A 288,358-nucleotide genomic window follows, 5' to 3' on the forward strand; every position below is an offset into this window, starting at 1 on the left:
ATCCCTGTGGATGATGTAGCGCACCAATATCCTGATGTGTTTCCCGCAAGCGTGGTTACGCGAGCGGAAAAACGCAGAATAGGTACAGATATTGGGTTGTCTGATTCATTCATGTCGTCTGTATTTGAGGAAGATAAACTTCAATCTGAAAATACCACAAAGGTTATTTATGATGACCAGTTGAAATCGCCTAAAGATAAATTGTCCGATGCTGAAGTGCTGAATTTGCCTTTGTCTCATGATGAGGTCATTTCAGCGCAGGGGGCTGATCCATCGTTGCGAAAGTGTTTTCTAGCTGCGGAAAATCCAGACACCGTGATAAACGAGAAAGTGAGGTATGTGTTAGATCAGGGCTTGCTTATATGAGAGTGGCAAGGAAATTTCAGTGAAGAGACTGACTGGAATATTCTCAGGCAGGTGGTTGTACCGTCAGTTTACAGACGGCATGTCTTGATGTTAGCACATGATCATCCATGGTCGGGACATATGGGGGTTACAAAAACCTATAATCGAATCCTCAGATATTTTTTCTGGCCAGCTCTGAAGAAAGATGTCTCAGGGTACTGCCGTACGTGTGATGTTTGTCAGGTTACTGGGAAGCCCAATCAACAGATTCCTCCAGCACCGTTAATTCCAGTACCTGCGGTTGGCGAACCATTTGAAAAGGTTCTCGTAGATTGTGTGGGCCCTTTACCAAAAACAAAGACTGGTAATCAGTTTTTACTGACAATAATGTGCACTGCAACTCGTTTTCCGGAGGCAATTCCGTTACGAAAAATGACCTCCCCTGTCGTAATTAAAGCATTGATGAAGTTTTTCACTACTTTTGGTTTACCAAAGGTGGTGCAAACAGATCGAGGAACTAATTTTCTTTCTTCTCTTTTTGAGCAGGTTTTGAAAACCCTTGAAATTCAGCATAAAGTTTCGAGTTCGTATCATCCCGAGAGCCAGGGAGCAATCGAACGTTTCCACCAAACATTAAAATCGATGTTACGAAAATACTGCCTGGAGTTTGACAAGGAATGGGATGAGGGCGTCCCCTTACTCTTGTTTGCCGTTCGTGAAACTATTCAGGAATCGTTGGGATTTAGCCCAGCAGACTTAGTTTTCGGACACACTAAACCACTAGTTTTGTGGTCCCCTTAAAATATTTAAGGAAATGATGATGAATGAGCAGGAATCTTCTAAGGTGAACGTGCTAGAGTACGTCAGTAAGTTTAAAGAACGTTTGCATGAAGCTTGTTCTTTTGCGAGAAAAACATTGAGTGAAACTTCAACCTGGTGATAAAGTGCTGGTGCTACTGCCAGTTGTGGGTTTGTCTCTGTCAGCTCGTTTTGATGGTCCCTATGAGGTGATTAAGAAACTGAATGACACTAGTTATGTAATTCAAACTCCTGAGCGTAAGAAGAAGCAACGAATGTGTCATATTAATATGTTGAAGAAGTATCTTTCTAGAGATTCTGCTGAGAAATCTAATAGTAAGGGGGATTCGGATTCTTATGCGAATGAAAGGGTGGTTGCTGCTGCCGTTGTTCCCTTTGTTACGGGGGAAGCTGAGATTATGTCTCCATCTAGTGGCGAGTTACGAGAAGATGATGCGTTAATGCCAGGTGATGCGTCTCATGGGGTAAAGTTGCCAAATTCAGAAATTCTGCAAAATATGCCAAACTTTTTGAGTGATTTAAATGAGGCACAAAAAGATGATGTTACTCAGTTAATCAATGAGTTTCCTTCTTTGTTTGGAGATGTTCCTTCGATTACTAATGTATTGCAACATGACATACAAGTTACTTGTGCGGTCCCGATTAAACAGCATGCCTACAGGGTAAATGCTGTTAAGCGAATGCAGATGAAATCTGAAGTTGATCACTTGTTGACTAATGGACTAGCCGAACCTAGTTTTAGTCCATGGAGTAGTCCGTGTTTATTGGTGAAAAAGTCAGATGGAACCAGTCGTTTCTGTACAGATTACAGAAAAGTGAATTCAGTTACTGTACCAGACAGCTATCCTCTGCCGAGGATGGAGGATTGTGTGGACAATTTGGGTCCGGCCAAATTTGTTACCAAACTCGACCTGCTGAAAGGATATTGGCAGGTACCACTTACATCTCGCGCAGCCGAAATTTCTGCCTTCGTCACACCCGATCACTTCCTACAATATCGGGTGATGGCGTTCGGTCTGCAGAACGCGCCTGCCACATTTCAGCGTTTGATTAACATGGTTTTGTCTGGAGTACCAAATTGTAATGCATATCTGGATGATCTGGTACTGTATTCTTTGGACTGGTCAGAACACTTGATGTTGCTTAGAACTGTGTTTGCACGTCTAGCTGAAGCTCATTTGACCGTGAACTTGACGAAATGTGAGTTTGGTAAAGCAACAATTACTTATCTTGGAAAGGAGGTGGGTCAAGGTCAAGTTCGGCCGGTCAGTGTGAAAGTTGCGGTTGTAGCAGATTATCCAGTTCCTACTACGCGACGAGAACTGCGTAGATTTCTAGGTATGGCTGGATATTATCGCAACTTTTGTCGTAACTTTTCTATTGTCGTGCAATCTCTCACAGATTTGTTGAGTCCTAAGAGGACATGGAAATGGACTGAGAGTTGTCAGCAGGCTTTTGATGGTATCAAGATGTTACTGACTAACGCACCCGTTCTGGTTTCCCCAGACTTTGCTCGTTCATTTAAGTTAGAGATTGATGCCAGCGGTACAGGTTCGGGAGCTGTACTTTTACAGGAGGATGAGAGGGGGTTTGATCATCCGGTCTGTTATTTTTCTAGGAAGTTCAATAAACATCAATTGAACTATTCGACTATAGAAAAGGAAACCCTTGCACTCATTTTTGCTTTGCAATTTTTTTATGTTTATTTGGGTTCTTCTTCTTCACCTGTGACCGTTTTTACTGACCATAACCCTTTGGTGTTTCTCTCCCGAATGTATAATCAAAATCAACGACTTATGCGCTGCGCGTTGATTGTACAGAGTTACAACTTAGAAATCAGACACAAGAGGGGGTCAGAAAATGTGGTAGCGGACAGTCTCTCAAGAATCAAAGTATAACCTTCCTCTTAATTTTGTTTTTGTTTTTAAACATTTTGCCTTGTTCAAAAACGTATGGGGGTAAGTGTGTTACGATTATGTTTGTGTGCTCATGATCTGTGTCTTCTTGTTAGATTCTGATTGGCTTCGGATCCTGACAGTCTGCTGGGATTCGTTCGTCTCCATGACGCTCTGCCGGAAGCTGGCTATAAAAGGCGACGCCAGCTGTCTTTAAGGAAGGGCTTTGGCTGGGCTTTTGCTGTATGTGCGCGCGCGCGCCCTCGTTATTATGTAGCCCTGTGTCCCTCATTCGTTGATAACTTGTTCCTTTATTTAGTTCTTTAATTCTTGTGTCTAGTTTTGATCGGTTTTGACTGTGTGTCCTCGTGTTCATTGAAGAGCAAGCTAGAATGTCACGTGACGTACATCGTGCTACACGTAGCGTATTTTTATGTATTAGTTCATTAGTTTAGGGAGTGTTGCCTTGAGTTGTAGTTTTCGTTTGTTAGTTAGTGAAGGTAAGTTAAGGGGTGCGTTAGCACGCCGAAGATGTTTCTTTTTGATTTTTCTTTGATTTAGCTAGGTTAGATTTCATGGTTATAGTTAGAGGTGTTTTGTTTTATTTCGTTCTTTGATTTGGGCAACTCTCGTGCTCTTCATTTTATTTGGTGAATTTCATTGTATTTTTCTTTATCTTTGTTTGACTATTTATAGTTGGAATCATTTGAAGTTTATTTTCTCACTATGTTTATGGGCTGGTAATATGAATAAATCCATGTACATATTCTGAATTCCTCTGCTTTATTATTATTTCCCACTTTTTGCGTTGTACTTCTTAAAGATATTCAGTTGCAAAATAAATGTTACTCCTTTAATGTCCTTAGACAACATTAAAACATCTTGGGATGTAACAGTGTCACTAGTGTCGCAGGAACTACATACTTACCTTTAATGCTGGGTACACACCAAAAGATTTTTTACGTCTTATAAGATTTTCAAAATGTGATGGACCACAAACATGAGGACAAAAAACAAAAAGCATTTTGCTCCTATAGTGTGTGGTGTGCCATGATGTGACAAAGACAGCACACCACACACAAACAGATTTTCCACCAGAGTCTCGACTGTGAACACAGGAAATAAGCATGCTTCAGAATAAGCATGACGGATGATATGCATGAAGAAATTGCGATAGTGTTTGGAATGATTTTCACCCTAAACCAACTTTTTTTAGTTAATGATCTGTAAGAATGGGGCTTTATTAGTGCTGTTCATTGATTCGAGTAACTTTTTTCACATTTGGGTATAGCGTTTTAATTCTACAATATATGGTGTAAAAACGTCTGAGTGCTGCCCTCTTCAGTTTGAACGGTGGCTACTGCAGTTGAATTTTCCTATTGGATGCTTGCGGTACTACGTGATGTAAGCAGGTTCCAGCTCACCACGCCCCTTGTACGAGCTCACCACGCCCTTGGTACGAGCTAGTGTAGATTTATCTGTATTTAGTACAATGGTCAGGAGGGTACGTACGGTGTAGTGTTGCTAGTTGCAACAACACTGCTGGACTGCATAGCTTTCCAGCTGACTTAGAAATTAGGCGCCAGTGGTTGCATGCACTTGGCCTGAAGACCGTGAGTGTGAAACCTGCATTTTACGCAGAATTCTCCAACGCAATAGAGGTGGAAATGGGCTTCTCCACACAGCTCGCACTGAAAAGCGACGCAGTGCCAAACGCTGCTCCTCCTGCATGGACTCCACCACCGCAGCGGCGTCTTGATGTGAGTGATCATATATATTTTAAATCACAATTTATGGTTAGGCTAAAGTTAATCCTCTGGGGTCGACAAACGCGCCGGTGCATTTTGCTGGATTTTTTCACATAGCGGCAAAATATGAAAATGCCTATAGAGAGCGCGCGCTGTTGACATCAACTCGATAAAACTCATCAGATGCATCATGCATGTACTTTACGTCGTCTTACGACCCTGTGAGTCACTCTCCATTTTAGAGAGTCTGACAGCAGGTCTCAGGAGCACGCCCCCCCGCTCACGGTTTGTCCCCTCTATCTCCGCTGGGGTCTGCCCACTTTTCTAGCATTTTTCAAATATTGCCAGTGGGTGGAGTCAGGCTCTGACCAGGGGTTTAGTTACCCTTTAACACTCAGCTTTCTGCAAGTGTGTGTGTGTGTGTGTGAGAATGACCGTGTCTTCCATTATCTTGCTTTCTGATTGGATATGGTTTTGTTTCACGTGATAATCTCCAGAACGTGCATGCGTTTTTCCTCGGAGTTCCCCCCACACATCAGGATTTCTGATCGTAAATATTAAACATGTTGAAAATTTACGATTCGCGATCGGGGCGGCTCTGACGTTCTTCCGAGCAGGTTCGGACACTCCTAACACACCTCACACCAAGGGAAAATCTGATAAGATAATCTGTTGAACCATCAAGATAATCGGGACATAGCTAGGATTGTCGGAAGAGGGAAATCGGCCCAAAATCAGCCCGATTATCTTTTGGTGTGTACACAGCATTTGGTTGCAGTATTGGACATGAAAAAGTGTTATTGAGCCATGCCTATTATCATGCTGCAGACTCAAATAGGCAATATGCCAAAAGAGCAACAAAAACTTGCCATTGCCATTTATTTCAGTCTTGAAAAACTTCATTTTACAGAAAAGACAGACAATGAAATGAATTACTATTACACACATAACCTATTTACCAAAATAAACTTGTGATAAAAAAGTGATGGTAGAAATATAAAATGTAAAATAATGTGAAATTAAAAATACACAAATTCTCTAAGATTAAGAGACTAAAATCAAAGAATGATGTTTTTAATAAATCATGTTTTAGATAATGTCCAGTTAAGCAAGCTAAATAACTCAATAAATGAAAAGATTGATTTCACAGTGTATATTGCAATATTTTTGGGGGAAAATGCAAAATAAAGCTTAGGCTTACAATTAGAAAAGGAAAACAAAACATGCATAGCAACTAAATATCTATTTCAAGTCTTACAAAATATTATTGTCAAATGATTTTAAAATGGATGACATTTTTTTTTTCCAAATAAAAATTGAGAACCTGAAGATATTTTCATTGAAATACCAGAACACGCCCTCTCTGCAAAATATATGATTTGCAGGAATTAAGCCCACATTAAAAATGGTGACACAGTACAATTATCACAATACTTCTAATAGGCTATTTTTTCCAAATATAAAAAGGAATTTTATAATAAAAGTCAGCTGCATTCATTTGCCTCTACTAAAGTCATATTGTTTATTTGAAAGGTTCTAGATTGCCAGTTAAGGCAGAGTCCATGAGGTCATCATCCTCTGTATGCATAAACACAGGACTTGGACGTGAGGACCGCTCAGAGCTAAGCAACAACATTGAAGTTTCTGAAGATATAGGGGATCTAGACCAGCCATCTGTCTTCGCTGTGTGAGAGGAGGGCCCACAAGACATCGTTGACTTCTTCTTTTCTTTTTCTCGATCTCTGTCCCTATCCCGCTCTTTCTGCTTTTTCTCTTTTTTTTTATGTTTCTTGTGTTTTTCACTCTGGTTAATGGATATGGAACTCATGTAGTCTTGAATGGGTTGGTGTGGTCTCATAGTGTGGTCATCATCAGAGCTAGGACTGTTCTGATGAGACTTTTCAGCAAATGAACTGCTACCAGACTCGCTCTCACTGTCTGGATTTATAGGCGTGTACCCAGGGGAACGGCTGTGGCTAGGGGAGCTGCGGTCATGTTTTGGTGTAGAGCCACTAAAAAGGGGTGATGCTTTGTGGCCTGAGTGCTGGGAACGCATGGCACCATCTCCAGAAATTTCTCCAGGTTTCTGAAGAGTTACTTTGGATTTAATGCTTGGGGAGCCCCCTTCTGGCTTGCTAATAATAATCTTTGCCACACCAGTGCCAGTCACTGCACTGCTTTTGGAATCAACCATCTTCTTGTCACAAGAATTGCTCCCTGATCCAGACACCTTGGATTTGCCATCTTTGTCTATCTTGTCACGCTTGCTCAGAAACTCACCTCCCTGGGAGGAAATACCATGCTTGGAGGATGTAGGACCAGCGTTTTGTGGCACTACCCCACCTGCAGTGCCACCACAGCCTTCACTCTCCTCCCCACCAATGCCCCCACTACCCACACTCTTCAGTTTGTCAATGACTGCGGTTAGAGATGGCTTTTTGTTTCGGCTTGGGGACTTTCCCTTTGCATTAGGGTTGTTTCCACTCCCACCACCACTGCAACTCCCACCACTGTTCCCATACTGTGACTGACCACTTGAAGAAAAGGGCATGGAGCCAGATGATGAGGAGGAACTTACAGAGGAAGTAGAAGATGTAGAAGTGTTTGTGGATGAACTACTGCCTAACAGTTTTTGGGTACCCATTCCACAACCTGAAGAGGACTTGGACCCTCCTGATCCTCCACTGCCCGAGCCAATAGGGGATTTAGCCTTAGATGAGGGTGGTGTTCCAGGCACCTGGCCTTGAAGTTTCATTGGAGAGGACAGCTTGTCCGAACTTCCAGAACGAGAGTGTGAGGGTGATATGTTGGGCTTCATGTTAGGGTTCATGAGTGAGCCAGGAGGCTTACCACCTTGGGGCTTATTTTTGTTTCCACTTCCTGTTCCACTGCCACCACCACTGAATGAGCCTGACAAACCGTGCTTTGTTATGGGAGAGGAGGATTGCTTGCCTGCGCCCATTCCCATGGAAGATCCTTTGGATTGAGAAGGCATACTACTTCCAATACCTACAATGCTTGATGGTTTGGGAATATTGCCTTGTCCAACAGAGCCTTCAAGTTTACTACTTTTAATCTTCCCTGAAGAAGAGGAAGAGTAGGAATGGTGACTTTTGCTATTGCTTGTGCCACTTGTACTACCAGTGCTTCCGCTTGTTGAGCTACTTGATGTGTAGCCTCCATGAGATGATGTTTTTCCTCCAGTTAAAGTCCTGGGAATTTGTATAGTGATTTTGGGGATTGGTGGAGTAGCACCTCCTGGTGGGGTCTGAGACCTGCCTGAGCTCCCTGGGGATTTTGATCCACCTGCACTTACTAATCCTCCGGAAGTGGCACTCCCACAAGGAGGAGTGTAAGGTCGACCCCCTGAGCTGTGTGAAGGTGACTTGCCATCTGGATCCAGCTTCTTGCGTTTTGATGATTTATCTTTTGATTTGCCCTCACTTGAAGGAGTGCGACTGCGTTTTACCGGCTTCATTTCAGAAGAGCATACACTCCCCATTCCTGTTCCAGAATTTCCTGTTCCATGATCTTCCTTTGCCCTTATCTGCTGCTGTTTAACCTTTGTATCATCATTTTTAAAATCATTACCAGCTACCACAATGCCCATCATGAGTGGACTTTGGCCCCCACTAGTGTGAGAAAGGTGTGAGTCTGCCATATCTGATGGTGGACCCAGTATTGGCTTTCCTCCAGCACCATTCCCACCAAAAATACCCATTTCAAAAGGGTCTTTCAATAAAGCCTCTGGAGTATTTTGGCCATGTGAGGCAGGATTCTGAGGTGTGCCTGTAGGAGTGTTCTGCTGACTTCCTCCACTAAAACTTTTAACCAGTTCAAGATCTGGGTCAGGGCTGGAGGAGCTGTCTTCAAAGTAGGTCTGTGAAAAGCTTCCCTGTCCAGGTAAAAGCTCTGGGTTGAAGTCTGTGTCTGGGAAGAAATTAGTTGAGGAAGAATCGCTATTGGGTGTTGCTGCAGTAGCAGCTTCTGCAATCAAGTCTGCTGCGTCCGTAAAGGGATTTTCATTGCTGTTTGCATTAAACAGGTCTGCCTCAAACACTGTGCTACCTTGGCCCGAACTGGAAGAATCCCGGAGTGGAGTTCCCAAGGAACCTCCTTCTTCACCAGCCATTAGGTGCTGACCATGACTGCTATTGCTTCCTTTGTTGGCCTGATCAGGAATATCAGACAGAATGTCATTGATATCAGGTCCAATACTGTCAGAGCTGGAGAGGCGAACCATACGGGCTATGGGTCCATGTGGCTGAGACTGGACTTGTGTCTGGGGTTGGACATGACAGTGTGGGTGGTATGTCATTCCAGGACCTGAAGGAGGTGTTCCACACTGACTTGGAGCTGGAGTGATACTATGAGGAGTGTCAAGTCCATCACCTGGAAGACTAACATCAAAAATAGGGTTCTGGGAGGCATCAACGTCCATAGAGAAAAGCTCTCGGTGGAAATCATCTTCAGAGTGGTGTGTGTGATGATGCTGTTGGGTCATGCCTCCCACTTGCTGTTGGAATTGTTGTTTCATGCTCATTCCGCCACCTGCACCCATTACTCCTTTATCAGAGCCTCTTGGACGCTTTTTCTTGCCCTTGGTGCCAGGGCAAGACTGCCCTTGGCTATCTGTCCGCGGGGACCCAGATGAGTTCTGTCTTTCTAGAGGGCTACTGCTGTACAATGCAGCAAAATCTTGTGAGGGATTATCCTTCAGTAGGTTCATCAGCATAGGGTGGTTTTTGGTGTTGCTTGCTGGTGAGGTGGTTGTTGGTGGGGTTTGGTGGGGCTGAGGTGGCTGGGGAGTAGGACTGGACCCAACACTGCCTGTTATTTGCAGAAGACTGGTTAGGATTGGATTCTGAGTAACTTTGTTAAAGTCATCTGAACCATGGCTCTGAGATTGTTGTTGTTGTTGTTGCTGCATTGCTTGCTGCTGGCCTCCAACCTGTACCATGGTGTCCATACATGAGCCTACCTGACCAGTACGACTCATGTTGAAAAGTGACGTGATTGGGCCTTGGAAAGAACTGCTTCCCCCTACATGGTTGCTTCCTGCAGTGCTGGTCCCACTACTTAAACCAGGAAGACCCATTGGGTTGCTCCCATCTGGCCCTGTACCCATTCCCATGTAACCTGGGCTGCCAGTTGGTGGCAAGTTCTTCTTCACTATATTTTCCACAGTTTCAGCAATAAGGGACAATGCTGGAGTGTCTGCCTGAATGGTCTCTGCCTTGCGTCGGATGGCGCGCATAGTCACAGGAATGGACATGCATCTAGGGAGGGAAAAAAAAGATACAACAGATAAGTATTTCTGACTCATTAACATTTAAAGACACATTATTAAGACCACAATTTTCACTACTTTCCAGTAAGTAGTCATTAAGCATATACTTTGTCCACATACAGTTCACTATTAATGGATGAGTTTATGACGCCTTGTGTGATGCAAACCTACTTAAAGAATTGTTCACCCAAAAATAAAAATTGTCATTAATTATTCACCCTCATGTCATTCCAAACCCATAAGACCTTCGTTCATCTTCGGAACACAAATTAAGATCTTTTAGATGCAATCTGAGAGCTTTCTGTACTTTCCATAGACAGCTACGCAACTACCACTTTGACTCTTCAAAAAGTTAATAAAGAGATCGTAAAACTAATCCATATGAATAGAGTGGTTTAGTCCAAATATTCTGAAGAGACTCAATCACTTTATTTGATGAAAAGATTTAACTTTTTTTTTTATTCATTTTTATAGCGAACATGCTTGAGCTTTCGCTTACCACAACTGATGTGTAAGTTGATGAATGTTTATGTGAATAAAAGCCTAAATTCAATCTGTCCATCATATAAAACGATCGTGTCTCTTCGTAAAATTGGGACTAAACTACTCAATTCATATGGATTAGTTTTACAATCTCTTTTTTTGAAGCGTCAAAGTGGTAGTTGTGTAGCTGTCTATGGAGTACAGAAAGCTCTCAGATTTCATCAAAAACATCTTAATTTGTGTTCTGAAGATGAACGAAAGTCTTGCGGGTTTGGAACGGCATGAGGGTGAGTAATAAATGACAGAATTTTTATTGTTGGGTGAAATATCCCTATAAAATATTTTCCACAATAAAAGCCATATTGTTACTCTAGATCAGACCCCTGGGCATTGTACGGCCCCCGGGCCAAATCAGGCCCTCTGGCTATCCTTGACCGGCCCGCGTGAGTTATTTCGTAAATTAGAGCTGGAGTCCATAACTTTTTTTGTGTGTGTTCAAAATTTACAAATATTATATATTGAGCAAGCACATCATGAATAAATTTTCCAAACCGTGTTTTTGTCCTGAATCACTATGGTACACATATAATCAGTGTTTATATTCTGACTATTTTAGGCTGATCTGGTTAAACGCTGCAGAGTAGCCCAGTGCCTGCGTGACTCGTCATAGACATGAGAGAAGTAGCCCTGGCTGCAATGTTTTTCCGCAAGACGCATGCAAATCTGTTTATTAACCCCCAGAGTGCCAAAAGTTATGGACTGCTACTTTAAAAGTAAAGGCAACTGATTTTTCTACATAAATGCCAACACTGGGGGCATTTATTGCTTTTTTATATAGTTAATGTGATGCTAGTCTTTGAAATACTTGCTTTTTTGCAAGTATTATGTTTTTGCTGCTGGGCGGCAGTGGCTCAGTGGTTCATGTAGATTGTCTACAAACCGGAAGGTTGGTGGTTCAATCCCCGGTTCCACCTGACCAAGTGTCGAGGTGTCCTTGAGCAAGACACCTAACCCCAGCTGCTCCCGACGAGCTGGATCGCCTTGCATGGCTGACACCGCCGTCGGTGTATGAATGAGTGAGTGAATGGGTGAATGTGAGGCAATATTGTAAAGCGCTTTGGTGGCCATTGGGTCTGTGAAAGCGCTATATAAATGCAGTCCATTTACCATTTTTGTATAAAGTTGTGATGCTAGTTTTTGAAACAAAAAAATTTAAATTGAACATTTTCAAAACGTTTTTGAGAATGTTCATTAAATAGTGATATAATTTGTGTGCTCCACATTTTCATTTAATTCATTTCCTGTTTTTTAATTTTTTATAAATAGAAATAATATATTGGGCAGAACTGAGTTAAGTGTATTGGTCCGGCCCTCTACAACCGCCCAAGTTTCTCATGTGACCTCTTGAGGAAATTAATTGCCCACCCCTGCGTCTAGATAGAGACAGAATCTGCTCAGTTGTGTGAAATGTGGGGCTTTTCAGTAAGACTAAGAATGGTCCCAAGGCTATAAATAAACAAAATATGTACTGATGTGTTACAATTCATATATCACTTATGCCAAACAACACAAAGATGCAGTAAAACAATGCTAATAAATGGTAAACTTTACTGAAAACACAGCATCCTCCACAAATATTGGAACCCATGGTAAATTTAAGCAAAACAGACAAAAAAAATTGCCTTTTCTGTTCATCATCTTAGTCTTAATTCAAAATATTCACATAAATCTAACAAATGTTTATCATATGAAGAACAAAACATGTAAGACAAAGTTATTGGAACCGTTACAAATTCCAATAAGTACAAATCTAAAATAAATATTTTCTCATTCATATTGCATATTTTTAAGTTCAACTTACTGCAGAAAAACTGCGGTTTCACTGGCCTCTAGATATGAGGTGACACACAGGTAAAATTTTATAGTCATCAATTTTTTTTTTTTTTTTATTGTATGGTGGTTGTGAGCACCATACAATTTACACTGCAAAGACACATTTATATGCAAACACCATATGCCAACATGTGGGTATGCATTAAACGCCCCTTTCCGCTGAATGGTCAACCAAAGATCAACCTGTGCCACTTTCAGTTCTTCCACAGTTACATGCAATAGAATAATAGTTATCCGCTGCTATAGTTGGACGGATTCTTAAAGCGTTTATTACAAATAATCTCCCTCTCATCAAACAACTGGACTCAGGAATGAGAGAAACCACAATGGGTTTGTCTCATTCCTTGACACAAACCGCACTGGGCTTGGCCTAGAAAGGGTTTTCTTCTGCATAGACATGGCTGCGGCAACCTACTTGCCAGAGAAATATTAGCTGATTATTTCAGAAATATGAATGTACCTTGCATCTGCATCCACCTTACCATCAGCCTACTACTTTGGCACATGTTGGTTTTAGCTAAATCTGTGTGGCAAACCTGCATGACCCACTGGACCGTGCAGAGATTGATTGTAGCAAAGCGCCGATTTACGCAGCAGTCATAACTTTAAGACAATACGCTGAGTTTTGGAAGTTGAAATATGAAAATGATTTTTGTATCAATGTCAGTTTACTATCACAGCACATCTATTGTTTTGGTTATTGATAATTGATTGTTGTTGTTGATTGCTGTTATCGTTACTGAATTGTAAATTTCTCATGACTTGGTCAATTGATTATTGATTAATGCGATGTGTTGATTAAATAAAAGGCAGTCCAAAAACTGTCCAAAAAGAAAGACAAAATAAATGGCTGAGAATTTATTCTGATTTTCATATATATATATTTATGTCATGACAACTCTCAGAGTAATTGGCATGGTAATAGGTGTGACAATGTTGTATGTTTGGCCTTGGTGGAATAGATCTGCTATGCTGCTGCTGCTGCTTTTATTTCTGCTGCTGCTGTAGGTTATTGCTGCTGCGGCAGAGCAAGTATGGGACTTGCTACTGCCAATACATTCACGACATGCTGCTGTAAGCAAGTAAGACATGCTGCTGCTCCAAAGAGCCATAGGAATGTGTGTATGCCATCTAATTGTGCCTGGCCATTTCGTTTTGAGTATGAGAAATGGGGCCGGACTAGATCTGCCTATGCAAGATCCCCCAAGCAGATCTAGCCATTAGAAATGTGGGCTGCCATGAGGTGCATATAAGGCGCGTGAAGCATCTCGCAGTGTAACCCTATGTGTACTAGTCAAGTGTACCCCTTTTTTTCATTTTTTTTTTTTTCAATGGGTGTCCCTAGTGACTTACCAATGTGATGTTCTACATATGTGCCTACATACCAGTGTATGCGTGCCACTAAACCAAGTAGTATGGGCCGTAAGGCTTGGCTCTAGTGGCCTATTAGACTATGTGTGCCTGGGCCTGTTTTGCCGAATGGCTTAACTCTATTGGCCTGTGACTGTGTGCCTGGGCCTGCTTTGCCGAATGGCCAAATGGCTTAACTGCTTTGCCGAATGGCCCGTGTCCTGTGACTATATGCGCCTGGGCAACCACGCCTAATGGCTTAGCTCTAGTAGCCTATGACTATGTGTGCCTGAGCCGAAAGCTCAAACATATACAATTAGAATGCGCATTATGTGTGAATTTAACAAATGGTAACAACGTTACCTAATTGCAGGCTAACTGAGATGAGAAAAAAAATTTAAAACCACCTGAGCAAATTAGTATGATAATCGTCATTATCAAACACTCTATACTCAAGAGGTGCACATAACTGGAAAATAGGTAGAACAGAAAATGTGGACGGCAGCGCTTTTGAGTAATAATATTTTTGGAGACACAGACATGTTTACTTACTGGAGTAGGATTTTTCTCCATCTCTGGTAAGATACCAATCATGATTAGGGCAGCACGATATAACGTTTTAGCATCGATATGGCGATGTGCGTATCTGCAAAATAGTCACATCGCAGGATGTGTGATGTCATGCACATATAAGGATCTTAGTTGATCGGTTCCGGTTCAGAACGCTTGTGATTCGTGAATTAATTGCAGAGTTTACCCATAATAAAGTGAAAGTTTATCACTTGCATGTGTTTTTAAGTTTAAACAATGCGCAAGAACAAGACTGGAACTCGCGCGCTGTTTTGTGCGTGCACACAGAGCCACGCAGACAGCACGTGAACACCGAATTCAGGCCTCTTTCTCTTCTCGAACGGTTTGGCTGTGGCGAGCAAACAGATTTATGGCGAATAAGGGACACAGGAAGTGTATTATAACTTCAGCATATATTAACTGATCTTGATGAAACTTCCGCAGTGTGTTCATTGTAAGAGGCCGATCACATGGATGTGACTATTGTGAGTCAAAGTTATAGCGCCACCAACTGGCAGCAGGAAGTGTGTCACTTTCAAAATGCTTTGAAATCACTCTTATTTTTACCCGATTTGCTTCAAACTTTATGTGTATAATGTAGACACACGGCAGATGTAGACCTGTGAAAGGATTATTGATATCTTAGATACTGTTGCCGTGGCAACGCTTCAAACTTTACTATTCTTTTTTGATGCTTCTGAGACTCTTAACATACTTGAAATTGCATGAAACTCGACAGACACATCACATTTATTAGCCAGTAGACATGTGCAAAGTTTCAGAAACGGGCGTGGTGGAATGGCTCAGTAGCGCCACCTTTTGACCAAAGTGGGGGGGTTATATTCATCTACAGCAACAAAACTTGGTATGTATATTGTTCTCATCAAGCCGGACAACTTTCTAATTTACAGTCAATTAGCTCCGACCAACAGGAAGTCAGATATTTTGGTTTGAATGTGGATTTTTCTGGAGAATTTTCTCTCTCTCTCTCTCTCTCTCTCTCTCTCTCGGTCTCTGTGTGTGTGAGGGGTGGGGGGGATTTTTCCCCCTTGAACGGGGTCTGAAAACTTGGTCCATAGATCAAACACGCTTGCATGAATTAATATGAAACTCGGTACACGTATAGATCTCATCGGGCGGAACAACTTTCCCTCGGTCAAGTTTTACGCCAGCCCAACAGGAAGTCGGCTATTAGGGTTTGTTTGGAGAACGCTTGCTCTGGAATTTGAAATACTCCTCCTAGGCAATTCTTTCAATTGCCACCAAACTATGTGTGCATGAAGTAAAGACATTGAGGGCGCTAAATTGTGGACGGATTTTTGATATCTTGAACGGTTTGGCCGTGTCGAGGAAACTACTTTATGGCGAAAAAAGAGAAAAACGATCTGTTATAACTTCTGCATACATGAACTGATCTTGATGAAACTTCAGCAGTGGGTTCGTGGTAAGAGGCCGATCACATGGATGTAACTATTGTGAGTCAAAGTTATAACGCCACCAACTGGCAGCAGGATGTGTGTCACTTTCAAAATGCTTTTGACAAAAGTGAGTTTTATCAACAGTTACAAAAATCAGTACGTATATTGGTGTCATCGAGCCGGACAACTTTCTAATTTACAGTCATTAGCTCCGAGCAACAGGAAGTCAGATATTTTGGTTTGAATGTGGATTTCTTTGCAAAATCGGCCTCTGAATTTTTACCCACTCCTCTTAAATGATTTATTTTATTCCCACCAAACTTTTTCAACATGATGAAAATACATTAAAGATGCTAAATTGTGAACGGATAATAAATCTCAAACGGCTTTGCTATGGCGAGGGATTAAAGTAATGTCAAAAAAGGAAACACTAAAAGCCTCATATCTTCAAAAATTTTTATTACACACCATTTATTTCTATATAAAATTATACAAATATCAGAACTAAACCCATTTTATTCTTTTTTTTTTCTCAATTTAAGAATTAAGTTTAAAAACAGCCAGAATTTTTTTTGTCCAAAAAATAAATGAATCATGTCATTCATAGTGCTATACTGCCCTCTTGTGCTCAAAATTAGGTAGGCCTATTGTATCTCTATAAAAAATATACTAGGTATGTGACGGTGAGATTATTTTACTACCGGTTAATCAACGTGTGACACCGCTGGGGGCTTTTGAATCGCTAACTTAAAAATGAAAGTAAAATATGTTCGTCCGCACGGACATTGATAATGGTGCGGAGCAGAGCAAGCGTTTAATGAATTCCTATGGAAGTAGGAATGAACTAAAAAACATTGACTCTGTTCTGCTTGTTCCTCGCCGTGGATGTGCACCGTTATGAATGCCCGTGCAGCCGTGAGCTTTTTAGTTTAATTTTTAAATTAGTGCCTTTCGGGGGGCGGATTGCTTGAAATTATTTTACAAATATAAGTTAACACTTTGCAGTTTGAAATGTTGTCCTGTATGAACAAAATGACGGAGTATGTTTTTATGTGTCCACTGTTCAATCTCGCCCGCGCCACACACACACACATTCCAGCATTGCAATCTTGACATCGCAGCCTGTTCATTATAGCCTTAATAAAATATAATAATAAAATAGTCAACCTAACATATAAAAATTACACTGCTCTGTTTAAATAGTCAGTAGTACAATTCGTACCATTCACGGTAAGCACCGCCCCATTGTGATGTTTCCAAACACATTTTTGCGCGTGTGAAGAGGATGATTTTTTCCGTCGATATTGGAACGTGAGTGAAGTACAAAGCCTATGATAAAGAATAGTTTAGCATCCAAATACATCGCAAATGTTGAAGCATTTTGATTCTAATGAGAGGGTTATGTGAGCCCAACACTGCTTACTTTCGTTTTTATTTTTACATTAAATTTAAAGCATTACTTGTGGAATATTTTGAGTGTATCATAAAATCTGAATAAAGTAAGTCAAGTAATATTTTCTGTCTTTTATATATATATATACACAGTGAGGAAAATAAGTATTTGAACACCCTGCTATTTTGCAAGTTCTCCCACTTGGAAATCATGGAGGGGTCTGAAATTGTCATCGTAGGTGCATGTCCACTGTGAGAGACATAATCTAAAAAAAAAAAAAAAAATCCAGAAATCACAATATATGATTTTTTTAACTATTTATTTGTATGATACAGCTGCAAATAAGTATTTGAACACCTGTCTATCAGCTAGAATTCTGACCCTCAAAGACCTGTTAGTCTGCCTTTAAAATGTCCACCTCCACTCCATTTATTATCCTAAATTAGATGCACCTGTTTGAGGTCGTTAGCTGCATAAAGACACCTGTCCACCCCATACAATCAGTAAGAATCCAACTACTAACATGGCCAAGACCAAAGAGCTGTCCAAAGACACTAAAGACAAAATTGTACACCTCCACAAGGCTGGAAAGGGCTACGGGGAAATTGCCAAGCAGCTTGGTGAAAAAAGGTCCACTGTTGGAGCAATCATTAGAAAATGGAAGAAGCTAAACATGACTGTCAATCTTCCTCGGACTGGGGCTCCATGCAAGATCTCACCTCGTGGGGTCTCAATGATCCTAAGAAAGGTGAGAAATACGCCCAGAACTACACGGGAGGAGCTGTTCAATGACCTGAAAAGAGCTGGGACCACCGTTTCCAAGGTTACTGTTGGTAATACACTAAGACGTCATGGTTTGAAATCATGCATGGCACGGAAGGTTCCCCTGCTTAAACCAGCACATGTCAAGGCCCGTCTTAAGTTTGCCAATGACCATTTGGATGATCCAGAGGAGTCATGGGAGAAAGTCATGTGGTCAGATGAGACCAAAATAGAACTTTTTGGTCATAATTCCACTAAACGTGTTTGGAGGAAGAAGAATGATGAGTACCATCCCAAGAACACCATCCCTACTGTGAAGCATGGGGGTGGTAGCATCATGCTTTGGGGGTGTTTTTCTGCACATGGGACAGGGCGACTGCACTGTATTAAGGAAAGGATGACCGGGGCCATGTATTGCGAGATTTTGGGGAACAACCTCCTTCCCTCAGTTAGAGCATTGAAGATGGGTTGAGGCTGGGTCTTCCAACATGACAATGACCCGAAGCACACAGCCAGGATAACCAAGGAGTGGCTCTGTAAGAAACATATCAAGGTTCTGGCGTGGCCTAGCCAGTCTCCAGACCTAAACCCAATAGAGAATCTTTGGAGGGAGCTCAAACTCCGTGTTTCTCAGCGACAGCCCCGAAACCTGACTGATCTAGAGAAGATCTGTGTGGAGGAGTGGGCCAAAATCCCTCCTGCAGTGTGTGCAAACCTGGTGAAAAAACACAGGAAACGTTTGACCTCTGTAATTGCAAACAAAGGCTACTGTACCAAATATTAACATTGATTTTCTCAGGTGTTCAAATACTTATTTGCAGCTGTATCATACAAATAAATAGTTAAAAAATCATACATTGTGATTTCTGGATTTTTTTTTTTTAGATTATGTCTCTCACAGTGGACATGCACCTATGATGACAATTTCAGACCCCTCCATGATTTCTAAGTGGGAGAACTTGCAAAATAGCAGGGTGTTCAAATACTTATTTTCCTCACTATATATATATATATATTAGGGCTGGGAATCGATTAAAAAAAATTAACTAATTAATTGCACAATTTCTGTAATTAATTGTAATTAATTGCAATTAATTGCGCTTCCCCCAAGCTTCTAATCATCAATATTTAAACTTAGAATCACCTAATTAAACAACACAGGAAAAAAAGGGAACAGAAAATAGCCCTATATTAAAATATTAAACATCAATATATCAATATATTATTCTTTTTCAATAATCAATCAACATAATCAATTTAACAGATTATTATTATTATTTTATTAATTATTAAAACAAAATATAGTCCTACAAAGCTATTATTACCAGAGCATGTGATCAGAGCAGGTCATTTTACCATTGTTGCCCAGCATGGCTATACCAGCTCAGCAAACAGAAGTCAACAGAGAAATTTCACGTTACTTGAGTGGACTTTACTTTTCCAGTGCTTAGTACATGATTGAAGCCTTTGGGCCGTTAACGACAGAGCCGCCGACACACACACACGGAACGGAGAGCTCGCCGCTGCTGGGCCATTAACGACAGAGCGAGCCGACACACACACACACACACACACACACACACGCACACGCACACGCACACGCACACGCACGCGCGCGCGCGGAGCACAGAGCGCGCCGACCGACCGACCGACCGACACACACACACACACACACACACACACACACACACACACACACACACACACACACACACACACACACACACACACACACACACGCGCGCGCGCGCGGAGCACAGAGCGCGACGCACATACCGAGCGGAAAAGACCCGCTCATGAAAGCTGCCCGAGAATGAAACCTGACCGCCGAACATGGAGGGGCGGGACGGCATAGTTCGGCCTTTTTAATAGCAGACGCAACAGGAAATCATTAAAACGAGGCAAAAAAAAAAAAGTGCTGCGTCAATTGCGTTATTTTTTTTTAACGCGTTAAACATTTCAAATTAATCGCAAAGATTAACGCGTTAATTCCCCCAGCCCTAATATATATATATATATATATATATATATATATATATATATATATAGCTGCGAGCAGCGATGAAGGGCCAAAGCCGACGGCACCGCCACCCCAGTGCCTTTAGGTAACTATAACTATAACTATAACTAAAAGGTGACTATATGATCACCATAACAAAACAAACAAGAATTTTCAAAGGCACTCTTGCTTCACAAGACTGCCCAATGTTTGTCACTGTTGTAGCAAAACTACTTCCTCTTCCTTGTAGTTTAATTAGATTTGAAACCTTAATTTTGGCTTTCACGTGTACCTTTATGGATGTGTCCAGAATGTCACCAAACACTGGATCTATAGTTATCTGTACTTTTCTATGAACTGCACTATATCCAGGAATTTGGCTCTTTGCTTGGTTTTATCCTGAATTTAAAAAGCAACTGACCTCCATCAGTCACACAGTTTGAAAGGTATATTTGATATAATGGTTTTCATATTGAAGGTTGTCTCCAGTTCCACTATAGAACCAATGCTCTGCATTGTATTGAAACATCCTTAAAGCCTTGCCATCTTCAGCTCTAATGACTGACCAATTTAAGGTCTTTTCCATCAATGCATTACTGATCTTAATTGCATCCCCCCAAAATTGTTGTAGTAACCTCCTAGCCTCCTTGTAACCCTGATCTTAGTTCATATGAATGCAAATGCGTACCAACTCTCTTGGCTGTCCACCAGTGTACTGCTCCAAAAAATAAAGCTGATCTTGACTATTATCAGTCTTTCCTCTGATGAAATGTTCAAAAGCTTGTATACAAAATTCAAACTGAAGAGGATCACCATAAAACACTTTTTTTCTCTAGAAGGTAGCAATGAGAGTTGATGCGTCTTGACAAGTAGTTAAGTGATATCAGTTTGTCTGCGTATCACATCTTCAAAAATTATTACCATCATTGGTAGCAACATGCTTTTGGCTACCCGACACAAGACTATGGGTATTACTTGTCCAGAATTTTGGTCTTCAGGGTGTACAAGCACAGCATAACTGCTAGGACTGAAGGGTTCAAAGGGCTCAAGAGTTCTTGACTGTCTTCGTAATTCATGGTCATCTCATCCATTGAAATTTCGAATTTCCTTTGAGACTAAACTGTGACTTTTGGTTTGCTTTGGGTTTCCTCATATTCATTCAATACTTTGAGTTTTGCAGCCATTTGAGCTTTCAGTTTTTCCTTTTTTGCTTTAAGCTTGTTGAATTTCCAAATCATACTTTTCTTCTAATGTAGCAGCTTTAGCCATTAGAGCTGCACGCTCAGCCTCTGCATGGACACGTACAGAAGATGCATGTGAACATTTACTTGATGCGTTTGAAACGCTGTCATGAGGATGCACACTGGAGGCATCAGTTGTAACTTCCTAAGAATCAGAAGTTGCAGAATGTTTTAACCATTTCTTAATTTCCTTCAATTTTTTTTGGAATATCATCAATTTAGGTTCATCCCAATCTTTATGATCCCCTTCCCTTTCAGATACAGGTTATGACCTATGTACAGACACCTGCATTTCCATAAAAACAGCCAAGTGCTTTTCAACAACTTCCACATCTTCACCAGCGTTTATCAATGTCATGACCTCATTCTTTTTCTGTGTAAGCACACCATGTTTTGCTCTTTGTGACCCAATCAATTTATACAATGACCCCTCATAAACTCCTTTGGGTAATTATTCATCTTTTGCAACCTCCATACTCAAATCTATCATGAAGCACAAGGGTGGTGCTTTTAAACAAAATTCCAAGCCACACTCTTTCTTCATATTTCTTGACACAGCAAGCTTCAACAGCCCAGTAAGCAAGCTTAGACCCCAAGTTTCAAATGAACTCACATACATGCTGGTTAAAGTGCCCCTATTATGCTATTTTAAAGTTTCCTAATGTTGTTTTGGACACTCCTACAACAGGTTTACATGCATCAAAGGTCAAAAAACGGTTTAATTTTCTCATAATATACATTTGCACATCACCACATTTTCAATGATTCTCAAACGACTCGTCAGATGAATCAGTCTCTCTAAATCCCTCCTTTCCGCGAGCTACTCTGTTCTGATTGGCCAGACAGCGCAGTCTGTTGTGATTGGTTTACCCCGTACAGCGCGTGTCGAAAACAAAAACGTCCATTGCCATAACGTCAGCTCTGTGTGTCCTGAGGCTTCCTACACCGTAAACTAAACACAGTAACGAACAATGACGTTGATTTTACTATATCAATCCGAGTGCGAGACCGATGATGAAACATTGGAAGAATTCATTCAACCCGAACCTCCATCGCAAGGACGACTTGAGCAGGACATTTCTCAGTGATACACTACTCGGTTTGTGGTACATTATGAGATGTTGCAACTGTAATTACTCACCATCAGTATTAACAAGTGCATGTCCATCAACAAACCGATTATTTTACTTATAGGCCTACTTATTTATTTACAGAGTATTTTTCTAATTTATTGCGGTGAACATGTGGAAACTGTATCAATAACAGTGCATACATTAGCCAAGCTCTAGCGTGAATGACTGATGTAACATAAACGTGAGTAAAACAAATCTTGCTCCATGCTTAATCTTTACTCAAAGTAGTGAGAACGACAGACGATCTGCATTAATATACAGTTTTAGGTAATAGTGGCCCACAACTGATCAGCAGAAGTATTTCAGAAAGACAGTAATAATGTCTGGTAGCCAGAATCAGGAGACCTACACAATATAAAACTCAAAACTAAGTATTTTGAACACCGTCTTTCAAGAGCAAGCGGTTTGCGAATCCTGGATTGAACTCTGAGATTTGAGAAGCAGTCGTCTGTCAGTAAAATAAAGGGAACACAGCAAAAGTTTAGGATTATACTGCTGTGGTATCGTGGTAAAGATGAATTTTAACCACTGATTCTTCACATGCTCGTCCTTGGGCAGTGAAAAAAACTGGCTTTACCTTCACATAGTAGAGCACAGCTTCTTGTGGAGCACACATTGTATAGCACAGCAGGAATCAGCTGCAGAATTGAGGGCGTTCAAGTTTTCCCTGGTGTCTGCGCGCGCAATATGCTAATGTTTCGTCTTGACGTCACAATGAAACGGCTTATGACTCGTTTGAAAAACGATTCATATAATTGACTCAGAGTCGGCTCTTACTTTTGAAAGACAATAACTTTTTATACGGTGGACTTTCAGATTTAAAACTTTGCAGGATGTTTTCATTCACTTGGAGCTATGTTACACAATACATGGAAGATCATTTTCAAAAATCCATAATAGGGGCCCTTTAAATGCTGGTTGTTTGCTCCAATTTTGCTCCATCCAAATCCCAGGTCAAAGCAGCTTTCGACTTGAATTTGTAGAGGCTTTTTGTCCACAAATGAATCCAAAATTAAAGCCAGCCATCTTGTGTAAAGGTTGAGGGATTCTTTGACACATATTCCAAGAAATGACCTCCATTCCCAATATAAATGCAAAATTAAGCATTTATTTCCAAAAGAAAGCAACAAAAAAGGTTAATGTTGTACAATTAAACAATGTGTGGTCGAAAGCTGTGTGCTCTCTCCACTTCACACCTGATTTCAATCTGACAACTTCCTTATACAGAGTCACCTTACAAAATAAAAGTAATCTCCTTTAAATTCATCAAACACATTAAATCAAAGTTGTAGGGAAAGGACGAGTAAGCAGTTAATAAGCAAATTGTGTTCTATGGAGATTTTCTTGTTATCTTTCATATTTTATGGTATGAGATATGGTAAAAAAAAAAAAAAAGTTAAAGGGATACTTTACCGTTTTTTCATATTAAACTATGTTATTCCCTTAACTAAGACGAGTTGATACATACCTCTCTCGTCTCAGTGCGTGCACTAAATCCCTCTGTCTTGCGGCGAAACTTTGTTAGCCCAGTTCATTTAATATGGGCCAAGCAGAGAAGCTACCAAACACCTCCACGTTTTCCATATTTAAATACAGTTACTCGCGAAGTGTAACTCGACCTAGAACGGTGACACAAAACAAAACGTTGCGCTTTTCTAAGCGTGTAAAATGGATAACTATTTTGTATGGCGGAATACCATAGCAAGTGCTTGTAAGCACTTCGACTTGGCGCAGTAATATCTTCACTCGTGAAAAATCCTCTCACCGGCCCCCGCTCCCTCTAGTGAAGATATTACTGCGCCAAGTCGAAGTGCTTACAAGCACTTGCTATGGTATTCCGCCATACAAAATAGTTATCCATTTTACACGCTTAGAAAAGCGCAACGTTTTGTTTTGTGTCACCGTCCTAGGTCGAGTTACACTTCGCGAGTAACTGTATTTAAATAGGGAAAACGTGGAGGTGTTTGGTAGCTTCTCTGCTTGGCCCATATTAAATGAACTGGGCTAACAAAGTTTCGCCGCAAGACAGAGGGATTTAGTGCACGCACTAAGACGAGAGAGGTATGTATCAACTCGTCTTAGTTAAGGGAATAACATAGTTTAATATGAAAAAACGGTAAAGTATCCCTTTAAAGCAAGAGCAGAGCAACCGGACTCAACACCAATGGCCTGAATTATATCTAGGTTTTTAACTTCGGCAGTGCAAACTTGTAAATCAGCATTTTCTTCAATATAACCTTTCAAAATTAGGTTCTAACTTAATTTTGTCAATTTTAGCATTCATCATCTATATATTTTTAAAAAGCTTGCGAGGACAACTGTTTTCTTGCCACTATGCATGCTTAAACTCACATATTATAGTCATGTATGAGGAGCACAAACGCAAAAAGTCTTCGGGTAAGCATAGGTTCAATGCCATCTGTTACACCTACCTCTGAACTACTTTGGTAATGAAGTCATCAGTGCAGATCAATGCATCAGATAAACCCTTATAGAGCTTACAGGCCACCTGCATCGAATCAATCACCTCCATCACCACTGAGAGCAAAAACAGACTGAGTCAGACTTCAGAAGAGGCAACACTGATAACTTAAATGTAAACATGTAAAAGGTAAACATTTTTCCTTACCACATACAAGTGATTCATTTACAGGGTGTTGAAAGGACACACTAAAGCTTGAGTCTGTTAGTGGACACACTTCAAACTGCAGCAGTCCAGGAGTATCTGTTAAAAACATGACATTATTTGGGTTGCACAGTACATGCACTTACATGTACTTACAATATACTCGACTAAGAAAGTACTGGATAAAATAAGGTTAAGTTTAGGGTTAAGGTTACGTTTAGGGGTAGGTTCAGAGTTAGTACCTAGTTATTACCCAGTTATTGTAATTTCTATATCTATAAATAGATAGTATGTACATGGGGAACAGGACTGTAAAATAAAGTGTATTCTAAGCTGTCATTGTTACAGTGTAAATATATACAAATACTGTATAATATTATTTTAACAACATGTACTTACTATAAGGTTAGGGTAGGATTAGGATTTGGTTGAGGGTAAGTTGCATGTAATTATGCATAATTTACAGTTATTACTATGGTAAGTACATGTAACATGTGTAACAAGGACACTGTAAAATAAAGTTTTACCATAAAGTGCTACCATTATTTGCAAAACTCTACATTTATGAGCAGAATATATAATTAACTTAGTATTACAATAGTTGATTTCAGATCTAATTTTAGCAGTGTTTAGAACAAACTCTCACCAAAGCAAATTAAAATGACAAATTTGGACTTGGACTTTTAACATTAATTATATATTACTTTCTCCCACCTCAATAAAAAATATTTTTACTAATCTACCAACTCCTACAGCCATAATTATTACGAAAAACAACACACCCACCTTCCTTAATGTAGGTCTTTTTGACGCAGCTGCTAATAAGAGTGTTGTAAGCGGCCTGGTGTCTTATAATGTCGAGGAGAGCAGGCACCTGAGCAGGATGTCTGAAGGGAATCTTGGAAACCAAAGCTCCTTGAAGACACCTCCCATCCTGTACTGGGGCACCACCATTTAGGAAATAACAATGCTGCTGGCCTGGTAAAGACTAGTTGGATAGAAAGACAAACCATTTAGAGAATCAGATGAAAATCATAATAATTATATACTTTATACGTTATATACTTTAACTATACAGGGATATACTTTTTTCCCTCTTATGTCCTGTCATAACAGGGAAAGATGTTAAACAAACTGTTAAATGTGCTGATTTTTTATTCATATATTAGATGAATCATGTTCTGTTCAGAATATATGGTAGTTGACCGTTTTCTGGACTAACTTGTTTCCTAATCAAATTTGGCGTAAAATAATTTGTCTGACCTGGGGCCATATGTATAAAACTTCTCAAAAATGCTCTTAAGAATGGACTTAAGCTTTTGACTTCAGGCCGCGTGTCCACCAAAGCGTTTTTAACTGTCGGCGTATATATAGCTGCAAGCAGCGATGACGGGCCCGAGCCGGTGGCACCGCCACCCCGGTGCCTTCAGGGTAATTGTGCACAACGGCAATATGAAGTTAAACCCGGTAAATGTAAAAGAACCATATCAAAGTTGTCTGAATACGCCACATTTACTGCATCATGCTGATATCCATGAGGTCATTTCAATTTAGATGGATTTCATGTCATGGAATGTCATATGTCACTTTGAAATTAGTGCAAAGTTATCTTTTGCAGCTCAAAAATGATTTTGTCCATAAGTACAGTATTTATCTCAAGGTCTTTTTATAGTTTTATTAATCTAATTATTAAACTAATTATATAAAACTATGTTGTCAATGCACTTCAAATATGTTAATCAAACTTATTAAAAAGACAAGGCCTAATACAGTTCCTGTCCTTAAATGCAGGCCAAAGCACAAAGCAATGGAAGGGTTGAACTCTTGTCAGAGTGTAACTGACAACTTATCATTTTTTTTGAAAGGACACGACAAAGAATTTTACTTGCCCGACTTGATTAGAATAAATTAATAAAAAGATTTTATAACATTTATTGTAAGCTGCGATAGATAGTGCACTATAAATACATTACTGACGGTAACAATGTTGTGCTTTTGAGGCTCGCAGCCTCTCGAGGAAAAACCTAAAGAAATGAGAGCAGCACTCACAAAAGAAACAAGTTACACATACTACATTGATTGAAAAAGAAACTCAAATGCGTGTTGTTTTTTTAATGGTAGTATTATTTTATACAGAATAAATGATTTATAATTCAGAGGAGAATAAAGTTAGTGTTAGTTAAAATTTTAAGGAAAACAAATATATTGATCTGAAATATAGCACATTAATTTTACATTTATTCAGGTTCAAGTACCAAACATGTACAATCTTAATTTAATTTAAAGCAAACAATAAATTTAAAAGATATGGGTTATATGCATATTTTGTAATAATAAAAAAAAAAATATCCAAAAAGACAAGGCCTACAAGATTTCTTTATCCTTTAATGCAGGCCAAAGCACACAGCAATGAAAGGGTTAAACTCTTGTCACTGTAACAAACATCCAGCGGCCCAGCCACAAACACACACACACACACACACACACACACACACACACACACACACACACACACACACACACACACACACACACACACACACACACACACACACACACACACACACACACACACACACACACACACACACACACTTTGATCATGTTTAAATATACATTTGTGCAGTTTAAAACATTGTTTAACTGCAAAAAAGATGTATCCAACCCCATTTATACATAGTATAAAACAATAGATGGGACAATAGACCTATTTTGAATAGACTCCTTCTGTTCACTTTTTGACAATACTTTAACCCCTCGCTACAGCAAAACTGTTTGAGATATTTAATATCCGTTCCTAATTTAGCATCTTCAATGTAATTTCATCATGTTGAAAAAGTTTGGTGTGAATAAAATAAACCACTTAGGCCTAAAAAAAAAAAGTTTGGTTAGTTTGGTTCCGGTTTCTGACCGACCCTGTCAATTTATGTGCGACCCAAATTTATTTTATGAGCTTGGGGAAAAAATAATACAAATTAAATAAATACACAAATAAAAAACTTTGAGGCGAACTATAATTTACGTTTTTGTACAGCACTCTTGCGATGCAAGATGCCTGTTGTCCTCCAGCAATGCTAACAAACGAGGCAGCTACAAGGTCGTTCACACATCTTTGTCGTCACTTACAAACAGAGGTGGGACAAAGTCATTGTTATGCAAGTCACAAGTAAGTCTCAAGTCTTTGCCCTCGAGTCCCGAGTCAAGTCGAGTCAAAGATGAGGCAAGTCCCGAGTCGAGTCAAAAGTCAAAGCCAACAAGTCTCAAGTCGAGTCCAAAGTCCTACCATTTTAGTTTCGAGTCATTTCAAGTCCTCTTACCACAGAAATAAAATTTATACAAATCATGTACGTCTGTAAGATTTGTATTTATTTAAACCTCTTTTTATACAATGACATTAATCAAATACAGTAAAAAACAGAAAATTTAATTTTCACAAAAAATGCTTGTATTTCAACTAGGGATGGGACGATTACCGGTTTCACTATAAACCACGATAAAATTTACTGACGGTTAGTAATATCGTTTAAAATTTAATTATCATTAAAACCGTGTTTGATTATCGCGATTTTTAGATCCTGTCCAGCCAGCAACAGTCTGACGCAGGCTCAGCGCGCAATGTTGTTGTTTTTTTATTCAAGAAGGAATAGCGGAAGGCAGTGACAGCGCTTGGGAGATTTTTCAGCCTTTTAAGAGAACCAATTCTGAGGTGTGGTCATATTTTGGCTTTAACAAAAGTCCTGAGGCAAACTTAATCGAGGATGGAAAACAATCGTTCAGACAAGATGATCACAACAATATTATCAAACTCTGTAAACAATAAATCAACTCTGATTTAATTTTCAATACAATTCTTTCTTTCTTTCTTTCTTTTATTTTGGATAGCCCCTTGAGATGTACCATCTCATTTTCAAGGGGGTCCTTTCAATCACTAATTGAAAATAACACCAAGAGCCACACATGCTCAAAACATAACAATACACAATAACACATGTAAAAAGAAAAACAGCACAAAAATAAAGACCAAACTCAACAGGACATCATTCACAGCATTTTCCCCACAAGACCCACCACCTTCCCAAATTATACAATAAATTACATGGTTTACATTGACAAAACAATAAATAAAAAAAATTATAATAAAATTAACAATAACAAGGCCTCATAGAATGTTCACATGTCATTACAGCATTCTAATGAGCCCAAGATTTACTACAAAATGAACTGAGAAAAGGAATCCTCAATTAAAACATGTGCATGGTGTCTTTAGATATGAAAATAAAGCTGATTTAAATAAATGTAAAGATGTAATAGATTTCAGTGACAGTGGGAGGTTATTCCAGTCCATAGGAGCTTTATGACAAAATGCTCTTCTCCCAATTTCCCGTCGGATTCTTGGTGTAACAAAAAATGGATGTAGCAAATGTCGTATGGGATAGGCTGAGATGTGTCTGACAAAGTATTGTTGAAGATAAGGGGGACATTTATTGGCATAATTAGTGCAATTAAAAATAAACATATACCAATGATACATTCTTCTTTCTTTAGGTTGGAGCCAATCCAATTTTTCATAGAGCGTACAGTGATGTGTCATAAATGGATACCTTAAAACAAATCTACATATGGAATTAAATAAAAGATCTAGAGCTTTGAGAGAAGTAACACTTGATGTGTGGTAAACAACATCTGCATAATCAATTAGCGGTATTAGGAGTTGCTGTGCAATACGCTTTCTTGTACCAAATGTAAAGCAATCAATTGAACGGTACAACTGACACAAGCATTGTTTAACTTTCTTTACTGTAGCTTCAATATGAGCATTAAATGATAGCTCAGTATCTAACCACAGTCCCAGGTACTTAAATGCATTTACATTTACAAGAGATCTTCCATCGTTCATGCAGATTTGTATTTCATTCGTGGTAACTTTAGATGGTCTCAGCTTAAACAACATAGTGCATGTTTTTTTCTCATTAAGAAAAAGGTTGTGCTCTCTGAGCCATTTCTGGACAATGATAAAATCTGATTGTAATGCATTTTGTACCTGGTCCTTTTGGTTATATGATGCATATAGGACCGTATCATCAGCATAAAGATGGACATTACAGGATAAACAAATACAGGACATATCATTAATATAAATAGAAAAAAGGAGTGGCCCCAGCACAGAACCTTGGGGTACACCTTTACCTATAATTATACTAGTGGAGCATGTATTTTGTAATGCAACGTATTGACGCCTACCATGTAAATAGGCATTAAACCATAATAAAGATCTTTGGCTTAAGCCAATCGAATACAATTTATCTAGGAGTAAATAATGATCCACTGTATCAAACGCTTTCGAAAAATCAATAAAGATGGCTCCAGTATATTTTCCTTCATCAAATGCTGTATATACATCATTTGTAAAGTTGAGGAGAGCTGTGGTAGTAGAGTGATTAGGTCGGAATCCAGATTGTGCTGATGATAAGATACCATGTTCTTCAATAAATTCACATAATTGCATGAAAATTAATTTCTCAAATATTTTTTGGACTGTACATATAATAGAAATAGGTCTGTAGTTATTCAAGTCATCTGGTTTTCCACCTTTGAAAACAGGCAATACCCTAGCCAGCTTCCAAATAGGTGGAAGTGAGTTTGTATTTATAGATAAATTATATAATTCTGCAAGGGGGAACATCAAGATATGTGATGCATATTTTATAAACTTGGATTCCATTCCATCAGGTCCAGCACCAGTACTCAACTTCAATTTTCCTATAGCTTGATAAACATCAATAGGTGAAATCGATTTAAAAGAAAACAGATTTTGGGGCAGGGGGTTTTTGAAAGTTGCATGTGAATATGGGGTCTCATTAGCTTGAGAGACTGCAACAAAGTGATCATTAAGAGTTTGTGAGATTATTGTGGAGTTCTGTATAATTTCATTATTGATATTCAGTTGATTAATACGCCCTATTTTGTTACGGTTAAGTAAAGTGTTAAGTTTATTCCAAAATTGTCTTGGATTCTTAAACTCTGTATTTAAGCTATTTTTATAATATTCTGACTTTGCATTCCTTATTTTAGTTTTACTACTATTCCGTAATTGTCTATATATTTCCCAATCGCTTTGATTTCTAGTTAGGCGGAATTTAGCCCAAGCAACATCTCTTCGCTTAAACAGAGCAATCAATTCTGAGTTAATCCAGGGAAGACGAGTCCCTTTTACTCTGACTGTTTTAAGTGGAGCATGCTTATTAATCACATTCATAACCTCACTGTAAAAGAAGTCCCATGCATCATTAACTGTAGGTATAAGCGAGAGGCGTTGCCAGTTAATATTGCCCATGTCATCATTAAAGAGGTTCACATCAAAATATTTACACTGTCTGAATGTTATATCTTTAGGGTGAGCTTTATACATTTTGATTTTCCACACACAATAAATTACAGAGTGATCACTTAAACAATCTGACATGACTCCGGAGGATAATATCCTTTCTGGGTTAGTTACAAGTATCCAATCTATTAATGTTGATGATTGTAAATTTACTCTGGTAGGTTTATTAATCAATTGTGATAAATTCACACTGTTAATTAAATCTCTGTCTCCTGCTGAAGATCGGTCAAGCCAATTACTGTTAAAATCACCAAGAATTATACATTCATTATTCTTTTCTAAGGAGCTTAGGGTTAACAATATATTCTTCATAGAGGCAGAGGGGGCTGAGGGCGGCCTATATATGTTTCCAATTGTCAGCAATTTATTTACATGTAATATTATATTAACAAAAACACACTCAAAATCAATTGGACCAATTTTAGGGGTAGAATGCTGAGAGCACAAATTTGAGCACACATAAGTGACCACTCCTCCTCCTCTTGATCCTCTATCAACCCTGTATAACAAATACCCATCCATTTCAACATCATTATTAGATATGCCACTATGTAGCCATGTTTCAGAGACTGTAATAATATCAGGTTTATTGTGACTTACCCAGGCTCTTAGAAGATCTATTTTAGACATAAGGCTTCTAATATTTAAATGAATTATTTTAAGACCTTTATAGGAATTTAAAGCCATCATTATTATTGGAGCTTGCCATCAGCAACAATAGGGTTAAATGGTGGGAAAAGTGGGGAGCACACTGTACATTTAGAGACAAACATAACACAGAACAAAAACAAAACATAAAAAGCAAAACAAGTGTACTGTAAAATTTCAATTTTGTGATGGAATAGATCAGACTACTTTCACAAATATATCAATGCATAACTTATATAATCCTTATTTATTTACAACAATTGTGACATATAAGCAAACGACAAACAAATTGATTTTACGTCACTCATTTACGGCAGCAAGAACTGTTTACTGCAAACAAAACAAGTGTGTTGATCATAATCATACACGCCCACATTCTCATCGAGGGGAAAATCAAAACAGGAGTCGCACAACTTACTCCATGATAACAAAAAGTTAACTCAGTGACAATCAAGTGATCAACCAGGTATTTGACTACTCACACTGACTTATAAAGAAGTTCAAATGCCATCGAAGAATTTCTCCGCATCATCGGCACTACGAAAGAGTTTTGGTTTTCCGTCCACTTCGACTTTCAGAGTGCATGGATACACAAGGGAGTACTTGCAGCCCGCTCCACGTAGTTTCTTTTTTATAGTGTCAAACTGCCTGCGTCGTTTGACCAGGTCAGCGCTGAAGTCAGGATAAATATGAATTTGCGATCCCTTGTACTGGAGCCCCTTTTTCTCCCTGGCCAGGCGCAGTATCTTTGTCTTGTCCAGGTAGTGCAGGAACTTGGCGATGATCGGTCGAGGTTTGTTTGATTTATTTGAGTTGTAAGACGGAGTACGATGAGCTCTTTCAATCACCGGAGAAATGGAGAAGTTGTCACTGCCAAGTTGACCAAGTATCAGCTGGGTCAGAAACCCAATCACGTCAACTCCTTCACTCTTCTCAGGAACATTGATGAACCGGAGATTGTTTATACGGCTCCTGTTTTCAGCCTCATCCACCTTCTCTTTTAGGTAAGCATTCTCTGCCTCCAATGTCTGCACTCTTGTTGTTAAGTCATCTACATTATCCTCATTGCTACTCACTCGCTGCTCAAGCTCAGATATTTGATCTCCAAGCGATGATAAAGCACCATGAATATTGTTGAGACTTGTCTGCAGTGGTTCGATTTTGGAGTCAATATGAGCAGTCATTTCAGCCTTGCTTTGTTGGATGGCCTCCCAAATTGTTTGTAAGGACATCTCAGCCATCTTGTAATTTGGATTCAATCAGTCAATCCTTTAGGCTGTTCAGGATATAATGGACAACAATTGGAGCTCCAAATGCTCATACAGTTGTTAAAGTGAGTTGTTATCTGTCAATTTAGGATATGCATTAAGTCATATATTCAAAAATAAGGTAGTAGCCAGAGATCCTTCAGAGGCCAACTAAGCAGTTGCGGCCATTCCGTACAATTAAAAATGGAGACGCAAGACGGCAAGTTATTTGAATGAAACGAGAGAGCGCGTCCATTGTGATACATGGTGTAACGTCTGTCAGAGAGTTTGAAGACAGTGCAAATGAACTGGTAGTTCCACGAGACTTTTATAGAGGTTTTCTCTCAGTTATAAGCACACTCTTCACATACATGTCGAAGAGCGAATGTTAAAAGGGAAAAGAAAACGTACTCGGTTACTAACGTAACCTCGGTTCTCTCTAGAAGAGGGAACGAGTACTGCGTAAGATATCTTACGCTAGGGGAAAATCCTTTTCCGCGAGATATTGAAGCCAAAAATTATCCTTAATTTTGTAATAATGCAAAACGCGTTGCAGCAGCAATGCAGACATAGGCGAGACAGCTCGCGCGCCTATTGGCTGCTCTGCGGCAACTGCAGCAGCCTATCGAGCGAGGCCTGGCGTGACGTCAGACCCAATCAGGGCACTTCGCGCCCGCTGCGTCACGTCCCGCCGAAATGGGCGTGGTCTAGGCCTATAAATATCGCTCGCAGGCAGCTATTATCTGGTTTTTCATCATCGAAGCAACCAGAACGTGTGCATGCACGGCAAGATACGCAGTACTCGTTCCCTCTTCTAGAGAGAACCGAGGTTACGTTAGTAACCGAGTACGTTCTCTTACGAGAGGTCTCTAGGGGACCCAATGTAAAACGCCGTGCATGCTGAGATCTGACACCAAAGACCCAAGGGCGAAAGCCCGGGGTACATATAGTGCACAATCACTCAGTGAACTCACAGAGAGTCCGGGAAGAAGGAGGGGTGCAGCCTCACTTTTCCACATAAAGTAGCGTCGATGGGACGCGAATTTCATCATACAGACAGGGCGGGGTACGGCCTGAACTGATGGGGAAAAATGTGGGTCTTACACAGTTTGCCCAGCTTTAAACTGTCGAACATTGAGCTGTGCTCAGCAAACGCAGCATTCTGAGCTGAACGCATCAGGTCAGATAATACTGGTAGTTTAGACCGACAGCAGCCTGGCCTGCAGGGCGGGAACCTCTAGGTTATAAAACCTTATAAATGTAGACGGGGAGGCCCAGCCTGCCGCCATACAAATATCTTACAAGGCAATCCCACTTGACCAGGCCCACGAAGAGGCCATGCCTCTCGTGGAATGCGCTCTGACACCCAAAGGGCACTGCATGCCCTTGGAGGCGTATGCCAGCGCTATAGCATCAACTATCCATCTGGATAGGCTCTGTTTCGACGCGGCTAGTCCCTTAGAACGTCCGCTAAACGAAACAAAGAGCTGTTCCGTCTGTCTGAAAACAGACGAGCGAGACACATAAGCTCGTAATGCCCTGACTGGGCAAAGGAGGCTCGCGTCTCTTTCCTCATCAGGGACCGGTAGGGCTGACAGAGAGATAATCTGCGCCCTAAACGGTGTGTTGAGGGATTTTGGAACATAACCGTGCTTAGGTTTGAGTATAACTTTTGAGTCATTGGGCCCAAACTCCATGCACGCCGCGCTCACAGAGAGCGCGTGCAGATCCCCTATGCGCTTCACTGAAGCGAGAGCCAGCAAAAACACCGTTTTGAAAGACAGGTGTTTCAAATCGATTGACTGTAAAGGCTCAAATGGCGCACCTTTCATGGCTTCCAGAACCGTAGAAAGGTCCCATACGGGGACTGAGGGAGGTCTGGGAGGATTCAGTCTCTTAGCTCCTCTAAGGAAGCGGATGACTAAATCGTTCCTTCCTATTGACTGACCAAGCGTTGTTTCTGAGAACGCTGCTATAGCCGCCACATAAACTTTGAGCGTGGAGGGGGCCCTGCCCCCATCCAACAGCTCTTGTAGGAAGGAAAGCACCTCCGTCACATCACAGTTTGTGGGTGACACACCACGGGCTGTGCACCAGCCCGAAAACACTGACCATTTCGAAGAATAGAGTCGTCTTGTAGACGGAGCTCTAGCCTGCGTGATCGTGTTTAATACTCCTTTAGGGAGTCCAACATGTACCCGTTGATGGCCCAGACATGAAGGGACCATAGTTCCGGGTGAGGATGCCAGATCGAGCCGCGGGCCTGTGAGAGGAGATCTCTCCTCACTGGTACTGGCCACGGGGCAGTACTTGCTAACTGCATCACGGCTGGGAACCAAGGTTAGTTTTTCCAGAACGGTGCTACCAGCAGTACTGAGCATCCTTCTTCCCTGATCCGTTCTATCACCTGAGGCAGGAGAGAGACGGGGGGAAAAGCATAGAGCGGGCGGCGGGGCCACACATGGGCCAGCGCGCTCCTGCTCTTGGAGAAAAAATCTTGACAGTGAGCGTTTTCTTGAGACGCAAACAGGTCCACTTCCGCTCTGCCGAATTTCTTCCACAGCAGTTGGACTGTCTGTGGGTGTAGAGACCATTCGCCTGCCGGAACATTGTTCCTGGACAGTCTGTCTGGTCCTATATTCATGATCCCTGGCACGTGCGCTGCTCTGAGCGAGCGCAGGTTGCACTGAGCCCATACCAGGAGGCGTTCTGCCAGCCTGTACAGTTTCTCGGATCTGATGCCGCCCTGGCGATTTATGTAGGACACCACAGACATGTTGTCCGAACGGACCAAGACGTGGTGACCTTTTATTTGGGGACAAAAACGCGTCAGCGCGTTGTCTACTGCCAGCATTTCGAGGCAGTTTATGTGCAGGAGCTTCTCCCGTTCTGACCACTGGCCGAAGAACGGTCTGCCCTCGAGCAGCGCTCCCCATCCCGAGGTGGACGCGTCCGTGGACACCACTTTCACCCTCGAGGAAGTCCCCAGGCTTACACCTGATTGGTACCAGTCGTTCGCTTTCCAGGGTTTCAGAGCTGTAACGCATTTCTGATTGACCCTGAGGCGAAGCAAACCGGGTGCCCACGCTTCGCGTGGGACTCGCGCTTTCAGCCAAAACTGCAGCGGGCGCATGCGGAGCAGACCCAGCTGGAGCACTGACGATGCTGAGGCCATGAGACCTAGCATCTTCTGAAATCTCTTGAGCGGGACAGACGCGCCGCAGCGAAAAGAGTTCGCTGTGCGTCGAATGTCTACCGCGCGCTGTTGTGATAGTCGCGCTATCATGGATAGTGAGTCCAGTTCTGTGCCCAGGAAAGATATTTTCTGACAGGGTGACAGGGAGCTCTTCGCCCAATTGACACTCAGACCCAAATCCTCGAGGTGATCGAGTAAAATGGTCGTGTGTTCTATGAGCACTGCGCGAGATTGCGCTAGAATCAGCCAATCGTCCAAATAGTTCAGCACTCGCATGCCTCTCATTCTGAGGGGTGCGAGCGCCGCATCCATGCACTTCGTAAATGTACGGGGTGCTAGGGACAAACCGAACGGCAGGACTGTGTACTGATATGCCTGGCCCTCGAAGGCGAATCTCAAATATCGCCTGTGACGTGACGCTATCTGTATTTGAAAATACACGTCTTTCAGATCTATTGACACAAACCAATCTCCTTGGCGAATCTGCACAAGGATTTGCCTGGTCGTGAGCATCCTGAACTGTCGCTTCACAAGCACTTTGTTCAGTTGCCTTAGATCTAGTATGGGTCTGAGACCCCCGTCTTTTTTCGGTACCAGGAAGTATCTGCTGTATAGCCCTCCCTCGCTCTGATCTTGAGAGAGAGGTTCTATGGCCCCTTTGCTCAATAGTTTCGTCACTTCGGCTCGAAGTAGATGTGCTACTTCTGTTTTTACCGTGGTCTCGACGCGCGCCACATAGCGGCGAGGGCGTCGGCGAAACTGCAGCGAATAGCCTCTTTCTATAATGTTCAGCACCCACTTCGAAACCCCGGGTAGCTTTGCCCATGCGTCTGCATGGATAGCTAGGGGTCGAATACGAAGCGCGCTCCGCTCGCTTAGCGATGGAGAAGCTTCGGTGTGCTGTAACACAAGCGTGTCGCTCGTGACATTTGAGGCATGGGGCGCGCTGATGACAGCGGGCAGATTGCCCGCGCTCGACTCCTCTGCGGTGGTTAACCGCGAGGGGGAGGGCTGGGCGGTTCCCGTGGGAACTGTCATGTCTATGTGTGGATGTGGGCGCGGGACAGCGGGCACATTTATCACACCGAAAGCATCGTTCGCTTGCGTGAAGCGAGTGCACGTTGGTTTCGTTTTTACAGAAACCGTGAGACATGCATAACGTGGTGTTAGTGGGCACTGGGTAGTGGGCACGTTCACCATGTTTGAAGCGCAACCGATCTGAGTCGGTTTTATGTGCGCGAGCCCTGTGTGACAGGCTGTGCTTATGTGTAGGGATGGGCACTGGGCAGTGGGCATTCTTACTACACACGAAACACCATCGGCCGTGGCACCAGAAAATATACTCTTTTGGGGATTTATCTGGGTAGCCTTGAAAACGGCATTTGTGTGCAGGCAAGCGGGTGACAGAACCGACTTGTTGGCTGCAGAAAACACTGGAACAGTCACATTTTCTGGAACTGGACGAGCGAATAGCTTTGGTGTGAGTCCGGCCGCAGCGGGACTGGAACACCGTCGTTTTCCTAGCTGAGCCTCGGGCTTCACCGTGATCCTAGGTCGCGAGCCGCGTCCTGCGGGGCGGCGACCGGATGAGCGGGAGCGCAGTCTCGCGCTTCTGGCCTGGCGGCGCTGTGAAGTGGAGGCAGTGGACGGTGGCTGTGAGCTCTGAGCAGACGGTTTCGCACGGCCTGCTGCAGAGCTGGAGCGCTTCGGGAGGAAGTGCTTCATAGCCTGAGACGCTTTCTGTACCTCTGCGAATCTCTCCGCGAAATCCTTGACGGAGGATCCAAAGAGGCCTGTGGCGGAAAGCGGGGCGTCGAGGAACGCGGTGCGTTCAGACTCGGCCATTTCCGAGAGCGTCAGCCAGAGATGTCTCTCAGACACGGTGAGAGAAGCCATAGTCCGTCCAATGGCTTGTGCTGCGGACTTAGTAGCACGAAGAGCGAGGTCCGTGGCACTCCTTAAGTCCGGCACGCAGATCGCGTCAGGTCCTTCCTCATCCAGCTTACAGAGGAGATCGGCCTGGAAGATCTGGAGCGTTGCCATGGTGTGCAACGCTGACGCAGCTTGCCCGGCGGCGGAGAAAGCGCGGTGGAGCAAGCTTGACGTCGTGCGGCAAGCTTTAGAGGGTAGGGCCGGCTTAGCGCGCCGTCCAGCGGAGGGCGGGCATAAGTGGGCCGCTATCGCCTCTTCAACCGGCGGCAGCGAGAGGTATCCTTTGTTCTTGGCATCGTCAACGGCGGAGAATGCCAAAGAAACAGCAGGACGCACTCTAGCAGAATAGGGGGCGCTCCAGGACTTGGCGACTTCTTCGTGTAACTCAGGAAGAAAAGGCGCCGGTCTGGACACAGGCGAAGCGCGCTCCCCAGGCAGGAAAAATCCATCCAGCCGGTTGTGAGCGGGCTGCTCAGGTGAAGACCACTCGAGGCCGAGGCTCGCCGCGGCCTGTGCGAGTACTCGCATGAGTTCCGTCTCAATGGAAGCTCTCTTGCCTGACGAAGTGCGGGCAGGGGGTGCGGGGTCCTCAGAGCCCGCCCAATCCTCACTGCCTGACGCCAGGATAGAGCAGGAATCATCCTCTCCCAGCAGGGCTTCCTCATCCGCGATATCAACGGAAGCGGCGGCAGACGGCGGCCGCTGTCCGTCAGGAAGCGAAACAGAAGAAGCCGGGGAAGCAAGCGGGCGAACCGGCGAGCTTTGGCGGCTGAGGGAGGGTTCCGGGGCCCGCTGGGCACGGCGCTTTTTACGGCGCGACGCCGCGGCGGGCGGGGGAGCAGTCTCGGTGAAGACGGCTAGGCGAGTCCTCAGAGTCGCCATTGCCATCAGCTCGCAGTGAGGGCATCCGCCGTCAGCGAGCGCGAGAGCTGCATGTTCCTCACCCAGGCAGGAAACGCAGATCACGTGGCGGTCCCCGTCGCTGAGTGTGGCTCTGCACGAGCCGCAGGAAGGCATCTTTAAAAAGACGCTAGCTCTTTTAGAAATGTGTGTCGCGGCGGCGACACACACACACAGAAATACAGTGTAATTAAAAGAAAAGGATATAAGCGCCGGAAAGCGCAGCAGGAAGGCAGGAAGGCGGCGCGGCCAGCGACTTCAGTGACTCGTCCCGCTGAAGGTGCTCTCTCTCGACGCCGCGGCTTCTAATCCAGCTCCAGCGATGCGTGTGCTTCGCTTGAAGGATGAAAAATCAGATAATAGCTGCCTGCGAGCGATATTTATAGGCCTAGACCACGCCCATTTCGGCGGGACGTGACGCAGCGGGCGCGAAGTGCCCTGATTGGGTCTGACGTCACGCCAGGCCTCGCTCGATAGGCTGCTGCAGTTGCCGCAGAGCAGCCAATAGGCGCGCGAGCTGTCTCGCCTATGTCTGCATTGCTGCTGCAACGCGTTTTGCATTATTACAAAATTAAGGATAATTTTTGGCTTCAATATCTCGCGGAAAAGGATTTTCCCCTAGCGTAAGATATCTTACGCAGTACGAGAGACCTCTTGTAAGAGAACACTCTAAAACACGCTACAAATCAAAGTGGAAGTAAACACATTATAATAAAACAACGGTCAGCAGTAGAGCGGTCATCTTCTTCCTCTTAGCGCGAGCAATCTCACTCTCACTGTGCGTGCGCGCTCACATAAAAACAGCATGCATACAATAACGTATGCCATAGAAGAAGTTATCTTAAAGGCACATCAACATTCATGTCATGAACACTACTTAACACTAGGTGGCCGTTAAAATGGATGTGCGCGGTGTTATACGTTGCTATTGACGACCGTCATTATAAGGAAGGAAATGGCACAGAATAGAATCTTGCTTTAAAAAGAGCATAGAGCTGCTTGTTTTATTTGTTGTTTGTTGATTTTCAAATATAAAACTTGTTGAAATGCCTTCAGTGTGATCATCATCTCTTTTTGAACACTTTCATCTCGGTTTAACAAAACCGTGATAATATTGATAATCGCGATAATTTTGGTCACTATAATCGTGATATTAAATTTTCATACCGTCCCATCCCTAATTTCAACAGCATATTGCACTAGAACAATGCACAGCATGCAGCTTCAGTCCTGTGTTGTATTAACCTCATATTGCAAAACAGTTTAACTTTCAAATAGACATGGGTCGTTTTAGCCTAAACCTTTTTAAACATGTCATCAATAAAATCCGCACTCCTCAAAATTATCACTTCTGAAAAACTGGACCAACCTGATAATATAATTGGAATGCGTGTTGCAGTGCGTATGCGGTGCAAGACCAGCACGCGCAATAGTGCTTTCACATATGCTGCGTTTGCAGTGCGTGATCCGCGGCTGTACCACAAATACATACTCACTAGCCTATTTGTATTTCAAATCCAGAAGTTATTAGCATCTTTTATTAAAAAAAGATTTGCAGCATTGCGATTCTCTTTGTACACACGTATACACTCTTTAATAGACGTATTCACGTTTAAATACAATTTAAACAACGTATTATTTAATGCATTACTCTTATATAATTATATATTAAGTTGCTCAAGCAAGTGGTAAAATATTTAACCATGTACTTATATTAAAATCGCATAGCCTACATTTTTAATTAAAACTTAAAATTGACAAAAACAGCAGACTCATACTCTTTCTTTTGCATAATTTAAATCTTTATACAATAAATCTCGCATGTCACAAAGAACTTGTTTTTCCACCTCCACGAATGAGACGAGTGTTATGTTGCCTTGTTGAAATATGTATTTTCCCTTGATTTAGGCTACCCCGGTCTTAACGTCTCAGCATTGCGATTCTCTTTGTACACATATACACTCTTTAATAGACGTATGCACGTTTAAACACAATTTAAACAACGTAGGCCTATTATTCAATGCATTACTTCTACTTATATTAAGTTCCTAAAGCAAGTGGTCAAATATTTAACCATGTAGGCTACTTGTATAAAAAAACAGCCGACTCTCATGTCTTTTATTTTATATTTAAATTAATACAATAAATCTCGCATGTCACAAGGAACATGTTTTTCCACCTCCACGAATGAGACGAGTGTCGTTCATTATGTCGCCTTGTTGAGGTAAATTGTAGTTTTCCTTGCTTTACCCTGGTCTTAAAGTGAAAATAGTATTTAATTAAATACATTTACGGTGAGATTACTACATTTTATTTAATTAATCGCGTTTATGGTAAATTTTTAGGTCAATCTGTGTTCATTTTGACCACGAAACATGCGCTGTCACTTTAATTCAGCGCGTGCAGCACATGTGCAGCACAGCAGAAATAGACTCGGTGCGGAAACGATCGCGGCACTGCTGTATACGCACCGCACCTGGAACGGATCGACGGACTGCAACCGCGTGCAGTGTGAAAGCTCTAACCTGTTAACATGGGTACGGAAAAAAATACGCACCGCTGGCGCATACGCACTACAAACGGAGTTTGTGTGAAACGGGCGTTAGATGCTGTCGAATCAAAACAACGTGGGACTACAGTGATTGGATGTCGTGCAGGCAGCGCGCGCGGTCGCTGCATGCATACAGCTGGTGCACATTTTTTTCACAGATGCAGATAAACTGAGAGCGGCGCGGCCGTGTGGAAATTTTTTTCCCCAGTTTTCATGGGAAGTAGCAAGTCTTCTCGAGTCAAAAGGCGCAAGTCCAAGTGAAGTCACGAGTCATTGATGTTCATTGAAGTCGAGTTGCAAGTCTTTGTACATTTTGTCGAGTCGAGTCTGAAGTCATCAAATTCATGACTCGAGTCTGACTCGAGTCCAAGTCACATGACTCGAGTCCACACCTCTGCTTACAAAGGCGACACTTTCCGCATCTGCGTGGAGTGACACGCCCGTTTCACACATACTCCGTTTGCAGTGTGTATTTTTTTCCTTATCCATGTTAACAGGTTCGAGCTTTCACACTTCCATGCAGATGCGGTCCGGCAATCCCTTCCAGCTGCGGTGCGTATACAGCAGTGCAGCGATCGTTTCCGCACCGAGTCTATTTTTGCTGTGCTGCACGCGCTGAATTAAAGTGACAGCGCATGCATTTAATAAAATAAAATGCAGTAATCTCACCATAAATGCATTTAACTAAATACTACTATTTTTCACAGTCATCTTTTTACTTCAAGACCGGGGTAAATCAAGGAAAACTACAATTTACTTCAACAAGGCGACATAATGAACAACACTTGTCTCATTCGTGGAGGTGGAAAAACAAGTTCTTTGTGACATGCAAGATTTATTTATGTTGTAACCACCTCCCACTCTATACTCAGGTAAAGGGCTACACAGAAGAAAGGGGTTCTACCTATGGAAAATGTCTGTTAAAATCACACCAGAATCTTCAGAATGAAAGAACCATCTGACTTACTTTATATTGCCTTATAGCACAGTGAAAATGACAACTCCCAAACTAGACATATGAATTAACAAAACATTGAAAACCAAAACCCCAAAAGAAAACAAAATACACTGTACTTTGACAATCATAAGCCGCTTGTTTCAATCTCAGATGGACACAATAGTAGTATTCAAGTATTTCCCATTTGTTTAAATACCACTCAGTTCCCTGGATACCATCACTTAGACAATCACATTGAAGCACAACTTATCTGATAAGAGTCCAAAGGGGCCTGAAAGATGTGGGCCAAGTCTCTGAAGGAAATCATGAGAGAAGTCCGAGTCTAAGCAACAAAAATCCAATCCACAATGATGCAAGGAAAAAATCAGTATCTCCTTTCGCTCACAGTCCTTTCAGTCATTTATGTATCCACATTACTCATTCCTGCAGGCGTTTTCTACAGACTCCAAACAAAGACCATATCAGTACTCATTCAACGTTTAGCAATATGTCAAAACATAACCAGTTGAGCATAAAATAAATTCACTTAACATTGAATACAGGTCAGTAATGGGATACCCTCTCACATGCAAATCACCATCTCCCCTTTACACCTGTTAACTTCCCCCCTCTTCTTCTTTTCTCCCTCACTTTAGAGAAACCATGTCCTAGCGACAACATTCTCCCCGGTGACCCTAGTGGCCGGGAGGAAAATTACATTCTGTAATAGTGGAACTGTCACAGACTCCCCTGTTTACTGGAAGAGTTAACTCCACCATAATAAGACTTAAGGTTCTGTACATGAAATGTGTCAAAAACCAAGGGAGTCTCAACAAATGAAAAGGAATAGTTTACAGGACCCAACCTTTTACACACTTTAGCTGGGCCTCTCCACTTGGCTGACAACTTGGCCATATAACCTTCCTCAGCTCTGGACAAAGGATGAGTTTTCACCCAGACCAAATCTCCTTCTTTAAATTCTTGCACCTTCCTCTTCAGGTCATAGAATCGTTTCTGCTTCCGTTGGGCACTTTCTACATTATCTCTTACCCGTTCCATCAACTCTTGCTGTCTTTCAAGCAGTTCATATGTTGGGCTGTCAGGCTTTGGGGGAGTAGGAATGGCCCTCTCTAGAGGTCCTTTCGGAGAGCGTCCCAACGCAATCTGGGCTGGAGTAAAACCTGTACTCTCTTGCCATGCAGAATTAATGGCAAATCGGAATTCAGGAAGCCATCGATCCCATTGGCGATGATGATCTCCTACATAGGAAGCCATCATGGTTTTCAAAGTGCGATTTATCCTTTCTGTAAGATTTGTCTAGGGGTGATATGCAGTCGTAAGTTTTCGAACCACTCCCCATTGCTTACAGACTAGGGTTAGGAGGAGTGAGGTGAATTGCGCTCCACGATCTGACACCAAGTAGACAGGCGTACCCCATCGAGTGAAGATCTCCTCAACTAGGATCTTGGCGATTTGCGGAGCTTTAGCTGTTCGTAATGGGAACAGCTCCACCCATTTAGAACAATAATCCACCACCACCAGGAGGTACTCGTGTTTTTTTGCACTCTTTGGGAAAGGTCCCATTAAATCCACTCCCAGCATGTAACCCGGTTCAACCACCGGTGTTGATTGAAGCAGTCCAGATAATTTTTAAATGGATGGTTTATATTTTTGGCATACCTGACATTCCTTACAGTAGTTCCAGATGTCTTTTCGAATACTAGGCCAATAGGCAACCTCAAGAAGCCTCAGGAGAGTTTTTAACCTTCCCAAATGACCACTCAGAGGACTGTCATGGGTGAATTTCACCAATTCCTTCCGATGGCCATAGGTTATAATCAACTGAAACTTCTGCCCATTCTGTTTAGTTGGTACACTACGGAATAGATAGCCATTTACCAAAGTGTAGTGGATTCGCTTAGGGTCACGTCTCTCTACAGAAGGTACTATGGATATCAACTCCTTTACACCTGTTAGGATGAACCCTATCCTCACCCTCGTTCTTGGAAGGCAGGATGTACACCTCTTTGGAGAAATCCAATATAATGCCAGAAGACCTCATAAAATCCATCCCCAAAATCAATGGAAAAGTTAAATCGTCATTTCTCATCACATACAAAGTAACAGCAAATCTTTGTCCATATGCTTCACACTCCCAGTCTGATCGTCCCAACGCAACTTTCACTTGCCCAGTGGCCAATTGGAATGTCTGTCCATCATTTGGCTTCCACTTCTCTTTTGACTCCAACTGTCTCCAAAAGGATTCCTGGATCAAAGAGAACGTACTTCCTGTATCCAACATTGCATGAAGATAACGCCCTCTTCAGAAGTACAGGCAATGAAATCATCTTCAGCTGATGTTTATTAGCCAGAGGGTCAAGTGATGTTGGTTGCACAGCATTGGCGGAAGCCAAAGGTGCCTGAGTGTGTTCGCCCCTTATGTACTTGCTCTTGTTCCTTTGTGATTCTGCATTAATATTACCCCAGTATTTCCTCTGCTCTTCAAAGTCTCTCTCAATTTGGGATCTAATTCTCACCAACTCTCCCACATCTTTTACTGTCCCTCGAAGTAAACTAGCGAGCCTTGGATTACAATTCCGCAGAATAGCCGTTACGATTTCCTTTTCTGTCATATCCTTCCTATATCTAAGACATAGAGCTCGATACTGATAAGCAAAGTCAAGGATACTCTCCTGTGATCCTTGTCGCCTTTCTCTCAGACACCTTTCCGCCTCTGCCTCGTAGTCCTCTGCTAAAAAAGACTTCAGAAAAACTTTTTTCAATTCATCCCAGGAATTCACATTTCTTCTTTCTGCCATCCACCAAGCTTTGGCAGAAAGAAGAAATGTGAATTCCTGGGATGAATTTAAAAAAGTTTTTCTGTGATTGTCTAAGTGATGGTATCCAGGGAACTGAGTGGTATTTAAACAAATTTGAAATACTTGAATACTACTATTGTGTCCATCTGAGATTGAAACAATCGGCTTATGATTGTCAAAGTACAGTGTATTTTGTTTTCTTTTGGGGTTTTGGTTTTCAATGTTTTGTTAACCCCCTGAGGTCTACGGTATCGCCGGCGATACCAGCTCGCTTTTTTTTTATTAGTGTAAAAGAAACTCATAAATACTCTGTTGACTTTGATTTTCCATAGGAGTTTCATACATCAATCGATTCTGTTAAATGTGTATTATTTTTGTGTATACTCACAATAAAAACAAAGTGTTGTGCTTTTTGCCAAATAAAGAAAAATAAACACGAAGCGAGTTCTGCCTTCTCTCTGCCAGTGAAGTCCATTCTGAAACGCGTCCGAAAATTAACAATAACTCAGCGAATACTCAGTCAAACAGACATACAGACAGACAGGCATGAAGCTTGAATTCTCTTCTTTTAAATGAAGTCATTTATATAAAAAAACAATTATTCTCATCTTGTGAAATCTGTATTAAAAGAGAGCGATTCCAGTCGAGCTCATCTCATCTCATTACGTTATAATCGGCCCCGCCCACGGAGAGCGCGCGCTATTCAAACGCAAATGGCTGAGGCAATCCTGTGAACGCCCCCATCAGCTCGAGAAAACACACAAGTTTATTTAGATCATTACTTGTTTACACCGTCTTGCAGCGCTGTGAGGAATAATACTAATGGAAAATGTCCCTCAGAAGTGCGGGTATATCGAGGAGCGAGCTGAGGAATACAAGTAAGTTTTTTCCTTCTCACGTGAATTTCTTCACGTGGGTTTCTGTTTATGAATGAATAAACGGCAGAGATGTGCGCTGTTTACCACAGCTGGCAAAGACAGTTTAAATTTAAATCGCGTGTGTGAATGAATGATGATGTTTTAGCAAACTGTATTGCTATACTGAGATAAGTAAACATCGACTGAATGTTGAAATAAAATGTAGGCTATTTGTATAAGCAACGTATTAAACTGCAAATTAACAATATGCCCTAATATTTCATGAAAACAACGTTACAGTCAGACGAAATATGAAAGACAACATTTTGTTGACCAGATTTGGGTACAGTTTTTACTGTAGAATATACTGCCACATCAAATAAGCTTTTGTTTAGCCATTTCTATATATAAAATACTATTTTTGTCAAAAATAAAGTCATCAACTAAGATGTTAGCTGTTCCAATGTTGGTTATATTCAAACTAATGAATACATAGATAAAATGTAGGGCCTATAATCATTTTTTTTTTACAAAGAAAGAGTACACTTGAAATATTGTTGAAATTGTAATTATTGTTGTAATTGTAACCATTTTAATAAAATAGCAAAACATAGATAGATGTAAGCAAAATCTTAAATGGTCAATATAAGTCTTCTTCTAAATATATCTTTTGTCTTTGCATTGTGGCTCAGTCAGTGTCACACCTGAGTGAATGGCTAATTATGCAGAGTGGGTGGTAATTCAGGTGTAAACCACTCCTCGTTCACGCCCCCTCGCATATTGGCTTTCCAAGCAAAACCTGTTTTACATCAATTTAAATCAATGTATGGTTTTATGTGAACGATAAAGCAAGACTATTTTCACATAATTTTGAAGAAAAAACTATAGGCGACGACATCCATAAGTCAAAAGTCTTATTGCCACATATTTAGTATGTGTTTTGTGGTCTTATTTCAAAATTTTTAATTTTTAGTTTTTTCGATAACCACGCATAAACATTATTCTCTCAAAAATGAAAACATGTACATACATGTGGCTCACATATTATTGTAGTCCTGTTTGTGCTATATAGAGTGAATTTACACCTTTGCCATTAATATGTTTATAAGCAACTGAAAAAAGCACAAATGTCAGAGCATGTCAGAACACCCCCAGGGCCCAAAAAAACGCTCAGACTCCAGAGGGTTAATTCATATGTCCCATCTGGGGTGCCATTTATGTAACCACCTCCACTCTATACTCAGGTAAAGGGCTACACAGAAGAAAGGGGTTCTACCTATGGAAAATGTCTGTTAAAATCACACCAGAATCTTCAGAATGAAAGAACCATCTGACTTACTTTATATTGCTTTATAGCACAGTGAAAATGACAACTCCCAAAATAGACCTATGAATTAAGAAAACATTGAAAACCAAAACCCCAAAAGAAAACAAAATACACTGTACTTTGACAATCATAAGCCGCTTGTTTCAATCTCAGATGGACACAATAGTAGTATTCAAGTATTTCCCATTTGTTTAAATACCACTCAGTTCCCTGGATACCATCACTTAGACAATCACATTGAAGCACAACTTATCTGATAAGAGTCCAAAGGGGCCTGAAAGATGTGGGCCAAGTCTCTGAAGGAAATCGTGAGAGAAGTCCGAGTCCAAGCAACAAAAATCCAATCCACAATGATGCAAGGAAAAAAATCAGTATCTCCTTTCGCTCACAGTCCTTTCAGTCATTTATGTATCAACATTACTCATTCCTGCAGGCGTTTTCTACAGACTCCAAACAAAGAGCATATCAGTACTCATTCAACATTTAGCAATATGTCAAAACATCACCAGTTGAGCATAAAATAAATTCACTTAACATTGAATACAGGTCAGTAATGGGATACCCTCTCACATGCAAATCACCATCTCCCCTTTACACCTGTTAACGTCCCCCCTCTTCTTCTTTTCTGCCTCACTTTAGAGAAACCATGTCCTAGCGACAACATTCTCCCCAGTGACCCTAGTGGCCGGGAGGAAAATTACATTCTGTAATAGTGGAACTGTTACAATGTATGCGATTTTAATATAAGTGCATGGTTAAATATTTTGCCACTTGCTTGAGCAACTTAATATATAGTTATATAGAAGTAATGCATTGAGTAATAGTTTGTTCAGATTGTGTTTAAACGTGAATACGTCTATTAACCCTCTGGGGTCTGAGCTGTTTTCTGGCCCTGGAGGTGTTCTGACATGCTCTGACATTTGTGCTTATTTCTGTTACTTGTGACACTGTCATGGCTAAAGTCTTATTACATTGTATTTAGCACAAACTCTGCTACAATAATATATCAGCAGCTTGTGTGTAAAAGTTTGTAGTTTTGAGATAATGACATTTATGCGTGGTTTGTGAAAATACAAAAAAAAATTGTCACTGAAATAAGGCCATGAAACCCATACTGATTATTTCTTCACAAGACTTTTGAAAATTGTATCATGTAGCCTAGAATATTTGCTCCAAAACTATGTGAAAATCACCCTGACCGCTCATTCAGATAAGACAATATATTGATTTAAAATTTCTAAGACGTGTTTTGTGTGAAAAGCCTTATGCGAAGAGGCATGATCATCTCATTAATATGTAAGCCTTTAACACCTGAGAAAGACAAAGACACTCCCCTAATGGCCCTATTAGGAGCGATCAGGCCCTGTCATTCAGAGCAACCTTGCACAAAGAATGAGGAGATTTAAAAAATAATGGCTTTTAGATTGTTTGGATTTATTTACAACACAACATAATCCAAAGATACACAACAAATGACAAAAGAGCACATTGAAAACAATGATCCAAAGACAGAGACCTTTGTGCCATTCCTAAAAACATTGTACATACCTTTCATTTCCAAGGTGTTTGATTTTCACTTTACCATGTTCATGTACAGAGACTCATGTGAATGTTGAAGTCAGCAGGACTCAGTGGAGCATCTGGTCCCTGAAAGAAAAGAAAAAAAGTGAACATACTGGTATCAAGAGAAACTAGGCCTGCACGATTTTGGGAATACATTTTAGATTTTTCTGGTTAAAATTGCTTTTTAAAATTCACAGAATACACACACACACACACACAAATGTTTCCAACAATATATAATATAATGAACACCATGTTTGTTGTGCCTTGTAGGCATAAGCTATGTGCAGTACTGCATAAAATAATAATAACAATAACCTATAGCAGCCTATAAATCTTCCAAAAGATTTCAGTAACAATGCTAGAGAAAAATATATTGATTATCATATGTTACTTCAAATGTTTCCATTCGTTATGATGATATGAAATGAGATAATAGTAAAAACAAAGCCTAATGTTTGGTGCATTTTTGCTTTCAAACGCGATCGCTCTCCAAAATATGATACATTCAAACAGGATGGCGCTCCAAAATATGATACATTCAAATGCGATCGCGCTCCAAAATATGATACATTCAAACGCGATCGCGCTCCAAAATATTAAACATTATGGTTACCATATTATACATATGTTTGAGCAGATATCCACAAACAGTATTTAACAGTAAACACGGGTCTAAATAGTATAATATTCACCATATATCTAGCAACAGTTCAACTGCAATGTGAAGTTTATGCAACAATACCATAAACTAATAAGTAAGAATTTCTTACCTTACATCTTTCTTGTCTTCAAATCGCGTTCTTCTTCTTCTGAGGTAAATCCAATGTAAGCTCAGACGTGTCTTCCAAACTCGACGAAAAGCAGAGACTTGTGAAGTTTTTTGGTGTTTTGTGTTTGAGGTAACGAGGGCATTCGCGTTCCATGTGGACGATTTGCATGTGAATCACTTTTGCGCGAGTGGGCGTGGTCAAATTAAAAATAATTAGCAAAACATCCTGTTGGTTTTATACAAATTACTTAAACAGAGAATATTTGTTTTCAGTTTGAATCCGATCATTTAAAAGTACACACTTAAATGTGTATAAAGGTATATGGCTCATAAATGTGTGACAAGTATTCGCCGAGTTTTGTTTCAGTTTATAGACGTGCTCAAGAAAAAAAAAGTTCACCGCGACGGAGAGGCAGAACGCACACCCTGTTTATTTTCTTTATTTGACAAAAGTACAATGTTTTGATTTGATTGTAAGTGGACACATACAAAAGTAGAAATATCACAGATTCTTTTTTTATATTTCTTTTTTCTGTATGACCATAAATGACGGAGTAATTTAAGTTTATTGTGCTACAATGTGAAGAAAATCCAGCAAAACGCGGGGGCGCGTTTGCAGACCTCAGAGGGTTAAAGAGTGTAGGCCTATAGGCCTGGTGTACAAAGAGAAATAAAATTTGCTGATAACTTCTGGATTTGAAATACAAATAGTGAGTATGAGTTTGTGGTACAGCCGTGGATCAGTTACGCCCTGCAAACGCAGCATATGTGAAAGCACTTTAGCGCATGCTGCTCCTGCACCGCACACGCACTGCACACGGAGTATGCGTGAAACGGGCGTGAAAGCTCGAACCTGTTAACATGGATATACGCACTGCAAACGGAGTATGTGTGAAACAGGCGTTACTCATTTGCCCCCGCTGAAAGTTGTACAGACCAAAAAAGACGAGCTGAACAATGTGTGTGTGTGTGTGTGTAATGCTGGGACACACAAGGTGGTAGAGTATATGTAGTACAGGTAGGCTATGTTATGAAAAAATAGAGTATCCATCGCTACTGTAAAGTAAAATAAAAATAATAATAATAATAATAATAATTTCCTACCTAGGGGTAGGCCAACTGTGAGACCGACGTTATAGTTGAACACCATCATTAGAACTCTATAACCGCCAAAACAGTGTAATTAAAATATTTTTTACCAAAAAAATTTTCATAATGTTTAAATACTAATTAAAAAAAATTGTTAACAGTCTGTGTTATTAATGGTCTACGTCGTTTCCAACTGTATTTGATTCTTTGCCAAGTACCCCCTGACCGACCGCCAATCATTTGAGATAGAAATAAAAGCTATGACTATGATATAGTGATGTACCATCATTATGAGATTTATTGAAAATAAATGAAACAAATGAAAAACATTTGCAATAATAAACAACGTATCATTACCGATAACTGATCGTGCAGTTTAATTACCCCTTGACTGGACCCAAACATGTTTGATAAAAGAAACATATACAGTGTGTATATAGCCTATATGATGTGTATTACATTTTAGCTCATAAACAATTGTAATAAAAGATAGGATCATAAGATGCGCAATATATCGGGAGACATGGTTTTTACCACTTAATGAAGTTTTGTTTTGTAAATCGTCAGACATGATTTTTACCACTTCATTAAGTTTTGCTTTGTAGAAAACCTTTCTTTAAAGCGAATTTGTATCTCAATTTTAATAAATGTTTCATCAACCAATTGCATGTATTTAATAAATAAAAAGCAAATATAGCAGACAATATAATAACTGTGACATTGAGGCGCCGGCGCGCCGCGTTCACTTGCATTGCATTGTTAAAAGCCTTTCTTTAACCCTCTGGGGTCTAAGGTGTTTTTGGGGTCCTTGAGATGTTCTGACATGCCCTGACATTTGTGCTTTTTTCAGTTGCTTATAAACATATTAATGGCAAAGGTGTAATTACACTCTATTTAGCACAAACAGGGCTACCATAATATGTAAGCAACATGTATGTACATGTTTGTATTTTTGAGAGAATAACGTTTATGCATGGTTATTGAAAAAATTTAAAATGAAAGTTTCTGAAATAAGGCCACAAAACACATACTAAATATGTGTCCATAAGACTTCTGAATAATGAATTTTGTCGCCTAGTTTTTTCTTCAAAATGATGTGAAAATCATCCTGCCTTATTATTCACATAAAACAATACATTGATTTAAATTTTGTAAGACACTTTTTGTTTGGAAAGGCAATAACGATCCAAAACCGTTATGCATATTGAGTAGTTCACACCTGAGGAGACAATGGGGCCCGCATACTTAATGAGCCATTCATTCAGGTGTGTCACTGAGCCACAAGAAAGAATGCAAGAGCAATATATACATACATACATAATATATACATTATATATATATATATATATATTCTACCAAATTAGTTCACAGTTGGAAGTATCTCAATTTATTTATTTTTTCACAAATTGTCCTTGCAAATTGTATAATATCCAAGGAAAACATGTCTAGTAATTGTGCAGTTAATTCTCATACTGTATTTTCAGTTTTGGAATATGTATCCTCTCCCCAAATTTGCCACTAATAAAACACAATAAAAATTATTTAAAGAAAAGGCTTATATTTTTTTATTAAAAAAGGTTACAATTACAACAAAATTCAGGTTTAATCTTTCTTTGTAAAAACTAAAGTATACATTTTATCATAAATATTTCAAAGTTAAGGATTCATTACTTGAATATAGCCTATACATTGGAACAAACACATAATAACATATTATTTGATGACTTTATTTTTGACAAAACATACTATATTTAACATATGAGCAAAAATTGGCAAACAAAAGCTTATTTGAGGTGGCAGATATTTTACAGTAAAAATGTATAATCTATCCAAAACACGAAATGTTGTCTTTCATATGTCTGTAACATAGGTCTTTCGTTTTTATTATAAGTAATATAAATGTTAATTTGCAGTTTAACCCTCTGGGCGCCACGGTCGAGTTTACTCGACAAGATGCGGCACTGAATAAAACGGCCGATTTTGTCAAATAGGGTGTCAAATTTCGTTCGACCTCCCCTCCACTAGTTGGCAGACATGTCATACTTCATCCCGACTCAAAAAAAAGTCATGCTTCTATACAAAATATTCGAGCTAGAGCGCATTGAATCAGTGCGAACAAAAGCGGAGCTAGTGTGCGAGTGAGCCATTTTATCAGAGCAATATTGTCAACGTCAGCGAGTATTTGCATTAGATTATTATTATTATTATTATTATCTAATGGCATCAATAAAGCTTACCCGCAATGAAGTGTTGGGTCTTCTATTCGCGGACCCTGATTCTGAAGGGGAATAACGTTATCTGCCTTCAGAAAATGACGGTGATTCTGAAAGTGAAAGTATAGCCCTACACCAAGCACAAACGGTGAATCCTTTGCCCAATATAATGTTAGATGGTCCTTTGCCCAATGTCAGTGGTGGGAACAATGTTTCCCGGGGTCGGAGTGTTCATCGCGAAGTTAGCAGGCGTGTTAGTGTTGTGGGGAACGAGGCGGCCGCGGGAGATTTTTACCGCGCTAGCCATGGTGACAGTGTGCCTCTCCGCAATCGCGGCGACAGTATTGTGGTGGAGACTTTGTCTAATGCGCTGGGTATGTTAGACGAGGTCGAAGTATTCATAGGACAGTTAGGGGGCAAAGTGGAGGCAGGGTGGGGAGTCGCAATGACAATGACAGTAGTCCGAGCTGTGCACACTCGGCGCGCGCGCGAGGCAGATCTGGCCGCGCCCGCGCTGCTGCTCGTAGCAGGAGAAGAGGCGATGTGACACGGGGCAGAGGGGCTATTATGCATAGTCTATCGCAAGACCACACCATGAAACACTACAAGAAATGTCACCTGGATGAATAGGGAGTCATTATCTCTACAGCAAAAGCCCTGCAACAATTGTTTTGTCTGCCATTTATTACACTGTTGATTTACTATCTATTTCCCTGACCATTTAGTAGTGTACAATATGTGTTCTTTTTTGTGTGTTCATGTCCTTGTGATGTGTGCGTCTTTGTCAGCTAAAAAACAAAAAAAACAACCAAATAAACATCAACAAAAACCATAAAAATTCTATAATCCAAGATGACCGCCACCATATGACGTCATAATATGCAAATTAGATGGAAAAATGTAATCCCTACATAAACTTTGGGTCATCCTTAATATTTCTCTAATTTACAGAAAGTCTCTATCTTTTATCACTTTTAAGATATAGCCTTTTGAAATTTAAGATGTCAAAATCGAACGTTTTAGGGTTAATACGAAGGGTTAATACGTTGCTTATACAAATACATTTTATTTCAACATATTTCAGTCGATTTTTACTCATCTCAGTATAGCAATACAGTTTGCTAAAAGCGGATCATTCATTCACACACAGAAACGAGATTCAAATTTAAACCATCTTTTTGTGAGTTGTGGTAAACAGCGCGCATCTCTGACGTTCATTCATTCATACAGAAACGCAATTCACTTGAGAATGAAAAAAACGTACTACAGTATTCCGTAGCTCAGAATCCGTTGCTCCTCGAAATACCCGCACTTCTGAGGTACATTTTCCATTATTATTATTACGATAGTATTATTCCTCACAGCGCTGCGAGACGGTGTAAACAAGTACAATGATCTGAATAAACTTGATGTGTTTTCTCGAGCTGATATGGGGGCGTTCACAGTTTGCATGGATTGCCTCAGTCATTTGCGTTTGAATAGCGCGCGCTCTCCGTAGGCGGGGTCATATTAAAAATAATGAGCTGAGATGAGAACGACTGACATCTCTCTCTTTTCATACATATTACATAAACTGAGAATATTTGTTTTTTTATATAAATTACTTCATTTAAAAGAAGAGAATTCAAGCTTCATGCCTGTGTGTCGTATGCCTGTTTGACTGAGTATTTGCTCAGTTATGGTTCATTTTCGGACGCGTTTCAGAATTGACTTCACTGACAGAGAGAAAGCAGAACTCACATCATGTTTATTTTTCTTTATTTGGCAAAAAGCACAACACTTTGTTTTTATTATGAGTATACACACAAATAATACACACTTAACAGGATCGTATGAAACTTGTTTGTAAAATCAAAGTCTACAGAGTATTTGGAGTCTCGTTTGAACTGATAAGAAAAAATGCGAGCTGGTATCGCCGGCGATACCGCCGTCCCCAGGGGGTTAAAGTGAATTTCGTTTTGTACAAATTGTATCTTAATTTTAATAAATGTTTCATCAAACAATTGCATGTATTTAATAAATAAAAAGCAAATATAGCAGACAATATAATAACCGCGACATGGAGGCGCCGGTGCGCTGCGTTCACTTGCATTGCATTGTGAACTAGAGCGCATCTCATCGTAAATGAATGAAACTCAGCGTAGGCCTATGCCTCATACATTAGCATTAAATATCTTTGCTGCATCCTTTCTAGAACAGACAAGGGCTTTCTTGCGGCTCGCATCAGCAGAGTATTGCATCGTCCATAGACCGCAAAACAATCAGCGGATGGCGAGCAGGTGCGGCTTTGAAATTTGGTCAAAAAACGTTGGTGCGGATGAGTTTTGTGATGCGGTTGCAGATGAAATAATACTCCATCCGCATATCTCTATCGATAACAACATTTAATTATTTTTTTTTAATTTAGGCGATCAAGTAGCTAATCAGTGTCTGCTCGTTTATGCAAACTAAGTTGTCCTATAACAGACGAACATTGCAATGCAACCGTCACATTTGACTCACGTCATAACCATCATCACTAATTCTGAAACCGGCACACCCCTATTCCTACCTATCCCTTGCTGCCACTGGAACATTTTTTTTTTATAAAAAATAAATAAATTCCCTACCGACCCATGACCTCAACTGACAACCAACCGGAATCAAACTTTTTTTTTTTCTATGCCTTAGGATGAGTAGCTAAAAACTCAAGAGTCTGAAATATATTTTAAAAAATCCACATTCAAACCAAAAAATGACTTCCTGTTGGTCGGAGCTAATGACTGTCAATTAGAAAGTTGTTCTGCTCGATGAGAACAATATATGTACTGAGTTGTGTGACTGTAGGTAAAACTAACCCCCCACTCAGTGGCGCTACTGAGCCCCTCCACCACGCCCGTTTCTGAGACTTTGCACATGTTTACTATCTGACATGTTTTATGTGCATGTTGAGTTTCATGCAATTTGAAGCATGTTAAGAGCCTCAAAATTATACAAAAATAATATTAAAGTTGAATGTGTTGCCATGGCAACAATATTTAAGATACCAATAAACCTTTCACAGGTCTACATCTGCCGTGTTTACATTATAAAGATAAAGTCGGCGCTGTAGATGGCACAGTATACATATTCTTAATAGACACTTTGTTTACTTTTTGACATGGTTTTAATACCTCGCCATAGCAAAACCATTTGAGATACTCAATATCTGTTCACAATGTAGCATCTTTAATGTATTTTCATCATGTTGAAAAAGTTTGGTGGGAATTAAATAAACCACTTATGAGGAGTGGGTAGCACTGATCAGAGGCTGATTTAGCGAAAAAATCCACATTTATATCTGATTTCCTGTTGGTCAGAGCTAATGACTGTAAATTAGAAAGTTGTCTGGCTCGATGAGAACAATATACGTACCGAGTTTTTTGCAGCTCAAAAATTATTTAAAGATTTTAAGTCCATAAGTACAGTATTTATCTATCTCAAGGTCTTTTTGTATTTTTATCAATTTAATTAATAAACTAATTATATACAATTATTGTCAATGCACTACAAATAAACTGGTTCTATGCCTTTACTTTATTAAAAAAACGTATTTAAAAAATACAAGGCTTAAGACATTTATTTTACACTCTATCCTTTAATGCAGGCCGAAGCACACAACAATGAAAGGGTTAAACTAAACTATCACCCAACAGACACCCCCCTCCACACACACACACAAACACAGCAGAAAATGCTCCAAAAAATCCACACTCAACATATCTGACTTCCTGTTGGTCGGAGCTAATGACTGTAAATTAGAAAGTTGAGAACAATAAGTACAGAGTTTTTTTTACTGTAGATAAAACTTTACTGTGCGTTTTTCAAACAACCCTAAATAGTCGACTTCCTGCTGGGCTGGAGTAAAAAGTAAGGTATGAAAGTTGTTCGGCCCGAAGAGATCTATATGTGTACCGAGTTTCATATTATTACATGCAAGCGTGTTTGATTTATGGACCAAGTTTTCTGACCCCGTTCAAGGGGGCGCTGTTGAGCGAATTTTTTCCGCCGTGCATGTTCAATGAGTGCATTCACACCACGAGCAGGAGCAGCGCGTGAGCGTCAAGCAGGAGTGTCGCGTGAGCAGTAGTGAAGCTGAGGGTTTCGGCACCGAGTCTATTTTTGCTGCACTGCTCACACTCAATTAAAGTGAAAGCACACTTTTGATGGACAAAATAAATATGATTTCACACAAAACGTACCAAAAATGCACATCATTTGCATGTATACTGTGTTTTAACAAGAACTGGAGTAGGCTATGTCAGAAAAGAAAATGAAGACTCAAAAATATTTATAGAAAATTTACCCATTTAAACTTGTTTTTATTAATCAGTTTGGGTAAAAGTGGTGTTTTATTAAATATATATATGAAGAGTTCAGATGCAAAAGCCTCTAAATGCCATCTGAAATTTTCTTATAGAATGATCATTTTTATCAAGCTTGTGTATTTAAGTTCAGTAATTTCACTTAAATTACAATTAATAGGTAATCTTCATTGCCATTTAAGTGAAATTATTGAATTTAAATATACGAGCTTGATAAAAATGATCATTCTATAAGAAAATTTCAGATGGCATTTAGAGGCTTTTGCATCTGAACTCTTCATATATATATATATATATATATATATATATATATATATATATATATATATATAGAAAATAAATATTTGTGTGTGCTGTAAAGTGGTTAGAAAAAATGAAATCGGAATCGGCTAAAATCTGTTTCGGCAGGTCAAACTCAATGACAAATCGGAATCAGCCTAGAAAATTGTAATCGATGCATCTCTATAATCTTTCTGATTGGCTGGTATCACCATCACATAATCTGATGTTCACCTAGATGTTTTATTTATTTATTTCTACATTTGCCATAGTATTGTCGATGGTTTCAATAACACATCCTGCAAAAGGGGGAATTTGGCCAGAACCTAGTCAGGGTTTCTGCACACTTTTTAAAGTCAAATTTAAGGCTTTTTAAGACCTTTTTAAGACCCGAAGAAAACAAAATTAATACCATGCATTAGGGGTGTGCAATATTGACAAAAATAAGTCTCGATATTTTCAAAGTTTTGTTGATAATAATTAGATAATATTTTACTGATTGTGTTTTTGTACTGGTACCATGGCTGGTTTAGGCCTGTTGTTGACAGCTGACTGACGAAGATATTCATATTTTTCATATTCTATGCAGTGGTCAGTTCGCAGTAGTGACAGAAATTATTATTTTTTTATTAAGGGGCAATATTTGCCACCTTAAATTGATTTCCAGGGGCATTTTCACCTATATATGGACATTTGTAGAGGTATGCATCACCTTTTATGTCAAATTCTAACATTCAAATTAAATTCTATTGGAATAATTACACAATACCACTGTTACCAGTCAAATTAAATCATTAAATCAAAATCCATCTTTGCAGTGCAGAGGTGACACAAAAGTGGCATCAGATCTGGCATTAATATATTTACACTGCATTTACAATTGCATAAATAAAGCCATGAGATTGTTAAATATGAACTGATTTCTAATTTTAACGTTCTAATTAAAGGGTACTTTAAATGCGAAACTAAAACCGCCAGTAGGTGGCGGCAAGCCACTGTCTTAATATGTGAGTTGAGGGAGTCATTCATTCAACCGATTTAAAGGGGTCATATAATGGTACATGCACTTTTACAAGTTGATTGTACTGAAATGTGTGTTGGCAGTGCCTGTACACAACCATCATAAAATGATAAAAATCCATCCAGTGTTTTTTTTTTTATCTTCTTATATGTTTCCTCCCATCTCAAATCAAGCTGTTCGATATTGTGACGTCACAAAATCGACACCCCTCCCACGATGGTTGATTGACGTTTCAACACAGACCCGCCCTCGCGCCCTCGTGAGCGAGCTGTCAATCATAGCACACGCCGACCGGCGCATTCATTGTTGATAGCTGGAACACTGAGTAGAATGGGGTCTAAGCGATTGTGGTGTTCTGTTCTTGGGTGTAATAAAGAACACAGCAGTCATATTGATGTTCCTAAATCCGTACAGCTGAAGACGCAGTGGCTGAGTTTGTTTTCGAAGGGAATATTCCCCACGATCAACGTCAATGTTTGCGTGAATCATTTCACCAGACTGCTTTACAAACGAGGTCAGAAAAAAGCTGGTTATTTGCTAAGAAGCTGCTCCTGAAAAAAGGATCAGTACCAACTATTCGTGTTCCTGCTGCACCTCCAGAAGAAGTAGTGAGTGTAACGTTTTATTGACCTTTATATTAATCTTTGCAAAACGCTTGCACGCTTCACGATGAATGCGGCTATTTTTACACTCAGGGTACATTACGGCATGTTTTCTATGTACGACGTTATCAATATAATTCATAATCCCACGTTTATAATGAATGACGCGTTATGGTTATTGTGTTACAAACAGTGTGCGCACAGAACAGAGGGGCGGGGTGAGCAAAGCTCATTATCATTTAAAGACGCATGCACTTAAACGGCGTGCTGAAAACAGCTGTTTTTGACCAGGTAAAATGAGTGTTTTCTTACAATACTAATGAGAATTTTTAATTAAAGTATATTACAAACTTTTAATTTATACCCTTAAGAATCATATTAGCTTGTACAAAAATGACATTATATGACCCCTTTAATCAAACGACTGATTCATTCGGAAAAGAAGCAAGTGATTGTTCATTGAATCATTACATTGATTCGTTCAAAACGCGGATTCCAGTCAAAAAATCGTCACTGTCTATTGCATTGAGAGTTGAGACTGCTATGGCTTCATTTAGAAATTCTCGTCAGCGAAATAAAGGGAAAACAAACAATATTGACAATATTGATTATAAAATGTAACTCACAATGTTAATTTATTGTTAATTTAACTTAACTGTTATTTAAAATAAATATCACATTTGCAACAGTGTTAATTTTGACAGCAAATTTTTATTTAGTTTTAGTCATAGTCTTTTGACTAAAATGCCATTTAGTTTTAGTCATATTTTAGTCATCTGAATTGTTTTAGTTTTAGTCTAGTTTTAGTCGACGAAATACAATAAGATTTTAGTCGACTAAATCTACAGTAGATTTAGTCGACTAAAATATAATGGGTTTCAATTTAAATGCATTTATTTCGAATTTCTCAAAAATTTCCAAACCCATATACTCCCGGAGAAAACATATATTAACCTGCTAATATGAATGATTTTAAAGTTTGAACATGCAATACAGATACAGATTTAACTACTGTAACTTAAAAAATATCTTAAAATTAAATAAAAGTAGAAGACTTTTCCTAAAGTAGAAGACAGTCTTTTTTTCAATGAATGATATATTAATTCTTTATAACTACTTGCATACATCATTCTCTATTCTTTCAAGCAGACATATTTATTTGTATGAATTAAATATAATTAATCCTTATTAAAGCTATTAACGAGCAGTGAATGTTTTTCTCTTTTTCTTTTGTTGCTTGATCAATATTAAGGACACAGACCGCATTAGGTTTATTACCCACTGTCACTTTAAGACATCGGATCATGTCCAATGACATGCAGATCTAATGCACTGATGCACATAGATACACTCACAACTGTTTAAGACATAAACGACAAAATTTACGTGAATACTCTCCAAAATGGACATTTAGACATAATATTTGTGTGTATTTGTCCATTCTCACGAAAGAGAGCTCAATTCTGTACTCGCGCGCTGTATAGGCTAGGTGTCTATGTGAATGGCTGCACGCTTCGGGTCGGGTGTGTGCGCACAGAAAACCGTACCGAATATAGCTCTTTTTTTTGCGTCGTCACTCTTATTCAGATCTTCATGTCTGCTCTACTCATTCTCCCAGACGTTTACATGTTTTAACGTTTCATGAGACATGCAGTGCATGCCAACTCGTGTGCCGCTGGGTAGATCACGTTACAGTACAATTGTGCGCATCTACCACAAATGCAGGACATCAGACTGGATCGTCATAGTTTTTGTCATTCAAAACTAGTTTTTATTTAGTTATCGTCTCGTTTTCGTCTGTGAAAAAATGTCGTTGACGAAAATAATGACGAAAATTATTCGTCAACGAAATTAACACTGATTTGCAACTGTGCGCGGGAAAACGGAACTCTTGCTGATGTGATATTGTAGGCCTATGATAACAACATAATATGATATAAATATAAGACAAAACCTCATTTGGGAACATACCTATAACTGCACACATCACACAGTGAAAGCACGAGAGACAAAAGCGATGTCAGCTCGCAGTACCTCGTTAAACAATGATTACAATATCATAATAGACAATACACATCGCACACCACTACGCACAAAGAATGAACTTACAACTGAACTGACATTTACCAACTTGCTTCTCCTCTCTCCTCCTGTTTCGCGTGCAGGAGACGGACCTAATGCTGACGCGAATGTGACGCGAAATGTCACGTGAACAAGCAAATCCACAAAGAAAGAATAATAAATAAAAAAGTACGCTAATTTGATGGTTGTAATTTGGAAAATATTTAGATATGCCATCGAAAATTTAAGACCTTTCATAAGTAAAAATAAGACTTAAGACTTTTTATGGCCTTAAATTGAAAAAATCGAATTTAAGACTTTAAGGATCCGCGGACACCCTGCTAGTGGTATTTGGGGGGCCTTGTCATGGAAAAGTTTGGGAACCCCTGGCCTAGAATATGTGCTTCAAAACTATGTGAAAATCATCCTGCCTACTCATTCAGACAAAACAATATATTGATTTAAAATTTGTAAGACATGTTTTATGTAAGAAAGCTCTATGCGAGGAGGCGTGAATCATCATGAATATTGATGTGTTCCAAACCTGGAAAGACAAAGACCCTCTAACAATGGCCCTATCAGGTGGGACTGTGAGGGAACTTGAACAAAGAATGTGGAGTTTAACAGAATGGCTTTTTGGTTGTTTGGATTTATTTACAACACAACATAACCCAAAGATACATAAAGGACAAAAAAGCACATTATTGAACAAACTGATCTAAAGACAGAGACTTGAACAGTCACACACCTTTGTGCCATTCTTGAAACATAGTACATACCTGTCATTTTTGGTGTTTGATTTTTCATTTTACCATGTAATGGTAAAATTTATATGGAAGTATATGGGTAGCAATATTCAATTTGAAATGTAATATGCAAAATGACAATGCAATATGTAAAATGGCAATGTATTTCAGTATTTAAATTGACATTTTCCATTACATATGTGCAACGTTTGGTGCAAAATGAAAATGATAATTCAATTATATAATTTACATTTGCCATTTCATACACTATTTTAACCCCCTGGCGCCGGTGATACCAGCTCGCTTTTTTTCTTTTCAGTGCAAAAGAGACTCAACATTTTTATTTTGCATATAAGTGTTATACATCATTCAAAACTGTTAAATGTCTTCTTTTATTTGTGTACACTCATAATAAAAAAAAGAAGAAGTGTTTTTTGTAAAATAAAGAAAATAAACGATGCGCATTCTGCTGTCTCTCTCAAGTTCATTCTGAAACACGACAGAAAATGAACTGTCACTCAGTTAATGTTTGTCACACAGACTTGAGACATATGTCTTTAAAAAACTTGGAGACTCTATTTTTAAATGATAGAAATTATATCAAAAACAAATATTCTCTGTTTAAGTAATCAGTATGAAAGCAACGACATGTACAGTTTCTTCAGTCCGTGCTCATTAACTCTAATGTGACCACACCAACGCACGCACAAGCGACTGACATGCAAATCGTCCATGTGAACGCAGACCTGTATAACGCCCTCATCACCTCAAAACAAAGAATCAGAGACTTCAGTCCTCGTCTGATAATTTTAACAAGCTTGTATATTTAAATGCAGTAATTTCACTTAAATGGCAATGAAAATGACCTATTCATTGTCATTTAAGTGAAATTACTGAACTTAAATGTACCAGCTTGATAAAAATTATTCTTCTAGAAGAAAATTTCTGATGGCACTTAGAGGCTTTTGCATCTGAACTCTTCATATATATATACTATATATGTATTTTGTACATTTTAAATCTCAATTTTAACCAGATTAATCTAAAATGTATTCCTAAAATCGTGCAGCCTATAGTTTATGTTTAAATCAGCATGTTCACAATTCTTTGGGGTTTTTTTTTGTTTTGTTTGTTTTTTTACAGGGACCAGATGCCACTGATGAGTCCTGCTGACTTCAACATTCACATGACCATGGTAAAATGAAAAATCAAACACCTTGGAAATGACAGGCATGTACTATGTTTCAGGAATGGCACAAAGTTATGTGACTATTCAAGACTCTGTTTTTAGATCAGTGTGTTCAATAATGTGCTTTTTTTTGTCCTTTGTTGTGTATATTTGGATTATGTTGTGTTGTAAATAAATCCAAACAATCAAAAAGCCATTCTTGTTTAAATCTCTACTCATTCTTTGTGCAAGGTTCCTCATAAAATATGATAGGGCCATTATGGGAGGGTCTTTGTCTTTCTCAGGTGTGAAATGCATCAATATTCATGATGATTCACATTCATATCACCTCCTCGCATAAAGCTTTCTTACACAAAACATGTCTTACAAATTTTAAATCAATATATTGTTTTATCTGAATGAGTACGCAGTATGATTTTCACATATTTTTGAAGCAAATATTCTAGGCTACGTGATACAATTTTCAAAAGTCTTGTGAAGCAATAATTAGTATGGGTTTCATGACCTTATTTCAGTGACAATTTTAGTTTTAGTTTTTTCATTAAACCAAGCATTAACATCATTATCTCAAAACTACAAACTTTTACATACATGCTGCTGACATATTTGTAGTAGAGTTTGTGCTGAATACAGTGTAATAAGACTTTAGCCATGAAACTGTCACAAGTAACAGAAATAAGCACAAGCATGTCAGAACGCTTTATAAGTTGCAAAATGAAAATGAAAATGTATTACAGAAATGATTAGATATGTTTAACATGTTCAAGCAAAAACTGTAGCAAAATTATCATTTAAATGTTATTTTTCTTAATTGCATTTACACTCACAGCTAAGACACTTGCGATTGCATTTTTTAATTAAATGTCCCACAATGAATGTAGCAAAATTCAATGTGCAAATTGAAAATGCATTCCGAGGTAATCACATCCCCGCCCCCTCCCACCCCGTCAATCACTGCGTTAAGTTGCCCCCCACCTAATGCAAAACGTCGGCAAAATAGGCTCAATCGTTTTTACTTTCTTTGTGCTGTAAAAAAAATTTGTTTGTGCTGCTACGGTTTTCTAGATATTAAAGGAATATTTATAGGTCATTCTGAGGTCACCCAGCCCCCCACATGCTCCAAATAAAATAGTCTTGTTCGTTTATGCTGGTTTGCGCTGGTTAAGGTTTTGTTTGTGCTGCTTCGGTTTTTAAGATATTAGATATTAATTACAGGTGATGACAGCATTCACATCTGTACATCCCCCAACCTGCTCCACATTGACCCAAAATAGTCTTGTTTGTTTGTGCTTCGTTTGTGCCGGTAAAAGTTTAGTTGTTCTGCTTCGGTTTCTTAGATATTAAAATAATATGTATTGGTCATTCTGAGGTCACTGCCCCCCACATGCTCCAAATTCACGCAAAATAGTCTCGTTTGTTTGTGCTTCGTTTGTGCTGTTTTGTGCCGGTAAAAAAATTGTTTGTGCTGCTTCGGTTTTTAAAATATTAGACACTGAATTATAGATGATGACGTCACCAGGCCCCAACCTGCTCCACATTCACCCAAAAAAGGTTTCTATGAATTTGACCTGTCAGATTCCGTGACCGTATATATTTATTAATATCTGACCAATATGCTTTATAAAATAGAAAGGGGAGATGGTTACACATTAAATGAGTCACTTTATTGAACATCACATTCAGTTATGGTGAAATAAAGAGCGGTCACATTTTTCGATAGCTAATTTGACCCGCCATATTCTGTGACCTCAAAGTAATAGGCCTAGGCATTTGTAAGGAAAAACTGTAGGATCTCCAACATTATTGGGTAATGTGGTGGACTTTTAATAGATAAAAAAGTAAACTGTATATTAAACTAACCATGTTTCTAACATCTAACCATCTCTTTTTAGGCTTAACATGAGAACACTTTGAAACTCAATGTACTAAAACGTTCTGTCCTGTGTTTTTGAATGTTGTATGTTGTGTTGCCATACCCCTTTGACTTTGGTTGGCTAGGCTAGGCAAGTTTATTTATATAGCACAGGGATGGGCAACTTCGGTCCTGGAGGGCCACTGTCCTACAGAGTTTAGCTCCAACCCTGAAAAAATCAATTGCTTGTAATTTTCTAGTAATCCTGAGGACCTTGATTAGCTTGTTCAGGTGTGTTTGATTAGGGTTGAAACTAAACTCTGTAGGACAGTGGCCCTCCAGGACCGAAGTTGCCCATCCCTGATATAGCACATTTCATACACAATGGCAATTCAAAGTGCTTTACATAGAAGAAATTAAAATAATCAAAAGAAATAAGAATAATCAAAACAGTTTAGAAAAATAAAATAAAATACAGTACAAACAGTCGGACGAACAGCGGCACAGTGCTCATTCAGTAAATGCATAGCTAAACAGAAGTGTTTTGAGTCTGGATTTGAATGTGACCACTGTAGGAACACATCTGATCTCTTCTGGAAGCTGGTTCCAGTTGCGGCTGGCATAATAGCTAAAAGCCGACTCGCCATGCTTAGAGTGAACCCTTGGTATTTCTAGCTGATATGATCCTAATGATCTGAGTGATCTGTTGGGTTCATATTCAGTGAGCAAATCTGCAATGTATTGAGGTCCTAGGCCATTGAGTGATTTATATACCAGTAATAATACTTTAAAATAAATCCTAAATCTAACTGGGAGCCAGTGTAAAGACCTGAGGACTGATGTGATATGTTCATATTTTCTGGTTCTGCTCAGAATCCTGGCGGCAGCGTTCTGTATAAGCTGCAACTGTCTTATGGTCTTTTTGGGAAGGCCAGTGAGGAGTCCATTACAGTAATCCACCCTGCTGGTGATGAAAGCATTCACAAGTTTCTCTAAGTCTTGTCTGGAAACAAAGCATCTAATTCTTGCAATATTTTTCAGATGAAAGTATGTTGATTTAGTTATTGCTTTGACATGACTACTGAAACTAAGGTCTGACTCTAGTGTCACACCAAGATTCCTGACTTGATGTTTAGTTGTTTGACCCCTAGACTGAAGGTATGCGTTCACCTTGAGAACTTCATCTTTGTTTCCAAACGCAATGACTTCAGTTTTGTCTTTGTTTAACTGAAGAAAGTTTTGGCACATCCAACTGTTGATTTCATTAATGCATTTGCACAGGGAGTCAATGGGGCTGTAATCGTTAGGCGATAGGGCTAAGTAGATCTGTGTGTCGTCTGCATAGCTGTGGTAAGCAATTTGGTTCTTTCTCATTATTTGTCTCATTGGGAGCATATACAGGGTGAACAGGAGTGGCGCAAGAATCGAGCCTTGAGGGACTCCGCATGTCATGGATGTCCACTCAGACTTATGGTCTCCTATACTCACATAATAACCTCTCCCATCTAAGTATGACCTGAACTATTTTAGGACTGTCCCAGAAAGCCCCACCCAGTTTTCTATGAAGGTAAAATAGTAGCAAAACTCGAGAGCACGTAGATGTGAATTTGAGAACTTGTACTATAAATATTCGTACTTGTACATGAACATTTACACTCACAGCTCCAATGTGAAAACCTGTAAAATAAAAATCTGAAGTTGAATGTTGAAATTTGCACTCGCATACAATAGTCACAAACCTGTATTCTGAATCTGAAGCTGCAGACAAGTAGACACAAATGTGTAAAATGCCATTCACAGAAATACAACGACAGACACAAACTTGTAATATATATTTTGCGTTTAATCTTACATTCACATTCGCAGTACTACCTCAAATAGGCACTTGCAACTTCTCAAATCTGTCACTGCTATTTCAAATTTCACGCCTTGACTTTTGCTACTCTTTTCGCGATATATCAGGTGCAAAACTAACTTGTGCACTTGAAACTCAGAGGCGGCGAGAGAGAAAGGGGGGCGGGAGTGTGGGGTTCAAAGGAGCCGTTTTATTGGTTGGCAGCTAGCCAATGAAATGGGACTTCGATGATGTCACGAAACCCGCGTGCACTGAAATGCGTTTAATTGCACTGCAACGCGTTTAATTGTACGTTTTCCTCCCATAGAAAACCAAGAAAACGCTTAATGAGGCTTAATGGACCAACAGTTATAAAATAAAAAATAAAAAACAATAAAAAAAAAACGATAATTCGTTACATTATTAATAAAACACAGGCAAGTTTATTTGCACTGAACACACATTTGCTTTCTTTCGTCATATTCTGTGCTCATCTGCTTTTCTGTAGTATGCATTATAAGCATTGTGTTTACTGAGTTTGATAATATCGTTTATTTCTTTTAATATCAGTCTAATAATGCATTAACCCTTAAAGACCGATACGGCCGCCCGCGGCATAAAATAACTATCGTTCTAAAATGTTTAATAACTTTTGAGTCGCTAATCCAATCTGTATGCTTTAAAAAGCTTTCCTGTGCTATCACGGGTGTCTCTATTGGTCATTCAGTGGCTCCGTAGTGCCGGTGATTGCGTCATCAAAATCTGCAGCAGTGATTCGTCAAGGAAACACATGTGGTTTCTTTCTCTGAGCCAAACAGGAACGATTGTTGATGCTTAGTCCCACCCCCATGCCCAGATTCGTCCAAACGGTCATCAACTCAACCAACAAACATAGTGATTGGTGATTTTAACAACCAATCACGTTTCTTTATACATTTTTAACAAACGCAATGCATTGAAAACTACGCATGAAAACTAACGGATGCAAAGTTTTTGACCATAGCGCAAAACATGAAAGAGCATAAAACACGAAAGAGCATGAGTATGTAAAAAAAAAACAGCAGTACAAATCGGAGGATGTGTTAGAATTGTTTTTTTTTAAACGAGTCGTTAGACCTGGTGGAATCTTCCGATTCAGAAGATTGTTTGAATCATTTGCACTGTTTATTTATATTTAGTTTGTGAAGATTATTTGCACTATTTGTTCATTAGCACTCAGTATATTACCCTCAATGAACCATTTCTTCATTTGCACTGTTTATTTCTTTTTGTATTTAGTTTGTGAAGATTATTTGAACCATTTGTTCATTTACACTCTGTATATTGTATTGTTAGTATTTATATTGCACAGTTGTCACTACTTGTTATATTGTTTGCATTTGTTGTTCATGTTCAAATTATAATATCATTTTCTGAAGAAAAATGTTTGCTTCAGTGTTCTGTTGTTGTAATATAACAACTTTTCTATTTACTTTACTTCCTGAACTTATTTGGACACATCTACATTGTCAGTAAATGTAATACACCTGTTTTTACTCAAAAACGCCTAGAATAATATTATAATAAATGGCTATAACTTGCTGAGGGATTGTTACATGTAGACAAAATTTCATCTGGAAGTCTAAAACAACCAAGTCTAACTTTCTAAAAGAAAAAAACAAAACTTCAGGAAGTTCTGTTTGAGTTCACACTGAAAACACCACATTTTTTGCTGCCGTTTTTCTTAAAATCCTGTTAATTTCATAAATTCTCTGACAAAAATGTAAAACTGGGACTTTAAATGAGCTAGCTGGAAACTTTAGGTTCTCCTGTTTAAAATGATATATGGCACTTGATGCTTGCTGCTAGAATGGGTTAGAAAAACAAAGAAAAGTACAGGTGAGTCAGGTGCCCCAAAAATGTTCTAGGTCTTTAAGGGTTAAGCCATGTTAGCGTTTCAGTGCACGCGGGTTTCGTGACATCATCTAAGTCCCATTTCATTGGCTAGCTGCCAACCAATAAAACGGCTCCTTTGAACCCCACACTCCCGCCCCCCTTTCTCTCTCGCCGCCTCTGAGTTTCAAGTGCACAAGTTAGTTTTGCACCTGATATATCGCGAAAAGAGTAGCAAAAGTCAAGGCGCGAAATTTGAAATTGCAGTGACAGATTTGAGAAGTCGCAAGTGCCTATTTGAGGTAGTACTGCGAATGTGAACGTAAGATTAAACACAAAATATATATTACAAGTTTGTGTCTGTCGTTGTATTTCTGTGAATGGCATTTTACACATTTGTGTCTACTTGTCTGCAGCTTCAGATTCAGAATACAGGTTTGTGACTATTGTGTGCGAGTGCAAATTTCAACATTCAACTTTAGATTTTTATTTTACAGGTTTTCACATTGGAGCTGTGAGTGTAAATGTTCATGTACAAGTACGAATATTTATTGTACAAGTTCTCAAATTCACATCTACGTGCTCTCGAGTTTTGCTACTATTTTACCATCATAGTTTTCCAGCCTGTCAAGAAGTATGTTGTGATCGACAGTGTCAAATGCAGCACTGAGGTCGAGTAGTACCAGCACTGATAATTTGCCTGAATCAGTATTTAAGCGAATATCGTTTATCTTTATGAGCGCTGTCTCTGTGCTGTGGTGTGGTCGGAAACCAGATTGAAAATTGTCAAAGGATCCATTCAAGCTCAAGAATTTGTTCAGCTGATTGAAGACAACTTTTTCAATGATCTTGCCTATGAAAGGAAGATTTGAGATCGGTCTATAGTTGCTTAATATGTTCTTATCCAGATTGCTCTTTTTCAGGAGGGGCTTGACAACTGTGTTAAGAGTGCAGGTTGATGTTTTAAGGTGCTGTACGGTTTCTTCCAAAATTTTGCCATCAATTTCTTTGAAATCAGACATAGTAACTACTTTCTCAGGTGGTCTGATCTGTCTGACCCCAGCGCAACTCAAGGATGTGCTGATCACCTTTCTGATATTATTGATTTTCTCAGAGAAGAAAGAAGCAAACTCACTGCACTTGTTGTCTGAGAGCATTTCACTGGGAATCTGGCTTGGGGGGTTTGTCAGCCTCTCTACAGTAGCAAAAAGAGTGCGTGTGTTGTTTAAATTGCAATTTATAATATTTGAGAAGAAAGTCTGTCTAGCTTTGCCTAGTTCCATACTGAAAGCATGGATGCTGTCTTTGTAGATGTTATAATGGACTACAAGTTTTGTCTTCCGCCACATGCGCTCTGCTTTTCTGCATTGTATTTTCATACTTTGCACTGTTGTTGAGTTTCTCCAAGGTGCTTTTTGTCTGCCACTCTTCTTCCTGACTTTCACAGGAGCAATATCATCAATTACACTTAACTTTTGAGTTAAAAGAATCAAGGAGAAAATCAACAGAGTCAGCAGATATGCTTGGTGTTAAGGATATAGCCTTCGTAAATAGTACACTTGTGTTCTCATTTAAGCATCTCTTCTTGACACACAGATCTAGCTTCAATGGCAGGAGAGATCAATATATCAAAGAAAATACAGAAATGATCAGACAGTGCTACGTCCTTAATAACAATCGATGAAATGTTTAGACCCTTACTGATAAGTAAATCTAGAGTGTGTCCACGATTGTGTGTGGGTCCATGTACATGCTGAGTTAGATCAAAAGTTTTTAAAACAGTTTTGATTTCTTTTGCCATATTGGTTTCTGCATTATCTATGTGAATGTTACAATCTCCAGCAATGGCAAAACAGTCAAACTCTGAGGTAATTGTTGATAACAGTTCTATAAAGTCCTCAGCAAAGGCTGGAGAGTATTTTGGAGGCCTGTAAATAATGATAAGTAAAATGCGTGGTGCACCTTTTAACACAATACTCAGATATTCCAAAGACGGGTAATTCCCAAATGATATTTGCTTACATTGATAGATATCTTTAAAAAGAGCAGCTAGACCCCCACCTCTTTTAACAGCTCTGCAGACACTCATGAAAGTAAAGTTAGGAGGGGATGTTTCATTGAGGATTGTTGCACTGCAGCTGTCTTCTAGCCAGGTTTCATTTAGAAGCATAAAATCCAGGTTGTTTGTGGTTATTAAGTCGTTGACTAAAAGTGATTTATTTTTTAGTGAGCGAATGTTTAAAAGTGCTAACTTAACAGTCTTACCATCACACGCACTCATACTAGACACACTTTTTGCCCCCACAGCAATCTTAGTTTGACGTGTAATAGGCACCAGATTAGTTGGGTTTGCTGTACGGTTATTTAAGGCCTTAGACTTTCTATCTTGTAATAGAACAGCAATAGAGAAAGATACAGGCACACTGGGTTCCCGCTTGTTCTGTAAACATTTGAGAAAGTTACTGTTATCATAGCGGGGACCCAACACATATCACTGAGAGCTGGTATCAGTTGTTTTTGGTTCACCTTGAGCAGATGGAGGAGGGTGTGGGCCCTGGCATTGTGGCAGAGGCCGAAGAGCTCTAACAGAAGGAGGGGGAGGGGGAGCTGGGCCCGCAGGCTTTGGAGGTTGCGGTGCCTGCCGTTTTTTGATTGATATCTGGGGGCTTGCAGCAAAAGAGTGGGATAGTTTGGTTCCAGCATACACAAGTTCTTCCATTTTCTGTGAGAAGCACAGAAGTGGAGATGCTGGAGAGAGGGATAAAGTGTCAGGTGAGAGGGGCTGTTTCTCAGGTGTTATCGGAGGCTGTAATATGCTGTCCTGGCTTCCCTGGCTGTTTTCCAGGAAGTCGTCCTTGGGTGCTGAATCTTGGAGCAGTTCTAATATGTCTGTCTGTGGTGAGCTCTGTGGGCAGGGCTCAGCTGAGATTGTGTCCGTGAGCAGAGGTTGTTGTGGCTGAGTGGTGTTATCATTGTCCTTTTGTGATATGTCAACCGCATGTCCATTTTGCTGCTGAAGCAAAGTCCTGTGGTCATTTATACAATGTCCAGGTGTGTGTGTGTGCCATTAAGATTGAGTGTATTGGCACACACTGCAGAATGATGATTTTGCAGAAGGGAGATGTAGATATTGTCCTTTAGCACTCTTGAACCAAGTTTGTTTGGGTGGTGGCCATCTTGATGAAACAGTTGTATCTGACTCCAGAAAAGATTGAAGTTTTCAATGAAGTTCACTCCTTTTATACTGCAGGTTTTTTGCAGCCATGTATTAAGCCCAAGCGACCGTGAAAACCTGTTTGTTCCTCTTGCTGGGAGTGGTCCACTGAAGAATGTTTGAACTTTCAGTCTTTTACGTGTTTCAAAAAGTTAATTGAAATCCTTCTTAAGGAGTTCTGACTGCTCTTTATGAATATCATTCTTCCCGACATGAATGATGAGTCGATTTGAGGTCTTATGTTTCATCAGAATGTTCTGAAGTTCCCTGTTTATATCAGAAGTTGTTGCTTGTGGAAGGCAGCACGTAGTTGTATCCCTGCTGCTAATGTATCTGATTATGGAGTCCCCCACTGTCAGAGTCCTGTGCTCGGCTGCGCTCTGAGCTGAGTGTCTGCTTGACCTTGAGCGCCAGTTAGCATCAGTGTTAGCTACAGGCTGATTCAGTCTGTGTTCAAACACATTCATGTGCATGCGTCGCGACTGAGTGCGTTGTTGTGTTTGGAGCTCCGTCGAATTAATTCATAAACCGTGATTTTCTTCTTTACACTCTTTTACAAACGAACACTTTCATTTTTACAGCGTGTGAACATATCTGGAATACTATTCTATTTAAAAAACAATCGGATTGCTTTGATATCGCTACTTATATCCAACTTTCCGAACTTCCGCTACTAGCCTTAGTGCTGCCTAGCATTGCACGCGTGGCCGCGCCTATCGATCGACGCTACCTCAGGTAAAGGTAAGGTGCGCACTCACTGCTTTCCTGGTGCTCGTGTTCTCGATGTGGCTGCGCAGGTCCCCGAGATCCTGAATGGTGACGATCGGGTCGGAGCTGTTGTGCTGCACGCGGGAACGAACGACATCAGGCTGCGGCAGACGGAGGTTCTGAAGAAGGACTACAGGAGCCTGATCGAGACGGTACGCAGCACATCGCCTGAAACAATGATCATCGTGTCTGAACCGTTTCCCACAGACCGACTAGGACATGAAAGGTTCAGTAGATTATTTGCTCTAAATGAATGGTTAATGTCATGGGGTAATGAACAGAGACTGCTCTGTGTAAATAATTGGAATCTGTTCTGGGAGCGACCTAGGCTCTTCCGTGCTGATGGACTTCACCCCAGCAGAATCGGAGGGGCTCTTCTGTCGGACAACATCTCCAAGGCGTTGCACACCATATGACTAGTAAGTCAAAGTCCAAATCACACTCTTTGCTGTCCAAACTTAATTGATATAAGTACCAATGTAGAACATTATATTGAAACTGTGTCTATTCCTCGTTTAGTGAGGTCAAACATTAAATCTACTGTAGGATCTAGGAAAAATCTAATTGTGATTAAACCAGAAAATCTCAATATTAGTGAACAAAAACAACTTATAAAGCTAGGTCTTCTAAACATTAGATCGCTCACACCTAAGGCAGTTATTGTAAATGAAATGGTCACAGATAATAGTTTCGATGTACTTTGCCTTACTGAAACCTGGCTTAAACCAAATGATTATTTCTGTATTAATGAGTCTACTCCTCCTGGATACTGTTATAAGCATTAGCCCCGTCTGATTGGTCGTGGCGGCGGTGTTGCAACAATCTATAGAGATATTCTTAATGTTACTCAAAAAACAGGTCACAGGTTTAATTCGTTTGAAGTACTTGTGCTAAATGTTACGCTCTTAGATGTAAGAAATAAATCCCTATTATCTCTAGCCTTGGCTACTGTATATAGACCTCCGGGGCCCTATGTTGATTTCCTAAAAGAGTTTGCAGACTTTCTCTCAGATCTATTGGTCAATGTCGATAAAGCATTAATTGTTGGAGATTTGAACATACACGTAGATAACACAAATGATGCGTTAGGGGCTGCGTTTACAGATTTATTAAACTCCTTTGGGGTCAAGCAAAACGTCACTGGTCCCACTCATCGTCTTAATCATACGCTAGATTTAATTATATCACATGGAACCAATCCAACCGATATAGATATTATACCGCAAAGTGATGATGCCACTGACCATTACATGGTAACTTGCATACTGCGTACTGCTGAAATTTGTCATGTTGCGCCACGTTATCGACCAGGCAGAACAATCCTTCCAACCACTATAGATAGATTCTCAAATAGCTTAACTGATCTATCTCAGCTGCTCAGTGAACCCAAACAAACGGATGAACTAGAGGAAATGACTAGCACTATGAGCACCATTTTCTCTAGTACATTAGACATCGTTGCACCAATTAGATTAAAAAAGGTTAGAGAGAAAACTAAAGCACCATGGTATAACAGTGCTACGCATGTTGTCAAGAGAGAAACTCGTAATTTAGAGCGTAAATGGAAACAAACTAATTTAGAGGTCTTTAGAATCGCGTGGAAAGACAGTATGTCACATTATAAAAAGGCCCTAAAAGCAGCCAGGGCTGAACATCTCCGCAAACTAATAGAAAATAACCAAAATAATCCAAGGTTTTTATTTAACACCGTGGCTAGACTAACAAATAAACAGACATCACCTGAGCAAAATATTCCGTTACAGTGTAGTTAGTAACGATTTTATGAATTTCTTCACTGAGAAGATAGAAAGCATCAGAAACACAATTGTAAATGTACAATCTTTAATGGTGTCTTATGATTCAGCCTCAATTATCGCCCCTCAAGAACAACTACACCGCTTTACAACTATAGGACAGGAAGAACTAAATAAACTTATCATTGCATCTAAACAAACAACATGTTTATTAGACCCAATACCCACTAAACTACTGAAAGAAGTGTTACCTGTAGTGGAAGAGCCTCTTCTCAATATCATTAACCCTCTGAGGTCGAGAAACGCGCCGACGCGTTTTGCTGGATTTTTTTCACATAGCAGCAACATAAACTTAAATTACTCCGTCATTTATGGTTATACAGAAAAAAGAAATATAAAAAAATAATCTGTGATATTTCTACTTTTGTATGTGTCCACTTACAATCAAATCAAAACATTGTGCTTTTGTAAAATAAAGAAAATAAACAGGGTGTGCGTTCTGCCTCTCCGTCGCGGTGAACTTTTTTTTCTTGCACGTCTATAAACTGAAACAAAACTCAGTGAATACTTGTCACACATTTATGAGCCATATACCTTTATACACATTTAAGTGTGTACTTTTAAATGATCGGATTCAAACTGAAAACAAATATTCTCTGTTTAAGTAATTTGTATAAAACCAACAGGATGTCCAGTATCTCAAACGCTTGCTAATTACTTTTTAATTCGACACGCCCACTCGCGCAAAAGAGATTCACATGCAAATCTCCAGATGGGACGCGAACGCCCTCGTTACCTCAAACACAAAACACCAAAAAACTTCACAAGTCTCTGCTTTTCGTCGAGTTTGGAAGACACGTCTGAGCTTACATTGGATTTACCTAAGAAGAAGAAGAACGCGATTTGAAGACAAGAAAGATGTAAAGGTAAGAAATTCTTACTTATTAGTTTATGGTATTGTTGCATAAACTTCACATTGCAGTTGAACTGTTGCTAGATATATGGTGAATATTATACTATTTAGACCCGTGTTTCCTGTTAAATACTGTTTGTGGATATCTGCTCAAACATAGATATGTATAACCATAATGTTTAATATTTTGGAGCGCGATCGCGTTGAATGTATCATATTTTGGAGCGCGCTGTGGGTTTTAATGTATCATATTTTGGAGCGCGATTGCGTTTGAAAGGAAAAATGCACCAAACATTAGGCTTTATGTTTTTACTATTATCTCATTTCATATCATCATAACGAATGGAAACATTTGAAGTAACATATGATAATCAATATATTTTTCTCTAGCGTAGTTGTTCTTGAAATCTTTTGGAAGATTTAATTTATTGTTATTATTTTATGCAGCACTGCGTAGCCTATGCCTACAAGGCACAACAAACCTGGTGTTCATTATATATTGTTGGAAACGTGTGTGTGTGTGTGTGTATTCTGTGAATTTTAAAAAGAAATTTTAACCAGAAAAATCTAAAATCTATTCCCAAAATCGTGCAGCCCTATAGTTTCTCTTGATATCAGTATGTTCACAGTTTTTTCTCTTTTTTTTTTTTCTTTCCCAGATGCTACTGAGTCCTGCTGACTTCAACATTTACATGAGTCTCTGTACATGAACATGGTAAAGTGAAAATCAAACACCTTGGAAATGAAAGGTATGTACAATGTTTTTAGGAATGGCACAAAGGTCTCTGTCTTTGAATCATTGTTTTCAATGTGCTCTTTTGTCATTTGTATTTTTGGATTGTGTTGTGTTGTAAATAAATCCAAACAATCTAAAAGCCATTCTTTTTTAAATCTCCTCATTCTTTGTGCAAGGTTGCTCTGAATGACAGGGCCTGATCGCTCCTAATAGGGCAGTTAGGGGAGTGTCTTTGTCTTTCTCAGGTGTTGAAGGCTTACATATTCATGAGATGATCACGCCTTTTCGCATAAGGCTTTTTCACACAAAACACGTCTTAGAAATTTAAAATCAATATATTGTCTTATCTAAATGAGCAGTCAGGGTGATTTTCACATAGTTTTGGAGCAAATATTCTAGGCTATGTCATACAATTTTCAAAAGTCTTGTGAAGAAATAATCAGTATGGGTTTCATGGCCTTATTTCAGTGAGAATTTTTTTTTGTATTTTCACAAACCACGCATAAATGTCATTATCTCAAAACTACAAACTTTTACATACATGCTGCTGATATATTATTGTAGCAGAGTTTGTGCTGAATACAGTGTAATTAGACTTTAGCCATGAAAATGTCACTAGTAACAGAAAAAAACACAAATGTCAGAGCATGTCAGAACACCTCCAGGGCCCAGAAAACAGCTCAGACCTCAGAGGGTTAACTCGTCTTTATCTTTAGGTCATGTTCCGAGAATATTCAAGTTGGCAGTTATAAAACCTCTTATTAAGAAACCGCAATTAGATCATAATAACCTAGCAAATTATAGACCCATTTCAAATCTATCATTTATGTCTAAAATACTAGAAAAAGTTGTGTCCGCTCAATTGTGCTCTTTCTTGCAAGAAAATGATATCTATGAAAAATTTCAGTCAGGATTCAGGCCGCATCATAGCACAGAAACTGCGCTCGTTAAAAATACAAATGATTTACTTCTAGCTTCTGACCAAGGCTGTATCTCAATACTAGTTTTACTCGATCTTAGCGCTGCGTTCGACACTATAAATCACAAAATACTCTTAGATCGACTACAAAACTACACTGGTGTTCATGGACAGGCATTAAGCTGGTTTAGATCGTACTTATCAGACCGCTACCATTTTGTCTGTTTAAATGGGGAAAAATCGAAGATAACGTCAGTAAACTATGGAGTGCCGCAAGGATCTGTGTTAGGCCCTCTGCTATTCTCAATATATATGCTGCCACTTGGTAATATTATAAGAAAACATGGAATTAATTTCCACTGTTATGCTGATGACACTCAATTATATATTTCATCACGACCAGATGAAAACAAATTATCTAAATTGACAGAGTGTGTTAAAGATATAAAATACTGGATGACGTGTAATTTTCTGCTATTAAATTCAGATAAAACGGAGGTATTACTTATGGGTCCAAAAAACTGCCCACAAAACCTCTTACAATGCAACTTCAATTTAGAAGGATGTCCTGTTACTTTATCCTCTACAGTAAAAGACCTGGGAGTTATACTGGATCGCAACTTGTCTTTCGAAAATCATATTTCATATGTTACAAGAACAGCCTTTTTCCACCTTAGAAACATTGCTAAGCTACGTAACATGCTATCTGTCTCTGATGCAGAAAAGTTAGTTCATGCATTCATGACCTCGAGACTAGATTACTGTAATGCTTTATTAGCTGGTTGTCCTGCATCCTCAATAAACAAGCTACAGTTAGTCCAAAATGCAGCTGCTAGAGTTCTTACTAGGTCAAGAAAATATGATCATATAACACCAATTCTATCATCTCTACACTGGTTACCTATTAAGTTCCGTATCAATTACAAAGTATTACTAATGAACTATAAAGCCCTAAATGGTTTAGCTCCTGGGTATTTAACGGAACTTCTATCGCCCTACAATCCATCGTGCTCTTTAAGATCACTAAATTCGAGGCTTCTGGTCATTCCTAGGATATCTAAGACCACTAAAGGAGGGAGGGCGTTTTCACATTTAGCTCCTAAACTCTGGAATGGCCTTCCTGATATTGTTCGAGGCTCAGATTCGCTGTCCCAGTTTAAAACTAGATTAAAGACGCATCTCTTTAGCCAAGCATTCACATAATACTTACCTTTTATACTACAGTTGAATCAGATTGAATGCATTAATATTATGAACAGCAGCTACGCTAATTATTTCCCATCTGCTTTTCTGTCGTTATCTCGGGACACTAGTAGAGGGGTAGAGGATGCTACTGCGGCAATATGTGATGCTCATGATAATCTGATGTCTTGAGTGCCTTTGGGTCTCGCTCCCTGTTTGTGCCATCGATTTGTAAGTCGATCGGCTTGTTTCTCTACCTGTCGAGGAGCACTAGTTTCATGGGACTCACCGGCTATATGCTGAGGGTGTCCATGATGAAGCTCTGTTGTGTGTACCATCTGGTTTGGTGGTCCCGTAAGTAACTTTGTTTCAAGAACTGCAATCCTTTGTAAAAGTCTGTGGCAGTTAGGTGCAGCAAGTAGATTCTTGAACCAGAAGAGGCATTTTCTCTCTTATCCTTATGAATGTAGGCAGTGCAGTTGTGTTTTCCTTTCCCCGGAATGTAAGCTGGTCGGGTAAAAGAATTCTGCGTTTTTGTAGTAATCCAAACTTTGTCGTTTGAGCACTGTGCTGATTTGCTGAAGTTAAAATGAGGTGATAAAAGGAGATAAAATATAAAAATATAGGATAAAATATAAAAGCGATAGAGCAAAGCGCGGAGCAGTAAGCAAGAGCACCCGAACAGTAGCTGAGCAGGAAGTGGAATGGTTGTGTGAGTATAAAATGAACAAATATGGTAATTGAAACTAGACAGATGACTAAATTTGAACATTGTGATTAACAATGAAGTAATCATTAAAACAAAGTTTGCTTTACCTAGTAACAGAAGGGTTTGCATATGAAGAACCAATCAAATTCATATAATTTTGCCATACCTCCCTATTCTATAAAAACTGTTGTACTCGTGTTAGCTGGTGGGATTCTCAATGGAATTTGTCTGAGATCCTCCGGCCTTGTTTCTTCTTGGGGGAGATTCTCTGAGAACTGCTCGAGAGATCCTCCGGCCATGATTAAAGCATTTAGAGGACATTTGCTGAAGTCTGTTTGTCGATTATTCCTGTGCAGGAAGTAAGCTAGCTAGGGGAACAGGTATTAGCACCCAGCCGATGTCAATGTGTAGACGCGCTAGGGTATAGGATTAGACTCATCTGCCGTCGATGTGTAGACGCGCTAGAGTATAGGATTGATTAGCACCCAGCCGCCGTCGATGTGTAGGCGCGCTAGGGTATAGGGTTATACTCAGCCGACGTCGATGTGTAGACGCGCTAGAGTATAAATGTTATAGGCACAGGTAGACTTAGGCCCTGTCCCATTTCTCCCCCCTTAAAACTTCCACTTGGTTTTGAGTGCCCTTGAAAGTAAAGTTCCCTCAACGAGGGAAGTGGAGTTGAAGATCTTTCCCTATGAAATGGGACACCACTATATGCAAATTAGCGCGGCAAACGTCACTACGTCAAGTGTAAAATAATCAGTTTATTACTTTAAAATAACACAGCATAGTTTATTATAGATAGATTAATGCTTATTAAAGCTAAAGTTATTCATTCAAGAGCTGGGAGTAATTTTCTCTTTGCCTTTAGTTGTTTCATTCACATTAAAGGTGTAATCATTAGCAGGTTTATTAGACGCTGACACTTTAAGACCGAATGCAGATCTAATAATACACATTTTCTCCCAACTATTCCACAACTAACTCCCATTTAAGACATAAACTGTGTTAAAGTGAATCTCCAAACCGGTCATTTAGCCATATTTTTGTCTGTATTTGATCGTTTAGAAAGAAACCCAAAGTATAGTTTACTTGTCTAGTTGCAGTCCGTTTCCGAACGCGCGCGCGTGCCGCCATGGGAACAGGGTCAACGTCTCTTGCGCGGATCATTGTGCTTATAATAGCTCTTTTTACAATCAAACACCTCCCGCAATTTAGAATCAGCAGACACTGCATTTACAGAGCTGTTTGGGTTTAACGTTAGGGAGAAGTTACAGCGCGCTGTAAAGAAAAAGATGAAGCACTAGACGAACGCGGCTAGTTTTTAATAGTTTTACCTCACATCATCTTTTTATAATCCTTGGAAACCAAAATTAAAAATAAAATTAGATTAACTACCCAGATCAGATGTATATTTGATGGGCAGACTCTCTCGAAGCACTCGGCAGTCGGCAGATATCATGAACATCGTCACATAGATAGCTTCGTGAAATATTTTCTAACATTAGTGTTCAAAACTTAACAGTCCATTGGATGTGCATCAAACTAACATATTCCAACATATTTAGAAATTGTACCATGCTTATTTGCGGAAATATACTTATAATTAAATTATCCTTTCCAGCGGTGTCCGCCATCTTGTTTAAAAAAAAATTACCGGCTTGCTGAGTCCGCAAGGTATCCTGGGTAATTTCATCTTCCACTTCGTTTTAAGCCTGCATCGGACCACACTATGTTTTGAGGGTTGATTTTAAGGGGAGAATAGCACTCCCCCTTGCTCTTTAGAGTATTGGGACACCCTACCCCTACACGAGAACGCGCAAAAACAAGGGTTAGGGCAGAAATCTAGAGTAAGGGGAGGTATTGGGACAGGCCCTTAGGTCAGATGAGATGGGACTTAGTTAGGTTTAGGGAAAAATCTACGACAGTAATTATAGTTAATAGTAATAAGAATAAAGATAAGCATATGTGTAGCCTATCAGACAATGAGAATATTTTATACAAAACGAAACCATCATTAACACAGTCCAGCATCAGACAACAACAGCGCAGCATAATGTTGACACCAAACAGGTGTTGACGCTTGATAAGGCAGAACATGATCCCAGATGTTCCAACAACGTAGGGTTGTAACCTACCAACTGGTTCTATCACCTGCAGACACATAATAATCTTCGAAAACACTACCATTTCGATGTTCACGCTCCACTTCTTCTGCTAGTGAATTTAACGCTCGTATCAGCTCTGCTGCCGCTCCCTTCCAACACCTCAAAATACGTACTATAGCCTAGGTTTACCTGTTGCCGAGCCCTGCCTTCACGCAGTGATTGACAGAGTGGGAGGGGGCGGGAACGTGATCGGCTCAGAATGCATTTTCAATTTGCACATTGAATTTTGCTACATTCATTGTGGGACATTTAATGAAGATGCAATCGCAAGTGTCTTAACAGAGTGTAAATGCAATTAAAAAAAATGATCGTTTTGCAACAGTTTTTGCTTGAACATTTTAAACATCTAATCATTTCTGAAATACATATTAATTTTGCAACTTATAAAGCGTTAAAATATGTATTCAATTTATATATTAAAACTAGTGTATGAAATGGCAAATGTAAATTATATAATCGATTTTTCATTTTGCACCAACATTGCACAAATGTAAAGGAAAATTTAAATGCAGAAATGCATTGCCATTTTACATACTGCATTGTCATTTTGATTACATTTCAAATTGAATATTGCTACCCATATGCTTCCATACATGTACAGAGACTAAGTAAGCAGGACTCATCAGTGGCATCAAAAAACGAAACAACTGTGAACATGCTGATATCAAGAGAAACTATAGGGCTGTGCAATTTTGGGAAGAAATTTGAGATTTTTCTGGTTAAAATTGCGATTTAAAATTTACAAAAAAAAATATAATAATGAACACCAGGTTTGTTGTGCCTTGTAGGCATATACTTGTAGGGCTGCATAAAATAATAACAATAGCCCAATAATAATTTTTACTTTACAAAAATGCTAAACAAATCGTTATAAAGGAACTTCAGTACACTACACTAGAGAAAAATATATCGATTATCATATGTTACTTCAAATGTTTCCATTTGTTAAGACGTTATGAAATGAGATTGGAGTAAAAAACAATGTTTGGCGCGTTTTGCTTTTCAATCGCACAGCGAAAGTGACTCAAACTCACAGTGCGTGCAGAGAGCATTTAATGAAGCGATCGAGCCGCTCCAAACTATGAAACATTATTGTTACCACATTATAAATATTTACGTTTGAGCAGATATCCACAAACACAGTATTTAACAGTAAAAACGGGTCTAAACATTATAATATTCACCATATTAGTGTAAACACTCATATTAGCCTACTTTAATATCATGCTGTGTTTTATTATCGAACATAAAAACATCCTTGTGTTGTACATGTTTATAAATGTAGCACTGAAAAGTTGCCTACCTGTCTATAGTTCATATTTCAACATGTTTCTGTCTATTTCATACATTTTACTCTTGCACCAGTTTAACTAGTAGCTACAATGTGAAGTTTATGCAACACTAACACGCTTACTCAGGGTATATGCAGGAATCATAGAGATGAATTTACTACCTTTTACTACCTTTTTTACCACCTCCACAATATTTTTTACTACCATCACGACATCAAGCAGCAGCCCTTTTTTTGGGGGTGTGGTGGGGTGGGCGGGGTATGTAAAGCACCACTTACTACTTACTATAAGGTATAAGTGTGACACTGTCACACCCATCATACATATTAGGTACACTAATGTTTAATTGTTATCATTAAGTAGGCCTATTGTCATTGTCAATTATGTTTTTTTTGTAGTGTCGAGTTGAGTTTCAGTTGTCCTTATCTTAACCCTAGCCCTTGAGTTATCCTAACCATAGCCCTTAGCCCTAATAAGGTGAATAATAACCTTGGCACTTTGTCATTGCTATCAACTCCGACTCACTCGACATTAAGCCTTTTCATGTGCTTGTCCTCTGGACAAGTAAATCTGTCATTCACTTGTCCGAGTAAAAAAGTTGCTTGTCCGGAATGTTTTTGGTGTGTGTGTGCTGTAAATATAATTTATTCTGAAGAAATATCCTCATCTGTGTTAAATCAGCTCTGATATATTTAAATCTGCATATTGTCATATCTGCACCTTTAAAGGAAATATTTTTAAACAAATAAGAAACGTTGGAAAGAATGATACTTTTAAACATGAAAGTAAACCGCCAGTAGGAGGCGTCAGGCGACCGTCTTAATGAGCGAGTCATTGAGTCATTCATTCAAACGATTCGTTCAAACAACTGATTCATTCAAGAATGAGACATGTTTATGAATGGGACATTGAATCTTTGACTCAGCCAATTCGTTCAAAACGCTGAATCATTCAGTAATGAAACACGGTTAAGTGTTGCTGTGAGATGCGTTACAGTTCTGCTGTGATCTTTGTTTGGAACTATTTTTGCTGCTGAAACAGAACAAAAACAGTCAATATTGTGTCTAAAATGTAAGTAACTTAATTTGAACTGTTTATTGAACTGTTGTATCAAAAGCAATGTCACATTTTCAGTCGTGATGGTACTCAAGAAAACAGCACTCGTCGTGTGAGGTTGCTAAACTGTATCATATGTTAAAAATATTAAAACACATTTTGAATTTTGGCACTGGCAGTATGTTGTTAACTGAGTTTAAACTGAGTTTACATTTGTTTGGATTTCTCCTCGAGAGGCTGCGCGAGCCTCAACAGCGCAACCTTGTTACCGTCAGTAGCCTAATACATCCACTATCGATCGCAACTTACAATAAATATAAATACAATCAGAATCATTCTCTCATTTTAGTGATTCCCTAGTTATTTATAATTTTTTTGTTATTGACGTTTAATTAGGCTACTTGTCCGGTCGGGCAAGTAAAATTCTCTTTTACTTGTCCCTTCAAAAAATCCACTTGTCCCGGACAAGCGTTAATGTCGAGCCCGTCAGGTCCTGTTAGCACCGTATATATATTTTTTAATTATGCTAGATGAAGTTAAAATATATGGAGACACAAATATTAAGCAAAAAAATGGAAACTCATATATTGAGGTGGTGATGAAAAATTTACTACCAAGTCAAATTGCGTTTGTTACCTTTTACTACCTTTCAAGGGCCTTAATTTTGGTAGATTATTTTTACTACTTTTACTACCGCGCGGACACCCTGTTACTATTATGAGTGGGAATTTCTTACCTTAAAAAAAGATCTCTCTATAAAGCTCCAGGCCCTGATGGCCTTCCAGGTGAGCTGTATAAAAAAATTGAATGTAACCCTGTGCCCATATCTACATAGGGTGTTCACTCAAGCCCACACGGATGGTGTCCTACCTCCTACTTTAACAGAAGCGGTTATTACAGTGATACATAAAAACGGTAAGGACCCAGAAGAGGTTGGCTCTTTTCGACCTATTTCTTTATTAAACCAAGATGGGAAATTATTTTCTAAAATTTTGGCCAATAGATTGAGCCCCTTTTTAAATAAATTAGTACATCCAGACCAAACTGGTTTTATACCAGGTAGAAATTCTTTTTTCAATCTTAGACGTTTATTTAATATCATGTATGCTACTAATAGACCACAAGAAGAGCTAGCCATCCTTTCACTCGATGCTAAGAAGGCATTCGACCAAGTCGAGTGGCCGTATCTATTTGAAATTTTAAAGAGATTTAATTTTGGAGAAAAATTCATATCAATGGTAAAGCTTCTTTACAACAACCCCTGTGCACAGATACTGACTAATCAAATATTGTCCCCCCGTTTCAGACTACATAGAGGTACGAGACAAGGGTGCCCTCTTTCCCCCTTAATTTTTGCTTTAGCAATCGAACCCCTTGCCGAGAGTATCCGCTCAGACCCTTTAATTCATGGTTATAATACACAAAAATCTATAAACAAAATCTCATTATATGCCGATGATGTTTTATTATTTATCTCTCAACCCCAAGTCACAATCTCACAGATACTCGATAAAATAAATTCATTTGGGACCTTTTCTGGTTACAGGATAAATTGGAATAAAAGCGAGCTAATGCCCATGCAGGTGCGGAATATTGCCTGGTTACAGAACCTCCCTTTTAGTGTATCTTCAGAAAATTTCTATATGGGGAGGCTGCAGACCTGGAGCCGGTAGATCTACGCCCCTAGCAGTTTTACACCCCTGGCAGTTTTACGCCCCTGCTGTTCCTGATGCTTCCAATAGGGGGGGATATACTGCGAAATAACACCATTAAATCGACGCTCAAAACTTACACATTAATAACCGTCCCGTTCATAGATTTTGCCCGAATTTGTGTTTTTTGTTAATTTAAATATCTGTAGATATTAGGTTGGGCTTCACTCAGCCTATACAGAAGACTATTTGTTTTTATGAATTAAAAAAATAACACACATAGTTGGATCAGATGATAAGTAATGATATATGACCTACTGTAGAATAGTTATATATGACCTACTGTAGAATAGTTATATATGACCTACTGTAGAATAGTTCATTGAATATTGAATATATTAATATTGAATAAATAATAATAATAATAGTAATTAATAATAGAATATTCACTGTATGTTTTTATACAGGAGACTGAGTAAAATATGTTGTTGTGAAATTATATAAAGTTACATTTAGATATTAACCATATTTAGCCCATTAGACATACAGCACCGTGTAATCATATGGATCCTGGATTAAATATCTGCTGTACTATTCACTTAGTCATCATACAGCTACAAAACAGTGTCCTACATAGCATTTTATGAAGACAAACACAATTTATCCCTTTTCTAAAGTTCCAAGGGCCATTTATAAGAAGGAGACAATATTGTTGTTCACAAAAACATTATTTATCAACACCATTTATGAATTATGATGACTCCTGTAGATGACTCCCCTATGGCTTGCCACTCTTCTTTAACTGTTTTTCTATCCTCCTGTCAAAGTGCTTCTGCTCACTGATAAAAATAAATAAATAATTAAACATAAAAAAATTTTTTGGTAAAAAGGACATCCATGGTGAATTTGATCTTGTCAAATTCACAAGCAGCAGGACTCACTGTTAAATTTTTTATAAAATTCCTGAATCCTTTTTTTGATCACAGTTGCTTTGATACATTTCAACATTATTCATTATAACAATTCATTATTTCCTTCGTTAGTGAAATTATAAATTCACCTTCGCAATTCATCAGGACACATTTACAAAATAAAGTGTAATAGAAATGTATTGAAAACATGCTTAACAGTTTATGACAAATATGACTTATGCAAGGAACTAGTATAATAGGCCTATATTTTGATCAACATGACATAAAGAGTTGATAATGTTGGAAACAGCAGACAGTTGTACATTATCAATTGCATGAATGTACCGAAGCATTTGCAATTTGTATAAAATGAGAAATTGCTTTTATGATATGCACAAGTGACAAGATGATGTGATTTCAGGTGTGATCTGAGAAATGCACCAAAGCAACTGAGATAAACTATAAGACTTATTGGAGAACCTGCAGAATCACTGTAGACCACCTAAGAGTCACAGACCACATAAAAGAAAGTGTTACGAGAACACAAACTGCCTTTTATTTTGAGTTTCATATCTGTGGGTATTTCATTAAAAAAAACCTAAACTTTAAAAAAATGTAAAAAGGACGTCCATGGTGAATTTGATCTTGTGTGTGTGTGCTGCCCAGAATTTATGTCAGGTGAGTGTGGATTGCATCAATTTACTCCTGATCTTCAAAGTACAACGGCACAGGCACTTGTTGGTGGAACACTTTTGGAAAAAGTGTCAAGACACTTTGATTTCTTTTGGCCATAGATGATGGACTGTGCAGAGAAAATTGAAAATGACATTAAAAACATGTATTTGTATGTCATTTATTTACTAGAGAAGCTATTGGTTTGGAATGCAGTTAAAAAAAGAGATGGGTGTTTATAGTTTATACAAGTTAATACAAGAGAGAGAGAGAGATTTAAATTTCCTTAAGTAGCTAAAGCAAACACACACCTTTATGGGATGCATCATGCAAGTTACTTGGCAAAGACAGAGTATGATAAATCCCACATTAAGTGCACACAGCCTACATTTTAATCCAGATCAGTGAGCTATTTTAAGAAAAATTTATATTTAGATATAAATGAGATAGTTAGATCATCTCATTTTATAAGAAACAACTCAAACCAGAAAGGAGTAAAGGAGTCTTACCAGAAGAGGCAAGATAAAGACAGGCAACAAAAGAAAATTCAAAAGAAAATTAATTTTGAAAGTGAGTAGAGAAGACTTGGGGCAGCTAAACTTACACGTGGTAAGCTATAACTTATAAATTTAAGCCAGACAAACAATAACTTTAGCGGATTATTTTATATACTTCAATTCGTGTCGCTGTACAGCCTCCCCCTACTGGACGCATCAGGAACAGCAGGGGCGTAAAACTGCTGGGGCGTAAAACTGCTTGGGGCGTAGATCTACCGGCTCCAGGTCTGCAGCCTCCCCCTACTCGAAAATTTGGGCACTGTGATCCCAGACCCTCTATGGGAAAAGAGTTTGGAACATACTCATCGATGTTCTAATAATGCTAGGCACTGCCTAATTCACTTTAAGATTCTACATCATCTTCACTATTCTAAGGAGAGGTTACACAAAATATACCCTGAGATATCCCCTCTATCCCCGTGCTGATGGCTTACACCCAAGCAGATTCGGAGCGGCTCTTCTGTCAGATAACATCTCCAAAATGTTAAATACCCTTTGACTAGTAACCAAAAGTCCAAATCATAGTCTCTGCTGCACCAATTCAACTGATATAAATACTATTGTAGAACATTGCATAGAAACCGTGTCTATTCCTCGTTTAGTGAGATCAAATAATAAATCTAATGCAGGATCTAGGAAAAATCTAATTGTTATTAAAACAGAAAATGTTGCTATTAGTAAACAAAAACTATTTCTAAAGCTAGGTCTTCTAAACATTAGATCACTCACACCTAAGGCAGTTAATGTAAATGAAATAGTCACAGATAATAGCTTCGATGTACTTTGCCTTACTGAAACCTGGCTTAAACCAAATGATTATTTCGGTATTAATGAGTCTACTCCTCCTGGATACTGTTATAAGCATGAGCCCCGTCTGATTGGTCGTGGCGGAGGTGTTGCAACCATTTATAGAGATATTCTAAATGTTACTCAGAAAACGGGTTCTAAGTTTATTTCATTTGAAGTACTTGTACTAAATGTTACGCTCTTAGATGTTAGAAAAACATCCCTATTATCTCTAGCCTACCGTATATAGACCGCCAGGGCCTTACGCTGATTTCCTAAAAGAGTTTGCAGATTTTCTCTCAGACCTATTAGTCAATGTCGATAAAGCATTAATTGTTGGAGATTTTAACATACACGTAGATAATCCAAATGATGCGTTAGGAGCTGCGTTTACAGATTTATTAAATTCATTTGGGGTCAAGCAAAACGTCACCGGACCAACACATCGTCTTAATCATACACTCTATTTAATTATATCACATGGAACCGATCCAACCGATATAGATATCATTCCACAAAGTAATGAAGTCACTGATCACTACATGGTAACTTGCATATTACGTACTGCTGTAATATGTCATGCAGCGCCGCGTTATCGACCAGGCAGAACAATCCTTCCATCCACCATAGATAATTTCTCAAATTGCTTATCTAATTTGTCTCAGCTGCTGCCTGAACCCAAACAAACAGATGAACTAGAAGAACTAACTAGCACTATGAGCACCATTCTCTCTAGAACATTGGATGTGGTTGCACCTATTAAATTAAAAAAGGTCAGAGAGAAAAATAAAGCACCATGGTATAACAATACTACGCATGATTTAAAGAGAGAAACCCGTATTTTAGAGCGTAAATGGAAACAAACTAATTTAGAGGTCTTTAGAATCGCGTGGAAAGACAGTATGTCACGTTATAAAAAGGCCCTAAAAGCGGCCAGGGCTGAGCACCTCCGCAAACTAATAGAAAACAACCAAAATAATCCAAGGTTTTTATTTAACACCGTGGCTAAACTAACAAATAAACAGACGTCACCCGAACAAAATATCCCGTTACAGTTCAGTAGTAATGATTTCATGAACTTCTTCACTGAGAAAATAGAAAGCATCAGAACCACAATTGTAAACGTTCAATCTTCAATCGCGCCTTATAATTCAGCTTCAATTATCACCCCGCAAGAACAATTACAGTGCTTTACAACTATAGAACAAAAAGAGTTAAATAAACTTATCACTTCATCTAAAACAACAACATGTTTATTAGATCCTATACCAACTAAACTACTGAAAGAAGTGTTACCTGTAGTGGAAGAGCCTCTCCTCAATATTATTAACTCGTCTTTATCTCTAGGTCATGTTCCAAGAACATTTAAACTGGCAGTTATAAAACCTCTCATTAAGAAACCACAATTAGATCATAATAATCTAGCAAATTATAGACCCATTTCAAATCTTCCATTTATGTCTAAAATATTAGAAAAAGTGGTGTCCGCTCAACTGGGCTCTTTCTTGCAACAAAATGATATCTATGAAAAGTTTCAGTCTGGATTCAGACCGCATCATAGCACTGAAACTGCGCTCGTTAAAATCACAAATGATTTACTTTTAGCTTCTGACCAAGGCTGTATCTCAATACTAGTTTTACTTGATCTTAGTGCTGCGTTCGATACTATAGATCACACAATACTCTTAGATCGACTACAAAATTATACTGGTGTTCAAGGACAAGCACTAAGCTGGTTCAAATCATACCTATCTGACCGCTACCATTTTGTCTATTTAAATGGAGAAAAATCGATCATAACTCCAGTAAACTATGGAGTGCCGCAGGGATCTGTGTTAGGCCCTCTGTTATTTTCAATATATATGATGCCACTTGGAAATATTATAAGGAAACATGGAATTAGTTTCCATTGTTATGCTGATGACACTCAAATATATATTTCATCAAGGCCGGATGAAAACGCTAAATTTTCCAAATTGACAGAGTGTGTTAAAGATATAAAAGATTGGATGACGCGTAATTTTCTTTTATTAAATCCAGACAAGACAGAGGTAATACTTATCGGTTCAAAAAACCGCCCACAAAACCTCGCACAATACAACTTTAACATCATAGGATGTCCTGTTACTTTATCCGCTACAGTAAAAGACCTGGGTGTTATACTCGATTGCAACCTGTCTTTTGAAAATCATATTTCATATGTTACAAAAACAGCCTTTTTCCACCTTAGAAACATTGCTAAGCTACGTAATATGCTATCAGTTTCTGATGCAGAAAAGTTAGTTCATGCATTCATGACCTCGAGACTAAATTACTGTAATGCCTTATTAGCTGGTTGTCCTGCATCCTCAATAAACAAGCTACAGTTAGTCCAAAATGCCGCCGCTAGAGTTCTTACGAGATCAAGAAAATATGATCATATAACACCGATTTTATCATCACTGCATTGGTTACCTATAAAGTTCCATATTAATTACAAGGTATTGCTACTGACTTATAAAGCCCTAAACGGCTTAGCTCCAGTCTATTTAACGGATCTTCTATCGCCCTATAATCCATCGCGCTCTTTAAGATCACTAAATTCAAGGCTTTTGGTCATACCTAGGATATTCAGAACCACCAAAGGAGGGAGAGCATTTTCACATTTGGCTCCAAAACTCTGGAATAGTCTTCCTGATACTGTTCGTTGCTCAGACTCGCTCTCCCAGTTTAAAACTAGATTAAAGTCGCATCTCTTCAGCCAGGCATTCATATAATCCCACAGTTCAAACTACAATCCGGCCTCTAGCTCATAAATGCCAGAGGAGAACTGGCCCCCGACTGAGCCTGGGTTCTCCCAAGGTTTTTTTTCTCCATTAGGTCACCTGATGGAGTTTTAGGACACCATTAGGTCACTTGATGGAGTTTTTCGGTTCCTTGCCACTGTTGCCTTTGGCTTGCTCAGTTGGGGATATTTTGGGGATATTTAATTTAATTTTATCAATCAATAAATTCCTCTTGAAACAAACTTTGTTGTATTATTTAAATTTAATACTGTGAAGCTGCTTTGATACAATCTGTATTGTGAAAAGCGCTATACAAATAAACTTGACTCTATGTGACAGATGCCTTGTTGCAGAAGACACGTTTCTTTACAGCTTCGTCCTGTGTCCCAAGGTTAAGATCTTTTGGTTTAATATCTTCAGTTTAATTTCTAGGATACTTAAAATACAATTGGAGCCTAATCCACACATGATTATTTTAGGAATTTCAGACGATATTAAAAGGTTAAACAACTATCAACAATGCCTCCTGTCCTATACACTGTAAAAAAAATTGCTGCGATTATTTATCACAACTTAAAATCCAACATTGTTTCAACTTTAAAAAGTATGTGTTCATGCTTGACTTAAAATATTAAGTTTAGTTAACTTTAGTTAAGTTGGATATTTAAGTTATCTCAACAAATTTTAAGTTGTTATAACTAATCGCAGCCACATTTGTTTACAGTGTAGTCTCATCACCGCAAAGAAGCTACTTCTCATGCATTGGAAAAATAAAGAAACACCCACCACAAAGATATGGCTTAGTGATCTTACTAACACTCTCTACTTAGAGAGAATACAATATATTCTTATGGATAAACTCCCACACTTTGAAAAAGTGTGGTCACCTCTCATTCACTATCTCACACCTGGCAGTGGAAATTAATGTTTCCCTCTAACTATAATAAAGTAGTATTTAGACGGAAGGATAAGGCTGGGTAGGGTGGGAAAGAGGGATTATTTAGGATTGGTTTTTTTTTCTGTACTCTGTATGTCTATCTGTTGATTCTGTTCTTCTTTTACCATTGTTGTATGTTCTAAAAACCAAAAGAGGACAGTATGTCCTAACTGCACACATTTCTATGTGGATATACATTATACTCTTGTGTATGATGTAGATAATATAACGATGTGAATATGTGCTCTAATAAAAATATTTGAAACTAAAAAAGATCTCTCTTATCTTCAAATCTCGTTCTTCTAATTCTTCTGAGGTAAATCCAAGGTAAACAGCATAGCACAGACCAACGTGTCTTCCAAACTCGATGAGGACTGAAGTTTGATTCTTAGTTTTGAGGTGATGAGGGCGTTTACAGGTTTGCGTTCCTTCACGTGGACGATTTGCATGTCAATTGCTTGTGCGCGCCTGGGTGTGGTCACATTAGAGGTAATGAGTACTCGCTTGAGAAACTGTACATCTCATTGCTTTTATACGGATTACTTAAACAGAGAATATTTGTTTTTGATATGATTTACATAATAAAAAAATTAAAAAAGAGACGTCAAGCTTTGAAAAGACATGTCTCATGTCTGTATGGAAAGCATTCACTGAGTTACAGTTCATTTTCTGTCGCATTTCAGAATGAACTTCACATTGAGTGAGACGGCAGAACGTGCATCATGTTTATTTTCTTTATTTTACGAAAAACAACATTTTGTTTTTAATATGAGTGTACACACATAAAAGACGACATTTAACAGTTTTGAATGATGTATTACACTTCCCTGTATGACAAAGTGTTACTATATTTTGCACTGATAAGAATAAAAGCGAGGTGAACCGCCAACCCCAGGGGGTTAAATAAAGGTTAAAGATAATTAACAAATCACAGATTCTTTATTTTTTTTGCATAAAATAAAACTTTTCTGGAAATGGGGTTGTAGTAATAGAAGACCTTTGCTGTAGTAATGATGACAGTAGCGCACACAAAAGTAGCAGCTGTTCCGTGCTCCGGCGCGGTTAGATGAACCACGTTCTGGGCCACCTCTTACTGGCGGGCCAGGGAAAGTTAAGTGAACCGCGAATCGAGCGATCACACAAGTCAAACGAACCAGACTCAGGGCGTCAAACCGGGCACGGTTCAGATCGCCTAGTCTGAGTACACCCTAAAACAGCACAGACCACATTATTTTATTCATTACTGCTCCACATGAGTTTAGGGGCCCTATCTTGTCCCCAGCGCAATTTACTTTTTAAACCGACGCATGTATCATTCCTATTTTGCACCCGCACACAGCGGACTTTTCCCTCCACAGACGCACGCCGGTAAACTTGGGAATGAACTTGTGCTCCCGGGGGCGGTGCAGCGAAAAGAGGCGGCGTGTTTCGGCGCAAACGTTCCCTGATGCTATTTTGCAGGTTTAGAAAATTCCGCCACTGGCCAGGAAAAACTGCTCCTGGCGTGTGCCTGGCAAATCCGCCGTTATAATAGCAATTCGCCATGGAACAAGTGCGCCTGCTCTTAAAGGGAATGTGAGATGTCGCTCTGATTGGTTTATTTCACGTTACGCCCAAACCACACCTATGAATAATGAAGCTACTTCAGACCAACCCATTTTAGATTTGCGTCGGGCGCAAGTGTCATTTATCCCGCCGGTATAACAGCAACATCGCCCAAGACCCGCCCACAAAGTTACTTGCGTTTCGCGCTTGATACTTGCGTTTCAGATCATTAAAATAGGGCCCTAGATGTTTTTATCTGCACACAAGATAATGATCTTTCATATTAGTAGACTACATTTAAACAGTAGTGTTTGATAGGCAAGAATTGCACGTATGTAGACACAAAAACTTGAATGATTTACACTACCGTGGTCTTCTTGAGAAGCACGTCCATTTTTTATTTTTGTATGCTACTGCAAGTTATTATCTGAAATCTGAATAATATTAAATGTAAATTTACCTAAAATATGTTCATGCCATGATGAATGAAACCATAAAACATTTTTAATTCTAACTTCCAGATAATCACAGCACTGCAGTACATTCACAGTTGAGGGAAACTGGAATGTAATTTCCATTGCAAATATTCTTGGTATTGGCTTGACAACCCTGTAGTGTCTACTAACTAGTGTGTTTGGTTAGGCCTATACACTACTATTCAAAAGTTTAAGATTGGTAAGATTTGTTAATGTTTTAAAAATAAGTCTCTTCTGCTCCCCAAAGCTGCATTTATTTGATCCAAAATACAGTAAAAACAGTAATATTGTCAAATATTACAATAGCTTTTTTTCTATATTTTAAAATGTAATTCCTGTAATGGTAAAGCTGAATTTTCAGCATCATTACTCAATTCTTCAGCGTAAAGGATTAAAGAAATTAATACTTTTATTCAGAAAGTATGCATTCCTAAAACCCCATTGGGGACAAATGTGGGCAAAATTATTTTGATTTATTTTTTAAAAATACTTCCCTTGATCTGAGCAGTACAAGACTTGGCTACTTTTCCTAAGTTTGCCACCTGAACACACACAAAAAAAATGACACGATTCTACAATGTTAAGTGGGTGAAAAAAAAAAAACCTCCTTAATTGTTTGTTCGTGGACAAAAATGGCCACCTATAGGAATGAATGGGAAAAACTGTAATTCAGAGCATTCTTGTTTTTTTGTAAAAAAAACCCAAACAATAAATCCAATACAATGTATATCTAACATATACACAAATGGAGGGCTGATCCTGTACAACATTCTCAACATGGCAAAAACTCTCACTCATACACACACACACACACAAAGCATTCAATGAGCCTATGACAGAGCTGGGCTTTTTTTTTATTTTTATAAAAACTCACTCACACATACAAAAATGATCCAATCAATGATGTCAACCAATGGAATGATCCAATCAACCACCTGGCTCATCACCCTCTCTCTCTCTCTCTCTCTCTCTCTCTCTCTCTCACACACACACACACACAAACAATGCATTCAATGAGATGACAGAGCTGGGCTTTCTTTTTTTTATTTTTTATAAAAACTCACTCACACATAAAAAAACAAATAATTGAATGAGCCAATGTCTGACCATGTTTTTTGGTATGATCCAATCATCCACCTGGCTCATCAGACTCTCTCTCACACACGCACACATGCAGGCACACTTCAGAGTCAGATCAAAGTGCTACTGCAAAGTTTTTTTTTCTTTGTATAGTCTCACCTAACACAGATATATTTTTTTTTAATTACAATTTTAACTTGTGATAGTCAAAAACTTAAGAGGTCAAATTAATTTTATACAGTGGTTCCGAGGTCAGCCTATATACAGCCATTGAGTACTATAGCCATCTAGTGGCTATTGATATTATTGTTTTTTTTTTCTTAATTTAATACCAATATAAGACACCAGATGCCAGCAAAAACACTTCATCTTTAGGATTTAACTCTCAGAACTTAGTGGAATGATATTTTTAATGTAGTTAAATAAATATTAAATATAACATAAAAATAAGCATAATTTACATATAAAATGTGGTACTTTTAGAGGTAAATAAATAAAAAAATACCCCCAAAATAAATAAAAAAATACCATAAATTGATAGTATAAATTTTATCGAAGACAGTGATATAACATTTATAAAAAAAAAAAATTGGATCACACCTGAGACCTCTGTGCCCACATTTGTCCACCTATGAACAATTAAGGGCTGTTATGTGAATAGGGTATGAGGGTTAAATTGATCAAAAGTGACAGTAAAGACATTTATGATGTTACAAACGCATTCTATTTCAGATAAATGCTGTTCTTTTGAACTTTCTATTCATCAAAGAATCCCTAATTTTTTTTTACACAATTGTTTTCAACATTTAAAAAAATCAGAAATGTTTATTGAGCTGTAAATCATATTAGTATGTCTGAAGGATCATTTGACACTGAAGTCTGGAATAATGATGCTGAAAATGACACTATACAATTTATTCAAATTTAATTATTTTAAATTGTAAATATATTTCACAATATTACTGTTTTTACTGTATTTTCGATCAAATAATGAGCAGAAGAGACTTCTTTTAATAACAATCAAAACATACATTATACAACACGGGTTTAATAATGGAATTCAGATTTAAAAATGGGATACAACTGCTGTATTATAGAACTTAACAACAACAACAACTAGGAGTACAATAAAAATAATAATAATAAGTTACACGTATACCGAAGGATTTTTGGCGCAATTTGGCTGTCGTCGCATTATCCAGGTGGATGCTGCACTTTGGTGGTGGTTGAGGAGATTCCTAAGCTGGTCTATAATACATCAGCTTATTGGTGGAGAGGAGACAGAGTGATGAAGGCCAATCAGTATATATGGGGATTATTAGGAGACCATGATGATGGACAGAGGCCAATTGGCAAATTTGGCCAGGATGCCGGGGTTACACCCCAACTTTTTTTTTTTTTAAGGAAATCCTGGGATTTTTAACGACCAGAGAGTCAGGACCTTGGTTTAACGTCTCATCTGAAGGATGGTGCTTGTTACAGTATCACTATACTGGGGCATTAGAACCCACACAGACCACAGGTTGAGCACCCCCTGCTGACCTCACTAACACCTCTTCCAGCAGCAACCTGGTTTTCCCAAGAGGTCTCCCATCCAGGTACTGACTAGGCTCAACCCTTCTTAGCTTCAGTGGGCAACCAGTCTGGGGCTACAGGGTGATATGGCTGTTGTAAAAAAATCCTAAGAGTTGAACATGCTCCTCAAGATGACAAAGGTATTATAAATCATTAAAGTTTCTGCTTTGAACAGCTCTTTCCGTGGGTACATACGTGCAATTCTTCAAAGAAGCCTATCGAACATTACTGTTAACGTACTAATAGAAAAGCAAAGCAAAATAAACGTAACAATTTCATGCTGATCTTCATTATCTTATGTGCAGGGAAAAACAGCTGAACTTCTGCGGAGCAATAATGAATTAAGTAATGTGGTAAGCGCCGTGCTGGTGAGATCAGTTCGTGCCGCGCTGTCCGTGTGGTGGCACAAGCAAATACATAAAACGGAATTGCCTCATTACATATCGTTCATAAAAAATATATCGATATATTGTACAAACTTGATATACCGCCCAGACCTACGCAATAGTACTATTTAAAACCCTGCTTACTGTGGACTGACGGCCCCAAGTCATCACTGGTGCACTACTGCTATTTCCAGTTATAGCAAAAATATTTTACTTAAATTAAAAGAAAAGAAAAAGAAACAAAAAAATAAGTAATTATTACTTTCATTTCTGCAGTTAGATCATTGATCATTTATAGAGTGGGCAAAGTTATTACATTTCTAACTAGATCAGTTACAATAAAAATACATTGACAATCAAGCTTGTATAGTTTTTTTTAGCAAGTCTCTGTCATCATATATCTCCAATTCATTATATCTTCATTGGAAAGTGTGTGGTCTCCTCTCTTCCGCCATCTTGTCCACCTAACTATGTTAGGATACCTCTCCAGCACTCTTAAAGGGGACTTATTTATGCCCCTTTTTACAATATGTAATACAAGTCTCAGGTGTCCCCAGAATATGTCTGGTCATTTATCACATGTTATAATAAATGATCTGTGGGGTATTTTGAGCTGAAACTTCAAATTTTTTAGTGGAAGGACGAACTCGTGGGTTCTCAGGTTTCATGAATATCTTTGGGTTTGGGATGGGTTCAGTTTGTAACTAAGAAAAACTATATATGTAGTTAAAGGTTATGGTTTGCGTGCTGCCTTCTGTGTTGTGGCTGAAAGAGCGGACGAGAGCTGGAGGCAGCACTTATATAATTTATTTACATTTAGCAGACGCTTTTATCCAAAGCGACTTACAAATTAGGACTAAAATAAACGAGTCATTGTGCTCATTGACTGATCGTAGGCTTCTGGTAGGGATGTAGATTTGTTGGAGCGAGTGGAAGTAGGAGGGAGCTGAGCCTGTGATAGATCTGTAAGCAAGCGTCAATGCCTTGAACCTGATGCGAGCAGCGAGTAGTAGCCAGTGCAGAGAGATGAACACGAGTGACGTGGGCCCTTTTGGGCTCGTTGAAGACGAGACGAGCTGCAGCGTTCTGAACCATTTGTAGAGGTTTAGTTGCACATGATGGAAGTTAAGCCAGAAGAGCATTGCAGTAGTAAAGCCTAGATATGACCAGGGCCTGGACGAGAAGTTGTGTTGCATGCTCAGTTAGGAAAGGCCTGATCTTCCTGATGTTGTGCAGTGCAAACCGGCATGATCGAGTTGTCTTTGTAATTTGGTCTGTGAAGGTCAGCTGGTCATAATTTTGATTTATTATTTATTATTTGATTCATTATTATTGGTCACAACTGATATATTAACAGAACTGTTTTGAGTGTGTGCTCCCACTCTTGCACGCTCTTTCGGTCACAACACAGCAGATGGCACGCAGTCCTTAACTATGAGTGTAATAAGGCAAACAATTACTAAGGGAAAATGTATTACAGTGCCAAATGATGCAGGAGAAGCAGCACTGCAACAAATTCTACCAATTAATAGGAAAAATATTCGTCAGTCACAGTCACTCCTCGTGTTTGCTGGATAACAGGTGAGCCATGGGATAGCACAAAATCATACATAAACCTCTAAAATTTCTACGCAATAATGGGTCTCATTCATTAAACACGAGCAGAACGAATTTTTGTGTAAATCGTGTGTAAAGTGGTTCTGGCGTAAATTTTTGGATTCGTTAAAATGTTCGTATTTGTACGAAAGAAATCTACACCTGCTCCCACCCACGCGTAAATAGTGCGTTTAACATCCAAACGTTTTGCTCATTAATAAGGCTGCATTTTAATTCATCTTAATCAGGTACATATTTACACAGCATTTTGAAAAAATATTATATATAGTAATTACATACGGTTTTTCTTTTTACTTTTATTATGAGATGTAGATATGCTCGATGATGATGGTGGTCGTCCTCCAGTTTGAATACGATTTTTTTTCGAAGTGAACTAATTAGTTTTTTGCAGTCAAGCTTCATGTCGAAACATTTTCTTTTCACTTCTGGGACTGTTCGATTAACAGATGAAACTCCATTAACTGCATCTGTAATATGCTGCCAAGCTTCCTTTTTTTTTAGGACCTGATACGCCACTATATACGCTTGAAAATAAAATGTGGCGTTTTGAATGAACTTCTGATAATAAAACTTCAATTTGTGCATCTGAGAAATTTCTCTTTTTCATTCGCTTTTGAGAAGACATGTTGAAATTAGGGCTGTTCGATTCCGGATTTTTTGGAATCGATTCCGATTCCTGTTTCTGGAATCGAAAGAATCGATTCTAAGAATCGATTCCTCACTGTTATTTTCGATTCTTTTTTCTAAATACCAACACCGTGTTTAACATTGTCACATCTTACCGTGCCACACAGCGAGAAACTCTCTACACCGGGCGTGACAAAGCGACGGTTGCAAATCCATTTGTCCTTCCTATTAGACGTATTGCGAGTGCTGCTTGGTCATAAATAGAATGAGACATTTACTTCGGGGATTTGTCTCGTCGTGTTACCTGCGTCAGGTGTAGACAGTAGACAGTGTAAAGACTAGGAATATGTTCACCATATACATATATGCGGTAGATTCTGTTTTACATAAACACACACACACGTATACATACACTTATGTATGTGGATAGATCGATTTTTATTTATTTGTGGTACATATAAAACTATAGCTAAAATTCATGTTAAATTCTAAAAGAATTTACTTTATACATACAAACTTTTTAGGACCTTTACACATATTAACTTTTTTTAGGCCTTTACACATATAAACTTTTTTTACACGCACACCTGCAAACTAACACCGTTTTTACGGCGACACAAATAAAGCACGAAAAGAGCTCTTTTCTGTCTGTGTCATACTGTATGTAGGTCACGTGCCCACTATAATGTTCGCACCGTCTATGGTTCGCACCCCTAAACACAAGCACTGTTCCCACAGTAACCATTCCTCCAGCTCACGCTGCGAATGCAATAAATGTAGGTCGTGTGCCCGCTATGAAGTGCGTACCACTAGACATAAGCACTGTTCCCACAGTTTCAAGTTTTCGTAAAAAAAGTAAAATACCTTGGATGCATTCTTTTTCGCGTGAGTGTGATTGATTGTTGTTGTCGATTGATTTAATAAATCAGATTTATTCTTCTTGTTCTAAACTACAACGAGTAAGATCAAACCCCGCCCAGCAACCGATTCTGAAGATTTCACTGGGTCAGTCATTGCGCTGATTGCTTACACAATGCTGAAATAATCATCCTACCCTAAACCATACTGTGTCACGACTGGATCCATTTATTTAGTCTGAACTTTATTTCTTTACAGGTGACGTGATTGTGTTGAAAAATGAAATCGGCTACAGGCCGCGGATTGTGTTAAAAAAAAAAAAAAAAAAAAAAAAAAAAATCTTAAAGAGGAGTCGATTCCCCTTAATCGAATCGATTCCAACCTTTGGAATCGACTCTCAATTCCCAATGCCTCGGAATCGATTCTTTTTGTAATCGATTCCCAGCCCTAGTTGAAATCCTTCGTTTGGTGTCATAATATGATGCCAATATATAGTTGTCAGTCGGATTTAATGGGCGGGATTTATGGTAATTGAGAATGAGCGTGCCCGCGCGTCCCATTTACGACTGATTGGAATTCATTAACACACACACACACACACACACACACACACACACACACACACACACCACTATCACATCTAACGTTTACGAAGTATTTGTGAATCAGGAGCGCAAATCACTCACATAATTACTCGTATATTTACGAATGTTTCATGAATGAGACCCAATGTGTGTAAGTGTAAAGTAAATAAGTGTAAACTGAGTGCAGTGCAAATCAAATAGCCATGCTGCTGTCTCTGTGTCTCAGAAATCAGAGCTTTGTTAGCCTATACTATCAATAAAATACTGCATCATAAACATTTTCTACAATTTGATATGTACAGTGGGGAGAACAAGTATTCGATACACTGCCGATTTTGCAGGTTTTCCCACTTACAAAGCATGTAGAAGTCTGTAATTTGTATCATAGGTACTCTTCAACTGTCAGTGACGGAATCTAAAACAAAAATCCAGAAAATCACATTGTATGATTTTTAAGTCATTAATTTGCATTTTATTGCATGACATAAGTAGTTGATACATCAGAAAAGCAGAACTTAATATTTGGAACAGAAACCTTTGTTTGCAATTACAGAGATCATACGTTTCCTGTAGTTCTTGACCAGGTTTGCACACACCGCAGCAGGGATTTTGGCCCACTCCTCCATACAGACCTTCTCCAGATCCTTCAGGTTTCAGGGCTGTCGCTGGGCAATACGGACTTTCAGCTCCCTCCAAAGATTTTCTATTGGGTTCAGGTCTGGAGACTGGCTAGGCCACACCAGGACCTTGAGATGCTTCTTACGGAACCACTCCTTAATTGCCCTGGCTGTGTGTTTCAGGTTGTTGTCATGCTGGAAGACCCAGCCACGACCCATCTTCAATGCTCTTACTGAGGGAAGGAGGTTGTTGGCCAAGATCTCGCGATACATGGCCCCATCCATCCTCCCCTCAATACGGTGCAGTCGTCCCCTTTGCAGAAAAGCATCCCCAAAGAATGATGTTTCCACCTCCATGCTTCACGGTTGGGATGGTGTTCTTGGGGTTGTACTCATCCTCCTTCTTCCTCCAAATACGGCGAGTGGAGTTTAGACCAAAAAGCTCTATTTTTGTCTCATCAGCCCACATGACCTTCTCCCATTCCTCCTCTGGATCATCCATATGGTCATTGGCAAACTTCAGACGGGCCTGGACATGCGCTGGCTTGAGCAGGGGGACCTTGCGTGCGCTGCAGGATTTTAATCCATGACGGCTTAATGGTTTTCTTTGAGACTGTGGTCCCAGCGCTCTTCAGGTCATTGATCAGGTCCTGCCGTGTAGTTCTGGGCTGATCCCTCACCTTCCTCATGATCATTGAAGCCCCACGAGGTGAGATCTTGCATGGTGCCCCAGACCGAGGGAGATTGACCGTCATCTTGAACTTCTTCCATTTTCTAATAATTGCGCCAACAGTTGTTGCCTTCTCACCAAGCTGCTTGCCTATTGTCCTATAGCCCATTCCAGCCTTGTGCAGGTCTACAATTTATCCCTGATGTCCTTACACAGCTCTCTGGTCTTGGCCATTGTGAAGAGGTTGGAGTCTATTTGATTGAGTGTGTGGACAGGTGTCTTTTATACAGGTAACGAGTTCAAACAGGTGCAGGTAATACAGGTAATGAGTGGAGAACAGGAGGGCTTCTCAAAGAAAAACAGGTCTGTGAGAACCGGAATTCGTACTGGTTGGTAGGTGATCAAATACTTATGTCATGCAATAAAATGCAAATTAATTACTTAAAAATCATACAATATGATTTTCTGGATTTTTGTTTTAGATTCCGTCACTCACAGTTGAAGAGTACCTATGATAAAAATTACAGACTTCTACATGCTTTGTAAGTGGGAAAACCTGCAAAATCGGCAGTGTGTCAAATACTTGTTCTCCCCACTGTATATTTAAGTGTTTTAAACCATGAGAGGCTATATGATAGACTAATATGACACATGAATGACTGAAAACTATGAATGAAATGAGCGCAGCGCATTCGTAAATCAAATAGCAGTGTTGCCAACTCTCACGCATCTGGCTTGACACTCACGCTTTCAGCATCAATCTCACGCTCTCACACACACAAGAAATGTAACGCCAAAATCCATTTTTCTCCCCTCTCAATCCGTTAATTTCCTGTTGATGACTAGACCACAGCGTATTAATGACAGGAGAGGAGTTTAAGGCCCACAGCTGTAACATCTGCCTACAACGTTCTCACTGCAGTATTCTCTGATCGTTGATTCGCTGAAAACCTTGCACCTGATACGTCAGTTGCGTGTGAAAAGTTCAGAGAGAGCTCAGAGCTAGGTTCGGAGTCGGAGCCCACTGATGCGCGTTTGAAAGTTTGGATGACGATCAAGGTAAGCAGATAATAAAATGGTGTGCCTTGCACTACAGATGTAGCCTTGCCTAATCAGTCTGTGTGTCGAGAGTACAGACTTCAACTATAGTTGCGAACGTTGTCTGACGTGCGTTATGTGGGCTAGCTAATTGCTCAATAAAAATAGGCTCATGGTACAAATTACGTTTTGGCAAATCGGGCAAGTGGCATTTTAAAATTCCCCAAATGATCAAAGGTTGCCCAGATTGTGTTGAGCCTGCCACACTCAAATGCGGATGCTGAGCGAACCTTTTCAGTTATTGGCCTAAACAAGACTGACACCAGGAACAGACTGTCACTTGATGGCTTAGTGATGGGAAGTTCGGATCATTTTACTGACTCGCTTGTTCAATCTCATTCATTAAAATGAACAAATCTTTTTTCCAGTCATTTCGTTCATTTAAGGGGCTTTAAATTTTATACTTTTAACAGCCAAATTCCCCGAACACATCCACCTACGCAGTCTTTATCATATTCTGAATTAAGAAATCATTATAATGCAGTCAAAAATAATTTACTGGGAACATAAATAATTACTTTACCTTCCGAGTCTTTCGTTCATTTGTCACGTGACAGACGCAATGAACGTTCATGAACGGACTGAACCCTGCTTCAGATACGAGCCTCCTGCAGAGGTAGTGAAGCAGGCCAACACTGCAAATGTGGCATAGGCTACAACAGGCCTCATGTGTGAAACTTGCGTTGTGATTTTCTGGGGAGGTGGAGTAACTATTATGTGTCCCTTTTGTTTTGAGATGTTTTGATGTTGTTGTTTTACATGTTTGTTATTTAATCACCTCTATCTTTATTTTTTTATGGTGCAATCAATACATTAATTGTACATTTTGAATTTTTTTTTTTTTTTTTCTTCATAAATCAGGGTTTATACTAAGTAAACAAGGACTGACATTTTTTAAAGGACAAGTTCTGTATTTTACACTTAAAGCCCTGTTTTCGATGAAATACAATGGTTAAGATTGAAATTTGGACAAATGCTGCTGTCCCGAGAATTTTAGGTTTTTGTGGTAGCACCCCCCACCTATACAACGGTTGCATAGGTGCACTGGAAAAATCGTTCGTTTACAAAGACGTGAAACTCACCGAGTGGTCAGGGGTGTTCACTGATATGCTCACACAAAAATCGCTGCAAAAGATGCTTTCAAACAGGTGTTTTACCATTCGTTGTAAAACTGTGGACCTATTTTTCCAAACGCCTCACACCCGTACATTCTTCCGTTGAGAGCTTGAATAATAGACTCTCCAGCCCAGTTGGTGGTGATAATGCACCTTTGCCAATTGCAAGCAAACCACTGGCATTTCATTGAATACACAGAAGAAGCAGAAGAAGAAGCGGCGGAGTAATACCGTAAAGGTGCTGCGGTCTCACAGCACGTCCTATACAAGTCAATGTTGGACAAAAACTACGATAAAACCTGTTGGAAAGCATCTTTTGCAGCGATTTTTGTGTGAGCATATCAGTGAACACCCCTGACCACTCTGTGAGTTTCACGTCTTTGTAAACGAAAGTTTAATGCGTTTTAGGAAGGATTATTCCAGTGCACCTATGCAGCCATTGTTAAGGTGGGGGGGGTGCTAACACAAAAACCTAAAATTCTCGGGACAGCAGCATTTGTCCAAAGTTCAATCTTAACCATTGTATTTCATCAGAAACTATCTGAAAACAGGGCTTTAAGTGTAAAATACAGAACTTGTCCTTTAAATTAGGGTTGGGTTACTCGCGCGCACTGATGTTTTACAGAGACTCACTCCAGCCAAAGTCCCAAAGTTGGCAACCCTGAAATAGCCACGTTTCTCTCGCATATCTCAGAAATCAGCTTTGTCAAAGGTAGTCTGCGATCAACTAAATCACTACATCATACAGATTTTCTACTATTTGATGTGTATTTAAATGTTTAAAACATTGTACGATATGATGAATGAATGAGTGAAAAGTAAACTATATGAATGAAATGAAGCACGATAGCAAGTCAAATAGCTGCTTTGCCATCTCTAATTCATCATACACATTTTCTACCACTTGATTTGTCTATTTAAATGTTTTAAACCTTTCACGATATGATCTTGTCATTCCAACGAATAAACAGCTCAGCAGTTATGTGCAGTGTAGGTCTTACAAAGCTGGCTTGGCTTATGGTAGCAAGAATAAAGGTAGCCTACATCTGTACAGCGACGAATTTCGGGTTGGGTTCTGTCTTAGTACCAGTAGGGTTCGTTGGGTCAAACGATCTCAGGTACGGGCCGGGTTCGGGCTTCAGTTTAAAGCCCGTGCAGACCTCTACATTGGAGCACATTCCTGAATGGCTCATTTTGAGCCTGAACGGCCGTTGTTTCAAATTTATGGGAAAAATAAACGGAGTGGATGGATTTTTACTACAATATGGTGGTTGTGTACACACACTGACTGCAGACACATAAATATGTTAAAAAACAATATAAAAGTTAATTTTGCATAATAGGTCCCCTTCAAATAATTAGTAACCTTTATGAATCAAGAAATACATCAATCAAGAATTCAAGAATTATTCTAGACTAGGAATAAGAGTAAAGTTCTTAGAATTTTGACACACTTAAAGGATTAGTTCCCTTTAAAAAAAAAAAAAAATGTTGCTGATAATTTAATCACTCCGATGTCATCCAAGATATCTATATCTTTCTTTCTTCAGTCGAAAAGAAATTAAGGTTTTTGAGGAAAACATTCCAGGATTTTTCTTCATATAATTGACTTCAATGGAAACCAACGTATGAAGGTTCAAATGTCCGTCTTAATGCAGCTTCAAAGTCTCTACACGATCCCAGTCAAGAAATAAGGGTCTTATCTAGCGAAACGATTGGTTATAAAAAAAAAAAAAAATTTAAAAAAAATTATATATATTTTATATATATATTATATATATATATATATATTTTTTTTTTTTATAACCAATCGTTTCGCTAGATAAGACCCTTATTATATATATATATATATATATATAGGGATGTCCCGATCAGGTTTTTTTGCCCTCGAGTCCGAGTCCGAGTCATTTGATTTTGAGTATCTACCGATACCGAGTCTCGATCCGATACGTCTATAATACATTAAAAAAAGAACAAAGAAGAGCGAAAAAAACAGATCCAGGATGTTCCTTATTTTTTATTTAATTCACCTTATTTTAACATTCAACAACTCTGTTAACAAACAGAGCACTTCTGTGTGGTAGCTTGAACAATCAAGTAATAAATAACATAAATTCTTCACTTTTGGACTTTAGTGCAACAGTAAATATAAAAAAAAGTCTAATCAAATAGCACCTCAACTTAAAATACCCGGCAGGCATGTAAACAAATAAAAAATAAAAGTGCCACAGTGTTTGCAAAGCCAGTAATGTGCTTTTAGGAACTGCACTCCTAACTCTTACCCCTCATTTACACTGCACACGTGTGCGGTGCATTACGTCTGCGACAAGGTTTTATTCCGTCCTCCACGCGGTGCCAACTCACACCAGGAGCATTTCAGAAGCGGAGCGACTGGATGCGCGAGACCATGTGATTTGCCTGTCCGACGTGGTTTTTCTTGATTTTTGGGTTTCTAGAACTTTCTACCATACAGTCTATGGTTTCTACCAAGGATACTGGTGTGTAAGTTGCTGCGCCGCTTACGCTGAATTAAAGTGACAATGCATTGATCATGGCCAAATACACCGCAGTTTTATCCAAAAAGTGCATTGACGATATCTATTGTGTTTTAAACAGTCAATCGAATGACCAACAGCAATTTAAAAAGAAAACAAATGTCCAAAAACAAACTTGTTGCCAGAACAATAAAAACAAAGATGAACCAAAAGTTATATAAATGAAATTATTAATAAAATAAGCTTCTTGACAAGTCTTTTCTCTTAAATATATTTGAAAACGAAATAAAGCAATGCCAACTTATCCATTATAGAGTACTCTGTCTGTACACAACCCACGGTTCAGCCGCGCGTGACAAACAAAAAACGCAGTGTGAAAGCAAAACGCGCGTGTCCTGCTCCTGCTCACCATACGCACTGCTCCTGCGCTGCTTACGCTCTGCTCGCGTGCAGTGTGAAACCGGCGTAACTCTGTGGCACCGCATAACTATAGATGTGTTAAAAAATAATGAGAATATATATACATATATATCCGAGTCCTGATCGGGAGGTGACGTCCGATTCCGATCGAGTCTGAAAACACGTGATCGGGCCCGATTTCCGATCACGTGATCGGATCGGGACATCCCTATATATATATATATATATATATATACACACTAGGGCTGGGAATCGATAAAAAAATTTAACTAATTAATTGCACAATTTGCTGCAATTAATTACATTTCCCCTAAGCTTGTAATCATCAGTATTTAAACTTAGAATCACCTAATTAAATTAAACAACACAGAAAAAAAAAGGAACAGAAAATAGCCCTATATTAAAATAATATGAAACATCAATATATCAATATATTATTCTTTTTCAATAACCAATCAACAATCAATTTAACAGATTTTTTTTTTCAGTTTTTTTTTTTTACTAATTATCAAAATAAAATATAGTCCTACAAAGCTATTATTACCAGAGCATGTGATCAGAGCAGGTAATTTTACCATTATTGGCCAGCATGACTATACCAGCTCAGTAGGGCTATTGCAAACAGAAGTCTACTACAGAGAAATTTCACATTATTTGAGCGGACTTTGCTTTTCCAAGTGCGTGATTGGAGCATTGATTGGAGCGTTTGGGCCGTTAACGACAGAGCAGAACGCGCAGCGCAAACACGGAGCGGAATATTGAGCAGAGAGCGCAGCTGCGCGCCGACACACACACGGAACGGAGAGCGCGGCGCACACACAGAGCGGAAAAGACCCGCTCATGAAAGCTGCGCGAGAATGAAACCTGATCGCCGAACACGGAGGGGTGGGACGGCATATTTTCGTCCTTTTCAATAGCAGCCGCAACAGGAAGTCATTCAAACGAGGCAAAAAGAAGTGCTGCGTTATTTGCGTTGTTTTTTTTTAACGCGTTAAACATCTCAAATTAATCGCAAAGATTAACGCGTTAATTCCCCCAGCCCTAATATATACACTTTTTAACCACAAATGGTCATCGTGTACTATCTCTGAGATGTGCGACGCATTGCATCATCACGTTGGAAAGGTCACGCCATCTGTCTAAGTTATTTGTTTGTGTACTCCGGATCAAAAAGGCAGGGAAGGGCGTAAAATTCCATCTCATTTTCTCCTCCAACTTCAAAATCGTCCGACATTTGTTTTAATTTTTATTTTTATTTTTTTCGTGACCTTTCCAACGTGATGACGTAATACATGGCGCATCTCAGAGATGGTACAAGACGGGTATTTGTGGTTAAAGTATATATATTAGTGCTTTCAAACGATTAAAATATTTAATCACGATTAATCACATTAATGTCATAGTTAACTCGCAATTAATCGCACATTTTTATCTATTCTAAATGTGCCTTGATTTCTTTTTGTCCCATTATTTTTTTCTCATTTTAATGCTCTTATCAACATGGAAAAGTGGATCGGCTTGCTATATATATATATATATATACACACACATGTATATGTATATATATGTGTGTGTATATATATATATATATATATATATATATATATATATATATATATATGTGTGTATATATATATATATATATATATATAAAAAATTATATTATATATATATATATATATATATGTATATATGTATATATATATATATATATATATATATATGTGTATATGTGTGTGTGTGTGTGTGTGTGTGTGTGTGTGTATGTGTTATATATATATATATTTATTTATTTATTAGAGGTCGACCGATATGGGTTTTTTCAGGCCGATGCCGATCTTTTGAAATCCGGGTCGGCCGGTGGCCGATTAATGCTGCCGATTTATTTTGGCCGATATTTGGCCGATTATGTGCTTGTTTTTAACCTCTATTTGAAAGATAAAATATAACACAAATAATTACTTAAGATAGACAAGATTTCTCAACAAAAACATTTATTGAACACTTGACCAATCTGCACTTGTTGTGACCTTGAGATATGTTTGGTAATTGTACCTGAATGAATTGAAAATTAATTTGCTACATTTCAGATTAATATATTTGTTTTCCTTAAAATTTTAATTAACAGTAACTTAAACACTTTGCAGTTTGAATGATGTCTTGTATAAACAAAATGACGGAGTATGTTTTTATGTTTCCACTGTTCGATCGCATCCGCGCCTCACACACACACACACCCAAATATAAGTAAACACTTTGCGACTTTAAACACACGCGACTTTTCGATCGCGCCCGCGCCCCTCTCTCCCTCTCTCTCACACACACACACACACACACACACACTATATTCCAGCATTGCAATCTTTACATCGCAGCCTGCTTCAGAGCTAAGGTGGGGCTACAGATTAGGTGTCCCCAAAGAACCCGCGTATCTAACAGTAGTTCCGCATTACATGAATTAATTTGCACTCGAGTTTCATTTATTTTTATATCATGTATTCTCCGTGTAAATTTATACACCGAACCGTGACGCCCGTACCGTTTCGGTTCAATACGAATACATGTACCGTTCCACCCCTAGTCTACAGTGAAATACAGTCACACATTACACAGTTTGGCCAGCATTTTAACCGTGTTTAATCCAGCTACTAGCTAACAGTATGTTAAAGTTAACTGCTGACTAGCGTCACGTTTCTAACGTCCGTTTTCAGAGCATCCAAGAGAAGCACAGGCATAACAGTAGCACCGAAATGAAGCACAGAAATCCGCATTGATATTCGGTCCAGTAAATAGCGGTCGTTAAGGCACCAGTGCCGTATTAGCACCGGGTCTGTCTGTAGCTACCCAACCCTAGCGACGACGCTAGCAAAGCAAAGCCAGTCCTTCACTAACCTATGGTCACTTTTTTATTACTTATTTCTCTGCATTGAGTGACAACCCTCTCAAATATAAGACACACAAAACAGAACAAATAAAAGTATCAGATTCTCTGTCTGTAATTGCAAAATTCTTGCTTACTTATTGTGACATGATAGCAACCCTTCTGCTGTGCTAATGCAACCTCAACTACGCTATCAATATCCAAAGTAGCCGAACGTCATGTCGCCTATTCATATTTTTTCTCGAAGTTGGCAGTAACATATCAAAAGGTTTTAATTAAATATAAAGGAGTTTTCTCCAAGGAACTTAGCTCCTTCCTTAGGCACTGGATGAGGTCTGCTCACTCTGCTGGAGAATGACTCTAGGCGCAGCGTGCGTCGAACACGTGTTCCACAACAACAACAACACTAGGCTGCCCACAGATGCGCCCGCCTAATAATCGGCTTGATATACTGGATATTGGCCGATGCCGATTATGTAAAAAAATTCAAAAAAATCGGCCGATTAATCGTCCGACCGATTAATCGGTCGACCCCTAATATATATATATATATATATATATATATATATATATATATATGAAGAGTTCAGATGCAAAAGCCTCTAAGTGCCATCTGAAATTTTCTTCTAGAATGATAATTTTTATCAAGCTTGTATATTTAAGTTCAGTAATTTCACTTAAATGGCAATGACAATTACCTATTAATCGTCATTTAAGTGAAATTACTAAGATATATACACTTTTTTTTAATGAATTTTTTTATGACAGATCGTTTCGCTAGATAAGACCCTTATTTCTCGACTGGGATCATGTAGAGACTTTGAAGCTGCATTGAGACGGACATTTGAACCTTCAAACCGTTGGTTGCCACTGAAGTCCATTATATGAAGAAAAATCCGACTGCGACTGAAGAAAGAAAGACATGGATATCTTGGATGACATCGGGGTGAGTAAATTATCAGCAACATTTTTTTTGTAAGTGAACTAATCCTTTAAAGCTAATATTTTACTCCAAGCGGCTTTATACATATGACCCCAGGTCTAAACACAGTACATTGTGTCAATTTAGACACTGCTAGATATAAAGTGACCTATTATGAATGAACAAACAATAACTTTACAAACAAAAACCCCAGTGGTGTCTAATACTCACAGCATAAAAACGCATTGTTTGGGCCAAAGCAGGAGGACTGGCCCCTCCATCCTCATGCAGTTGGCTCTTAATGATGAGATCATATAGTGGGGACAAGGTGGGCGCAGTCTCAAAAACAGGGATGCCTAAAAATATATATATTTTTTAATTGTGAAGTAGAGCTATATTCATGCAGTCTCACAGAAACACATGAGCAATTCTCACATTAACTCTTATTTTAATCAAATTTTTTTATATATCATGTGATTGACCAGTTAATATCAGAAGCGTAATAACTAATAATAACTACATTAATGTAGAAGTCAAAAATAGTCCATGTTTTGTTTCAAAACAACTAACTTTTGATCAATTATACAGCTAATCATCCAGACAATATTATATTCATACCTGTAGAACTGCCCATTTTTTTTATATATAATGCAGAGAATGGCATCAAGCAATTCATCTTCAGGAAGAAACACGCTGGTAAATCTACACAGTTTGAGTTTGTTACGGAAGAAAATGATGGAGTCCTAGGAAAACAAAAACAAACAGAAAACAACAGTAATTAAATAACTATCTGACATGACTCCAAAACATCACATTATATAGATTTTCAAATATCTTGAAAGAAAAAAGACTTGGATAAATACTTAACAATAAATAATTATTATAAATCAATACATTTTACAGCAGTAAAATTCTGTGTTTTAAACAACTTCTATTTAAATATATTGCAAACAAAGCTATTATATGACTTCAGAATACTTAGGGCCAATCCCAATTCTACCCCTTACCCCTTCACTTACCCCTTCCCCTCTGTTTTGCGTGTGCACGTGAAGGGGTAGGGCTGTCTCAATTCTCTTTTGGTTGGAGGGGTAGGGGTAAGGGGAAGGGCCAGATAGCCCTTGAAACGAAGATTTTTCGGGACCACACTTCAAACGAAGGGGTATGAGAAAATGTACCTGCATACACCGGCTACAGAGGCAACATGACTGCCAATAATCATTTTCTTTGTCACATTCAATCTTGTGTTCATATTTACGGTCATGTTCTTCAAAGAAACAGTTGCAAAAAAAATCGTTAAAGTTCGTTAACAATATGACGCGTGTAAAAAGCAAAAGTTTGAAGCGAAGTGGACGCGCGAATGAGGCGAATTCGCGTCCACCGCGCCGCACTAAACGCCTCATTCGCGCCGCAAGACCTCCAGACGCGTGTAAACGCGTCTTTTAACATTGAAATCACTCGTGCCAGACGCTCTATTCGCGTTTGGTGTGAACGCAGCTTTTAGGCGTCGAAGATATCGTCATCTCCGTTTTTTTCTGCATACTTCAGAAGAAAAATACAAAAAATAGCTGTAACTCACGCAAGACTACAGCTGACGATGGCATCTTGGAAGTTTGTGATAAACATTGGCGCATCTCCTGTGACGTAGGCGCTAGCGACGATGTATAATGACATGTAACGGTGTAGTAGTGGTGTCCCATTTCTTAGGGGAATATTTTCACCCCTACGCCTTGCCACTCTGTTTCAAGGGGCAAGGGGTAAGGGTTAGGCGAAGGGGTATAAAATAGAATTGGGATTGGGCCTTAGGCTACTTTTATGATATAAACAGTATAAACAGCTCGTGGTCAAGTATGCAGCAAAATTCTGCTATTCTCATCTGCGTTCCATGGACAAGGTTCCCACTCTTTCATGAACATCAGATTCAAGGACTTTTTAAAGCACCTTTTGTTTTATATCAAGCACAATAAAGACAATAAAGATGGGTTTGTTACTGCCAACCTGGACTCTGTCTATCATTACTGCAGTAATGTTAAGGCATAAACTGACAACTAAAAACAAATTTAAGGTGCATATGACTTTTTAAATCCATTGAGGAGAGAAGGCTGGTAGAGTGAACGAGAGATGCAGTTTGCAGCATTCTTATTCCTGCTGTTAAAGGGGTGGTATAATGCCCTTTTCACAAGATGTACAAATACATCTCTGATGTCCCCACAGAGTGTGCATGTGAAGTTTTAGCTCAAAATACCCCACAGATATTTTTATATAGCATGTTAAAGTTGACACTTTTTGAGGGTGAGCAAAAACGCCCCGTTTTTGTGTCTGTCCCCTTAAATGCAAATGAGCTGCTGCTCCCGGCACAGAGGGTGGAGCTTCAACAGCTCGTTCTTAGCAGCTTCTATTACCTAACACAGACATGCACTGAAATTTTCAAAAATGTTTAGCCTTTTATGTTTAAATTGGAGTCACAAAGATTGAGAGACTCAAGAAGTGACATGTAGACATCATTTCTGAATGGTTAGTTGATGAATTTATGTAGCTTATGTGTAGTTATCTTCTAGTCATTGATTAGCATATTCTGTCTTGATGATCTATAAATCATGTTCCGGGGCTGGGGTTTATGTAAATTTTAGGGTTAGTGATGTCACTAACCCAGGAGGAATTTTGTGTAGTCCCTACCAGCTGTTTGTTGTAGTCCTTAAAAAGCAATAATCAATATATAGTTTAATGTGAACAATTATCATACAAAACTATACATGCTTGGTATCATTTGAAGGTCTCATTCCCGAAGAAGTAAACCAAAAGGTAATAAAGGTTTAAAGAGGTCACAAGATCTATAATTTTAAATTTACAATTTTCTATCTATCTATCTATCTATCTATCTATCTATCTATCTATCTATCTATCTATCTATCTATCTATCTATCTATCTATCTATCTATCTATCTATCTATCTATCTATCTACCTACCTACCTATCTATCTAATGTCCCCAGACTGTGTCTGTGAAATTTCAGCTCAAAATACCCCCCAGATCATTTATTATAGCTTGTCAAATTTGCCCTTTTTGGGTGTGAACAAAAATGCCCCTTTAAAGGATTAGTTCACCTCAAAATGAAAAATTCCTGATAATTTACTCACCCCAATGCCATCCAAGATGTCTATGTCTTTCTTTCTTCAGTGGAAAAGAAATTAAGTTTGAGGAAAACATTTCAGGATTTTTCTACAAACAACGGAGTTCAATGGCAACCAGAATGTTGAAGTTCAAATCAATGCAGTTTCAAAGGGCTTTGAAGTGCTTCAAAGGGCTCTGCACGATCCCAGCTGAGGAATGGGGTCTTATCTAGTGAAACGATCGGTCATTTAAAAAAAAAAATTAAAATGTATATACTTTTTAACCACAATGGTTCGTCTTGTGCTGGTCTGCGACGCGCCATGCATTGCGTCATCATGTTGGAAAGGTCACGCGTCACGTCATCTATTAAGTTATTTGTCTGTGTACCCTGGTTCAAAAAGGTAGGGAAGGGTGAAAAATTCCATCTCATTTTCTCTTCCAACTTCAAAATAGTCCAAAATCTTTGTTTTAATTTATTATTATTATTTCTTCTTTTTTTTCGTGACCTTTCCAACGTGATGACGTAATACGTGGTGCGTCGCAGACCAGCACAAGGCGACCAATTGTGGTTAAAAAGTATATACAAAATTTGTATTTTTTTTTGAAAATGACCGATCGTTTCGCTAGATAAGACCCTTATTTCTCGGGGGATCGTGCTGGGATCGTGCAGAGCCCTTTGAAGCACTTCAAAGCCCTTTGAAACTGCATTGATTTGGACTTCAACATCTTGGTCGCCATTGAAATCCGTTGTGTGTAGAAAAATCCTGAAATGTTTTGATAAAAAAAAATATATATTTTCCACTGAAAACCTTCCACAGATGTTCATTTTGAGGTGAACTAATCCTTTAAATGCAAATGAGCTGCTGCTCCCCGCAAAATACCACACAGATGAAACCTGAGCGAGAGATTCCATACTTTTGCCTTTGTATTAGAACTGGTTACACTGTTGTCGCTTGCGCCAAATGGCGGCGCCGTGGGTGGAAACGTGCAGATTAAGGAGTGGTAATATTATAAAAAGATCCCCTTCCTAGGTCAGAAGGGGAGTGAAATCTGATCGGCTTATTTTTTTACATGCTTGCAGAAAAAGGCTTACCTAAACAAAGCTACTGGGTTGTCACTTTTCACGTTTTCCTGGTCGGTAGATGCACCAGGGACCCGATTATAGCACATTATAAACACGGGAAAAAACTGAGAAACTAAAACTGAGCTAGTTAAATAGCTCCACGTTTCTCACACGTTCATCATGCATGTTTATTTCATGTTTATTTCAAGCACTTTCAAGGACCCATGTTTGTTTTTGCACACTTTCCAGCCCTTGAATCTATTTGTCTGAAATTCAAGTACTTATAAAAAGCGTGGGAACCCTGCATGGAAGAGATTACACAAGATTACACCATGGTAGTTACACCAGAATTGTCATTGTTGTTGATTGCATTGTTGTCCTTTAATTCTCAAAGATCTAACCCTTTGTTGTCGACTGGATGGGATCCTGTGATAAGTGGAGCAATGGGAAGCTTGTAAACCGATGTTGTGCCCTCAACAGTCACTGACACACTCACACCTAAAGTACGGGGAACTGCAGAATACAAGAGGAGAAAATAATCAATGACCTTGAAGTAAAAAAACACTAGATTGGCATTTAAATGAATATTCAACAATTTTGTTATGATTTATAAAACATGATTTTCTCACTATTGACATCAGTGAAGTTCAGTTGGGCTCCTGTTCCCTCTTCAAAGATATCATTTGGAGAAACGTAACACTGTAGAGATACTAGATGACCGCCACTCCTCGCCGTTAACAGACCCACACTACCATGAAGTATGGTCTCCACAGTGTTTGCATTAGTGGCAATCCTATGATATAAATTGCTTGAGTAATTATAACCTTTCAAAAAAAAAAAAAAACAGTATTTTTCTTATGTATACGGTACTGAATGTGAACTGACAGGGATACAGAACCAGTGCCCAAAAATGATGCTATTTACAAACACCAATGGTGTAACTGACTGCTAGTATTTCTATTAATTTGATCAAAAGCAGGTCATAATGGCATAAAAATGCTAAATAACAGATCAGATTATTTTGGATGTGATCAATGACAGGGCAGGCAAAAAAAATAATAATAATTTATATATATATATATATATATATAATTGTTATTTTTTTTATAAGGGATGGGACGGTATGAAAATTTAATATCACGATTATAGTGACCAAAATTATCGCGATTATCAATATTATCACGGTTTTGTTAAAATGAGATGAAAGTTTTTTCAAAAAGAGTTGATCACACTGAAGACATTTCAACAAGTTTTATATTTGAAAATCAACAAACAACAAATAAAACAAGCAGCTCTATGCACTTTTTAAAGCAAGATTCTATTATGTGGCATTTCCTTCCTTATAATGACGGTCGTCAATAGCAACGCATTATAACACCGCGCACATCCATTGTAACGGCCGCCTAGTGTTAAGTAGTGTTCATGACATGGATGTTGATGTGCCTTTAAGATAACTACTTCTATGGCGTACGTTATTGTATGCGTGCTGTTTTTATGTGAGCGCGCACGCACAGTGAGAGTGAGAATGCTCGCGCAAAGAGGAAGACCGCTCTACTGTTGACCGTTGTTTTATTATAATATGTTTACTTCCACTTTGATTTGTAGCGTGTTTTAGAGTGTTTTCTTTTCCCTATTAACATTCGCTCTTCGACATGTATGTGAAGAGTGTGCTTATAACTGAGAGAAAACATCTATAAAAGTCTCGTGGAACTACCAGTTCATTTGCACTGTCTTGTATTCTTCATCTGGGCAGACTTCAAACTCTCTGACAGACGTTACACCATGTATCACAATGGACGCGCTCTCTCGTTTCATTCAAATACAACTTGCCGTCTTGCGTATCCGTTTTTAATTGTATTGAAAATTAAATCAGAGTTGATTTATTGTTTTCAGAGTTTGATAATATTGTTGTGATCATCTTGTCTGAACGATTGTTTTGTACGCTGTACATAATGGATTTATAAACAGGTAAGTTAAGATTTAAAACATTAATCTCAATTCAATATCCCCGTAATTATGTGGTAAAAAAAAATCGGTGTAATAAATGTATAATGAATATAAATTATTAGCCCTTAAATGTAACTCTTAATAGTCTTGTTTGAACTTGTTCGTTCGTCTTTGGCTCAACCACTTGAGCAGCACTGCGAACTTTTCTTTGCGGAAGCTTCACGTTTATTTCAAGTGATTGACATAATATAGTTCAACTTAAAACAACATTTTATGCCCAATTATTTCCCAGACGTAGTTTTGGTATTGAGGTCAAAGTTAACTTAACAAAGTTAACGTGGTTATATGTTGGCTTTTACAAAAAGTTCTTAGGGAAACTTAATCGAGGATGGTCACCCTGTCAGCTCAACATGCACAAGAAAAAGTAGCCGAGTCGTCTTGTGTGACTATTACCCACTATTGTATAGCGAACGCAAGACTTTTTGTAAAAGCCAACATATAACCACACACCTCAGAATTCCTCAGATTCTCTTAAAAGGCGGAAAAATCTCCCGAGCACGAGCACTGCCTTCCGCAATTCCTTCTTGAATAAAAAAAAAACAACAACATTGCGCGCTGCGCCTGCGTCAGACTGTTGTTGGCTGAACAGGATCTAAAATCGCGATAATCAAACACGGTTTTAATGATAATTAAATTTTAAATGATATTACTAACCGTCAGTACATTTTATCGTGGTTTATAGTGAAACCGGTAATCGTCCCATCCCTAATATATATACACACTCACCTAAAGGATTATTAGGAACACCATACTAATACTGTGTTTGACCCCCTTTCGACTTCAGAACTGCCTTAATTCTACGTGGCATTGATTCAACAAGGTGCTGAAAGCATTCTTTAGAAATGTTGGCCCATATTGATAGGATAGGATCTTGCAGTTGATGGAGATTTGTGGGATGCACATCCAGGGCACGAAGCTCCCGTTCCACCACATCCCAAAGATGCTCTATTGGGTTGAGATCTGGTGACTGTGGGGGCCATTTTAGTACAGTGAACTCATTGTCATGTTCAAGAAACCAATTTGAAATGATTCGAGCTTTGTGACATGGTGCATTATCCTGCTGGAAGTAGCCATCAGAGGATGGGTACATGGTGGTCATAAAGGGATGGACATTGTCAGAAACAATGCTCAGGTAGGCCGTGGCATTTAAACAATGCCCAACTGGCACTAAGGGGCCTAAAGTGTGCCAAGAAAACATCCCCCACACCATTACACCACCACCTGCCTGCACAGTGGTAACAAGGCATGATGGATCCATGTTCTCATTCTGTCTACGCCAAATTCTGACTCTACCATCTGAATGTCTCAACAGAAATCGAGACTCATCAGACCAGGCAACATTTTTCCAGGCTTCAACTGTCCAATTTTGGTGAGCTCTTGCAAATTGTAGCCTCTTTTTCCTATTTGTAGTGGAGATGAGTGGTACCCGGTGGGGTCTTCTGCTGTTGTAGCCCATCCGCCTCAAGGTTGTGCGTGTTGTGGCTTCACAAATGCTTTGCTGCATACCTCGGTTGTAACGAGTGGTTATTTCAGTCAAAGTTGCTCTTCTATCAGCTTGAATCAGTCGGCCCATTCTCCTCTGACCTCTAGCATCAACAAGGCATTTTCGCCCACAGGACTGCCGCATACTGGATGTTTTTCCCTTTTCACACCATTCTTTGTAAACCCTAGAAATGGTTGTGCGTGAAAATCCCAGTAACTGAGCAGATTGTGAAATACTCAGACCGGCCCGTCTGGCACCAACAACCATGCCACGCTCAAAATTGCTTAAATCACCTTTCTTTCCCATTCTGACATTCAGTTTGGAGTTCAGGAGATTGTCTTGACCAGGACTACACCCCTAAATGCATTGAAGCAACTGCCATGTGATTGGTTGATTAGATAATTGCATTAATGAGAAATTGAACAGGTGTTCCTAATAATCCTTTAGGTGAGTATATATATATATATATATATATATATATATATATATATATATATATATATAATCTCTGTTACGACTTCTCCAAAAGCTTAAAGGAGTAAATTGGGAAGATGAGATTAAATTGGGAGTTGTACAGATGCTTTGCCTTTTAAATACAGGTATACAACCATGCCATGATCCCAAGTTTTCATAGGATCTTAAAAACATATTACAGAGGCGACAGAATCATTGCTAAAGACTCGCCCCCCCCAGGAGTGATCCTCCCAGCTGAGAAGCATGGTGAAAGCAGCATCATGGTTTAAAGCTTCTTTGCTGCATCAAAGCCTGGGTACATTGCAATCACTGAAGGTACAATGAATGTAAAACTGTATCAAGAGATTCTACACGAGAATGTCAGCACAGAAGTACACAACATTGCGTTTTAGAGATGCTGAGTGATTTAACAAGACAATGACCCAAAAACAGAAGTAAATCAACTAAATAACGGTTGAAAAGTCCTGACCTTGAGCCATAAATACAGATAACCAACCCATAAATATAGATAATAATAATAAGATTCTAACAGATTTATGGGGAATGATGGTTCAAATTGGTCAAAAGTCTTACAAGCAGCTACAGAAAACATTTGGTGGAGGTCTTGCTGCTAAAGTGACTAAATTCAAGGGTTCACTTACATTCTCCACTACTTTTTGCATGATCACTCAATGTTCTCAATAAATTTCTCACATTTTTTGAGTAATCAATGCAGAAATCCAGATATTTTCAAAGGGTTCACAAACTTGTGACTGACACTGTATGGATGCTGTGCATAATAGCTTCTAATGGTTCAAAAACAAAGCAGCTATGCTTATCTGTTGGCAAGGTTTCTACAAGCTATTTCATAGCTATGTCATTGTTCATTTCTCAAGACACAAGTAAAAATGCGGGCTTATTCTGAGAACAATTTGCAACTGGCCACTGTCTCTAGCACCTATTAGCACCATTTCTGTAGAAGAAATGAATAATAATTACCATATTCATGTCCCATGGTATTAACATAGTACTGCAAGTTACTTTAAAGAATAATATAATAATATCACAATATAGTATTACAATTGTACCATGTCCAAAAATGTCCATTGTACGTTTTTGCTAGTGTACGATACTGGGGAAACAATTTTCTTGACAAATAGGAAAAGAAAAAGTGCCTGAACATATGCATCATCTTGGTGAGGTCTAACTCCAGGGACTGAAGCGCCAAATACATCTTTGTCTTTAGTTTGCTGTGGAATAAAATGAGAAAAAAAGTATTAAAATGCAAATAGAAACAGGAATTGCAAGTGTTTTATGATCTTATTAAAAAAATAAAAAAATAAAAAGAACACACTTGTCTCCAGGGAGCTTATAGAGGTTAACCAGACCCTTCAGGTGTTTGGAAAACTCATCAAAATTTTTGTCTCTGTAAAAATAAAGGTTAATGTTACGGTAAATACATGTACTGCTTTGTGTGGTTGTACAGTGACAACGTTACAGTTGTTGTAACTTGTATAAAATAACTTGTTGAATTCTTGAATCTGACTGGCTCATAGGTGACTTTATGATGGCAAGTTGTATAAATGTAGGTCCCGTTTTGTCTGTCATTACAGTTGCACATTCTTTCTGGACACTTTCAAAATAACAGCAGCTTGGATTGTTTCAAAGCAAAATATTTATTCAGTGACATAAGACATTTCTATCTTTACATTTATTCATTTAGCAGATGCTTTTATCCAAAGCGACTTAAAAATGAGAACAATAGAAGCAGTTGAAACTAACAATAGGACAACAATATGCAAGCGCTATGACCCTTCCCAGTTTAATCTAACACAGTACATGTACTTCGCAGCAAGTAAACAATCTACTTGAGCATAAATACATATTCCACATTGCTGAAAAATGTAATTTCACTTATATAGTTTGCTTACCGTAAATGCTGTATCAGCTCAGGACAACTCTACATAACAATGAGAGAAAATTACAATAAAGTAAGACCACAGGGCATAGACAAACTGCTTTATTATTTATTAAGTCTTCCTCTCACCACAGGGTTTTCACCATGGTGGGCCACTTTGACATCCACAAGCTTTCCTGCTTTATCCAAATGCACCTCAACGTAAAACATATCTGAGGTGATATAGCACTCAGTACGTGAGGGGCTCAGGTGAGATCCCAACCTGCAAGGCACACAGCACAACATTTAAGACCAAACATACCTTTTAGCAAAGTTGTGAAGTTAGGTCAAGTAAAATCAAGTAGAAAATATAGCTGCAAGCAACGATTACGGGGCCCAAGCCGGTGGCACCGCAACCCCGGTATATATATATATATATATATATATATATATATATATATATATATATATATATATATATATATATATATATATAAGGGCTGGGAATCGATTAAAAAAATTAACTAATTAATTGCACAATTTGCTGTAATTAATTACAATTAATTGCATTTCCCCCAAGCTTGTAATCATCAATATCTAAACTTAGAATCACCTACTTAAATTAAACACAGGAAAAAAAGGAACAGAAAATAGCCCTATATTAAAATAATATTAAACATCAATATATCAATATATTATTATTTTTCAATAATCAATCAACAATCAATTTAACAGAGTTTTAAAGTTTTTTTTGTACTAATTATCAAAATAAAATATAGTCCTACAAAGCTATTATTACAAGAGCATGTGATCAGAGCAGGTCCTTTTACCATTGTTGCCCAGCATGACTATACCAGCTCAGCAAACAGAAGTCTACCAGCTCTCAGTGATATGTGTCGGGTCCCTGCTATGATAACAGTAACTTTTTCAAATGTTTACAGAACAAGCGGGAACCCAGTGTGCCTTTATCTTTCTCTATTTCTGTTCTATTACAAGATAGAAAGTCTAAGGCCTTCAATAGCCATACAGCAAACTCAACTAATCTGGGCCCGTATTCATAAAGAATCTTAATGTAAAGAGTAGCTCCTAGTGACAAAATTCTAAGAAAATTCTTAGAAATGTGGGCGTTTACTCTTAAAATTAAAGAAAAATTCAGTAATTCAGAAAGCATCTTAACCCTTAAAAGAGATCTTAAGCTCAAAATTGTTAGGAGCACGGACGAGGACTTTTAAGAGGCTTAAGAGTTTCTTTAGCAGAGGAGAAAATGGCAGAAAGACGAAGAGGGAGAAGAAATGTGTTGCAGACAATGAATAACAGTGAGTTCATAAGACGCTATAGATTAGATCGTGCAGGGATCATGTTTGTGACTGATCTTATTAGAGACACGCTAACATCTCCAACACAGCACAGCGCCAGAAATGAAAGTAATCACTACATTACGATATTTGGCAACTGGGAAAATTCCATGTTTGATACATTAAAACCAACATTCAAACCACCACTTAAATAGACATGCCAGCAATCAGTGTAATTGGAAAGAGTGGAACAATTTTTATCATTCTAAGCCAATCAAATACCTTATAGGAAATTAACAGCATGGTTAAAAAAAAAAAAAAAAAAAAAAAAGGATTTATATACACATATAAAATGTGTGTGTGTGTGTGTGTGTGAGAACGGTCAAATAGGAAAAATTACGCATGTAATTTCAAAGTGAAGGCTTAGAATAGACCCTATACTTAAAATCACTTTTTTTTTTTTCTTCTTGGACAACCAACCAATCACAGTCTTCAAAAGATTGTGTCATACATAGCAACGGGGTGGGGTCAACCCCGCCTCCTTACTAAGATGAAAGTTTTTGTCTTTTCCTTACTCAGAGTTGCTCTCAGATCGGTCCCGAATCGCTTTTAAGCTAAGACTCCTACGTAAAAGTTTTTAAGCTAAATTAAGAGTTTTCTTAGAGGATTCTTAGAATCTTTATGAATACGGGCCCAGGTTGTTTGTGGTTAAGTCGTTGACTAGAAGTGATTTATTTTTAAGTGAGCGAATGTTTAAAAGTGCTAACTTAATAGCTTAACTAGTATGTTTTTAGCTAGATGCTAACATGATTAGCATGTTGCTAGCATTATGCTAGCTTGATTAGCATGTTGCTATTATGATGCTAGCTTGATTAGCATGTTGCTAGCATGATGCTAGCTTGATTAGCATGTTGGTAGCATGATGCTAGCTTGATTAGCATGTTGGTAGCATGATGCTAGCTTGATTAGCATGTTGGTAGCATTATGCTAGCATTATTAACATTTTGCTAGCTTGATTAGCATGTTGCTAGCATGATACTAGCATGATTAGTATGTTGCTAGCATGTTTTTAGCAAGATGCTGTTGCCAGGTGGTGGTTGCTAGGGTTTTCTGGGTGGTTGCTATGGTGTTGCTAGGCAGTTGCTATGGTATTCTGGGTGGATGCTAGGGCGTTGCTAGGCAGTTGCTAGGGTGTTCTGGGTGGTTGCTAGGCGTTCTGGGTGGTTACTAGGCAGTTGCTAGGTGTTCTGGGTGGTTGCTAGGCAGTTGCTAGGGTGTTTCTGGGTGGTTGCTAGAGTTTTTGGGTGGTTAATAGAGCATTTCTAGACGCTGCTAGGGTGTTCAGGGTGGTTGCTAAGGTATTTTTGGTAGTTGCTATGGTGTTACTAGGTGGTTGGTAGTTGTCAAATATGGTTACTATGGAGTTTTTATAGAGTTCTTAAAATCTTTAATAACGAGTTCCTTCAGTACGGCACTCGGCCACAAGCATGGAGCAATATCGCAAGGCTACGAGTGTGATATTGCTTTTAAAAATGTAAAAAAAAAGTTTTTATATTATTTATTGGTTTAGGGTGGTTGCTAGGGAGCTCAGAGTGGTTGCTAGGGTGCTGTAACTGGTTGCTAGGGTGTGGCTATGAAGATTTTAGGCCATTACTTATTGGCTGCTTGATAATATAAATCCTCTGAGGGAGAGAGAGAGGGAGAGAAACGCAGGGGTGTCAGGCCCTTTGGAGTGGTGTGTGTGAAAACGGCAGTTGGGATTCAAATGTTTTTAGAACTCCCCATGTTAAGTCAATGGGACTTTTTTGGCCGCTTTTTCGTTCGCTGTGCGAACATCGTACACCCGATCGCTTAGAAAAGATATAGCACACCTCTCCTCAATGAGCCGCTCGATTTGACACCTCACTCAGGGGTGACAATAAGTATGAGTGACAATAACAATAGTGTTGCTTTGAAAAAGCACCACTAATAAAAAGAATAATAAGTATGAGTGACAATAACACTAGTGTTGCTTTGAAAAAGCACCACTAACTAGAATGTACATTTCCTGAAGAAAATGTGAAGTGGTGCTTGCAGTGGCAAAACTCGCCACTGGGCAGATGCTAACACAATTAACATGTTGTGATACCATGATATACCACGTTTTAGCATTATTTACCACGATTTACCATGTTTCTAAGATGATTTACTACGATTTACCACATTCCAGCATGATTTACTATGATTAACATGTTGTTAAAATGATGCTAGCATGATTAGCATGTTGTTAACATGATTAGCATGTTGGTAGCATGATGCTAGCCTGATTAGCATTTTGCTGGCATGTTTTTAGCTAGATGCTAACATGATTAGCATGTTGCTAACATGTTTTTAGCTAGATGCTAACATGATTAGCATGTTGCTAGCATTATGCTAGCTTGATTAGCATGTTGCTATTATGATGCTAGCTTGATTAGCATGTTGCTAGCATGATGCTAGCTTGATTAGCATGTTGGTAGCATGATGCTAGCTTGATTAGCATGTTGGTAGCATGATGCTAGCTTGATTAGCATGTTGGTAGCATTATGCTAGCATTATTAACATTTTGCTAGCTTGATTAGCATGTTGCTAGCATGATACTAGCATGATTAGTATGTTGCTAGCATGTTTTTAGCAAGATGCTGTTGCCAGGTGGTGGTTGCTAGGGTTTTCTGGGTGGTTGCTATGGTGTTGCTAGGCAGTTGCTATGGTATTCTGGGTGGATGCTAGGGCGTTGCTAGGCAGTTGCTAGGGTGTTCTGGGTGGTTGCTAGGCGTTCTGGGTGGTTACTAGGCAGTTGCTAGGTGTTCTGGGTGGTTGCTAGGCAGTTGCTAGGGTGTTTCTGGGTGGTTGCTAGAGTTTTTGGGTGGTTAATAGAGCATTTCTAGACGTTGCTAGGGTGTTCAGGGTGGTTGCTAAGGTATTTTTGGTAGTTGCTATGGTGTTACTAGGTGGTTGGTAGTTGTCAAATATGGTTACTATGGAGTTTTTATAGAGTTCTTAAAATCTTTAATAACGAGTTCCTTCAGTACGGCACTCGGCCACAAGCATGGAGCAATATCGCAAGGCTACGAGTGTGATATTGCTTTTAAAAATGTAAAAAAAAAGTTTTTATATTATTTATTGGTTTAGGGTGGTTGCTAGGGAGCTCAGAGTGGTTGCTAGGGTGCTGTAACTGGTTGCTAGGGTGTGGCTATGAAGATTTTAGGCCATTACTTATTGGCTGCTTGATAATATAAATCCTCTGAGGGAGAGAGAGAGGGAGAGAAACGCAGGGGTGTCAGGCCCTTTGGAGTGGTGTGTGTGAAAACGGCAGTTGGGATTCAAATGTTTTTAGAACTCCCCATGTTAAGTCAATGGGACTTTTTTGGCCGCTTTTTCGTTCGCTGTGCGAACATCGTACACCCGATCGCTTAGAAAAGATATAGCACACCTCTCCTCAATGAGCCGCTCGATTTGACACCTCACTCAGGGGTGACAATAAGTATGAGTGACAATAACAATAGTGTTGCTTTGAAAAAGCACCACTAATAAAAAGAATAATAAGTATGAGTGACAATAACACTAGTGTTGCTTTGAAAAAGCACCACTAACTAGAATGTACATTTCCTGAAGAAAATGTGAAGTGGTGCTTGCAGTGGCAAAACTCGCCACTGGGCAGATGCTAACACAATTAACATGTTGTGATACCATGATATACCACGTTTTAGCATTATTTACCACGATTTACCATGTTTCTAAGATGATTTACTACGATTTACCACATTCCAGCATGATTTACTATGATTAACATGTTGTTAAAATGATGCTAGCATGATAAGCATGTTGTTAACATGATTAGCATGTTGGTAGCATGATGCTAGCCTGATTAGCATTTTGCTGGCATGTTTTTAGCTAGATGCTAACATGATTAGCATGTTGCTAACATGTTTTTAACCAGATGCTAACATGATTAGCATTTTGCTAGCATTATGCTAGCTTGATTAACATGTTGTTAGCATGATGCTAGCTTGAATAGCATTGTGCTAGCTTAATGAGCATATTGGTAGCATGATGCTAGCATGATTAGCATTATGTTAGCATGATGCTAGCTTGATTAGCATGTTGGTAGCTTGATGTTAGCATGATTAGCATGTTGTTAGCATGTTTTTAGCTAGATGTTAACATGATTAGCATGTTGCTAGCATGATGCTAGCTTGATTAGCATGTTGCTAGCATGATGCTAGCTTGATTAGCATGTTGCTAGTATTATGCTAGCTTGATTAGCATGTTGCTAGCATTATGCTAGCTTGATTAGCATGTTTGCTAACATGATGCTAGCTTGATTAGCATGTAAGTAGCATAATGCTAGCATTATTAGCATTTTGCTAACTTGATTAGCATGATGCTAGCTTGATTAGCATGTTGCTAGCATGTTTTTAGCTAGATGCTAACATGATTAGCATGTTGCTAGCATTATGCTAGCTTGATTAGCTTGTTGCTAGCATGATGCTAGCTTGATTAGCATGTTGCTAGCATGATTAGCATGTTGCTAGCATAACGCTAGCTTGATTAGCATGTTGCTAGCATGATGCTAGCTTGATTAGCATTTTGCTAGCATTATGATAGCTTGATTAACATGTTGCTAGCATGATGCTAGCTTGATTAGCATGATGCTAGCATGATACTAGCTTGATTAGCATGTTGCTAGCATGATTAGTATGTTGCTAGCATGTTTTTAGCAAGATGCTGTTGCCAGGTGTTTGCTAGGGTTTTCTGGGTGGTTGCTATGGTGTTGCTAGGCAGTTGCTAAGGTGTTCTGGGTGGTTGCTAGGCAGTTGCTAGGGTATTCTTGGTGGTTGCTAGGCAGTTGCTAGGGTGGTTGCTAGGGCATTGCTAGGTGGTTGCTATGGTGTTGCTAGGCAGTTGCTATGGTATTCTGGGTGGATGCTAGGGCGTTGCTAGGCAGTTGCTAGGGTGTTCTGTGTAGTTGCTAGGCGTTCTGGGTGGTTACTAGGCAGTTGCTAGGTGTTCTGGGTGGTTGCTAGAGTTTTTTGGTGGTTAATAGAGCATTTCTAGACGTTGCTAGGGTGTTCAGGGTGGTTGCTAAGGTATTTTTGGTAGTTGCTATGGTGTTACCAGGTGGTTGGTAGTTGTCAAATATGGTTACTATGGAGTTTTTATAGAGTTCTTAATCTTTAATAACGAGTTCCTTCAGTACGGCACTCGGCCTGCGGCCTCGTGCCTATGGCCGAATAGGCACAAGCATGGAGCAATATCGCAAGGCTACGAGTGTGATATTGCTTTAAAAAATGTAAAAAAAAAGTTATATTATTTATTGGTTTAGGGTGGTTGCTAGGGAGCTCAGAGTGGTTGCTAGGGTGCTGTAACTGGTTGCTAGGGTGTGGCTATGAAGATTTTAGGCCATTACTTATTGGCTGCTTGATAATATAAATCCTCTGAGGGAGAGAGAGAGGCAGAGAAACGCAGGGGTGTCAGGCCCTTTGGAGTGGTGTGTGTGAAAACGGCAGTTGGGATTCAAATGTTTTTAGAACTCCCCATGTTAAGTCAATGGGACTTTTTTGGCCGCTTTTTCGTCCGCTGTGTGAACATCGTACACCCGATCGCTTAGAAAAGATATAGCACACCTCTCCTCAATGAGCCGCTCGATTTGACACCTCACTCAGGGGTCTGTGACAAACGGTGCGGGGCGCATTACGCGCCAAACTTTGTGTGGAATAATAAGAATAAGAACTAGATGCGAAAGTTCGTCGAGACAAACTTTAAGTTGGCTTGAGAAAGTTTGGACCGGAAAGTTTTTTGCTAGGCGGTTTCTAGGATGTTATGGGTGGTTGCTATGATGTTGCTAGGGTATTTAGGGCGGTTGCTCGGGTGTTCTGGGTGGTTGCTATGGTATTCTGGGTGGTTGCTAGGCGGTTGCTAGGATATTTTGGGTGGTTGCTAGGGTCTTTTGGGTGGTTGCTAGGCGGTTGCTAGGGTGTTCTGGGTGGTTGCTAGGGTGTTTTGGGTGGTTGCTAGAGCATTCTGGGTGGTTGCTATGCGGTTGCTAGGATATTTAGGGTGGTTGCTAGGGTCTTTTGGGTGGTTGCTAGGCGGTTGCTAGGGTATTTTGGGTGGTTGCTAGGCGGTTGCTAGGGTGTTCTGGGTGGTTGCTATGGGATTTTTGGGTGGTTGCTAGGTGGTTGCTAGGGTCTTTTGGGTGGTTGCTAGGTGGTTGCTAGGGTGTTCTGGGTGGTTGCTAGGGTGTTTTGGGTGGTTGCTAGGGTATTCTGGGTGGTTGCTAGGATATTTTGGGTGGTTGCTAGGGTCTTTTGGGTGGTTGCTAGGGTCTTTTGGGTGGTTGCTAGGGTCTTTTGGGTGGTTGCTAGGCGGTTGCTAGGGTGTTCTGGGTGGTTGCTAGGGTCTTTTGGGTGGTTGCTAGGCGGTTGCTAGGGTGTTTTGGGTGGTTGCTAGGGTCTTTTGGGTGGTTGCTAGGCGGTTGCTAGGGTCTTTTGGGTGGTTGCTAGGGTGTTTTGGGTGGTTGCTAGGGTATTCTGGGTGGTTGCTAGGCGGTTGCTAGGGTCTTTTGGGTGGTTGCTAGGCGGTTGCTATGGTGTTCTGGGTGGTTGCTAGGGTGTTTTGGGTGGTTGCTAGGGTATTCTGGGTGGTTGCTAGGGTATTCTGGGTGGTTGCTAGGCGGTTGCTAGGGTCTTTTGGGTGGTTGCTAGGGTGTTCTGGGTGGTTGCTAGGCGGTTGCTAGGGTGTTATGGGTGGTTACTAGGATGTTTTGTGTGGTTGCTATGGTGTTGCTAGGGTATTTTGGGTGGTTGCTAGGGTGTTTTGGGTGGTTGCTAGGGTGTTCTGGGTGGTTGCTAGGCGGTTGCTAGGGTGTTTTGGGTGGTTGCTAGGGTCTTTTGGGTGGTTGCTAGGGTCTTTTGGGTGGTTGCTAGGGTGTTCTGGGTGGTTGCTAGGTGGTTGCTAGGGTGTTCTGGGTGGTTGCTATGGTATTCAGAGCGGTAGATAGATAGATACACACACACACACACACACACACACACTCAGAGTTTAGAGTTTATAAGTGTATAAATTGATAAGTTTATAAGTGTACAAGTTTTTGAGTTTAGAGTTTATAAGTTTAAATGAGTTTAGAGTTCAGAGTTTATTAATTTATGAGTTTAAGAGTTCATAAGTCTATGAATTCATGAGTTTATTAGTTAATTAGTTATTCAATTTAAGTTAATTAGTTTATAAGTGTATGAAATTAGAGTTTATTAGTTTAAATGAGTTTCATTGGCTAATATATATAGAATGGCAGTTTGATTTAGTTTTCAAGGGATTTAGATTTGAATTTTTGTCGGTTGGTGAGTTTGAATTTTTTTAGAATGCCCAATGTTAAGTCAATGGGAGTTTTTCCGAGTTTTGATCGTCATTTGTAGGAAAACCGTAAGTCCGATCAGTCTGAAAAGATATAGCATAAAACTTCAGATCAGTTTGAGTGTCTGAGCCGAGTTTGGAGTATGTAGAGTTAAAGCTCTAGGGCGAGTTTGAGTCAACAGTTATTTACAGAAGAATAATAATAATATTAACTAGATGCGAAAGTTCGTCGAGACAAACTTTAAGTTGGCTTGAGAAAGTTTGGACCGGAAAGTTTTTTGCTAGGCGGTTGCTAGGATGTTATGGGTGGTTGCTATGATGTTGCTAGGGTATTTAGGGCGGTTGCTCGGGTGTTCTGGGTGGTTGCTATGGTATTCTGGGTGGTTGCTAGGGTATTCTGGGTGGTTGCTAGGCGGTTGCTAGGATATTTTAGGTGGTTGCTAGGGTCTTTTGGGTGGTTGCTAGGCGGTTGCTAGGGTGTTCTGGGTGGTTGTTAGGGTGTTTTGGGTGGTTGCTAGGGCATTCTGGGTGGTTGCTATGCGGTTGCTAGGATATTTAGGGTGGTTGGTAGGGTCTTTTGGGTGGTTGCTAGGCGGTTTCTAGGGTATTTTGGGTGGTTGCTAGGCGGTTGCTAGGGTGTTCTGGGTGGTTGCTAGGGGATTTTTGGGTGGTTGCTAGGTGGTTGCTAGGGTCTTTTGGGTGGTTGCTAGGGTGTTTTGGGTGGTTGCTAGGGTATTCTGGGTGGTTGCTAGGATATTTTGGGTGGTTGCTAGGGTCTTTTGGGTGGTTGCTAGGGTCTTTTGGGTGGTTGCTAGGGTCTTTTGGGTGGTTGCTAGGCGGTTGCTAGGGTGTTCTGGGTGGTTGCTAGGGTCTTTTGGGTGGTTGCTAGGCGGTTGCTAGGGTGTTTTGGGTGGTTGCTAGGGTCTTTTGGGTGGTTGCTAGGCGGTTGCTAGGGTCTTTTGGGTGGTTGCTAGGGTGTTTTGGGTGGTTGCTAGGGTATTCTGGGTGGTTGCTAGGCGGTTGCTAGGGTCTTTTGGGTGGTTGCTAGGCGGTTGCTATGGTGTTCTGGGTGGTTGCTAGGGTGTTTTGGGTGGTTGCTAGGGTATTCTGGGTGGTTGCTAGGCGGTTGCTAGGCGGTTGCTAGGGTGTTTTGGGTGGTTGCTAGGGTGTTTTGGGTGGTTGCTAGGGTATTCTGGGTGGTTGCTAGGCGGTTGCTAGGGTCTTTTGGGTGGTTGCTAGGGTCTTTTGGGTGGTTGCTAGGGTGTTCTGGGTGGTTGCTAGGCGGTTGCTAGGGTGTTATGGGTGGTTACTAGGATGTTTTGTGTGGTTGCTATGGTGTTGCTAGGGTATTTTGGGTGGTTGCTAGGGTGTTTTGGGTGGTTGCTAGGGTGTTCTGGGTGGTTGCTAGGCGGTTGCTAGGGTGTTTTGGGTGGTTGCTAGGGTCTTTTGGGTGGTTGCTAGGGTCTTTTGGGTGGTTGCTAGGGTGTTCTTGGTGGTTGCTAGGTGGTTGCTAGGGTGTTCTGGGTGGTTGCTATGGTATTCAGAGCGGTAGATAGATAGATACACACACACACACACACACACACAACCACACTCAGAGTTTAGAGTTTATAAGTGTATAAATTGATAAGTTTATAAGTGTACAAGTTTTTGAGTTTAGAGTTTATAAGTTTAAATGAGTTTAGAGTTCAGAGTTTATTAATTTATGAGTTTAAGAGTTCATAAGTCTATGAATTCATGAGTTTATTAGTTAATTAGTTATTAAATTTAAGTTAATTAGTTTATAAGTGTATGAAATTAGAGTTTATTAGTTTAAATGAGTTTCATTGGCTAATATATATAGAATGGCAGTTTGATTTAGTTTTCAAGGGATTTAGATTTGAATTTTTGTCGGTTGGTGAGTTTGAATTTTTTTAGAATGCCCAATGTTAAGTCAATGGGACTTTTTCCGAGTTTTGATCGTCATTTGTAGGAAAACCGTAAGTCCGATCAGTCTGAAAAGATATAGCATAAAACTTCAGATCAGTTTGAGTGTCTGAGCCGAGTTTGGAGTATGTAGAGTTAAAGCTCTAGGGCGAGTTTGAGTCAATAGTTTCCACAGAAGAATAATAATAAGTTTAAATAGGATTTCAATATGTTGGCTTTCTCAAGCCAACTTAACTAGATGCGAAAGTTCGTCGAGACAAACTTTAAGTTGGCTTGAGAAAGTTTGGAGCAGAACGTTTTTTGCTAGGCGGTTGCTAGGATGTTGCTATGGTGTTGCTATGGTGTTGCTAGGGTATTTTGGGAGGTTGCTAGGGTGTTCTGGGTGGTTGCTAGGTGGTTGCTAGGGTGTCCTGGGTGGTTGCTAGGGTCTTTTGGGTGGTTGCTAGGGTATTTTGGGTGGTTGCTAGGCGGTTGCTAGGGTGTTCTGGGTGGTTGCTAGGGTGTTTTGGGTGGTTGCTAGGGTGTTTTGGGTGGTTGCTAGGGTATTCTGGGTGGTTGCTAGGCGGTTGCTAGGATATTTTGGGTGGTTGCTAGGGTCTTTTGGGTGGTTGCTAGGCGGTTGCTAGGGTGTTTTGGGTGGTTGCTAGGGTATTCTGGGTGGTTGCTATGCGGTTGCTAGGATATTTAGTGTGGTTGCTAGGGTCTTTTGGGTGGTTGCTAGGGTATTTTGGGTGGTTGCTAGGCTATTTTGGGTGGTTGCTAGGGTCTTTTGGGTGGTTTCTAGGCGGTTGCTAGGGTATTTTGGGTGGTTGCTATGGTATTCTGGGTGGTTGCTAGGGTCTTTTGGGTGGTTGCTAGGCGGTTGCTAGGGTGTTTTGGGTGGTTGCTAGGGTGTTTTGGGTGGTTGCTAGGGTATTCTGGGTGGTTGCTAAGCGGTTGCTAGGATATTTTGGGTGGTTGCTAGGGTGTTTTGGGTGGTTGCTAGGGTGTTCTGGGTGGTTACTAGGATGTTTTGTGTGGTTGCTATGGTGTTGCTAGGGTATTTTGGGTGGTTGCTAGGCGGTTGCTAGGGTGTTTTGGGTGGTTACTAGGATGTTTTGTGTGGTTGCTATGGTGTTGCTAGGGTATTTTGGGTGGTTGCTAGGGTCTTTTGGGTGGTTGCTAGGCGGTTGCTAGGGTGTTTTGGGTGGTTGCTAGGGTGTTTTGGGTGGTTGCTATGGTCTTTTAAGGTGGTTGCTAGGCGGTTGCTAGGGTGTTTTGGGTGGTTGCTAGGGTCTTTTGGGTGGTTGCTAGGATATTTTGGGTGGTTGCTAGGGTCTTTTGGGTGGTTGCTAGGTGGTTGCTAGGGTGTTCTGGGTGGTTGCTATGGTATTCAGAGCGGTAGATAGATAGATACACACACACACACACACACACACACACACACTCAGAGTTTATGAGTTTAGAGTTTATAAGTGTACAAGTTTTTGAGTTTAGAGTTTATAAGTTTAAATGAGTTTAGAGTTCAGAGTTTATTAATTTATGAGTTTAAGAGTTCATAAGTCTATGAATTCATGAGTTTATTAGTTAATTAGTTATTCAATTTAAGTTAATTAGTTTATAAGTGTATGAAATTAGAGTTTATTAGTTTAAATGAGTTTCATTGGCTAATATATATAGAATGGCAGTTTGATTTAGTTTTCAAGGGATTTAGATTTGAATTTTTGTCGGTTGGTGAGTTTGAATTTTTTTAGAATGCCCAATGTTAAGTCAATGGGAGTTTTTCCGAGTTTTGATCGTCATTTGTAGGAAAACCGTAAGTCCGATCAGTCTGAAAAGATATAGCATAAAACTTCAGATCAGTTTGAGTGTCTGAGCCGAGTTTGGAGTATGTAGAGTTAAAGCTCTAGGGCGAGTTTGAGTCAATAGTTTCCACAGAAGAATAATAATAATAAGTTTAAATAGGATTTCAATATGTTGGCTTTCTCAAGCCAACTTAATAATAAGTTTAAATAGGATTTCAATATGTTGGCTTTCTCAAGCCAACTTAATAATAAGTATGAGCGACAATAACAATAGTGTTGCTTTGAAAAAGCTTGCTTGCAGTGGCAAAACTCACCACTCGGTTGCTAGGATTTTGTACATGATTGCATACGAGACAACAACCATGTCTGTACGATGTTGTGGAGCTGAAATATGGCTTCTATATGTTGCAATATGGTTGCTAGGTAGCTCTAAACGGTTGCTATGGTGTGGTTACACAGTTACCATGATGATATTTACAGACTGGTTTCCCAACCAAAACAAACAAACACACCCCCATGTCTATACGATGTTCTGGTGCTGAGATATAGCTCATTCATGTGTTTGTACGGTTGCTAGGGTACTCCAAATGGTTGCTACGGTTTGTTTATACAGTTTATGGGGTAATATATAAAGAGTATTTGCAAGTCTGGGTCAAAAAATGGCCAACTCTGTGTTTTTACAATGTTTTGTTGCTGAGATATGGCTTGTAAATGTTGTTCAATGGTTGCTAGGGGCCTCTATGACCTTCTGAATCAAAGATATGATTTTGCAAATTTTGAGCCTATGTTAAGTCTATGGGAAATTTTTCGGCAAATTTTTCGCCCGCCAGACGAACATTGTACACCCGATCGCTTATAAAAGTCATAGCACACCTCTCCTCAATAAACCGGTCGATTTGACACCTCATTTAGGGGTCTGTGACAAACGGTGTGGGGCGAGTTACGCGCCGAAGTTTTGTCTAGGTGAATAGTAATCACAACACTAGAATGTACATTTCCTGAAGAAAATGAGAAGTGGTGCTTGCAGTGGCAAAACTCGCCACTGGGCAGATGCTAACACAATTAACATGTTGTGATACCATGATATACCACGTTTTAGCATTATTTACCACGATTTACCATGTTTCTAAGATGATTCACTACGATTTACCACATTCCAGCATGATTTACTATGATTAACATGTTGTTAAAATGATGCTAGCATGATTAGCATGTTGTTAACATGATTAGCATGTTGGTAGCATGATGCTAACATGATTAGCATGTTGCTAGCATGCTTTTAACAAGATGTTAACATGATTAGCAGTTTGCTAGCATTATGCTAGCTTGATTAACATGTTGTTAGCATGATGCTAACTTGAATAGCATTTTGCTAGCATGATGCTAGCTTAATTAGCATATTGGTAGCATGATGCTAGCTTGATTAGCATGTTGGTAGCTTGATGCTAACATGATTAGCATGTTGCTAGCATATTTTTAGCTAGATTCTAACATGATTAGCATGTTGCTAGCATTATGCTAGCTTGATTAGCATGTTGCTAGCTTGATTAGCATGTTGCTAGCTTGATTAGCATGTTGCTAGCATGATGCTAGCTTGATTAGCATGTTGCTAGCATATTTTTAGCTAGATTCTAACATGATTAGCATGTTGCTAGCATTATTCTAGCTTGATTAGCATGTTGCTAACATGATGCTAGCTTGATTAGCATGTTGCTAGCATTATGCTTGCTTGATTAGCATGTTGCTAGCATGATGCTAGCTTGATTAGCATGTTGCTAGCATTATGCTAGCTTGATTAGTATGTTGCTAGCATGTTTTTAACAAGATGCTGTTGCCAGGTGGTTGCTAGGGTTTTCTGGGTGGTTGCTATGGTGTTGCTAGGCAGTTGCTAAGGTATTCTGGGTGGTTGCTAGGCGGTTGCTAGGGTATTATTGGTGGTTGCTAGGGCTTTGCTAGGTGGTTGCTAGGGTGTTCTGGGTGATTGCTATGGTGTTGCTAGGCAGTTGCTAGGGTGTTCTGGGTGGATGCTAGGCCTTTTTATAGAGTTCTTAAAATCTTTAATAACGGGGCCGTATAGACACAAGCATGGAGCGATATCGCAAGGCTACGAGTGTGATATTGCTTTAAAAAAAAAAATTAAATAAATGTTTTTTATTGGTTTAGGGTGGTTGCTAGGGAGCTCTTAGTGGTTGCTAGGGTGCTGTAACTGGTTGCTATGGTGTGGCTATGAAGATTTTAGGCCATTACTTATTGGCTGCTTGATAATATAAATCCTCTGAGGGAGAGAGAGAGGGAGAGAAACGCAGGGGTGTCAGGCCCTTTGGAGTGGTGTGTGTGAAAACGGCAGTTGGGATTCAAATGTTTTTAGAACTCCCCATGTAAAGTCAATGGGACTTTTTTGGCCGCTTTTTCGTCCGCTGTGCGAACATCGTACACCCGATCGCTTAGAAAAGTCATAGCACACCTCTCCTCAATGAGCCGGTCGATTTGACACCTCAATCAGGGGTCTGTGACAAACGGTGCGGGGCAAGTTACGCGCTAAACTTTGTCCAGAATAATAATAAGAACTAGAATGTACATTTCCTGAAGAAAATGTGAAGTGGTGCTTGCAGTGGCAAAATTCACCACTCGGTTGCTACGGTGTTGTACATGATTGCATACGAGCCAACAACCATGTCTGTACGATGTTGTGGAGCTGAAATATGGCTTCTATATGTTGCAATATGGTTGCTAGGTAGCTTTAAACGGTTGCTAAGGTGTGGTTACACAGTTACCATGATGATATTTACAGATTGGTTTCCCAACCGAAACAAACAAGCACACCCCCATGTCTATATGATGTTCTGGTGCTGAGATATAGCTCATTCATGTGTTTGTACAGTTGCTAGGGTACTCCAAATGGTTGCTAAGGTTTGTTTAGACAGTTTATGGGGTAATATTTAAAGAGTATTTGCAGGTCTAGGTCAAAAAATGCCCAACTCTGTGTTTTTACAATGTTTTGTTGCTGAGATATGGCTTGTAAATGTTGTTCAATGGTTGCTAGGGGCCTGTAACTAGTTTCTAGGGCGTGGCTATGACGTTGTTATGTCACTACTTATTGGCTGCTTGATAGGATGAATCAAAAGAGCCCAACCCCAAGGCTCTATGACCTTCTGAGCCAAAGATATGATTTTGAAAATTTTGTGCCTATGTTAAGTCTATGGGACATTTTTCGGCAAATGTTTCGCCCGCCAGACGAACATCTTACACCCGATCGCTTATAAAAGTCATAGCACACCTTTCCTCAATAAACCGGTCGATTTGACACCTCATTCAGGGGGCTGTGACAAACGGTGGGGGGCGAGTTACGCGCCGAAGTTTTGTCTAGGTGAATAGTAATCACAACACTAGAATGTACATTTCCTGAAGAAAATGTGAAGTGGTGCTTGCAGTGGCAAAACTCGCCACTCGGTTGCTAGGGTGTTGTACATGATTGCATACGAGCCAACAACCATGCCTCTACGATGTTGTGGAGCTGAAATATGTCTTCTATATGTTGCAATATGGTTGCTAGGTGGCTCTAAATGGTTGCTAGGGTGTGAATACACAGTTACCATGGTGATATTTACAGACTGTTTTCCAACTGAAACTAATGAGCCAACCCCCATCTCTATACAATATTCTGATGCAGAGATGTAGGTCTTGTAAAATGGTTGCTAGGGTACTCTGTTTGGTTGCTATGGAGATGCTTGTCAGCTGCTAATGATGAAACTGCAAAGGCTTCTTGTCAGTATGAATGATATAAACCAACTCCCATCTCTATACGATGTTCTGATGCAGAGATATACATTTTGCTAAACGGTTGCTAGGGTACTCTATTTGGTTGCTAGCGAGTGCCTTGTCAGCTGCCAATGATGAAACTCCAAAGGCTTCTTGTCACTATGAATGATATAAACCAACTCCCATGCCTCTGCGACATTCAGAATGGAAGATATGCCTCTTTGGATTTTGGTTGCTAGGGTACTCTGTTTGGTTGCTATGGAGTTACTTGGCAGCTGCAAATGATGCAATTCCAAAGGCTTCTTGTCACTATGAATGATATAAACCAACTCCCATGCCTCTGTGACATTCAGAATGGAAGATATCCCTCTTTGGATTTTGGTTGCTAGGGTACTCTGTTTGGTTGCTATGGAGTGGCTTGTCAGCTGCCAATCATGAAACTCCAAAGGCTTCTTGTCAGTATGAATGATATAAACCAACACCCATGCCTCTGTGACATTCAGAATGGAAGATATCCCTCTTTGGATTTTGGTTGCTAGGGTACTCTGTTTGGTTGCTATGGAGTGGTTTGGCAGCTGCCAATAATGAATCTCCAAAAACTTCTTGTCAGTATGGCCGAATAGGCACAAGCATGGAGCAATATCGCAAGGCTACGAGTGTGATATTGCTTTAAAAAATGTAAAAAAAATGTTTTTATATTATTTATTGGTTTAGGGTGGTTGCTAGGGAGCTCAGAGTGGTTGCTAGGGTGCTGTAACTGGTTGCTATGGTGTGGCTATGAAGATTTTAGGCCATTACTTATTGGCTGCTTGATAATATAAATCCTCTGAGGGAGAGAGAGAGGGAGAGAAACGCAGGGGTGTCAGGCCCTTTGGAGTGGTGTGTGTGAAAACGGCAGTTGGGATTCAAATGTTTTTAGAACTCCCCATGTAAAGTCAATGGGACTTTTTTGGCCGCTTTTTCGTCCGCTGTGCGAACATCGTACACCCGATCGCTTAGAAAAGTCATAGCACACCTCTCCTCAATGAGCCGGTCGATTTGATGCCTCACTCATGGGTCTGTGACAAATGGTGCGGGGCAAGTTACGCGCCAAACTTTTGTCCGGAATAAGAAGAAGAAGAAGAATAATAAGTATGAGCAATAACAATAGTGTTGCTTTGAAAAAGCACCACTAACTAGAATGTACATTTCCTGAAGAAAATGTGAAGTGGTGCTTGCAGTGGCAAAACTCGCCACTCGGTTGCTAGGGTGTTGTACATGATTGCATACGAGCCAACAACCATGCCTCTACGATGTTGTGGAGCTGAAATATGTCTTCTATATGTTGCAATATGGTTGCTAGGTGGCTCTAAATGGTTGCTAGGGTGTGAATACACAGTTACCATGGTGATATTTACAGACTGTTTTCCAACTGAAACTAATGAGCCAACCCCCATCTCTATACAATATTCTGATGCAGAGATGTAGGTCTTGTAAAATGGTTGCTAGGGTACTCTGTTTGGTTGCTATGGAGATGCTTGTCAGCTGCTAATGATGAAACTGCAAAGGCTTCTTGTCAGTATGAATGATATAAACCAACTCCCATCTCTATACGATGTTCTGATGCAGAGATATACATTTTGCTAAACGGTTGCTAGGGTACTCTATTTGGTTGCTAGCGAGTGGCTTGTCAGCTGCCAATGATGAAACTCCAAAGGCTTCTTGTCACTATGAATGATATAAACCAACTCCCATGCCTCTGCGACATTCAGAATGGAAGATATGCCTCTTTGGATTTTGGTTGCTAGGGTACTCCGTTTGGTTGCTATGGAGTTACTTGGCAGCTGCAAATGATGCAATTCCAAAGGCTTCTTGTCACTATGAATGATATAAACCAACTCCCATGCCTCTGTGACATTCAGAATGGAAGATATCCCTCTTTGGATTTTGGTTGCTAGGGTACTCTGTTTGGTTGCTATGGAGTGGCTTGTCAGCTGCCAATCATGAAACTCCAAAGGCTTCTTGTCAGTATGAATGATATAAACCAACACCCATGCCTCTGTGACATTCAGAATGGAAGATATCCCTCTTTGGATTTTGGTTGCTAGGGTACTCTGTTTGGTTGCTATGGAGTGGTTTGGCAGCTGCCAATAATGAATCTCCAAAAACTTCTTGTCAGTATGGCCGAATAGGCACAAGCATGGAGCAATATCGCAAGGCTACGAGTGTGATATTGCTTTAAAAAATGTAAAAAAAATGTTTTTATATTATTTATTGGTTTAGGGTGGTTGCTAGGGAGCTCAGAGTGGTTGCTAGGGTGCTGTAACTGGTTGCTATGGTGTGGCTATGAAGATTTTAGGCCATTACTTATTGGCTGCTTGATAATATAAATCCTCTGAGGGAGAGAGAGAGGGAGAGAAACGCAGGGGTGTCAGGCCCTTTGGAGTGGTGTGTGTGAAAACGGCAGTTGGGATTCAAATGTTTTTAGAACTCCCCATGTAAAGTCAATGGGACTTTTTTGGCCGCTTTTTCGTCCGCTGTGCGAACATCGTACACCCGATCGCTTAGAAAAGTCATAGCACACCTCTCCTCAATGAGCCGGTCGATTTGATGCCTCACTCATGGGTCTGTGACAAATGGTGCGGGGCAAGTTACGCGCCAAACTTTTGTCCGGAATAATAAGAAGAAGAAGAATAATAAGTATGAGCAATAACAATAGTGTTGCTTTGAAAAAGCACCACTAATAATAAGTATGAGCAATAACAATAGTGATGCCTTGCTTTCAGCAAGCACCACTAATAATAAATTTAGTGACAATAACACTAGTGGTGCTTTGAAAAAGCACCACTAACTAGAATGTACATTTCCTGAAGAAAATGTGAAGTGGTGCTTGCAGTGGCAAAACTCGCCACTGGGCAGATGCTAACACAATTAACATGTTGTGATACCATGATATACCACGTTTTAGCATTATTTACCACGATTTACCATGTTTCTAAGATGATTTACTACGATTTACCACATTCCAGCATGATTTACTATGATTAACATGTTGTTAACATGTTGTTAAAATGATGCTAGCATGATTAGCATGTTGTTAACATGATTAGCATGTTGGTAGCATGATGTTAGCATGATTAGCATTTTGCTAGCATGTTTTTAGCTAGATGCTAACATGATTAGCATGTTGCTAGCTTGATGCTAGCTTGATTAACATGTTGTTAGCATGATGCTAGCTTGAATAGCATTGTGCTAGCTTAATTAGCATATTTGTAGCATGATGCTAGCATGATTAGCATGTTGGTAGCATAATACTAGCATTATTAGCATTTTGCTAGCTTGATTAGCATGATGCTAGCTTGATTAGCATGTTGCTAGCATGATGCTAGCATGATTAGTATGTTGCTAGCATGTTTTTAGCAAGATGCTGTTGCCAGGTGGTGGTTGCTAGGGTTTTCTGGGTGGTTGCTATGGTGTTGCTAGGCAGTTGCTAAGGTGTTCTGGGTGGTTGCTAGGCAGTTGCTAGGGTATTTTTGGTGGTTGCTAGGGCTTTGCTAGGTGGTTGCTATGGTGTTGCTAGGCAGTTGCTATGGTATTCTGGGTGGATGCTAGGGCGTTGCTAGGGTGTTCTGGGTGGTTGCTAGGCGTTCTGGGTGGTTACTAGGCAGTTGTTAAGTGTTCTTGGTGGTTGCTAGGCAGTTGCTAGGGTGTTCTGGGTGGTTGCGAGAGTTTTTGGGTGGTTACTAGAGCATTTCTAGACGTTGCTAGGGTGTTCAGGGTGGTTGCTAAGGTATTTTTGGTAGTTGCTATGGTGTTACTAGGTGGTTGGTAGTTGTCAAATATGGTTACTATGGAGTTTTTATAGAGTTCTTAAAATCTTTAATAACGAGTTCCTTCAGTACTATGGCCGAATAGACACAAGCATGGAGCGATATCGCAAGGCTACGAGTGTGATATTGCTTTAAAAATAAAAAAAATACAAATAAATGTTTTTTATTGGTTTAGGGTGGTTGCTAGGGAGCTCTTAGTGGTTGCTAGGGTGCTGTAACTGGTTGCTAGGGTGTGGCTATGAAGATTTTAGGCCATTACTTATTGGCTGCTTGATAATATAAATCCTCTGAGGGAGAGAGAGAGGGAGAGAAACGCAGGGGTGTCAGGCCCTTTGGAGTGGTGTGTGTGAAAACGGCAGTTGGGATTCAAATGTTTTTAGAACTCCCCATGTTAAGTCAATGGGACTTTTTTTGGCCGCTTTTTCGTCCGCTGTGCGAACATCGTACACCCGATCGCTTAGAAAAGTCATAGCACACCTCTCCTCAATGAGCCGGTCGATTTGACACCTCACTCAGGGGTCTGTGACAAACGGTGCGGGGCGAGTTACGCGCCAAACTTTTGTCCGGAATAATAAGAAGAAGAACTAGAATGTACATTTCCTGAAGAAAATGTGAAGTGGTGCTTGCAGTGGCAAAATTCGCCACTCGGATGCTAGGGTGTTGTACATGATTGCATACGAGCCAACAACCATGTCTGTACGATGTTGTGGAGCTGAAATATGGCTTCTATATGTTGCCATATGGTTGCTAGGTAGCTTTAAACGGTTGCTAAGGTGTGGTTACACAGTTACCATGATGATATTTACAGACTGGTTTCCCAACCAAAACAACCAAACACACCCCCATTTCTATACGATGTTCTGGTGCTGAGATATAGCTCATTCATGTGTTTGTACGGTTGCTAAGGTACTCCAAATCATTGCTAAGGTTTGTTTATACAGTTTATGGGGTAATATTTAAAGAGTATTTGCAGGTCTGGGTCAAAAAATGCCCAATTCTGTGTTTTTACAATGTTTTGTTGCTGAGATATGGCTTGTAAATGTTGTTCAATGGTTGCTAGGGGCCTGTAACTGGTTGCTAGGGCGTGGCTATGAAGTTGTTATGTCACTACTTTTTGGCTGCTGGATAGGACGAATCAAAAGAGCCCAACCCCAAGGCTCTATGACCTTCTGAGCCAAAGATATGATTTTGCAAATTTTGTGCCTATGTTAAGTCTATGGGACATTTTTCGGCAAATTTTTCGCCTGCCAGACGAACATCATACACACGATTGCTTATTAAAGTCATAGCACACCTCTCCTCAATAAACCGGTCGATTTGACACCTCATTCAAGGGTCTGTGACAAACGGTGTGGGGCGAGTTACGCGCCGAAGTTTTGTCTAGGTGAATAGTAATCACAACACTAGAATGTACATTTCCTGAAGAAAATGTGAAGTGGTGCTTGCAGTGGCAAAACTCGCCACTGGGCAGATGCTAACGCAATTAACATGTTGTGATACCATGATATACCACGTTTTAGCATTATTTACCACGATTTACCATGTTTCTAAGATGATTTACTACGATTTACCACATTCCAGCATGATTTACTATGATTAACATGTTGTTAAAATGATGCTAGCATGATTAGCATGTTGTTAACATGATTAGCATGTTGGTAGCATGATGCTAGCATGATTAGCATGTTGCTAGCATGCTTTTAACAAGATGTTAGCATGATTAGCATTTTGCTAGCATGTTTTTAGCCAGATGCTAACATGATTAGCATGTTGCTAGCATTATGCTAGCTTGAATAGCATTTTGCTAGCATGATGCTAGCTTGATTAGCATGTTGCTAGCATGATGCTAGCTTGATTAGTATGTTGCTAGCATGATGCTAGCTTGACTAGCATTATGTTAGCATGATGCTAGCTTGATTAGCATGTTGATAGCATGTTTTTAGCTAGATGCTAACATGATTAGCATGTTGCTAGCATAATGCTAGCTTGATTAGCATGTTGCTAGCATGATGCTAGCTTGATTAGCATTATGTTAGCATGATGCTAGATTGATTAGCATGTTGGTAGCTTGATGCTAGCATTATTTGCATGTTGCTAGCATGTTTTTAGCTAGACGCTAACATGATTAGCATGTTGCTAGCATAATGCTAGCTTGATTAGCATGTTGCTAGCTTGATTAGCATTATTTTAACATGATGCTAGCTTGATTAGCATGTTGGTAGCTTGATGCTAGCATGATTAGCATGTTGCTAGCATGTTTTTAGCTAGACGCTAACATGATTAGCATGTTTCTAGCATAATGCTAGCTTGATTAGCATGTTGCTAGCATGATGCTAGCTTGATTAGCATTTTGCTAGCATTATGCTAGCTTGATTAGCATGTTGCTAGCATGATGCTAGCTTGATTACCATGTTGCTAGCATGATGCTAGCTTGATTAGCATGTTGCTAGCATGATGATAGCTTGATTATCACGTTGGTAGCATTATGCTAGCATTATTAACATTTTGCTAGCTTGATTAGCATGATGCTAGCATGATGCTAGCTTGATTAGCATGTTGCTAGCATGATACTAGCATGATTAGTATGTTGCTAGCATGTTTTTAGCAAGATGCTGTTGCCAGGTGGTGGTTGCTAGGGTTTTCTTGGTGGTTGCTATGGTGTTGCTAGGCAGTTGCTAAGGTGTTCTGGGTGGTTGCTAGGCAGTTGCTAGGGTATTCTTGGTGGTTGCTAGGTGGTTGCTATGGTGTTGCTAGGCAGTTGCTATGGTATTCTGGGTGGATGCTAGGGCGTTGCTAGGCAGTTGCTAGGGTGTTCTGGGTGGTTGCTAGGCGTTATGGGTGGTTACTAGGCAGTTGCTAGGTGTTCTGGGTGGTTGCTAGGCAGTTGCTAGGGTGTTCTGGGTGGTTGCTAGAGTTTTTTGGTGGTTAATAGAGCATTTCTAGACGTTGCTAGGGTGTTCAGGGTGGTTGCTAAGGTATTTTTGGTAGTTGCTATGGTGTTACTAGGTGGTTGGTAGTTGTCAAATATGGTTACTATGGAGTTTTTATAGAGTTCTTAAAATCTTTAATAACGAGTTCCTTCAGTACGGCACTCGGCCTGCGGCCTCGTGCCTATGGCCGAATAGGCACAAGCATGGAGCAATATCGCAAGGCTACGAGTGTGATATTGCTTTAAAAAATGTAAAAAAAATGTTTTTATATTATTTATTGGTTTAGGGTGGTTGCTAGGGAGCTCAGAGTGGTTGCTAGGGTGCTGTAACTGGTTGCTAGGGTGTGGCTATGAAGATTTTAGGCCATTACTTATTGGCTGCTTGATAATATAAATCCTCTGAGGGAGAGAGAGAGGGAGAGAAACGCAGGGGTGTCAGGCCCTTTGGAGTGGTGTGTGTGAAAACGGCAGTTGGGATTCAAATGTTTTTAGAACTCCCCATGTAAAGTCAATGGGACTTTTTTGGCCGCTTTTTCGTCCGCTGTGCGAACATCGTACACCCGATCGCTTAGAAAAGATATAGCACACCTCTCCTCAATGAGCCGCTCGATTTGACACCTCACTCAGGGGTCTGTGACAAACGGTGCGGGGCGCATTACGCGCCAAACTTTGTCCAGAATAATAATAATAATAAAAAGAATAATAAGTTTAGTGACAATAACACTAGTGTTGCTTTGAAAAAGCACCACTAATAATAAGTATGAGCAATAATAATAGTGTTGCTTTGAAAAAGCACCACTAACTAGAATGTACATTTCCTGAAGAAAATGTGAAGTGGTGCTTGCAGTGGCAAAACTCGCCACTCGGTTGCTAGGGTGTTGTACATGATTGCATACGAGCCAACAACCATGCCTCTACGATGTTGTGGAGCTGAAATATGGCTTCTATATGTTGCAATATGGTTGCTAGGTGGCTCTAAATGGTTGCTAGGGTGTGAATACACAGTTACCATGGTGATATTTACAGACTGTTTTCCAACTGAAACTAATGAGCCAACCCCCATCTCTATACATTATTCTGATGCAGAGATGTAGGTCTTGTAAAATGGTTGCTAGGGTACTCTGTTTGGTTGCTATGGAGATGCTTGTCAGCTGCTAATGATGAAACTGCAAAGGCTTCTTGTCAGTATGAATGATATAAACCAACTCCCATCTCTATACGATGTTCTGATGCAGAGATATACGTTTTGCTAAACAGTTGCTAGGGTACTCTATTTGGTTGCTAGCGAGTGGCTTGTCAGCTGCTAATCATGAAACTCCAAAGTCTTCTTGTCACTATGAATGATATAAACCAACTCCCATGCCTCTGCAACATTCAGAATGGAAGATATGCCTCTTTGGATTTTGGTTGCTAGGGTACTCTGTTTGGTTGCTAGGGAGTGGCTTGTCAGCTGTCAATGATGAAATTCCAAAGGCTTCTTGTCAGTATGAATTATATAATCCAACTCCCATGCCTCTGTGACATTCAGAATGGAAGATATGCCTCTTTGGATTTTGGTTGCTAGGGTACTCTGTTTGGTTGCTATGGAGTTACTTGGCAGCTGCCAATGATGCAATTCCAAAGGCTTCTTGTCACTATGAATGATATAAACCAACTCCCATGCCTCTGTGACATTCAGAATGGAAGATATCCCTCTTTGGATTTTGGTTGCTAGGGTACTCTGTTTGATTGCTAGGGAGTGTCTTGGCAGCTGTCAATCATGAAACTCAAAGGCTGCTTGTCAATATGAATGATATAAACCAACTCCCATGCCTCTGTGACATTCAGAATGGAAGATATCCCTCTTTGGATTTTGGTTGCTAAGGTGCTTGACAATGGTTGCTAGGGAGGGGCTAGGAAGTGTTGAGGTGATTCATGATTGGCTGTTTGCTGCCCCGAGTCAAATGAGACCATGTTTCTATGACAATTCAGTCCGGAGAAATCTCTTTGAACTCTTTCAATGGAAGTCTATGGAACTTGTTGCTAAGGGGCTCTAAATGGTTGCTAGGGCGTGGCTTGATAGCTTCACAATGATCCAGAGAGACTGATTGGTCATCTGAGTAAAATGAGCCCTCCCCCTTGTCTCTATGACACTGTGATCCAGAGCTACGTTCAATACAAAGTCCCTATGCAATTTACCATAGTAGGAAAAGCATGTGTGTTTCACGGGATGTTCCTTCCCCATAGTAAGTCAATGGGGCCACTTTGGGCATCTCCTGCCCCCCAGGGGTGCAACTTTTACCCCATTGTGAGGTATGTTCTTACAGAGCCTGTCAGCCTCTTCAAATGTGGCAAATCACACGTTTCTGCGAAATCCTTGCTCAGAGCTACGTGTGGTCAAAGTTCGTCGCAATGTTAAGTCAATGGGACTTTTTTGGCCGCTTTTTCGCCCCTGGGGCGAACACCGTACCCCCGATCGCTTATAAAAGTCATAGCACACCATTCCCGAATAATCCGCACGATTTGACGCCTCATTTGTGGGTTCCTGGACAACGGTGCGGACGAGTTACGCGCCAAACTTTGTGTGGAATAATAATAAAAAGAAGAAGAATAATAAGTATGAGCAATAACAATAGTGATGCCTTGCTTTCAGCAAGCACCACTAATAAGTATGAGTGACAATAACACTAGTGTTGCTTTGAAAAAGCACCACTAATAATAAGTTTAAGTACAATATCAGTAAGTTGGCTTTCTCAAGCCAACTGAAGAAGAAGAAGAAGAAGAAGAAGAAGAAGAAGAAGAAGAAGAAGAAGAAGAAGAAGAAGAAGAAGAAGAAGAAGAAGAAGAAGAAGAAGAAGAAGAAGAAGAAGAAGAAGAAGAAGAAGAAGAAGAAGAAGAAGAAGAAGAAGAAGAAGAAGAAGAAGAAGAAGAAGAAGAAGAAGAAGAAGTATGGAGGATAACAATAGTGATGCCTTGCTTTCAGCAAGCACCACTAATAAGTATGGAGGATAACAATCGTGATGCCTTGCTTTCAGCAAGCACCACTAATAATAATAAGTTTAAGTACAATATCAGTAAGTTGGCTTTTCCAAGCCAACTTAAAAACTAGCGCACCACGTTGCTTCCATTATGAGTGCGCTCGCCGCGCGCCTACATTTGAAATAACGACCTTGAGCGCGAAAAAGACGCGATATGTGAACGGCCCCTAGAAGCAGACGTCTGAAATGAAAGGCAAGAACGGCTATTTATTTGGCTTTAGACTATTACATGAAAATTTAAAAATGAAATGTCATAATTATAATGTTTTGAGAGTTTACTTATGTAATTGTTGCATTAGGCTATGAATTAATAAATGTTTATTGATAAGATCTAGCTATTTCATGTCTTTTCATTTACAGTAGCATGAACCACGAGTAGTCGAGTAACTCGAGTATTGTTTTGATAAGAAATCGACTAGCAGAAATCAGTAGTCGTGCAAGGGCTGGGAATAGATAAAAAATAAATAAAAAATAATTGCACAATTTGCTGCAATTAATTGCATTTCCCCCAAGCTTGTAATCATCAATATTTAAACTTAGAATCACGTAATTAAATTAAACACAGGAAAAAAAAGAACAGAAAATAGCCCTATATTAAAATAATATTAAACATCAATATATTATGCTTTTTCAATAATCAATCAACAATCAATTTAACAGAGTTTTAATTTATTTTATTTTTTTACTAATTATCAAAATAAAATATAGTCCTACAAAGCTATTATCACCAGAACATGTGATCATCAGAGCAGGTACATTTACCATTGTTGCCCAGCATGACTATACCAGCTCAGTAGGGCTATTGCAAACAGAAGTCTACTACTGAGAAATTTCACGTTATTTCTGCGGGCTTTGCTTTTACAGTGCATGATCGGTACATGATTAGAGCGTTTGGGCCGTTAACGACAGAGCAGAACGTGCAGCACAAACACGGAGTGGAACATTGAGCAGAGAGCGAAGCGCGCCGACACACACATAGAACGAGAATATATTGTAAGACTGAAAATACTGGTTGAGGCCTGATTTATGGGACAAAAGGGCCCGGCTGGCTAATTAACATTTGAACTCACAGAAGCACGAACTAACAACAAAGAACCCACACAAGAGCATGGTTTAATGTGAATGTTTATCATTGACTGTTATGCTTTTGGTGTCATTTGAAATGTCTCAAAGTGAGTGGTACAGATATCTCATATCCAGATAGATAAAATAAAAGGAAATAAGGTTTATAGAAGTTCATAGGAAACTGGTTTAGAGATAATGCCAGATAAGGCAACCCCCCTTCTGTGGGATAGAAGCCATTTGAGGGTGGTCTCACCCCATCCCCCTTCTCACCTGGTCAGAGGATAAAGGAAGGTGTTCTGGCTCTCTCTGTCTCTTCTTCTTGGCTGGACGTGGAATTGGATAGGTGGTTTCTCTCTCTCTCTCTCTCTCTCTCTCTCTCTCTCTCTCTCTCTCTCTCTCTATCTCAGGTACAAGCTGGGTAAGATTCTTTGGTGTAACCAATGTATAACCATGTTTTAGATATTTGAATTGATTGTGGAATTGATCTCTGATATCTGAAATATTAAATTGTTACATATGATTATTATAACTGATTTTGACATTGTTCATTTAATGGTTAAAGGAATAGTCAAACATTCGTTCACTTTTAGTGAGGCAGATTATTAAAACCTTTAATTTATGGAGTCAGATGAATTAACGAGTGAGTACATGATTAATGTATTGCAAATTTAACCAACCAATACTTTGCATGAGTGAGGACAGAACACGTGACAACCTTCCCCGTGTATTGGCGAACCGGCAGATTGGGCCAATATAGCGGGCCTTACAAAATGGTGACCTCGGACGTGATCTCAAAACAGATCAAAACAGTTTCACGAGAAATGTCATTTTCAGCAAGTATTTGGGATTTTAAAATCAACAAAAGGTTTGAACATCTTCTCTTTCTTCCGCCGCGATGGTAAGTAAACTTTTTCTGCCCTTTATAGAAGTGTTGAAGAAATGTTTGCATTGTTTACGGGTCGGAATTAAAGCCCTTTGTTTAGAACGTGATGCGGTAGCTAGATGAAGAATGAAAACCCTTGTGCATTAGATTTTAAAGATCTCCTTGTTTTGCCTAAGCAACAAGAAACGAAACCTAAAGTATAGCATCTTCCAAATAATGAATAATCGATGAAGAGCTAAAAAAGTAAAGCCTAAAAGTTTTAAAATCAGGCGCATGTTTTCCGGCCATTGTTGAAACCAGCAACACTCGAAGAGAATGAGCAAACTAACAGAAAACAGAGAAAGAAAAATCTAAGTTTGTAAAAGATCGGAAAACACGTGATTTTATAAATAAAAAGGCAGATCGATGCATTGTTTATGAAAAGAAAATTTGGAGAAAACAGGATGATATGATTTACAAGCTAAAACTCAAATATCAAGGCTAATGCTAAGTGCTATTGTCAATGCTAACCCATGCTGTGCCCAAGGCTAATGCTAAAGGCTAAAGCCATGCTGCGTCCAAACGCTTAAACCATGTTTTGTCTCACTGGCTGACTGGTAGGCCCAAAAGCCACATTGAAAACATTAATATCCTATACTAAACCTAAACTAATCTTGACAAACTCTATATTCCATTAAAATCTTAAACTTTGACACAGATGGAATTAAATTAAGTAATTCAATTTAATTTGGCTTATTTAAGTTCCTCTGAGAAGTAAACCCCTAAAGTATTTGATATGCTGGGATGGAAATAGATCTTTTTTAGAAAGAAGACTATCTAGTCAAAAATCTGGGAAAATTAACTGTAAGCCCATTATTGTGAAAGCATGTGTACTGATCATGTCTTGTTTACATTATGGGCCGAAAAGGTTCAGCCTACACTGTACAAACTCAGTAGAAAAGGTCTTAACATGGATGCTATTGACAATGAAATTTTCACTTGGTGGAAAACAGTGGGTAGTAAACAGAAGAAATCAAAACATGGTGAAATAATTGAGGCTTTAAACTTCATAAGTCATAAACGGCTAAATGAGTTAACAAAATTTCTATCTTCGCTTATGGATGCTAAATGTGAAGAAGTGCATTCTAAAAATGCAGAGGCACAAAAGTCTGAGGAAAAGATTCAAGATCTTCAAACACAGCTAGATAAATTACTAGCTGAGCTGTTAGCCCTGACTAAAAAGTGTAAAAATCACAAAGACACCATTGCAGATCTTAAGGCTAAGCTAAATGCTAAAAGCAAGTCTCCCAACAAGCTTAACAGCGATTGGGCAAAAAATGTACACTTCTTAGATGAGGCAGCCTGCTCTAATAATCTTGTATCTTTTCAGACAGATGAAGCATGTGATAAAGTTATGAAAAGAGTGCCTGTTTCTGCCCTTAAGGTGATACAGCACCCAAACGGCACAGAGTCACTCATTCGGCGTCCTTTAACAGTAACTGAATGTAGCTTGTCTAAAGCAGAGATCGGACCATTCCCTTTAAAAGGGCCATTCGAACCATGGTGGAGACACATTGTTAGTCTAAAACATGCATTTCAGCTCGAACCAAAAGATATTTGGCAAATTGTTATCAGCTCAATTCCAGATGTTCTGAACTATAAGATACCACAGGTTTTGATGACAGGCACCATTGTGCAGTCAATGCATCAAAATGAGCCTGAGAGCGAAATCTTGAATAGACTAAAACAATGCCTTCGCGAGCTGCGTGGTTGTAGTCCTGTTGGATGGGAATTGATTTTCAATCGGAAACAGAGTACTGAAGAATCGTTTGAGACATATGCAGAAAATATGTTTGAACTTTTTGAGGAGTATTCTGGAATTGAGGGTGTTAACCACAACAATGTAATTGTCCTTGAATTCCTGCTTACAAATGCAGGGCCGCGTGTACAGCAATCACTCATGTGTGGTGCTTCTCCAGCACAAAACACATTCGAAGATATTGTTAGTTGGGCAACAAGAATTGAGTCACGAAAACAAATGCATGGTGAGGTAGCTGTGTTAGAATGTCATGAAGATCCTCCATCTGCAGGAGAATTCAGAAAGCCACACTGTGGCAAACTGAACAGATTCTGTAATTCCTGTCACAAAACAGGCCATACAGAGGAAAAGTGTTGGTCACTGGGCAGAGGCAGACCTCCACCCTATTTCATAAAACGCAGACAATCACAATCTAATGACAAAAACCAGCACTCTGCAAGTAACCAAAGCTCAAATGCATCTAAAACTCTTACTGACCTAACAACTTTGGACGCTCAAGGCCTTCAGCTATTAGCGTCATTTGCTAGTCGGGTAGCAGCCCGATAGCAAATAGCTTAAATGTTTAACATCTAAATTCATTGAACCTGTCTGCATTTTCAAATTTGAAATTGTGCTTAACACATCGTGCCCTACACATCGTGCACATAGAACACAATTTGGTTGTTTGTGCTACAACATGCACATAGGCTAATTTAAAGTTTATTGTTTAAACACAGGATTGCTTTACTGTAAGTGTAGTTGAAACACTTAGGCAAAGGTGATATAGATGTTGTATTCTATTGTTTTGCTGTGGGTGTATTTGGAACACTTAGGTAAAAAGGTTGTAGATGTTGTATTCTAGGCCATGTGTCCTGTGTAAACTGAAGTAAACGCGTGTGTCTGTGCTGAATTCGATGGCTATAATGTGATTCACAATGAATTTGAAAATCAGAAACAGCGAACACATCTCATATTTAAGGCTTCAGAGAACGAAATATTTTTATGTTTGAATGTATTCTGAATTACTCTGAGATTTGTTTTTTCCAAAATAGATTAACGGATTCGTATGTTTCCACAAGATTGTGTCAGAGATTGGCGACGGGACGGCTAATAACTGATATCAGGAAGTGTGCGGGCGACTTGGATGAGAGGATGGGTTAGTCCGACTAGGATCAGCTTTACGCTGGTTGATTAACCTAGCTTGGACGCTTCCGATGACTTCTGTTCTAATTTAATAGTTTTGGAAAACGGTTGAATTAAGTTCCTGAAGGGCATCCAAGGGGGCTATTGTATATATCTTTGGTTGTTGCGCGTGTACGGCAAAATCCCTAGATATTTAGCCAACTGCCTCAGCTTCTGATCTTCGGGGCTGACCACTTGTGTCGTGCATCCTTGGGAAGGACTGCAAAGCGATATAGTTTTCCTTATCTATAAATGGAAAAATATAAAGTAAGAGTAAATAGAAGAATCAAACGTTATAATGGCCATTTAAAAAGACTAAATGAGAAGAAAAGGTACTTGAAACCTAGCAAAGGGAAAAAGAAAAACAGCGAATGTACATCTTATCAGCCCTGAGCCAAAAGGCCTTTTAATATTCAAATGTATTGACATGAGAACAAGTAGAGATTTGACCATGCGTTAAGTTGTTCCAGAGACTCTTCAGAGACCGAAAACAATATAATTTGACTTGTATTGTTAGAGAATATAATTATATTATAACTTGAATTATAATAAACATTATATTACACTCGCCGAGCAGGACAATAATTGGAGAAGTGTGACTTTCGTCATTAAAATTGAATTTCTGAAACAGAATTTCATTTGTGTGCTACCCAGTGCCAAAAAGGGGCGGAGTATGCCTTTATTTTTCACCGTTAGAAAACACGGCTAGGAGTGTGGCACAGGTAATAGCACGCTAAATAATCCTTGACTGGGGTGCACCAACTGAATTGAATCTGATAAGATAAGTACATTTACAAGGAGGGTGTGAAATGCTAAACAGCAGACAGAAGTACCACAGTTTTTTGCAGGTCAAAAAATATCTGCACAAATTAAAATGTGTGAATGCATTGCACATGCAGCAGACTGAAGGCTGAACTGAAAAAGCAGCTTCAGGTGTCACAACACACTGAGACAACAGCAACAATTCAGACGTGGTCAATGAAACTCGGTTTCATGTGACATCTGGAATTAAAATTGCTAACAAGTAAAAGAATTCTACACGTCTGAATTTAATGCTTTTGAAATATTGGAATTATCTGTGGTTCGCTCTCCTCTGTTTTCTGTCTCAGGCTTAGGCTACTTCTGCAAAATGGTGGAGCCCACCTGGAGCAAATCCAGGACAGCGGAATTGTTCGAACATAACCTGAGACTCGGGAGATGGGTGAAAAGACATTATAAAAGGCCTTTTCACACGTCACACTATCACATTACTGCATAAATATGGCCTCCCAGTTTAGAACTGGATCGAAATTTGCAACACAATTGTTATAGATTAGATTCCACCCATCTCCTAGACATGAACACTGAACACACCCCTCCATCACTATACCCTCACAGCAACATCACCTGGGGTAGATGGTCTATCCAGGCTGAACACTGCACATCAGACGAAGATGTGTCATCTTCACACTAACAGATCCAGATAGCTTCACACACACAGGGTGGAGCTGATCTCATGATCATGGTCTAACAGAGACACAGAGAATAGCATACGCTATTCACAACAAACTGCTAACTAATGTAACACACATGAACAACTGAATGGCTACAGTCACAAATCAAGACAAATTCTAAGGCAGACCTGCCATTAAATTTCAAACTCTATGATTGTTGGTGGGAGTTGGAAGATCAGAGGGCCCCTGATTTCTCAACTTACCACTAATAACAGAAACATAATTAAAATGGATAAATCTGAAGTGAGACCAATTCAATCAAGTACAAACATTTACAATTCAACTCTGTCATCGACTGTGACACAGACCAGATCAATACACACACTCTCAAACACACTCTCTCACTCTCACACACACACACACACACACACACACACACACACACACACACACACACACACACACACTCTCACAGACAAAAACACACTCTGACATTCTAAAAAATTCTCACACAAACACACAAAACCATTGATTGGTTTACACCGACCTCTTGATGCATTTCTGAAACCTATTTTGATTTCTGCATTTTTTTCCTTTGAGTAATTCAGAAAACATTTCTGAAACTTATTTTGATTTCTGCATTTTTTCATTTGAGTAATTCAGAAAACATTTCTGAAACTTATTTTGATTTTAATTTCTGAAACTTATTTTGATTTCCTTTGAAAATGATAGATCGGCAGTACATGAAGTAAAACGACGTTTACAGATGGTCTAACCAGAATAGAAAATCTCTGCAGGCTATCATGTTTTGCTCTAGGGTATAGTTGACCAGACTTTAAACTATTTCACCAACGTCAGTTTTTGCATTTTTTGACACCAGTGACACGCAGAGATCTGTTACAAAAGTCCATATAGCGAGTATCTCTGTGATTTCGAATTCGTCACAACATTCACGCAGCACATCCAGAACTTTTTTGAGGATTACGCCGTTCGGCTCTTTGCCGTTAAAAAACATGGGTGTTACATCAGGCCATGGCTTTGTCAAGCCTCTTACGACATCCATTTCATTTTTGAGATGTGTCACACGTTTGGTATCCTGCGCACAATCGTTTTTCATACCACACGCAGCATCGATGATCCTGTGCATCAAGCCAACCATCTGACCTCTAAAATGATCTTTAAACATAGAGTCTAGCGTAGCTCTTAAAGGACACTCTTTGCCCGTGGCGCACTCACACGCCGGATGATACTTGTTCTCCATCCGTTTTTGCGTCGCCATTTTTCAACTTTTCGAATAGTCCACTATTCGATGATGAAAGATGCTTTTCGTTCCTGGAATGTTCCTGGAATCTCCTGAGCGAGTCCTTGCGGCACAGTCGTCCAGGGTTTGTGCGTTAATGCTCGGAAGTTTGTGTTTTTGGGTCAGAAGCGTAGTTTACGTCAGGTTCAGGCAAACAGGACTTTCAACTTTTTCCTTCAACCTTTGATCAATGAGATGATGTAGTAGCACAGCAGTCCGAGGCTAGTAGAGCTAGAAGTAGAGCTAGAGTGTGCAATGTCCTGAAATATTTATCAGGACAGCGATTGGGGTCCACCCCCTCGCCCCACTGGAGGGGTTGAATAGGGTGTCGTCATCAGGAAAGCCATAAATAACTATGTAAATTATAGTCACGATGCAACAGAAGTAGCGTCATGGAGAAGTTATGCATATGCCACCAGAGAGAAGTTTATTATCTTCACTCATTCCAGTTACAAAATCTGATTAAACACTGTATTCAGTTGGCTTTAAGTTAATTTTACCGACTATGAAGATATTAAAGTTCATAGACCTTTAGCGCATTCAAATGTATTGAGTTAAAATCAATATGGCATTAAACACATCATTACTGTGTTTAATAACTTTAATAGTTATCAAGCACCAGCTGATTTAAGTTTTTCTTCAAACAAAAGTAATTTTCTGATAAATCATCGTACACCTACATGTGTGTTTTGTTGTATGCACAGATTTTGAGGGTCGCTTATAGAAAGATGCTTCCTTGTCTTTGTTTCGCGGTATTTTTAAAAACATAGAACCAGAGAACAGAGAACCTTGTGCGGAATTCTATATCCGCATAAAGGGTTAAAATATAAAATATACATATTTTATCGTAAATTTCAATGGTTAGATAAATCATCTAACTATTATTATATTTATATAATGCATTGCAACAGCGCTTCAATAACAATGTTCAATATAAACAAGAATCCAACTCTAATGCGACTTAGCTTGTTTCACATATAATAGTTAGATGATTTATCTAACCATTGAAATTTACGATAAAATATGTATATTTTATATTTTAACCCTTTATGCGGATATATAATTCCGCACAAGGTTCTCTGTTCTCTGGTTCTATGTTTTTAAAAATACCGCGAAACAAAGACAAGGACGCATCTTTCTATAAGCGACCCTCAAAATCTGTGCATACAACAAAACACACATGTAGGTGTACGATGATTTATCAGAAAATTACTTTTGTTTGAAGAAAAACTTAAATCAGCTGGTGCTTGATAACTATTAAAGTTATTAAACACAGTAATGATGTGTTTAATGCGATATTGATTTTAACTCAATACATTTGAATGCGCTAAAGGTCTATGAACTTTAATATCTTCATAGTCGGTAAAATTAACTTAAAGCCAACTGAATACAGTGTTTAATCAGATTTTGTAACTGGAATGAGTGAAGATAATAAACTTCTCTCTGGTGGCATATGCATAACCTCTCCATGACGCTACTTCTGTTGCATCGTGACTATAATTTACATAGTTATTTATGGCTTTCCTGATGACGACACCCTATTCAACCCCTCCAGTGGGGCGAGGGGGTGGACCCCAATCGCTGTCCTGATAAATATTTCAGGACATTGCACACTCTAGCTCTACTTCTAGCTCTACTAGCCTCGGACTGCTGTGCTACTACATCATCTCATTGATCAAAGGTTGAAGGAAAAAGTTGAAAGTCCTGTTTGCCTGAACCTGACGTAAACTACGCTTCTGACCCAAAAACACAAACTTCCGAGCATTAACGCACAAACCCTGGATGACTGTGCCGCAAGGACTCGCTCAGGAGATTCCAGGAACATTCCAGGAACGAAAAGCATCTTTCATCATCGAATAGTGGACTATTCGAAAAGTTGAAAAATGGCGACGCAAAAACGGATGGAGAACAAGTATCATCCGGCGTGTGAGTGCGCCACGGGCAAAGAGTGTCCTTTAAGAGCTACGCTAGACTCTATGTTTAAAGATCATTTTAGAGGTCAGATGGTTGGCTTGATGCACATGATCATCGATGCTGCGTGTGGTATGAAAAACGATTGTGCGCAGGATACCAAACGTGTGACACATCTCAAAAATGAAATGGATGTCGTAAGAGGCTTGACAAAGCCATGGCCTGATGTAACACCCATGTTTTTTTAACGGCAAAGAGCCGAACGGCGTAATCCTCAAAAAAGTTCTGGATGTGCTGCGTGAATGTTGTGACGAATTCGAAATCACAGAGATACTCGCTATATGGACTTTTGTAACAGATCTCTGCGTGTCACTGGTGTCAAAAAATGCAAAAACTGACGTTTAGGGATGGGCGATATCTTATCGTTTGCGATATACCGCTGAAAATTCTCCCCACGATAAAAATTTGTCTCCTCGCGATAATAACGATAAGTCTAGTTGATGACGTAGTTTTGTGCGTGCCCGATTCACTGTTCACGTGCGGAGTGAAGCATGGCGGAAGGCAGACGTGAGGCTGAGGAGAAGCTTGTTGTTAAGCGAGGAGCTACCTCCACAATTTGGAACTGGTTTGGTTACAGAAAATCAGAAAGCGGGAAGCGGCATATGAGGCGCCGGACTGGACAAAAGCTAAATGAACTGCGCGAGCGAGCGACAGTGCGCGAGAGAGACCGAGTGTGTCTGCGCGCGAGAGCGACAGTGCGCGAGAGAGACCGAGTGTGTCTGCACGCGCGAGCGACAGTGCGCGAGAGAGACCGAGTGTGTCTGCGCGCGCGAGCGAAAGTGCGCGAGAGAGACCGAGGCTGTTTCTCAAAACCAAGAATGCAAAGAACGGACTTGTGTTCTTGGGGAGAACGCTCTTGCTAGTTGTTCTTGGAAGAATGAACTCACAAGGTGACGAGCACACAGAACGCTGCTGACAGTTTGAGACGATGTGTTCTTGCTGGTATTGCGCAATAATACCCTCGCACAGACGCCGTCTAGCTGCAGTACCGAAACAACGCGATTTAAATAACGGTTTAAACGGGTTTAAATAACCCAAACATAACTCCTTCCTCGAATGCCGAAATGAATGCTGGGATATTTCTGCCGTCAAGTTCACACAAGTTACCAACCTATGCATCCTCGGTAAAATGGGCGTGTCAAGAACACTTCCGGAATTTTTAACCGTTCTTACCAAAATGCAAACTTGTGTATTGGGACAGTACTTGGGCAGCGAATGATGACGTTTCACAAGTTCACAAGAACACAAGTACAGACAAGAACGCATATTGAGAAACGGCCCGAGTGTGTCTGCTCACCTCACGCGAGCAGGGCTTATATGCTCCGAGAACGGACACTGCACGGACACTGCATTAGTGATATAAAACACACACACACACACACACACACACACACACACACACACACACACACACACACACACAGGTCTGTTAACTTAAGCAATACTTTTAAAAAGGTAGTCTAATATTTTTCTGACTAACAAATTACTGACACAGTAAAGGGTAGATTTAAATAAATAAAAACTAAATTTCAATAAATAAAAACTAAATTTAAATAAATAAAAAAACCGAAATTTAAATAAATAAAAACTAAATTTAAATAAAGAAATTGAAAAAAAAAAAGAGAAAAAAAAAATGGAATTAAACAAAACACAACACAACTTAAACATAACAATCTGATATTTTACAGAAGAAAATAATTTATCGTCATGTGTATCGTTACCGCAATAAATACCTGAAATTATCGTGATAAATTTTTTAGGCCATATCGCCCATCCCTACGTTGGTGAAATAGTTTAAAGTCTGGTCAACTATACCCTAGAGCAAAACATGATAGCCTGCAGAGATTTTCTATTCTGGTTAGACCATCTGTAAACGTCGTTTTACTTCATGTACTGCCGATCTATCATTTTCTTCACTACTTCAATGTATACTCGAAAGTATAATGTTGAAATAAAAAAAAATCTGGTTAAAAAATGTCTGAGCTCATAATAATAGTATTATAATAGTATACATGATAATATTTAGAATAATAATATTTAGAATAATTAAAAATACTACATGATTTAAAAGATTAAATATTTAAATATTTAAATATTTGATTTCTGCATTTAAATGACTGTATTCCCGAGGTGGCAACCATTTCCAAGATGTGAATACCTGAAATTGTGTGGTGATTTTTCAATTTTTGAAATTGTGGTGTTTGATTTTGTTTTTAGCATCGGTTCCTGCATCATAGAGGGTATTTAATAAGTTTAATAAGATTATGTGTTCTGTCATGGACGACTAGACACTAGTCATGGGATGTCCAGCAGAGAGAAGGGCTTGAGTGGACACACCCTGTGGTCACATTTTTACCCGCCACCGCAAACCTCCTGTCGTCCTCTCACTCTGCCTTTTCCCCCCCGCTTCGCAACGTAGCCATCTTACAGCTTTCCAACCCTGCGACAGCCGTAACATCAACCACCACGGCATCTTTTTCAGGCCAAATGGAGGAGCAGGTGGGTTACTTAAACACGGCATTCAGCAACCTGGCCCTCTCCAGCCCCATTTCCTCCCGTGGAGTTGAGGATATGTCTCACCAGCGACCTCTGACTTGTCACAATCCTGGCATGCGTCGGGAACTGGAACGCCTTGACACCTTTCAGAATTGGACTCTTGCTACATTAGCTCCAGCTGAGCTTGCCAAAAGTGGTTTCTACTACGTTGACCAGGTCGACAGAGTGGCTTGCTTCAGTTGTGGAGGCCAGCTTAGCAACTGGGAACCGGGAGATCGGGCAGCATCAGAGCACCAGAGGCATTACCCCAACTGCTGCTTCGTTCAAGGTGACCGTGCAGATAATGTACCTTTATCTGGTGGCGGCCATTCCAATGGATCGGCAATGCAACAGTGTGAAGAAAGGTTGCTCACATTTGTCAACTGGCCCTCAAGAATAACTGTTCGACCAGACCAATTGGCTAAGGCTGGTTTTTACTATGTTGGTCGTAATGATGACGTGAAGTGCTTTTGTTGTGATGGTGGACTCAGATGTTGGGAGTCTGGTGATGATCCATGGAGAGAACATGCTAAGTGGTTTCCAAGATGTGAATACCTGTTGCAAGAAAAGGGCCAAGAGTTTGTTCATCAGATTCAAGCAAGATTTCCAAGACTATTTGAACAGCTATTGACTAATGGAGACAGCGACTCAAGAGAATTTGTTGATCCAGCTGTTGTACACCTGGGTCCTGGAGAAGATGCAGTGATGATGAACAATCCTGTGGTGAAGCAAACCGTTCAAAGCAAAATTCTCGCAAGTGGAGAAAATTACAAAACCGTTCAAGAATTGGTGTCTGATTTACTACGTGCGGAAGATGAGAAGAGAGAGGAGGAGCGAGAAAGTACGTTTCTTACTTTTCTTAAGAAACATCATCTTGCCGTGTCACAGCGGCTAAAAAGTGTGCAGTGCTTAATGGACCATCTTCTAGAGGAGAACGTCATCTCACAGAAAGAGTATGACATTATTCGTAACTACACTACAGTCAAGCAGCAGACCGGGCAGCTCATTGAGTTAGTCCTGTCGAAAGGAAATGCAGCAGCAGAGGTCTTCCGCAACTGGATCAAGAAGAATGATGTCTGCCTGCTGAGAGAACTGATGGCCCAGACAAATGAAGCTGCATCACCGAGTCAAGATCTTTCAGACTTGCCTATGGAGGAACAGTTAAGAAGACTTCAAGAGGAGCGCACATGCAAAGTTTGCATGGATAAGGAAGTGAACATTGTCTTCATCCCCTGTGGTCACCTAGTTGTGTGCAAAGAATGTGCGCCTTCTCTACGCAAGTGCCCCATATGTAGAGGCTTGGTCAAAGGCGCTGTCCGTACTTTCCTATCATAAAGTTTTCCTATCATTTGGATTTGCAAATTTACATTTAACTTGATGATACAACTTAGTCTAAATAAGAGCAACGTAGAGTCCTCGGATTTCTTAAAAATAACGCAACAACAAAACATTGTGACAAACTTTGACAACATGTTGTATGGACAAAATACTGTTTGAAATATTTTTGTATAAATAAGATCTAAGATGCCTAAGTACAGTTTTTCAACCATCTAAAGTTTTTGAACAGACGCTGTTTAGTAAAAATAATACATAAGTCTTCTAAGATAAATAGAAGATATGATATTAATAAAACTTTTATTGACATATATAAATATCTAATTTAAACTTTTAAGGTTATGCTTTTAAATGAATTTAGTATAAAACTCTGGATGTACTCTGGAACGCGGACTAGATTTACTGTGACATTGTCCCCCGAGACTCATCTGGTCTGTTACCCTATATCCTGAAGCTTCAGTTCACACTGTAGTTTATCTCTGAAGGATCTGGGGGTGTTTTGTTTGACAACTTAAACTATTTGCTTTTTGGATTGTTTTTTATCGTTGCATAAAGAACTACTTCACCTCTCTGGAAATGTAAGGTGTTTTTATTTATATATTTATTTAGCTAAAACTTTTTTTTACATTTTATTTAATTATTTATTTATTTATTTATTTATTTCATTTTTGAAAATGTAGTTTTCTGTGATGGTCGTGTTTAGGTGTAAGGGATAGAATATGCAGTTATGGTACAAAAATCATTATGGCTATGGAAAGCCATAAAAATTGAAACCCCGCATGGACAAAAAATTATGATTGAATCTTTACATATAAATGAGATTTAAGACGACTAAGTACAGTTTTTCAACCATCTAAAGTTTTTGAACAGACATTGTTTAATAACACTTATACCTTAGGTTCAATTTAAACAAAATCATTACAGTAATCTTCTAAAAGATAAATAGAAGATATGAATGTATTCAAACTTTAAAGATTTTTTCAAGCAAGAAAGTTAAGAAATTTAAACTAAAACAATCTTTCATTTTTAAAAGATCATATTTAAACTTTTACGATTATGCTTAGAAATAAATTCAGAAAGATCAGCGTGTTTAGGTGTAAGGGATGATAGAATATGCAGTTATGGTACAAAAATCATTATGGCTGTGGAAAGCCACAAAAATTGAGACTCCGCATGGACAAAAAATGCTGATTGAATCTTGAAATGATTAATTGAATGATTGAATTGAAATGAGATTTAAGACGACTAATTACGGTTTTTCAACAGACATTGTTTAGTAACAATAATACTTTAGGTCACAGTAATCTTCTAAAAGATAAATATAAGATGTGTATGTATTCAAACTTTAAAGATTTTATTTAAACAGTCTTTTGTTTTTAAAATATATAATTTAAACTTTATTATACTTCTTATAAATAAACTCAGCACCTGATATCCTGATCACTGCATTTGTGTGACTCTCTGACACACACACACACACACACACAGAGAGAGAGAGAGACACGCTACGACTCCCTATGTTTTGAGACAGTGTGAGGTCATTCAGGAATGACTATATGAATTCAGTAAACAAGTTGGGTAAAACAATTTTGAACCCATTCATATACTTGTTTAACTATATAAACATTTAACTGATTGCAATTTTTGTGACTCATTTTATTCAAACTTTTGGTGTGAGGTCATGACAATGTTTTTATCCCATTTACATTTTACATTTACATTTATTCATTTAGCTGACGCTTTTATCCGAAGCGACTTACAATTGCTATATATGTCAGAGGTCGCACGCCTCTGGAGCAACTAGGGGTTAAGTGTCTTGCTCAGGGACACATTGGTGTCTCACAGTGGATTCGAACCCGGGTCTCTCACACCAAAGGCATGTGTCTTATCCATTGCGCCACCACCATTCCCTTTCTTTTTTCTTTTTTTTAATAATAATAATAATAATTGTCTTTTTTAAATACTTTAAGTGCTATGACATGTCATCGTATTTAATCAAAAACATAAACAATAAATAGATGTGTTTTGTGAAAATGTGTTTCTTTGAGCGCCTTACGATTGCTTAGCAACGCGTCGTATCTGAACGGACTGAAAAAAAGCGCGTTGCACCTGAAGTGAATAAGAATATTATTCTTCCATCTGCTCCTTTCTGATCATGGAAATGTAAAGGAAAACTCAAATGATTTGTATGTGCCTTGTACAAATAATGCATTTTCATGAAAGGAATAAAAGATAAATGAAAAAAAAATGAAAAAAAGTGACAGAGTGGAGAGATGAGCGGGCCTCAGCAAACTTCAATGGCTAATTTCATTGCGGACAGTTCCGGTAAAAGGAAAGGCGATGGCCAACTCGAAAATAGCGAGCGAGAGAAAAAAAAGTCAAGCTTCAATCGTAAATACAATACCTCATACATTAGGTATGGTTTTACGACAACAGGCGATTCCGTGGAGCTAAATCCGTTGTGTGTTATTTGTGGTGAAAAACTATAAGCTGGTTTTCGTTCATATTTGTGAAGCAGACCTTTTTAAATGTCATTTTATTGTATCCTGGAATTTGTGTGCATTGTTTTGGATATGTTTTTATGGATGCCCAGGAAGAACAGCTTGTCTTGTGCACAGCTACAAAAATAGTAATTTCAATAAGCAGTTCATGCTCACATTAAAATAGTTTTGTTCTCATTGGTCTGGTCTAGTATTTTTTGTTAAAGGTTAAAGCCTAATTTTATACTTTTAAAAATGATTAATGAATGTTTGCTATTGTATTCTGAAACTTTATGACTGTTGAAACTGGCTATTATTTTCATACAATTAGCCTTTGTTGTCACCTGTTGGTGTGTGAAAACCCTAAGTTGCTGTTGAAGTGATTGTCTTTAGTGGTTCTGGAGAGATTTGTCAGGTGAAATGGTCTGGTATTTTCATACAATTTGCCATTACAGGGCTCCAGACTAACTTTTTTTATTAGGAGCGCTGTAGCCCCTGACTTAAAATTTTAGGAGCGCAAGCAGAAAATTTAGGGGCACATCTTAAATCACCTTGCAATGCAATTATTCACATTTCCCCCAAAAATAACTGTATTACTGACAAATGCTTTGATAATAAATAGACTTAACGTACAGAAATTACAATGTGCAGTTTTATTTTAAGTTCACAGGGCTCCAGACTAACATTTGAGGGCAGCGGCACTAAGTTCTACAGAAAGTATCTGGTAGCACTGTGGGATGACAAAGCACTGAGCTTAATTTGAGGTGTAGATAAAATTAACTTGAACTATTATCATTCATAATGTCTTAATATTAATTCAATAGCAAAATGAGTGACAAAATAGATATTAGGGATTGAAAATAGCCAATAAGCGCCCTCAGCAGCTATGTTTACAATGGTAATTTTATTTTATTTATTTTTTTAAATAAGTGTGAGTTTTCCTACTTCTTGAAACTTTTAGTTTTATAAATAGAGACAAAGGTTGAACAAAAAATGTTTTGGTCAACACATTAAAAATAACATTTAAATATGATATTATAGTTTTGAAGTGCTGGAAAAAGATATGTGTAGGCTACTGTTATAACCACAGTATACCGTTACAGTTAGTGTTACTACATTAAATCCATGGTGAATGTTGCTGATCTGTGGACCTAAAGCCTTCTATAACTTGTTCGTTCATGGCACATGTTTCTCCTGGTTTCCACGTTAGCGCTGTTTGATCTGATATGGTTTATAACAGAGAATTCTGCGTTGAATCTGAATGTTTCTCACTGGATCTCGCAACGATGTTATTAATTCTGTCGCGAACTCAATGGATTTCTTCACTGGATGTCCACGATGTGACGGTGTTGCGTGATCGAGATCCGCCCGCGACTGGCGAGAGAAGCTCTGCGCTGTCTATTATTGGTTCGAACTATTAAACGGTCCGTGACGCAGAAATGAGTAGCGCAGTTTTTTTCCGCTTTCATTTTGTTTTGATTTATTAACATGTCACGGAATACTCTATGCTTGAGGCTGAGAATGTGTCTAACTAGCATATTGTGTTTAAACTGCGAAGTGCCTGCACTGTCTGCAAACTTCGTTTTCCCCGCAGTTCTGGGATAGCGACTGCAACATTCGCAGTTCATTAAGTTCGTCTCCTTACAGTACCTCAACCAGCTGAATTCTCGCAGCCAGTCTTCCCGAAAATGGTGGGTTCGGGCCTTTATCACCTCACAAACCTCTGATTCTGAATCATCATCCGGCTGTGTCTGTGACATTGATATTTGTCTCCGTCTCCTTCCCACGGACGTTTACGCGCGCTCGATTATCTCTAGGACCCTCCCCCTCCACACATTAGCCAGTTACAGTGGCCATTCCCAATTCTTCTCACACTCATTGGCCTGCCACACATTCCGGATTCATTGACGCGCCCCTTCCGTTTAACGTGTAAAAACAAAACAAATTTACTGGTCGCACATGTGCGACTGGATGAAAAATTCAGTCGCACACTCTCAAATTTTGGTCGCAAAATGCGACCATTTGGTCGCAGTCTGGAGCCCTGCATTATGCCACCTGCTAGTGAGTGAGTGCTTTTTGAGTTGCTTTTGAAGTAGACCTAATTGTATGGGAGAAAAGGGAAACATTTTGTGAACCGGTCTGAAAGTTCAAAAAGATATAGACAATTAGCCTTTGTTGCCACCTAGTTCATTATATGCAAATAAATTATCTGTTATGTTTTACACCGTGATATGTTCCAAATGATGCATCTTAAAATTGAGGCATTAAAATTGACAACTGGTCCCTGGAATTTTTTTTATGAATATGCTGGTCCCTGGCACAAAAAAGGTTGGGAACCCCTGTTTTAAAGGATAGAATGTTTTTGTACGACATTGTTTAATCACAGTGTCTGAACAGCACGTTTCAGATGTCAGAGCTCAAAAGGGTGGCAGGGGGAATCCCGTGACACACACACACACACACAGAGAGAGAGAGAGAGAGAGAGAGACACGTGCGCGCGGCCCACACAGACAGTGCTTTGAGAGACTTATTGCAATTGTTTTTGTGACTCCATTTTATTTCAACTTTTGGAGTGAGGTTTTAGTAAGATCTTTATAAACATTTCATTTATATTCTTTTAAAAGAACTGAATCGTTTTTCAACATTTGTGTGTGAGATAAACTTCCAGTTTTCCCCTTATCAGTTTCACAGTACAGCCCGGATACGCTCAGGAATATGTAGGGAGGATCGTGTGTGTGATACCAACTTCAAAAACACACACACACAGACACTAACTGTCATGTTCAAAAGGCTTCAATAGGCTTCAAACAATTAAATCTAGCTGTCATATAGCCATGACATATTGTTTAATCACAGTGTCTTCAAACGATCAAAAGGCTTCAAAAACACTAACTGTCATGTTCAAAAGGCATCAAACTAGCTGTCAGATACCATGACATATTGTTATAACACTTTCTGTCAATATCAAAAGGCTTCAAAAGCCTTCAAAAGACTTCAAAAGACATCAAAAGTCAAACCTAGCTGTCAAAACATGATCAAAAGCTGTCAAACTGTCAATCAAAAGTCAAAACTAGCTGTCAAAACATGATCAAAAGTCATACTAACTGTCAACCTGTCAATCAAAAGTCAAAACTAGCTGTCAAAAGCCCTTTGATCCCTTTGATCCTATACCAAAAGGGGCGGGACACCTGTCACCGGAAGGGGCGGGACACCGGAAGGGGCGGGACCTGTCAATCAATCATTTTTTGACAGGTGGCCCTGTATACTTACTACTAACATGTCTCGTCCTTATGCTCTATATTGACTACGGTTTCAATAATAAACATACATTTGCATAAAGCATCTATATTTATCCATGCCCAAGTTGATTAGAGTATTACAAACTTGAAAAGTATTTATTTAAGGTACATTTAGAACAAATAAAAAAAAGTGTGATTAAATGCGATTAATCGCGAGTTAACTCATGACAATCATGCGATTAATCGCGATTAAATTTTTTTATCGATTGACAGCCCTATATATATATATATATATATATATATATATATATATATATATATATATATATATATATATATATATATATATATATTAGGGATGGGGGAATGAACGCGTTAATCTTTGCGATTAATTTTAGATGTTTAACGCATAAAAAATAAATAACGCAATTGACACAGCACTTTTTTTTTGCCTCATTTCCATGACTTCCTGTTGCGGCTGCTATTGTGAGTGTGCCGAACCAAGTCACCCTGTCATGATGGAGATGGACAAGGATGGAGTTTTAGGAGGAATGTTTACATTTAAAAAGTTGCCTGATGGCACGTTTGACAAAACAAAGATGTTGTGTATGATTTGCAAATCTGAATTCAAATATTATAGAAGCAATTCGTCTTTAATCTACCATTTAAAAGCAAAGCACCCAGGTGCTAGCAACGTAACTAGCGAGGCTACAGGAGGGCCTCGCCAATCCACGTTACTGCAATACAGTTATCGTGGCAGGCCATTGACCAAACCGGTAACTGAAAAAATAACCGATGCTTTAGCTAAATGGATAGCAAGAAACTGCCGCCCAACTAGCACTGTGGAAGACGAGGGACTGAGAGAAATCATGCAAATTGCATCGGGAGACACGTCTTACAATCTACCCTCGAGAAGAACGATTATGTCGAGAATACACAGTTTGTGTGACAGCGAGAGGGCACGAAGGATGGACATATTAGAGAAAGCAAAATATGCCGCTCTCACAGGAGATCACTGGACATCGGTGAGCAATGACAACTACTTAGCACACCTCATAGATGAAGAGTGGCGATTGCGTTCGTTTGCCCTTACTCACAGTACACTGTTAGTTAAATATGAATCGAGTTTCAGTGTATGAATGAATGAATGCACAGATGCGCCACTTTGCAGAGGCATGCGCTGAACATTTTTTGGAAGTCGCCAAAGAATGGAAAGTGGAGCACAAGTTAACAACACTTGGGACGGACAGCGCTCGGAACATGACGGCAGCAGCGAGACTACTACCATTTGAGCACCTGCCCTGCACGGCCCACAGTGTGCAAAGAACAATCACGGTTTCTCTTCGCGACTGTGGATTCGACAGTCTTCTGGCCAAATGTCACAAAATTGTTGGGCACTTCAACCCCCTGGGGTCGACAATCACGCCGGCGCGATAGGCTCGCTTTTTTTCTTATCAGTGCAAAAGAGACTCAAAATACTCTGTTGACTTTGATCTTACAAACAAGTTTCATACATCATTCAATCCTGTTAAGTGTGTATTATTTTTGTGTATACTCACAATAAAAACAAAGTGTTGTGCTTTTTGCCAAATAAAGAAAAATAAACGATGCGAGTTCAGCCTTCTCTCTGTCAGTGAAGTGAATTCTGAAACGCGTCCGAAAATGACCCATAACTCAGCGAATACTCAGTCAAACAGGCATACAGAAACACAGGCATGAAGCTTGAATTCTCTTCTTTTAAATGAAATAATTTATATAAAAAACTAATATTCTCAGTTTATGTAATATGTATGAAGAGAGAGAGATGTCAGTCGTTCTCATCTCATCTCATTAAGTTTTAATGTGACCCCGCCCAGGGAGAGCGCACTATTCAAACGCAAATGATATGAGGCAATCCATGCAAACCTGTGAAACGCCAATATCAGCTGGATAAAACACACCGCGAGTTCACTTTCAGACTCATGTACTTTACGACGCTGTGAGTAATAATACTATCTTAATAATCCTGGAAAATTTACCTCAGAAGTGCTGGAAGTTTCATTTCGAGGAGCAACGTATCCAGCTGAGGAATAGGTCAGTTCTATATTTGCTTTGTTCTAATCGCAAGTGTCTGTACACGCAAAAAGACTGTTTAAATATGAATCGAGTTTCAGTGTATGAATGAATGAATGCACAGATGCGCGCTGTTGTGTAGCTACAGCTGGCAAAAATACTGTTTAAAAATGAATCACGTTATTGTGTGTGAATGAATGAACAGCTTTCACCAAACTCTATTGCTATACTAAGATGAGTAAAAATCGGATAGATTATAAAGTTTTTACTGTAAAATACTGCCACATCAAATAAGCTTATAATGTTGCCAATTTCTGCTCATATGTTTTATATATATATTATGTTGTCAAAAATAAAGTCATCAACTAATATGTTATTATAGTATTTGTTCCAATGTAGGCTATATTCAAACTAATGAATCCTTAACTTTGAAATAAATATGATAAAATGTATACTTTAGTTTTTACAAAGAAAGATTACACAGGAAATATTGTTAAAATTTTAATTGTTGTAATTGTATAACCTTTTTAATAAAATAGCAAAAATATATATATACACACAAGGATAGATGTAAACAAAATCTTCAAAGGTCAATATAAGCCTTCTCTTTAAATTATTTTTATTGTGTTTACCTTGGATATTATACATTTTGCCAGCACTATTTGTGAAAAAACAACAACAATTGTGTTTCCAACTGTGAACCAATTATATATATATATATATATATATATATATATATATATATATATATATATATATATATATATAAGGGATGGGACGGTATGAAAATTTCATATCACGATTATAGTGACCAAAATTATCGTGATTATCAATATTATCACGGTTTTGTTAAAACGAGATGAAAGTGTTCAAAAAGAACTGATGCTCACACTAAAAACAGTTTAATATTTGAAAATCAACAAACGACAAATAAAACAAGCAGCTCTGATATAAGCAAGATTATATTCTGTGGCATTTCCTTCCTTATAATGACCGTCGTCAATAGCAACGCATTATAACACAGCGCACATCCATGTATCGCAACGGACGCGCACGCGCTCTCTCGTTTCATTCAAATATAACTTGCCGTCTTGCGTCTCGGTTCTTGGGCGATTGTTTTGTACGCTGTACAAAATGGATTTATAAACAGGTAAGATTTAAAACATTAATCTCAATTCAATATGTCCCCGTAATTGTGTGGTAAAAAAAAAAAAAAAAAATCGGTGTAATAAGTGTACAATGATAGTCTTGTTTGAACTTGTTCGCTCGTCTTTGGCTCAAAGCCACTTGCTGCGAACTTTTATTCGCGGAAGCTTCACGTTTATTTCAAGTGAGTGAGATAAAATATTTCAACTCAAAACAACATTTTGTGCCCAATTATTTCCCAGACGTAGTTTTTGGTAAGTTTACTCGCTATAAACAGTGGGTGATGGTCACACAAGAGGACTCGGCAGATTTGAAGTGTTTCCCCCATATTGTAGTTACCATCCTCGATTAAGTTTCACTCAGGACTTTTGTAAAAGCCAAAATATGACCACACCTCAGATTTGGTCCTCTTAAAAGGCTGAAAAATCTCCCGAGCACGGCCACTGCCTTTCGCCATTCCTTCTCGAATAAAAAAACAACAACATTGCGCGCTGCGCCTGCGTCAGACTGTTGCTGGCTGCACAGGATTTACAGTGAGTTATTAAAATCGCGATAATCAAACACGGTTTTAATGATAATTACATTTTGAACGATAATACTAACCGTCAGTACATTTTATCGTGGTTTATAGTGAAACCGGTAATCGTCCCATCCCATATATATATATAGTCCTTGCATTCTTTCTTGTGGCTCAGTCACACACCTGAATGAAAGGCTTATTATGTATGCAGCCCCATTATACGGGGGCATTGTCTCCTCAGGTCTGAACCACTCACATTCATATTGGTGTTGGATCGTTGCGCATATTGCCTTTTCAAAAAAAAAAAGTCTCTTACAAAATTTAAATCAATGTATTGTTTTATGTGAATGATTAGGCAGGATGATTTTCACATCATTTTGGAGAAAAAAACTCTAGGCGACAAAATGCATTATTCAGAAGTCTTATGGACACATATTTAGTATGTGTTTTGTGGCCTTATTTCAGAAACTTTCATTTTTTGTTTTTTCAATAACCATCCATAAACATTATTCTCTCAAAAATACAAACATGTACATACATGTTGCTCACATATTATGGTAGCCCTGTTTGTGCTAAATAGAGTGCAATTACACCTTTGCCATTAATATGTTTATAAGCAACTGAAAAAAGCACAAATGTCAGGGCATGTCAAAACATCTCAAGGACCCCAAAAACACCTCAGACCCCAGAGGGTTAAGCACAGTCCATCAAATGCTCAGGAATTAGCAGAACAGCAAGTTGCACTTGGACAGAAGCAAGAAACACTTGTACAGGACATAGCGACCAGGTGGAATTCTACCCTAGAGATGGTCAAGCGGATCCAGAGAAACCAATCGTCACTGTCCACCACTTTGGCTCAGCAAAACCGCAAAATTGTCATGTTCACTGCACAAGAGCTCGCTAAACTGCAAAAGCTGGAGGAACTACTTGAACCTTGCAGGTTAGTTAATATTATGCTAGTATCTCTCTACCTATGTTTGTGTGTGTGCTCTCTGTCTTCTGTGTGCGTTTGTGTTCTCTCTCTCTCTCTGCTTAACAGCGGATGCGGACTAACTTAGCGCACTACCGCCACCCTCCAGATAAATTGTGCCTGATCATAACTATGGCTTACATCTTTGGGAATAATTTAGCCTGCAAGCAAAAAAAAAAAAAAAAATATATATACTGTCAATGAGTCCGGTGTTCTTTAAAAATTCAAACATATATTTTATTACTCTATGATCGGAAGCCTTAGACAAAATATCTCTAAAGATAAACCTTTCCCCACTGTCCTCTATTTTCCTTTTAATTAAAACCATTTCTCTATTAAATTTCCTACACATCATAAAGACATGTTCCACTGTTTCTGGCACATTACAAATCTCGCAGTTTCCTGAATTATGTTTTCCTATTAGCTGTAATGTTTTGTTTAGTCCGGTGTGCCCTATTCTCATTCTTGTAAAAAATTCCTCTTCTCTTTGACACCTTATTACCAGACGACCCTGACCAAACTCAGGATTTACAATGTAAAAAACCCTCCCTTTATCTCCCCTATCTCATTTATCTTGCCACAACTTTTTAACATGTTTTTTAATCATTGACTTAGCCTCTGATTTTGATATTTTACACTGAATAGAAACATTTGTCGCTTTCAAAGCCTGTTTAGCAAACTTGTCTGCCAACTCGTTACCAGCCATACCTACATGCAGGGTGCGATTTGCCGGGGGGGGATGCGTGGGATTTCCCCCTTTCTGGTCAATGTATCCCTGCCTCTGCTTAATTATTTTTATCCTCGGTGGGGATAAATTTATCCCCCCCTCAAAGTGATCAGTGCTACTATACTAGTAGCGAGACGGACCACAAAACTTATAACGGATCCGTGGTTTGATTAAAGTCAATTTTATTTTAAAATGCGCTACTTTGGCTCTCTGTAATCACCACTCTGCAGACTTGCTCAATGTCCCGCCCACGGCGCTATCTGATTGGTTAAACCTCACGAGTACTAGCCTATAAACACTTGCGAGACAGTTGCAGGTCCGCTGGGCAGTGGACCTGTGTTAGAGCTTAGATAGGGCCCAAAAATTCAAGCCCGACCCTACCCGAGCCCGTGCACGTTGTGTCCGAGCCCGGCCCGGCCCAGCCCGACACATTAACCCCTTGAGGTCTACGGTATCGCCGGCGATACCAGCTCGCTTTTTTTTAATCAGTGTAAAAGAAACTCATAAATACTCAGTTGACTTTGATTTTCCATAGGAGTTTCATACATCAATCGATTCTGTTAAATGTGTATTATTTTTGTGTATACTCACAATAAAAACAAAGTGTTGTGCTTTTTGCCAAATAAAGAAAAATAAACACGAAGCGAGTTCTGCCTTCTCTCTGCCAGTGAAGTCCATTCTGAAACGCGTCCGAAAATGAACAATAACTGAGCGAATACTCAGTCAAACAGGCATACAGACACACAGGCATGAAGCTTGAATTCTCTTCTTTTAAATGAAGTAATTTATATGTCAAACAGGCATACAGACACACAGGCATGAAGCTTGAATTCTCTTCTTTTAAATGAAGTAATTTATATAAAAAACAAATATTCTCATCTTGTGAAATCTGTATTAAAAGAGAGCGATTCCAGTCGAGCTCATCTCAGCTCATTACGTTATAATCGGCCCCGCCCACGGAGAGCGCGCGCTATTCAAACGCAAATGACTGAGACGATCCCATACAAACTGTGAACGCCCACATATCAGCTCGAGAAAACACATCAAGTTTATTCAGATGATAAGTGTAGTTGTCTACACTGTCTCGCAGCGCTGTGAGGAATAATAATAATGGAAAACGTACCTCAGAAGTGCTGGTATTTCGAGGAGCAACGGATGGAATACTGTAGTAAGTTTTTTTTCATTCTCAAGTAAATCGCGTTTCTGTGTGAATGAATGAACGGCAGCGATGCGCTGTTTACCACAACTGAAATGTGTTGAAATAAAATGTATTTGTATAAGCAACGTATTAAATTGCAAATTAACATTTATATTCCTTATAATAAAAACGAAAGACCTATGTTACAGACAAATGAAAGACAACATTTCGTTGATTAGTTTTGGATAGATTACACATTTTTACTGTAAAATATCTGCCACCTCAAATAAGCTTTTGTTTGCCAATTTTTGCTAATATGTTAAATATAGTATGTTTTGTCAATGTAGGCTATATTCGAAGTAATGAATCCTTAACTTTGAAATATATATGATAAAATGTATACTTTAGTTTTTACAAAGAAAGATTACGCTTCAATTGTTGTTGTAATTGTAACCTTTTTAATAAAAAAATATATATTTACAAGGTAGATGTAAACAAATTTTAAAAGGTAAATATAAGCCTTTTCTTTAAATAATTTTTATTGTGTTTTATTATTGACAAATTTGGGGAGAGGATACATATTCCAAAACTGAAAATACAGTATGAGAATTAACTGCACAATTACTAGACATGTTTTCCTTGGATATTATACAATTTGCAAGAAATTTAAAAAAATTGAAATGCTTCCAACTGTGAACCAATTTGGTAGAATATATATATATATATATATATATATATATATATGAAGAGTTCAGATGCAAAAGCCTCTAAATGCCATCTGAAATTTTCTTATAGAATGATCATTTTTATCAAGCTCGTATATTTAAATTCAATAATTTCACTTAAATGGCAATGAAGATTACCTATTAATTGTCATTTAAGTGAAATTAATGAACTTAAATATACAAGCTTGATAAAAATGATCATTCTATAAGAAATTTTCAGATGGCATTTAGAGGCTTTTGCATCTGAACTCTTCATATATATATATATATATATATATATATATACAATATATATAATATATATATTGCTCTTGCATTCTTTCTTGTGGCTATAGGTGACACATCTGAATGAATGGCTCATTAAGTATGCGGGCCCCATTGTCTCCTCAGGTGTGAATCACTACATATGCATGATGCTGTTGAATGGTTGACGCCCCTTGCGCATATTGTCTTTACAAACAAAAAGTGTTTTACAAGATTTAAATCAATGTATTGTGTTATGTGAATGATAAGGGCAGGATGATTTTCACATCATTTTGAAGAAAAAACTCTAGGCAAAGACATCAATTAGTCAAAAGTCTTATTGTCACATATTTAGTATGTGTTTTGTGGCCTTATTTCAGAAACTTTAGTTTTTAGTTTTTTCAATAACCATGCATAAACATTATTCTCTCAAAAATACAAACATGTACATGCATGTTGCTCACATATTATGGTAGCCCTGTTTGTGCTAAATAGAGTGTAATTATACCTTTGCCATTAATATGTTTATAAGCAACTGAAAAAAGCACAAATGTCAGGGCATGTCAGAACATCTCAAGGACCCCAAAAACCACTCAGACCCCAGAGGGTTAACTGTAATTATGAGCCCGAGCCCGATTTAAACCCGAACATTTTTTAATACGTAGGCCGTTATAACCAGGGGCGGTGCTAGAGAATTTTTTAACGCAGGTGCTGAGGGGGTGCTAGATAGGCTATATTATATATAAATACTAATAATAAATTAGCAAACATAGGCCACTTAATATTCAATATTCAATTATTTTAATTATCACAATTAAAGTATTAATTTTATTAAATTGAACAAGCACAACATTCAGCATTCAATCAAATATTCTTAAAGATTTATTAGGCTATTATTAATAATGTTATTTCAACATAATATCTCGTTATTTTGTAATATGTACATAATGTGTGCGTGCATAAGATGTGCATTTGTAAATCAGGTGACAGGCGTGCATCGATTTTTATTAATAAACAGTGTCGGCTGCAACTGCAAAGATGAAGTTGACGATCGCCATAGTGAACGCGTCTATAGAGAGAAATGCACATGATAGACCAACGCTACTTTTGCGTCATCGAAGGGTAACGCCCCTTTTTGGGGGAAGACAAACGGATTCCCCTGAGAACAGAACTCGCTCGCTCTAGACCTGCAAAGTTTCTTGATAGCAAAAATGGCACAAACATACACTCTCTTTGCCGGCCAAGGACCGTGAGCGGTATTTAAAGAAGCTACTGGATAGGGGGTGTCCCTTTGAAATGGTCGAAACCTGGATTAATGACCCCACGCAGTGGCCAAATATGGACTATTCAGACATCTACCACTATCTCGTGGAATCACCAAGTAACGTTAGCCTATTTTTTTGTCATTAACACACTCACAGTATGACAAACTAGACGATGAGGCCATGTCAAGAGGAGTCGGTGGTTTACTTGGATCATATTTCACTTGATTTAAGCTATTGACAGTTTTGTTGTCGACTAGCTTTACTAGTAAGAAACCCTCAAACACTATAATCAGAACAATCATGTCAGAGGCTAAAAACATAAATAGTCCGTACCTTAAGTGGGGTAGAGACAATGAAAAACATGTCCCATATATATTTTGCCGTACACTGTAAACCTTTTTACAACTTTCAAAGTCCTAGCACTTTCTAGACATAAGCAGAAACCAGCCAAGTCCACTTTAGTCCTAGCCTGCCACTATTTCAACAGTAAAATCAGTTAACAGCCAAGGTAGCGTGCCTAGTGAGAGCTAACGTTAATCACATAGCTGCTAGCAGCTTCGTCTTTCTAACTAGTAAGTTATAGCTAGTCGACAACAAAACTGTCAATAGCTTAAATCAAGTGAAATATGATCCAAGTAAACCACCGACTCCTCTTGACATGGCCTCATCGTCTAGTTTGTCATACTGTGAGTGTGTTAATGACAACAAAAAAATAGGCTACTTACTTGGTGATTCCACAAGATAGTGGTAGATGTCTGAATAGTCCAAAGAAAGTGTATGTTTGTGCGATTTTTGCTATCAAGAAACTTTGCAGGTCTAGAGCGAGCGAGTCCAGTTCTCAGGGGAATCCGTTTGTTTTCCCCCAAAAACGTACCCTTCGATGACGCAAAAGTAGCGTTGGTCTATGGATTATATAATCAGAGAGTTGCCCATTTCTTTTCGTTTTGAATTGTTTCGTTTAAAGACATTCCAAGCTTTCTTTATATTTCTCATGTCTGTGAGGCATACACTGAGTTTCAATTAATTTATGATGAGATGCGCTCCAGTTCACGTGCAATGCAAGTGACCGCACGGGCGCCTCCATGATTATATTGTCTGCTATATTTGCTTCTTATTTATTAAATACAGGCAATTTGTTGATGTAAAATTGATTAAAATTAAGATACAATTTATGCAAAACGAAATTCACTTTAAAGCTGCCGTCGGCAACATTTTTTTGATCATATTCAGTGTAATCGACACTATAATCCGACAGAACAACATAAATAAGGTGGTTTTAGAAAAAAACCCGAGCTTGCATGAAGCGTGATGGCAGAGAGAAAATCTACTAACAAGCTTCCAATTCCTCGGTTATTGCTATCTATGGATAGATTAGCCAGGGCAGCCTACCTCTGAGTCCATGGTGTTGATAGATGCTGAAGAGACGGACGCGTTCACAGAAAATCAGGTACACACGCACAGTGACGCACTGACGAGCACAACCTCGATGGGAGGGTGCTCTCTGGTAGTGGGGAGGGGCATGAGAGTTGTAAACATTCAAAATTTTGGCTAATCGACCCAATGCCAGACTTGCCGACGGCAGCTTTAAAGAAAGGTTTTCTACAAAACAAAACTTAATGAAGTGGTCAAAATCATGTCTGACCCGCTCCATGTCTCTCGATATATTGCGCATCCTATCTTACTCATGCTGTTCACTTTTCATAATCAACAGATGAAAAAAAAAAATTATACTATTTTAACAAATATGAAAGTAAATGCGCTTATTTAATGGCTACAACACATATAGTAGCCTAGGCCTACAGACTCTCTTTTTGTACAAATTGCTGCACATTCATTTACTTGAATTTTGCACACATAAGTTGAAAGGCATTTGTTTGTGCATAGTAAAACATATCTGCAACATTTATCAAGTTCACGGATAATTGTGCGTGCATTTATTTATCATTATCTTAGTGAAAAATGCAACAAGGATGAAGCATGTAAACTTCGTTGTTTGTTTATTCAGAATGGAATGGATTTCAATGTATATTTCAAATATATATTTCAATGTTAAGTCAATGTAAAGACGCGTTTACACGCGTCTAGAGGTCCTGCGGCGCGGTATACTCGAATGAGGAGAATTGACTAACACAGATAATGCATCCGTCTTTTCTATCATTTCACTGTAGCTCAGCATCGTGATGTAAAGTTAACGTTATTACTTTAACAGCAGCAGTAAAACTGTTTCTATTGTGATGGTTTAACTTTGCAATCAATCAGTGGTTCAGCAGAGGATGATATATATATAGAAGTAGCCTAGCCTATTAAACTAAGTTAAGCGCTGTAATGTGCCATTCATAAATAAGTGTTTTGACATGTCTAGCCGAGTGGCACTATTCGTACTGGGAGGGAGATTTAATTCTTGCATGTTTTTTCATTGTGCATGATTTCATATGTGTGGGGAAAGCTATTAAAGTAAAAATATTGCGTTAAAATAATTGCCTATAGGCTACTTCATGAGTTTATAAGAAAAAAGATTTTACAATTCCTGCAAATGCAGTGATGAAGTTCATGTTCTCATGATTTATTTTTATGAATAAAAATGTTTTAAAACATCCCCCCCTCTGTTTTTTTTCACAAATCGCACCCTGCCTTCATGAGCCGGAACCCAAACAAACTTTACATGCGTCCCCCCATTTTGAATACTATGAAGCAAAGTCAATATCTCACACGCAATATCATACCTTTCACTTGAGTTACCTAATTTAAAATTTTCTAAGGCTGACAACGAATCTGAACATACAACTACTCTTAGTGGTTTAATTTGATCTACCCACTGCAACGCCATCACAATTGCTATCAGCTCTGCTGAGTACACTGATAAATGATCTGAAATTCTTGCAGAAAACATACTCGGTTACTAACGTGACCTCGGTTCTCTCTAGAAGAGGGAACGAGTACTTGCGTAAGAATATCTTACGCTAGGGGGAAAACCTCTTTTCCTCGAGATATTGAAGCCAAAAATGATCCTTAATTTTGCAATAATGTAAAACGCATTGCAGCAGCATGCAGACATGGGCGAGACAGCTCGCGCGCCCATTGGCTGCTCTGCGGCAACTGCACCAGCCTATCGATAGAGGCTCCTCATGACGTCAGAACCAATGAGGGCGCTTCGCGCCCATTACGTCATGTCCCGCCGAAATCGGGTGGGGCCAGGGCTATAAATACGGCCCAGAGAGGCTGGTTTGGTCAGTTTTTTTCATCACTGAAGCGAATCAGAACATGACGCATGCACGGCAAGATACGCAAGTACTCGTTCCCTCTTCTAGAGAGAACCGAGGTTACGTTAGTAACCGAGTACGTTCTCTTATGAGAGGTCTCTCGTACTTACGCTACGGGAACACAATGTAAAACGCCGTGCGTGCTTGAGACATAAAACTAACGTCCCAAGGGCAGGTGCCCGGGGCTCATACAGTGCTTAATCACAAGGGACTCACAGAGAATCCGGGAAGAGGGGCTAGAATAGCATCATTCCTGTAATATTGAGCTCTGATAAGAGCATATTATATCAAGTGTTCCACACAGCCAGGGCGAACTCAGCCTGGACTGGTAAATATGGGGGACTAACGTACTGCCCACAGAAGTATATAGGCGATCAGTGATCGACGCTCTAGCAGTTTCAGCATCCCGAGCCGATAGCATCGGGCGGGCAATACTGAAAAATTAAACCGAGAGCAACCTAGCTTGCAAAGCGGGAACCTCGAGGTTATAAAACCTTATAAACGTAGACGGGGAGGCCCAGCCTGCCGCCATACAGATATCTTGCAAGGCAATCCCACTGGACCAAGCCCACGACGAGGCCATGCCTCTTGTGGAGTGCGCTTTGACACCTATCGGGCATTGCAGGCCCTTGGATGTGTAAGCTAGCGCTATAACATCAACTATCCATCTGGATAGACTCTGTTTTGATGCAGCTAGTCCCTTAGAACGTCCGCTGAACAAAACAAAGAGCTGCTCCGTCTGTCTGAAAACAGATGAGCGAGACACATAGGCTCTTAACGCCCTGACCGGGCAAAGGAAGCCTGCGTCCCCTTCCTCCTCAGATACCGGCAGGGCCGACAGGGAGATAACCTGTGCCCTAAACGGTGTGTTGAGGGATTTAGGAACATATCCGTGCTTTGGTTTGAGTATGACTCTCGAGTCATTCGGCCCAAACTCCATACACGTCGCGCTCACTGAGAGCGCTTGCAAATCCCCTATGCGCTTCACTGAAGCGAGAGCCAGAAGAAACACTGTTTTGAAAGACAAGAGTTTCAGGTCTATTGACTGTATTGGCTCGAATGGGGCACCTTTCATGGCTTCCAGAACCGTGGAAAGGTCCCAAACGGGAACTGAGGGTGGTCTGGGAGGGTTCAGCCTCTTAGCTCCTCTAAGGAAGCGAATGACCAGATCGTTCCTTCCTAATGACTGGCCAAGCGGTGGTTCAGCGAACGCTGCTATGGCCGCCACATAAACTTTGAGCGTGGATGGGGTTCTGCCCTTATCCAGAAGCTCTTGTAAAAAGGAGAGAACCTCCGGCACCCCACAGCGTGAGGGTGAAGTGCCACTCGCTGTACACCAGCTAGTGAACACAGACCATTTTTGAGGAATAGAGCCGCCTCGTAGATGGAGCTCTAGCCTGCGTGATCGTGTTTAACACTCCCGCTGGGAGGTTAACGGGTACCCGTTGATGGCCCACACATGTAGGGACCAAAGCTCCGGGCGAGGATGCCAGATCGAGCCGTTCGCCTGCGAGAGGAGATCCCTCCTCACCGGTATCGGCCACGGGGCGGTACTCGTCAGCTGCATCAGGACTGGAAACCAGACTTGGTTTGTCCAAAATGGGGTGACGAGTAGCACTGGGCATCCGCTCTCCCTGATTCGCTCTAACACCTGGGGTAGGAGCGTGACAGGGGGAAACGCATAGAGCGGGCAGCGGGGCCAGACGTGAGCCAGCGCATCCCTGCTCTTGGAGAAGAATTCCTGACAATGAGCGTTCTCTTGAGACGCAAATAGGTCTATTTCCGCTCTGCCAAATGTCCTCCATAGCATTTTGACTGTCTGTGGATGTAAAGACCATTCTCCTGTCGGCAGATTGTTTCTGGACAGTCTGTCTGGTCCCACATTCAGATGGCCGGGCACATGCGCTGCCCTGAGCGAGCGCAGATTGTGCTGAGCCCAGACCAGGAGGCGTTCCGTCAGCCTGTGAAGGATTCTGGATCTGATACCTCCTTGGTGATTTATATAAGCCACCACTGACATGTTGTCCGAACGGACCAAGACGTGGTGTCTTTTTATATGGGGACAAAAGCGTTGTCGACTGCCATCATTTCCAGGCAGTTTATATGCAGAAGCTTTTCCCGTTCCGACCACTGGCCGAATAACGGTCTGCCCTCGAGCAGCGCTCCCCATCCCGAGGTTGAGGCGTCCGTAGACACCACCTTCACACTCGAGGAAGTCCCCAGGCTTACACCTGACCGGTACCAGTCGGTCACTGTCCAAGGTTTCAGAGCTGTGACGCATTTCTGATCGACCTTGAGGCGCGCGAGACCGGAGGTCCAAGCTCTGCGCGGCGCGCGCGCTTTCAGCCAGTACTGCAGCGGGCGCATGCGAAGCAGACCCAGCTGAAGCACTGAGGATGCTGAAGCCATGAGACCCAGCATCCTTTGAAATTTTTTGAGCGGGACCAAAGCGCCGTGGCGAAAAATCTCTGTCATGCGCTAAATGCTTAGTCTGCGCTGCGGCGACAGCTGTGCTGTCATAGACAGCGAGTCCAGATCTGTGCCCAGAAAAGATATTTTCTGACTGGGAGAGAGCGAACTCTTCGCCCAATTGACTTTGAGACCTAAATTCTCGAGGTGATCGAGTAATATGGTCCTGTGTTCTATGAGCTCCGACTGTGATTGAGCTAGAACCAGCCAATCGTCCAAATAATTCAGCACTCGTATGCCTCGGAGCCTGAGGGGTGCGAGCGCTGCATCCATGCACATCGTGAATACGCGAGGTGCCAGGGAAAGGCCAAATGGAAGGACTGTGTACTGATATGCCTGGCCCTCGAAGGCGAATCTCAAAAATCGCCTGTGACGTGACGCTATTTGTATTTGAAAATAGGCGTCTTTCAGATCTATCGACATGAACCAGTCCCCTTGGCAAATTTGCGAGAGGATTTTCCTGGTCGTGAGCATTCTGAACCGTCGTTTCAGAAGTGCTTTGTTTAGTCGTCTTAGATCTAGAATGGGTCTGAGACCCCCGTCTTTCTTGGGTACCAGAAAATATCTGCTGTACATGCCCCCTTCGCTCTGAGCTTGTGATAAGGGTTCTATAGCCCCTTTGCTCAGTAACTTCGCTATTTCGGCTCGAAGTAGGTGTGCTACTTCCTTTTTCACCGTAGTTTCGATTCGCGCCGCTTTGCATTGCGGGCGTCGACCAAACTGTAGCGAATAGCCTCTTTCTATAATGCTCAGCACCCACTTTGATACCCCGGGGAGCTCTGCCCACGCTTTCGCGTGAGTGGCTAGGGGTTGAATGATCTCTGGGCTCTGATCGCGGCCAAGTGGCGCGCGGAGAGCAACAGTGTGCTGTAACATGAGCGCCGCGTTTGCAGCGTGCGAGACTGGGGGCGCGCTGATCACAGCGGGCAGCCTGCCCGCGCTCAGTTCTTCTGCAACTGTGTGCTGAGAGAGAGCGAGCGTGGTGAGCCCCGTGGGGTTTAATATGTCTGTGAGCGAATGCGGGCGCGGGACAATGGGCCCATGCATAACGCTGAGAACACCGTCTGTTTGTGCAGACTGTATGTGCGTTGGTTTCGTTTTTACAGAAACCGTGAGACATGTAGCGTGTAGTGTTTGCGGGCACTGGGACATGGGCACAATCACTACATTTGGTGCACAACTGACATAAGTCGATTTCATTTGTGCGGGCCGTGTGTGGCGGGCCGTGTCTGTGTGTAGGAATGGGCACTGGGCAGTGGGCATTTTTACTACACTCATAACACCATCGGCCGTGGCCGGAATACCAGAAAATACACTCTTTTTGGGATTTCTCTGGGTCGCCGTAAAAACGGCGTTTGTGTGCAGGCAAGCGGGCTGTACTGCCGACTTGTTTGCTGCTGAATAAGCTGGAACAGTCGCAATTACTGGAACTGAACGAGCAAAAATCTTTGGTGGAAATCCGGCCGCAGTGGGACTTGAACACCGTCGCTTCCGTAAACTGGCTAGGAAGACTTAGAGGCCTCGGGCTTTAACTCAATCTTCGGCCGTGGCCCACGCGGCGGGGGGCGGCGGCCGGCGGAGCGAGAGCGCGGTCTCTGATCCCTGGTCTGTCGGCGCTGTGGGGCGGCGGCAGCTGAGGGTTGCGGCTGGGAGCTGCGAGCAGACGGCTGTTTTGAGCGACCTGCTGCGGAGCTCGAGCGCTTGGGCAGGAAATGTTTCATGGCCTGCGATGTCTTTTGAACCTCTGCGAATCTGTCTGCGAAGTCCTTGACCGAAGATCCGAAGAGGCCAGCGGGGGAGACGGGGGCGTCGAGAAACGCGGAGCGCTCCGAGTCCGGCATCTCCGAGAGCGTAAGCCATAAGTGTCTCTCAGCCACGGTGAGAGAAGCCATCGTCTACCTCTCTACCTCTTCGTGAAGTTCAGGAAGGAAAAGGGCTGGTCTTGAAGGCTGTGAAGCGCGGTCCCTTTGAAGAAAACAGCCGTCCAGGCGGTTGAGTGCAGGCTGCTGGGGCGTCGACCACTCAAGGCCGAGGCTCTCGACGGCCTGCTCGAGCAGACGCATAAGCTCCGCCTCGATGCTGGCTCTTTTCCCCGAGGGGCGGTGAGAAGGTGGTGCGAAGTCCGCGGAGCTCGACCAATCCTCACTGCCCGAAACGAGAGAGCAACTGTCGTCCTCCAATTGCACAGCTTCTTCATAGTCCTCAATGGCGGAAGCGGCGGCAGACGGCGGCCGCTGACCGGCGGTGAGAGACTGAGGTGAAGCAGGCGGCGAAGCTAGCGGGCGCACCGGCGAGCTTTCGCGGGATGGAGGAGGTTCAGGGACCCGCTGAGCGCGGCGCTTTTTACGGCGCGGCAGCTCGGCGGGTGAAGGCACGGGCGCAGCTTCACGGAAAAATGCCCGGCGAGTCCGCAGAGTCACCATAGGCATAAGATTGCAATGAGGGCAGCCGCCCTCGGCGATAGCTGCGTGATCCTCACCCAGGCAGGAAACACAGATGACATGGTGGTCCCCGTCGCTGAGTGGAGCTCGGCATGAGCCGCAGGATGAACGAGGCATCTTGAAAAAGACGCTCGTGCTCTTTTAGAGGAGATAAGTGTGAGTGTCGCAGCGGCGAACACACATACAGCAATAAAAGGATATATGTACGCCGGAAAGCGTCAGCAGGAACGGCGACTGAAGGCGGCGAGTTGTCGACCGGCAGCTTCAGATGCAGAGTAATCCCGCTGGGTGCTTGTAATCAGACGGCGCGGCTTCCTCTCAGGATCCAGCGATGCGTGAGCCCGCTGAAGAGATAAAAAAACTGACCAAACCAGCCTCTCTGGGCCGTATTTGTAGCCCTGGCCCCACCCGATTTCGGCGGGACATGACGTAATGGGCGCGAAGCGCCCTCATTGGTTCTGACGTCATGAGGAGCCTCTATCGATAGGCTGGTGCAGTTGCCGCAGAGCAGCCAATGGGCGCGCGAGCTGTCTCGCCCATGTCTGCATGCTGCTGCAATGCGTTTTACATTATTGCAAAATTAAGGATCATTTTTGGCTTCAATATCTCGAGGAAAAGAGGTTTTCCCCCTAGCGTAAGATATTCTTACGCAAGTACGAGAGACCTCTCGTAAGAGAACTTAATATCAAACTCTGGTATCACATATGCGATTGCCACTTTCCCTGTATCTGGTTGCTTTGACCCATCAGTAAAGATTTGCAAGTACCCATAATAGTTATCCACATACCTCATAGCCATTTGTCCACTATCCCCCTTATAATTTTTTATCTTTTCATGCAAAGTTATATCAGCGTCTGGAACCAGTAGCAGCCACAGTGGATAGACTACAGATGGACTAAATTCAAAATTTTCTACAGCCGCTTGCTTTACCTTTTCATGTATACTTGCACTAAACGACTCTTTTACTTTTTGCCTGCTGCCGTGTTGAAATGAGGACACTTTTAGTTGGATGGTCTTCCATATGCCCCTTTAAATGAACATAATATGACAATGACATTTGCAGTCGCCTCAACTCAAATGGCATTTCACCTACTTCAACCTGAAGAGCTGATATAGGGGAGGTTCTCATTGCTCCTGAACATATCCTGAGGGCCGAACCCTGATTAACATCAAGCTTCTTTAATTCAGACTTTGTAGCAGACCCATAAGCCATGCGCCCGAAGTCAACAATAGACCTAATTAATCCAACATATAATCTTTTCATTGAAGTCTGAAAGATATTTGTATTTTCAGTCATCAGATTAATTTACATTGTGACTGTGTATCAGATGTAATCCACTCTGTCTGTGTCTGCAAAGGTGTGTGCCAAATGGCCCATACAGATGAATGGCCCATTCAGATGTATGGCCCATAGAAACTGATTGGTGTGAATGAATAAAAAGAATCAGCATTGCTCAGGGTGGATTAGCAAGTTGGATCGATCTCCTGTGGGAGGTCCTAACAGGTTTCTATTGTTTGTAGCCCATAGGCTATGTCTTCATGTATAAAGTTCTGTCTCACAAACAGAACTTTGGGTTAACCCTCTGGAGTCTGAGCGTTTTTTTGGGCCCTGGGGGTGTTCTGACATGCTCTGACATTTGTGCTTTTTTCAGTTGCTTATAAACATATTAATGGCAAAGGTGTAAATTCACTCTATATAGCACAAACAGGACTACAATAATATGTGAGCCACATGTATGTACATGTTTTCATTTTTGAGAGAATAATGTTTATGCGTGGTTATCGAAAAAACTAAAAATTAAAGTTTTTGAAATAAGGCCACAAAACACATACTAAATATGTGGCAATAAGACTTTTGACTAATGGATGTCATCGCCTATAGTTTTTTCTTCAAAATTATGTGAAAATAGTCTTGCTTTATCGTTCACATAAAACCATACTTTGATTTAAATTGATGTAAAACAGGTTTTGCTTGGAAAGCCAATATGCGAGGGGGCGTGAACGAGGAGTGGTTTACACCTTAGAATACACCCACTCTGCATAATTAGCCATTCACTCAGGTGTGACACTGACTGAGCCACAATGCAAGGACAAAAGATATATTTAGAAGAAGACTTATATTGACCATTTAAGATTTTGCTTACATCTATCTTGTAAATATGTTTTGCTATTTTATTAAAACGGTTACAATTACAACAATAATTACAATTTCAACAATATTTCAAGTGTACTCTTTCTTTGTAAAAAAAATGATTAGGCCTATAGGCCTACATTTTATCTATGTATTCATTAGTTTGAATATAACCAACATTGGCACAGCTAACATCTTTATTTATTTTTGACAAAAATAGTATTTTATATATAGAAATTGCTAAACAAAAGCTTATTTGATGTGGCAGTATATTCTACAGTAAAAACTGTACCCAAATCTAGTCAACAAAATGTTGTCTTTCATATTTCGTCTGACTGTAACGTTGTTTTCATGAAATATTAGGGCATATTGTTAATTTGCAGTTTAATACGTTGCTTATACAAATAGCCTACATTTTATTTCAACATTCAGTCGATGTTTACTTATCTCAGTATAGCAATGCAGTTTGCTAAAACATCATCATTCATTCACACACGCGATTTAAATTTAAACTGTCTTTGCCAGCTGTGGTAAACAGCGCGCATCTGTGCCGTTTATTCATTCATAAACAGAAACCCACGTGAAGAAATTCACGTGAGAAGGAAAAAACTTACAGTATTCCTCAGCTCGCTCCTCGATATACCCGCACTTCTGAGGGACATTTTCCATTAGTATTATTCCTCACAGCGCTGCAAGACGGTGTAAACAATGATCTAAATAAACTTGTGTGTTTTCTCGAGCTGATGGGGGCGTTCACAGGATCGTCTCAGTCATTTGCGTTTGAATAGCGCGCGCTCTCCGTGGGCGGGGCCGATTATAACGTAATGAGATGAGATGAGCTCGACTGGAATCGCTCTCTTTTAATACAGATTTCACAAGATGAGAATATTAGCTTTTTATATAAATTACTTCATTTAAAAGAAGAGAATTCAAGCTTCATGCCTGTGTGCCTGTATGTCTGTTTGACTGAGTATTCGCTGAGTTATTGTTAATTTTCGGACGCGTTTCAGAATGGACTTCACTGGCAGAGAGAAGGCAGAACTCGCTTCGTGTTTATTTTTCTTTATTTGGCAAAAAGCACAACACTTTGTTTTTATTGTGAGTATACACAAAAATAATACACATTTAACAGAATCGATTGATGTATGAAACTCCTATGGAAAATCAAAGTCAACAGAGTATTTATGAGTTTCTTTTACACTAATAAAAAAAAAGCGAGCTGGTATCGCCGGCGATACCGTAGACCTCAGGGGGTTAAGATTGTTGAAGGGCGACATGCTAACATCGCTGCTGAAGGACTGCTACACTACAAACCTTCAATAAATTCTTCTCCCCACAAGAACTCTGGTCAAGCTTACTTATTTTATGTATTGGAGAAATCTAATACATTGGCGAGCCACCCAAACCACTGCTCGGCCAAATACACCAAAATCTAACAATTTGGCGAGAGCCAGCCAGGAGAGACTGACAAGAAGAGAACTCACCAACTGCAACAAAGAGTAAACCAAGAACTCACCAGCTGCAACAAGAAGTAAACTGAATAGTTTGAGTATCTGAAGTTCAAAAGACTGCATCTGTGGACACAATTTATTTGAATCAACTGGATCCGGTCTCAAATATCCTAATTTGGTGAGTGAAACTTATCAGCTCTCTAAAAGAACATCTTCTGAAAATAATAATAGTAGACCAATAAATATTTGTAGTATAGTCACACATACTGTGTATTGTTGAGAATTTTAGGCTTGGGCCTTTTTCATGAGTCTGTAGGAACCTTTTAAATGATTTAGTTAATTCTCTTGAAACTGTAGGAGCTATAGAAATAAGTTTTATAGCTTGGCCCTGTTCTCTTGAGTCTCTAAGAAGTCTCAAGAAGTCTCTAAGAAGTCTCTAAGAATCATTTAAGAAAGAGGTTTGGTCCGTTCTCATGGGATTGTAGGAGCTATTGAAATAAAGTATAAGTTTGGTCCTTTCTCTGGAGTCTGTAGGAATTGTTAAAGAAACAATTTAGTCCGTTCGTCCAGAGATTGCAGAAACTGTATAGGGTTTGGTCTTTCCTTCGGGCCTTTCTCATGAGTCTGTAGGAGCCTTTTAAATGATATAGTTAATTCTTGTGAAACTGTAGGAGCTATATAAATAAGTTTTATAGCTTGGCCCTGTTTTCTTAAGTCTGTAATAATCATTTAAGAAGGTTTAGTCTGTTCTCATGAGACTGTAGGAGCCATTGAAATATAGTATAGGGTTTGGTCCTTTCTCTGGAGTCTGTAGGAATTGTTAAAGAAACAATTTAGTCCGTTCGTCCAGAAATTGTAGAAACTGTGTAAGGTTTGGGACTGATGTTGCTGCAAGAATTGGATTGGGAATTCTTGACTGGGTGCTAATTCAGTAGCCAATATAAGATTAAAATGTTTGGGACTGATGTTGCTGCAAGAATTGGTCATTCTTGACTGGGTGCTAATTCAGTAATCAATATTTTAGTTTTGAATTAAAAATTCTAATTGTGTTAGAAACTAGAAGTTTATTTGCCTTCTGATGAAAGATGCAGAAAGATTGAAAACTAATGTCTAAGGGACAAATTTAACCCCCTGAGGTCGGCTGTATCGCCGGCGATACCAGCTCGCTTTTTTCTTATCAGTGTAAAAGAAACTCATAAATACTCTGTTGACTTTGATTTTCCATAGGAGTTTCATACATCAATCGATTCTGTTAAATGTGTATTATTTTTGTGTATACTCACAATAAAAACAAAGTGTTGTGCTTTTTGCCAAATAAAGAAATATAAACACGAAGCGAGTTCTGCCTTCTCTCTGCCAGTGAAGTCCATTCTGAAACGCGTCCGAAAATGAACAATAACTCAGCGAATACTCAGTCAAACAGGCATACAGACACACAGGCATGAAGCTTGAATTCTCTTCTTTTAAATGAAGTAATTTATATAAAAAACAAATATTCTCATCTTGTGAAATCTGTATTAAAAGAGAGCGATTCCAGTCGAGCTCATCTCATCTCATTACGTTTTAATCGGCCCCGCCCACGGAGAGCGCGCGCTATTCAAACGCAAATGACTGAGACGATCCCATACAAACTGTGAACGCCCCCATATCAGCTCGAGAAAACACATCAAGTTTAATCAGATCAATGTACTTGTCTACACTCTCTCGCAGCGCTGTGAGGAATAATAATGATGGAAAACGTACCTCAGAAGTGCTGGTATTTTGAGGAGCAACGGATGGAATACTGTAGTAAGTTTTTTTTCAGTCTCAAGTAAATCGCGTTTCTGTGTGAATGAATGAACGAAAGAGATGCGCTGTTTACCACAACTCGCAAAAAGACAGTTTAAATTTGAATTGCGTTTCTGTGTGTGAATGAATGATCTGCTTTTAGCAAACTATATTGCTATACTGAGTAAAAATCGACTGAAATGTGTTGAAATAAAATGTATTTGTATAAGCAACGTATTAAACTGCAAATTAACATTTATATTCCTTATAATAAAAACGAAAGACCTATGTTACAGACAAATGAAAGACAACATTTCGTTGATTAGTTTTGGATAGATTACACATTTTTACTGTAAAATATAAGCTTTTGTTTGCCAATTTTTGCTAATATGTTAAATATAGTATGTTTTGTCAATGTAGGCTATATTCGAAGTAATGAATCCTTAACTTTGAAATATGTATGATAAAATGTATACCTTTTTAATAAAAAAAATATATTTACAAGGTAGATGTAAACAAATTTTAAAAGGTAAATATAAGCCTTTTCTTTAAATAATTTTTATTGTGTTTTATTATTGACAAATTTGGGGAGAGGATACATATTCCAAAACTGAAAATACAGTATGAGAATTAACTGCACAATTACTAGACATGTTTTCCTTGGATATTATACAATTTGCAAGCAAAATTTGTGATTAAAAAAAATAAATAATTTGACATGCTTCCAACTGTGAACCAATTTGGTAGAATATATATATATATATATATATATATATATATATATATATATATATATATATATATATATAGCTCTTGCATTCTCTCTTGTGGCTATAGGTGACACACCTGAATGAATGGCTCATTAAGTATGCGGGCCCCATTGTCTCCTCAGGTGTGAACCACTACATATGCATGATGCTGTTGAATGGTTGACGCCCCTTGCGCATATTGTCTTTACAAACAAAAAGTGTTTTACAAGATTTAAATCAATGTATTGTGTTATGTGAATGATAAGGGCAGGATGATTTTCACATCATTTTGAAGAAAAAACTCTAGGCAACGACATCCATTAGTCAAAAGTCTTATTTTTTGTATGTGTTTTGTGGCCTTATTTCAGAAACTTTAGTTTTTAGTTTTTTCAATAACCATGCATAAACATTATTCTCTCAAAAATACAAACATGTACATGCATGTTGCTCACATATTATGGTAGCCCTGTTTGTGCTAAATAGAGTGTAATTATACCTTTGCCATAAATATGTTTATAAGCAACTGAAAAAAGCACAAATGTCAGGGCATGTCAGAACATCTCAAGGACCCCAAAAACCCCTCAGACCCCAGAGGGTTAAACCAATTCAAGTTAGGACTCAGAAAGAACTGAACAAGTCTTATCAATCAGGAGTTTTCTTTTCTAGAAATGAAACAAAGAAACTTAGTCTGAAAGTGAATGTTTTGTTTTGAATGTAGGATTGAAAACTAAGCTGAGTTAGTAAATTAATGATTTGTCTATTACTCTCTCTGTGTGTGTGTGTGTGTGTGTGTGTGTGTGTGTGTGTGTGTGTGTGTGTGTGGTGTGTGTGTGTGTGTGTGTGTGTGTGTGTGTGTGTGTGTGTGTGTGTGTGTGTGTGTGTGTAAGTAACCGCACTGGGTATTACATTAACATTAGCTCAAATAATCTATAGGGAATTTTAATAATTAATCATGAATATGATTAATATATTGCATATTACAGTTACATTAAATTATCGAAGCCGAAAATTAGATCAATTGTATACATTAGTGACCCATCATAATGAATTATGATTTAATCACTAATATATCACCAGTCCATTCCTCAGATCAATTATCAGAATAATTTTTAATGGACATCAATGTAGCTATCAAACAATTTGTTTGTCCAGCAAATGGCCGTAAGATTAACCCATCAATTTCTCAACAAAAAATGATCTCTTTCTTATAATTCGAAGAAAGCTATTTTCTGGCCACTGAAAATCACTTTCCTGTTCTTATAAAATATAGGTTACGAATAGTAACACAATGTAAAGCTTTTGTAGCTTGGATCAACATTTCATTGACTTTGTAATATGAGCATTTTAGACAGAAGCAATAAAGAATATAATGGTTTTAATAAAATGAAACTACGGATACAGAATTCTACATTTACACACGGAATAGGCTACATGTATATACAAACAGACAGACGAATACTAATGAGAGAGAGATTGATAGAAAGAGAGAGGATGAGCGAGCGAAAGTGAAAGCAAAATAGGGAGAGATCGCAGTATGGCAAAAATCACAGACAATGTAACCTTTGAGAGATACAACAAGAAATCACATCAATCAAATCAAATCAATAATCAATACTTGCATATGGTTCTCTTTGTATTTGCTGAGGAAAGAAAGCGCGTGTGTCGTTCTTTCGGAGCTGGGCGTGTTGTCTCGATCGTGTCTTCCGAAGCGAGCAGACTCGCGGGAAGATTTCAAGGTTCACCGTACGTGAAGTTACCAAAGAAACAATGAGGGAGAGGCGAATATGAAAATAAAACTTAGTAAAGAAAAGAGAAGAAAAACGGAGATGAGAGCTCCCTAAGGAGCCATGGAACCAGAAATTCTCTCAGACGAAGTGCCCCGAGGAATTTCCTGAGTCGGTCTTTTATGGAGTTTCTTAACTTACGCCTACTTCGTGTACGTGAACCAATCATCTTAGAGTATCTCGAGTGGGAAAAGTTCTTCTTTGTCTTGTCAGGAGAACTTATTTGCATAGTTTATGATGGTATAAAATTTCGTCATTTCAACCCAGAAAGATTGTACACACAGAATAATACATTTTACTGTAATCTCCTATGTATGAGCGGTTCAGTCAAAACGAGGTGGTTAAAGAGAGACCAAGAATGGCAGGTAAAGGTAGAAGAAACAAAGTTACATTCATATGCAGAATTACACACATTTAAAGTTTCATTAACACACGATAAAATTGCAGATACTCCAATTTGATATGGGAAGACATCTAGCACAAAAAGGAAATACAGTTAATACATTTAAAAGGTACTTTTCTCTTTCCTTACAAGAATTCCAGCGAGCTGGGCTTTCCTGTTTCTCCCAGTTGGGGTCAAAAAGTTTTATGACCTGGTCAGAGGTAGGGTTACAAAACCATGATTCTATTTGAGAACCTTAATTAGGAGAAACATTCCCAAGTTACAAATCAGAAAATCATAACCATCGCATAACAGGGCTAACCAGTTATGCAACGCACAAACCTATCAAATACATCTTAGTAATGACTTACATGATGAGTGTAAAGACGTGTGTGTGTGTGTGTGTGTGTGTGTGTGTGTGTGTGTGTGTGTGTGTGTGTGTGTGTGTGTGTGTGTGTGTGTGTGTTTGTCATTCAGAGTTCAGGCTGCTTTGTGAACCTTGATATGCTTCTTACAGAGCCACTCCTTGGTTATCCTGGCTGTGTGCTTCGGGTCATTGTCATGTTGGAAGACCCAGCCTCGACCCATCTTCAATGCTCTAACTGAGGGAAGGAGGTTGTTCCCCAAAATCTCGCAATACATACATGGCCCCGGTCATCCTCTCCTTAATACAGTCCAGTCGCCCTGTCCCATGTGCAGAAAAACACCCCCAAAGCATGATGCTACCACCCCCATGCTTCACAGTAGGGATGGTGTTCTTTGGATGGTACTCATCATTCTTCTTCCTCCAAACACGTTTAGTGGAATTATGACCAAAAAGTTCTATTTTGGTCTCATCTGACCACATGACTTTCTCCCATGACTCCTCTGGATCATCCAAATGGTCATTGGCAAACTTAAGACGGGCCTTGATGTGCTGGTTTAAGCAGGGGAACCTTCCGTGCCATGCATGATTTCAAACCATGACGTCTTAGTGTATTACCAACAGTAACCTTGGAAACGGTGGTCCCAGCTCTTTTCAGGTCATTGACCAGCTCCTCCCGTGTAGCTGGGCTGATTTCTCACCTTTCTTAGGATCATTGAGACCCCACGAGGTGAGATCTTGCATAGAGCCCCAGTCCGAGGAATATTGAAAGTCATGTTTAGCTTCTTCCATTTTCTAATGATTGCTCCAACAGTGGACCTTTTTTCACCAAGCTGCTTGGCAATTTCCCCGTAGCCCTTTCCAGCCTTGTGGAGGTGTACAATTTTGTCTTTAGTGTCTTTGGACAGCTCTTTGGTCTTGGCCATGTTAGTAGTTGGATTCTTACTGATTGTATGGGGTGAACAGGTGTCTTTATGCAGCTAACGACCTCAAACAGGTGCATCTAATTTAGGATAATAAATGGAGTGGAGGTGGACATTTTAAAGGCAGACTAACAGGTCTTTGAGGGTCAGAATATAATATATATATATATATTAGGGGTGTCCCCGACTATGGATTTTCATAGTCGAATCAGAATCGTCAAGTCTTGCCTATAGTCGACTAATAGTCGAATCATGTGTATGGGGGCGGGGCTTTAACAATTCAAAGCCGCGATGTACAGAAAATCACACAAAGATATAGAAGAAAATGTATAAAAACATTTTGGATCAATAAAACTAAGAAATAACAAATAACTCCAGAAAGGCCACATTGGAGACAGGATTTACATTTCACATGCAAATCAAATTAAATCGGCTAAATTACCTGTGCGAGCAGGGTGTTCAAATACTTATTTTCCTCACTATATATATACATACAAACATACATACATATAAATAAAAGACAGAAAATATTACTTGACTTTCCTTATTCTGATTTTATGATACACTCAAAATATTCCACAGCAAATCCTTTAAATTTAATGTAAAAATAAAAACGAAAGTAAGCAGTGTTGGGCTCACATAACCCTCTCATTAGAATCAAAATGTTTCAACATTTGCGATGAATTTGGATGCTAAACTATTCTTTATCATAGGCTTTGTACTTCACTCACGTTCCAATATCGACGGGAAAAAAATCATCCTCTTCACACGCGCAAAAATGTGCTTAGAAACATCACAGTGGAGCGTTGCTTACCGTGAATGATACGAATTGTACTACTGACTATTTAAACAGAGCAGTGTAATTTTTATATGTTAGGTTGACTTTTTTATAATTATATTTTATTAGGGCTATAATGAACAGGCTGCGATGTCAAGATTGCAATGCTGGAATGTGTGTGTGTGCGTGTGTGTGGCGCGGGTGCGATTGAACAGTGGACACATAAAAATATACTCCGTCATTATTTTCATACAGGACATCATTCAAACTGCAAAGTGTTAACTTTTATTTGTGTACACTCGCAATAAAACACAACATTGTGCTTTTGTAAAATAAAGTCAAGCAATCCGCCCCCAAAAGGCGCTAATTTTAACATTAAACTAAAATGCTCATGGCTGCAGGGGCATTCATAACGGTGCGTGACTGCGCAACCACGGCGAGGAACGAGCAGAACAGTCAACGATTTTAATTTCATTCCTACTTCCATAGGAATTCATTAATAACGCTCGCTCTACTCCGCACCATTATCAATGTCTGTGCAGACGGACATATTTTACTTAAGTTAGCGATTCAAAAGCCCCCTGCAGTGTCACACGTCGATTAACCGGTGGTAAAATATTCTCACCGTCACATACCTAGTATATTTTTATATAGATACAATAGGCCTATCTGATTTTGAACACAAGAGGGCAGTATAGCCCTATGTATGACTTGATTTTTTTAAAAACTATTACTGTTTTTAAACTTAGAATAAAATTAGAATACAATAATTTTTAAAATAAGAATAAAATGGGTTTAGTTGTGATATTTGTATACTTTTATATAGAAATAAATAGTGTATAATTACATTTTTAGAAGATATGAGGCTTTTAGTGTTTCCTTTTTGGACATTACTTGAATCCCTCACTATAGCAAAACTGTTTGAAATGTTTAATATCCATTCACAATTTAGCATCTTTAATGTATTTTCATCATGTTGAAAAAGTTTGGTGTGAATAAAAATAAACCACTTAGGAGGAGTAGCTAAAAACTCAGAGTCTGAAATATCCAAACAAATATCCACATTCAAACCAAAATATTTGACTTCCTGTTGGTCGGAGCTAATGACTGTAAATTAGAAAGTTGTCTGGCTCGATGAGACCAATATACGTACTGATTTTTGTAACTGTGGGTAAAACTAGTTCAAATTCCAGAGCAAGCGTTCTCCAAACAACCCATAATAGCCGACTTCCTGTTGGGCTGGCGTAAAACTTGACCGAGGGAAAGTTGTTCGGCCCGATGAGATCTATACGTGTACTGAGTTTCATATTAATTTATGCAAGCATGTTTTATCTATGGACCAAGTTTTCGGACCGCATTCAAGGGGTCGCTGTTGAGCCCCCCTACCACGCCCGGTTACCAGCTTCAGCCCGGCCCTGATGGCCGTGGGTTCTGACCTGTGTACAAAGTTTCAAGAGTTTTTGACCACGTTAAGGGCCCCAAAAGCCCCTGAAACCTTGAAAAACATTAAAAACAATAGACAAATCCCCCCCACCCCACACACACACAGAGACAGAGAAAGAGAGAGAGAGAGAGAGAGAAAATTCTCCAAAAAACCCCACTTAAAACCCAAAAATCTGACTTCCTGTTGGTCGGAGCTAATGACTGTAAATTAAAAAGTTGTCCGGCTCGATGAGACCAATATACATACCAATTTTTTTAACTGTGGGTAAAACTAAACCCCCCCCCCCCCCCCAACTTTTGTCAAAAGCATTTTGAAAGTGACAAACTCGCTGCTGCCAGTTGGTGGCGCTATAACTTTGACTCACAATAGTTACGTCCATGTGATCGGCCTCTTACAACGAACACACTGCGTATGCAGAAGTTATAACACACTTCCTGTGTCCCTTATTCGCCATAAATTTGTTTCCTCGCCACAGCCAAACCGTTCGAGACATCAAAAATCCGTCCGCAGTTTAGCATCCTCAATGTCTTGGCTTCATGCTGACCGAGTTTGGGGGCGATTGGTTGAATTCTCTAGGATGAGTACATCAAATTCAACAGCATGCGTTTCCAAACAACCCATAATAGCCGACTTCCTGTTGGGCTGGCGTAAAACTTAGAGCACGAAAGTTGTTCGGCCCGATGAGATCTATGCGTTTACCGAGTATCATATTATTACATGCAAGTGTGTTTGATTTATGGACAAGTGTTCGGATCCCGTTCCAGGGGTCGCTGTCGAGCCCCCCTACCACGCCAGGGTACCAGCTTCAGCCCGGCCCTAATGGCCGCGGCTTCTGACCCGTGTGCAAAGTTTCAAGAGTTTTTGAGCATGTTCAGGGCCCCAAAAGTGCCTGAATAGTCATTAGAAAATAATAATAAATATAGCTGCGAGCAGCGATTGCGGGCCCAAGCCGGTGGCACCGCCACCCTGGTGCCTTTAGTTACACTAAAGGCACCGGGGTGGTGGTGTCACCGGCTTGGGCCCTCCATCGCTGCTCGCAGCTATATTTATATATTTATTTATTTATATATACAGTATATATATATATATATATATATACAGTATATATATATATATATATATATATATATATATATATATATATATATATATATATATATATATATATATATATATATTAGGGGTGTCCCCGACTATGGATTTTCATAGTCGAATCAGAATCGTCAAGTCTTGCCTATAGTCGACTAATAGTCGAATCATGTGTATAGGGGCGGGGCTTTAACAATTCAAAGCCGCGATGTACAGAAAATCACACAAAGATATAGAAGAAAATGTATAAAAACATTTTGGATCAATAAAACTAAGAAATAACATAACTCCAGAAAGGCCACACTGCAGACAGGATTTACATTTCACATGCAAATCAAATTAAATCGGCTAAATTACCTGTGCGAGCAGGCTCCAAGTACAGCACAACATCGATGCACCGAAAAAATAAACAATTAATTTACTGAATTAAATTAGAACAGAATATTCCTTTCTTATAAATAAAAATACAAAACGAAATAAATCAGAATCAAGTCACAAGATGAGGAGCAAATGTGTGCAAAATGCCTAAAGTGCAGGGGAACATATATTCAAAACACAAGCCACAAATAGTTAGATTAGATAACCCTGACAGATCAATAAATAAAATTAAAATAAAGAAATAATTAAAACAACAATAGTAGCCAGAATTTTCTACTTTGTCTTTTTAAATGCAGAAACAACAATAAATGCTAAACTGGAGTGGCAGTTTTTAGCTAAACATGTTCACAGCATCCAAAAAACTAATTAGAACAGGCTAAAAAGTTTTGAAATCACTACCTGATCGAGAGAACAAATCCAGTCTTTCACTCTGTCTGTGTCCGTTGGAGTCTTTTCAAATTGTGCGCGCAGATAAAATACATTCTAAAACACGTAACGTGAAAAACATTCAACGACTTAATCTCCAAAAATAGTTAAATTAAAATATGAAAGCGCTTTACTATAGGAGGAACGTATTGCGTTCATATTCTGGGTTCATCTGCTTATCTGCACATAGTATGGTTTCTTAATAAAGTGTGTACTGTGTGTGTACATACATTAAGCCACGTTAAAGTGCCTTTTAAGCGTTTTAAAAGCTTTTTTCACATTAAGCATTTTAGAATGTCCCGTGGAAAACCAACTTGTTAACGTTGGCCGGCAGAAGTGCGATCATGGTTTTCCTGATGCTAAATCCAGCCTTGGAGAATATCCTTTCTGATGGTGTACATCCACACTTTAGATTTTCTTATCCCAGGCATTGTTAAAGATTTAAATCTTTAAACGCTCCTCTGTCGGTCACGGATTGAAAGAGAAACTTAAATCTGTCACGGGGTGTTTGGATTTATTCACGCACGTTAAAAAATATTAATTAAAAGCTTCTTTCTTTGCATATTTTTATATACAGCATTATCATAATAGGCTGAATATTAACGTATTGACAGAAAACCGGTAGTTCTATGTGAAATCAGACATTGAGCGCCCTCATATAGCCAAAGTGGCATGATCCTCGTTTCATAACACCTCTGCGAAGATTCGACCGTGAGATCGGTAGTCGAATCAGGCTCCTCCTATCGAAGCATCGAATCTTCGACTTTTCGGGGTCACCCCTAATATATACATGGTTTCCCGCAGCACTTTGGAACTAAGGCGGCCACCTAAGCAACACACGCCTGCCGCCTTAACTACGTCGTCAAAAAAAAAAAAAAAAAATGTTACATCGCTTTTAAAAAGTTGGTGCTTAAATTAGCGTCAATTCATCCTTCACAGAGAGTTTTGATTGACATGCGATCTGAGTCTGACCAATTAAAATCCACCATTTTTGTTCGACAAAGCAGTCAGGAGAGTTAGATTAACGTCGGTGGATTTGACCTTGGCTTTAACTGAGGCAATCTGTCACGACCGTTTAAAGAGCCACAAAACGGTAGGCCTATTTATTGTTTAATTTTCTTTGACTGCCCAAATTTGAAAGTTGAGACTTTGTTTCATATTAAATATTACCTGCTCGGTCCTGTCTGTCTGTCAACGCATTGTCAGTGTCCTCTATTTTTCACTGCTTGAGAACATGGGTTGAATCCGAAAGTTTAAAAAAAACTAATTAAAAATCTAAATATGACTAAAACTAAATACATTTTTTAAATAACACTCCAGGTCTCCGCATTTCAAGCCCGAAAGAGAACTCGATACTGACGCGCGTCTTTTCTGTGGGTCGTGTGTGTGTGTGTGTGTGTGTGTGTGTGTGTCTGTGTAATAGGCAGGACTACAGCGCGGTCTGTCTTGTCGCGCTTGAATGGTTTAAAAGCATTCACATTAATAAGAGCGTGATCATACAACGCTATAGTCAACGTGGTGACAGAAAAAAAACGGATACTGCGTAATTAATTTAAATGCTTTAAACTTTTTTTTTTTTTTTGCGGTGCCACAGTGGGCAAGTGATGAAACCGGTGTTGCGACTTAACACCGTGTAACACAGGTAACACCGACTATCGTAGCAAGCCTACCGCAAGCCTTCTAATCTTACCTTCTTATACTGTCTATGGATCTTACTCATGCTTTTCATATAATCAACATAGATGAAATAAAAAAAAATAATAATTTAAAAATAAATATGAAACTAAATCGTTTTCTTTAATGACTGGGCAACAACACATATGCCTATAGGAGAAATTTAATGTTGGAGCGAACACCCCCCCCAACCCACCACCCCCTTAACTAACACATTTTCTGCGGGAAACCCTGATATATATATATATATATATTATATATATATATATATATATATATATATATATATATATATATTTTTTTTTTTTGTTTGTTTGTTTGTTTGTTTGTTTGTTTGTTTGTTTGTTTGTTTATTTATTTATTTATTTATTTGGGCTGGTCCGAATACCATTTTTTGAGCTTCGAAGCTTCGGTAGTAATGAACATCGAATATTCGAAGCTTCGGAGAGAGGGTGCTGAACATATTCTTCTCTCTAATAAAGGCAGTATTCTCTGTGTGTCGGTATGTCCGTTTGCATTTTGATTATTTCGAGAACCGTTTATCCAATCGACTTCACTGAGAGTGCAGTGTCGCATTTGGTGCAATATAGATGGACATGCGAGACGCACACATTCAGAATTAATAAACTTTTAATAAACTACAGAACAGCGCGAGCGGGAAGCGGCGCGCCTCACGCTCCGATAACGGACACTGCACTAGTGATATAAAACGCACGCACACAGGTCTGTTAAATTAAGCAATACTTTTAAGGTAGTCTAATATTTTTCTGACTAACAAATTACTGACACAGTAGATTTAAATAAAGAAAAACGAAATTTAAATAAAGAAAAACGAAATTTAAATAAAGAATTTAATTTTGTATTTAAAACGAAATTTAAATAAAGAAAAAAACGAAATTTAAATAAAGAAAAAAACGAAATTTAAATAAAGAAAAAAACGAAATTTAAATAAAGAAAAACGAAATTTAAATAAAGAAAAACGAAATTTAAATAAAGGAAAAAACGAAATTTAAATAAAAAAAAAACGAAATTAATTTAAATTAAAAACGAGATTAATTTAGATTGATAATAACGGGTAAAAAGGCTAATACATTTTGTTTCTATTATTCTATTTTCCACAATGTCAAAGCAACGCAACTTAACTCAAAACTTAAGCTCAGGCATGCACTTTGGTCCATACAAACTCCACTGTTCTGCGCTCTATCGAGAGAACACTCCCGTTGCTGGAACACTGGGGTCGGTTTCCGCCTGGCTCGAGCCGCGCCTGAGACGCGTGTCTCACGCAGGCAGTGTGCAAACTCCAACCTGTTAACGTGGGAGCCGAAATAAAAATGGACACGCCACGCAGCTGAGACGCTAACGCCACGCAGCCAGTGTGTCGCCGGCCTTATTCAAGCTCGAATGAGAACCGTTTCGCGGGGGATCACAGGTGTGCCCCAAAAAAAAAAAAAAAAAAAAAAACGAATATTCGAATGTCAAATTTTCAAATCGAATACCAACCCACCAAACGAATATTCGAATATTCGGGTCCAGCCCTAATATATATATATATATATATATATATATATTAGAGGTGGGCATAGATTAATTTTTTTAATCTAGATTAATCTAGATTAATTTTGAAATTAATCTAGATTAATCTAGATTAAAATGGCTCATTTGAATTCTGCCGAAGGCATTCAGAATATGTTTGCTACCCAAATAATGACTATAAAAGTAAGTCTTTGAGAACGGGTTTCTCAAGCCAGGTGGCGCATTAGACCAGGCGCTCATCTCCTGTTTCCAAAATGCATCATAAACTGCTTGAGAAAGCTGTTCTACTCATAGACTGTAAAAGGTTACTACTGTACTGTTACCGTCCGTAGGCAACATTAGGTAGGCCTATGTTATTATCAACTACTATAGGCTATCAATTAGGGATGGGCGATATGGCCTAAAATCTATATTGTGATATACATTGCAGCCTCTTGCGATAACGATTTACAGTATATTATAATAAAACCATTTCAGAACAGATTACACAGACCCATGCTAAACAACTGCTAAATGTATTTTTTTTTAAAGGGTGTATGTAGTTTTGAGAACATATATTGTGCAAAACTGTAAGTATACAACATAATTTTGCAGATAAATAAAATTTAAGTACACTAGCTGCAGAGACTTAAGTAGGTCTAATGTTTATTATGGCTTGGAGCTTATGAAACCCCAAATTTAAAATTAGAATATTGTCTAACTGATGTCTTTTCAGTTAAAAAGAAACACAACAACTATTCTTAAAATCGAGATGATGTGCTACACCACTAAGCAAGGCTGGATTAGTACCCCCAGGGGCCCCTGGGCACTGAAGCTCATGGGCCCCCTCCCCTACCTGACAACCACACCCTCCAAAGGAACACACACCAGGTGTGGGATTTAACATGCCAATCACTATTGATCAAAAGCTAAATGACTAGTTCACAAGACAATGATACGAAATACATTTTTCTGAAAAGTATGGCTGCACGATTTGGGGAAAATGTCATATTGTGATTATATATTGCGATATGTGATTGCGATATAGTAAACAAATGGTTTCATGAGTTAACTTGCTTATTTCTCAAGTAAAATGCACACACAGATTAGTGATAATGCTGAAATTTGTAGCCCATTTCTCAACTCAAACTAGAAACAACAACTAAATGCACTGTTTTCAAATTAAAATAAATTCAATATTGTTATTTGTCTCAATAATACAAGAGTTAAAAATAAATGTCATATTTACCTGTGCCTGTCAAACAGGTAGACCTAGGACATATACTGAAATTGTCAAACTGCACTGCATAAATTAAATATAGACTAATCCTTATTATAGCAAAAAAAAAAAAAAAAACTTTAGTCAACAGCAGTGAGTCATTTTCTCTGTTCTTTTTGTTCTTTGATTAACTTTACTGACAGAAAGCTTTATTGGCTGCTGTCTCTTTAAGACCAGCTGACGGAGACGCGGCTCTCGCACGCGCCTCATTCTTTCACAACTCTTGAAGTTCATCATAAGACAGCTCTTATGTTATGAAGATACTCGACAAAACGGACATTTTGGCATAATTGTGTGTGTTATTGTAAGTTCAAGCACGAAAGATAACTGTATTCTGGCGTGCTGACCCCACACACTCTGTATATAGTTTGCTGCTGCTCGTCTGACGGCTTAAACCCGAACCAAGTCCAAATAATGGATGTTGCACCGATCTTTTTCACCAGCTTTCACTTTCAGCCGTGTTTACTTAAGATGACGACGAATATGCGTTGCAGCCGGGTTTACCTCGCGGCCGCGGGTAGATTGCGTCATCATAGCTTGTGTAGTATAGAGCCATCTCCCAACCCAACTTGGAGAATAGATTAACGGCGATATTTTTTTTATCGCGCGATAAGAGTCTCGCGTTAACGCAGCACGTTAACGCCGATAACGGCCCACCACTAATATATATATATATATATATATATATATATATATATATATATATATATATATATATACATACATACATACATACACACACACACACACTCACCTAAAGGATTATTAGGAACACCATACTAATACTGTGTTTGACCCCCTTTCGCCTTCAGAACTGCCTTAATTCTACGTGGCATTGATTCAACAAGGTGCTGAAAGCATTCTTTAGAAATGTTGGCCCATATTGATAGGATAGTATCTTGCAGTTGATGGAGATTTGTGGGATGCACATTCAGGGCACGAAGCTCCCGTTCCACCACATCCCAAAGATGCTCTATTGGGTTGAGATCTGGTGACTGTGGGGGCCAGTTTAGTATAGTGAACTCATTGTCATGTTCAAGAAACCAATTTGAAATGATTCGAGCTTTGTGACATGGTGCATTATCCTGCTGGAATTAGCCATCAGAGGATGGGTACATGGTGGTCATAAAGGGATGGACATGGTCAGAAACAATGCTCAGGTAGGCCGTGGCATTTAAACAATGCCCAATTGGCACTTAGGGGCCTAAAGTGTGCCAAGAAAACATCCCCCACACCATTACACCACCACCTGCCTGCACAGTGGTAACAAGGCATGATGGATCCATGTTCTCATTCTGTCTACGCCAAATTCTGACTCTACCATCTGAATGTCTCAACAGAAATCGAGACTCATCAGACCAGGCAATATTTTTCCAGTCTTCAACTGTCCAATTTTGGTGAGCTTGTGCAAATTGTAGCCTCTTTTTCCTATTTGTAGTGGAGATGAGTGGTACCCGGTGGGGTCTTCTGCTGTTGTAGCCCATCCGCCTCAAGGTTGTGCGTGTTGTGGCTTCACAAATGCTTTGCTGCATACCTCGGTTGTAACGAGTGGTTATTTCAGTCAAAGTTGTTCTACTATCAGCTTGAATCAGTCGGCCCATTCTCCTATGACCTCTAGCATCAACAAGGCATTTTCGCCCACAGGACTGCCGCATACTGGATGTTTTTCCCTTTTCACACCATTCTTTGTAAACCCTAGAAATGGTTGTGCGTGAAAATCCCAGTAACTGAGCAGATTGTGAAATACTCAGACCGGCCCGTCTGGCACCAACAACCATGCCACGCTCAAAATTGCTTAAAAGGCACCTATTATGCAAAATTAACTTTTACATGGTGTTTGAACATAAATGTGTGTTGGCAGTGTGTGAGCAAAACCACCCTAGAATTATAAAAATCCACCCAGTGTTTTTTTTTTACAATCTTAATAAATCATAAGCACTGTCTCAGAATGAGCTGTTCTCAGCTTCAGCGCAATGTGACGTAGAATTGCGCAGGCCCCTCCCACGACTGTCGAGTGACACTTCAGTTTGAGCATAGACCCGCCCTGAGTGAGCTGGACACAGTCCGCCATTGTTCGACGCTTGAGCAGCTGTAGACAAGAATGTCTCCTAAGCGATTGAGGTGTTTTGTTGTTGGATGTCAGAATGAACATGTCAGAATGAACATATCAGTCTTCATTTACTCTCGTTCTTAATCGAGGATGGATCTGTACCAACTGTTCGTGATCCAGATTACACTCTCCGGAGCGACAGGACTAACGTTACTGACCACGGCAGAAATGAAAGTGAGAGCACGCACTTTCTGACAGCTCATCGAATAGTTTTACGGATTTACAGTGTACCAGTTTATTAAGCACAGACTGAAAAGGTGTATTTGTTTGCTGTTAGTTGTAACGAGTGTTTTGTGTACTTCGCTGTGTATGTTCCATGATAATGAAAGGGAGAGAGAGAGAGAGTTTATGGATAAGACTTTAATGCTCACATCTTATACTGTGTTTATTTAGCTGTTCTTACAGTGATTCTCTGGAGTAAAACTAACGCTTCATCTTTTGTGTGATGTATAATAAACTTCATTGAACTCATCAGTATATTTTGGTCATCATTCGGACGAGGTCTGCTACAGCAGGCTTGTATTAATAGTGGATAAAAGCAGATGACAAATAAGTTATAAACCATAATTAAGCTAAACTATACCTGTTTAATCTCCATACAGTATATATTCTCTGGCGCTGTGGGCATTATTGTCCGACTCCGAGTCAAAATGAACACCGCAACTGAGAGTTTCTGTTTTGATATTATCAGATGAGATTGTCCTGACTGAAGTGCGAGCTTGTGAGGCTCCGCCCCCTGGTCCGGCAGCAGCAGTTAATTTGCATTTAAAGGGATACACACTAAAACAGTGTGTTCCACCAATAGAAGAAGGTCTAGGGAGAGATGTTTTTAATGGTGGCAAGGCCACAAGGAGTGACAAAGAAGAAGAGATAGATATGAGGATGCCCATTGGGCACCTAGCGATAAGAAAAGTATAAGACATGAACACTGGCCATTGTAACCTCAGATGACCAGCTGGCTTCTAACTTTGTTGCTTGTCAATAAAGTTAATTCTTCTGACCTGGAACCTCGACTCTGAGAAACTTCTTTGAGACCTGAACCAAGGACTTCAAATTTGCTATAACTTAACTTCTTTGAGACCTGAACTAAAAATAACTTTGAATTTGCCACAACACGAGTCCATTCATTCATTCAGTAACGAAGCAAGTGTGCTTCGTTACTGAATGAATGAATGGACTCGATGACTCACTCATAAAGACCGTGACTTGTCGCCACCTACTGGCGGTTTTAATTTAAAATTTAAAAGCATCACTTTGATTTTACCATCATTGCATATTTCTCTATTGAACATTTTTTTTATTTAAAGCATTATTTATTTTATAAAGGTATTTGAAAAGGTAAAAAATGCACTGGAAAAATCGATTTAAGAGAGGCAAATATTGTCCCTTACTGAAAAAGGTGTGACTGCAGAGAGGGGGTATGCAGAAGGATGTTAAAAGCCTTAGGGCACATGCCACTAAGAGTGACAACCACTGATCTATATGATATCCATTTAAAGAACATAGACTAAACAATATATAGACTGAAATCGTGAAATGGCCTTAAACAATATTAAATTGTGAGCAAGACTTCTCAGCAATGAACAGGGTAAGTGATTTTAAACCATAATGCAGGAAAGCACAATTTTTTGTGCAATTTTCCCAAATGGTTATGTAAGTTTGTTTCTATTTCAGATCAAAACTGACATGCAAAATAAACTTCAAGGAGAGCACCTTGCTGCATGCTTAAGGATTAGTATAAACAGACTTGCCCTTATCCATAGGCAGGCCTTATAACATTATTATTATTTAATTTTTTTTAAAGCAGAGAAAAATTCATTGCTCAGACAGAAACTGTCAACTTTGTAAATAGTTTTGGAAGATTTCGTTAGGAAAATATTTGTTCCTCGTAGTATAATTTAATAAATATGAATTTATGCATAATAAGATTTTCTAAATTATTTGTAAGTGATATTGAGTATTTTCTGTAATAAATAGAGTTCATAAACCTTTGTTTGACTAGTTTAGTCTGAACCCGCTCAATAAGCGCTGCACCACTTCGCCCTGCCTACCACCACAAGTAAATTCTCAACCTATGGGAAACACTGTGATAATAAGTGAGATCAAGCCTACCAGACATGGAAAAATTAGGGAGTTGAGTACTTTTGGCATAGTAAATGTGTATACAAAAAGATGGGGAGCAAAAAAAAAAAGTATATTATCTCACATGTTTTGCCGAGCAATGGACTCCAGACGATCCGTCATTGATGGCAATGAAGATACTGATGATGAGGGATCCAGAAGAAACAGAAACAGGAGATTCAGGACATCATTTGATACTCAAAATTATATCAAGTAGTCATGATATATTTAAAACACATTTTTTAGTGAGAGAAAAAGTAACCTAACAGAATAAGGCATTAACACATTTTATGCATAACAGTGAGCTAACTAACAGTGAGCAACAATACGGGTGGGTAAAAACAGGTTTTTTCAATGCATCACAATATTATAACCATCTCGATACTGACTTTTAAATCTGAAGATCAATCTTTTATCAATGTTTTTTTATATTATTTAAGTTTAATTACCAAATTATCCATTTACCAAAACTATTATTAAAACTAAAATAAGGATTTTAGTTAACCCTTTAATGTAGTGTGACAGATTGCTGTAGCTCCTTTAGTAGGGATGCACTGAAATTTCAGGTGACGAAAACAGCATAATGGCTGAAAGACAGCAGTAAATATGAGCCGAAAATAAATGTCGATCTCCGAATGCGACGTAACAGGGAGGAGAGTAAAGATGGAAAGCTCCTAAAGCTTAGTTCCATATAAATTCACGGATAATTTGTTGTTTTGTCATTAGTGAAAATCAATATTGACCTTGTATTTGAAAAAGGATGCTCATATAAGAAGCAATACTAAAATTCAGAGTCAGTACATTCACATTCGGAGATCGACTATTTTTGACTGTCAAAATGCCGGCAGACACAGCTACAGTGAGTTGTTCAAAATCTTTCTTTTTAGTAAACTGTGTACACAAACAATGTTCTCAATGCTCGAGTTCATGTGAAGAGCCCCAGGTGATACTTCGAGCAAAGTTTCATGTTGTGTTGAGCCTTCTAAGAGTTTAAAAAATTGCGATTTATTTTTGATGCTATCATAGAATTGGCCTAAGCACTCCCATTCAAAAGGCAATTTGACCGAGAACGAAAATAGTCAAAATTTAATTCTAATTATGCTTTTAAACGAAAGTTCGCCTCAGGTAGATTAACAAAAAGACCATAGGTTGCATCTTTGCGAGAGTTACCCTTTAAAAATTAAGATTGTATGTTTGATAATTGAACGAATTAATTTCAAATCAATGTGCTACATTTCAGATCAATGTATTTGTTTTCTTTAAAACTGAGATTAATTCATGACACTAAACAACATTCTCCTTTGAATCATACACAATTTATTTCTATCTAGAATAATATATGTATTAGAAATAAACACTTTTTTTTTCAATTAGTGCATGATGTATAAGTTAAAATAGGCAGATTAGTGTGGTTGAAAAAAGAAAACAAACAACATATACACTAGATGGCAGTAAAAAGGCTATTTTTAAACAGGGTAGATCAAACGTGTTGTAAAGAAAAATGATTATCAAACTCTTCAGAAAATTGTGATAATATAATGATAAATATATATGCACTAAATCTACATTGAAATGTATTGATTAAATGCACCTTTTTGTGCCCTTTGCAGTGTCTCTAAACAGTTCAGCAGCAGTGGGTTTCCAGCTGTATTAATGACCCCACGCTTTTCCTGAACAGACAATAAAACAGACAAAGGGATGTAAAAAAAACAATGTTAATAAAAAATGACCAACATTTAAAAAAATGTGAATAGGTATATACTATGCTATGATTCTCCAAGAAGCTCTTCTATCAGAGGGTCTTACCATTGCCTGCCGCACCACTTTGCTGGTCTCCTGCCAGGACCGGGTTGAATTGTGTTTGCCATGGAGCCTTTCCAGTAGTGCCATCAAACGACTCTGTTTCTCTGACTCTGTCAACAAATGCAAACAAAATGACAAAATAAGACAAATATTGTGGGAATGTAATCTTAGACTCTATAATAACAATTAACCATTTGTGTTTTTCTATAACCAAGTTTTCTCTTTGATTGGAGTCAAGATGTCCTTGGGATTTTGACAGTCTTATTTCCCGTGATTGTCTATGTGACAACTGACACAAGCCACTTTCACACACTAATCCCAGTAAATTACTGTAAAATTACCAGAATTCACACATAAATTCTGTGATGCAATTCATCGGAAATGATCTCTAAACGCATGCGCCTGTCTTCATTTGCCCACATGAGGAGAAGCCCTTTAGTTTCACTATCTGTACAATTAGATTTTTTTTTTTTACATCTGAGTGACGGGCATAAGGGGATGATCAAACAGAACGCATTTTTGCTCTTAAAAACATGAGACGCGCATAATAGTATCCAAAAGCAGAACCGCAGCACTGATGAATGGAAAAGAAGGTAGTGTCCCGAGGGCGACGCTGAAAAAGCTGTGAGACACGTCGCAACGTCAAAAATGCCGTCCATTTAGCGCAGTGGTTCCCAACCTTTTTCCTTGGGGCCCCCCCATGTACATATTTAACAATCCGTGGACCCCCCCCCCCCCCCAATATATATATATTAGGGGTGTAACGGTTTACAAAATTCACGGTTCGGTACGATACACTTGTGTCACGGTACGGTTCGGTACGTTTTTGATACAGCAAAAAGAAAGAAATGCCAGAGAAATTTCCGTGATTTCATTTTTTTTATATTAAAACTAACATCATAAAGTGTGATTTTTTTTACTTTGAGCAATTCTAGAGCTATAATTCACTCTTCTTATAAGCATATAAATCAAAACAGCTCCTTGGAAAAAATGAAATGTAATATTGTAGTAGTTATAAACAAAGGTTTAGGCTATTTTATTTCAGATTAACATTTGAGGGCAGCAATTGTATTCATAATGTAAAAATAAAACCGATGTAATGTTACTTGAAGGCATTATAGCCTACTATTCCTGCCAAACTTCCATGGTAGCAGTTAGTGTTACTACAGTAAATCCATGGTGAATGTTGCTGATCTGTGGACACTGGATAGTTCATTCATGGCACAATGTTTCTTCCAGGTTTCCACGTCAGCGCTGTTTGATCCGTTAATAACGGAGAAATGTGAATGTTTCTCACTAGATCTCGCAGCGATGTTATTACTTCTGTGGCGAATTCAAATGCTTTCTTTACCGGATCTATTAGCGCTGTGTAGTAACAGTGTCGCATCATCATCACGATCGGCTAGCGCTGCACTGGTCCAAACTGATAAACGGTCCTTCGACCACACAATAACGAGCAGTTTCGTTCCGCTTGCATTATGTTTGCCATTTGATGTTGGGCGCTGTTGTGGTCGCGCCGGCGTCTCTTACATTATGAGCGTGCTTGCCACACGCAACGCGCCTTCATTTGAAATAACGAAATTGTAATTGAAATCATATGATTTTTTAAAAACTTTGAAAAAATATTTTATCAAATTATTAGTGGAACATTTTATGCATCTTTATTCACCTCAAAGCATATCCGTTCCCGCGCCCCCCCTGTGAACTCTGGCGCCCCCCAGGTTGGGAACCAATGATCTAGCGCATATTTACATAGAAAAACTATTAAAAAGCAGTTTTTCCGTATTGTAAATAGTGCAGAGTAGTCGCGTCATCTCCATAAGAACTTTATGATTGGCCCAAAGTAGACTTCTTACGTCAGCGCGTTCTGACCACTGATCTGTATATTCTCTATATGGATCAGTGGTTCGGGCCTTGTACATGCTCATAGCTGTATTCTTCATTCTGTTCACACACATCATACCGGTAATTTACTGGTAATGTTACAACTTATCATACTGGTAAATTGCCAGAATCGTTTTACCGGTATTTTTGAAAAGGTCCTGTCCACACATGATCTCTTAACATTAATTTACCAGTAAACACCATGAAAAAATGGCTATAGTCTTATGGCGCTTTTCCACTACACCGTATCAGCTCGCCTCGGCTCAACTTTGTTTGGTTTTCCACGGTGTAAAAGTTGTACCTGTACCTGCTTCCAGGTACTTTTTTTCGTACCACCCTACGGCGAGGTTCTGAGCGAGCTGAGGCAAGCTGAGGCGATACTAAAATGTGACGTGAAAACACGGCAGACTGCTGATTGGTCAGAGAGAATCGTCACTATTCACTGCGTCATCATTGCACGCGCCAGATGGAGTATCCTGAATAAAAAAAAACAGCAAAAACAAAAACATCCAAAAACAGCATACACTCGATTTCCTCCATTGTCCTGTGTGTGTGGGTAGCGGGTGTGTGTCGCGTAGAAGATTAAGTCACGGCAGTTTCCTGCGGCTTCGCTATGACGACCAGGTACTATTGTGGAGGTACAATCTGCAATGGAAAACGGAGCGAAAAGCGAGCCGAGCCGAGCCGAGTCGAGTCGAGTCGGTACTGGTAATGGAAAAGCGCCATTAGTTTCCGGAACCAGATGGTGCTCAAACTACTTGAGAATGTCATTATGATTATTGGTGATAAGAGGTATTTAAAAACTGCTAGATCTGCATACTTTTAAAATCTTTTCCCCCCCAATATGTTATAAACGTATAAACTTAATTAACCATATTTTATGTAATATTACATATTTTTCTTCTACATACCATAAACCAACAAATAGGATTACAGTTTCTTGCGCAGTTATCACGATTATTTTGGTCAATATTGAAAACATCGATACTTCAGCAAAAACTAATACTAGGGTAACTAATGTAAGTAAAAGGAACTACAAATAAAACAGATCAATAAATACAATAAAACAATTAAACACTGTTTTAGGTTATTCAGTATTTTGTGTAACGTACACAAACATGACGGTTTGGTACATTTTCTTTAAAGCAGGAGGGAGAAAACAAAATTTCTTTTTTTTAAATTAAACTTTCTACAGTACATGCGTTTAAATAAATTCCATTATAATTAATTTCTTAAGGATAAAAAAAAAAAAACTATCTTAGCTAATGCTGTAAACTATATGGGGAGGCCTTAATTACACATTACTATATTAAAGGTTACAATTAACAACAGAGCCCAAATTATTACATTTAGTTGCCATTTATTTTAAGATATAATAAATCACCAAAAAAAAAAAAAAAAAAAAAACGTACTGTAAATTGCACATAAGGCAGGTTTTGCAATAACTTCTAAATCTAATTATAAAGTTAACTTTCTACTCCAATTTATTTTTGAAATATAATCGTTTACACAGTGGCTGTCCACACTGTACGGTTCGGGACGAATACATGTACCGTTACACCCCTATTATTCTATATTTCACCCCTATAATTATTTTGAAGTGTTGGTGCTTAATGTAACAATATATAGTGTAAATGATAAATCACGTTTGAGATTTGTGCTGGCTACTGTATACAGGCCACGGGCACCATACAGACTTTATCAAAGAATAAGCTGACTTTATATCAGAGTTAGTACTGGCTGCAGATAAAGTCCTAATTGTTGGTGATTTTAATATACATGTAGATAACAAAAAAGATGCATTGGGATTGGCATTTAAAGACATTCTTAACTCTATTGGAGTTAGACAACACGTGTCAGGACCTACTCATTCTCGTAATCATACTCTAGATCTAATTTTATCACATGGAATCAATGTTGATGCCGTTGAAATTCTGCAGCAGAGCGATGACATCTCAGATCATTATCTGGTCTCGTGTAAACTTCATTTAGCATTTAGCCAAATGAAGACTTTAGACTCCGTGTTACAAATATGTTAGACCTATCACTTCTGCCACTAAAGATTGCTTTATTAATAATCTTCCTGATCAGTTTCATCATCTCAGCATCTCAGATAGCTTAGAAGAACTCGATATTGCGACAGAAACTTTTAACTCTCTCTTTTCCAGAACTTTAGACACAGTTGCTCCGTTGCGCTTAAAGATTAAAGAAAATAGTCCAACGCCGTGGTACAACGAGCACACTCGGGCCCTTAAGAGAGCAGCCAGAAAAATGGAGCGCAACTGGAAGAAAAAAACTAGAGGTATTTCGCATTTCATGGAAAGAGATCTCGATTGCATACAGAGAGGCCTTAAAAGCTGCTAGATCTACTTATTGTTCAACCCTATTAGAAGAAAATAAACAAAACCCTAGGTATTTATTTGAAACAGTGGCTAAACTAACAAAAAATAAAGCTTCAAGCCCAGAAGTTTCCAAACAGCACAGCAGTAATGACTTTATGAACTTCTTCACTTATAAGATTGATGATGTCAGGGAGAAAATTATAACTATGCAACCGTCTACTACAGTATCACATCAGGGAGTACATTGTAGTCTCCCTAAGGAAAAATTCAATTCATTCATTGCTATAGAAGAGGAAGAATTTGCTAAACTCATTAAATCATCTAAATCGACAACATGTATGTTAGACCCTATACTGACTAAGCTACTGAAAGAGATGCTTCCAGGGGTCATAGATCCTCTTCTTAATAGCATTAATTCATCTTTGTAACTCATTAGGATACGTACCAAAAACTTTTAAGCTGGCTATGATTAAACTGCTTGTTAGAAAACCACAAAACCAGGACTAAATCCTACAGAATTAGTCAATTACAGGCCGATTTCGAATCTACCTTTTCTGTCAAAGATACTAGAAAAGGCAGTATCTTCACAACTATGTTCCTTTTTAGAAAGAAATTATATCTGCAAGGATTTTCAATCAGGATTTAATCAAGTCAAGTCATCTTCATTTATATAGCGCTTTTAACAATGTAGATTGTTTCAAAGCAGCTTTACAGAGATAAGCGTATAATTTAAGGTAACAGAGATTGTTTTGGCTTTATAGCGGTTCTTTAATAAAGTTATTTTCCAGCTAAAGTCAGTTTTGATTGATTCGCTTCCGTCACAACGATCATTTGTTATTAAATTAGAGGCCGCTAAGACGACACCATTCTCTCTACACAGACTTTAAACGCGAACCTGTGATAAACGCTGATGGCGTTCACATGCGCATTAAGAATTGATTCTATAGTTATGTGCATTTGAATATATGTGCGCAGGTTTGTAATTCCCTACAAACCAAGCCTAAACAAAGTACTGGTCTTTCCTTATAAATTTTGATACAGAATTGTATTTTGTCACTTCGGGGTAGGTACGTGAAACGAATTTTCCCGACAACGCTTTATCTGGAGTGGTAAAGGGATCCTCCATAGGGAGAGACTAGTTGGCACTTCAGCACTGCGTTGTCATCGGGTCCAGGCGAAGGTCCTTCGTCAGATCTGGATACGGCCTGGATCCGGCAGGCTGCGGGAAAACCTTGGGATAAACAAAGACACTAAAAATAGCGTAGATGCTATTCTTCTTATGATGTAACGAGTACATCAGGATTTATGGGAAGTGTTCCCGGTAGGGATGCACCGATACCATTTTTTCAGAATCGATCCGATACCAAAAATTCTGAGTATCGACCAATACCGATCCGATACCAGCGCAAGTAGAATTTCTATAACTCTGTTAAACTGATAATCACTATTTTGTGTGTTAAACACAATCTACTTAATACAGACAACTTCATTATAAAGAAACACAAAAACAACAACAAATATATGATCATAATCTGACATAAATGCTGTTAACTAGATTAGTGGATAATTCAGCAGTCAAATTTAGTCACGAGTGCACAATAATTGTATAAAATCTGAACATTTTGTGGAAAAAAACGTTTAGTGGGGAACAAATTATTGACAATAAGTGTAACACTAAATCTGGTCAAACTTTACACATTGCTCTTTGTATTGTTGTAAAATACATTCATGAAAAACAAGACCAATTATTTTATATATAGCCTACTATAAAATTGAGAAATTTTTTAAATGTATAGCTCAGTTGTTTAATGAGGTAGCAACATATGATAGATAGGACAGAACAAGAACTGCTATTAATAATCTTTCATTGTGTCACTGTATTATGATATGAAAGGCTCCAATACAGTGCGGCACAAAGCGCTTATGCGCATCCCGAGCGCAGAATGATGCACTTGAAGCAACACGAGTCGCAGCGTAAATTTCAGTTACTGTGCGCGTGAAGAACAAATAGTGCTCTGACTTTACTCCAGTGTTGTGATCTACACCCGGTAGAAAGTAACATAATTAAAGGTACAGCAATAAAGTCCAGCAAGATAAAGTTGTTTTATGTGAAACCATAGACCTTTATCTACAGATCAAGTATAATAGTAACATTGAATCATCATCTTGAAGAGAGTTTCATCGTGTTAACTGTCGTAACCGAATGCGACGCGCTGTTTGAATGCTGAATGAGGAATGATTGACAACCGCAGCTGAGGGAAACGTTTACGTGAGCTTGAATTTAACGACTTAAATATTACTTTCCTTCTATCTCACATTATACAATATAATGGCTTCAGAACAGTTATAATATTGTGCACGAAAACTTATGGTGCTTTATGTTTGTGTGCCTTTTGTGGGGCTTAACAATAACACTGAATAGTATACGCACAATATCGGATTTGGATCGGCCTCGTCTGACCGATACCCGATCCGGCAAAAATGGCCGAGTATCGGATCGGTGCATCCCTAGTTCCCGGTTCAGGCTAATCTATGCAGCCTAACATTGAATTATAGAAGTCTATAATGTATTATGTGAATGCTAGGTCAAAGAGATGTGTCTTTAATCTAGCTTTGAACTGACAGAGTGTGTCTGCTTCCCGGACAATGGTAGAAAGACTGTTCCAAAGTTTTGGTGCTAAATAGGAAAAGGATCTACCGCCAGCGGTCGATTTGGATATTCTAGGTATTATCAACTGGCCGGGAATTTTGAGATCGCAATAGACGTGAAGGACTATAATGCGTTAAGAGCTCACTCAAGTACTGCAGAGCTAAAACATTTAGAGCTTTGTAAGTAATCAGCAATATTTTAAAATGTATGCGATGTTTAATAGGGCGCCAGTGCAGTGTTGACAGAACAAGGCTAATATGGTCATACTTCCTGGTTCTGGTAAGAACTCGAGCTGCTGCGTTTTGAACTAGCTGTAGTTTGTTTATTAAAGGGTAACTAAACCCCTGGTCAGAGCCTGACTCCACCCACTGGCAATATTTGAAAAATGCTGGAAAAGTAGGCAGAGCCCAGTGGAGAGGGGGCGTGCATCTGTGACGTATCTCTCTGCAGGTAAGGGCGTGGTTAGCTGGTACTCTCTGACGTCAGAGGGTACCACAACTTCCAATAGGAAAATTCAACTGCAGTAGCCACTGTTCAACCTGAAGAGGGCAGCACTCAGACGTTTTTACACCATATTTTGTCAAATTAAAACACTTTAAACACAAATGTCAAAAAAACTACTTGAATCAATGAACAGCACTAATAAAGCCCCATTCTTACAGATCATTAACTAAAAAAAGTTGGTTTAGGGTTTAGTTACCCTTTAAGCATGCAGGGCAACCACCCAGTAGAGCATTACAATAATCTAGCCTTGATGTCATGAACGCATGAACTAATTGTTCAGCATTTGTCAATGAGTGAATATGGAGTAATTTAGATATATTTTTAAGATGGAAAAATGCGGTTTGACAGATACTAGACACGTGACTTTCAAATGAAAGATTGGTATCAAAGAGCACACCCAGGTTCCTAACCGACGACGAAGACTTAACAGAGCAGCCATCAAGTGTTAGACAGTATTCTAGGTTATTACGTGAGGAAGTTTTTTGTCCAATAATTAGAATCTGTTTTTTTCAGAATTTAGTAGGAAATTACTAGTCATCCAATTTTTTATATCAGCTATGCATTCCGTTAATTTTGTGAATTGGTAAGTTTCGTTAGGTTTTGAAGAAATATACAGCTGAGTATCGTCAGCATAACAGTGGAAGCTAATTCCATGTTTCCTAATGATATCTCCTAAGAGTAGCATATGTACAGAGTGAACAGCAACGGTCCTAGTACTGAGCCTTGTGGTACACCATACTTAACTTGTGATCGATAAGACATCTCTTCATTTGCTTCTACAAACTGATAACGGTCAGATAAGTATGATTTAAACCATGCTAATGCAATTCCACTAATGCCAACATAATGTCGAGTCTATTTAAAAGAATGTTGTGGTCAATGGTGTCAAATGCAGCACTAAGATCAAGTAACACTAATAGAGAGATACAACCACGATCGGATGATAAGAGCAAATCATTTGTGACTCTAACGAGAGCAGTCTCAGTACTATGGTATGGTCTAAATCCGGACTGAAAATCCTCGCAGATATCATTTCTTTCAAGAAAGGAACACAGTTGTAAGGATATAGTCTAGGTCCTGGGTAAGATTTGTATGCACTTCATTTAGCGGAGAACATCTCAACTGTTATAGACTAATATGACCCCATCGAACAACGTCAGATGTGTGCCAAAATCTCTACCCGGGACGAAAGTCCTGAAAATGACCACAATAGGTGACACCATTATCACACTACAGGTGAATGGGACTTTTTTCCCCCTTTATAGATATCCTCATACATTTCTACCAGTTTAATCTTCATATTAAGAAAAACACTTTTTGTATTACACTTTGTCTTAAATAAAATATGCAAATTAGGCAATATCTCATTAAATATGCGTATATATAATCCCTTTAGAAAAGCTACAGATTTTCTGAGGTGATCACAATGTTCACAATGACCATGATTATAAGGTCATAGAAGAGTGTAAGCATTCTGATTTGATATAAAGAAAATGGCTAAAAAACAGTCAGCCTATTACATACAACTAGCAACATACAGGACTTGCCTGTTATTTATTAACCTAAACTTTAAAAGCTTACATTTTCTCCCTCTTCTAAATATTGCAGTCATCACCTCCAACTGTTTTTTTTATATTTTTTTAACAAATGTTTACTTGGCAGCCATGGTAACCTGAGGTCATAGCAGAGAACATGGCTGTCAAGCAAGATGACTTGTGAGATCAAGAAAAGTAAGGAAATCTACTCTTTCTGTCATTCTTTGTGTTGGCGTGTACACTTATTAGGTGTCATTATCATATGAGTTGTAATTTTGTGCATTTAAATAATTAATGAATTTGTATCAGTTTTATAGTTAATTTGGTGTGTATTGTATCTAGCTAACTACAGTTTGTTAAGTAGCTAGCTGTTAGTGTTTTTGTTTTGTTTTTTTGCTAAATGGGGAAAATGTCATCACCAGTACATCACAACTTGAGACTGATCACATGTCTCAGACAAGTTGATGTCATGAAGTTATTCCTCACAAAGAACAGATACGTTGGTACATACCAATTACTCATATTTAAAACCTTATTTTACAAAAAGTCCAAAAGATCTGGAGAGAGTGAAAGAACAACTTATCCATCCAGTGTCACATACTGTAGATAATACTTCATTGGACTGGGCTAAAGTGAGATAACATGGTAAGATAAGCTTTAATTACTTCATTTAAATTTATCTGTGGATTATGGGGGTTAAAAAAAATGGAAAAGTGGCATGCCATGCTTAAGGCAACTTTTGTTTGAAGTGGGAAATATTTTATGGTAGAAAAATTTTGATCTAGCTTTTTTGACCAACAACAGTAGTATAATTGTTTATTTTCAGGATGAGGTACCTCTCACTGCTCCTTGTGCTACACCTAAACCGATCAATCTTGACGAGTGCATCCTATGCCAGAAGAAGCAATCTGAGTACCTCTCTAGTGGTGAAATTGGCAGGGGTGATATTGTTTCGCTTGCCAAACAAACAAAGATCAATGACACTCGAACTGCTAGGGTTCTTCAACTGACAGTGCAAGAGCAAGATATCATAAAATAATCACACCAAATCCTGCTACAGAACATTTCAAAGGGATATGGCTAAGGCTGACCGCACAACCCAACCATTAGAACAATCTGAGCCATCTCAGCAGAGACCTTTTAATGATCCAACTGAGTGACGAAGCGGGAGATTTAAGACCAGTGCAACTAAAAATGTATGTATCTTTTGTGGTTCAGATTGCAAAACAGTTAAACAGAAGAAAATACACAAATTGTTGAGAATCTGTGAAAAACCGATGGCCCAGAAACTACTAAATGCGGCCATGTTGTTCAAGGACCATGTGTATACTCAAACAGTGGTAATGTACGAGGTAGATGATGTTTTTGCGGGTGATATCCAATATCATTACCCTTGTCGTAAAGACTATTTCAATAAGTATAATGCAAAAATTGAGGACATACTGAAAAACCTTGAAAAGGAGGATTCAATAACAGCTGAAGACAACTCCTTGAAGGCTAGATTTTTCTCAATGAAGGTTCAACTCAAGTAGTGTCAAACCGAGTTGCAAAGCAGCTAATCATCGAGCTGTATGGAGACACTGTCTGCTTAACATACCCAAGTAACAAATGAACATCTCAGATGGTACTTTCCACCAACAGTTCTCCAGAGGTCTTGGTAGAGTCCCTGAGAGTTTCACCTGTCAGACAGGTGGCAACTGAGCTGGCACAGGTGTTGAAGGAATACAGCTTTGGACTACAGAAGAGCTTCTGTGAACCACAAGACCTCCAACTGTCCAATGACATATTTATTAAGAACCGACCACAAAGATGGCAGGAGTTTTTCTCTTATATGTTTAAGGGGAAAACAACCTCTCAGCTGAAGACTGATGTAGTCTTTCAAATTTTGCATAATATCATTACCGATGGCAAGGAACCAACACCTTTCCATGTAATGGTGGCTCAAGGAGTGTACAGTCTGACACGATCAAAAGAGCTGGTGACTGCTCTTAACCATCACGGAATATGTGTCAGCTACAACACAGTCAAGAGGATTGATGTGGACCTCGCTGAACGTATCATCACTACAGCAGGTAACAACAGAGTACCTCTCCCTGCTGTCCTAGAAGCAACAAGTCCATTAAATGGGGCTTTGGATAACTTTGACCGCAATGAAAGCACCCTGGCAGGAACAGGCTCCACACATGATATCCTTGTAATCTTCCAAAATGTTTCAATCAATGTAGAGAAACCATCAGCGGAAAGTGAGATCTCTGCAAGGTCCGTTGACACTCAGAGCCGGACCACAGTAAAGCTTAGGTCTAAAGTCCTTTGCCAAAAGATTATCAGGATGGGGCCAGTAAAAGAGCGTGGGGGAGATACACACTGACTATAAGGTATCAGAGACTGTCTCCAATTCTACTACATTGGACCTGATAGCTCCAGCAACAGTTGTTGATCAACAACAATCAGAACTCTCTACCTCAGCAACAGAGTCTACCATAGTGGTATCTGATGTGATCTCACACATGTCAAAAGGTCCCATTGCAATAGCCACAGAACCTACTCCAAACACAAAGGGCTCCACTGTTGCAGCATCAGAAGTCTTAGATATGTTGAGAGACTCCTCTCCCACAACAACTGACAGCTCTGCCAAAGCAACTGAGTCCACCAAGTTAATAATTTCAGGCTATTTTCTGTGGATGGTCAATCGCTTCTCCCAAAAAGTGACACATGAGAGTGACAGTGTCCCAGGATTTACAGCTGTGAGAAGTGCAACTGTGGATGCCAACTTTCATCCTACCACCAAAATTCGTACCCCCATCCTTCCTTATCCCGCAACAACATTTGATGCAATCTTCACCACAATGATTAACTTTCAGGATGTGCTGAAACAGAAGGGAGATGCCTATGGTGGGTTGTGGGCCGACGAAGGTGTATACCGTATTGCCAAGGAAATCCAACTCATGAATCCAGACCAGTTTAACAATATATTCCTAGGTCTAGGCGGGTTTCATATGGAGAAAATTGTGTTGGCCTTTCTTGGTACATACCTGGAATCCTCTGGAATTTTTGATGTTCTAGTTGAAACAGAGTGCTACGGTACTGATGTCATTAAGACAGTGATCTCTGGTTCTCACTATGCTAGGGCCCGCACTGCCCATTCAATGATACACGAGGTCCTCACATCTATGATCTTGGAAGCATTCCTCTCCAAATACCCTGTGAGAATAACAGAGCTAGAGGCACTGCAGGTCAACTGGCAGTCCAAAGAGCCAACACATGAAGAATGGAACAACAAAAAGGAGCTTTCTGACACCATCAATGCAGCTTTTCAAGTCTACCTTAAGGAACGGGCATTGCAGTCTCAGTCCTTTAATTACTGGAACACATCTGAACTGTTCCCAATATTGAGGGATCGGACCAATTCTCTGTGCTCTGGAGACTGGATTCTCTACCTCAGTGCAATGGAGAGGGCAACTTCACTGTTCTTCTTTTTTGGGAGAACAAACTACTGTCGATGGACACCATTATTCCTGCAGGACTGCTATCAACTGAAGGAGAAGTTCCCACTCCTCTACGACTCGTACATAAATGGTGGATTTGTTGTGAACACCACCAAGAAAGGTAGTGGAGTGCCATTTGATCAGGCTCTAGAGCAGTGTTACAACCGGCCTGCCAAAGTGAGTGGAGGGATAATTGGGGTCACCAGGAAAAAGGAAGCAGTAGCTCTTTGGGGAATCATCAAGCATAAAAAACACCAGTATGTTGATCTCCTTGAGATGAGGGATGATGTTGGAGGAGAACTCTCACTTCAAGACTTCAACCCGAGCACTACAACTAAAATAGTAAAGATGGTGCAAGACAGAGGAATATCTCCTGAAGGTATGCAGTCCTCTACGAGACCAAGTAACGCTTAAGAATGTTCTCACTGGAGAAATTGTGACCAACGTAAATGTAGACAAGTTGTTGTGCTGTATCACAGAGGGCTGCCTGTGCTAAATTTATCGATGATCGACTCAGAAATAATTCAATATCGATACACTCGACTATTAGTAAAGTCAAGTTTACTTTGCCAAAGACCACCTTGAATTTGGCTTCCAAAGCAGACATCAAAGATGAGACAATAAAAGCTCATGTTTATTGAGTATGGGTGTCACCGGGGGTTCACAGTTGAGGAGCTACTCCAGCATGAGATCACCAACTCTGCATTCTTTTTGGTCGACAAAGACAGTTACTTGATGAAGAGTGCCAAATCACAACTTGGGATTGAGCTGCTGAAGTTGTGTCCACAAATAGATAAAAAAGGTCCAGATACCCTCCCGCAAACACACGCCATCATTATTGACTTCATGGCATTGGTGAGAAAGGTCTCCTTAAAGAAACTTGATCCACCCGTAAAGACATTCCACGACTTTGCTATTGCTTTGACATTTATGGTCACCAAAGCTGGAGGCAACTGTGATGAGATCCATATCGTTTTCGACACTTACAGAGAGGACAGCATCAAACATGGAGAGAGGGAGAGAAGAGGAAAATCAAAAAACATGGTTGTCTTTGATGTGATATCACCAAACCAAAATGTTCCAGTGGTATTAGAGAACTTTTGGTCATCTTCCATTAGCAAAACTGCTTTTCAGGCATTCTATGTTGAGTGGCTGACCACCCATTACAAAGGCACCAAACCACTATACCTTGGTATATCACCACAGGCATGGATTGTGTCAGCTGCGAGTGCTACTCCATTCCCTCGGCTCAACTCCACACACGAGGAAGCCGATGACAGGATGATGTTCCATGTGCAGGACATTTTAAGTCACCGTACAGGATCTACATCACTGACACTGTCATCAGGTGACACAGATGTCTTTGTGTGCCTATTATACCACATAACAGTCAATTGGAGAAATCTTGGCCTCCAAGATCTCTGGCTCATCCGCAACTCAGGAGTGAAAAGATCAATATTATCACTTCATGATATCTGCATAGCGCTGGGAGACGAGCTCACACAGTGTCTCCCAGCACTACATGCCCTGACTGGGTGCGATACAACCAGCAAAATATCAACCAAACTTGCTGCTCTGAACACTGTCCGCAAACCAGACAACTCTTCTCTGATTCTCAATTTCAACTGTCCACAGCTAACAGAGAGTGCAATGCAAATGGCGGAAACATTCTTGGTCAAATGTCTCAAACCATCAACGGACATGGAGACATTTGACGACCTGCGCATTGCTGCGTTCGATAGTAATGCCCTTAAGATGGACTTTGAGAGGACCGCTTGCACCTCAATTAATGCAAGAAAACATATGCAAAGAGCCTATTACAGGGTTTCCACACCTTGGTTAACTTCAAATTCAAGGACTTTCCAGGTCCAATACCCTCAAATTCAAGGACTTAATGTGGGGACACATTTGTTGTGTCCAACAACAAACAATGAGGTACAATGGTAGTTTCATGCGCGCGTGAACGTCATGGCAACGTACAACACAAAGTACCTCATGCGGGAAACACTTAACGTAACCAGGGTTTTTCCTGGCTCAAAATGAGGCGGATGTGGTAAAATTCTAATTAGTGCTGGGCAATATGATCTATTTTCATATCGTCCTATCGTCAGCCTTTGAGATCGGCGATACACGATATTATCGTGAGGGGGGCGGGGCTTACTTATGTGATTATTAACTTGCTTATTTACTCGTTAATTTGCTTTTTTTATTAGTTCGTTTTATATTTGCTAGCAAAGGTGGGGTGTTTATTAATAGGCTAAATCAGGTTATTTCCCGGTATAGTGAGGTAAAAAAAGATCCTAGAGTATTTCAACATGTCAGCGGGAAATTTACGGACACACATTATCCTCTCATGCCATTACAGCTGCAGCATTTTGACTGTACTTCTGCACGAGATGGGAACACGTTTTAATAATTTCTTAGGTCAAGAAAGAGTCGGAGTTTTGGATATATGTCCTCCTACCAGTGCTCTCTCTGTCGGGATGCACTTCACATATCGCACTTCAATAAGCCCAAAGAACGTGGGTTGTGTTTTAAATGCCGGGAGATATCAAAGGCAAAAATCTAAAAGTCGATCGGTTTATAGGATACTTAAACTTATGACTTGACTCCGATAAAGGAAAACGGGTTAACGTGTTTACATGACATGCATTGTCAGTTTATTCAGCATAATCAAGTTTATAACGTGCATGTAAACGCGTTCATTCCCTGAAAGTGAAAGCAGAAATGGACTGAGCTTTCACTGCCTTAACGGCGCGTTCTCTCAGAGACGACGGTGGATATAACGGTATAGCAACTATCTTAACTTACATTATTGACAGTGAAACAATTAGAAGAATATTACTTCTTAAACAAGTGTTTGAAGTTGCTTTTGATTTTCACAGACGGCAGAGTTGTGCTGCGTTCGTGAACTAAAGACTGTTATTAGGCCTATATAATTTTAGTGATATTATTATTATCATTAATATTTTGTAATTGTATTGTTTTTAGTGTTATTAGTGTCATTAAATGTTTTGTTAATGTGCTATGGAAACAAAATACTGACGAACAACGATGCCGTCTTCATCTTGGCTCTGTATAAGAATTATGCGTCTATTAAAACAAGCACTCTTGACAATTTGTGAATGGATATCATACGCGTGTCGCAAATGTGGTGATGTCGTTATGAATTTAGGCAAGGCAAATTAATTGTAGTTCCTAAATAATTTAATAACAATACTAGCTTCATAATAATAAAAATGACTTAATACATTAATGGGAAAACGAGCTAATTATCGTATTGATATCGTCAAAGGCATCTGCCAGCAGTGATATCTCTGACTATCGTCGATACACGATACTATCGTCTATCGGCACAACCCTAATCCTAATAATGTATTTTAATATTAAGATAATTAAATGTGTATTTTTTGTAGATCATCATATAGCCTAATGTGTTTCCCCACATTGTTTTTGTGGGTGGAGCTTGGTACCTCTAGGGGGGTAAGAAAATGTTGTACATTTTAAAGATAAATTCATTAATCTAGTGCATTTTGAGTTACCCAAATCCACTGTTAAAAATAAAATAATACACCCGCAAAACCACCCATATTCTTTGATTTAGATATCTGCATCTGATCATCACATTACAATTATTCAAATTAGTGTTAAGCATGATAATGTGGTAACATATCACACTGAAGTAGGCTGATTTAAAATGAACATTTTTTAAAATAAAAGTTCTTTTGGCAAAATTACATAATTCATTAATAGCCTAAACAGAGACTTTACTCCCTTCAAAATTAAGTTGTCAGTGTTTTATTACATCACTGTTTGAAAACACAAATTTTTTTGTACCTTTTATAAAGGGCATTTCCCCCCTAATTTTATTATGTATGCTCCATCTTTCATTTCAAATTCTTAAATTTGATCAATATATTCAATTAAAATAATAAGACACTAGGCTGTTACCAATCAAATTAAATAATTTACATTGAAAAATTATATCTGTATTAAATATTTTTTGAATATACAAATAAGGAATGTTGATAAGAATGATACTTTATGAAACTAAACCGCCAATAGGAGGTGGCAGGCGATCGTCTTAATGAGCGAGTCATTGAGTCATTCATTCAAACGATTCATTCAAACGGCTCATTCAAACGGCTGATTTATTCAGAATGAGGCAGTTTAAGAATGGGTAATTGAATCTTTGACTCAACCGATTCGTTCAAAACGCTGAATCATTCAGTAATGCAACAAGTGTTGCTGTGAGATGCGCTATGGTTCTGCTGTGATCTTTGTTTGGAACTATTTTCGCTGCTGAAACAGAACAAAAAGAGTCTAAAATGTAAGCTACTTAATTTTAACTATTTGTTTATTGAACTGTTATGAAATCAGTCTCGGTTTCAATCTTGATGGCATTCAGGAAAACAGCTCTCTGGTCGTGTGTAGCCTAGGCTATATATTGTTTCTTAACTATATTACCGTATTTTCCGGACTATAAGTCGCTCCGGAGTATAAGTCGCATCAGTTAAAAAAATGCGTCATGAAGAGGAAAAAAACATATATAAGTCGCACTGGACTATAAATCGCATTTATTTAGAAATTTATTTCACAAAATCCAAGACCAAGAACAGACATTTAATCTGGAAAGGCAAGTTATTCAACTACACAGTAGCACACAGAACAACAGGCTGAATAGGTGTCCGGTATGTTAACGCAACACATTAACAGTTATTCAGCAACACAATAGCATAAAGAACATATACCTGGGAGGCTGAATAGGCTAAATGAACATAAGCCAGCGAGTCCAACAAGCAAGTTACCAGTAAACAAGTTCACCAAGCTCCCGCGATCTCATTCCACATCATTTTCTTCATCCTTGGTGTCGCTTCTGAACAACTCCGCCAACTAGAGCGCCCTCTCGCGGCTGTAGACGGTAATGTTTTTTCATGGTTCATCTCAGTCTGAATTAATTTTGATATAAGTCGCACCTGACTATAAGTCGCAGGACCAGCCAAACTATGAAAAAAAGTGCGACTTATAGTCCGAAAAATACGGTATGTTTTAAATAACTGCGCAAGCCTCAACAGTGCAACATTGTTACCATCAGTACATTAGGTAGGCCTATATTATATCAACTATAGGCTATCAATCACCACTTACATTAAATGAAATAAAACAGAATCATCCTCACGTTTTCGGTGATTCTCTAGTTATTTTTTATTGTCGAGAGCCGGAGGCGGCATGAAATTTGACGGAGGCGGCCGCCTCATAATTCTCTATGCAGGAAAAACCCTGATAACGTAACGCGTAAATGTGCTTAACTAGTGTAAATCAAGCAAGCTAGTGTGCATTGGCCATGGAGTGTTGGCGAAATAACACATTAGGGGACCGGAGTGAATATGGAATTTTTTCCAGAAAACTTATTGCACAAAATAAATTCAAGCACTTTCAAGGACCTGTCTCTATGTATGTTTATTTTCAAAAACTTTCCAGGGCCTTGAAAACATTTCAGATTCACAAACTTTCAAGGATTTCAAGGACCCGTGGGAACCCTGCTATTATCAACAGCAGCTTTTGATCTACAGCAGCCACCTCGATCTTAAATGCAGAAGCTTATGGTTTTGTAAGAAAGGGCAGTTTATTAGTCCCTGAGATTGTAATCTCAAAACCTGAAGGTTTGCCAGATCCCTGCTCATGTGGCAAGTGTGCACACAAGAATGGGTGTCCCTGTCGGGTAGCTGGTATCCTTTGTTGCAAGTACTGCAAATGCAAGGGAGGCAATAGTTGTAAAAATCCTATCACTGAATGAGCTCTCATCATCATCCCCATACCTGGACTCTGTTGTGAAAGTTTTACCTTGCAACACAGGGAATAAACCTGTTGTTTTGTATTTCTCACTTTAAATTAATGTTCCAATGATAATAGCAAGGTTGGATATAAAATGTCTGTATATTAATCAAATGCTTGTTTTCTTTCTTTTAAAAAAGTCCCTTGTTTGTATACAATTGTATTTATAATTTTCCATTCAATACAGCACAAAACAGGACACCCCCAGGGTTCAGGATTTTCGTCCCGGGTAGAGATTTTGGCACAATTCTGACGTTGTTCAATGGGGTCATATTAGTCTGTAACAGTTGAGATATTCTCCGCTAAATTAAGTGCATACAAATCTTACCCAGGACCTCTAATAATACTGTTTTTTTCTAATATCTTTGACAGAAAAGGCAGATTCGAGATCGGCCTGTAATTGACTAATTCTGTAGGATCAAGTTGCGTTTTTTTAACAATCATAGCCAGTAGGGGTGTGACGAGATCTCGTGTTACGAGATCTCGCGAGATTAAAGCGCGACGAGATTTCTCGTCGAGGTGAAACTTGTCTCGTGAGTTGTTGTGATGTCAGTGATGGAGCGTAAGGGTGAAATTAGTATTGAAGATGCCCCTGCCACTTTTAAATCATTTGTGTGCCGGGCCAATCACACACACACTCCGCGCACACACACACACACACACACACACACACTCACTGTCCCTCGCTCACTCACTCACTCGCGCACACACACACACACACACACACACACACACACACACGCACACTCACTGTGGCTCGCACTCAACCCGTCGTGGAGGACCGTTAAAATTAAACATGCTAGTCTTTCTGTCGTGATGTCCTGAAGCATCGCAGACGCGTAGGTTATCGCCCACTATGACACACTATACGAAATGAAACGATCGAATCTTGCGTCCCGACGCCCGTTGTCCGAATCTCCACGAAACGGATCGTGCCAAAATCGTGCTAAAATAGTGTAATCTGAACCAGGCAGGTAATAAACATTTGACCTATCACGCAAAGAACCTATTAAAGCACTAAGACATGGGAACAGTATAGCTAACATTCACATATCACAAGTCATCATATCGACATCGCAATATTAAACAATGTAATCGCACATCGCAGCTTTTCCTCATATCGTGCAGCCCTGCCCAAAGGTCTCAACTGCTGCCAGAAATCGTCGACATGCTTATATTCTTGAAAAAGAACATTACCATAATCTTAGGCTGTTCTGTGTAGTTCATTTATCTCTTATTCATGCTTGAAGAAAAAATGTGTTTCTGTTTGAACTTGTAGTTTTGAGAGAGCAGTACTTTGATTATGGATACACACTTTCTGTTTGCATTTAAAGTGTTATTTCAGTTATTTATATTTATTTTATTTATACTGTTATATTTTTTATGTTCGATTTGTGGAAAGGAGTTAAATTTCTCATGTGAAATCGTACAGGGGAGAAGCCAGACGGTAGAGTTTATAGCAAAACATTTTGCAGTGTTGGCATGTCCTTTACTGCATAGAATTCATTAAAATAGAAGTAAAATAACATTCATTACAAGTTGATTTCAAAATGCACCTAAATTGTTTTGCATTTTGTGATTTTCAGTTGAATAAAAGACTATTTTCCATTCATATATTTCATCATTGAGGATTTCTTAAAAATTGTGTAAAAATCTCGTCTTGTCTCGTTCTCGTGAACCCAATCTCGTGTCTCGTCTCGTCTCGTGGAGTAAGCGTCTCGTCACACCCCTAATAGCCAGCTTAAAGGTTTTTGGTACGTATCCTAGAGACAAAGACGAATTAATGATAGTAAGAAGAGGATCTATGACCTCTGGGAGCATCTCTTTCAGTAGCTTAGTCAGTATAGGGTCTAACATACATGTTGTCGATTTAGATGAATTAATGAGTTTGCAAAATTCTTCCTCTCCTATAGCAATTTAGACCGTACCAGAGTCATAGAGAGAGAGAGTTGCGACACTCCCATAGACCTCCGTTGTAAATAATGGCGGCGCTTTTAACCGCCTACTTCCGGGATATGAAGATCGGAATAGTTCCAAACACTGTCATTTGGGCGTTGGACACCATTCACTTACATTGCTGCGCGTCGAGTTGTTCCAGAGTTAAGTTGCCGAAATATCGACCTCTTTTGAATTGTCAACTGTCTATATTGTATCAGAGGCCCTTTGCGATGCTTATACTGGTCTTCATTTGTACATGCACAGCGTAATTATTTACATTTTATGTTGGTTGTTTCAACCAATTTTCAAGCACTGCCTGCTAGCTAACGTTAGTTAGCTAGCGCGACTTCGTCAGCTAAGAGTTCGGTAATGAATCGCTACCACCTTTATAGCAACTTTTATTTAATTAAATTTTTTGGGATATACTAACTTTTGAGTGAAGCGGCTTGTGAGAACAATGCTGGACCTTTAGGATTGTTATGGCCATCACCTGTCCTGTCTGTTTCATGGATCACCTGCCCCTGGTTTTTGTTTTTCTTGTTCACACACACAAGCACACATTTTTGTTGTCTGTTATTGTTTAATAAAAAATATTTTATTTGAAAACCTTCATTTGTATCAGCCATGCTTAAATTCGTTTTTAATCTGTTATAGTTTTGATAATGTGTATGGCTTAATCTTAAAATAATATTCTTAGTCTTAACATGATTATGTTTCACGTTGTGGTCCCGGGGGATGGCCACTTTCATCAGAAGAAGTGAGCTAGCTTCTAAGCGAATTCTGAACGGACCGCCACGGCAGACCTCTTTGCGTGATCACGAAGGTAGGCTAATGGCTGAATCTAAATTTATAAGCAAAATCACGGGAATCAATAGCCTAATACAGCCCAGTTGTGCTAAAATAAATATCATGAGACGTCCATCATCAGATGAATGATATGGAAAAGTTAAGTTAGAGCCGCTAAAGCCAGTGCTACTACCCATGCGAACATGAACACTAAGCTTTTCCCTCCAAAAATATAGCTTAAAACTTATCTCCAAATGCAAAACTGACATTAACAAAATGCAATAATGCAATAACAGCTGAAAAAGTACTTGGGTGTGTGTTTTATTTTATATTTACCGTTCAATAATGCAATCGCTGCTGTCTGTCCCATAGAAGAACATGACAGCCAGCGTACGTTTTGGAACTATTGGGGCTTACATGAACCACGTGACAGCCATAGCGGCGACATCAAAGAGTGTCGCAACTCTCTCTCTCTATGGCTCTGGACCGTACCATAGTACTGAGACAGCTCTCAGAGTCACAAATGATTTGTTCTCATCCGATCATGGTTGTATCTCTCTATTAGTGTTACTCGATCTTAGTGACTCGAAAATTATGTTGGCATTAGTGGAATTACATTAGCATAGTTTAAATCATACTTATCTGACCGTTATCAGTTTTTAGCTGTAAATGAAGAGATGTCTTATCAATGAAAAGTTCAGTATGGTGTACCACAAGGCTCAGTACTAGGTTCACTCTGTACATGCTACCCTTGGGAGATATCATTAGGAAGCATGGCATTAGTTTTCACTGTTATGCTGATGATACGCAGCTCTATATTTCCTCACACCCTAACAAAACTTACCAATTCACACAAAATTAACGGAATGCATAGCTGATATAAAAAACTGGATGACTAGCAACTTCCAACTAAATTCTGAAAAAACAGAGATTCTAATTATTGGACAAAAAATGTCCTCACGTAATAACCTAGAATACTGTCTAACACTTGATGGCTGCTCTGTCAAGTCTTCGTCGTCGGTTAGGAACCTGGGTGTGCTCTTTGATACCAATCTTTCATTTGAAAGTCACGTGTCTAGCATCTGTAAAACGACATTCTTTCATCTTAGAAATACATCTAAATTACATCATATGTTCTCAATGAAAAATGCAGAACAATTAGTCCATGCGTTCATGACATCAAGGCTAGATTATTATAATGCTATTATGGGTGGTTGCAATGCACGCTTAATAAACAAACTACAGCTGGTCCAAAATGCAGCAGCTAGAGTTCTTACCAGAACCAGGAAGAATGACCATATTAACCCGGTTCTGTCAACACTGCACTGGCTCCCTATTAAACATTGTATACATTTTTAAATATTGCTGATCACTTAAAGCACTAAATGGTTTAGCTCCCCAGTACTTGAGCGAGCTCTTAACGCATTATAGTCCTTCACATCTATTGCGATATCAAAATTCCAGCCAGTTGATAATACCTAAAATATCAAAATCGACTGCTGGCGGTAGATCCTTTTCCTATTTAGCACCAAAACTTTAGAACAATCTTCCTAACATTGTCCGGAAAGCAGACACCCTCTGTCAGTTTAAATCTAGACTAAAAACACATCTCTTTGACCTAGCACTAGCATACACATAACACAATATAGACTTCTATAATTCAATGTTAGGCTGCATAGTTTAGTTCAGCCGGAACCAGGAACACTCCCCATAAATCCTGATGTACTTGTTACATCATAAGAAGGATGGCGTCTACGCTAATATTAGTCTCTGTTTATCCGAGGTTTACCGCAGTCTGCCAATCTGACTTGTAATGCTGCCTGGATCATAATCATACACTGTTCGCTCGTTGGCCAGAGGAGAACTGGCCCCCAACTTAGCCTGGGTTCTCCCAAGGTTTTTTCCTCCATTCTGTCACCTGATGGAGTTTTGGTTCCTTGCCACTGTTGCCTTGGCTTTTGGCTTGCTTAGTTGGGGACATTTAATATTAGAGGTCGACCGATATGGGTTTTTTCAGGCCGATACCGATGCCGATCTTTTGAAATCCGGGTCGGCCGATGGCCGATTAATGCTGCCGATTTATTTTTTGGCCGATTATGTGCTTGTTTTTAACCTCTATTTGAAAGATAAAATATAACACAAATAATTACTTAAGATAGACAAGATTTCTCAACAAAAACATTTATTGAACACTTGACCAATCTGCACTTGTTGTGACCTTGAGATATGTTTGGTAATTGTACCTGAATGAATTGAAAATTAATTTGCTACATTTCAGATTAATATATTTGTTTTCCTTAAAATTTTATTTAACAGTAACTTAAACACTTTGCAGTTTGAATGATGTCTTGTAAACAAAATGACGGAGTATGTTTTTATGTTTCCACTGTTCGATCGCATCCGCGCCTCACACACACACACACAAATATAAGTAAACACTTTGCGACTTAAACACACGCGATTTTTCGATCGCGCCCGCGCCCCTCTCTCCCTCTCCCACACACACACACCATATTCCAGCATTGCAATCTTTACATCGCAGCCTGCTTCAGAGCTAAGGTGGGGCTACAGATTAGGTGTCCCCAAAGAACCCGCGTATCTAACAGTAGTTCCGCATTACATTAATTTGCACGCAAGTTTTATTTATTTTTATACCATGTATTCTCCGTGTAAATTTATACACCGAACCGTGACGCCTGTACCGTTTCGGTTCAATACGAATACATGTACCGTTCCACCCCTAGTCTACAGTGAAATACAGTCACACATTACACAGTTTGGCCAGCATTTTAACCGTGTTTAATCCAGCTACTAGCTAACAGTATGTTAAAGTTAACTGCTGACTAGCGTCACGTTTCTAACGTCCGTTTTCAGAGCATCCAAGAGAAGCACAGGCATAACAGTAGCACCGAAATGAAGCACAGAAATCCGCATTGATATTCGGTCCAGTAAATAGCGGTCGTTAAGGCACCAGTGCCGTATTAGCACCGGGTCTGTCTGTAGCTACCCAACCCTAGCGACGACGCTAGCAAAGCAAAGCCAGTCCTTCACTAACCTATGGTCACTTTTTTATTACTTATTTCTCTGCATTGAGTGACAACCCTCTCAAATATAAGACACACAAAACAGAACAAATAAAAGTATCAGATTCTCTGTCTGTAATTGCAAAATTCTTGCTTACTTATTGTGACATGATAGCAACCCTTCTGCTGTGCTAATGCAACCTCAACTACGCTATCAATATCCAAAGTAGCCGAACGTCATGTCGCCTATTCATATTTTTTCTCGAAGTTGGCAGTAACATATCAAAAGGTTTTAATTAAATATAAAGGAGTTTTCTCCAAGGAACTTAGCTCCTTCCTTAGGCACTGGATGAGGTCTGCTCACTCTGCTGGAGAATGACTCTAGGCGCAGCGTGCGTCGAACACGTGTTCCACAACAACAACAACACTAGGCTGCCCACAGATGCGCCCGCCTAATAATCGGCTTGATATACTGGATATTGGCCGATGCCGATTATGTAAAAAAATCGGCCGATTAATCGTCCGACCGATTAATCGGTCAACCCCTAATTAATATTCAACAATATTATTGTTCTGCCTTACTTAAGGTGGACGATGACGCAATTTTCTTCTAGAAACAAACTTTGTTGTATTATTTTCATGTTATCACTGTGAAGCTGCTTTGATGCAATCTGTATTGTAAAAAGCACTTTATAAATAAAGGTGACTTGACTATAAAGAACACAATCAAGAAAAAAATAAAATAAATAATGTTTTTTAAATAAAATAAATAAATAAATAAAAGTTATATATGGGGGGGGTTGCACACAAAAAGTATTCTCGTCACTTAAAGGGATACTTCAGGATTTAGCATTAAGCTTTGTATTAGTAGAAAACCTGTAGTATTTTCGAATTACCGTGCTTTCCACCCTCATATCCCCCTGAGATGAGAGATTTATGTATTTTTTTGTCTGGAAAAAAATCCTCCGATGACGCAAAAATCATCATTTTGCGTCATCGGAAGATTTTTTTGGCCAGAGGGGTGTGACTGCTCTGAGGAGTCCAGGGAGCCCCGGGACTATAATAGGTAATAGGTTATATTGTTTAACTTTCTAATTGACTGAAGATATAAGTAGAGGTGGGCGATATATCGTTTAGACGATAATATCCAAATTGTTGTCTGGACGATATGCAAAATTGGGATATCGAATATTTCATAATTTGTACAATCCGACCCCCAAAACATGAAAAGAGCTGAAAGAAGTTAAAGAGAAAACAAATAACGCACACTATAACCGTCTAAACAATTATATGTAGCGATTTTAAATACTAGGGCAGTACTATTCCCGGAAGCACCCTCCGAGTGGCCTGGCGCGGGACGTCAAAAACGCACATTCATAGGCTACGTAAATTCGAAATAGTGCGCGCAGAAGCACATGCGCAAAACCGTTTTGTTAAATGATATATTAATTATTTTTATTTTTATCATATATGTCATTTTACAAAAGGACATTTTACAGACCTAGCTACGTTTTGCGCATGTGTTCCTGCACGCACTTTTTCAGTCACAAGTTCACAACACAGCAATCAGAGGAGGACGCGTTGAAAACTCTAATGCTCTTCCTTCATAACTCGTACTGAGAAGGTTTGAGTTGCAGAGGAATTTGTGATTCTTTCACCTGTTCAACCACATAAAAGTTTCGTAATTAGTAAGTCAGCGCTTTTTCTCTTGTTGTTCTTATGTGCTGAAGGGCCGTTGTGCCTTGGTGAAACGGTGTTTGTAGCCACGTGAAGAGCTCTTTTCCAAAACGCCAAAAACCTAAAAAGCTGCCTCAAAGAACCAGCAAAAGTAATGATTATGAATATGTAAAATATTGCAATAAGACATTTTAATTGTTTATTAATTTGTGTGTCGGCTGCAAAGATGATGTTGACGATAGGCTATTGACTCGCGATCTTCGCAGTAAGCTAGCTAGTGAACGCAGGAGAAATGCACATTTATTAGGCTACATAGTTTTATTATGTTTTGGATGGTTTTGTTTAGAACCAGCTTTCTGTAAATATATTTCACATTTTTTAGGCCTGTGAGGCGATCGTAGGCCACGGTTCGGTTCATGCTGATATAATCTCCAGTTCAAGCACCTTATGTTGTGCTAGCCTCCTGTATTTACTTTTTATGTATTTATGTTTTAAATCCAGGAAATTGGTAAAATTAAGATACAATTAATACAAAACGAAATTCGTTTTAAAGAAAGGCTTTGTGCTTTCTGTTTTGAGGTCTCTGTGAAAGTTTGAAAGTCAGAGCGCTCGCGTCCATAATGGAGAACTGTCACGTAATATTGTTTTTTCCTCATAAATGCAAACACGAAAAATAAAAGACAAAATACTTTTTTTTTTAAAAAGACAAACTATCAATTTTTTTGGGGAAAATGATGGCTTTATAGCGTTTTGGGGAAAAAATGGATGGATTTATAGCGTTTTGAAAAGATTTTTTTTACTTTGAATTTATCATCAACAATATTGTTGTTTGATTTAATAATCGCTGTTGCAAAAGGTGCCTAATTCCGTTTTTTTATTAATTTTTTTGTAAGTGGAAAAAGTAGGGGCTACCTCAGATTCTGTTCAGTTAGCTCCTTTATTGTTTTTTCTATAGCCTTTAAGGTCAAATGGTCAAATGCAGCAAGTCAAAAGTCCAACTTCTTTGCCAGTTTGCACACATTTCTTTGAAGGATGGCAAAAATATCGTCTGAATATCGATATCGAGATATTGGAAAAAAATATCGAGATATTAATTTTTGTCAATATCTCCCACCCCTAGATATAAGTTATTGTTACATTATGTTGTTAATAAACGTTTTAAATTTGACAATATAGTGTGTGGTACATTGCGAACAAAGGTCAGATATTATTATATTGCATAAAAGTCTAAAAATGGCATAGCTTGTGCTTTCAAAAAAAAATTTTTTTTAAATCGAGAATCGTGACTTTAGAATCGAAAATGTAATCGAATCGAGGATTTGGAGAACCGTGACACCCTTAGTAAACATAATGAATGGCGACTGTAGAACGCCAAAGCCGAATCCCGGACATTTTGGGCGATCTCGAAATACCGGGCAAACTCGTCAAGGAGTCTCACTAGTAGCGTGGCTTGGGAGTGGCCTCCTAGGGCAGCGAAGCAAGTGCATTCTGGGAGTTGTTGTCTTTCATCCACATAAGCCAAAAATAAATTCTGGCTTTTCTCAGTCTAGAAAGCTCCAAATTCAAAAATAATTTCACATTTCTTCTACATAAATAACCTATTTTAAATACACATTCATCTGTATCCCTTTAATAAAATAAAGGTTGAACCATTGTAGACACATGGACTATTAACAATGTCTTTACTACCTTTCTGGAAGGGGCGTTTCCTCTGAGGAGACAAGGGAGGAACAATCTCCTCAAAAATACTGGATGAGAAAATATAATCGATATTGCAAAAAATAAAGCCACGTTAAAAAGTGTAAAAGTCACTCGTGTCCAACAGCGACAACTACAAGTGAAGTTACAGCGTGAGACTTGCAGCCTCTGTCCCTATTGACTTAAAACAGACACTCTAACGCGTGGTGGGTTTAGTGAGGGGTAAATTGAGAATAAATGGGGGAAAGTCACATGAGAGGAGGCAATCCCTCCATCACACTTTGATTGGATATTATCAGTTATGATTGATTGCTTTGTGCTCTCATCAGCCTGAATGAAGACAATGGGAAAAAGTTAATGGGAAGACTAATTAAAAAGGAAGTTATCAACTCAGCCATTTCACCGCTTTATGTCACGTCAAAATCAAACTTGAAATGTTTGAATATTTGAATACTTGAAACTTCCCAGCCGGCACATGACCGACCTTCAACGTTGAAATAATGTCAGTTGTTGTTTCAACGTTGAAATAACGATTAATGCTAAATGGTTGAAAAAGGTTAACAAAAACACTTCTAAATCAACGTTGACATTTTTACAAGATCTGTACGTTGAAACAACGTAATGTTTTCGACAACATACTACAAAAATATCTGCCTTTTAACGTATTCTGATAATTAATTGGCATTTAATGATTTTTTATCATAACAGCTCTTCAGTGTATGTTAAAATACAATTATTACCATTATTAACAATAATATTTTCACCCTCAAGAGAGCAGTGCACCAAAAAACCTTTTGCCTTATGTGATTTTGTGTGAATTTACAATTTTGTCTGCTTGCAGTTTACATTGCATTATTACATTAGTATTGACACTGTCATGTCATTTGACCAATTAATTAAATATTAATACAGACTGCAAATAAAACTCTATAGCCTACACCACTATGTTAACTCGCGCAAACTATTGTTATTGTTTCGCCGTTTTACTTTGAGCATGATTGGTTAATCTGTCTTTCAGGAAACTGTCCAATGAGTGTGCGTGGCTCTGCGCGCCTATTTTAAGTTTGAAAATACGTCCGTTACTCTCGGTCGGTGAGCAGCTGCTGCTTGCGTTGATTACTCGGTCAGACCTGGGATTATTTTATATCTGCCTGTTGAATTCTTAAATTTTGAGCGAATTTGAGTTGATATGTCAATGAAGAACAAAAGCTGGAATGTGAACAGAGGAAGGGGTCGTACGTGGTCTGTAAAAATACTGGCGATATCAGGTAAGAAAACATTTTTCAGTCCTTAACAGTCTAACGTTAGGGACCCGGGTAACGGTCATAGGCTTAGCTGCTACTGCAACCTCATAAAATAAATAAGTTATCTCTGTGTGTGTTTTTGTACTGCTTCACCATTAGCGTAGAGATATTAGCATGTATTTCAATGTAAGTTAGTACCATCTGACATTGCTGTGTTTTGTTGTTGGTAACGTTATGTGTTTATTGTTGTCAGCTAACGAAGTTTACATAACCTCTTCAAACACTGATAACGATATTGAAAAGATATTTGTTTAAATTTGTTTTTAGATCAAGCATTGGAATAAGATTTTTATCGGGGGAGAACACCCAACAGAAAGACCCATTCAACTACAGTAAGTCAATTTTACCCACTGTTCGAAAACCTACATGGGGATTAATATGTAGTATTAAGTATGATTTTCATCTTTAAAGTAAGACATTTAACGTTACTGATAGAAAGTCTGAGTAACTTTTTGTCCTTTTGTCTTTCTTCTGCTGAAGTGGCGCACTGAAAGTGGATTCATGTCACCTTCATCAGTCCTTTCTTTAATCACTGGAAACCATCAAGGGAAAGACCCTCAGACGTAATAGGATAAATGCGGCTGCAGGTAAAATTATTTGATGGTTTGATTTTGGTTTACCATTTGGCTTTTTTGTGTGTGCTTCCCTTGCTATGATACACATTTCTGATGGGATTGCCATGCTTTAAGTGTATGTTTACATTTTTAATCATGTAATACTAACAGTCTCAAAGATGACATTAGTCAGTTCATGTTGTGTGAATGTTATAATGGCAAACGTTTTTACAATTTAAATCAATTTTAAGATTGTTTAAAGGAATGGTAAAAAAAAAAATAATGAAAAAAAATACTGCTTTTTAAGGACTTTTCATTGAATCATTTCTTCTTTCCCCCCTTCAGATTCGCCAAGGATCCAGCTGATTACTGGCAATTTGGTGGAGGATTATTCTTTATCTGCTACATTGCACTATCAATTCTGGTACGGATTCATTGGCCTTCTGTGTTATTTTTTTTATTTTACTTGATTTAATAAATTACTTTTAATTAGTGCAATGTATGGTTAGGATTCTGAATTAAAACAGTGTAATGTTTCTCCACAAATATTATCAGAAATATTCAGAAATATGTAATTGTTGAAACAATATAAACCTGCATTGAAAGATATAAAGAAAAACAGACCTCAACCCTCTCAGCTCAAAACCACAATTTGTTGATTTCTTCATCTGTTTTAAGGATGAAATCATGACCTTATGATTATAGTAACCGTAACTGACACATGGGAGTAATGTTACATTTTTTACAATTCCACCTTGGGGCTCTGAAGAATTTCTTGTGTAAATGTACATCAGAATACATAAAGTATGTGTTTTAGAATGGATGGTGTTGTATACTTTGTTTTCTACCCGACAAATTGAACTGTAAAGTGAAAATCTTGTACATGATTTATTTTGTATTCAGTGTTTTCAGTTTTCAGTGTTTTTGCTTTTATTTATAGGATAGTAGCAGACAGCGGGCAAGAAGTGAAGAGGAAGTGATGGCATCGGAATGGACCTCGAGCTGGGACTCTGTCGGAGCACTGCACAAGGCTGTCACATTTTATTGAGAATTTTTTTACTGTACATTTTAAATATTAAATGTTTAATTTAAGGGTTACTGTAATTGAACAACTGTCTTTAAATATTCCATTTAGATGTTTACTTCTACAGGTTTTTAACATTACTTCGAAAACGCTGCAATTTAAAGTTTGAGATGTTTTACATCTGTTTTAGAAAGTATTTTTAGACTTGTTTTTTTAGAATAAAACTTGTTTTACAATCTTGAGCATGTGTTAACTCATTATTTAATGTGTTTAATTAAGCCATTGCTGCCAGTCATTTGACAGTTAACAATTTTTAGAGTACAGTATGGACAGTTAATCACAAATTCAGTCAGCATTGTCATGACTCATGTTCCAACTGCAAACTAGGTTGTAATTGAATGTACAATTGTATTATCCCATGATGAAAGATAAGACGGTGAAACAACGTCACGATATCAACGTTGATTCAATTTGCAAAATCAAAAGGTAATTCAACGTTGATTCAACGTCGACAGAAGACCATAACCCGAAAGGTAAGAGTGAAACGACGTCGCGATTTCAACGGTGAATCAACGTTGTTTCTTCCGCGGTGAAACGATGTCACAATATCAACGTTGATCCGTTTTGCAAAATCGAAAGGTAATTCACTGTTGATTCAACCATGGTACCTGACGTTGTTTCAACGGTGAATCAACGGTTGAATCTTGAATATGTTATGTAATATTTTGCCTTTAGTTATTATTTTGAAATAAATGTAAAAATGTATATAAACACTAACTTGATTAAATTTATACTTGATTGTGATAAATAGAACATTACATAGATATTGCAAAAAAATACAAAATAGAATTGTAATATTTAACCAAGAAAATTAAGTGTAACAGACATAAGTTTACATTTGATATACAGAATATAAAAAAAATGTGTGGACTTTGCCTCCTCATTTTTAAAAGACCACCGCACACCACTGCTTTCTGGGCCTTGAAAGTGGTAATTGCATTGATGTATATGGAGGCACAGAAAGGGTTTAGAACATGAGGGTGAGTAATTAATGACAACATTTTCATTTTGGGTGAACTAACCCTTTAAGCATTTTGGACATCACATATAACAGTCAGAAATGCCTATGAAGGCCAGAAATTGATTGAGAATGGGGCTATGATGTCTAAAATTGTGCTGCTTCAGAACATATATGAATCCCCATTATGTTGCTGACTTGAAACCAGGGGCGGTTCTAGAGGCGGGGCCACAGGGGCCCTGGCCCCTGCTGAAATCTGATTGGCCCCTGATTGGCCCCCGTTCCTAGGGGTGGGGGAAAAAATCGATTCTTAGATGCATCGCGATGCGGACGATTCTGAATCGATTCACAAATGTCAAAAATCGATTTTCTAAAAAAAATATATATATATTTTTCCCCTAATAACGTAATATTGACGGAACGCAAAAGGCGGAACTCTAAAGCAGACGTGCAGTGTACATACCAGAGTCGCTCACATAACAGACGCATGATGGCTGAGCGCCAAATTCGAACGGCACCCTCTTCGTTAAAAGCTAACATATGGAAAATTGGCAATTTCATTGTTACCTAGGCCTATTTAGTATTTTTTGTATGAGAGCTGCTTTCTGTATTGTTTAGTTTTCACATCAATATGCTGTAAACCGATCTGTTATACGTACGTTATACTGCCCTGCAATATGTGCAATGCCAGTCACAAAAAGTTACATTTTGACTGTGCTCTCTGCAGATGTTCATTCACTTTTTTTGTATAAGCTGTTTTTGATTGTGGTATACAGCAAACATTTCAAGTCATAACTCTTTATTATTTAGTTGTGAATAAGAGCGGCTTTGTATGTTACTAATTATTCAGAATATGCGTAAGTCCACAAGCATTATGTTTGTATGAGAGCTGCTGGTACATAATTCTATATTTTTGAACGAAAACTGTTTGTGAATTTGCTACAGCAAAATGTTGTTGTTTTTTTGTCTGAAGGATTATATTGCTCATTGGAAATACCAAGAGGATGTTGGTTAGAAGTCTATTATTAAATGCTAGAGATTCAGAATATGCTGAAGTTTGTATTAATTTACTACAAGTATGCTGCTAGTTAGGCTGGGTATCGTTCAAAAAATTTCGATACCAATACCGATACCAATACCTTGATTTCGATGCCGGTTCCTGAACGATACTTTTTTCGATACCAATTTTATGAAATCCATTTGAACAAGATTACATAACACATGACCTCAGAAAAACTTTGGTTTTATTTTTTCAGTTTGACTCATGCTCCTTAGTCAGTCCAGAAAGGAACAAAAAAAAGCACAAAGGAACAAAATATTTTTTTATAAAGAGCTCATGCTCACCAAACCTGAATTTGTTTGATCAAAAATACAGTAAAACTTGTAATATTGTGGAATAGTATTACAATTTAAAATAGTATTTGAATATATTTCAAAATGTAATTTATTCCTGTTGTCAAAGCTGAATTTTCAAAATCATTACTTCAGTGTACTTCAGAAATATGAAAACAGTTTTTGGAAACTATGATACATTTTTTTCATGATTCTTTGATGAATAAAAAAATTCAAAAGAACAGCATTTATTTGAAACAGAAATCTTTAGTAACATTACACATGTTTTAAGGTCATTTTTGATAACTTTAATGCATCCTTACTGAAAAAAAAAATCTGACCAACACATTTTTGAACGGCAGTGTACATTCATTATTGCAATATAAACACTGTCAGAGTGATCAACAGGTATCTCTTCAGTTACCAGTCGAAGACGGAGCAACTTTCTGCTCTTATGTTTACTCCGTGCACTGTCAAGGGCTTCATCATATCTGTCGCGGTACCGTCTTTGCAGCAATTATTTTACCGCAAATACTGCATCGCACGCTTGGCATCGAGAATGGAGAAATGTAGCCACACTTTTGATCGGCTTTTCCACATCTTTAAGGTATTGTGAGTGTGTGTGCTCGCGTCTCATTGAGTATGTGCGCGAGTTTGTGTGTGTGTGCTCGCGTCTCATATGAGAATGTGTGCGTGGACAGTTTGTGTGCGCACGCGCGTGTCTCATATGAGTATGTGCGCAGAGTTCCGCGCGTCTCGTGTGTGTAGAGTTTGCGTGTATGTGCGTGAGCGACTTTAGACGTGTCGTTGTGCATTTCATATGTATTTGTTTGAGCACTGACGTTGACGAGTTAACCCCTTAGGTATCGAAATCTGGTACCGAAAAACAAGTCATTTTTCGATACTCGATAATATCGAGGCAATTCGGTCGGTACCTAAAAAGTATCGAACTCGGTACCCAGCCCAGTACAGGCACACATTTATTTTCCTGTTGGTTCTTTGCAATGTTGGGACAAATGCTGGCAAATGTAACCTTACAGTTGACTTGCCAAATCACTTCCATTTGTTTTATTAATAAAATGAATATAGGAAGTATTGGAAGTAAGTTCGTTATGGGTCATCATCATAATACTTTGCTTTAAAAGTACCAAGTAGTAAAAAAAAATTTTTTTTAATCGTTAATAATCGATAATCGTTATCCTCTGAATCGTAATCGAGTTGAATCGTGAGGTGCCTAGAGATTCCCACCCATCAATCGTCGACGAGAAAAGCAACCGGAGAATTCTTCACAACAATCACAGATGCAATTCCACCCCCAAACAATTAACAATAATTTACTGTTTATAAGCGACGACATGATTATGAAACTTAAAAGGTGGAATTCAGAAAGAAGTGCATTGTGTCCTTTATGCACAGTATAAATAATTGAAAAAAATCATTAAGAACTTTACTGGCTCATAATTTATTATTAGAGCGTTTGAAAAAGAAATGACTGCCGAAATGTATTTGCACCGTACTGAATAAATTATTTTGTGTGCTTGAATGTACCCTGTATTTGGCCCCTGAATGTAACATGTGGCCCCTTAATGGCCACTGCTTGAAACATTTGAAGCTATGAATGCTGCAGTCTTAGAACAACTTATAATGTCAAAAAATCTGCAACTATGATGCAAAAATAACATATTGGCCTGGTTTCACAGACAGGGCTTAGATTAAACCAGGATTAGGCCTTAGTTTAATTAGGACATTTAAGTAGCTTTTATAAACGTTCCTTAGAAGAAGAAAAAAACATTACTGGAGACAAAACAATGGCACTGACATATTTTAAGATATGCTAGTGCAAGCTGCTTTCAGTTAAAACAGCTCAAACATGCATTTTAGTCTAGGACAAGGCTACGCTTTGTCTGTGAAAACTGGGATTATATTATAGATTATTATATTATATTATTTCCAACCATATTATATGTTTGTATACCATTAACATACCATAGGGTACAGTAATTGTATCACATGGTAACCACATAATAGCAGAATTCTAAAGAATGATTTCTATATTCATATAATATAACATTGATCACATTTTAAATAATGCTATGGCATTACCATGGTCCGTGTCTAAAACACGGAACTATCACGATACTCTACTCAGCAGTATTGGGTCTGTAATGCATAATCTATAATGGTCCACACGGGTGAAACTAGTGTTTTAAGTAAATAGGGAAATGTGTGCTGTACCGGATCCGTCTTCCGCTCGGAGCCGCTCGGAGCCAGCGGCTGTGCCGCTGTGGGTTGAGTCTGCGCCCGGGCTGCTGCTCAGCATCGCCGCCATCTTCAGAACACGCACACAATAGTTGACCCAATACCAGTAAAGCACAAAGACTCTCTCAACAATACATCAGGACTCCGTCGAATTAAAATAGTTCAGCCCCAGTCAAAATAGACCCCGCGAACAAATCAAGTCAAGTGGAAAACTGGACAACAATGGAGATTTAGGCTAACAGATTATGCGCTGACGTCATCTTCTTCTTCTGTTTTTTTGGCGCATTGTTTCCTGTCTGCATATCGCCATCTACTTGCAAGTAGTAGCCTACTCACCATGAGCCTTGATGCTGCATTTTCAGCACCGCAGTTCTAGGGCTGCGTTCCAGTCCAAAATTGTCATGCTCTTCACTTGCTAACTTCCCTCCGTCTCGTTCACTCGGATGTACGTCATTGCGAGTTCCCACCACTGGCGGAAACTGCAATGGGCTGAATTGGAACGTCCTAAGCCCTTGATCACTTGGAATCAGCTGTGGAGTTGATTTATTATTTACATTTGTTTTCCCTTTAAGAATTTGTTTAATGCAGCATCCAAATGTATGGTGTTTGGGTTGTTTTCAATAAAAATAAAAAATAAATAGAATTAATATATCATAGAGTTGTTTGTTGTATTTTTTTATTTTATTTTTTTTATTGCAGAAAAGGTAACATACAGATAATAACACAAAATATAAACAATCAAGAAAAAAAAAAGCATAGCTCACATTCAATTTTAACAAATAAGGATATTACAAAATACCAGGGGTATTGAAGAGTGCATCATAACATTTTAAATATTTCACAGACTTTTTGTTTTTTAACAGTGTTATTGAAGAAATATAAAAATCAAAGTCAGAACAAAACAAATTTAACATAGGAGATGAATTAAGAAATGTTTGTTTATGTATGTGAAATTTTGCTAATAAAATAAAAAGGTTAACAATAAATTCCAGATCCTTATTGCTTTTATTTTCATAATACAAGGTAACATCCTTTAAAGTAAAGCCATAATTAATATTCATCAGATTAAATATAAAATCTGCCAAATCAGTCCAAAACTGGTTCACGACATTACAGTCAAAAAATAAGTGAGTCAGTATCTCTTTCTCATTATTACAAAAACAGCACATATCATCAATATCAGAAAATTTAGATATTAAGGATTTAGAAGGATAAATGGTATGTAGAATTTTGAAGTGTATTTATTTTATTTTATTATAAATACAGTATTTGAAGGGAATTAACCAAGCTCTTCTCCAGTCAATATTTTCAATCTTAGAGTTCCAGAAAAATTTCCCTCTAGGAGATATTTAGTTTTGTTTTTGGAAGATATTACAAATATGTTTGTTATTGCATTTTTTTCTCAAGTAACTCAACACCTTCTAAAACTAAATTTGGGTTTGTCACAGATAAAGAATTGTAACAAATATGACATTTGACAAGTTGACGAAGTGTTACAGGAATAACTTTAATAACTGAATTAAATTCCCTAAACTGTACGGGAAAATTGTAAGTTGACATGAATTGTTCGTAAGTTAAAAGATTCCCAGAATTGTCAAACATTTTTATAAGATGATTAATGTCTCTGTTGAACCAATTTGTTAAAAACAAGGATTTATTGGAAACAGTTATATTTCCATTATTCCAAATGAAAGAGGTGTGAGGAGAGAAATTGTGACAGTAACAAATTTTCCAAGCGAGAAGAGCTTGCTGACGAAATTTGAATAATTTGAGGGGGAAGTTGTTGTTTGTTGTAGTGGTGATTAGAAGAGATATGTGGTGACATCACAATCGTACTGCATTGTGGGACATATAGTTGCCTGAACCCCCTTATAGATGAGGCTCAATCTGGCTTCCCTAAAGAAAATACATATTTCAAATAATATAAGATTAGTCCTAGATGTGTTGGACTATTCACATTTAAGTACTGATGATGGATTTATTCTTTTCTTAGATTTCTAAAAGCCTTCGATACGGTGGAGCATGCTTTTATTTTTAGGTCTTTACAAAAATTTGGCTTTGGAGACTTTTTTTTGTAATGCTATACAAACAAATTATAGGAACGCAAACTGTTCTATTAAACTTAAATGTGGTTCATCATCTAGATTTAATTTAAACCGTGGTATAAGGCAAGGTTGTCCCATCTCCCCTTATCTCTTCTTGTTTTGCACTCAGCTTATGAATATTCATATTAAGTCAAGCCAATTAAAAGGTATATCTATTGCTGGTAGGGCAATTATAATATCCCAGTTAGCAGACGATACTGCACTGTTCCTAAAAGATCAACATCAAGTCTCAGCAGCTCTTAGTAGATGCCTTTTCTAAAGCTATCTGTTAAAGACTGTCAATTACAACAAATTGCTAATATCCCAGTAAAGGAGTCTGTGACATATTTGGGGATTGTCATTTCGAAAGACCAAAAATCTAGATGTAAGATACATTTTGATCCCATTCTAAAGCAAAGCTGAATCACTGGCTTTTGAGGGATTTATCCCTAAAAGATAGAGTTTTGTTATGTAAAGCTGAGGAACTGTCAAGATTAGTCTATACTGCGACTTCACTCTCTGTTTCTAAGGAGATGTGTAAAGCTATTGATACTGCCTTATTTAATTTTCTTTGGAGAAACAAAACTCATTATATTAGGAAGTCTATAATAATGAATAATTATGAATCAGGTGGTTTGAACTTCCTTGATTTCAGTACTATAAATAATATTTTTTTAAATAAATTGGATTAGACATTTCATTCTAAATCCAAATTCTCTTTGGAATTTCATACCCAATCTTGTTTTCTCCAGAGTAGGTAGTCTTGATTTTCTCTTGATTTGCAATTATAAAATTGAGAAAATCCCTCTAAATTTGTCTTGCTTTCACAAACAAACGTTGCTTGCTTGGTCCCTTTTATATAAGCAACATTTTTCACCCCATAGATATTTAATTTGGAACAATTACAATTTATTATTTAAAAATAAAACCTTATTTTTGAAAGATGGTTTTTAGCAGGTATAATATGAGTAGATCAATTTCTAAATCAAGAAGGTATGCTGCTAACTTACTCTGAGTTTCTAGATCTCCATAAAATTCCAGAGACGCCCAGGCAGTTTTCGATTGTCATGGATGCGATCCCCACAGGGGTCTTGGCATTATTCAGAGCTAATAACCAAACCAGTACTGTGCCCCTTTCTTCCTTTAATTTATTTGATACTGAAATTGGGAAAATTTGTTTTGCCCCTGTAGTCGTAAATGTAAATAAAACCATTCGTTCATTGTTTCAAAAAGACATTGTCACCAGGCCAAACTGTATTGTTTACTGGAATAGACTGGTTGAAGGTTTGTTATGGAAGGCCATCTGGACTTTACCAAACAAATATTTATTGGTAAATAAAATAAAGGAAATAAGTTTCAAAATCTTACACAGGTACTACCCAGTAAATAATTTTCTTGTTCAATTAAAAAAGGATATTGATCTGGGCCGGGTTTCCCGATAACGATGTAATTAGCTCTTAAGAGCGCTTTCTATAAGGTTACGAACGCTCGCCGCAATTCCACGCGCGTTTCCCAAAAATGCACTTAAAGGATAACTCCAGTGAAAAATTAACCTTGGGGTAATTAACACATGGTTACTGTTTCTTCATGTGCAGTATATCCAATGAACTACGTACACAGAAAGTCACCGGAGAGAACCGACCGTTTATTCATACAAACAAAACGGCTGTTGCCGCTAGCACATGCAAGCCAGACTTCTTCACCTTCACACTGCAATAACCCCCTTTAACCCCCAGGTGGCCCTCTAGTGGAGACAATAGGTAATTACATCACAAATGCATTATGCACAGCAAATGCATTAAACACTACATTACATCCCCTTTTTTTCACAGCAAACAATACAAGCTATAAACAAGATATATGAACATTAAGCAGTCCATTAAGCAGTTCAAAGCTAGTTCATACAATAGTCCTGAAACCTCACCGGAAGTTTCACAACTCGACCACTCCTGGTGGTTGTGGGACTGCTGTTATGAGAAGATTGCTCTGGCACATACTGTACAGACCGATCCTTCTCTTCATGTGCCTCTGGGACGTGAGAGTGTGCATTGTCATGGGTCTCATCCGCTACTTCAAATGTTTCTGTGTGTTTGTGATTTGTTTTCCTCAGATGGCGCCTGTTGCGACGGAACTGTCGTCCTGCTTCATTGATGACATCATACGATCTTGGCTCATCACGTTTTGAAACAATGAGACCTCGTTGCCACCCCTTATCTGTTTCCATGTGCACAGTATTTCCAGCACGTAGTTCTGGCAGGACTTTTGCTCCCACATTATAATGACACGCTTGCTTCTTTTGCAGATATTGGAGTGCCTGATGAACACCTTTAGGAGTGACCGGTCGCAGAACCTCACTGGACACTGGTAAGATGCTCCTCAGAACTCTTCCCATCAGTAACTGAGCTGGTGAGTAGAACGTACCAGTGATAGGCGTATTTCTCAGCGAGAGAAGAGCAAGATGATGATCCACCCCTGATAATTCTGCTTTTTTCAGGACATATTTAACAGTTTTGATTGTCCTTTCCGCCAGCCCATTTGATTGAGGATAGGCCGGACTAGAGTGTGTCAACTTAATCCCCCACTCTGCAGCAAAAGTCTTCATTTCATAGCTAGCGAAGAGCACATGATCGCACACTAGTTCTTTGGGAATACCATGCCTTGCATACACTGCTTTCATCTTTTCAATCACTGAGCGTGCTGTCTTGTCTCTGATATTCATCACCTCTGGATACTTTGACATGTAATCGACAATCAATAGATATGACTGACCTCCGATTTCAAAGATGTCGGCAGCTACTTTTAACCAGGGGAGCTCTGGAATTCCATGAGAGATGAGTGGCTCTTTCTGGTTCCTAGGCTGGAACTGTTGGCATGTTGAACACCTTTCAACCATCTGTTCTATGTGTTTTGTCATTCCAGGCCAATACAGAAATTTTCTGGCATGTGCTTTTGTGCGCTGCATTCCTTGGTGTGAGATATGTAATTTCCGCATCATCTCTGTTCTCATTGACTCAGGAATCAAGATTCTACCTGATACCAACATTATGCCATCCTGCACAGCCACAGTGTGTCTAATAGGCCAGAACTGATGAAGTGAGGGGTTAAGTTTCTTTCTATGTGTCGGCCATCCTGTTTTTTGCATCTTCTCAAGCAACTGGAGTGTACTGTCTCCTGCAGTAGCATCTATAAGCTGTTTCAGCATTTCTTCACTGAGAGCCTCTGTAGCCTGAAGTGAATATACAACTCTCTCATCACTGAGATCATCTGTACCTGTGTGTTGGCCTTCAACGACAGCACGTGACAGTGTATCAGCAATCAACATGTCTTTACCAGGCTTATATTGGACAATAAGATCATATTTCTGTAGCTGTAAGAGCATACGTTGGAGTCTCGCCGGTGCTTTGCTCAATGGCTTTTTGAAGATAGCCTCCAATGGCTTATGATCCGATTGGACATTCACACTGCGCCCGTACACATACTGATGGAACTTTTTGGCCGAAAAAACAATCGCCAATAGCTCTTTTTCAATTTGGGCGTAATTCTTTTCTGTATCCGATAAAGCCCTGGATGCATATGCTATTGGTTGCCCCTCCTGCAGCAGACATGATCCTAAGCCATCTTTGGATGCGTCTGTCTGTATAGTGAGTGCTGTGTTGGGGTCATAATACCTAAGAACTGGTGAGTTGGTCAGTGCTGTTTTAAGTGCAGACAGTGCCTCATCGTGTTCTGGTTGCCACTGGAATGCAATGTCTTTTCTTAACAGCTGTCTGAGAGGAGCTGTGAGTGATGCCTCACCTGGAATAAATGGCGCAAGGTATCTTATCATACCCAAGACCCGCTGCAGTGCTTGTTTGTCAGTGGGTGCTGGCATGCTCACTACTGCCTGTATTTTGCCGTCATCCGCCTTCACACCCTGTGGAGTAATCACATGGCCCATGTAATGTACGTTGTTCACCTTGAACTGGATCTTGTCAGGGTTGAACTTCACATTGTGTTCTTTTGCTTTCTCCATAAGTTTAGCAACTATGACATCATGTTCTTGTTCTGTGGCAGCTGCAACAATCATATCATCCGCTACAATGTGTACACCGTCAATGTCTCCGAACACTTCATTGTTGTACTGCTGGAAGACCTCACTAGCAGATTTGACACCAAACGGTAGACGTTTAAATCTGTATCTCCCCCATGGCGTGTTGAATGTGCATAGCAGGGAGGATTCCATGTCAAGTTTGACTTGCCAGTAGCCATCCTTTTCATCAAAAATAGAGAAAATTTTCTTTCCAGCAAGCTTACACAAGACATCTTCAGTTGTCGGAATAGAGAAGTGTTGACGAAGAACGGCTTTATTTAGATCCCGAGGATCCAGGCACACTCGTAATGACCCATTCTTTTTTTCGGTGACAACCAGACTGTTAACCCATGAAGTGGGCTGGGTGACTGGCGCTATAACGTCTGCTTGCAACAGCTGCTCCAGTGTGTCCTTCAGTTTGCCCAGCACTGCTAAGGGAATTTTTCTGCAGCCATGTATGACCGGGATTGCTTTCGGATCGACATGTATATGATGTTCACGTGGAAACTGACCGAGCCCTTCAAAAGCTGTTGGATGTTGTGCTATCAATTCCTCTTTGGAGGTAGAATACTTGACTACAACAGTCTCAACTCTTTTCAGCAGTTGCATCCGTTCACATGCTTCTTTACCAAGTATTGAAATGGACGAGTATCTGGTGATGTAAAAGGGTAAGCAAACTTGTACTTTAGGTGTGTTACACTGAAGATTGACCACACCTTCTGGTTTTAACTTAGCTCCACCATATGCCACCAGCATAGTTGAAGTCGGTTGCAAGACCACTGTTTTGTCAAGTAATTGATAAATATCCAGTGGTATAATGTTGGCTTCGGCCCCAGAGTCCAGTTTGAACTTCACAGTCACATTTCCAATATTTACATCGGTATACCATGCTTTCTGTAAAGAGCTGTAGGCTTGTTTCAGTTCAACTGATCCGATGAATAATGAATCAACAGTGACATTTCTATCATATTTAGGCTTCTTGTCTTTTTGTTCAGACCTGCACACTGAGGCAAAGTGATTGCGTTTTCCACAGGCATGACATGTTGCACCAAAAGCTGGACACTGTCTTAGAGGGTGAGACTTTCCACACTTTTTGCAGATAAAAGAATTTGATTTGTATTGTTGAGATAATGGCCTTTCATATCTCTTTATGCTCTGTTTTACATCTTTGTGTTTTTGTGTCTTTGTGTTTAGAAAATGTTATATTTGGTTTGAATAATATTCCCTCAAATAAAAGGAAAGAGTACTATATTATAAATGTACGAAAAAGCTTGTTTGCAACTAAACGGTTTTACCTACTGATGACTTTGTTTGGTACCGGTGGTATCTGTTCCTGCCTCAAGATCTGGACTGTGTCTCACTGCTGCAGTGCCTGGTCGCCGCATCTGCTGCCTGTCACGTTGTGACTCTGCTGTGACCACCAACAAGCTAGCTCCCGGGGTTGCCTTCGGCCCATCCCCGCTGTGTTCTGCTCGAGCAGTGGATTACAGCCCGGTTACTGGCCGGCCTGCACTCCGGAGCAGCCTGTCAGCTATGCGGCTACTGTTTATGACCTTCCTGCTGGCCTCTCTGCGGCTCTTGTCATCAACGGCTCTGACCATGGCGCTTCGATACACGTCCTTGCAGCTTCTCAGATTCAACCACCGCGCACCTCCTTCACTGGACATCACCTCTACTCTGCAACAATACCGTCTTCTCCGTCGTCGCCCTTATATCCACCGAGGCTCCCGTCGCAATCTTCTCTACTACTTCAGTGCCGAAAACAGTATTCCATCTTTCTGGTCCGGCCGTAGTTCACTCCCGCCTGGACACCGGCGCAACAACAACATCCGCATACGTCATCCGCGCACTCTTCACGTGACTTCATCTAACCTCCTGCCCGTCTCAACTTCCGCCACTTGGATTTCACAACAAAAGCCTCTTAAGACAGCGCTATTCAATACAAGATCACTTAACAATAAAAGCCTGCTCCTCTGTGAATTCATTATTGACAATAATCTGGATTTTCTCTGTCTTACTGAAACCTGGCACAAACCCATGGACTACATTGCATTAAATCTGACCACCCCACCTGGATACTCCTTCATCGACAACCCCCGTCTGGACCGGAGAGGAGGTGGCATCGCAGTCATTCACCGCAGCGATATCTCCATCCGCCCCATCCCCATCCCGGTTGTATCCTCATTCGAACACTTGGCTTTTAGACTTCCTGGTTCCCAATCACTCACTGCTGCAGTCATCTACCGCCCTCCAAAAACTTGCCCATCATTTCTTTCTGATTTCACTGACTTCGTAACTCAGCTGTCCTCTATTTCTCCGTCCGTTCTCCTCATTGGTGACTTCAACATTCATATCGACTCTCCGGCAGCAAAATTCACATCTGACTTTTTGGACATTTTAAACTGCCTCAACCTCACCCAGCATGTCACTTCACCTACACATAATCATGGACATATCCTGGACCTGGTCTGTTCCACACCCTCCCTCACCATACATAACCTTTCATTGACCGACCTCACAATTTCTGATCATCTGGCCATCACCTTGGATATCATCACCCCCTCTCCTACCGTCAAACACAAAAGAACAATTACATTTCGAAACCTGAAATCCATTAGTCCCATCTCTCTCACCTCCTCCATATCCCATGCCATCTCTACTTCTTCGCTTCCCTCTGATCCGATTGTCTCTGATCTAGTCAACTTCTACAACCACACACTCTCCACCTGCCTCAACCAAATAGCCCCCCTTAAAACTGCTTCAGTCTCCTTCTCCACCTCTGCACCTTGGTACACCCCAGATCTTCACATTCTCAAACGACAAAAAAGACAACTTGAAAGGATCTATAAAAAATCTGGTCTCACTGTCCATGCTCAAGCTTACAAACACGCCATAACCACATACAATTCTGCTCTCAAAACTGCCCGGTCCAACTTCTACTCACAACTCATCCACTCAAATTCTTCCAACTCCCGCACCCTATTCTCCACATTTGCAAAACTGACCAAACCCAACGACAATATAACCTCCACATTCACTACAGACAAATGCAATAACTTCCTGTCATCCTACCATACCAAAATCCATACCATACACCAGGGAACGGCAACTGGCGGCCCGCGGGCCAAAACTGGCCCGCCAGCAATATTTTCTGGCCCGCCGGATTATTTTGGTAGTCCTAAATGCTGCACAAAACTCTTCCACTACTTGAGAAAAGCCGTAGTCGAACCGACCGCCGCATACTGTGTGAAACACCCATAGGGAATCATGCGGCACGGGATTACATTTTAAAGTATAACTGTGCGTTCACACCGGACGCGAATAGCGCGTCAAATTCGCGCCTTCCGCGTCTAGTTATACGCTTGACCACTTTGTGTCCATTCGCGCGTCAAAAGACGGTAGCGGTCAGAACTCTGGTGTACTTTGGACGGAGCGGGCGGTCTGACTGACAATAGCCCACTCGCACTCCCGACATCTTTTGACAGCGTATCCGCACTTAATTCTGACCGCCTGTACACATATCTCTGAGGAGCTGTTTGGTATTGAAACCATTGTCAGTCAACAACATTCTTTTTTTGCAAGGATGTTTGAAATAGTTCGGCAGAAAATAGCCTACTTCATTTCGTCAGTAGGGCAATATGATTTTCGTTTATGTTGCTTAGAAGTTTGAGTGATAGGCTTTGTCCTATTTAATTTATGTTATTTATATTTCTTTTCTTTTTTTCTGTGGCATTTTTTTTTCTCTGCTGACAGTAAAATGTTAAAATAGCCTAATATTTATATTGACAAGAACACAATTTTTGTATAGCATTTATAATTATTATAGGCTACTTAATCTCCTTCTTTCCGTTAGAGACATTTGAATGTGAGATTATGGAAACGAGATCTAAATTTTGTGGACCCGTCAGGTCGGGAAATAAAGCGGGGTGAACACAGAGTATTTTAAGCGGTTGCTGAATAGAACCTTGTGGGAGCGGGACTGAAAAAAAAACAGTCCCGCGCAGACCTCCTTAGGTGTGTGTATGTGTGTGTCCCCGAATAAATAATAATAAAAAAATTAAAGGAATAAAGTTCAAAAGTCGGACTGTACGGAATGAGGAACGATTGCTATTCACACTTTTATTAAAATGGCTGTAATCTGTTACCACAATAGTACTTGATCTGTTTAAAATGATTTCCTTGATATATGCATAAGGTGTTAAATTAAAAATTAAAAATCAAAATTAAAATTTGTCTAATCCAGTAATTCATTTTTTCTATTTTATCTGAGCACAACCAGAAAATCAGAAAACCCGTCCTTATTCGTTTTTTTCATTTCAGTTCAGGAAATAAATAATGGAAAAACAAGTCATTTTTCATCTTTTTATTTTTGGTTTTAATTTGAAAAAAAAAAAGATTGAATGAATGATCCAGGGACGGTGACGGACACATCATATTCCACAATTATAGGCCTATATAAGAGTATTTAATTTGTATCCATAGGCCTACTCCGTGTAGCTGGCCCGCCATCTACTGGCTAAAAAAAACAAACGCCAGCTCGACCCGATCCCTTCTCCCCTCTTCAAAACCTGTCAACAAATCCTCATCCCTCTCATCACCATCATCATCAACACTTCCCTTACGTCTGGATCTGTTCCATCTCCGCTAAAACTTGCGTCCATCACACCCCTCCTGAAAAAACCTGGCCTCAACCCTGACAATCTGGACAACTTCAGACCCATCTCCAATCTCCCGTTACTTTCAAAAATTCTGGAACGCGCCGTCATCACACAACTCCACCAACATCTCCACTCCTCTCAACTCTTCGAAACATTTCAATCCGGATTCCGTCCACACCACAGCACAGAAACAGCACTTCTTAAAGTCACAAATGATCTGCTCATTGCTGCCGACTCTGGTTCCATATCCATCCTCCTTCTCCTCGACCTCTCCGCTGCATTTGACACAATAGACCATACTGTCCTCCTCCATCGTCTTAAATCTATTGGCATCTCTGGCACAGCACTTCTCTGGCTCACCTCCTACCTCTCTGACCGTCACCACTTTGTCTCTGTTAACAACTGCAACTCCCACACCTCCCCTGTCACCCATGGTGTCCCCCAAGGTTCCGTGCTCGGCCCCTTCCTCTTCACCATCTACATGCTTCCCCTCGGTCAGATCATCCGCCACCATGGACTCCATTTTCACTGCTACGCCGATGATACCCAACTCTACATGTCCACCAAATCCATCACCCCGGCTATCCTCTCCACCATCACCAATTGCATTTCCGACATTAAAACCTGGATGGACAATAACTTTCTTAAACTCAACAGCAATAAAACAGAACTCCTTATCACCGGCCCAAAATCTCTCCTCTCTTCTATTCAGTATTTACTCTCCTTATCGACGGACATAATGTCACCCCCTCCCTCTCTGTCCGAAACCTTGGTATCATAATGGACTCCGCCCTCTCATACCGAACACACATCAACCATATCACTAAACTATCCTTCTTCCACCTCCGCAACATTGCCCGCTTCGCCCCTCCCTTACCCTGTCAACAGCTGAAATCCTCATTCACGCATTTATAACTTCAAGACTTGACTACTGCAATAGCCTTCTCTACGGAGTTCCTACCAATCAACTACAAAAACTGCAATATATCCAGAACTCAGCCGCCCGCCTCCTCACCCACACTCGGTACCGAGAACACATCACCCCTGTTCTCCAGCAGCTCCATTGGCTACCTGTTCACTATCGCATTCAATATAAGCTCCTCCTCCTCACTTACAAGTCCCTCCATAACTTGGCCCCGCCCTATCTCACTGAGCTCCTGGAACAGCACCAACCCACCCGCCACCTCCGCTCAGCTGGCACCAACCGCCTTACCCCGATCGTCCGCACTAACCGCCGGACCTTGGGGGACCGAGCCTTCGCTATCGCCGCCCCTACCCTCTGGAACTCACTCCCTACATCCATTAGAAACTCCGACTCACTACCAAACTTCAAATCAGTACTCAAAACCCACCTGTTCAAACTAGCTTTTCCTTAAAACCCCTTTTTGTTTTGTTTGTTTTATTCCCCATGTGAAGCGTCTTTGAGTGTCCAGAAAAGCGCTATACAAGTGTGATGTATTATTATTATTATTTTTATAAATTTAATTTAAATTTTTGCTAAATTCCATATACATAAATGTAAGTACAATAAAACCAAACCTTTGTTTTTGGTTCTTGAAAAAGAAATGCAATTATATATCAAAACTATCTTTCATTCCCACAATAAGAAAGCAATTAAAACTATTTCGGTTTGTGAATCCTTTGATATTTTTATATAATGTTTAGCCTCCCCCCGGCTGTCTGTTTTTTGTTTTGTTTGTTTGCTTGTTTTTGTTTTCTCCATTTTGTATATAGGCCTATTGCAATTCTGACTGTACATTGACTTTGTTTGTTTGAAGTGCAAGAAAAAAAAAAGAAAAAAAAATGTGTTACATAAAAAAAAAAATATATATATATATATATAGGTGCCTGAAGTGTACATATGAAGTAGACTCGCTCCCTCGGTCAAAATCGAGGGAACGAGGGTCTGTCCATCTAAACTTCCCTCGTCCACTTCACGAAGTGGAACGCACTTCAAAATGGCGGCAGGGATTCCCCCGAGGGGAAGTGCTTAGGAAAGTTCGCAAGTGCGTGTCTAAAAGTGGACTGGAACGCAGCATAGGGGTCTTGTTCTTCTTCTTCTTTGTTTTTTTAACGGTGGTTGGCAACCAGCTTTTGGTGCATTACCGCCACCTTCTGCTCCAGAGTGTGAATCAGACTTACAATGTAGTTTCCACATAAAAAGACACAACAAAAAAAAAAAAAAAAAATAAATAAAAAAAAAAATAATCTTATAACACACACACACACACACACACACACACACACACACACACACACACACACACACACACACACACACACACACACACACACACACACACACACACACACACACACACACACATTCATTCATTACCCAACACACTTTCCCATATCCCTGTTTATCCTCATAACCTATTAAACAAACCAGTTTCCCTTAAGAAAGTTAACAATATTCTAACCTGTGCTCTGTCACCTATGCTGATTGTTGAGCATAGGTGACAGAGCACAGGTTAGAATATTGTGTTTTTAATGTTAATTCCTGCACCCCTAATTCCCTCAAATTATTCCTCATTTTCACTCTCTGTACCTCATACCTCCTACATCTTATAATTATGTGCTCCACTGACTCCTCTTCTTGACACCACTCACACAAGCCTGTCTCGTGTTTTCCTATCATTTTCAGTGATTTGTTTAGAGCACCGTGCCCCAGCCTTAACCTTGTCATTACAGTTTCCTCTCTCCTGTGCCCACCACCTAACCTAGTTAGTGGTGCTTGCCAAAGGCGAAGCAACACTATTGTTATTGCTCATACTTATTATTAGTGGTGCTTGCCAAAGGCGAAGCAACACTATTGTTATTGCTCATACTTATTCTTATTATTTTTATTCTTATTATTCCACTTTTTTTGGAACAGACCCATGAAAGAGGTGTCAAATCGACTGGCTCATTGAGGAGAGGTGTGCTATGACTTTTATAAACGATTGGGGGTACGGTGTTCGCCCCAGGGGCGAAAAAGCGGCCGAAAAATCCCATTGACTTAACATTGCGACGAAATTTTACCACTCGTTAGCCTGGCTAACGTCAGACCTCGTCTCATTGAGACTTGGTCTGGGAACCACATGTTCATTTTCTCGTATTTGAGGCGTGGTTTACGAATGCCCAGAGCCGTTTATTGGACGCTACGAATGTCTATCAAATGCGCCTGTACGTAGCTCATAGCCAATCGTTTCAATTATACCAGATGACGTATGAAGAGTGACAGAAATTCGATGAGGAAGAAGACAAAATAAACTTGTGTTCTAAACTACTTAGAACACTATCTAAGGCTGCATCGAAAGGTAACTTCGCGTCTGATGCCATGTTAGATCCATAGATATAAACAAACTGCTTCGGTGTGTCGCATAGATGTCGTCATCGTCTTGCTGCTTCCTCCCCCGTTCTGTGATTGGTTCCCGTTTTGAGGGGAAAATCTTGTCCATGGTGTCCAGGCTGCCTAGCAGCGTGAATAAAATCGCGCTGCACTCAAGGCAGCATGGGGAAACCCAGGCTAACCACTCGTAGCTCTGAGCGAGGATTTCGCAGAAACGTGTGATTTGCCACATTTGAAGAGGCTGACAGGCTCTGTAAGAACACACCTCACAATGGGGTAAAAGTTGCACCCCTGGGGGGCAGGAGCGTCCCAAAGTTTCCCATTGACTTACAATGGTGTAGGATGGCCCATGAAATGGGCTGTCCTACACGTTGCATAGGGATTTTGTATTGAACGTAGCTCTGGAGCACAGAGTCATAGAGACAAGAGGGTGGGCTCATTTTACTCAGACAACCAATCAGTCTCTCAGGATCATTGTGAAGCTATCAAGCCATGCCCTAGCAACCATTTAGAGCACCTTAGCATAGTTCAAGTGTGTAGAGCACAAGTTCCATAGACTTCCATTGAAAGAGATCAAAGGGATATCTCTGGATTGAATTGTCATAGAAACACGGGGGTGGTCTCATTTGACTCAGGGCAGCAAACAGCCAATCATGAATAACCTCAACACTTCCTAGCCCCTCCCTAGCAACCATTGTCGAGCACTTTAGCAACCAAAATCCAAAGAGGGATATCTTCCATTCTGAATGTCACAGAGGCATGGGAGTTGATTTATATCATTCATACTGACAAGCAGCCTTTGGAGTTGCATGATTGGCAGCTGCCAAGCAACTCCCTAGCAACCAAATAGATTACCCTAGCAACCAAAATCCAAAGAGGGATATCTTCCATTCTGAATGTCACAGAGGCATGGGAGTTGGATTATATCATTCATAGTGACAAGAAGCCTTTGGAATTTCATCATTGGCAGCTGCCAAACAACTCTCGGTGCGCAAGTACTCTAGATTCTTATGGTTGGTTAGTACGGTAAAGGGGTGTAGAGCTCCTTCCAGCCAATGCCGCCACTCCTCGAAGGCTGCTTTCATAGCTAGAAGCTCCCTATCCCCTACATCATAGTTCTTCTCAGCAGCATTGAGTTTCCGTGAGTAGAATGCGCAGGGGCATAACTTAGGAGGAGAACCCTGCCGTTGCGAGAGGACGGCGCCTATCCCAGTGCTGGATGCGTCCACTTCAACCTCAAACGGTATTTCAGGATCTGGATGGGATAGGATGGGCGCCGAGTTGAAACGCTGCTCGAGTTGGTTAAAAGCTTGGGTTGCAGATTCATCCCGGGGAGACGATGTGAGCCCTTCTTAACCAGGGACGTGAGGGGGTTTGCCACTGAACTGAAGTTTCTTATAAAGCGGCGATAAAAGTTGGCAAACCTGAGGAAGCGCTGGAGTTGTTTTAGAGTGGTGGGTTGTGGCCACTCTAGGACTGCTCTGACTTTTCCCTCATCCATGGCGACTCCGTCCGGGCTGATTACGTACCCCAGGAAGGTAGTGGACGTCTGGTGGAACTCACACTTTTCTATTTTGGCATATAGTTGGTGCTGGATGAGCCTCTGAAGGACCGCTCGAACGTGTTGCACATGGTCGGCCAGAGTGTCCGAATAGATGAGAATGTCGTCGATGTAGACAATTACCATCTTATGGAGCATGTCTCTGAACACGTCGTTGATGAAGGATTGAAAGATGGAAGGACTGTTTGCCAGGCCGAAAGGCATAACCAGGTATTCGTAGTGCCCTGTATTGGTGGAGAAAGCCGTCTTCCACTCTTCCCCTTCTCTGATGCGGATGAGGTTGTACGCACAGCACAAGTCTAGTTTGGTGTAATATTTAGCTGTACGCAGCAACTCTAGAGCGGCTGGCACCAATGGAAGTGGATAGCGAAACTTAACAGTGATGTTATTTAGGGCCCGATAATCGATGCACGGCCGGAGATCCCTGTCTTTTTTCTGTACGAAGAAGAAACCGGCGGACGCCGGAGAGGTGGAGCTCCGAATGAAACCCTTCGCTAGTTCATCTTCTATATATTTCTTCATGGACTCGGGCTGGGAAAGAGGGAATATTCGGCCCTTGGGAGGCGCGGAGCCGGGCAGCAGGTCAATAGCGCAGTCGCTGGCGCGATGAGGTGGAAGGTTTGAGGCTTTTACCTTATTGAAAGCCTCCAATAGATCATGGTACTCGTGAGGTAGATTATCTGAACTGGTCTGCTCGGGGGGTACTGTCACCGCTCGAACAGACAATGGGGAGATGTGGTTGAGGCATTTAGTGTAACAGGCTTCACTCCAGCGGGCAATTTGGTTGGTCCTCCACCCGATGTGTGGGTCATGTTTGCGGAGCCACGGCAGGGCTAGAATGACTGGGACATGGGAGGTGTTGAGAACGTAAAACTGGATAATCTCACCGTGAAGGGCTCCAGTCCGCAGATGGAGCTCCTGAGTGATGTGGGTCACTTTGCCTGAGCCTAGCGGCCGTCTGTCGATGGCTTCGACTGTGAGAGGGGAGATACATCGTATTAATGTTAAGTTGTGTGATAGAGCAAAGTCCTTGGATATGAAGTTTCCCGGCAGCCCCGGAATCAACTAGAGCACAGGTAGAGACTTGACGGCCATTGGCTGTGATTACGATGGATACAGACACGCATGAATTAGAGTTCAATGTGTCAGAGGTTAAACTCACCGGCCTTGGTGCAGCTGTACGTGGTCGTGAGGGGCAGGCGATGCGAAGATGATCAGCCTCGCCGCAGTACATGCACAAATGTTGTGTAATACGTCGCTCACGTTCATCAGCTGACAGATGGTACATGTTGAGTTGCATGGGTTCGGAGTCATCAACTGGAACGGTTACTGAGGGACGAGGAATCGGTACGTGAACAGTGCGATGACTCGCTCGGCGAGATCGTAGGAGATTGTCAATCTGAATCGTGAGGTTGATTAATTCATCCAATTTTCTGCCTTCATCTCCACAGGCGAGTTCAGACTGAAGTTCGTGAGTTAAGCCCCTACGGAAGATCACTTTTAGCGTGTCATTAACCCAGGAGGTTTGGGCTGCGAGGGTACGAAAACTGAGTGCATATTCTGCAGCGGTTAATTTGCCCTGCGTAAGTTCAAACAGGCGATCGCCCTCCTTGGAGTGCTCAAATACTTCACGAAAGCGCCGTAGAAATATCTCAAATGACGGAAAAGCAGGCAATCTTACCAGCCTCGGTGGTATACACCGTTGGCTGTTGAGCGATGAACAAGGAGCATTGAAGAATGAACCCTCTACATTTACTTGGATCACCGTCAAATTTTTCTGGCAGCGCGAGACGGGGGCTTGCGGAGGGCGTGGTCTCTGCCGACAGAGCGTGGTTAGGTTGCTGGAGAGATAGTTCTGGTGTGGGCGTTTGGAGAGTTCGATCTGCTTTGACCAGCTCCTCCGTCAAAGTGGTGAGCCGAGTCAACTGATGATGGTAAGCCTCGAGCTGACTTGCCTGGGCTGTATAAGCGGCAGTCAAGGAAGACACAGCTGCTGGATCCGATTGCGGCGAAGTTTTCTGTTGTGAATCATCAGAGTCTGAGAGATCCATTTGCAGCTACTTTATTTAGAAAAGAGAAGTCGACAGGCCAAGGTAAAATCACCGGCAAACAGTAGCAGGAGAGAGCAGGAGAATTCGTGGTCAGTAAGCAGGCAAATGGTCGATGCAGGCGGCCAACAGTCGAAATCCAGTATCCAGGCAGAGGTAAAGCAGGCAGGCAGCAGGCTGGCGCGATCAAGGAACAAAGTAGGGTCAAACCAGGTAGGCAAACACAGGAAGAAATGCTCGGAATTGTTCACAGTAGTAATACAAAACTTCGCACAGAATGCTGTGCGAGTTTCAGCTATAAAGCCCAGTAGATGAAAAACAGCTGAGCGAGGTGATTAGGATAAGAACAGAGGTTATGGGAATGAGTCAATATTCGGGCGAGGGCGCCCTCTGATGGCCTGAGAGGGAGGTTGCAGAGTCTGTGATTGTGACAACTACTTCGGGTTGATTTAATTACTTTAGAAGCTTAACAGAATTATAAGAGACCAACACCAAGTTTCAGTTACTTTAGAAACTTTACACTTAAGCACTTTGTTTCAATTACTTTAGAAACAACAATTCCAATACAACTCTGCCACCACACTGCTTCGGGCTGATTCAGTTCCGTTAGAATCTTAAACAAAATCGTATGGAATTGGCTTAACAACTCCTCCTGCTAATACTGAATAAACCAAATTCTCTTCTGTCCTTAATCTTCCTTTCTAGATTTTTTTAAACGAGGGGGTTCCCTGACAAAAAACAGCATAAATGAAAGAAAACAGCTTTTTCTTACCTTTCTCCACTTTTTTTGTTGGAAATTCCTCGCTGGCTGGCTCGCCAATGTAAGAAAAAATGATGTGGATGTCGAAGATCTCAAAAATGAAGTTTATTAAAGCATAGCAGTGGCAAGGTACACAAAGGACCTTGGGTTCACCGGCGTCAGAATGAACCCAGAACATCCCAATCTTAAACCTTTTATCCTCTTCTTAATGTAAATGAAGTTGCTCTTGTTGCAACAGCTGTGGTCTGTATGTTAATGAAGTTGTGACACCCCATTGTCTGAGAAGGTTCTCTGTGTCCCACACCCATTCCCATTCTACAATTGACTACCATTTGTTCAGGATGCGATCAACCCAAATGGTGAAGAAACAATATAACTTGACTTTCTTTCATCTCTATGATAATTAAGCCATTTTGGGGATGAGCTCATTCTAAAATATAGTTTGGAATATAGTTTGGAGCGGAATCTGGGTCGAGGCAGACTACAATTTCTTACACTAGCTAGCATTAGCACTGCCAAAACTAGAGCTGACGTTAGCTAGCAGGCTAACCATTATGTTTTGCTAAATTACTCAAAGACAACTAAACCAAACATTTTATACATTACCTGTGTGAAAATGTCTTCCACAAACTCGATGATGGAGGTTTGGTTCCCAGTCTGCCCTGTTAGAAATGGCTACTCCGCCACCAAGCAGTCTTGCTATCTTCTCTGTAGCACTACTTTTGACAACGTCCACTCGCTTTAACCTCCTTACCCACAGGTTCTGCTGGATAAATGTACTTTTTTCTGAAGGAAATCGATAAAACCCTACACCTTTTGCTGTATATCTGGCGGCGCAACCCTAAACACAACACGTTGTCATCGTTTCAACTTTGATCAACAACAATGTTGATCTCTTCTGGATCTCTTCAGTTGGTCAGTAGAAGCCACTCGCATTCTGTCATCCGGAAGTATCTTGGTGCCTATTGTTTACAAACATTCTGAAATGCCATTTAGATCTTATGTGCCAGTGAAACGAAGGCGCAGCCATCTTTAGAATATTGTCTTTGAACTTCTGTTTTTGCGGTGTCTCTGTATATTTCTATGGAATTGCTGTCCAGGAGTAATAGGCTCTATGCACACGTAACTTCCGCATTTGACGCAAGGCTGCTCTTCAGTTTCCGGTTGGGGAGATTTAAAGCGGAGGAAAACGGGATTATGGCAGAGTCGTTGAATTTTACTCGGTGTTTGCTTGAGTTGCCCAAATTTACAATCAATGATGTGCGAAGAATTGTAAGGATGTGCAGTACAACGCCACAGAGCAAACTTGAGAAAGGTTTCAAGTTTTAAGTGTCATCTTATCTCTGCAATTATGAAGGTAAATTCAGCTAGCCTGAACCGCCTGAACTGAACTGCTATTATTTTTTACGTACCGTCCAGCAGCAGGCTAATCACGTTAGTATAAATGTTTGACATTTAATGTGTTTGTAATTTTGTCTGAAAGTGTCGGGTAAAATCAGGGCCACAAATGAGATCTCAGAGAAAGCTCACTGCTACCGCTCTATGAGGAAAGCAGAGACTCCACACCAACTGAGAGTAGGACTAGCTTAAAAGTGACGTTCAAAGTTCTGTTGGACATGCTCAGTCCAGTTTAGTTTTTACTTTTCTAACGTTACCACTGTTCAACTTGGATAACCACTGCTGCTATCTTAGCTAGTATGGATGATTATTGTACAAAATTAATACGAATAAAAAATGTAATGCAGTTATTATAAAAATTATAGCTGAAACAGTGGTAATGGAGATACACTGCAGCAAAGTTGGTTTCATAATCACACATTCAGACTTTTTGTCAATAGCTTTCCAATTGTGGATGCAAAAGAGTTAATATCATTGACAATGAGCTACAAAAAAAAAGCATTTTTTAATAAAACGACTACAAGATAAAACAAGAGTTGTAGCTGATAGTTATACTTGTTTACAACTAGAAAAAAAGTTTGTTGAGACAAACTTTAAGTTGGCTTGAGAAAGCCGGACCAGAGAGTTTGAAGAAGTTAAAAGTAGTTAGAAGTTTTAAGTAGTTAGAAGTTTTAAGAAGTTAGAAGTTTAAAGTAGTTTAAATTTTGATTGATAAATTAGTTAGAAAGAAAGAATAGTTAGAAAGAAAGAAAAAAGATTAGTTAGAACGAAAAAGAAATGAAGATTAGTTAGAAAGAAAGAACTATTACAAAGAAAGAAAGAAAGAAAGATTAGTTAGAAAGAAAGAAAAAAATATTAGTTAAAAAGAAAAAGAATGAAAGAAAAAGAAAGATAGATTAGTTAGAAAGAAAGAAAGAAAGATAAGTTAAAAAGAAAGATTAGTTAGAAAGATAGATTAGAAAGAAAGATTAGTTAGAAAGAAAGAAAGAAAGAAAGAGAAAGAAAGATTAGTTAGAAAAAAGATAGAAAGAAAAAGAAAGAATGAAAGAAAGAAAGACATATTAGTTAGAAAGAAAGTAAGAAAGCAAGCAAGAAAGAAAGATTAGTTAGAAATAAATAAAGAAAGATTAGTTAGAAAGATTAGTTAGAAAGAAAGAAAGAAAGAAAGAAAGAAAGAAAGAAAGATTAGGTAGAAAGAAAAAAATGAAAGAAAAAAGAGAGAAAGATTAGGTAGAAAGAAAGAAAGAAAGATAAATTAAGAAAGAAAGAAAGAAAGAAAGAAAGAAAAAAAGAATGAAAGAAAGAATGGTGGATTAGTTAGCTAGAAAGAAAGATGGATTAGTTAGAAAGAAAGAAAGATGGATTAGTTAAAAAGAAAGAAAGAAAAATAGATTAGTTAGAATGAAAGAAAGAAAGACTGATTAGTTAGAAAGATAGATTAGTAAGAGAGAAAGAAAAATGATTAGTTAGAAAGAAAGAAAGAAAGAAAGAAAGAAAGAAAGAAAGAAAGAAAGGAAGGTGGATTAGTTAGAAAGAAAGATAGATTAGCTTGAATGAAAGAAAGAATGAACGGTGGATTAGTTAGTTAGAAAGAAAGAAAGATGGATTAGTAAGAAAGAAAGATGTATTAGTTAGAAAGAAAGAAAGAAAGAAAGAAAGATGGATTAGTTAGTTAGAAAGAAAGAAAGATGGATTAGTTAGAAAGAAAGAAAGATGGATTAGTTAGAAAGAAAGAAAGATGGATTAGTTAGTTAGAAAGAAAGAAAGATTGATTAGTTAGAAAGAAAGAAAGATGGATTAGTTAAAAAGAAAGATAGATTAGTTAAAAAGAAAGATATATTAGTAAGAGAGAAAGAAAAAAGATTGATTAGTTAGAAAGAAAGAAAGAAAGAAAGATAGATTAGTTAGAATGAAAGAAAGAAAGATAGATTAGTTAGAAAAAAAGAAAGATGGATTAGATAGAAAGATAGATTAGAAAGAAAGAAAGAAAGAAAGAAAGATTAGTTAGAATGAAAGAAAGAAAGAAATATTAGTTAGAAAGAAAGAAAGATGGATTAGTTAAAAAGAAAGAAAGAAAGAAAGAAAGAGATTAGTTAGAAAGAAAGATAGATTAGATAGAAAGATACATTAGTTAGAAAGAAAGATAGATTAGTTAGAAAGAAAGAAAGATATATTAGATAGAAGGATAATAGATAGATTAGATAGAAAGAAAGAAAGAAAGAGAGAGAGAGAGAGAGAGAGAGAGAGAGAGAGAGAGAGAGAGAGAGAAAGAAAGAAAGAAAGAAAGAAAGAAAGAAAGAAAGATTGATTAGTTAGAAAGAAAGATAGATTAGTTAGAAAGATAGATTAGATAGAAGGATAAATAGATAGATTACCTAGAAAGATATATTAGTTAGAAAGATAGATTAGTTATAGCTTTCCTGTAGCTCAGTGGTAAGAGCATTGCGTTCGATCCCAGGGGATTGCACATACCTATGTATAAATGTTTAGGATAATGCAATGTAAGTCACTTTGGATAAAAGCGTCTGCCAAATGCATAAATGTAAATGTAAAATGTAGAAAGAAAGATAAATTAGTTAGAAAGAAAGATGGATTAGTTAGAAAGAAAGAAAGAAAGATAGATTAGATAAAAGGATAAATAGATAGATTAGTTAGAAAGAAAGAAAGAAAGAAAGAAAGAAAGAAAGAAAGAAAGAAAGATAGATCAGTTAGAAAGAAAGATGGATTAGTTAGAAAAAAAGAAAGATGTATTGGTTAGTAAGAAAGAATGAAAGATGGATTAGTTAGAAAGAAAGATGGATTAGATAGAAAGAAAGAAAGAAAGAAAGAAAGAAAGAAAGAAAGAAAGAAAGAAAGATGGATTAGTTAAAAAGAAAGATATATTAGTTAGAAAGAAAGATAGATTAGTTAACAAGAAAGATAGATTAGTTAAGAAGAAAGAAATACTGATTAGTTAGAATGAAAGAAAGAAAGACTGTTAGAAAGAAATATCTTTTTAGTTAGAAAGAAAGATAGATTAGTAAGAGAGAAAGAAAAAAGATTGATTAGTTAGAAAGAAAGAAAGAAAGAAAGATGGATTAGTTAGAAAGAAAGAAAGAAAGATTAGTTAGAAAGAAAGAAACAAAAATTAGTTAGAAGGAAAGAATGGAAGATTAGTTAGAAAGAAAGAAAGATAGATTTGTTAGAAAGAAAGAAAGATAGATTGGTTAGAAATAAAAAAGATTAGTCAGAAAGAAAGAAAGAAAGAAAGAAAGAAAGATTAGTTAGAAACAATGAAAGAAACAAAGATTACTTAGAAAGAAAGATTAGTTAGAAAGAAAGAAAGGAAGATTACTAAGAAAAAAAGATAGATTAGTTAAAAAGAAAGAAAGATAGATAAGTTAGTCAGAAAGATAGATAGATTAGTTAGAAAGAAAGAAAGAAAGAAAGAAAGATTGATTAGTTAGTTAAAAAGATACATAGATTAGTTAAAAAGAAAGAAAGAAAGAAAGATTGATTCGTTGAAAGAAAGAAAGAAAGAAAGAAAGAAAGAAAGAAAGAAAGAAAGAAAGAAAGATTGGTTAGAAATAAAGTAAGATTCATTAGAAAGGAAGAAAGAAAAATTTGTTAGAAAGAAAGAAAGAAAGAAAGAAAGAAAGAAAGAAAGAAAGAAAGTAAGATTCGTTAGAAAGGAAGAAAGAAAAAATAATTAGAAAGAAAGAAAGAAAGATTAGTTAGAAAGAAAGAAAGAAAGAAAGAAAGAAAGAAAGAAAGGAAGAAAGAAGGATTAGTTAGAAAGAAAGAAAGAAAAATTTGTTAGAAAGAAAGAAAGAAAGAAAGAAAGATTAGTTAGAAAGAAAGAAAGAAAGAAAGAAAGAAGGATTAGTTAGAAGAAAGAAAGAAAGAAAGAAAGAAATATTGATTAGTTAGAAAGAAAAAAATATTAGTTAGAAAGAAAGAGAGAAAGAAAGATTGATTAGTTAGAAAGAGATTGTAGAATATGTGGGTGTCGGATATTAGGAGGACAGAGTTAGGGGGCGGAGTTTAGGCAGTTGTTGAGAGGCTTCATGGAGGATGACATTAAAGTGAGTTCATCATAAAAGTTACCAAACGACTACTCTGTTTTGTGCACATCTACATGGTGTCAGAAGTGAGATTGCTGAGAAATCATGGCTCAAAGTCTCCGGCGCATAGAACCGCTCGTATTTGATGACGACATCGCTAACAACTGGCTGAAATTCAAGAGGGAATGGGACATGTACAGCAAAGCAGGACTGTCGGACAAATCAAAAAAGGTGCAAGCTTACACTCTCCTCAATTTTGCCGGTTCAGATGCACTAGATAAATATGAGTAATTTCACTTTCAAGAGGGTGAGAACAAAGAGGATCCTGATGTGTTAATAAAAAAATTTGATGAGATATGCTTGCCAGAACGGAACGTGATAATGGACAGACATGCTTTCAATATCACAGTGCAAAAACCTGACGAAGGAATTCAGTCTTACGTGGCCACGTTAAGACTGTTGGCAAAAAAATGTGACTTTGGAGTGCTAACTGATGAACTAGTACGTGACCGAATCGTCTGTGGCATCCATAATGATGCAGTTCGTTCTCAACTGTTAAGGGAAAAAGATTTGACATTGCAATCAGCAATCAGAATATGTATGCTGTTTGAGCGTTCGGAAAGGGGTACCAAGGAGCTTAAAAGGGAGGCTGAAGTGTTTGCAGTGCAGCACAACAAAAGGAGATGTAACAATTGTGGGGGTGAGCACGATCTTGAGCGCAACAAATGCCCAGCTTTTAATAAACGCTGTAACTCATGCAACAAATGGAACCACTTTGCCAAGTGTTGTAGATCAAAGCCTCAATACACGGGTGGGAGGATGGCACCATCTAGTGAAAAAAACCTACGCAGAGTAAATGAAGTGGAAAGTGAACTCCACCAAGATGATTTTCACTGTGAAAGTGTGGACCTGCTTGCAAACAAAGGAGAAATATTCACCTCTCTCACAACGACTTGTAACAAGCAGATTAAGCTGAAAATAGACACTGGGGCTAAATGCAATGTTATGTCTTTATCCACATTACAGTACATCGACCCAAATGCCCAAATTGATCAGTCACACAGAGTGAATCTGATAGCTTACGGCGGTCACACAATTCAGACACTGGGCACTGTCACCCTAGTTCTTTCAGGGGGAAAATTGCAATTTCACATAGTGGACAGAAATGTTAAGAGCCTGCTAGGCTTACCAGACAGCATGAGGTTAAATCTCATACAACTTAGCCCAGAAGTACATGCTGTACAACAACAGGCTCCCGAGATGAGTGATTATGAGGACTTGTTTCGTACTGACACTGTTGGCAAGCTCCCAGTTATATATCACATGCGCCTGGATGAGTTGGTGCATCCGACTGTGTGTGCCCCCAGAAGGATCCCGCTGGCCATGAAAGACAAAGTTGCGCATGAGCTGGAAAGAATGACAAAAATGGGCATTATTGTGCCAGTGGAGGAGGCTACTCTTTGGGTGTCTGCCATGGCAGCTGCTGTCAAAAAGGATGGTTCGGTACGCATATGCATAGACCCTGTACATCTTAATAAGGCTCTCCTGAGGCCTTATCACCCGTTAAAGACTGTCGAGCAAGTAATCGCTGATATGCCACAGGCAAAGGTTTTCAGCATTCTGGATGCAAAGTGTGGATTTTGGCAGATCCCTCTGGACGAGGAATCATCGAAACTCACAACTTTTATGACTCCGTTCGGGAGGTACAGATTTCTACGAATGCCATATGGGATTTCAACTGGGAGTGAAGTTTTTCAGAGATGCATGGAACAGCTCTTTTCAGGCCAGCCGTGTGAAATAGTCGTGGATGACATCTTGATCCGGGGCTCTTCTGTTGAAGAACACGACAAACGCCTCAAATGTGTGTTAGACCGTGTCAGAGCCATCAATATGCAGCTGAACCCGACAAAATGTCGTTTCAAGGTCTCAGAGGTGCCATATGTAGGCCACCTTCTCACTGATAAAGGTGTCAAACCCGACCCAGAGAAAACCAAGGCCATCTGCCAGATGCCCACTCCAGAAGACAAACATGGTTTGCAGAGGTTTCTTGGCATGACCAATTATCTCTCGAAATTCATCCATCGGTACAGCGAGATAACGGCTCCCCTTCGTCAGCTCCTGCGCCAAGATGCACAATGGTGTTGGACTGAACAACATGCTGCTGCTGCAGACACACTTAAAGAACAACTGACAAGTCCACCTGTCCTACAGTATTTTGATGTGCACAAGCCGGTGACATTATCCGCTGATGCCTCCCAGCATGGTCTCGGAGCAGTCTGTCTTCAGGATGGCAGGCCTATTGCATTTGCATCAAGATCTCTCACAGACACTGAAGCGCGCTATGCACAGATTGAGAAAGAACTCTTGGGACTAGTCTTTGCCTGTGTAAAATTCCATGATTATATCTATGAACAAGAGGAGTAGCTGGCCGCACACTGATCAACTCAAGACTTGAAGTCTACAAAAGCATATTTTATTTTTCAAATTGCATTGTGCAAATCAAGTGCAAAGTGCATGTGGATTAAAAACAGACTAGACACCAGCAAACGTTTCAGCACATTGCTATCTTCAGTGCTCATTTAGCTAACAACATTCACCCTTTTAAAGTAAGTCAGCAATTAAGGATAAACAGCTGAATACAATCATCTCAATCTCAATTGTCTCAAGTAGAATTACAAACAGATATAAGTTTCAAATGAGCAGCTTCCAATGATAATACAGCATTGTAGACATACAGAAAGAAAGAATGTGTTTTACAAAAAACAGGAAAATTCAAGTTCTTCATTCATGCCTTCAGGAAATAAAGTTTTAAGTTCAAAGATCCAAAAAGCCTCCCTTTGCAATAATTTTCTATCTCTATCTCCACCTCTCCTGTGGGGTAAAATCCTCTCGATGCCCAGGAACTTCATGTCAGACAAAGAATGGTTAGCAGACTTAAAATGACGAGAAATTGAAGATGTATCATCCTGTCTCCTAATGGCACTTGTGTGTTCAATCATTCTTGTGCGTAATGCACGTGTAGTTTTGCCAACATATAGTTGTGGACATGGACAAATGATAATGTAAACAACATATGTACTCTTACAAGTAATCAGTTGTCTAATCTTATACGTTTTTAGTGTACGAGGATGTGTGAATGATTTACATTTGACATACTTAGTACAGGAAGAGCAATTGTGACATGGAAAATTCCCCTGGGCATCGACAAGAGTAGTTGGAGATGAGATGTGGGTGTCAGCATGGACAAGCTTGTCCCTCAAATTAGAGCTCCTGGAAGAGACAAAAAGTGGTTGTTCACTAAATACATTCATTAACTGGGGATCACTTTGAATAATGTGCCAATGGTTATTGATAATGGTTTTGATATCATTACTCAGTGGACTAAATGTGGATTTAAAGATGCATGAAAAATTCTTATTTCTTTTTTTCATAGTCAAGTTTCTCTCCTCCTGTTTTTGTAGAATGGAAACCTTTTCAAGTGCAGTATCAAGCCACTGGTTGGGATAGCCTCGTGATTTAAAGTCCATATACAAGCTCTGGGCTTTAGACTCAAAATCTTCTCTCCCAGAGCAAATGCGGTGAAGTCTCAAGAATTGGCTGTAAGGTGAACCTCGTTTTAGGGGCATTGGATGAGCACTGTTAGCATGAAGGAGACTGTTCTTAGCTGTATCTTTTCTATAAAGAGAAGAGACTATTTTATTGTCCACAATTGATATGGAAGTGTCCAGGAAATTGACATCAGTTAGCCCCACATGATATGTAAATTTAATGGAGGGCCTAAGACAGTTCATGTACAAAACAAATGTTTCAAAATCACGTGCAGAACCTTTATAAATGACAAAGCAATCATCAATGTATCTCTTAAACAAAATAATATTGTCCAAGAAAGGGTTATTATTGAAAACATATTGGTCCTCTAGGAAACCCAAATATAGATTGGCATAGTCAGGAGCCATAGTGGCCCCCATGGCGGTGCCCTCAACCTGCAAATAATATTGATTTTCAAATAGGAAATAGTTTTTAGTAAGTACCATTTCAGCCATTTCAGTGATAAATTTAGTCGGAAGACCCTCATCATCAGTGCGCAAATCAAGAAAATGTTCTAAAGCCAATAGGCCCTCATGATGTGGGATGTTAGTATACAATGAGGTCACATCCTCATAGATGATTATATCTATGGCCGGCCAGTGACTGTGGAGACGGATCATCAACCCCTCATAACCATTCTGAGAAAGCCTCTGCACACAGCGTCGGTGCGCATCCAGCGCATGATGCTCAAACTTCAGCGTTATCATCTGAATGTGATTTATAAACGAAGCCGTGAACTGTATGTTGCGGATGCACTATCACGCGCACACCTCCCCACCACTGACAGTCCTGAAACCATTGAGGACTATGATGTGCTAGCTCTGGAAGGGGTGTTGTCATCTAGAAGGATTGAAGAACTTAGGCAAAACACACAGGCAGATGCTGTCTGCAAACGACTCGCAGACACGATTCTCACTGGCTGGCCTGCCTCATATAAGGAAATTCCACATGACATCCGCCCGTTCTATGCTATGAGGGATGAATTGACCGTGGATAATGGTTTGATTCTTCGTGGTCAGAGGTATGTAATCCCCCACTCGCTCCAGAAACACTACCTCACACAGCTTCACCAAGGTCATCCTGGCATTCAGTCCACCAAGCGACGGGCACGTGAGACCATGTTCTGGCCTACAATATACAGTGATATTGAAAGGGAGGTCTCCAGATGTGCTCCGTGCAATGCTCTAAAGCAGCATCAGATGAGAGAACCTTTGCAACTTCACCAGATACCAGACAGTCCATGGTCCATCACGGCAGCTGACATATTCGAGTGGTCAGGGAAGACTTACCTGGTTTTAGTGGACTCGTACTCTGGTTGGTGGGAGTATGATATTCTTCCGAACCTTTCCAGTAATGCTGTGATCAGGCTACTGAAACGGCAATTCGCTGTACATGGGATCCCATACCAGTTGATGACTGACAATGCAACATCATTTTCAAGCAGGGATTTCAAGAACTTTGCTCACCAGTGGGACTTTCAGCATGTCACGAGCAGTCCCAATTACCCTAGGTCAAATGGTCTGGCGGAACGTGGGGTCAGGTCTGCAAAGCATCTCTTAGAAAAGTGTGCACGTGACGGTTCTGACATCCATGCAGCTTTGCTCAACTTGCGCAACACACCCAGGGATGGCATGCCTTCTCCGGCGCAACGTCTACTGTCCCGACGCACCAGGTCCTTGATCCCCGTGGTACCATCCCAGCTCACACCGAGAGTTCAGACCAATGTTCAGGCTGCTTTGTTTGCACTCAGAGAAAAAGGAAAGATAAGCCATGACAAATCTGCCAGACGCCTTTCGCCTCTGGAGCCCGGACAGAGACGACAGAGACGCATGGAGACGACCCGTGGGTTTGACAAGCTGGCCACAGTTTCAGGAAATGCCCTTCAACCTAACAGTTATATTGTCCAGTCTCATGGGAAGGCTTATGTAAGAAACCGCCGTCACCTTCTACGGGTGACTGAGTCATGCTGTCCAGATACCACCATCACGTCCATGCCCATGATCTCTCCAGAACCCCAAGCAAGGCCATGTACTGTGATGTCACGTGACACTTCAGAAAATGGATTTGACATGCTGTCGCCACAAAACAGCAACAGTTCCAGGCAAGAGAATCCAGCTCCACTTGTTGTCACTCGATCAGGAAGGGTGTCCAAGCCTAATTCAAAGTTCAAAGACTTTGTTACACACTGATTGATTTCTCAGTACGTAGTGTTTCTAATAGATGTTAGCACGTGTTATATGTTATATGTTGTTAGTGCTTATTTCTATTTTGCACTTGCTTAAAAAAAAAAAAGAAGAAAGATGTAGAATATGTGGGTGTCGCACCTATTCATAGATGTACGGGAGCAGGATATTAGGAGGACAGAGTTAGGGGGCGGAGTTTAGGCAGTTGTTGAGAGGCTTCATGGAGGATGACATTAAAGTGAGTTCATCATAAAAGTTACCAAACGACTACTCTGTTTTGTGCACATCTACAGAGATAGATTAGTTAGAAAGATAGATAGATTAGTTAGAAAGAAAGAAAGATAAGTTAGTTAGAAAGATAGATAGATTAGTTATAAACAAATAAAGATAGATAAGTTAGTTAGAGAGATAGATAGATTAGTTAGAAAGAAAGAAAGAAAGAAAGATTGTTAAGTTAGTTAGAAAGATAGATAGATTAGTGAGGAAGAAAGAAAGATATATAAGTTAGTTAGAAAGATAGCTAGAATAATTAAAAAGAAAGAAAGAAAGATAGATAAGATAGTTAGAAATATAGATAGATTAGTTAGAAAGAAAGAAAGAAAGATAGATAAGTTAGTTAGAAAGAAAGATAGATAAGTTAGTTAGAAAGAAAGAAAGATAGATAAGTTAGACAGACAGACAGACAGAGAGATAGATAGATAGATAGATAGATAGATAGATAGATAGAAACAGTTTGAAGATAGATAGATAGATAGATAGATAGCATTTGAAGATAGATAGATAGATAGATAGATAGATAGATAGATAGATAGATAGATAGATAGATAGATAGATAGATAGATAGATAGATAGATAGATAGTGTTGTGGGAAAAAATGATCTTTTCTTTGTATTTTATTTTCAATGATTTAACAAATGAAATGCCATACATTTATTTGACTGTATTTTGAGTTTCTTTATACAGCTGGAAGGTATGTGTGAGACTTCAGAGGTGTAAAGATTCCCGGGGTTAGGGGAGCCACAGGGGTTCCTCTATTTCGTTTGTTTAGTGGGGGCTGTAAAAGATAGCTTTTGAAAAGAACACTATAAAGAAGCTGGCCCACCTCTGCTCTGAGTCTCACTCCGCCTGCAGCTGGTCTGTGGATGGATTGGGAACATTTCTTGCAAGAAATAAATATCTTTTAAGGACAATTTGAATCCTAATGTCTCTTATGCTGTGATGCTGTTATTGTTAATTATTGTTTTGCTTTTACAATAGATAGATAGATAGATAGATAGATAGATAGATAGATAGATAGATAGATAGATAGATAGATAGATAGGTTTATTAGTACATAGAATTGTAGTTTAATTGAGTCTAATGCTTCAGGGAGTTTAGATTAGATTTTTCGTCTTTGTGCACTAATGGGCCACCGTAGCCTTGGCTCAATTTGAACAGTCTGCAATGAAAGTCAGTGGGATTTTTATGATGTTTAATATTCATTTTTAGGAAAACTGAAAGTCAAATCAGTTTGAAAAGATATAGCAACTCTAGTCAGAATAGTCTGAAGGTCTGACGTGAGTTTGGAGTATGTAGAGTTAAAGCTCTAGGAGGAGTTAGAGTTGAAATTTTTGGGTCAGAAGAATAATAATAACTAGAAAAAAAAGTTTGTTGAGACAAACTTTAAGTTGGCTTGAGAAAGCCGGACAAGAGAGTTAAAAGTAGTTAGAAGTTTAAAGTACTTAGAAGTTTTAAGTAGTTTGAAGTTTAAAGTAGTTTCAATTTTGATTGATAAATGAGTTAGAAAGAAAGAATAGTTAGAAAGAAAGAAAGATTAGTTAGAAAGAAAGAAAAAAAGATTAGTTAGAAAGAAAAAGTAAGAGATTAGTTAGAAAGAAAGAGAAAGAAAGAAAGATAGATTAGTTAGAAAGAAAGAAAGATACATTAAAAAGAAAGATTAGTTCGAAAGATAGATTAGAAAGAAAAAAGATAAATTAGAAAGAAAGATTAGTTTGAAAGAAAGAAAAAGAAAGATTAGTTTGAAAGAAAGAGAAAGAAAGAAAGATAGATTAGTTAGAAAGAAAGAAAGATACATTAAAAAGAAAGATTAGTTCGAAAGATAGATTAGAAAGAAAAAAGATAAATTAGAAAGAAAGATTAGTTTGAAAGAAAGAAAAAGATAGATTAGTTTGAAAGAAAGATAGATAGAAAGAAAGAAAGATTAGTTAGAAAGAAATAAGAGTTAGTAAGAAAAAGATTAGTTAGAAAGAGAGAAAGAAAGATTGATTAGTTAGAAAGAAAGAAAGAAAGAAAGATAGATTAGTTAGAAAGAAAGAAAGAAAGAAAGAAAGAGAGAAAGAAAGATTGATTAGTTAGAAAGAAAGATAGATTACTTAGAAAGAAAGATAGATAAGTTAGAAAGAAAGAAAGAAAGAGAGAAAGAAAGATTGATTAGTTAGAAAGAAAGATAGATTCGTTAGAAAGAAAGATAGATTAGATAGAAAGAAAGATAGATTAGAAAGAAAGAAAGAAAGAAAGAAAGAAATGTTGATTAGTTAGAAAGAAAGAGATATAGATTAGTTAGAAAGAAAGAGAGATAGATTATTTAGAAAGAAAGATAGATAGATTAGTTAGAAAGAAAGATAGATAAATTAGTTAGAAAGAAAGATAGATAGATTAGTTAGAAAAAGAAAGAAATATAGATTAGTTAGAAAGAAAGATGGATAGAATAGTTAGAAAGAAAAGTTAGAAAGAAAAAAGAAAGAAAGATTAGTTAGAAAGAAAAAAAGAAAGATTAGGTAGAAATAAATAAAGATTAGTTAGTTAGAAAGACAGAAAGAAAGAAAGAAAGTATGAAAGAAAGAAAGAAAGAAAGAAAGAAAGAAAGAATGAAAGAATGAAAAAAGAGAAAGAAAAAAGAGAAAGAAAGAAAGAAAGAAAGAAAGAGAAAGAAAGATTAGTTAGAAAGAAAGAAAGAGAAAGAAAGATTAGTAAGAAAGAAAGAAAAAAAGAAAGATTAGTTAGAAAGAAACAAAAAAGAAAGAAAGATTAGTAGAAAGAAAGAAAGAAAGACAAAAAAGAAAGAACTAAAGAAAGAAAGGATAGACAGAAAGAAAGAAAAAAGAGAAAGAAATAAGAAGGAAAGAGTAGGAAGAAAGAAAGAAGGAAAGAGTAGGAAGAAAGAAAGAAAGATTAGTTAGAAAGAAAGAAAGATTAGGTAGAAAGAAAGAAAGAAAGAAAGAAAGAAAGAAAGAAAGAAAGAAAGAAAGAAAGAAAGAAAAAAAGAAAGAAAGAGACAGAAAGATAGGTTAGAAAGAAAGAAAGAAAGAAAGAGAGAGAGAGAGAGAGAGCGAGAGAGAGAAAAAGGAGAGAGAGAAAAAGTAGAGAAAGAAAAAAGAGAAAGAAAAAAGAAGGAAATAGTAGTTAGAAAGAAAGAAAGATTAGTTAGAAAGAAAAAAGAGATTTAGAAAGAAAGATAAATAGATCAGTTAGAAAGAAAGAAAGATTAGTTAGAAAGAAGATTAGTTAGAATGAATTATAGATTAGTTAGAAAGAAAGAGATTAGTTAGAAAGAATGATAGATAGATTAGTTAGAAAGAAAGAATGATAGATAGATTAGTTAGAAAGAATGATAGATAGATTAGTTAGTTAGAAAGAAAGATTAGTTAGAAAGAATGATAGATAGATTAGTTAGAAAGAAAGAAAGAAAGATATATTAGATAGAAAGAAAGAATGATAGATAGATTAGTTAGAAATAAAGAATGATAGATTAGTTAGAAAGAAAGAATGATAGATTAGTTAGAAAGAAAGATAGATAGATTAGTTAGAAAGAAACATAGATAGATTAGTTAGAAAGAAAGATAGATAGATTAGTTAGAAAGAAACATAGATAGATTAGTTAGAAAGAAAGATAGATAGATTAGTTAGAAAGAATGATAGATAGATTAGTTAGAAAGAAAGAAAGATAGATTAGTTAGAAAGAAAAAAAGAAAGAGATTAGTTAGAAAGAAATAAAGATAGATTAGTTAAAAAGAAAGAAAGATATATTAGTTAGAAAGAAAGAAAGATGTATTAGTTAGAAAAAAAGAAAGAAAGAAAGAAAGAAAGAAAGAAAGATTGATAGATAGATAGATTAGTTAGAAAGAAAGAAAGAATAGAAAGAAAGATATATGAGTTAGATAGATAGATAGATAGATAGATAGATAGATAGATTAGTTAGAAAGAAAGAAAAGAAAGAAAGAAAGATACATTAGTTAGAAAGAAAGAAAGAAAGAAAGAAAGATGGATTAGTTAGAAAGAAAGAAAGATGAATTAGTTAGAAAGAAAGAAGAAAGATTCGTTAGAAATAAATAAATAAATAAAAAAGAAACAAAGAAAGATGGATTATTTAGAAAGAAAGATGGATGGATTAGTTAGAAAGAAAGATTTGTTGCTTATAAAGGATAGATAGAAAGATAGATAGATAGATGGAAAGGTTTTGAAGATAGATAGATAGATAGATAGATAGATAGATAGATAGATAGATAGATAGATAGATATATAGATATCAGTGATGCGCGGGTTGATCCGAAATGAGCGGGTGCCTGCGGTCACCCGCGGTTACCCGCGGTTACGAGTCATCCAAAAATATTTTTAATGATATTCGGGTCGCGGTCGGTCGGGTCGTTTGAAATAAAGATGCCAATTAAACCTTTGTAATTTATATAGTAGTATAGAGAGCATAAGCGGAGTGGAGCGGTGAGAATCTTCGCTCATCGCTCACGGAACTGTCCACCCCTCCGCTCCCCCGCTCAAAGCTACATCAGGCCGCTCCGCTCATTATCGCTCGATCAGCGCTCAACGCAGTTTGATCCGCGCTCCACTCAAATCGCCCCCCGCTCGCTCCAAAAAGGGGAAAAAAAATCTACATGTAGCCTATATCACTGTAGCTTAGACCACAGCCTTACCTCCTAAAGAACTAATGAGCAACAACAACATTTTTCAAATAGAAATGTTTTATTTCAAATGACAAATTAGGCCTATGTAAGAAGGAATATAGCCTACACAAAGTCCTGTAAAATTAAACGAATAAATGGGCCTAATAATATGAATAACAATTATATAAACAAAAATATAGCCTACATAAAAATTTTAAAAGTAAATTTACTATTAGGCCAGAATTTTGATAAGTTAACTTTTGTGCAACGCGCACGATTAAAATTTAAATGGGCTTATATCCATTGTACACACAAACTGCTGTAAAATAAAACGAATAAATGGGCCTAATAATATAAATAAAATTTATATAAACAAAAATATAAAATAAATATACATAAACGTTTTAAAAGTAGGCCTAGGCTAAATTAACTATTAGGACAACATTCTTATAACTGAACTTGTGCGCAGCGCGCAGGATTAAAATTTAAATGGGCTTGTATCAATTGTTTGCATTTTACGCTGTATTTAATTTAGGCTACACTTTAAGTTACCGTATTCAATTTGCTAACCTTTTGCTTTCTTCCCAGCGTGTTCACATATCACACTGCATGTTTTCGAGAGATGTGTCTTTTTAGATTCCAAAATTAATCTTTAGGCCTACTGACTGAAACGATGTCGTTTTCTTCTACCACATAATAGTTAGTTTTACACCTGTATGACTTCTTATTTTCCTTTTTGAAGTAGCCTACTTTTTGAACTCCATTATTGAGCCGAGTTTTGACTGAAAATAGAATCCATCTTGCAGTCATCAACAGTAGACTGAGTCAGGCTTGACTGAGCATGCTTCAGAATCTTGGTGTGCGCGGAGCGAAATTGGAGCGGGAAATAGGGCGACGCTCCATCCTTTTAAAAATGCCGCTCTGCGTTCTGTCCAAGATCCGCCCGCTTGCTCCCGCTCCACTCCGCTCACATGCAATTTTCTATGAAATACATAGGCCTACACTTTATTGGCTGAATAACTGGCGCGAAGATGACGCACGAGCTCAGTCTGCAGGTAGAGATGGAGGCGGCAAGAGAAAAGGTGAAGACTGGGGAGTGGAAGCTCCGCAAATACACAAACAGAAAGAGCAAAGTTGCCGAAATAATGAAAGATAATGACCAAAGTGCTGGCTTTGTCATGTGTATTTCTTGCTATGCATTTACTAGCCTACTTTTAAAAAATGCGGGTCAGGAAGCGGGTCGGGTACAATATTTTCTTTCTTTTTTTTTGCGGTCCGAGTTGCGGGCGGGTTAGTTGAAAACGTCGGTCGGGTCCGGGTTGTTTATACATTGACCCGCGCATCACTGATAGATATATAGATAGATAGATAGATAGATAGATAGATAGATAGATAGATAGATAGATAGATAGATAGATAAGGTTTGAAGATAGATAGATAGATAGATAGATAGATAGATAGATAGATAGATAAGGTTTGAAGATAGATAGATAGATAGATACATAGATAGATAGATAGAAAGATAGATAGATAGATAAGGTTTGAAGATAGATAGATACGTTTATAAGTACATAGAATAGTAGTTTAATTGAGTCTAGGGCTTCAGGGAGTTTAGATTTGAGTTTTTGGCTGGTACACTAATGGGCCACCGTAGTCTTGGCTCAATTTGAACAGTCTGCAATGAAAGTCTATGGGATTTTTATGATTTTTAATATTAATTTTTAAGAAAACTGAAACTCAAATCAGTCTGAAAAGATATAGCAACTCAAGTCAGAACAGTCTGAAGGTCTGACCCGAGTTTGGTGGTCGTAGCTTTAACGGTCTAGGAGGAGACACAGTCTAAAATTTGGCTCAGAAGAAGAAGAATAATAACTAGAATGTACATTTCCTGAAGAAAATGTGAAGTGGTGCTTGCAGTGGCAAAACTCGCCACTCGGTTGCTAGGGTGTTGTACATGATTGCATACGAGCCAACAACCATGTCTGTATGATGTTGTGGAGCTAAAATATGGCTTCTATATGTTGCAACATGGTTGCTAGGTGGCTCTAAACGGTTTCTAGGGTGTGAATACACAGTTACCATGGTGATATTTACAGACTGTTTTCCAACCTAAACTAATGAGCCAACCCCCATCTCTATACAATATTCTGATGCAGAGATGTAGGTCTTGTAAAATGGTTGCTAGGGTACTCTGTTTGGTTGCTATGGAGTTGCTAGGAAGCTGCCAATGATGAAACTCCAAAGGCTTCTTGTCACTATGAATGATATAAACCAACTCCCATGCCTCTGTGACATTCAGAATGGAAGATATCCCTCTTTGGATTTTGGTTGCTAGGGTACTCTGTTTGGTTGCTAGGGAGTGGCGTGGCAGCTGCCAATCATGAAATTCCAAAGGCTGCTTGTCAGTATGAATTATATAAACCAACTCCCATGCCTCTGTGACATTCAGAATGGAAGATATCCCTCTTTGGATTTTGGTTGCTAGGGTACTCTGTTTGGTTGCTATGGAGTTGCTTGACAACTGCCAATGATGAAACTGCAAAGGCTTCTTGTCACTATGAATGATATAAACCAACTCCCATGCCTCTGTGACATTCAGAATGGAAGATATCCCTCTTTTGATTTTGGTTGCTAGGTTACTCTGTTTGGTTGCTAGGGAGTGGCTTGGCAGCTGCCAAACATGAAACTCCAAAGGCTGCTTGGCAGTATGAATGATATAAACCAACTCCCATGCCTCTGTGACATACAGAATGGAAGATATCTCTCTCTGGATTTTGGTTGCTAGGGTACTCTATTTGGTTGCTAGGGAGTGGCTTGGCAGCTGGCAGTCATGAAACTCCAAATGCTGCTTGTCAGTATGAATGATATAAACCAACTCCCATGCCTCTGTGACATTCAGAATGGAAGATATCCCTCTTTGGATTTTGGTTGCTAAGGTGCTCGACAATGGTTGCTAGGGATGGGCTAGGAAGTGTTGAGGTCATTCATGATTGGCTGTTTGCTGCCCCGAGTCAAATGAGACCACCCTCATGTTTCTATGACAATTCAGTCCGGAGATATCCCTTTGATCTCTTTCAATGGAAGTCTATGGAACTTGTTGCTAAGGTGCTCTAAATGGTTGCTAGGGCGTGGCTTGATAGCTTCACAATGATCCTGAGAGACTGACTGGTCGTCTGAGTAAAATGAGCCCGCCCCCTTGTCTCTATGACACTGTGATCCAGAGCTACGTTCAATACAAAAACCTTATGTAATTTACCATAGTAGGAAAAACACATGCTATGGTGTAGGACGGCCCATTTCATGGGCCGTCCTACACCATAGTAAGTCAATGGGAAACTTTGGGCAGCTCCTGCCCCCCAGGGGTGCAACTTTTACCCCATTGTGAGGTATGTTCTTACAGAGCCTGTCAGCCTCTTCAAATGTGGCAAATCACACGTTTCTGCGAAATCCTCGCTCAGAGCTACAAGTCATCAAAGTTCGTCGCAATGTTAAGTCTATGGGATTTTTCGGCCGCTTTTTCGCCCCTGGGGCGATCACCGTACCCCCGATCGCTTATAAAAGTCATAGCACACCTCTCCTCAATACGCTGGTCGATTTGACACCTCATTCATGGGTCTGTGACAAACGGTGCGGGACGAGTTACGCGCCAAACTTTTTGTGGAAAAATAAGAATAATAATAACTAGAATGTACATTTCCTGAAGAAAATGTGAAGTGGTGCTTGCAGTGGCAAAACTCGCCACTGGGCAGATGCTAACACAATTAACATGTTGTGATACCATGATATACCACGTTTTAGCATTATTTACCACGATTTACCATGTTTCTAAGATGATTTACTACGATTTACCACATTCCAGCATGATTTACTATGATTAACATGTTGTTAAAATGATGCTAGCATGATTAGCATGTTGTTAACATGATTAGCATGTTGGTAGCATGATGCTAGCATGATTAGCATGTTGCTAGCATGCTTTTAACAAGATGTTAGTATGATTAGCATTTTGCTAGCATGTTTTTAGCCAGATGCTAACATGATTAGCATGTTGCTAGCATTATGCTAGCTTGAATAGCATTTTGCTAGCATGATGCTAGCTTGATTAGCATGTTGCTAGCATGATGCTAGCTTAATTAGCATGTTGCTAGCATGATGCTAGCTTGACTAGCATTATGTTAGCATGATGCTAGCTTGATTAGCATGTTGCTAGCATGTTTTTAGCTAGACGCTAACATGATTAGCATGTTGCTAGCATAATACTAGCTTGATTAGCATGTTGCTAGCATGATGCTAGCTTGATTAGCATGTTGCTAGCATGATGCTAGCTTGATTAGCATTATGTTAGCATGATGCTAGCTTGATTAGCATGTTGGTAGCTTGATGCTAGCATGATTAGCATGTTGCTAGCATGTTTTTAGCTAGACGCTAACATGATTAGCATGTTGCTAGCATAATGCTAGCTTGATTAGCATGTTGCTAGCTTGATTAGCATTATGTTAGCATGATGCTAGCTTGATTAGCATGTTGGTAGCTTGATGCTAGCATGATTAGCATGTTGCTAACATGTTTTTAGCTAGACGCTAACATGATGAGCATGTTTCTAGCATAATGCTAGCTTGATTAGCATGTTGCTAGCATGATGCTAGCTTGATTAGCATTTTGCTAGCATGATGCTAGCTTGATTAGCATGTTGGTAGCATAATGCTAGCATTATTAGCATGTTGCTAGCATGATTAGTATGTTGCTAGCATGTTTTTCAGCAAGATGCTGTTGCCAGGTGGTGGTTGCTAGGGTTTTCTGGGTGGTTGCTATGGTGTTGCTAGGCAGTTGCTAAGGTGTTCTGGGTGGTTGCTAGGCAGTTGCTAGGGTATTCTTGGTGGTTGCTAGGCAGTTGCTAGGGTATTCTTGGTGGTTGCTAGGGCATTGCTAGGTGGTTGCTATTGTGTTGCTAGGCAGTTGCTATGGTATTCTGGGTGGATTCTAGGGCATTGCTAGGCAGTTGCTAGGGTGTTCTGGGTGGTTACTAGGCAGTTGCTAGGTGTTCTGGGTGGTTGCTAGGCAGTTGCTAGGGTGTTCTGGGTGGTTGCTAGAGTTTTTTGGTGGTTACTAGAGCATTTCTAGACGTTGCTAGGGTGTTCAGGGTGGTTGCTAAGGTATTTTTGGTAGTTGCTATGGTGTTACTAGGTGGTTGGTAGTTGTCAAATATGGTTACTATGGAGTTTTTATAGAGTTCTTAAAATCTTTAATAACGAGTGCTTCAGTACGGCACTCGGCCTGCGGCCTCGTGCCTATGGCCGAATAGGCACAAGCATGGAGCAATATCGCAAGGCTACGAGTGTGATATTTCTTTAAAAAATGTTAAAAAAATGTTTTTATATTATTTATTGGTTTAGGGTGGTTGCTAGGGAGCTCAGAGTGGTTGCTAGGGTGCTGCAACTGGTTGCTAGGGTGTGGCTATGAAGATTTTAGGCCATTACTTATTGGCTGCTTGATAATATAAATCCTCTGAGGGAGAGAGAGAGGGAGAGAAACGCAGGGGTGTCAGGCCCTTTGGAGTGGTGTGTGTGAAAACGGCAGTTGGGATTCAAATGTTTTTAGAACTCCCCATGTTAAGTCAATGGGACTTTTTTGGCCGCTTTTTCGTTCGCTGTGCGAACATCGTACACCCGATCGCTTAGAAAAGTCATAGCACACCTCTCCTCAATGAGCCGCTCGATTTGACACCTCACTCAGGGGTCTGTGACAAACGGTGCGGGGCGCATTACGCGCCAAACTTTTGTCCAGAATAATAATAATAATAAAAATAAGAATAATAATAAGTATGAGCAATAACAATAGTGTTGCTTTGAAAAGCACCACTAATAACTAGAATGTACATTTCCTGAAGAAAATGTGAAGTGGTGCTTGCAGTGGCAAAACTCGCCACTCGGTTGCTAGGGTGTTGTACATGATTGCATACGAGCCAACAACCATGTCTGTACGATGTTGTGGAGCTAAAATATGGCTTCTATATGTTGCAATATGGTTGCTAGGTGGCTCTAAATGGTTGCTAGGGTGTGAATACACAGTTACCATGGTGATATTTACAGACTGTTTTCCAACCTAAACTAATGAGCCAACCCCCATCTCTATACAATATTCTGATGCAGAGATGTAGGTCTTGTAAAATAGTTGCTAGGGTACTCTGTTTGGTTGCTATGGAGTTGCTAGGCAGCTGCCAATCATGAAATTCCAAAGGCTTCTTGTCACTATGAATGATATAAACCAACTCCCATGCCTCTGTGAAATTCAGAATGGATAATATCCCTCTTTGGATTTTGGTTGCTAGGGTACTCTATTTGGTTGCTAGGGAGTGGCTTGGCAGCTGCCAATCATGAAACTCCAAAGGCTGCTTGTCAGTATGAATGATATAATCCAACTCCCATGCCTCTGTGACATACAGAATGGAAGATATCCCACTTTGGATTTTGGTTGCTAGGGTACTCTGTTTGGTTGCTAGGGAGTGGCGTGGCAGCTGCCAATCATGAAACTCCAAAGGCTGCTTGTCAGTATGAATGATATAAACCAACTCCCATGCCTCTGTGACATACAGAATGGAAGATATCCCTCTCTGGATTTTGCTTGCTAGGGTACTCTATTTGGTTGCTAGGGAGTGGCTTGGCAGCTGGCAGTCATGAAACTCCAAAGGCTGCTTGTCAGTATGAATGATATAAACCAACTCCCATGCCTCTGTGACATTCAGAATGGAAGATATCCCTCTTTGGATTTTGGTTGCTAAGGTGCTCGACAATGGTTGCTAGGGATGGGCTAGGAAGTGTTGAGGTGATTCATGATTGGCTGTTTGCTGCCCCGAGTCAAATGAGACCACCCTCATGTTTCTATGACAATTCAGTCCGGAGATATCCCTTTGATCTCTTTCAATGGAAGTCTATGGAACTTTTTGCTAAGGTGCTCTAAATGGTTGCTAGGGCATGGCTTGATAGCTTCACAATGATCCTGAGAGACTGATTGGTCGTCTGAGTAAAATGAGCCCGCCCCCTTGTCTCTATGACACTGTGATCCAGAGCTACGTTCAATACAAAAACCTTATGTAATTTACCATAGTAGGAAAAACACATGCTATGGTGTAGGACGGCCCATTTCATGGGCCGTCCTACACCATAGTAAGTAAATGGGAAACTTTGGGCAGCTCCTGCCCCCCAGGGGTGCAACTTTTACCCCATTGTGAGGTATGTTCTTACAGAGCCTGTCAGCCTCTTCAAATGTGGCAAATCACACGTTTCTGCGAAATCCTCACTCAGAGCTACAAGTCATCAAAGTTCGTCGCAATGTTAAGTCTATGGGATTTTTCGACCGCTTTTTCGCCCCTGGGGCGAACACCGCCCCCCCGATCGCTTATAAAAGTCATAGCACACCTCTCCTCAATGAGCCGGTCGATTTGACACCTCATTCATGGATCTGTGACAAACGGTGCGGGACGAGTTACGCGCCAAACTTTGTGTGGAATAATAATAAAAAGAAGAATAATAATAAGTATGAGCAATAACAATAGTGATGCCTTGCTTTCAGCAAGCACCACTAATAAGTATGAGCAATAACAATAGTGATGCCTTGCTTTCAGCAAGCACCACTAATAACTAGAATGTACATTTCCTGAAGAAAATGTGAAGTGGTGCTTGCAGTGGCAAAACTCGCCACTGGGCAGATGCTAACACAATTAACATGTTGTGATACCATGATATACCACGTTTTAGCATTATTTACCACGATTTACCATGTTTCTAATATGATTTACTACGATTTACCACATTCCAGCATGATTTACTATGATTAACATGTTGTTAAAATGATGCTAGCATGATTAGCATGTTGTTAACATGATTAGCATGTTGGTAGCATGAGGTGCTTGTCAGTATGTCTAGCTTGTCTAGCCTGATTAGCATTTTGCTAGCATGTTTTTAGCTAGATGCTAACATGATTAGCATTTTGCTAGCATGTTTTTAGCCAGATGCTAACATGATTAGCATGTTGCTAGCATTATGCTAGCTTGATTAACATGTTGTTAGCATGATGCTAGCTTGAATAGCATTGTGCTAGCTTAATTAGCATATTGGTAGCATGATGCTAGCATGATTAGCATTATGTTAGCATGATGCTAGCTTGATTAGCATGTTGGCAGCTTGATGTTAGCATGATTAGCATGTTGCTAGCATGTTTTTTGCTAGATGTTAACATGATTAGCATGTTGCTAGCATTATGCTAGCTTGATTAGCATGTTGCAAGCATGATGCTAGCTTGATTAGCATGTTGGTAGCTTAATGCTAACATGATTAGCATGTTGCTAGCATGTTTTTAGCTAGATGCTAACATGATTAGCATGTTGCTAGCATTATGCTAGCTTGATTAGCATGTTGCTAGCATGATGCTAGCTTGATTAACATGTTGTTAGCATGATGCTAGCTTGAATATCATTGTGCTAGCTTAATTAGCATATTGGTAGCATGATGCTAGCATGATTAGCATTATGTTAGCATGTTGCTAGCATGTTTTTAGCTAGATGCTAACATGATTAGCATGTTGCTAGCATTATGCTAGCTTGATTAGCATGTTGTTAGCATGATGCTAGCTTGATTAACATGTTGCTAGTATTATGCTAGCTTGATTAACATGTTGTTAGCATGATGCTAGCTTGAATAGCATTGTGATAGCTTAATTAGCATATTGGTAGCATGATGCTAGCATGATTAGCATTATGTTAACATAATGCTAGCTTGATTAGCATGTTGGTGGCTTGATGTTAGCATGATTAGCATGTTGCTAGCATGTTTTTAGCTAGATGCTAACATGATTAGCATGTTGCTAGCATTATGCTAGCTTGATTAGCATGTTGCTAGCATGATGCTAGCTTGATTAGCATGTTGCTATCATGATGCTAGCTTGATTAGCATTTTGCTAGCATTATGCTAGCTTGATTAGCATGTTGCGAGCATGATGTTAGCTTGATTAGCATGTTGGTAGCATTATGCTAGCATTATTAGCATTTTGCTAGCTTGATTAGTATGATGCTAGCATGATGCTAGCTTGATTAGCATGTTGCTAGCATGATACTAGCATGATTAGTATGTTGCTAGCATGTTTTTAGCAAGATGCTGTTGCCAGGTGGTGGTTGCTAGGGTTTTCTGGGTGGTTGCTATGGTGTTGCTAGGCAGTTGCTAAGGTGTTCTGGGTGGTTGCTAGGAATTTGCTAGGGTGGTTGCTAGGGCATTGCTAGGTGGTTGCTATGGTGTTGCTAGGCAGTTGCTATGGTATTCTGGGTGGATGCTAGGGCGTTGCTAGGCAGTTGCTAGGGTGTTCTGGGTGGTTGCTAGGCGTTCTGGGTGGTTACTAGGCAGTTGCTAGGTGTTCTGGGTGGTTGCTAGGCAGTTGCTAGGGTGTTCTGGGTGGTTGCTAGAGTTTTTTGGTGGTTACTAGAGCATTTCTAGACGTTGCTAGGGTGTTCAGGGTGGTTGCTAAGGTATTTTTGGTAGTTGCTATGGTGTTACTAGGTGGTTGGTAGTTGTCAAATATGGTTACTATGGAGTTTTTATAGAGTTCTTAAAATCTTTAATAACGAGTTCCTTCAGTACGGCACTCGGCCTGCGGCCTCGTGCCTATGGCCGAATAGGCACAAGCATGGAGCAATATTGCAAGGCTACGAGTGTGATATTGCTTTAAAAAATGTAAAAAAAATGTTTTTATATTATTTATTGGTTTAGGGTGGTTGCTAGGGAGCTCTTAGTGGTTGCTAGGGTGCTGTAACTGGTTGCTAGGGTGTGGCTATGAAGATTTTAGGCCATTACTTATTGGCTGCTTGATAATATAAATCCTCTGAGGGAGAGAGAGAGGGAGAGAAACGCAGGGGTGTCAGGCCCTTTGGAGTGGTGTGTGTGAAAACGGCAGTTGGGATTCAAATGTTTTTAGAACTCCCCATGTAAAGTCAATGGGACTTTTTTGGCCGCTTTTTCGTCCGCTGTGCGAACATCGTACACCCGATCGCTTAGAAAGATATAGCACACCTCTCCTCAATGAGCCGCTCGATTTGACACCTCACTCAGGGGTCTGTGACAAACGGTGCGGGGCGCATTACGCGCCAAACTTTGTGTGGAATAATAAGAATAATAATAAGTATGAGTGACAATAACAATAGTGTTGCTTTGAAAAAGCACCACTAATAAGTTTGAGCGACAATAACACTAGTGTTGCTTTGAAAAAGCACCACTAATAATAAGAAGAATAATAAGTATGAGTGACAATAACACTAGTGTTGCTTTGAAAAAGCACCACTAACTAGATGCGAAAGTTCGTCGAGACAAACTTTAAGTTGGCTTGAGAAAGTTTGGAGCAGAACGTTTTTTGCTAGGCGGTTGCTAGGATGTTGCTATGGTGTTGCTATGGTGTTGCTAGGGTATTTTGGGAGGTTGCTAGGGTGTTCTGGGTGGTTGCTAGGTGGTTGCTAGGGTGTCCTGGGTGGTTGCTAGGGTCTTTTGGGTGGTTGCTAGGTGGTTGCTAGGGTCTTTTGGGTGGTTGCTAGGCGATTGCTAGGCGGTTGCTAGGGTGTTCTGGGTGGTTGCTAGGGTGTTTTGGGTGGTTGCTAAGGTCTTTTAGGTGGTTGCTAAGGTCTTTTAGGTGGTTGCTAGGGTCTTTTGGGTGGTTGCTAGGTGGTTGCTAGGGTGTTCTTGGTGGTTGCTAGGGTGTTTTGGGTGGTTGCTAGGGTATTCTGGGTGGTTGCTATGCGGTTGATAGGATATTTAGGGTGGTTGCTAGCGTCTTTTGGGTGGTTGCTAGGCGGTTGCTAGGGTATTTTGGGTGGTTGCTAGGGTATTCTGGGTGGTTGCTAGGGTATTTTGGGTGGTTGCTAGGGTCTTTTGGGTGGTTGCTAGGCGGTTGCTAGGGTACTTTGGGTGGTTGCTATGGTATTCTGGGTGGTTGCTAGGGTCTTTTGGGTGGTTGCTAGGTGGTTGCTAGGGTATTTTGGGTGGTTGCTATGGTATTCTGGGTGGTTGCGAGGGTCTTTTGGGTGGTTGCTAGGCGGTTGCTAGGGTGTTCTGGGTGGTTGCTAGGGTATTCTGGGTGGTTGCTAGGCGGTTGCTAGGATATTTTGGGTGGTTGCTAGGGTGTTTTGGGTGGTTGCTAGGGTGTTCTGGGTGGTTGCTAGGCGGTTGCTAAGGTGTTATGGGTGGTTACTAGGATGTTTTGTGTGGTTGCTATGGTGTTGCTAGGGTATTTTGGGTGGTTGCTAGGGTGTTTTGGGTGGTTGCTAGGGTGTTCTGGGTGGTTGCTAGGCGGTTGCTAGGGTGTTATGGGTGGTTACTAGGATGTTTTGTGTGGTTGCTATGATGTTGCTAGGGTATTTTGGGTGGTTGCTAGGGTCTTTTGGGTGGTTGCTAGGCGGTTGCTAGGGTGTTTTGGGTGGTTGCTAGGTGGTTGCTAGGGTGTTCTGGGTGGTTGCTAGGGTCTTTTGGGTGGTTGCT

General features: G+C 39.3%; 2 protein-coding genes and 3 long non-coding RNA genes across 7 annotated transcripts; 2 read left to right on the forward strand and 3 right to left on the reverse strand.

Moving 5' to 3' along the window:
• Positions 1-5,669: 5,669 nt before the first annotated feature.
• Positions 5,670-242,701, reverse strand: med1 (mediator complex subunit 1). 3 transcript variants are annotated; one of them, XM_082152655.1, is made up of 17 exons: positions 242,564-242,701; positions 242,204-242,297; positions 207,383-207,489; positions 207,168-207,246; positions 205,662-205,716; positions 121,319-121,451; positions 121,203-121,231; positions 120,626-120,697; positions 120,447-120,521; positions 115,958-116,121; positions 115,730-115,841; positions 111,776-111,900; positions 111,389-111,513; positions 25,752-25,953; positions 24,969-25,064; positions 24,772-24,877; positions 5,670-10,086 (listed from the first exon to the last, which is right to left on the reverse strand). In XM_082152655.1, exons 1-17 carry the CDS (start codon positions 242,564-242,566, stop codon positions 6,330-6,332), a joined length of 5,334 nt encoding a protein of 1,777 aa, XP_082008781.1. In that variant the 5' UTR covers positions 242,567-242,701; the 3' UTR covers positions 5,670-6,329. The 3 variants fall into 3 exon arrangements, with proteins under 3 accessions (XP_082008781.1, XP_082008783.1, XP_082008782.1); XM_082152657.1 differs by lacking the exon at positions 242,204-242,297; XM_082152656.1 differs by lacking the exon at positions 242,564-242,701 and having other exon boundaries at positions 242,204-242,527.
• Positions 80,559-88,112, reverse strand: LOC309485882. Its single transcript, XR_014201301.1, has 3 exons — positions 87,819-88,112; positions 80,862-87,276; positions 80,559-80,599 (listed from the first exon to the last, which is right to left on the reverse strand). It is a non-coding gene; the product is annotated as an uncharacterized lncRNA (long non-coding RNA).
• LOC309485498 (baculoviral IAP repeat-containing protein 2-like) lies at positions 159,119-160,764 on the forward strand. Its single transcript, XM_082152359.1, has one exon. The coding sequence runs from the start codon at positions 159,157-159,159 to the stop codon at positions 160,537-160,539; it is 1,383 nt and encodes a 460-aa protein (XP_082008485.1). The 5' UTR covers positions 159,119-159,156; the 3' UTR covers positions 160,540-160,764.
• Positions 169,845-204,565, reverse strand: LOC309485901. The gene is made up of 2 exons (XR_014201322.1): positions 202,094-204,565; positions 169,845-170,127 (listed from the first exon to the last, which is right to left on the reverse strand). It is a non-coding gene; the product is annotated as an uncharacterized lncRNA (long non-coding RNA).
• A 20,919-nt stretch (positions 242,702-263,620) lies between the features above and the next one.
• On the forward strand, positions 263,621-264,308 carry LOC309485876. Its single transcript, XR_014201294.1, has 2 exons — positions 263,621-263,763; positions 263,795-264,308. It is a non-coding gene; the product is annotated as an uncharacterized lncRNA (long non-coding RNA).
• The last annotated feature ends 24,050 nt before the right edge of the window (positions 264,309-288,358 follow it).

Source organism: Leuciscus leuciscus (genome assembly GCF_965113295.1).
Source record: "Leuciscus leuciscus genome assembly, chromosome: 21".
NCBI classification, from domain to species: Eukaryota; Metazoa; Chordata; class Actinopteri; order Cypriniformes; family Leuciscidae; genus Leuciscus; species Leuciscus leuciscus.

Bases quoted from the DNA above. Each gene is read 5' to 3' on its own strand.
- LOC309485498 (XM_082152359.1), top strand. From the start codon at position 159,157: ATGGAGGAGCAGGTGGGTTACTTAAACACGGCATTCAGCAACCTGGCC.
- med1 (XM_082152655.1), bottom strand. The intron at 111,901-115,729 runs GTTAGATCTTTG...TTGTTTTCCTAG, and splicing joins CATCCAGTCGACAACAAAGG to GACTCCATCATTTTCTTCCG. The intron at 25,954-111,388 runs GTGAGTATTAGA...CTATCCAACTAG, and splicing joins AAACAATGCGTTTTTATGCT to TCTTTACCAGGCCAGCAGCA.